General features: G+C 40.6%; 7 protein-coding genes across 9 annotated transcripts in view; 5 read left to right on the forward strand and 2 right to left on the reverse strand.

The window, feature by feature from the left end:
* LOC310938908 (myosin light chain kinase, smooth muscle-like) overlaps positions 1-1,974 on the reverse strand; it is a gene marked incomplete at both ends in the record, with an annotated part of 12,080 nt that extends 10,106 nt beyond the window's left edge. Inside the window, 2 exons of the mRNA XM_083903536.1 lie at positions 1-122; positions 1,806-1,974. The exon at positions 1-122 is cut by the window's left edge and continues 25 nt beyond it. Coding sequence (XP_083759662.1) covers positions 1-122; positions 1,806-1,974 — 291 coding nt within the window. The remainder of the gene's footprint in view (positions 123-1,805) is intronic.
* Positions 1,975-11,576: 9,602 nt separating this feature from the next.
* LOC310938988 (CD63 antigen-like) lies at positions 11,577-15,585 on the forward strand (the record flags this gene model as incomplete). The annotated part of the gene is made up of 7 exons (XM_083903655.1): positions 11,577-11,633; positions 12,523-12,672; positions 13,864-13,938; positions 14,605-14,709; positions 14,924-15,061; positions 15,137-15,220; positions 15,517-15,585. 7 exons carry the CDS (start codon positions 11,577-11,579, stop codon positions 15,583-15,585), a joined length of 678 nt encoding a protein of 225 aa, XP_083759781.1.
* Positions 15,586-16,323: 738 nt separating this feature from the next.
* pus3 (pseudouridylate synthase 3) lies at positions 16,324-19,100 on the forward strand. Its single transcript, XM_083904144.1, has 7 exons — positions 16,324-16,422; positions 16,757-17,174; positions 17,258-17,535; positions 17,634-17,817; positions 17,974-18,083; positions 18,204-18,376; positions 18,763-19,100. The coding sequence occupies exons 2-7, from the start codon at positions 16,758-16,760 to the stop codon at positions 19,032-19,034; spliced, it is 1,434 nt and encodes a 477-aa protein (XP_083760270.1). The 5' UTR covers positions 16,324-16,422; position 16,757; the 3' UTR covers positions 19,035-19,100.
* Positions 19,101-19,342: 242 nt separating this feature from the next.
* dcakd (dephospho-CoA kinase domain containing) lies at positions 19,343-25,856 on the forward strand. The gene is made up of 5 exons (XM_083904265.1): positions 19,343-19,626; positions 22,255-22,366; positions 22,968-23,171; positions 24,479-24,566; positions 24,757-25,856. Exons 2-5 carry the CDS (start codon positions 22,255-22,257, stop codon positions 25,040-25,042), a joined length of 690 nt encoding a protein of 229 aa, XP_083760391.1. The 5' UTR covers positions 19,343-19,626; the 3' UTR covers positions 25,043-25,856.
* Positions 25,857-36,015: 10,159 nt separating this feature from the next.
* LOC310938924 (C1q-related factor-like) lies at positions 36,016-41,522 on the reverse strand (the record flags this gene model as incomplete). The annotated part of the gene is made up of 2 exons (XM_083903561.1): positions 40,755-41,522; positions 36,016-36,195 (listed from the first exon to the last, which is right to left on the reverse strand). The coding sequence occupies exons 1-2, from the start codon at positions 41,400-41,402 to the stop codon at positions 36,016-36,018; spliced, it is 828 nt and encodes a 275-aa protein (XP_083759687.1). The 5' UTR covers positions 41,403-41,522.
* Positions 41,523-47,524: 6,002 nt separating this feature from the next.
* On the forward strand, positions 47,525-74,675 carry LOC310939138 (vinculin). Its single transcript, XM_083903804.1, has 21 exons — positions 47,525-47,853; positions 58,178-58,248; positions 60,206-60,356; positions 61,836-61,944; positions 62,325-62,447; positions 62,604-62,764; positions 65,483-65,573; positions 65,696-65,843; positions 67,343-67,496; positions 67,571-67,746; positions 68,653-68,843; positions 69,583-69,782; positions 70,359-70,487; positions 70,603-70,752; positions 70,912-71,020; positions 71,119-71,421; positions 71,502-71,626; positions 71,746-71,931; positions 72,014-72,217; positions 72,320-72,424; positions 73,116-74,675. The coding sequence occupies exons 1-21, from the start codon at positions 47,686-47,688 to the stop codon at positions 73,260-73,262; spliced, it is 3,201 nt and encodes a 1,066-aa protein (XP_083759930.1). The 5' UTR covers positions 47,525-47,685; the 3' UTR covers positions 73,263-74,675.
* Positions 74,676-76,582: 1,907 nt separating this feature from the next.
* On the forward strand, positions 76,583-207,586 carry adkb (adenosine kinase b). Of its 3 annotated transcripts, XM_083904025.1 has the most exons (12): positions 76,583-76,711; positions 78,430-78,504; positions 78,619-78,672; positions 94,682-94,760; positions 129,205-129,377; positions 132,611-132,719; positions 166,943-167,113; positions 190,612-190,647; positions 194,901-195,015; positions 206,214-206,300; positions 206,615-206,740; positions 206,832-207,586. In XM_083904025.1, exons 1-11 carry the CDS (start codon positions 76,662-76,664, stop codon positions 206,737-206,739), a joined length of 1,074 nt encoding a protein of 357 aa, XP_083760151.1. In that variant the 5' UTR covers positions 76,583-76,661; the 3' UTR covers position 206,740; positions 206,832-207,586. The 3 variants fall into 3 exon arrangements, with proteins under 3 accessions (XP_083760151.1, XP_083760150.1, XP_083760152.1); XM_083904024.1 differs by having other exon boundaries at positions 206,615-207,586; XM_083904026.1 differs by lacking the exon at positions 76,583-76,711 and adding an exon at positions 77,564-77,655 and having other exon boundaries at positions 206,615-207,586.
* The last annotated feature ends 3,387 nt before the right edge of the window (positions 207,587-210,973 follow it).

The following is a 210,973-nucleotide window of genomic DNA, read 5'->3' on the forward strand; positions in this document are numbered from 1 at the left end:
AGGCTGACTTCCTGTGATAACACACTGAAAGGTAGCATCACTTCCTTCACGCACAGAACAGTCCTGGAGCGGCTCCTTGAAGTGAGGTGATGCCAGTGCCTGGATTTGTGTGTATCTGGTATCTGAATGGAGTTAGGAAGGCAAGAACAATAGATTTTGTTTTCAGACTCTGTACACTAGTGTTTCCTCTTCCACTGCCACAATCAAAACTGGCCACATTATCCCCCCACAAAAATGAGTTGATTGAGTTTTTCAAAATGTAACTCAAATGTTCTCATATTTTTCTCAGCCAGGTAAATATGCAAACTTTTCATGGGCCTCCTGTACATCTGAATATGTTTATGATTCAGGAAATTGTGAGCAGACTGACTATACCATATTATTTAAATTATTACTGTAGTTATTTGAGCTGTGGGGACTTTTTTTATACATCAATGTTGCACGATTACAGGCAAGGACATAAAAAGATTGAAAAAAAAAATGCTGAGTTTCAATTAAAGGTGCATTATGTAATAAATCTAAAGCAACTGGCCATAAAATCCTCCTAATATGTCACAGAGACTCAGGAATAATGTTCATATAACAAACTGAACTCACCAACAACAACAGTACAGCCAAAATATTTGCATTAAAAAATATATTTTTCAGACTGCAAATCATGTTTATGTTTGAAATCATGTTTTGGCATGTGGCGCCACCTAACGCCGTCTACCAATCATTGCAGTCAGTAGAGTCTCAGCTGCAGAGCAACCAAAAACCTCGGTATTTTGAATTTGAATGTAGTAACCGTTTTTGGCCACATTCTTACATATGGCACCTTTAATTATTCTTGCATGTACTGTAGTGGAGTCAGTGAAGTGACACACTGATTTTCTTTCTTTTATAACGAATGATGCTTTCTGACTGAGACTTGTTGCAGTTAAAATTATTATAATATAATAATAATTAAATTATTTTAAGACATGTTTGAAGAGTTGGATTGTTTAATGTTTAAATATGTGTGCATGCAAAATACTTTGGTTTTTCGGCTACAGAGTACAGCGAAAAAGAAATTAATTTCATCTTGTCTTTTTTGTGTGAAAATACTTCATGGAGTCCCTGGATTAGTCTTGTATCTATGTATGGGTCCCTTGTCTGAAAAAGAACCTAGAGAACCTCTGCATTAGATCGCATGAGACTGATGAGGATGTACTGTATATGGTTTTTGTCTGTTAGGATCATCACTTATGCTGAGTGTATGCAGTTGTTTCCTGCAAGTTTCGGGAATGTGACACGTTGTTTGCAGGATTTTCCCACCACACGTGTGTTTGCACATGTGGCCCTGGAATGTGCAGCAGGATGATCAATGGGTGGTCACCAGTGCATAATGGAATGTCCTCAGTGTGTGGGTGTTTGTGGAAGGTTGCATGCAATGCCAATACAATACTCTGTGATGCAGTTGCACTCAGATGCACTGCCGTTGCAAAACTACAAAAGCAGCCCTTACATTTCATCACTGCTTTGTTGCTTAAGCTACACCCTTGGTTATTATTTTGACATGTGTTGAAGTTGCCCCCCCCCCCCCGGGTGAGTTCACCTCATCATATATACATATGCAATGTAAAATATTCTGGTATTCCTGGTTTTCCTTTGTAACGTTGTCATGCAAACACTTTAAGTTAAACAAACTCAACTTAAAAACATATGTTCCCACACGACACCGAGCTGTGGATGTCATGGAAATGTGGCAAATGTTTGCCATTAAGAATTAAAGGTGTCACTTTAAAAACAAAACAGTTGTATTAGTCTGTGATTAAAGAGTTTACCTGTTGGATATGAGACTCCCAGTTTGTTGTTCCCCCTCGCCGGCATGTTTGTTGTATCCAGTAAATTTTCTTTTTCTTTCTTGCCCACACTTTGAGGTTGGGCTTGAGGCTTGAGGGCCAGCCGGAACGTGGACACATAGGTCTTTGGCTTCTGGCCATCTTTGTCCATCCTTGAGTAGAAAATGACAAAGACAAGGTCTGAACTGTGTTTGACACAGTGACTCCTACCTCCTCCTCCTCCTCCTCTGTCGGTTTAGCTGTTTTGTGTTTTCACTATTGTGTTGCATGTACGTGCCCTGTTTCTGTTCACACATCCTCTGAGATGTGACCAGGAGGAGCAACTGAAATCACAACCCTCTCTCTCTCTCTCTTTCTCTTTCTGTCTCTCCCTCTTTTCTTTCTCTCAGCCCCACTCTTCACAGGAAACAGCCTGTTTTGTTTGAAGGCCAATTACAAACACACATGTCCAGCCCCCTTTGATCCTCTGGACAGAGAACAGAGGGAGAGACACACACCCACATGGTCAAATGCACAAGAGATATGGCGCGAGAGTGGGGAATGTGTGGGAGACAGAAAACAATCAGGTTGAATAGAAAGTTGGACAAAGATTTAAAAAAAAAAGAGGCACATACCAGTGGTATAGACCATAAAAAGCAGATTTTACCTGAAGCCTCACGTCATCAAGGTTTCTCCTGGTCTCAGAACATAATCCTAGACTCCTGTTTTAGCTTCTCTTTGCCATTTTTTAAAAGAAAATCAGTGTAAACACCTATTCCCTCCACACACTGTAGGCTGAGCCACACCGCCGCCATGCAGTCACCGCAGGAATCAAGCAGATCCAGTAGGACAGCTTTCTGTGCGACACACAACAGGGATCAGTGGTGTGAAGTGCTTTAAACCGTGGACTTCCGGGGTTGAGTTTCTTTGAATGGAAATAGAGAAGTGGAACCATGTGACCACAGACAGTAGCTTCACCTGTATGTCATACACGTTTAATTCTATTGAAAGGGAAATGATTGCAGCTGATGTGCCGGGTGTGTCTCTCGAGGTGTGCTTTCATTCAGCTTTTGTTGATACAACAACATCTTATCCATATTCAAAGCCTCTGAGGCTTGTTGTTGTCAAGGTTTTATTTTCTCTTGCAGTTCTGGAGAGCAGTTTCACTCCTTCTCTATAACAGGCAAATATTTGCCTATTTTCTTGAATAAACTTTCTTTCCCTTTACTTTTGCACACAATAAGTATGCTATGGTTAAAAAAATAAGGAAATACTATAATGTATTTAATCAGAAAATTAATATTATGGTGATGCAATCTTATCAGGTAAGTAAAGCTTAGTAAAAAACAGTGGAGAAGGTGAATTTCAACGTTATTTTATGATAATTATGTAAATTCTGAATCCCTTTGTATGTGCTGTTACACTGATGGTCACCTGTAATTTTCAATATGAATATTACTTTGTATATTAATGTAATATGATCTCCTTTTTAGCAAAATATTGTAATTGTTGTGTGATACAGTATTTCTACGGCCATATTAAACATGTCTTACCATTCCGACCACACTGTAAGAAACGATTCTGTGGTGATGTAGATTTGAATTAATGTATCAGGTAAAATATATTCAATATAATTGTGTTTTTGGTTTTGAAGCAAATATTTAATTACATTTCAAATAAAAATATTTGGAATAAAATCCACCCATTGTAGTTAAATAAAATATAAGCATTGTGTTTGCTTAATCCCAAAAAAACTGAATATTGAGTGAATTCAAATTAATGTAATCAGGCAAATTTTAATTGAGAAGCACTTCCTGTCAAAGTGTGCATTTTTTGAATGCAGCAGGCTATCATTTAGCCACAAGACATTTGAGGAGCATAGACAGTGAATGTTCATCTACTTCGACATTGCTCAAAGGTAAGAACTTATTTTATTATCACCTGGCTTGTAAGAAGAACGCATGAAGGCTATATTACAATATAAAATGAGCTATCACAGAAAAAGAGACTCAGCAGCAACATAAAGTTGGCTTCTGTTGCCAAGGCTTTATGTTAATGTACATCAGTAGGCCTAGTGTGATTTTGTTGCGCTATAATATGAACACTGCATTATACATTTAGGAAGAATTCATGTATTGAAGTCAAACTTATTTTGAAGGATGCGGCTTAGCATTCCGCTATCATGGTTGCTATCTTGCTTCCTACGTCACTTGCGTGTTGATATATCCTCAGTATGTTTTTATAAAATGACGTAAATAAGTACATTGGGTTTAATGTTAAGGTTAGACACATTAACATAAAGAGATATATTGGGAGTTATCGCTGAAAGAGCATCTTATATTTCGGACGGCACTTGACGCACTTCCGTTAGCTTTACTTCCTGTGTGGGGCTCGTTTTCCCGGGCAGCTAACGTAAGTACTCTCTGTTGTTTCGCTGTTGTGTTGCAACTTGCAAATGTGAAGGCAACTTACCTAAACACACGTGAAGTAAGTTTATCAACAGTGTTACGTTTTAGAGCCGCAATTATATTTATTTTCATGCTTAAATCTGTAAATTTTAGTGTGGTAATGTCCGGTCCACAGCACTAAACGTTAGCAGGGGGGAGGAGGGGAGGCCTAACACGGCACAGATTTTTTCAATTTTCAATTTTTCAATTTCAGTCCATGAACGTTTTAGACTGGAAAATATATTATATTAATTATAGATTAAAATCACGTTATGTTGACATTGGTGTTTATATTTGTGTTGGGGAAATTTCATTTCAATAAAATGCTTTCAGTTTTCACATGGGTATGATTATCATCTGCAGAAATTTGAAGCTGAAAAGCACTTCTCATATCTAAAACTTTGTGTTTTCCTTAGGTGCAGCCAAATGAGATGGCAGTGTAAAGTCTTTGGATTCAGAGCGACAACAAGGGGTGATCTTCTGCAGCATTACAGACTACAGCACAGCAACTTCTGGCTTGAAAATGAGACTGTTGTTGCAGTTTACATGTTGTGCTATGTTCAGCTTCTACAGAGCTAGCGATTTGCACATTTAAAAGTGCTGCTATGTTTGTAAGTTAGCACTGATTTGGACACTTATCCCACTAATGTCAATGCCATTTCTATTGTGGTTAGTTCTAAATGTGTTTTACTCCATACAAATAGTTTTGGTACATGCACTTCTGGAGAATTTTTCTTTAAGATCATTATTAATCCAATTTAGTAGCTTTGTGAGGTGCGCAAGCATGGAAATACATCATCACTGTGTAAAATGTAATTTATTTTTGTTTTTACAAAAAAGTTTGGAGTCAGTATTCTGTCCTATTCAAATTTCTGGTTTGAAATAGGACAGAATAGGACAGCTGTTAATTGTTAATAAACATGTTATTTGAGTATTTGTTTAGTTCTGTATTTTCTGGGAAATATTTTTTTTATATTTAATTAATTGGATTGAATACATTCAAATTAATGCACAGATAAATGTAGTTGATTATTAATCAATTATATATCATTAATATGTAGAATTAAATAAATTTTTATTAGTACAATTTACACATTATCTTTTTCAAATCAACTCAATATGTTTGTTTAGATTTTAATTAATTCTGTACTGTTTTCTATTCAGATCTACTCATATTAAATGGGTAACTATTAAGGGTCTAATTTAATTAAAATTTACTCAATACCAAACATTGTGAAATTTAATTAATAATATTGCTTGTAATCTGTTGCCTCATTTTTATTGAGTAGATATGGTGTATCTTTTCTTACAGTGCATGTTCTTACTGTAGTTTAATGTAATACTGAATTACTGTTGCCTTTCTATCATCTCTAACCAGTTTGGTCATTCTCCCCTCTGACCTCTGGAATCAACAAGACATTTCTGTCCAGATTGATGTCTTCTCTTTTTTGGTCCACTCTCTGTAAACACTACAAAGAGTGAGTGAAAATCCCAGTAGATCAGCAGTTTCTGAAGTTCTCAGACCAGCCCATCTGGCACCAAACACCATGTCAAGTTTAAAGTCACTAACTGTAAATCACCGTTCTCCCCCTTTCTGATGTTCGTCTGGACCACGCCATCTTTGCTTGACCGATTACGTGCCTGCCTTATGATTGGCTAATTCGATATTTGTGTGAATAAGCAGTTAGATAGGTACCTACCACTGTGACTATATTGTTGGTATTTAATTTATTTTATGTTATATATTTTATATTTAAGGTTTCAAGGCATCCATTAGTGTCACATTACTGCCTCATAATCTCCTTATCCTCATCTATTTTATCCTAATACCGCACTATATTATATTACTTTATTAGATAATCTGAGTATATGCCACGATGTTAAGACCCAAACCTAAACATATACACATAATCTGTAGTTCTCAAATGTCTTATTAGAAGCAGCTACAAGATATAGGCCTCAACAAATGGGTTCAATAATAATCAATCATCTGTAGTTAAATATAGGCAATTGATCAATTGACAATGTAATAATACATAATGGTCTGCTTCTGTACATAATCCTAATTTCTATTCATTTGGATTGTGTTTCTGTTGATTTGACTTGCACTGTGTTTAATATTTAATATTTATTATTTAATTATGTTTTGCGATCTTATTTTGCATAATTGTATATAATAACATCACCACTTACTGTTTTGTATTGATTTTTTTTTTTCCAGTTAGTTTCACTTCCTGCTCTTATTTTGGCGTCCTCACAACACTGTTTACATTCCTTGGTGTATTTAATTTATCCTATAAATTATTTACATAAGTCATTATGCCTCACCAGTAGATCCTCATCATTTTATCTAGTCTCTGCCTTTCACAGTGCTGGTTTTTGCCTATATGCATGTCAGTTTTTGGATTCTGTTGCATGTTTTGGGCTTATTCCCTGTAGTTTTGCTTTATCTTATAGTCCTACAAGTGTCAGTAGGGCTGCAATAAACATTTATATTATTATCAATTTATCTATAAATCATGTTCTCAATGAATCCATCAGTTGTTTTGGTCTAAAATGTTTAAAAAAGAAAAAACTCAATAATGTTAAATCAATAAAGTTGTGTGTCATAGAAAAGCAAAGAACCTGGAACTATTACACAAGACTAACTTAAGTTATTTAACAAAAACAACTGACCCGATAAGTCATCAAAATAGTTGGTGATTAATTTATTAGTTAATTAATAACTGATTCATTGTCCCGGCCCTAACCTTTCACTGTTCTGGTTCAGTCTCATCAAGGCTCTACGTTTGTTTTAATTACAAACTGAACACAGAAACATGTCTTTGGTTACATACAAGTCAGAAATATGTAATAAACACAAGATAAGCGCTGGATTTGTTACTGATAAGTTATAAAGACCAACATGAAATGCCTCTTGTGCAGCACCACAACCCTACGTCAACAATGGTTTCATAATAAGATTTCTATGATTTCTATAAAAGGCTTGGTTTAATGACTTCATTGTGGTTTCAAATGAGCACATTTTACTCGTGTCGTTCGGTGTAAGAATGTAAGGAAACTGTTGCAGGAACTGGTAGGCGTAAGTAGAACCATATGGTGCAAGGCTAATTATTTACTCTTTCACTACAAACATGTCCCCTGGCGCTAAAAGCATGTTGATAGATGGAGCAGACATGAACGAAAGGAGAGAGACGGAGAGACGGGAACATTCGTGACCTCTTTAACGTGAAGAATGTACTTCAACACAAACGCACACATGTACGAACATGTTCGCTGCTAATTTAAGCCTTATACTGACGTGGTTCAATAAATAAATTTAAGTGGTGTTGAGAATGACATATGGCAGTCACTGCAGAAAAAGGCTAACAAACAGTATTTAATAAAATAAACAAATAAACAATAACAGGAGTGTCCAAAGTGGGGCCTGGGGGGCAAATTTGGCCCGATAATGTGTTTCATTTGGACCGATATACATACAACAATATGTATGTATATCTTTTCTGGGATAGAAATGCTTCTTATAATTATTAATAAAATATTAAGAATTTTTAATCTGTCCACGAGTCAGCTGCAGCCTAACAATGACAAAGCTCTATCTCACTAGCGCTCACTGATATTGCTGTAATTTAGGGGAAGGCATAAAATAATCAATAGGTTCTGATTGTTTTTGAAGTTTTGTGACAGAAACATACAACGTAAAGTTGATATTTAACTATTAAAGTCAACAAAAATTAATAAAGGAACCTAAAATCAGAGGTGAGGGACTTCGAATTTGCTTGACTTAAGGAATATTTTCTCAAATATTGAGCGGTTGTTGTTGTACAATTTTTTGAAACACAGAACACTTGCATTGTGTGTCTGCTTTTGCAGGCTTGCGTACAAACCTGGCAACTGAGAACCACCAACACCACTACGTGACATTTCATTTGACACTTCAGATCCCACAAAGGAAGGTAAACAGGAAGTCAATGAGGTGCTATTTTGGCACCTATTTTGCTGTAGGTGCTATTAACGCTTGTTAACATCTTGGTGGGTCAAAAGCTGTGCTATGATTAGGGTGTGACACATGCTGTTTTTTTCAGCCTAATTTTTGTATATAATAATAATAATAATAATAATAAAAACATTTATTTCCATGGTTTAATGTATTATTTAAATGTGGAATATCCTGAAATCATCTTCATCTTCTATATTCATACAACTCCACTTGACTTGCTTGATTCTTGCAAGAATGACTTGAGAATTGAGACCTGCTGCGTGTGATTTGCATGTGTGACTTCCTCCCATCTTTGCCTATCATAGGTGTTAACTCTTGGCTTGTGACCCACTATCAAGTTTCACTGATGGCCCTCTGGAAAACATTTGGGTTCATATGTTTACCTTTTGCCTTATTTGCCAGTGCAAATGTAGTTGAAATAGAGCACTTAGATTTTTTTCACATTTTTTCAGAGCCCTTCAGTCTGCATGCTGTTCTGTTTTTTTCGTTTGCACATTCCTGTGCCAGACTTGGGTCTTAACTCCATCTCAACTCGTAATTTCTAGGATTTGAATTTGACATGTCCTGGAATGAACTGACAGTTTGAAGATGTGCAAAGATAAATCACATGATTTCAAAGCACCCGTGAGAAAACACCAGGGGGGAATATGGACTACTCGCTGAGGATCTGCTTTGGTGCATCTCTAATTGCATCATGGCAGCTTTACTTTTACCATACATGGTAAAAGTGAAGATACTATGGTATATTGTATGCATTAGTGTATTTAGTGCTACCACTTTGGCCCTATATGGATCTTTCCAGTATAATAATGCATATTCCTCTCAGAGCTTTCATGTCCATGACCGTAACGCTCCTCCTCTTCCCTACAAAATGATCCTTATCACATGGAAGTTTGACCAAGCCTTATGGAATTCAAAACAGGAAAGGCAAAAAGTGGGAAGGACAGTGTTCACTGTGACATAACAAGTCAACGACAGTAATTATCCGACTTCTGGTTCATATTAAGCGTTTCAAAGGGAAGCTCTGTGTGAAGCTCGCTGTTCCCATAGATCCAGACTTTAATGGGATCGTGTGGTTTAGAAAATGTCAAATGGGGCCCTCATGTGGTTGTGTACACCTGACACTAAAAAGCAATGATAAAAATCTGTCAAGCAGAATCAATGGTTGAACGAACGATAGATGGTCAAATCCAGACCACTGAATTCAACTTCTGAGTCGAGTCCTCAGATAAACAGAGGAGACATTGTTTGGACTCTGAGAGCTGTTACACACTCAGCTCCAGTCTGTTTCATCACTTCAGGCAAATAGGAACAATGAGAAACATCAATGAGAAGTAAGACAAAACCACGTCTTAACCTGTAACAGATTAACTGTTCTCTGGAAGGACAGTCATATGTCTGCGTGTCCTTCTAATATTTCACAGATGTTTGGAGAAACAACTCTGTTTTGTTCACCCCTCACGTTGAGTCATTGAGTCTCATTCAAAACTGAAATACACTTAACTGTCCACAGTGTGTCTGTGCTGATCATGTGCTGCTCACACCAGTCTGCTTTCTTTGACCTGGATGCATTGTCACGACCCCTGGATTTATCAAGGCACTTTTGTGTTGCTGTGTTTTCTTTACCTTGGGGTTTTTAGCTGTTTCTGGTTTCCTCTTTTCCTTGTTTCCTGTCTGACTCCCTGTGCTGTCTCCGATGTTGATTGTCTGCTCCACCCAAACACAATTCACCTGTGTCCTGTTTGTCTCAGCTGTGTCTGATTATCTCTGCCTCCCTTGTGTATTTAGACCCCTGCAAGCCAAATTGGATTAGTAAGCACCAGAATCTGATCTTCCTGACCAACTGTTCACATTATTTGTAAGTGATCTGATCGGCGTGTGTCCATATTGACATTGTCTAGTGCAGTGTTTCCCAGCCCTGGTCCTCAGGGAACACTGCCCTCCATGTTTTAGATGTTGCCCTGCTCCAACACACCTGATTCAGATGAACAGCCCGTTATCAGGCTTCTGCAGAGCTTGATGACGAGCTGCCCATCAATGTTTCCACATGATAAAACCACATTGATTTTGTTTTTTCATGCTTTTACTGAATCTGTTTTTATCACTTTGTCTTCTTGCATGGTTTGGAAACTTGCTCTTATGGTTCATTTCCCCTGTATCCGAAGTCGGAACTGGGAGTGATGTCATCTCTGATTTGACCACAAAGCTCTACAGAGGATTTTACGAGCACAAACAATGTAGCAACGTGTCTACGGTGCTGTATGTGACTGTTTTATGGTAGACAAATGGCAAATAACAGTAAAAGCAGCAGCTGGTGTGTTCCACAATCTTAGAAATAAGGGTTCCAAATGTGTCCTTCGACAAGGAACCATTTGCTTCTGAAAAACCCTTTCCCGAAGAAAGGGTTTTTCAAGGGTTCTTGGTAAGACTAATGGTTCCAGTAAGAATCATTTTGATCCAGAGAACCCTTTAAAACCCCTTTCCTGAATAAAGGGTTTTAAAAGGGTTCCAGGTGGAACTTTATAAAAAAGGTTCTACCTGGAGCCAAAAAGGGTTCTCCTATGAGGACAAGCCAAAGAACCTGATATGGTTCTACTTAGCACTTTTATTTCTAAGAGTGCAGTTGTAGTCAGATATGGTCTTTTTTTTTACATGACTCCGATGTTGGATTGAAAGATGGCTGCCACTCATAGAATCTTTTTTTGTTGTTGCACTTTTCTATGCATATTGTAATGTTTTGCAATTATTTTTTTTCTTTTTAGGTTAACACTGTTACATCTGTCCATTGATGATAGCCTATGGCTTATCAGTTTGCACTGGTCCTGTTTAAATAAACCCATTAAATAAATAAATGTTTGTTTTAACCAAGGTGGGAATTGCATTAGATTGCCATTGTACTGCCCCGCTATGAAAAGTTACCAATCTATAACCATGTTATCACTGTACTGTAATGTTAAATTTTAACCTAATAATTACTTATAGTCGAGCAGAAAAACAGAACTTTTGGATTATGAAAAGGTTTTCTCACATATTCTAATATTCATGTTACATCACACTGAGGCTTCACCTCTGTCTCCAGATAATCATATTTTACTGTAGTTTGCACTTCTGTAATCTGTCTATTTAAATACTCGGACAGGAACCGCCAATGTTTTGCTGAGATATAGAAATGAAATTGTTATCAGACTTTCTTTTCATTTGCATCAAATGAGCAGTTAGTGTTGCTCAGTCTGCCTCTGTGCTCTTTGACTGAGGTTGCCGCTGTGTTCTGTTTCTACTTTCAAGAGAAAATTATTGCATTTTTCTTTCCTGCATCACGTCCTGACAATGTGTCACTTTTGCAGCATTAAGTGCTGGTTTGTTTTCTTCAATTCGCTCTTCATGGTAAGTACTGTGAATAATTTTATTTATGTTGAAGATTTATAACGTTGAACTAATGAACAAAAGGTTGCATTTGTCATAATTACTGGCTTTGGATTGACCAAATTAAATTAATGGTTAAACCCAAATCCATCTAAATGTAATGGTTGTGTCTTTGTAAATGAAAGAAGAGGCAGGGAATTGTAATTGTGATGAGCAAATGAATGAGCAAAGAGGCCATTGGGCTTTAATGTGCAAAAAGTTCCTAAGAATCCATTGTTTGTTTTTTTTAAATATGTTTATCCCTCTTTGTTTTTCACACAACATATTCAAATTAAAATTAATACTTGAGTAAAAGATTTTTGTTTGTTTGTTTGCTTGTTTTTTTTTGTTGTTTTTTTTTGTTGTTTTTTTCCCAGAAAATGACTTTGGAAGAAGTTGAACTGGAATAAGTCACTTTTTATAATATTACTTCAGTAAAAGTCTTAAGTCAACATTTGACATTTACTGTACTTAAGTATCAAAAATCATTTTCTGAAAGTAGTAAGGATTGAGCCATGGTGGCTCAGTGGTTGTCTTCCAACTGGGAGGATGTGGGCACAATTCCTGGCCCTGCTCGTATGTGTCCTTGAGCAAGACACTGAACCCCATGTTGCAGTGTGTGAATGGCAAAACTGTATATAAATACAGACCATTACCAACGCTTGTTCTTCTGATTTTAGTAAAGAGTAACAAAGATAGTTAGGGGATGTAGTGGAGTAAAAGTAAAAGTTGCTGGAAATATAAATAAAATACAGATGTACAGTAGCACAGTATTTGCATGTTGTTACATCACAACACTGGATACACAGTCTCGGTAGTCACTATATCATAAGTGCTGAATTGGTGTACATTTGTATGTTTTATTTCACAGGCATCTGGCATCGCCCTCATTGCCATCGGAGCGCTCAACTACGCCACTTACTCACAAATTGGGATGTTTGCAGCGAGTGGTCTGTCTAAAATTGCCATACTCCTCATTGCAGTGGGTGTCACCATCACCGTCACCTCCATCCTGGGCCATGTCAGTGCATTCACTGAAAACATTTCTGCAGTGGCATGTGTAAGTGAAACAAACAAAAATAGTGAGAGTGACATAAACAAGGAGTCTGTGGAAAAAAAAACACATAGAGAGGATGGTGGGTGTCAGTGTTTGGATGTAATTAAATAAGGTTTTGTGACACTTATCAGATAGGTATATGAAGTTTTAAAAGAGATTCTTACTTCATTATACCAGAAGTTTTTTTTGGGGAGATGGGATATGATTAGTGTTAGACAGTACCACATTACTTAATACATTACTGTAACAGTTTTACTTTAATAGTAAGGAATAACAATGATGCTATTTTAATTTTAAAGCAAAGTAATGCTGAGTTACTTCTTATTTTGTCCCTTAGAGTTTTTTTCTTATGTATGCATGTGTAAACCTAGAGAGTTACTGAGGGTGTCTGTGTATTCAGAATGTTGTAGAAACGTCTGTCTGTTTGTTATCAAGTTCTGTAGAAATGTTATGTTTATTATTGAGAGGGAAAGAGTGGAATTAATCTGCTGCTGATTGAAAGGAGTCATTTTATATCCCATTTCTCCAAGTTAACCTAGTTCCCTGGTGTCCTAATGAACATGCCTGTGACATGCTTTGGTCGAAATACCATAAGGATGAAGCACCACAGCAGTGCAATCACCCTGCCAAAACAGCCCTGTTCAAAACGCTCTGTTTAGTAGTATCTCTAAGTACCCTAACCCTAACCCTAACCTTAGTAATTGGCCTAGTATTAAATTAAAGATTAAAACCTGTATCCTAATCATTGAGACAGGTGTTACACATGGCAACTGTACGCCGTACACAAAGTGGACAATGTCTTCCAACAAAGTGGGAGACTACATCCACATTTTATAGAACTCTGATCCCTGAAGCTAAACAGGAAGTAAGAACATATTAAATAGCCAGCAGGGGGTGACTCTGCTGGTTGCAAGAAGAACTCAGTTTGAATGGAAGCCTGTGGGGAAAAATGAAGCGACTTGAATATAAACATTCTCCTGATGTGATAATGTTCTCAATCTCTAGTTTCTTCAGTAGAACATGATGTCAGTTGTAATGTAACTTTTGATACAGAGTAATGAGTAATGTTATGACTTCTTGGAGGAGTAATAGGGGAATAACTTAATAACTGTGGACAAGATGACTCAGCTTTGTCACTGTTTCTCCATGAACTAGTTCATCTGCATCCTGATCATGATCATCGCTGCTGAGATACTTACCGGTGCTGCCTTTTACATATTCCGCAGCAGGGTGAGTGAGATACTTTGACCAGGGTTGGTGGAAACTAATAAATTACATTTACTCGTGTTACTGTAATTGAGTAGATTTATTGTGTACATTTTAATGTTTTTGTTTTTGTTTTTTTTTATTTGTAATTTTACTTTTACAGATGTATGGTGTTTTGGAAGTACTGTACTTTACTGCATTTAAAACAATTAAACAGTATCGATATAAATTCACACACCAAAAACCTTGGCAGTGAATGATGAGGACAGGTGAATTGTCGTTAATGAAGGTCCCTGAGTGAGTGACATTTGTGACCTTTGACCCATTTTGACAGACACATTATGTGTTTACATATTTTATTTTGTTAAGGCTTACCTTTAATTAAAAACAATTAATGTGAGATTTGTGTCCCCTTGTCCTTTTTGCACGACACAAGAAAGAACCCCAACCTTGAGTTACTGAGAAACTTTTAAACAAGCTAATTTTTTTACTTTAACTTGATTACATTTTTAGACCAGTAGTTTTACTTATACTGAAGTAAAATGCAATCAAAATAGTGGTACTTTTACTTCAGTGGAATATTTCAGTAATCTTGCAACTTTAACTTGCATGATAAATCATTCAAGAGATTCAAATAACAGCGATGTGGTAACACTAATCCTGATCATGTTCATTACATTTTCTCTGCAGTCTGCCATAATCCAAGTTAAAAGTGGTATCAACAGCAAAGCACGACAGGTGATCCACGACTACAGCCAAGACAACAGACTCAACATCAACCGAATTCAGGAGAAGGTGAAAAGCTTCATGTTTTTCTAATGTGAGAGGAGTTTGATTCACCAGTTATCCAGTAATCTATGATCACGATATGATATGGGGCACATGATGTTGAAAACATCGGGCCCCTCTAAAGCCCCGTGTGCCATTTTTACACCCTGAATAGACACGTTTGCAAACACAGATAGAGATGCAGTCATCATGTATTCCTTATGTAAACCCTGTGTTCCAGTTCAGCTGCTGTGGTGCAGACAGCTACACTGACTGGTCCAGAAGTGAGGGCTGGAAAAACCACAGTGCCCTACCAGATTCCTGCTGCATGGTGAAGGGCGAGGGTTGTGGACAGGACAAGACAAAAATACACACAAAGGTCTGCTGGGAAATCTCTTATCAACTTCACTTAGCTTCTGTGATTGATATTACCATACCTCCCCCTCCTCCTCAGGGTTGTATCTGGGCCATCGAGCTGTTCCTGTTGAGGAACATAGTGTGGGTTGGAGCTGTCTGCATTGCTCTTGGAGTGGCAGAGGTAAACACGCAGTAGTTCAGTACATGAGGAAAAACATCTGAGAAATATGTATCTTGAAGTATTTGTATACGATCTCTCACAAATGTTAATTTAATCAATGGTATTGCAGACATTTGAAAATTAAGTATGACATGAATGACAATGAAGCTCATTCTGTCTGCCGCAGGTATTGAAATACTGAATTAATTAGAATTTGCTGTGAGGGGGGATTTTTTTTTTTTTTTAAAGAACCTTTTGACCAGTGTTGAAGTTCATTTGCTGCCAGTAGCTGAAACAAGCTCACCATCCTGTTCCAGGTGTTTGGAGTGCTGGTCGGCGTGTGCATGTGTGTGGACATAAAACGGCAAAACTATGAAACCCTGTGATGAGACTCCGTGACCGTGCAGAGTCAACTTCTCCAATCAGTGGCAGCTTTTGAAAAATGGAAATTGTTTAATTTATTATAACATATGTCACTGATCTCTTGCTGATTATGTGCGTTAAATGTAAGATACGTTCGGGCTGTCATCTGTCATTTCAAATCATTGTAATTGGCTGCCAGCTCTTTGTGTAAACACTGGTACTGCCAAAAAACTATTTTTTTTTTTTTTTTTAATTAAACATTTTCTGAACAATTTTAATCTGATTGTATACTCCATACACTATGCATTTACATTAATATCATTCATTTAAAAACACATACCAAGTGTTTTGTATCATACTTACATATAACACATATGACTATGTTCACATTACAAGACTGCAGTGACTTGGATCTAATTATTTCAGGGTTGTGTGGACACAGAAATATGACCAAATTAGTCACCCATGTGGTCTTAGACCTGATATATCTGACATGCGACCATGCACAGTATGTGAAAATTTAACAATGTGGCTTCTTTCTTTCTTTTCAGACAATATTACAAATTGTGTGAAAACATTTTAAATATTCTACAACTACTACCAACAACAATAATTGTAATAATCATTTTAATATAATGATATAGATATTGTCGTCGCTATAACAAAATATCCATTGGATTTATGTTTTAAGAAATATTGAACTACGTTTCCCAGATACAGGAAGTGTGTCCGACCCCAAATTTGGTCCGGCTTTAGCAAACCGGGAACCAGCACATAACGAAGCACGCGTGCGTCATGAAAGGCGAAAAGTGACTGAAAAGTAGAGTTTTATGAGCATTTGTCAACACAGAAAGCAACAGGTAAAGTCCCGGACTTATTTTGATAGTGTACTCGATGTCTGAATAATTATACGAAGTAAACGGCTGTGTTTATTGTGTTTCGTGCATGGATGTATAGCATTTAGCCAAAGCACTGTTCTATCAGCTGACCAGGGACTTACTACAGACCAAAGGTCTGAGCCACATCTAAGTGTGAAATTAAAACAAATTGAAGATATATTGTTTAATTGGTGCTAACACTATGACAAGAAAAACAATCAATGTGTATCTTCTGGTTAATGTAAAAATGTGCTTACAGATATGCCAATTATGTGAAGTGAATTTTAAGTTCATGTCAGTAAATTGTTTCATACAGCATGTCAGAGGCCTTAACGGAGCGAATAAAGGAGCTAGAGGCAGAGGTGGAGAGGCTCAGGTCTCAGCTGGGGGAGAGAAATGGATCTGGAGAGGACATGGAGGTGACACCAAGTCCACCATCCAATGAAATCACAGACTGCAAGCCTGACTGTACAACCAGCAGCAAGAAGAAGGGTAAGAAAGGGCACAAGGACCGTCCTCTTGACTTTTCAGTGCACCCCCGGCGCCATGTGGCTCTGCGGCTGGCGTATATGGGCTGGGCCTACCAGGGTTTTGCAGTTCAGGAGAATACAGAGAACACGGTGGAGGCCAGACTGTTTGAGGCTTTGTTGAAAACTCGGCTCATCCAGGACCGGCAGAGCTCCAATTATCATCGGTGTGGTCGCACTGATAAAGGAGTCAGCGCCTTTTCCCAAGTAAGTTCACTAAGAGGAAGAGGAAGATCGTGCTGCATAGATAACATTTTCATTTTTTGATTAACTTTTTCTCTTTTCCCCAGGTCATCAGTATCGATCTGCGGTCCACACAGTTTTGTGGAGGAGTGGGTGTCACGCCCCCTGAAAATGTTGATGCAAACACCAAGAATAAAGCTAATGTCTCTGAGTTTCCATACGTGAAGATGCTGAACAGAGTCTTACCCCAGGATATTAGGATCTTGGACTGGGCACCAGTAGCACAGGATTTCAGTGCACGTTTTGACTGTCAGTCACGCACGTACCGGTACTACTTCCCTCGAGGATCTTTGGACGTCACACTGATGGCAGATGCTGCAAAAAGGTGGGTGAAGACTCTGGCAGACATACACATTTACAAAACACAGATGTCACTTGTTAAAGTTACATCTCTGATTATGAAGCCCTCTTGGTGCTTAACAGATATGAGGGGACTCACGACTTTCGCAACCTCTGCAAAATGGATGTGGGCAACGGAGTCCTGAAGTTTCAGAGAACCATCTTGTCAGCATCAGTGAAGCCTGCACAGCCTCAGCAGGATGCCAACACAGATCAATATGACCTCTTCATATTTGAGATCAAAGGATTGGCCTTCCTTTACCACCAGGTATTACACAATTCTCATTTTAAACTCATTTTATTTGTGGTTTTCACAGCTATGAGGATGCTGAAATGTTTACATTTCATCTGTACTCTTTTGAAATGCCCATTTTGAAATACTTTTATGACTGACCTATGTCATATTTGTTGTGTTACACCACAGGTACGATGCATGATGGCCTTGCTTCTCCTGATAGGGCAAAAACTGGAAGCCCCAGAGATAATTGATCAACTGCTGGATGTTCAGAACAACCCCAGGAAGCCCCAGTACAGGTAGTTTGAGTGAAGATGTTGTACGTCTTTCTCACTGGCCATCTTTTTTCATACCGCTTCTAGGAAATATCAATGAAAAATCTGTGGTGCAATCAATAATATTTTCCTTCTTGTTGCTAGCATGGCTGTGGACTATCCTCTCATTCTGCATGACTGCCACTTTGATGGTTTGAGCTGGAAACAGGAAACTGAAGAGGTGAACCACAATCTGGCTGTGCTGCAGCAGCACTGGACACAGACTGTAGTCAAGACCCACATTCTCCATGGGATGATCAAGGCTTTGGAAGCCAAAGGTGAGAGTGATCTTATTTAAGGTGCGACTGCCTGGAGTCTTTGAATATTAGCACTGTATTTGATCACAACCTCAAAATCTGCGTAAACTAGGGCTGCATAAAACAATGCAATTAACAAATTGCAAAAGCTGCAATTCAGGATAAATGTTATCCAGCATGGTTACAGTATGTATACGCTGGTTAATATCTGTATGTTATCACATGCGGTAATGCTCCACAACCTTTTCAGTTTGCAACTTAATTCCTTCCCACTCTTGTAGCTTTCCCTCCTTGAGCATTCTAATACTTTTTTCTTAGAGTTGAAGAATAATGCAAATCTGTCACTTGAATAACTTTACATAAATTTATTCACAGTCATGGTTTTTTCCACTTCTGTGTATCCACAGGTGCAGCACCCTCTAACCGTTGCTGGCTGGTCGAAGGCAGCAGGTGCAAGAGCTACAAACCACTACTTGAGCGTCCGGTCTGCGAGAGTCTTGAGTCCAGGATTGAGCACTTTGTTAAAAGAGGCAGACTGGAGCGAGAGGAAGGGGAGAATGGAGGTGAAGCGATCCACAGAGGAAAAAGGTCCAAACATTCACACAGTGGCTCCAGCCTTCCTGAAACCTCAGTCACACAACCCTCAAAGCAAAATACAGACCAAAAAGGAGAAGACTGATATTTCCATGTTGGAGAACAGACTTGTCAAAGTTATTTTTATAGTTATTTCTGTTCAAGAAAAACATTTTACATTTTACTTCAGGACACAAAACGAAGTGTTTAATTTTTTTTTTCATGAAACTCTATGAATTTAAAGCAAATATTTCTTTTGCTGAAAATAAACTTGTTTTGAAGAAAGTTTGTCTTTGCTTTTGGACTGTAAAGCTGAATGAAGAGTCGTTTTTTTCTGAGCGGAACTAATGTCAAAAATAGTCGTGGAGGTCGGAAGATTTTTGAGGGAGCGCTTGTCGAGCTAAAATGCTAGGGCGTTAGTAGGTACAATTTAAAGAGTTGTAGAAACCGTTTCCACTGATACGACCGCGACGAATACTGTATTATCTGATTGCAGGTTTGTTTAAACGACCAGAAAATGGCTGCAATTTCGTTTGCTCATGCGTTTCTGCTCGTTTCAACGTGATAAACACTAGTGCTAACGTTAGCTTGTTAGCAACCCGGGTTGTTTACTGCAGCAGTCCAACTACTGTGGCTCCACTCGGATTTTCCCCTGCATGTTCACCCCGCTCATATAAGGAGGCTCTCACGTCTACAAGGTTTGTTTCTTTGTGTTTTGTTTGTCTGGATCCCATTTGTTACTGTGTTGCCAAAAGTGTCATGCACATAACATGTCATTCATCCTAACAAAAAAGGCAACTAATTAATAAAAAACTAATTTCAGCACATAAAAGCCGACATCAGACCAAAACTGCGTTAATATCATCTTAATTTTTATACATTTGATCTTAAACAAGACCCATCAAATTACACATACACATTACTAATGGGCTTAATGTCTCATAAAACCAACATAACATTTTACATCTTTCTACTATATTCCTACATTTCTTTCTACATGCAGTTTTGACTTTAAAAAAGCTTCCAATGCTCGATAATTATAATATTACAAAATTAACTGTCAGCTATTAAAACAAGCTTTCAGATTTCATTGCTCCATTTGACAAAGAAATCATTAAAACTGAAAAAATAGACATATCACAACATCATCTTTACAAGGTTTGGGAATCTCAAACCAGAATTGTTCATCATTTTCTAACCAAAAGGACCAAATAAATAATCAATAAATGACTTGGTTAAGAACCCACTGACATTGCATTTTTAATCATACGTTTCAGTACCTTTAATACATAAACCAGCACAAAATATGGTGAGATAAATTTGGAAAATGGGACAATTTGTACATCCTTTTCATTACAGGCCCACCTGCAATATCACAAAGTCCAGCAGGGGACCACAGCCCACACTTTGTGAAACTGCACACAAGAATAATGTTGCCGAATACAGCATTTGTGCTACCTTATCCTGAACTATATGTAGATTTTTCAAGTTTGTTTTATTGGACCAAATCACAGCACAAACACCTCGCTGTAATAATATAATCAGGCATATATTTTTCACAGTGTTTTGTGGTGGCCCCCCTTCTGCCTGTTTTCAATAGCATCAGATTAATTAAGCTGCCAACAGTGATTCATTATCATTTATGTTTCCTGCTCATTTGATATGTTCCTTGAGGTGAAGACAATTAATTAATTAATAAAACAGAATGGATGCATTTGACAGCAGCAACAAAAAACAGCTGGAAACTTGAGTTGATTCTGGTGTTTAAAGGCTGTCCGACCTTGTCAGGGTTCATTCATGTTGGCCTCAGGTAAGAATTACTTGACAGGTGACTCTAGTCAGACCAGTTTGTCTCCCATGTCCTGTAGTTGGCAAGGAGCACAAGTGTAGTTCAAAACCTACACAGCAGAGGGCGTTTTAGTGCACACTGTACTTCACAAACCCATCTAGAAATAACACCAAGTGGTTACATTGGTATCACATTGGTATAACATTACCAATGTTAGTTAAGATTGTATGCATAGTATGTATTTGACACAATAGTAGTGTGCCTATAATGAGAACATTTGTCATTACCAGCTACTAATGGATTCAAATTATGAATACACATGGCAGTCTACAAACAGTAAGGGTTTTACATTTGAATTTAATTTAAAAAAAAATTACATTAAGTGGTACTTACACATCAATAATTAGAAAATTCATAATATGCATTACTCTGCTTTGGGTAATTCAAATCGAATTATTTGATAGGTTGCTTTATTTGACAGATAGCAATGTATTTTGAAATATTTTTTTTTTTACAATTTAACGAAGTTGAAGTAAATGAAGTAAATGAAGTGGTTGAATCATTAAAATGTGTTGATGAAGGGATAGATGTGCGAGTTCTTCAAAAAGTGAGCAGCAGCTCGGTCCGGGAAAAGCAATTTGGGAAATATGAGGGGGGAAAAAAAGGGGGTGTCATTATTCCACAAAATAATGTGAATAAAGGTGTGATCAATGGTGTGTGTGCTGAGTTTTGGTGAGAAGGGATATGGGTGAGGGGGGGGGGGGTTCATCTCACTGTGTTCATAGGACACTTGGCATTCCCAGTCAGGGTTTATCAAAGACGACCACTACGCTGCTTTAAATGCCAAAGATATGGACACACAGTGGTGTCCTGTAGGGGAAACAGGAAATGTGCACGCAGGTCACGATGTCCTTGATTGTTAAACATTCACTTCTCTGTGCTGTAACTGTGGAGGCAGTAACTTCATATATAAAGTGCTGCTATTTTGTCCATGACCCACTGGAACTTCATGAGTACATGACATCAAGTCAGGCTGGGGGTCAGGAGGGATGAGGTGGATGTAGGCGACAAATCATTACCTTGCCTTTAAGGTAGTTTGGGTTTGGATTTTTCATGCAATCGGTCCATGTAGAGGAATATGAAATGACAGCAACTTTTAAAGAAGACTTGAACTACCTTCAAGTACTTTGGACTGTGTTCTACTTTTTGAAGGACTGTGTTGAAGAACTTAAGATTAAGACCTTCGAAAGGTGATAAACAACCTCAAACTGTGGAGGGCAGCATGCTCTCTCAGTGTGTAGCCTGATCATTAGGAAAAAAGAGAATATCTAAGGACTTTGATCATGCTGCTCACACTTTGGGTTTCTTTATTTTCTTTTGTGTTGTTTGTTTAGGTTTTTTTTTTACTGTCATTTACTCATTTGCTCTGTTTTAGCCAACTGTCTCTTTGCATATTTGTCATTATTTCTTTGTAAATCTTCCATCAAGAGTCTTCGTAACGCTAACATTTCTGTATCGTCTCCATCTTTGCTCATAGATGTTCCTGGTGGGGCTGACGGGAGGGATTTCCTCAGGGAAAAGCACAGTGTCTTCAATGCTGCGGGAGCTCGGCTGCCCAGTTATAGATGCCGATGTTGTTGCAAGGAAAGGTTGGTGAATATCTTTTCCCCTGCCAAGTGTTCACATGTACCTGCTGAATACTAATTCAGTTAAAATACCAATCAACATTGTCCGCCTCTTCTGCTAAACCATGGTTTTGGAAACTGTGATTCATCAAAAGGTCCAAACTGTGCTTGGCGTAACAATAAGATTTACTGTCATTGTTATTATAATTATTCAAACATTCCAGTTAAATCCTGAAATGAACATGAGGAGGTTAGGCCTGTAGGAGGCTGATTAAATGCTTCAAGACTGTGCATGAATCACAAAGTTCCGTCTCTGCTGACTGCAGGCACAGTGTTTTACTTAAGTCCTGAGGAATAAAAGGTCACAGTAGAAGTAGGTGATGAGTGCACAGCTGCACGTAGGAGGAAATATAAATGAATAGTTCATATTTTAATTACACATACAGGTGGTTAATGAGTCTGTTAATTTTTTTTTTTAAATATATCCACCTTCTTCCCTCCAATATTTCATTTACTTTTTTTCACCTCATAGTAAGTAATAGCGTTTGCTTATTACTTGTGCTGCATCGATCATTTAAAAGTGTCAATTTGTTAATTAAAATAATTCCGTCATGATTCCAAACAGTTGTGGAGCCACATACTCCTGCCTACACTCGCATCGTCTACCACTTTGGGCCCGACATCCTACTTGAGAACGGGGAGATCGACAGGCAGAAGCTCGGCCAGCTCATCTTCACCGATGAGGAGAAGAGGAAGCTGCTCAATTCCATCACCCACCCAGAGATCCACAAAGCAATGCTCAAACAGATCCTCTTCTACTTTCTCAGAGGTGAGGGAGAAAACTGAGCTGCGTGAGTTTTGCAGGGGAAGGACGGGTACTAGCACTACAACCCTTACTACTCCATTTTTTTTTTTAAACACAAGCTGTTCCGCAGATCCACCTAACATTCACTATATGGTTGCAAACGAATAAAAGAAACATAAGAAAATATGCTAAAACACACATAAAAACTCACTCTGTGTTAAAAGCCAATGAAAATAACAAGAATTAAAACTAAGAAGTGTGAGGGTCTGCCTGATGTGGAGTGGGAGTTTTTTCATTTTTTTTCATTTTGGGACAACTAAGAAGAGCTGATCTGCAGATCTTAGTGACCTTGATGGAATATAAGGCTGGAGCAGATCACAGAGATTGGGGGAAGGTGGATTATGAAGGCATTTAAAGGCTAATAAAATAATTTTAAATCAATCTGGCTTCATTAGAAGCCATTTATGAAACTGCAGGTGAGAAGAAAATTAGATTCCTGTTCACACTAGCATGGCCAGTGCACTTGAATAGTCAAGTAACATACGCCTCCGGGTATACTGTATTAGTATGGAAGCAGATGACTGCTAACACAAAGAAGTGCACCTGAAAAGTTATGAAAAGTATACCCTCAGTCAGGACTGAGAGTTTTGCTTCACAAAGCCCCTTTTTAGATGGACACAGCATACAAATTATGTTACTTCACTTCTGTTCATGAAGAACAGAGGCAGAATTATCACATGGTAAATGATGTGTATTAATATAGTGCTTTTCTCATGCTGATGACCACTCAAAGCTGCTTTACATGACTTTTGCCATTCACCCAACATCTATGTGCAGCATGTTTTATGATCTAAAAATCACTTGAAGTTAATGCACTGAAGCTTTAAAATTGAAATCCTCAAGCATGTTTTTCTAAGGCCTGTCCACACAGAGACAGGTGTAGGTGAACACAGAACACGGAAATGGCATTTTGGGAGCCCTAAAACTGAAAGGATGATGTCATAGTCCCACCTCTCTCTTGCGTTCACTATACCTTTCTTTGCCCCAGCTGGTTCATTCTGTCTGCATTTCTGTGATTATGTACATTGTAACGTGTATAACGTCTGCTCTCCTTATTCAGTGTAGCGTTACAGCGCCACTTGCATGTATACTCCAGCGTTTTGAGTTGTTTCATTTGGATAGAGACCTTTCTGTGTTTACAGGAAACTTTGTCACAACAAAATGATGTTTACATTTCGTTCTGTTTTTGTCTGACTGATATTCACACAGAGTTAATGTGTTGACACCATTTGTTTCTTACAAAGCTTCTCCTTCTCATCTCTTCTCTGTAGGATATCGCTATGTAGTGCTGGATGTGCCTCTTCTCTTTGAAACCAGACGCCTCACTCAGTTTCTAAATCACACTGTAGTGGTTTACTGGTAAGAGCACCACTCCTTTATCACCACTCCTTCCATCATGCTTGTAAACATTTTTGTTTACTCATTAAAAAAAGTGGCAAACTATGCTTACCTGCCTCCAGTGCAGCACTCTCATTAGCATGACTCACTGTGTCTGGATGTTTTTAACAAGGCGCTGCAGAAATAACCTCCATTGTCTGTTCCTTTCCAGTGACCCTGCCACTCAGCTCTCCCGCCTGATGCAGAGGGACGGCCTGACCCAGGAGCAGGCTGAGCAGCGTGTGGCTGCGCAGATGCCGCTCAATGAAAAGCGCGGCTTGGCCAATCATGTTATCGAGAATTCAGGCAGCCGGGAGGACACCCACCGACAGGTCCTGCGGCTGCACACAAAGCTGGAGGACTCCATGGACTTCCTGTTAGTGCGGGTCATGGCTATTGCTGCCACCGCCAGTCTAAGCGGGGTGCTGCTCTATGCAGCTAAGATCCTTTTGACCTAACAGATGAAAGATGTGAAAGGGTTTGGTTCAATCCGTGACAGAAGACGAGGGTGTGAATGGAAGCAGGCAGGTCAGAAGCAGCAATGCAAACTACTGTGAGATTAGTTTCCTAGCACTCACCACTGCAGTCGTTAGTGACGTGTCAGGCTCTGTTGGTATTTGACAGAGACTCACTTTTGTTTTTGTGTGAAGGGATTTGATGTGCAATTTCTTTGGGTTTTACTGTGAGACACTAAAATATGAACCATAGAGACTCAGTCACTGTAAGAGAGAGGAATGGAAGATTGGAGCTAAAACTGGTGAACTCTGAATTTAGTGCAGCCCTTAACTAATATATGTATCGCCATCACCATGTCATAGACCGTAGAATCTATGAGGCTTCGTTTTACTCTGTATGGCATTACTTATATTAAACATAATGGGTGATTGCATAGATTTAAGAAAAAGAAAACAGCCAGAGAGGAAAGAAAAGGAACAAATAACAGCTACTATTCATTTATTTTTATTTACTTTGCACCAACTCTCACTTTTTTTTGGTTGACTGGAGGACACTGTTATCTCAGACACTGATTCGTTTAAATTAGAATGTAATGATTGTATGTCGGTGACCTCTATAATGAAGATATACTGTATGATCGATTGTGTTTGACAATCCGTTTTTGATGGGGAACTGCGTGAATTGACGCAAATGAGCAGACTCACTCACTGTATTTTCTTACACTTGAAGCTGTCTTCTGTACATGTACTATATCTGTGATGTTTGGTTTTTCCTTGTCCTCAGCAAACACTCACCTGTAACATTTGTAATGTTAGCTGCTGAACATAAATATAAAAAATTATCCCACACCACTGTTTTAAAGGAAACAACAGTTGCATTATTTCATTTATTGTCATAACCGAAAGACGTTCTTAATATCAAATCTGAGTTTTTAAAGACATTCTGGATTAAATCTAAAATAATCTAGAGAACTGGGTGCAACACTATCATGGTTTTATTCAACCAATTTTTTAATAATTTAATAAGGTTCTTTTCAGATGTTAACAGTGATCGTCTGCTGTCAACCACGACTATAAGTCTGTGTGATTTTTTCTTGCAAACAGACTCTTTCACAATCTTCTGACAAAATCTACTCTGACAAAACAGAGTAACTATCCAAAAATAACAGTACAACTTCATCAATGAAGTGGCTTTAATTTGCAAGCATTAGGATCAATTTCAAAACAAAAGTCCTGGAGTAATGGCAGGAAGAACAAAATGGGGGTCGATGATCCAAGTTCACAAACTTCAATAACGTGTGTCCAGTGTCCACCATTAGCCTCACGCAGAGCGGTACACCGGCGACGCATGGACATCACCAGGTTGTTGATCGTGGCCTGGAATGATCGTGGAATGATGCACATTCAGTTGTGTTGCCACAGCTGTAACGCTCAACCCAGCACTCAGCATGCCAATGGAACGCTCCCTCATGATTTGTGACATCTGTGTTGTTGTTGTCTGTATTGACAAGCGACAAAAGTCCACATTTTGGTGTGCCCTTTTATTGACCAGACCATAAGGAGTGTCTGTGTACTGGTCACGCATATTGACCACCACTCTGCCATGCTCCATGACTCTCGTGAGTTGACTCTCAGTAGGAGTGGCCAAGTGACACTGGACTACTGGGTTTGAGCAAAACAAATCATTCCATGAACAAATGCATTAAGAATCTGAGCAAATGTCATGACATTCTATTTTTGTTCACCATTTCACATTTGTGCGAGTATATTTCTTTAATTGTGAAGCCCCAATCAAAATGTAACTTCACAAAACTTCCTCATCTTGACGCAGGTTGCAGCTGATCATCTGAGATGTTGTTTGAATAATAATTGAGACTAAAGTTGATTTTTTTTTTGTCAATCACCTAATTGATTAGTTGGTTAGTTCTTCCAGTTCTTGTCTTCTAAATAATGAATATAAACCAATGGCTTGTGACTCTGACTGAAAGTTGTTAGTGACAGGACAACAGGAGAAGATGATAATAAACTGGTATCAGTGGTCAGTGGTGATGTCCTTGCTCTGGCATGAAAACTGCGGCCCAAAGGCACGCTGCTGGATGACATCACCCTGGCACCGAGGGGCCCCACGAGGCTGTGTGGCTCACTCGGCTCCTGCATCTGAAGCCCCCACTGGTCCGCTCTTTGTTTTTATCAAGCCTCCGTGGAATTAATGCAAAGTGACTGAGGCTGTGGTGGGCGGAGGGCCAGTGGATCAGAAGCTGCATGGCCACACATTTGTATACATATGTAACACAAAATCACAGCCCCCCTCCACCCCAAAACACAGTTCTATATCCTACTCTGTATATACAGTATAATCAGTCACATAATGCATGCTGGGGAATATTTTCTTTCCTCGGAACCTGTTTCTGCAGGGACACAGGGGGATAACATGCTTCCCCAGCCTACCGACCGTTCAGCAGAGATTTCTAAAGTGTGCTTTTTTCCCCTCAGTCTCTGTCTCAGGCACAGACAAGAAGCCAGATGCACGGCTTTTAAAGGAAGACTATATCTGTACCGGCAAGTGTGAATGCTCCAGGCACAAAAAGGGTGGCAAAGTCTCCGTCTGAATATAAAGTGGGTTTAATTCTGAGTGTGTCAAGCTAAAAGGTGAAAGTCGTAAGTTGCCTTGTTACACTTTGTAAAAGTGCACGGATGCAGACACAATCTGCCTGCTGCTTTATTGTGTGTTGTTGGTGCTCTCTCCGGGAGAGGAGCAGATAATTTTCTGATGGCGGGGGGGGAAGGGGTGGTGGTGGTGGTGGGGTAAAGACTTATATAATTTCACCATCATGTTCAGAGAGTTTGGCCCAAGGCCTCACAGTGTGTCAACATTTTGGAATCTCCTGTCTGAGTGGTTTTTCATCATTCCCCCCCTGCCTGCTGCCAACAGGGAAGGTAAAACAGTTTGAGCACGAGCGAACAGAATAAATGGCTCTGAACCAAACACGACCGCAACTCTATACACAACAGTAGATAACATGACAGCAATAACTGTGGCATTAGTTAGTCTCTACTGAGGACACCAATAAAAAGGCAGTCCATGGAGAAAAATTGTTCTTGTTATTTTTATAGACATATTTTGAGTGTGTCTTGTATTTATGTCTTTGTGAGGCCCAAAGCAATAAACAAACATGTTTGTGGAGACATTTTGTTTGGCCCCCACAATATTAAAGGACTTTTTCAGTGAACATAGTTGCTATGGTTAAGGTAAAGGGCTAAGGAATACATTGTGTGTGTGTGTGTGGGGGGGTGCGTGTGTGTGTGTGTGTGCATCTCTTTTGGACCCTTGTCAAATGATATGCTGAATGCTCTTTTAGCAGAAATATTATCTGTAAAATAATCAGAAAATAAAAGTATTCAATATGTTTTCATCATGAATTCTTTTAAAAGTGTGAAAAAACACACTCTGGCTGGTTTGTCCATTCGGGCTCCTGGTGGCCTCTATAAAACAATGTCCTTGTCTTGAAGGGGTTGGCCATAACAAATCCCTTATACTGAGGCTGATATTTGTGGCTTTTAATGTGTAACATTAAGGGTTTATTGGCACAAATTCAATATACAATGTTGTGTAATTGCTTTTAAAATAAATAGTTTTTTGTTGTTGTCTTCATATATACATCATATATATATGTATATATATATATACATATATATACATATATATCGTCTGCATATATAAAAGCAATTATACAAATACAATATATTGAATTTCTTCCCTTTATGTTACACATTAAAAGCCTCAGTATAAAGGATCTGTCATGGCCAACCCCTTTAACCCTGTCTGTGTATTTAGGTTTTTCAAATGAAGGGTTTGTAAGTCACTGATTTTTTTATATTTATGTCATCTTGTCAACATTTAAATGTTGCATTAATCGTCTTTGCAATTCCTTTCTTTGTGTATCCTGTCTTGTTTTACTTCCTGTTTTTTTTTTTTAACTTTCACTTCCTGCCTTTCTGTGTTTCCGCCTTCTCTGATTGCCCACGTTTCCCTGATTGTTTTCACCTGTGTCTCGTTAATCCCCTCCGTCTGGTAAATAGTGTCACAGTGTGCCGTCATTATTTGTTTGGTTCATTTGCTTCATCACTGACCTTCCAAGTAAGTTTTGTTTATGTTTTTTACCTTTTACAAATTGTTTTATAGTCATATTTTTATTATTATTTCTGCAACAAAAGGGTTTTTGTTGATGAGACATTTCAGTGTGGGTGAACTGGCATTGTTTAGTCTCATTAGCAGGGCTGAAAACAGGTACTGAGAAGGTAAATCTCCCTTAGAGTTAATGGTGTTGTTGATAAATATTTGCTTTAATCGTTGATCATAAAAGGTGAATTTTACATTTGATGTTGAAATGTTTGTATGTCAGAAGTGGCTCATTTCATGTTGTTTATTGTGGGTTTTTGGTTGATGATGGCAACATATTTTAGACAAAGCAATCAATTGTTAATTGATTGCCAAATTCATTACTCAGTATTTTTTTCAGCTTCTTAAATGTGAATATTTTCTGTTTTCCTTGCTCCACATTTGAGAACATCATCATTTTGAGGTTTGTGAAACACCGATCAACATTTTCTGACATCATATGGACCAAACAAACTCATAAACTAAGAAAATAATTATTTTGCAGTTGCAGTCTTAGACAAATGAAAGATTGGCAGTGGCTCTCTCTGAGCAGTAGAATAACAAATACAGCTCAACACCAGTGGCTGGATGAAACCGGCCTGAGCAACTGTAAAGACGTTGCTGATCTTGACTTGAACTCCGGCGTCGAGTGTCATACTAATACGGGGCCCTCGCAGCGCCTCCGTGGCCCGTTGTCAGGCTGCATCTGTGCGACTGCGTTGAGGTAAAGAGACAGGCAACACGCCAGCGTAGCATCCCCAGCCACGTGACTCGACCTGTCCCTGTGCGTTAGCCCGGGCTCTGTCAGGACCATGAGGGAACAAGGCCGTTTGTGCTGAGTCACTGACACACTGGACAGTTCCTTACTCAAGCATGATGATGAGGAACGAAGTGGGAGAAGTACTTTATGTTCTCGTGCTTGCATTATGTTGTGTTGACCACACTGGACCTTTAAGGTGTGACAATGGTCAATTCCTTCCCTCTTCTTTTCTGTAAACATGACTTTTAATGTATTGAAGGTTTGATGCCATGTTTTTAACCTGTTGTTATACTGCAGGTCTGAAAGAAGTGTTGATTATGGAACATTTGTAACCTCGTTTAATAATAGTGATGTCCTCATGCTCCGAAGTCTGAAATGATACGGTCAACTCTGAAAAATAGCCAGGCTTGCGGTGGCCCCTTAATATAACAGGTCTGAGGAGTACGGCAATCGTGTCTCTGTTCGTTGTTATTGACAGCCAGAGTGTATTGAAGAGACGTGGATTTTTATCAGGCATGCTGCTGGCAGCATGGCAGAATGAATGGCGGTCAGCCTGGTCCACCATTTTGCTGCAAACTGACATATCTGAGCAATTGTGGATGGAGCGTTGTGGACAAACTTTTCACTTAAAGTCAGAAACCTCAACTCTGTACCAATCCCTCTGATTGTCACAAGTTGTATGCAGACATTTAGACAAAATGGAGGTACAGGCTCCCCAGAGTCAAAGTAACCGATACAATTTTCCCAGTGTTCTATGTGCAATGTGTTGAGGATAGGAAGTATGCAGTATTTTTACCAAACAGCTTTGGAGTCATTGTGATAGTTAAAGGAGTCATATTATACCCTATTTCACCGACTTAACCTAGTTCCCTGGTGTCCTAATGAACATGTCTGTGACATGCTTTGGTCAAAATACCATAAGAATGAAGCGGCTAACAGCAGTTAGCATTTGGAAAAGTGATCATTTGCAGGCTCTAGCAGGCACTTGATTGGAGATTGGGGACTGCCTCCATGCCCCCTATAATCTGTTAGACGAAAACCAGCTTTACACCTCAGAATCAGGAGATCTTGCAAGAAACACAAATTGCTTCATGGAACTACACACTAACCCTGGGCATATACCGGCTATCAAATCAAGGCAGAATAGATTTTTTTAGTTCATCATGACAGAGCAGGCAAAAGAAAACTGTCGGAGGAAGCGAAAAAGAGAAAACGACTGTCTGACCAAGTCAGGAGCAACACACCGATGGATGGACAGATGTTTCTGGTGGTGTCATGGAAATATGTACTCCTGAACTGTAGGGGGAGCTCCGTAGAATAAGCGACCACACTTGCAAAGTCCTGCTTTGAATTTTAATCACTCAGAGAAAAAAATAGTCCGGTTCTGCAATATATTGCTTGATCTCTGTAGAATTTAAGTGTACGGTCAACTCCTCCGGTCAGGCTGCTTCCCCACTTGGTATGGGAGCTGCACCAGCCTGGACCAAGAGCGGGTGGCGCAAGATCCCCAGCTTGCAGGAACTGTACACACAGCAGAGCCTGAGGAAATCTCTGCAGGACTCATCACAACCTTCTGTTCACCCTCCTGTCCTCTGTATCTGGAGATACAGGCGCTTAAAAACACAGATCAACAGACTTGGAGACTATTTCTTGCCCCAGGCCATAAGACTGCTAAATAAAAACTCTCCCAGAACAGCCCATCACAGTGCACACTGTTTCACCCATGTGTAATACCCTGTGCAATAACTTTAATGCTCTTTAAACGCACAAGCCTCTCACACACGTACACCCAGTGTGACAATGATAATCATGAATCTTTAAATCGCTCAGTAAAAAAAACACATCTGGTGTGTTAAAGCCCTCTGTCATGTCCTCTATTTGCTTTTTAAGATATGTTTGACTATCTGTGCAGCCAAAAAAAAAAAGTATTGTTGCCTTCATCTTCTAAGGTGCATGCTCGGTCAAGTAAAACACATTGAGCATGAAATAGTTCGCAGGTGGCTGTGCCGTATATTTAGAGAGAGGAAGTGTGCATGAGCACGAGGAGCAATTTAGCTCCACAGTGAAAGCATCTATCTCTAATTTGAATGTACCCCCGTTGAGTTAAGTGAAGATGCTCAAGATAACAACGGCAAGTGCTCATTAGCGTCACTTCAGACATTTCTGGAGGAGGTTCTCTCTTTCTCCTAACCTACCATTCCCCCTGTCTCATGCACGCCCAAAAACAAACTATGTGGACACACATGGACAGTGACCCAACACACTGACCAAAAACGCTCGCACACACTGACCCACGAGCGTGCACGCTCACTCTGCTGCAGCCTGATAAGCCTCGTGTTTCACCAGTGGGCCCCACTGCAAATGTCAAGCTCAGTTTACTGATAGGGAGCAGGTGGCGCTGAATGAGTGAGAATTTCCTTCACCTGAATTAAAATAAGTCTGCAAAAGAGACTTCATCTTTTAAATTCCTCCACTTCTGTGTGATGAAAAAGAGTAAACTAGAGAAACATGTTAATTGTCAAGTCCATAATGATGAAGCTTACTTATAGTAGCTTATCGCACTTCTCAGAAGAAGACGCGTCTCCAAACTCTGGATCTGCTTAAAGTGGGGAATGAAAACGTGAGTCAAACGTCAAGCGTCATGTACAGTCCAGACGCTGTTTCATCACAAATTAGTGTCAGCCCCAGAGTGTCCTGTGGGGTAGGTTGTTCAACTAACGTCACCATCAAAATCACAGTCCCCACACCCAAGGGGGAGAGTTGAGGGTTTTTGTGTTGCTTATACAATCACAATATTGTTTTACTGAGGCTCATACAGGTTTTGTAGGACAAAGATTTCCCACAGATGTTTTTGGCTTATCCACGTTGTTTCTCCTGGGGGAAAAAAGGGACGGGTAAATAGCAGGGACTGCTTGATACCGCCATGCCTTGCATATCTATCAATAATGTGATGTTATGGTCACCTGATGACGATGACATCACTCTTGTTCAGCCTGTGCTTAGTGCAGCGTTTACTGTTTCGGATATTCATGGCTTATGGACCATTATTTTTTCTTTTTTTGATATATGTTCCAGTGATTTTGACCAGTTTCAGACTGACACAGGTACTCTGATCAGATCAGCTCATCCCTAATTAATTGCTTTTGTCTAAATTGATCAATCTATGTATTTAGTTGCACTAGCATTCTGTTACAGTTTAACCCTTTAGAGTTCCTAGGGACATTTTGTGCCATTCCGTTTTTTATTGGCAAGCCATTTTGTCTGTGTTGAATGAATATAACTAAAATTTACCAGAGGATATAAATGTTTGGAGAAATTAAAAACTAATATTTAATATGTTTATATCAGTTTTGGGGAAGGTGACATTTTCTGCCAAAAGGAACAAATTAGTTGGGTTTTTAATTTGACACTGACCCATCTCAGGGTCAGTCATTGAGATTCTTTTTGTTTGTTTCACAAAATAAAACAGTAGAGTTGTGTAAACATACTGGCCTTTAATGGGTTAAAATCTGAAAAATTATTAATATTTGATATGTACATTTCAGGTTGAAGTAGTTTTAAAAGATTGACGAATTTAAATAAGAAAAAAATGAATATATAATATTTTTACAGCAGTTTTGGGGATTATTCTTAAGGGTTAACTAAATAAATGCTGTTGCTTTGTGTTCTCTACAGGATTCTTCGACATAAGAAAAGTTTTTGCCGCGTTTGTTTCTCCTCAACGACTTCAGGAAAAGTAGACTCTCCTGCACTGTTTACTCCCAGTCGGCAGGCTTTTGCCTTTGACGTTGTGACATGAAGTCTCTAATTTGACGATGTGCTCACACATTCTGGGAGGAAGAAACAGTCTGCGCCATGCGTTCAGCTGCCCCGTGGCTCGGTGACCTCTGCGCAGGCATCGGAGCCTCAGACTTAATTGTGTCTGGAGGAACACTGTTGTCTTACGACAGGCTTTAGTTCAAACCCACGGGCTTCCTGATCTCAAGCTCAAAGAGCAACTAAACAGACAAGATGCTCAAACACAGCGCACATGGCAATCTAGTCTCATTCTGTCATTTTAATCAACTAATGTTCCGCTTACAACAAATTAATCTATATTGAAGTTGGCCAGCGAGCTGGGGCCCATTCCAGCATGAGTTGAGGGGTAGTATACAGTTTGGACTGTCGATAACAAGACAAACATTGAGAGAAAAGCAACCATTCTCACTCACATTCACACCTACACACTTAGAAATAAAAGTGCTAAGTAGAACCATGTAAGGTTCTTCGGCTTGTCCTCATAGGAGAACCCTTTTGGGGGTTTTAAAATAAAAGGTTCCACCTGGAACCCTTAGTGTTACCAAGAACCTTTTTAAAACCCTTTATTCAGGAAAGGGGTTTTAAAGGGTTCTCTGGATCAAAATGTGTCTTACTAGAACCATTACTGTTACCAAGAAACCTTGAAAAACAATGGTTCCAGATAGAACCTCAGCCCTTGGAGAAGAACACTTTTGGAACCCTTATTTCTAAGAGTGTACAGTCAGTTTAGGGTCTCCTCTTAACGTATCCCCAGTCTTTGTGGGACTTTGAGAACACAGGAAAACTGAGCACGTTCTTGATATGAGGCACAACAAATTGCTGTATTTAATTGAGTTTCAATCATTTTGACAGATAACACAGTGCTGTAATTCAGTTGTCTAATCATCAGTGACTGTGTAACGGTGCATTTAGACCCGCTTCCCATATTACTGTTTCATCAAGACTGGCCAAACTTTTGTGCTTGAATTCTTAACTTAAATAAGAGATGAAGACAGTCTTCATGGTCCATGTCAAAGGTGAATTATGTCCAAAGCATTTCATAATAACTCCATAAAACATATTGGTTTTTACAGTTTAGGCCTGCTAGCTATTTCCTTGTCTGTCACAGTCACAGTGGAGCCTAATTTGCCCTGGATTACGTTCAGACTCTGATCTAAGCTTTGCCTTGATATGTTCCAACACCCGCTCCCCGACTTCCTGTCACCGTATCTCAGCATCTTTACAGCCATTAGAGGGAAAAAAAACAAACACGTCTCTGCTTTGATTGTGAAACAGAATCACCTCCTGCTTCATTTGGCATTTAATACAGCTTTGTTTTTTGCCCTCTTTTCCCTCACTGATCATGTCAGCACTGACTGCTTCCTTTGCCTGTAACATTTGCAGCACTGAAGGCTGCGTTCACTGGAGAAGGAGAGATAAGAACGGATGATCAGGGGAAAAAAACAGCCGAGGTGAGTGACATTCACCAGATGAAAAATCCTTTCAATTTTAAAAGTAAAAACATCAACAGATGTTCCTCATGCCCACATGATGTAGCTCGTTTTATCTTTTGTGGAAACATACATAACATTTCAACACGTGTTGCATGCATGAATCAAATAAATAATGTAAGCACATTAATAACCATTACATCCATATAATACTTTGACTGCGTTTAGACACTAATATAGTTTATACACTAATGATAAGCCAAATGTAATGGGCTGGTATGACATTATGTTTCAACTCACACTGAGACACTGTACATGTTATGACACTGGCAGAACAATCGTAACCCCATGATGGCGTTTCGTGTTTGATAAAATCAGTGTTTTGAAGCACAATATCTTATCGTACAAACAGCATGAGAACACATAATTGCGACAAATCTACACAGCACATTTACAAACACCGCAGTCACCACGACGACAGCGGCTGGATTTTCCCAGACTGAAATATGAAATGACAGCTCAAAGACGAGGCACGAGGAGCGTGACGCACGGCGGTGACTGACACTGTGACGTAGCTTGTGTCCATCGGAATGGCGGCACATAGGCATCCTGTATACAAGAGAATGCATGGATGAGGAGGTGCACAGTTACCAATAGCCATAGATACACAGCCATGAGTCCCGACCGAAGACATCTGTTAAAACACTGACTGTGGATCCGTGGCTACGGGCAACATGAAATTTTCTGTGACAGCCAAGTAAAAGTCAGAAAAGTGAATTTTCTCTGGCTGTGACCCTTTCGCTTCCGAGCTCACATCCTCGTCCAGTCCTCAGTCGGCATAGAGAATGAAACCTGAGAAGGTGCTGTATTTGTTGCTGTTGCCCCCATGAGCTTTGCCACCGTCCAGTTTGATGAAAACCTCATCGCCAGCATCCAAGTGAAGAATGACGCTGTTGCTGGCGTAGTCGTAACTCTGGTCCTGGTCTTGGGCGATGGCGCTGGCTCTGACCTGTGATATGACACACACACATTGAGAAGAAAGGAAATTAATGTAAATGTGAAGTATAGATAAAACAGACACATAATGGTAAATTAAATCACTGCTAAAACCTTAGTGCTTACGCGGCACGGATCTGTGCTGCAGGTGCAACCATGGTAATTTGCCGTCGGAATAACACACAACTCCTTATATGGACATCCTGAGTGTGTGTGTGTTTATAGGTCCCATATTCATGCTTTAAAACATGCATGGTGTTTTGTCTTTTTGTGATGCTGAGTCAAAGTTATGATTCATTTTATCGCATTTTTTTAGCAGTGATATAAAGTAGCAATAGTTTGTGCAGAAGTCACGAAAATAGATGTTTTTCTTTTCCTTTTTGTTCATAAAGACGAGCAGAATGCCGAACTGTGACGTATTTCCAAATTTCACATATTCGATCCAATTTCACAGCAGAAAAACATATAGGACATGAAAAGACACCAAAAGAAAAACACATGACATACATTACATATACTGCTTTGTTTTGTTTAAAGTGGATATTGCTGAAGGTATCAGGCTTCTGCTGAAGAGGGCTTTATTGCATTTCATACTTTTGAATCTCCTCCGTGATGGTAGGAGTTTGAAAATGACGATTGAGTGGGTGTGTGGTGTCTTGTGATATTGCATCACATGCATCATGGACATGACTTTGATTACACATCCATGAAATGTTCCAGAAGTGAATTCCACTGCTACCCGTTTGCCCCGGCTCTGGCTGCTGTTTCCACACAAACCCTCCCTCTGATAAGGCACTTTTCCATTTCTCTACTTGGTTTGGTATCAGACGAAATTAAGAATATTTGTTCATCATTCAGTACTTCCTGCATGACCAGAGCACAGACTCTGAAGTGAAATACAGCTGAACATGTTGTGATTCAGCTCACGATCGTCAGCTTTCACCAGGGATGTCACTAAATACACCGGACTCCTCTGTTACATGTTGAGATTTTAGAAATGTTGGAGATCTGCAGTTCAGCATTGTCTGCTTTGATTCTTGTGTTGGATGTCGCACTCTTGACGCTTCCAGTGATGACACTCTCTGACCAATCAGACGTTCGTCATATTTTCGTATCAGCTCAGCTCGATTGGAACCTCGTCAGAGCAGGTACCATGGACTATCACTAATAGAAAAGCAAAAAACCAAGCAGATTCGAGTCGAGTCACCTGTGTTGTGGAAATTCTCTGTTGCTCGTGAATAATGAAATAGAGACTTCTGCCAGCCGACAGGTTTTTATTTCCTTGCAAAGAAAGGTCAGTCTGCACACCTGTCACCATCTCTTTATACAAAGCAGCCTGGAACTGGGCCTGGTGATATGCAACATATCAGTGAACATGTTTTGTACTTGAAGGACAGGAGGCTTGTAAGAAATTCAAACTGAAGTTTAGAGAGTTTGACTTTGTGTAAGTGTGCGCCCTGTGGTGAATATCCTGCCTCTCCTCCCGTGACTCAGTTGAAAGGGTCAGGTTTGAGTCAGTCTGCCTCGTAGGAAGGATGGCAGTATTTAACCTCACTATATATTCCTCTCTTCTTTCTCTGGGCAGAGCACTGAGTTTGTGTGAGATGTTGCCACTGTTCACATCCCCAAGTCTTAGCTTATGTTTCTGGGTTGCCAGGTTGGTTGTGATAGGCTGCAACTTCACCAGACCATGTGTATAATCTCTGCCTCAGTGAGATTGTGGCGACAGGTTATAAAATAAGACAGAGCCACAACAGGAATGTGGACTTTTAATTAGTGTCAATGGAGTATAAACGCATATGTCAAGAGGCCTCAGGGTCTGTGAGGAGCGGCTGAGCCACAGATGACAGCATGATGATGGATTTGTGACACATGAGGACAATGCGGCTCAAAGTCTCTTCCCTCCCTGTTGTCTAGCCTCAGCACCACTGCAGCAAAACAATGTCCACCGCTTACACATAACTCACAGGTTATCAATTTCTTCTCGGCCAAGGACCTCCTGCAAGATTAAAATGAAAATATAAATAAAGAATTATGGTGAATACCTCATGTATTTCCTTGGAATAATTTGACAATAAATTAATATATATTTCACAGTACAAAGTAAAAATTAATTCACTTTTTGTCGATATATATCATAATTTTATTGGATAAATCTGGGAACTTTTCATGGACCACTGGCTGAATTTACAACAACGGCCTCTGCTTACAATGCAAATGTTGTCTTGAGTTATGTTTTAAAAACGTGTTGTTTAAAATATTATGTAATAACTATGTATTTTGGTTTCATGTTTACCATTTATCTCATCGAGACTAATGTTTAAGAACATTTCAGTAGGATGTGACTTATTGTAGTTTGCACAGCACATCTTTAAATCTCTTTCCTTCTGTATATGTGAAAAAAAGACAAAAGTTGTTATATTGTAGATCTTTCAGTCATTTTAGTTGGTTTACATGTGAGGTTTATTTAAGTTTGACTTTGTTTTTAAAGCTGCAGTGTGTGAGTTTGGTTGTCACTGATATTATTCTGCCTCTGTTCAGTCTTCGTGAACAGAGACGATGTAAGATTATTTGGCTGCTGAGTCCAGACCAGAGTTTTTAATATGCAGCGAGTTCCGACCTGTTTGCAGACGTCTTGCTTTACAAGTGCAACATTACTGTTACCACTTTCTGTCTTGACATAAAACCACTCACTTCCTGTGTGCAGCGTGGGAATGTCACGACACAAGATCTAAACACTGCTTTACTGCCAAACACATAGTGTCATGTGGAGCAGATAGGCTTACTGACATATAAAATGATCATATTATATATGAAAATGATACACTTTACCAGCTTTAAGTGATCTCCAGAGAGTTGCCTGCCATATTGTGATTGTTTTAACTATGAACACAAAATTTACATTTGTTTTTAGAAGTTATAAGTAACTCCAACACTCTTAGCTACTTATGACAACATTTTAAATGTTGCTTTAAATACACAAAGTTTATCTTGTGTGTATCAACATTGGCAGTGTCGACTAAAGAGAGCAGAAAGAGCAGAGATTAGGAGCTGGGAATGCAGTTTATGGAACTATCTACAATGTAATAGTCATCCAACACTGACTGACTGAGTCATCGTGATTTAAATATATCAGGTTGCAGTTTTCTCACACTGCATCTACAGTATAATCTCCTGTTTTTCTTTGGTTCAGATGATGTTTTATGGGCTGTGTATGCGATGCTTTTTGCCAGTTTTTAAATTTGTTCATGCACTTTTAACTTTGTGGGTGGAAAATTAAATTTTTGTGGTGGGAAGTGTGTGAGGAACAGACCTTGACAACAAAGTGTGCTTCTGTCAGGAGGAAGAATTTGGAGAGGTCGTTTAGTCACTGCACTCACTCATGTATGTGCGAGAGTAATGACACGAACACCCACGATATGGAATCTAATAGTTCCTATGTATAATTTGGTTATTTGACTTCTTTATGTAATTATGTTGAGCTGTTACATCAACATGTAAATATATCCAATTATAGCCACTCATTCATTTACATCTGTCGTCCCTCGGCAGGTGATGAAGTAAAATAAAATAGTACATCCATAAGAGGAAAAACCATGCAATAACAACAAAATGACAAACAGCCTTGGCTATGTTCCACTTAACAAAAACAAGTACTTGCAATAAAATATGTAATGCAGCAAAGCAAAACCAGGATATAGGGACCATAAAACCATAAAGTGAACAATATCCTAATACCTTTATTGTATGAAAATGTACAAGGAAATTGAGTAAATTGCACATTTTCCTAATAACGTCACAGTGAATACTCAATGTCTTCGATGTATTTTGGGATGCACAGGTGTTTGACTGACTGTGTCCATATCCTACTGCAGTGTGGCTGAGATGTGTGCATGACAATGTCAAGGATGTTGTGTTTGATCACTTTTTTTTACCTGGGGCTTTGTAAACATTGTGCAATTATCCATGAACATAGCAAACATCATGATTCTGGTTTTGCAATGCCCGGTAATGATATCACATATCCGCACATCGTGCCTGCGTGAAGTTTGTTGCATTTCAAAGGGCACCGGCTTTGAACTAGCCACAACCTCCGGCTGTGTTTTGATGTGTGCGGAGTTGAGATAGCGCTGCGCTCCTTCCACTCTCTTCATTCAACGTGTACATCACTGCGTGCGTAACATGCACTGATAAACAATCTGCTAGCGTGTCAATGTGCATCGTGTTTATCATTCGATACAACACCAGACTAAGTCTGACCTGAAATCACTGCCACGTGAATGCATGATTACTCGATTCAGACTGCTCACACTGTTCCCTGAACAAATTGATGCAAGTTCATTCCAGTGTATTATTCAAGGTTCATAACTTCAGAAGATCATTTCGTTTGCCATTTGTTTGCTGAGAAACTGTTTTTTTCCCATTGTTACATTCAGCAATAAGCAATTTATTAAAGGTCCAGTGTGTAAGATTTCATTGAAATCATTTCCATTTGACAGTGTAATCACACTGCATCGATGGTGTTAAATTCTACACTGTACATTTATGTGTTTATAAGAAAATGTTACCCACCAGACCATTCTTGATCAGGTCAGCCCACATGCTGGTGCCATCTCCTCCTCTCATCAGCACGTTGTAGATGAAAAAGTAGGTACCAGGGATCTTACAGGTGAACTTGCCCGTCGCACCCTCATAGTTCCCCCCAATATTTGTCACCACGTCATCAAACCGCAGAATATCGTAGCCTTCTTGAGGGTTCCGTAGTCCTGCATAAAATGCTACCCGTGGCATGGTGTTGTAGGTAGTTGTGCTGACCGCCCCTTTTCCCCCTAAACCTAATATTCCTGTCCGTACCACATCTACACCATCCCCCGGTGGTCCCTTGGGTCCTGGTGGACCTGGCTCTCCAGGGGGTCCTGGGGGTCCAGGCTTGCCAGGACGTCCTGGTCTGCCTTGAGGGCCATGACCACTGTAGGTAGGCAGTGGCGGGACGATGCTCTGCTCGATCATGTGTGCCTCATCTTCCACTTGTAGACTCATGGTTGCTGTGTCTGTGCCCTCGCTCATGCCGGTGCCCGTCGCACCCGTGCTGGGGAAGGGGTCACAGACCATGCGGCAGGTGCCCAGCATCTCATAGTGGCTTGCACCGTCATCGGTGTCCCCCGTGCCAACAGAGCTCACCAGCACAGGGATGAGGACCACTAAGACCAGAACCAGCATGACCCCCACAGCAGCTGCCACCAGGGTCTTCCGCCCGATGCTCAGCCGGGGAAGGGGCTGCGCTGCCAGGGTGGAACTCTCGGGGGTGGGAATGGTGACTGCAGGGTGTGCGTCCACCTGGCAAAATGTAGAGTTGTAGAGTATCTGCGATGGAGGAGATGGTGCCCAGGGAGCGCTGGTGTGAGTGAGTGACAGAGCTGTGTAGGAGTAAGAGAGAGGGAGTGGAGCAAGGGACCTGAGTGATCAAAAGGAGAGAGAGAGAGTGAGGAGAGGGAGAAGGAGAGAGGGAGAGAGAGAGTAAGACAGCTGTAGAGAAAAAAGGAAAAGAAGCAAGGGGAGGAGAAAGAGGAACCATCTGAGTCAGGGATGAGAAGAACACTTTCTTAGTCGCACACGTGAACAGACAGGGACGACAAAGGTGTGAGCAGAGAAAGGAGGGACATCAACAGTGGATTTATGTTATCGGGTGATGAAGACAGAAGACAGTCCAAACACATTTACACAGCAGCCACTTTATCAGGCACCTCATGCTTAAGCTGCTTATCAACACAAATATCTTATCAACAAACCACAATGTAAAATATGACACCAACATTCAATTATGTGAGTGCAACTGGAGTTTAAAACAAGGACCGCAATCCGGATTAAGAAAACTAATCCACATTAACGAAAAGACTTGAGGTTGCCACTTTTAGATTGTGAAAATACTGGTTATGCTATTGATAACAAGGAAGTCAGTATTTTATTTTAACTGACCATTTTATGATTACATACAATTAGGGCTGCAACAATTATTCCATTAACTGATTACAAATTTATGACTAAATTAAGTGGTTGGATGTCAGGCAGCCAACAAACTTGAATTTATTTAATATTCACATTAACATTAGCTTAAATTAATTGCTTTTTTTTTTTTGTTACTAATTATTTACTTTTGAAATTGCAAAATGTGGAATCCATGCTTGTTTCACAAGTTAAAATGATTTTTTCCTCCTGTGTTGCAATGTCAAGTAGAGTTGACACGTGTTTCATCTCAACTGCCATTTTTAAATTTGACCACCTCAAAATGTATTATAGTCCACATGGGAGCAACTCGATGCATTAGACATGTAGTAATGGTCAAGACCATGTCTTAATTCACAACATGTCAAACATGTCTTGAAGCATCAGCAGCAGAAAACCATTCTGGATGCTTCTCCTGCTGCTTTATTAGGTGTCCTGTGTATCTAAAAATGGCCTCAGGAGTGTACAGTCAAACCGTGACCTGCTCAGAAACTTTTGAAGAGGTCTTTCAGAATGTGTAAGTAAAATATCGTTGAAAGTTTTTTTTGTTTGTTTTTTTTACTCACCACATTCATTGCTGAAACCTCTGGTTGTGGCACCATCAGGAAACGTGACACCTGTGGTCCAGCAAAGAAGTAGAATGCAACCAAGACCTTGACTACTTCTAAATCTAAGATGATGACTGTCTGTCCTGAGCTAACATTCCAAGTTGAGCTTTTAAAAGTTGGGCTTGTTGTGAGAATTCATGTGTGTGTTTGGCTAAAGAGCAAATATCTAAAGTTGACTTTAAAGGTGATTACTTTCTTGGCCAATATTAAAAGTCAGCAGATCCAAGATGAGGGCTCAGGACTACTTAGTCTGGACTAATTTCCACTCATATAAAAATAATGTTATTGCATACCAGTTTCAGGCAAAAATTGCTGTGAAAGAGCAAAATTAACCTTGATGATCAAATAATTAAAAACTCTTTCTACATTTTATGACCGCAATGAATTAATAATTAACATTTGCATATACTATGCCACACACATCTGTTTCTGTTGTGTTCTATCAATATTAAAACACCAATATTAAACACAATTAAAGAAACTTGTTGTAATAACCAACAACCAAAGTAGTAACTATCAATTATTGGACATATTATATTCTTACATACGTTTAAAGTAGCCTTATTTAATTGTTTATTAATCATTTATCTGTTTTCCCACATCATAAACTATATCTACAACTGTTTAATGTCAATATATGTAAGCAGTTTCAAGTGATGCACTGCAGTGTTTTCACTATGAGAGCCATTTTTCTCATACACACAGTTATTTCACCTTCTGTTAATAAAAACAGATTTGTTTTGCAGTGTAAAGAATGACAATTTGAAATAACAGTGACTCTGGACTCAATAATGCAGATTTTTTTTCTTGTGCATATGTAAATCTGTAATTACACCTTTCCTTTTTTTTTGCCTTGACAAGTCAGAGAGTCAGGTATGGAAGGCACAGATTAAAATATGACCTGCAGCGACTTTGCAGCAATAACAGATGGTCTAATAAAGAATGTAAATTTAGACACATTTGCCTCAGGTCTCTCCTGCACTTGTTGGTGACAGACAGGCTTTGGAAGCCAGACAAATATATTCTAAAATTATTAAAAGAACAATATGAGGTGAATAAATAAAATCCATATCAATTTTATATTATTATGTCAATGTTTCTGGGAAACCGTACCAAAAAAAAGGTACATTATTACATTCACTCAAATGTAAAATACCTTCAATTACAATATCATAATACCGAGATACATCATATTAACTACATTTATATGATAATCACATTTATATTTAATACTTTAATTGTGTCTTAACTGCTCTGCTGTTGAGTTTCATCTTGCTTTATGCTTCTTAATGTCTTAACTGCAGAGCTTCTGTTCAGGTGTTTGTTTGCTGTTACACTCATGTGTAACCTCAAGCTAAAAACTGATATCAGCTGGTTATATACATATACATACACGTGTCTACAGAATGACTGAAAGTGTTAGTCATTCAATTTTCACGAGAGCATTATAACCAGACTGTTATTTTGTGAGAGAAGCATCCTCATGGACATGATAATAACACTGAGTGTGTGTGAGTCACACACGTCCAACAGTGCTTTCTGTCTGACGCCCTTCAACTGATCACATCGGTAAATCAGAGAAATGACAATAAGGCGAGCATAATGGAGAGAATTTTCAACCATTTTTAAACTTTCATTATCAGAAACAACCCCAAGTTCCAATTAGTTCCACCCATATCGCATATGAACTGTAAGGAAATAGTTGTTACAAACACACAAAACAGAAAAATAATTGACCAAATTGTGCTTCCATATTGTTAAAAAACACAGAATGTCCAAACAAATCTATATATTTAACAGGCCGCTCCAAAGCAGTAATTGATGATCATTCTTCTATTATATACAAACATTTCAAAAAAAAGAAACTACACATAATGTGTGTCTATTTACAAACGTGTGAGCCCTCGTGTGTAAGTAATGTAAACTCACTCTAAACTAAATTACCTCAGTACTGGCTCCTAGAAAACAAGAAGAGCATGTCATCACAGGGAACTTAATCAGTTTGTTCATCAGATTACAATCATTGACATAATATTAAATATAGTATAATACCACATCTTAATGTGTCTTGTTTGTACTACAATATGTCACCACACACAGACAGACTCTTGGCCTCACACAACATTTTAACTATCATACGATTGCAGAAATCTGCCTTTTTGGGCCACTTATCTTACTCTGTGGCAGGGGCTGGCAAGTAAGTTTGACCTCGGGCCAATTTTTATCTCAGCGCTCAGAATATCAGGCCAAAACAGTAAAACTTCATCGAGCTGATTTATTTCACCACAAAACCATTTTCTCTTCTAATCTAAAATGATGCAATGTCGCAGAACAAAGGACTGACTATTTTGTAAATGTATTGGTTTAAAAAAAGTAACTAAAAAACGTCTTCAGTCAGAGACAAAATCCTACATTTGTGAGCTGCCTCAATAGTTGCCTTTAATCACCAGCTTGTTATAAAGACTTTGTGTGAGATGCGGAGAATAAAATGTCTGAAAAAAATGCTCTTATACTTTTCATTTTCATACTGTTAATAATTATTGTGCCGCATTTGAATTATAAGCATTATAGCTTCACAATCACTGTGTTTCTATTGATTTTTTACTATGTGTTTTCTTGGTTTAATACTCTGTTTTTATTGGTTGTTTTTTGTTTTGTTTACATTGTTTCATATCCTGTATATTGTATGCACTTTGATCAACTTGGTTGTTTTTAAATGTGCCAGAGAAATACATTTGGATTGGATTGGATTGAGCCTAATTGTTATTTTTACAACAATTTTTCAAATTGTCAATTCTAGCAACATAATCTCTGTGAGTTCTCTAACAATTCATATGTTTTCTGAATAAAGGCTTGGAATTCTGGATGAAATTGTCTTTTTTTTTTTTTTAAATGTCTGTTTTTTTTTTAATATCTGCTGGCCCAGATGCTGATGCTGGCTGCCCATTTTTGGCCTGGGGGCCACCAGTTGCTGTCCATTGCTGTATGGTCTATGTTACCTGCATTGACTTGTTTTGACCACAGGATGGCGTCCACAGCTCGGTATGTGGGACACAAGCAACTGAATTTATGGAAAGCAAAAGAAGTCAGCCTGGGCCAGGATGAATGAGTGTGTGTTTATGGCACTGACTACATTCTGTGTTTGCCCTCAGGTCATTCTCCTGCCTGCATGCAGCAGCAGGAACATGCCAGATCACCGTCTTAGTAGGAGGACTCTAATAAGGGAAGGTGTAGACCACCCATTGTGAGCAGCCTTGCTCACATTCCAACATGGACACAGAGGACAGCCTTGTCAGTAACCTGAGAGCTGAGGAAATGACATCTTTGATGTCTATGTTCAGGGTGGACTTTGCTAGACAGTGCATTTCAAGACTTTTTGTCAATTTCTGACATTTTTTTGACATTATAAGTGATGTGACTTGACATTAGGAAACATCTTATTGAAATGAGGTGTCGCAGAAATGATTACACCATACAACAATTTAAAAAAAAAAGCTAATATTTTAAGCACCAACTCTTTTTCTCACACAGCTACATCTCAGGTCCTGGATGCTGCATGGCGTTGTATTGGAATTGACTTTTGTCTTGTATAAAACTTTCACTCACATTTGGACCAATAACTCCTTATATAATCACATCAGCCTCTTGTGTGTTTACAAAAGAGTTCAAACACAGTAACTTCCTCGATTCCTCCATTTTGGTCTCTTCCTTTTTAGGCAATGGGTTGCTGCCTTGCAGACCCTCCTGGGATTCTGTGTGAATTCCTAAGCTGCTTTGCTTTGGCAGTTGGTTTTCAATCCTAAAATATTGCTATTTCAGGGTGCGAGGTCTGTACGGAGAAAGAACTGGGGCAAAAAAAAAGTGCCAGGATGGTTCGGACACTTGGCAAAGCTTAATCCAGTGTTTGTAAACTACTATGTGGTTTGTCTATAATAAGTGGCAAAATCATTTATTTTGCAAAAAATATGTGCACATCCCATGCACATCTCACCAGACATCACATGCAACTGCTGCACAAATATAAACACACTTTTCCAGATCCTGCACAGATGTTATTATTGTGTATATTCCACTCTTTATCAATCTTTATTTTATATTTTACTGTTTAATCTTTGTCCATTCTTGCAAAGTGATTGCTTATTCTTAAGCTGCCTTCATTTTATTAGGGTAACAATAAGATTTTTATTGTTAATAGTCCAACATGTATGTATGTAATAAATCTGAATCTGATTCTGCACTCACAAATAAAGATTAACTGAGTCTAGACTGCGATGGATTACTTTCAGATGAGTCAGTTATATTAATAGTCCATGCGATATTTCTTATTTTATTTTAGGGATTGTTTTTTTATGAGTGATTTGAGTTTATTGGGAATATTGAGATGACAGAGATGATTTCTCGTCAGACACAGCTCCAGTTTCAGCTCTGACTAAGTAATTTACAGCTGCTGGAATCTCCTTCTCACAAACAGTAGACACATATTTTCCTTTTTAGGGCATGAGAATCTATTACGTAATTTAGGGAGCACTCGGATTTCTGGCAACCTTGCCTGTGTGGAAGTGGGAGGTGCTTCTGTTTGAGTTACGCCTGTATTGACCAATCACACGCCAGAGGAATTTCCTGTCTGCTCGCTGATTGGCCAGAGGCCGGACAATGCTCGTTGACGTTGGCGTGGCTCGCGCTCACCCCCTGGCTGGGAGTTTCTTCATGCTGATGATTTGACGGGAGTAGTTGTAGTCCTAACACCGGACGGTGAAACTGTCCTGGGAGAAAAAAAAGGAAAGCTACCGGGATTGTTTTAAGGCTTTGTAGCGGGAGTTTGGTAGTAAACCGCCTTAAGTGGTTGGATATATAACTTTTTTCCTCTTGGATAGTGCTCTAAAGTTGTCACCATGCCGGTCTTTCACACGAAGACGATAGAAAGTATCCTGGAGCCGGTGGCTCAGCAGATATCCCATCTGGTGATAATGCACGAAGAAGGTGAAGTTGACGGGAAAGCTATTCCAGATCTGACCGCGCCGGTCGCAGCCGTGCAGGCGGCTGTTAGCAACCTGGTCCGGGTGAGTAACTTTCTCGTAGGCGTGTGTTGTTGGCTACCTGTCGCTCTTTGTCCCGCACAGTCAGCTCCCAAAGTGAAGTTATTCGGTGCTTAGGGAAGCAACACTCACCAGAGTACGAATTAAGCTAACATTGTCTTCTTTATTTAATGCCAGTTAAGAGGTATGTAGGCTGTTTAAAGTCGCCTAAAGTTGCTTGACTCGGGGCAAAGGGCAGTTACGCCCTTTTCCCCTTGAAAATATGCCCTGCCTCCTCTCTAGTCTGACTGCCATGTCCTGACGTAGGCTCTGCTGCTGGTTTGTGTGACTACAGACGCTCAATGACATTCTGTTCATTCATGTTCATATGCACAAATACTGAGTTTGAATTAACTTTAAAATAGTCAGTTTATACACTAAACAACAAGAGTAAATGGGCCATTTGATTTCCCTGATTTGTACCAAAACTTGACCAGTGATACAATGTATTATCACCACAAACACAAAAAAACAGGTTTGTGCAGCTTTTCTTTTTCAATTGCATGGACTTTGATTTATTTGGACCTCACCATAACTATGACCAGTTAATCCCTTGCAATCACCAAATCTTAGCTCTAAAATTAACCAGTTCTTTTGTAAATGAGCTTCTGCCTAATTAGGGCCAGGTTTTGGTTTCGTTGGACTACTTGTCCTGACATTGTCAGGCTGACAATGTCAGTGTTTATACCAGAATAGGTCCCGAAGAGGTACAAATACAAGTACATACATGTTAATAGTTTACTGTCTTCTGTCTACTGTTTACTGTCTGACGTAGTGGTTCTACAGATATTTAACAATGCTTGTTCTTTAAAAAGCATCTACTGGTAAGAGTTTGTAGTTACTTCAAGTCTGAAAACTGAGTGCATGCTCAGATCTGATCACAAACACCACCATCGAAGGTAGTTTGGGGATGCAGGCCTTCTATTCCATTTAGAATAAAAGCAATACTTTTAGCCGGTTAATTCTTACATCATTACTTCTGACATGCCTTCCAGAGTGCAACAGTTCAAAAAGGTTGTGTCTTGGGTTATTCTGGGAAATATTAGTATTGTAGGTTTGCAATAGGTACTGTAATACAAAAATACCCGTTAAAATGTTCAAATGTGGAAGAAACTAGATATACACCAAAATGAATATAGAACAGTAACCTGTTGCCCAAAATTAAAAAATCTTGAGATTTAACCACAATTTTGAGAAAATTTGCTACTTGAGTTACTCTCAATGCACCATAGCATATGCATTACCAATACCATATCTCGATGTTGCACATGGTACTATTTTACCCACACGGAGCAATTAAAATGTGTCTTTGGCTATTAATTATGAATTTGAAACCCTGATTTAAAAAAACAAACCAAAAAACCATTAAATTACATGCTCCACTTTGAATTTCAGGTATTTTTAGAATAAAAAATGACCTAACCACTATGTTGTTCCGCATAACCACATTGTGACCATAATAACACCAACCGATGCAAGCGCCATTTCCTGAAAATTTGTCCCCCAAACTAATGGCACGATATGATGTGCCTGTCAGCAGATATTGTAACTTTTAAGGAAAGGAGATAGAAGCTATATTAAGGCAGACACAGTTCCTGTGTGTTGTTGTCTCTGACAGCCTGGTCAGGCATACAGCCTTTGGCAGTTGTTGGGCGATACATTTGGACAATTGCTCATGGGGTCTTATGTCAGCAAAGGAGTGCTTAGTTAAGAAAGATTGCTTAACCGTACTGAACATAATTTATCTTGTTGGTTTTGCGGTCAGAAAACACCAAATGCCAGTCCACTTCATTCCATGGCTTTGTTTTTCCTCAGTGCTCACTCTGAAACTCTGGGTCTGTGCCCACACAATGTGCCATAGACGTACTATATGTTTGTCGACACTAACCAGACTTCCTTCCTCTAAGGAACGTTGTAGTAAGGCGTTTAGGAAAACTATGAATATGTTCTGTTTCATATGTAAACAAAGGGATGCACATACTAGACTGTCAGTGTTATGTTGAGCAGATACCAAAAGACTTTGGACAACAGTTCATTAAATCATAGATCTATTTAAAATGGTCATTGTAGAAACATCTAATTTTTTTTCCTTCAAGTGAATTATAATAAACATGCACTAGCAACAAAAAATAGACGTGACTTTTTATGAGAAGTCTGTCTGCATACTTGCATACTTAAAAGTAAAAATCGTCTTCTTTCTGAAGCCATAAACTAAGTATTTTATATGTACTGCCTTGCTTTTACGGAGGCTGCCATGTTTCTACAGCATCCCAAATGGACAAACTTTGTGAAGCATGCAAAACTAGATGAACATTATCCTTACACAGTAGTTTCCTGTTGTGCTTAAGTAAGGGTATGGTCCTCCAATCTGTTGCATCTTGCAGTCTCACCGATTGATGCCACAAACTTGCCTCTGTTAGCTTGAACTGTGTTTCAGAAACAAATTACTGACCCTAGCTTTAAATATAGGAACACTACTTTGTTTGAGATTACTTCATCAAGATATGCAGTCACAGTGCCTCTTATTCTTGGCCCATGATAATGTCCTGTGCAGCCACAGCTAGCTTGGGGTGAAATGATCCAGGCTCTCTCGAGACATCCTCTAGAATTGTGATCAGATGTTTCCAACAGTGGCATGAATAAATGGATGGGCCTGTAATTATTTCCAGTTGCTCTAGCAACATGACAACATGGACAGTGTTATGAGTTCATTGAAGTTAAGGATCAGATTAAATTTTCTTTCGGTCCCGCGAATTGCATGAGTCAGACATTGCTAATGAGATAACATGGTATCTTTCTGTTCTATGTAACTGCTGACGTAAATATCCTTCCATCCATTATTTACCGCTTTATCCTCCACCAGAGGGTTGCGGGACTAGTAAATATTTACAGGAAATTGGAAAAAAAACTATACTTCCTGCCAAGGCATTGCCTTATTCGCTAATGCATGTTTCCTGGTGCAAATCATATTCAAGAAAGGAAAGTGACAAGGCTATCTAATGTTGAGTGTGGCTGCATTTCTCCAGACACACTAACAGAAAAGCTATCTACCTTAATGCCTGTGTTGTCCCCAAAAAAACACATGTCACACAGACGTCCTTCTTCATGAATCATGTTCGGAATCTCTTGAGCCCAAGGTTTAAACACAAAGTTCACCAAGGTTGACGTTAGATGAAACCAGAATGAAAACGGGGCTGGAATGACATGAGACTCCAAATGAAAGTTGGTTACAAATGGCTGTACCTTTTTTTTTTTTTTATCAGCCTGCTTTGCATTGCCTGACAAAAATAGAGAATGATAAACTTGCAGGACAATGCTTGGTGTCTAAATCTGTCTCAGGAGAGCTGCTGCACTCTGATAAATGTGCAGATTTGAAATGCTTCACTTTTTCAAATTCGTGAAGATGAATGTGTGATTCTCACTCACTGACTTGAAGTGTTGCATGACCACAAAAATATCACAAGTCGACTATGGTGTCTGTCACAAGTGCTCCGCTTCTTCCGATTCACTGTTTTTGCATCTCGATTAAAGATGAATGCGAGGAATGTGCATAGTTTCCGGGAATGCATCCTGGCTTGATGGGGGGGGGGGGGGGGGGGTTTGACGAGTAAAATCCTTTGAATGTGCAGCTTTTGTTAAATACTAAGTGATATTATCAATCAGCAGACTCCCACAGAGAAAAGCTCGACCCACAACAGTCTGTCAGCTTTATCAATGTATGCAATCAAGTGTTTTATCAACAACACAAGTTTTATTTGGTGAATGTCTTATTTTGACTGTGGCTTCAGTGGTTGACTGTTCTACTTAAAGAAAGCGTGAGAACTGTTGTGTTCAGTTTTTTTGTATAAAAAGGAAGCCTTGTGCAACAGTGGTATCAACAGAGAGAGTAACAGACTGAGTACAAGACCGAGGTGAAAACCTGCTGAGCTGTAAAAAAAAAAAAGACATTGACAACATTGTTTTCTTTGTAATGTTATGCAGCTGTGGTGCCTATGGATCATTAGTCTTGTCTCGTGTCTCTAAGGTTGAAGTTTCAGGTAGAGACTGAGGTGTGTCATTGAATCAGTAGCAACTGGCCTGGTAGATTTCTCCTCTGAACTGAAGAAGACTGCTGTTCCAAAACAGTCAAAAATATACAAGTGTAGATTACAGAGTAAGTGATTCCTTCTGCTCAAAATGAAAGAACAACATGCTAACCCTGTGTCACTCATTCCTCTGAATACATGATATAGGCCCTGTTTATTTCAGGCCTGCTGTACATGATAATTATAGCTCCTTTTATAGGCGTGGAATAAAAAAAAGAATGCCAGTGATGTAGAGTCCTGGAATGGATAAAGCAGGAAGAGTTTGTCTTCCTGTTTGCACAGATCAGGATCAGGAGGCTCATGTGTCATGCGGAGATTCTCTTTTGTGCAGATCTTTTGCTGTACTGATACAGTTTAGTTACCATTGTGCTGACATTACACAAAACCACTATTAGCAACAACACAAAAACATGCAACATTTAAACGTTGGCTTTAACTAGTGCAGTATTTTTTTTCTTTTTGTAAAGAATGACTCAGTCGAGTTCACTCATTGTTCAGGGAGCAGCAGCAGGACACATGGAAGTATTCAGCAGGTTTTTTTTTTAAATGAAGAGAAAGACATTGTGTTAAGGACATTTTTAAAAGCACCCAGTGGTTCTGGTGCTGGATGAGGCCTTTTTTTTTGTAATCCTCTACTTGTTAAATCCTTTACAAATGGGAAACAAACTTTTCATTAACTCAAGTGGTTATAAGTGTACAAAACAAAACACTTCCTATTAGCTTGTTCTCCAGCTTCCTGCAATCTGTCAAGCCAAATCTTTTAACACATATGGAACGCTTGTGTCGCTTCCAAAGCAAATAGATCATCTTGCATCGTTGTTGTAAGGATTCGCACTGCATCGAAAGACGTATTTTTTTATTGCTGCGATGAAACTTTATCACACCATGAGGTTCCAGTAGAGTTTTGAAATGATGAGGAAAAGCCGAGAGCCAAGTCAGGAAGACCCAGCAGCTGTCGGCTCCTCCCGGGAACAGTGGGGAGTGCGAGCCAGTGAAGGGAAACCCCTCTACCTCAGCAGGGAAATGTGTAAAGCTGCAGACCGTGACAGAGAATTAAAAACACTGAGGCTTTCACTCTTTCCACAAAATAAAAATGAACGTCTAATTAGTGAGAATTAAATCTAGTATATTTTTGAAACTACTCTGAAATTCTCTCTGCTCTCTGTCTGATGCGTCACATATTGGGAAACTTTGTGGTTACTTCTCAGATATGTTCTAAAATAGATTACGAACAAAGTATATGAGTATATGCATCCTCCTTGTTGTTCTAGCAGTCCTCCTCCTGGTGGAAAATGACAGCTCATCTGAGCCTTTATTGACTCTCTCTTCTTTTTAGGAGGAGGATTTAAACTGATGAGCTCTGCTCCCTTGTCTGAGCTGCTAAGCTCCCGTAACATGAAGTGGACAGCTGTGATATATTCCCTTTGGTTGCAGGCTCTGTTTTACCGTGGCAGAGCGGGCCATTTGATTTGTGTCTTTCATCACCTTGGACAACCCATGTGTAGCGACATCCTCTGCCCAATTTATAAACCACATTTGACACCACTCGAGAGATGCAAGATAAAGGTGTTGTGACCTTAAGAGCAACCTTTTTGTCCTCCCCTCTGAGTCATTATTGTCCAAATCCGTTTGATATCTCTAAACGGAGCACTTGCAGAGACTATTGATCACGGGAAGCTTATGGAGTGCTGAAACAACAGTTTGTGTGAGCAAGTCTCATCGGATTGCAGTACAAAGTCACTTAGAGCAGGATCAGTGTCTGAGTTGTACTTTTGAGGACATAAACCTGTGCGCAGGATAATATACAGTTTATTTCTAAGACATTGCTAAGGGCAACGGAGACTGCGCTTGCAAGAATTTTGCCATCATAAATTTTGTGGGTACCACAATTACGGCGGCATTATGTAAAGCAACCCATCATGTGAAAGACGGACTGTGTCTTGGCAGCCTTGAGGCTTTCAGTGTAGCCTTTCTTCTCCGAGCAGAGCGATGGGCCACCGTCAACAAAGCCCAGTCTATTCTAAAGGAACAGCCACTTTATCAAGCCACTCCACAACACAGGACTTCCACACAGCCCTATTGGATGGTCAAAAGATTGTCAGTGTTTCCACTCCAGATAAAAATGGCAAATGGGACCGTCAGCCGCAAACGTTGTACGTGACAACTTGAAAGAAATGACTCAGGAAAAGATTTTTAGAAAGATGGTGGAAGTGAATAAATGCCCTTTGAAGTGGCTTGCTCGAATGTATTCAAGGAAAGATATATTTATGTTGTGTTTCGGGTTGTGGGAATGATCTTAAAACCTCAAAGCCCTCATACTATCACTTCCTCTCTTTGCCTTTTTCTGTCCTTAGTCCTTAGTATCCATTGTCACATCAACATGCCAAGTTGTTTTTTACTGGCTACAATACAATCAACACAAACTTTTCAAGAAAGAATTTAAAACATTATTTGTTTCCAGCACTTTTTGTAGTTGTAGTATTTTGAATTGAATATATTCAAGTTGAAACAGATGAACAGTTTAATGGCCTTCTAAATTGTTTACATACTACACATTTACTATCATTTATTTTTGTCAGAGCAAATCTGTTGCCTAAAAATACCAGTCATTGAGTCGGTAGTTAAAATGATCCTGACAGAGGCTCAAAAATAGCCAAGTAGCAAAAACTGCTTAACAACAACATTATAAACTTGAGTCACTGTTCTATTTTTTGCAGGAAATAGTTTGGACCACTCTGTGGCTGTGGCCTGTTTTTGAACTTCACAAAGCAGGAAGAGGCTTTGCAGGGAGCAGGAACAAGATAGAGATGATTTGATGAATAAAACAGTCTTCAGTCTGCTCAGTTTCAGACTTTGCCACATGACGCTTTGGTCAGAATATGACTCTGCACTTGTTAAAATTAGCTCACACTCACCATCCTTGCTTGCCTTCAGTGTCGTCAATCTGTGTTCTGCCTTTGTTACATTTAGATCATGTCTGAACTTGACTTGATCTTGTACAAATCTTCACAGTGTTCCCATTCTGCCTCCAGATTGGACAAACAAGCGTAGCAAGTTTTCTATTGGGGATGATGTTTTCACAGTTTACAGCTGCCAAGACTTGAATCAACACTTTTGCTGGACGTGCTGTCGACATAGCAAACATGTTTAATGACTTCTAAGCCATTTTTAGTGACCTGAGGAAGAGGAATACTGCCTCTTGAACTTTCTGTCTGACACTGCATTTCCCATTTTCCTTTTTGGCCAAATGAGTGAATGTGAAATACCAGCAGGCGGTGCATTATTTGGCTGTTGATTTTTATGCCAAGTGTACGGTAAAAAAAGACAAAAATATGTTGTTTGCAAAACCTGTCCTGTCCAAGGCCAGACAGTGCTATTACTTCAACCAATGTAGTGTGTTGTATAGTCTGTAACATCTTTGTTTTACTCCCTCCTCCATCACTTCTGTTCACTGCACTGTCCGTGCCCCGTTTCCCTGTGCTGTAGCCTTTTTTGTGGAATGTCAGGGTGGCATATGTATGCTTCCACTCTACTCTGAGGTACACATCCTCTGCTAAGGTTCAGTTTTAGTTTAGCTCAACCTTTGGCCCTAATTTATAACCCTTCAGCCACACAAGAGTCCCTCTGGCCCAGTGAGTAAGAGACTGAAGAGATGTATGTCTCTGCTCCATTTCAGCCTCCACGTCAACCATCTGGAATGACTCTGCTCCTGCCTGTAGTCAGACATGCTGACAGGCTCTCCACACCACAACTCCAAGACTACATCCTAAATTACCAAAGAAGAAAATAATAATTTTCAGATGGATTTTTTTTCATCCTCCCAGTCTGAGCTAACATCTTTATGTTATTCCTTTATTTTCCTTAATTACATCAATGTGATTTAGGCGTGTAAGAAAATACCATAAAATTCACAGTAAATTTCAGTATGCTGAAAATATTTTTTGAATCACCATTTAAATATGTAAATGTAGTAGTTGTTTCCTGAACCCTCTTACATCTCTGCTCTGGAGACAAATATAACAATATTGCTTATGCATGGAGCATTGTTAACTTTACTTTGAGAGTTTTTCTTAAAACACACTACACTCCTAGAAATAATGGTTCCAAAAGGGTCCTTCTACAGGGGCTGAGGTTCTACCTGGAACCATTTCTTTAGGAAAGGGTTTTTCAAGGGTTCTTGGGGACACTATTGGTTCCAGTAAGAACCATTTTGATCCAGAGAACCTTCTCTAGGTCGAACCTTTTTATAAAGGTTCGACCTAGAACCCAAAAAGGGTTCTCCTATGAGGACAACCCGAAGAACCCTATATGGTTCTACTTAGCACTTTTATTTCTAAGAGTGTATTAACTGCAGTATTAGGATTATCTTTGTTTATAGTGAGTATCCCAATTTTAGAATAACATTAGTTCTGTATTGGTATATGCATCATATAATATGCATCATAATTTCTGCTCATCTCATATCGGTATTATCTAAAGCTTCAGTGAGCCGTCACTGTCAACGTGTAGAAGATATTTCAGCACATGGAAATCGGTGAACAACCGCTGTGTGACAGTGACTGTTAATATATTATTTTGTCATAATAATAATTATTGGACATGTAAAATAAAATGATGCACCTCATTTCACCCAGTCGTAATTGGGGTGCCAGTATGAACATGTGTGATCGCTCACCATTGGCATCTTGACGTGGGTGAACTGTGTCTCCCCACAGAGCTGAGGTCATTGTGGGGGAGGTGAGTCACTTTGGCACTTGAAGGAGAAAGAGGCGTTCAGCTGCTTTACACATTATAACTGTGCAGAGACCTGGATGCCCCCCCCCCCCCGCCAACAGCTGCCTCATTGAAATATAGGTTTGTTGGACAAGTCACAGGACATCCTTCTGGAAAACTGCATGATTAAAGAGTTTCTGTGAAGAGGAAATTTGTGGGAACAGTCCAGCAGATTAATATGCAATTGATAAGTGGGATTAGTGCTCTGTAATAGATGTAAACTTAAAGCATTACTGAGCAACTGCCAAAGCTTGAAGTGTTGACTGATACAGAACCCTCATGACTGATGAGCTAGTCATCATGACTGAGGATGGAGGTGTGTGTCTCCAGTGGGTGTGAGTGACTGCGGTCAGCCCCTGCTTCTTCAGTTACTAAATATGAAACGGTAGCCTACTCTGGCTGGTCATTATAACATTTACACGTCACTCTTATTCAAAAATGGCAATCTATCTGAATGAATTTGAAACATTTGTTCTGATTCAATACCTTCTAATGAGCAGGTTTTTTGGTCATAACCTAATTATAAAACTATAACCTCAATCACATTCAATGAAAGTAGAGGATCCCTAATAAGATGGAGGCCAATCGATTTGTTATTTTGGTTGCTTTTGTGTTGCTGAAGCACAGATTCCGTTGTACTTGAATGTTTATGCTATTATTATTCATCTACTCTCTCTGACTTCCACTCAGCTTCTTTTAGTGTCTGCTTTATGATTCTTTTAATGGGAAAAGTACAGTTAGTGATTAAAAAGAGAGTCCTGAATCTCAATCTATATCAGGATCACCAGCAACATCTCATCATTTTCTTTCATGGCACATAAAACATTCCCCAAATAAATTTAATTCAAATCAGCCCTTCGCTTTTTGAGTTATACTGCTCACAATCAGACAAACACTGCCAAAAAAGTAACCTCCTTGGCAGAGGTAAAATCATATGATCACAATTTACTGCATTTACAAAAAAAAGGGAAAAATCTTTAACTGAAACCTTTAACAGTCGCAAAGGCTGCAGAGTGATGCATAGGTTTCCTCCTCCTACAGTCCTGTAACTTCAAGTAGTTGTATAAAAGTGGATGTGATTGTGCAGTATTTCAATGTCAATACAGAATTCTGTCAATCATCTCCACAAGGGTGTCACGTTCACACGTCTGGCTTCCTGTGAGAGAAGTCATTTTGAAACCACTTGCTTTTTTTTTCATTAATTAACTTGTGCCAACATGTTAATTAGAGTTTTTTAGCATACACTATCACGTTCTTTGAGCAAAATAATTGTTTTGGAAATTATTATATTCATCCCAATTTCTCAATCAAAATTAAATGGAATGTAGTAAAGCATTATTTGGAAACCTTCATCAATAATTTATACTTGTGTGCTTCAGTGATTGTACATTGCTGCTTTGTTTACATGAAACCTTTTGTTCCGTGACTTACTTTTCACTCATAATCTCTAGGTGGGGAAGGATACTGTACAAACCACAGAGGACCAGATCATGAAAAGGGACATGCCACCAGCTTTCATCAAGTAAGTACCAAATGATTTCTTTGCACACTTCAAATTCTTCCAGTACAGGAGAGTCCAAAACATTATGAATTTGCTTTCCATGAAATAATTACACCCTTTTCCACCAAGTAGTACAGTTTGGTTCAGTTATTAATTAGCAACGTTTTCAGGCCCCTTTGCCACGACAGAGAAATAATTCAACAATACTTGAGTTTCTTTTTTTAATTAATAAAGTGACACCACACACCAGTGTTTATTGTGGCACATTCCTCTGTTTTTGTTCAATTATTTCACACTGGTATCATGTCATGCTCTCCAGCCAACGCACTCTGCAGTGGAAGCTCAATCCAAATGGGAGCTTACCATTTCAAATTGTACAGTGGCAAACTGAGCTTTACTCTGCCACTTGGTGGAAACGTTTCTCCAGATTTTTGAACCCACGAGCCACTTTTTGGGTCTTTTTCTCTCTTTATCTGTTACAGTAATGGCTGACTGTGCCCAAACAAAGGTCAGACATGGAATGTCATGTGCCTCAGAGTCTTGTCCTGGTGTAATTTAGATACATCCTGGTCAAGGCAGGAGCCACAAACCCATAGTGTACATGGCTTTATAGCTCTGGCTGCTGCTGTTGCTGTTGCTTTTTCTATTGAAACCTTTAAACTCACACTAAATTAAGTTCATACATTGATCTAGAAGTGTACACTCCTTCATAAATCATCAACTTGTGCCCAGCTGCTTTTGGTCCATATCAGTATGTCCTGATCATTATTACATGAGAGAAGAGAGTGGCGGGAGGTAGAGGCGAGTGCTGAGAGCCCTCCCTCCCTCCCTCCCCCAAGGTCAGGGATGAAACGCATTGGCAGTCACAGGTTGTCAGGCTCAACACATTTGGCGCCTCAAAGTCACATCGTCACCCTGTCGTCATCCATCAGCACAAGTGCTGGAATGCGTCTCCTCCACTAAATATAGTGTCTGTCGGGGTCCGGTTAATGCATGGCTGTTACTCGCTAGTGCACGCTGAAGGACACTGCCGCCTCGCTGTGCCATAGCAAATACATGCACTAGTCAACTTCGATGTCAGGTTATAGCCTGTATGCTTCTCTAGAATATAACTGAGCTCTTAGTGTTTGGCCCCATTGCAAATTGCAAAACTGTGTTACTGTATGTTACTGTAGCAACATTTGGCATGGAGGCTAAAATAGAAAGTTAATATACTGTGGAAAATGTGGTGTTCCTTGGCTTGTTGCCATTTCTTTGTGCAATATGGCCATTATGATGCTATGCAGGTGCCATGTATGACACCGTTTCAGAAGCCTGAGCCTGCAGTTTTTGTTGCTCTGGAGGTCACCGAGTGCATCACACCTAGGAGGCAATCATTTATATTTCTCTGTGAGCAGGAGATAAACTGGGCCAGTGCCAGCCAGAGGGGAGCTTCACACGCTGAAGTCCAAGTAGCATCCCGGGAGACCACGTTAACATAAGTGCAGATGTGCATTAAATCAGTTCTATTTATATCACCTAAATTCACTGCAATCTGTACAATAATGAACCATTTTTACTTTTCTTCTTATTGGTAAAGGTAGTTGAAGGTGAAAGATTAGTAAATGCTGTGATCACATGGTGTGAGAACTGTTGTACAAATTGTATTGTTTACATTTTTAACAGAAGAGTTCAGTTTACTCTCAAAAAAACATTTTTTTAAATCAAATTTCTTTTGATTTCATAGAGTATCAGTCAAATGTAACCTGGTTGATGACCTTGAATGGATGACAGAAAGCCTTTTTAGGCTTTGATATTGCTTTTCAAAATTCACAATTTAATCCTTCTGTAGGGAAAAATCTATTGATCTGGGTGAAACCAATGCAGTTGTTTCTGTAGGTTATGACCAGTTGTTTCTCCAAGACTCTTATTACTGCTATTTTCATCTTGCTCCTGAAATGCTTTGGTCCTCATATCAGTTCTCTTTTGTTCTTCTCAGAGTGGAGAACGCATGCACTAAGCTGGTGCAGGCTGCTTCAATGCTAAAAGCAGATCCATACTCTGTTCCTGCTCGGGATTACCTCATTGATGGCTCCCGGGGCATCCTCTCTGGGACCTCTGACCTGCTCCTGACTTTTGATGAAGCTGAGGTATTCACTTATTCACTTGTGCATTTTTTGCTTTTATTTATTTTATTTTAAACATCTGTTAAATGGCAGATTGCAGAAGTTTTTTTTACAGCAGAATGCAGAAGTTGTTGCAGGAAGTAAATATTGATTCAGTAACCGAGCTAGATGTTTCTCTAGGTTTTTTTCGGCACACCTCATCCATTTTGGTCAGTTTTCCTTCGTTTTTCAGGATGTGGTGGTCATATAACCCTTAACATCAAAAACATATGTGAATTCATTGATGCTTTACTGAGACTGCTGATGGTGGAAGCATTGATTTCCCTGCCTCTTGTGTTCCCACTGCATTATAAGTCATTGGTGTTGACTTACATGTACATTTATTTGTACATCATATATTTAAAGTTGATGTTTTGGAATGATTGAAGTAGTCGTATCCAAATGTCAGTTATATCCTAATTTGTTTCTTGAAAAGTAAGTAGCTAAAATTTTACTGTAGCATTTTTATTATTCTCATAAAAGACACATTCAAAATGACAGTATGTAGGTTCTGCTGCTTAATAGTCTCTCATTCAAAGCTATTAAAAACAACCTAGTTTGATGATGACTGGAAACAACAGAGCATAGCTGTTATATATAAGGTTGCAACTGTGTTCAAGGTTGCAGCATTCATTTTTATTAGGCAGTAGCTGAGCTAGAAGAGCTTTAATATCCCTTTAATAGACAGAGGTAGTGGAGCAGAGGTCTACCACCACAGGCTCTTCCGCTCTGGAATAATGACAATAACCATTCTTGCATTCCCCTTGGGTACTGTAGTTGTACTAAATGAGACAGGGGAGTGGAAAAAGATAGCAGACACGCATGTGGAACTTCACATTCATCTTACACAAACACTTTTTATATCTTACACCAAGCAGGAATATAATCTATCAGGTCCACTCTTTTTATCCTCTCGGGGACAGACGGTAAAATAGAAAAGTTGCAGATCAGCTCTATGTGAGAGCTGACATCAGGCGGGCGTCCCAGCGCTGTGTGCAGCAGTCAGCAGGACTCAGCAGGAGTCATCCGTCAGTCATGCTGTCGTGTTTTTTAAATTCAGTTCAGGGATCGCTCTGTATAGTGAGGTGGTGACTCCAGCAGTTAACATTAAGCTGCGAGTGATGCAGGACAAAGAGCCTGGAATGTTGGCAACATTGTCAGAATTTAATTAGACAGATAGTGTGTGTGTGTGTGTGTGTTTGAGATATGGCTCATTGTGAGGGTATTAAATCTGTTCACACACTCCTATATCAATCAATCATGTCCCCATAATGAAAATTATTATATTTTAAGGTGAAGATATGTCAACTGGTTAGGTTAAGCTTAGGGTTAGACAAGTCATAGTTAGTGGGAAGTCAATGTAATGTCCTCTGAAGTCATGGAAACCAGACTGTTTGTGTGTGCTTTCACAATCTCTTTTTTAAAAATGACATCAGTTGTTGTTTGATCTCACCATTACCACAGGTGCGTAAAATTATTCGCGTGTGCAAAGGCATCCTTGAATACCTGACTGTGGCAGAGGTGGTGGAGTCAATGGAGGACTTGATCACATACACAAAGAACTTAGGACCAGGTCAGTGTTTCTACCACAGTGGCTCAATATTACATTTTGCTTTTTAAATATAGACAACATTTTCACATTCACATTTTGTGAATTGGCTGTTCAATTTGAATAAATATTTCAAGTGAAAGTCCTATCTACATAAAGTTGTCCTCATCACATGGATAAAATAGTCAATATTTGTACTCCTAATACTTTTATGCATGTCAAGTTTGATGGTTTTATGATGCTCCAACAAATGCACCTTTGCATGTTGATTAAGTTCTTTAAATCTTTTCTCATGTTGTCCAAGCACTGGCAGTGTTATGAAATCCCACTTCAGCTGGATTGATTTTTTTAAATGTACATTTATTTTTTCGTTTATATTTGCTTGTTTTGTTGCCTTTGTGCAGGAATGACAAAGATGGCAAAGATGATCGACGAGCGACAGCAGGAACTGACCCACCAGGAGCATCGTGTGATGCTGGTCAACTCCATGAACACAGTCAAAGAGCTACTGCCTATCCTCATCTCAGGTTAACTAAACACTACAACATCTTCATATTCATGAATATATATACATACCTATGTATAATCAAATATGCTGATGCAAATTCTGCATGCAGTATTTTAGGTTAGTGTTATTGAACCACAAAATGTTGAGTTTTAAGTTTTCTTTTGTTTTTTTGTAGGTATCAAAATATTTGTGACAACCAAGACATCGGGTAGCCAGGGTGTAGAAGAGGCCTTGAAGAACCGTAACTTCACTTTTGAGAAGATGAGTGCTGAAATTAATGAAATCATCAGAGTGCTGCAGCTTACATCCTGGGACGAGGACGCCTGGGCCAACAAGGTACATACATGTACAATATACACAGAACATTTAACACGGTATGTTAAAGATCATCAAAGTCACACTTACTTATAATCATAAGAGAAGAAAAAGAGACTCTTTGGTCGTGCTTATGTATCTTGAAGTATCACAACTTGTGTTGGTGTTATAGTATGAGAAAAATCGCACATACTTTGTCTTGACAAACTCCCAGAATGGCTTTGTTTCTTTTTAACAAAAGACATTCACTTTATTTTACCAGGAGACAATAGTTTAAAGTTTACAGGTAGAAATACAGAATTTTAAGCTTAGATTAAATTAGGCATGCTTCAACATTCTTTGTGTCTCTTTGTAGTTGGTGTATCTTTGGCATCCTCTGTGTTGTCTGCTCTGCTTTTGTCCTCTTCCAATGCTCCAAATTATTATTACCTTGATTTAAAAGGCCATTCAGATTAACCTCTTTAGCAAGGATGCCCCGATGACAGTGCTGAAGCACAACATTGAAACATGAAAATGTATACACCAAGTATTATACATTATCATACATCATCGATTAAAGCATTCAAACTTCTCCATATCAGTCAATGGGCATTAAAAAGACTAATATATCTGTTTATGCAAGCATTACTTGATTGTTGCCAGTTTCCTAATGTCACTGAAAAACTTAATGGTTTTCTGGGACCAAAAATTTTAGATGAAACTCATCTAAAGTTTAGAAGACAGTGAATAACTGTTCTGTTTTGTTGGCTTGTCATCAAGCCAGAAAATGACAAATTACAAAAATGTAATATTCAATTGAAAACAACATGTCAGATTCTATCTGTTGAAAAGATCTACTTTCAGAATTGAAAGCCTTTGCTCAATCAACAAATAGGTTGAAATCTAAATGGCCTCCTGCATCTCTCTTTTCTGTGTCCAAACTTCTTTGTTGGTCTCAGCTGGTGTGTCCATTTAAACATTTGTATTTATGTCGTTTTTCCTTTCTTTTTACTGTTTATTTCTTTCTTCACCCCGTGTAGAAGGTAAGTCTCACTTCTCTCGCCCCCTGTTTGCACAGCAGCATGTCTGACAGATGTGTGTGCTGTCTCTGCTTTGTGGTGCCATTGTGTGCTTTTTTTGCAGAAGGACTGTTGTGAGGTTAAACATTCAGTTCATCTATGAATGAGAAAAATAAGCAGTTTGGATAGTGTTTTACAGCCACTGCATTGATGCATTTTGAACGTCTTCAAATTGTATTTCTGAAATGTTGCTGAATGTAGTGGTTTTTCTTTTTTAATCGATTATCCTCATAATGTGACAAAGACTTGGTATCAATATCTGTGTGTCATTCTTTTATGTCATCTGAACCTCGGCATACACATGTTCTCAGCTTTTCTGGTTATCGATTGAGCTGACTCATGTAGTATTGATCTGGGTGTCATTGTCATCCATTCATGAGAATCCTCTCTGCTGGGTCACATTGCTTTACTGGCATAACCTGGTTTTATCCTAATTTGTCATGAGAGGAAGACGCATGGAAAATTTGAATTTGATTTTGTTGAATGTTAACTAATTTCTTTTCAAATTTTTTTAGAGTCTGTTCTTTTTTCTCACTAATTGTATTTCCATGAACACTAAAAACTCCCTGTAATCCAAAATGATCCCCATTTGCTATTGTTACGAACCAAACCATTTCTAAATCTTGAGCAGCGCCATCCTCTGTGTTTATTGGAAAAAGAAAAATGCATTTCAATGAGAGGAACCGTCCTAAATCTTTCCGTCTTTCACTTTAATTATATGGCTTCTTTCACACACACTTTGGTTGCTGACAGACCAATAGCAGTGCAAGTATGAACAGTAGACTAATGCACCCACACAGCTCTGATGATGCAACTCCACACCTCTCTACCTGTTTTTTTTTTCAGATCTGTTACTCCACACTCCCAGTTATGCAAACACATACGCTTGTTGTTCTCTTTCATTTTGACGACGTGAATATTGTAGGGATTCAGACATCTTTAAAAAAAATAAATGGTGTGTTGTTGATTTGCTATCAAACACTTGCTGATCTGTGATGAAGCTGCATTGTAAAGAACCAGTTTTTTTTTTCTGAAACCCTGTTTATTATACCACAAAAAAAACAAAACACAAACTCACTCAGTGACTCACTTATTCCCTGTGGTCTCCTGCTTTGCTCCTCGTCCCACAGGACTCTGCTTTGTTTGTCAGACTTTGGCAATGAGTGGACTCATTGCCAAAGTCAGCCTCACAGTTACACAGATTGTTGTATTTCTATCCAGTCCGATTGAGATACAATGGAAACACATTTGGTTCTTCTAACATGAAATGCTCCATCATGACGATGGGAAAAGACTGGTGTAAATTGCATGCATTACCGTACCATAAACATGTTAGTAATGTGCTCATGGACTGTGCTATTTGTTTGGGTTTGTTTTTGCAGAAAAACTAAACACTGGTTTTGATTTTGTCAACGCCAAGTCGACAAAAGCATCTGGAATATGCAACTTACGCAAGACAATAACTCATGACTTGATTTCTAAGTAGGATTGTAATTGAATGACATGGAACAGGAAAATGAACTTGAAATTAACCCTTAACATGAAATTTCAGTGTTGCTAATAATCATGTCATGATTTATCTAGAGCTCATCAATACATTGTACAGTATATAAAATACGAAAGGTCATAGATTGACTCTTTTTTTTTAAAAGTTAATGTATTCTGTCCTTTAAACCTAAAGGATACAGAGGCCATGAAGAGGGCTCTGGGACTCATCGACTCAAAGATGGCTCAGGCTAAGAACTGGCTGCGGGATCCACATGCTCAACCAGGTAATAAACATGTGCTCTCCCTTAATCTATTCATTCTGCTGCTAATTGCATCCGAAGCCACAACCCCAATTGAATCAAGTGACATTATTGGCACGTCTAACTGGTGCATGTTGTGCTTTAAGGGGACCAAGGTGAACAGGCCATTCGACAGATCCTTGATGAAGCTGGGAAAGTCGGTGAGCTGTGTGCTGGAAAGGAGCGCCGGGATATTCTGGGCACAGCCAAGACCCTGGGCCAGATGACTGACCAGGTGTCTGAGATGAGAGCCAGGTACAACAGAAAGTACTCCGTAGCTTCATCTGTTACAACTGTAATAAGATAATTCACCGTTTCACACAGATCATGTTCCTTTCATTACAGTTTCGTGCTCTGTTGTTGCATGTATCTTATAGTTTGTGCAGTTTGTGTTGATAAATCCTCCTGAAAAGTGGTTTAATTTTCCATCAATAAAAGGTAGCAAGTGTATGGCAGTAAAAGTAATTTGGCAGATTATAGTGTGGAAGTGATATTCCTCTGCTAAGAACTTTGTCACCAGGGACCCTGTGTTAGATTAAAAACAGCTGCCTGGTATTAATCTATAATCTACTTTAACCCTGGTTATGTTACTCCTCTGAAAATTGAGATGCTTTTGAGCCTTGTCTAGAAATAGAATCTGTATGTTAGGAAATACCATTCTTAAACAAGAGGATCCTTGTCAAGAGGTCCAGTGTCTAACATTTAGAAGGGTTTATTGGCAGAAACTGAATATACTACCCATATGCAGTTTGGTAAATGTATAATAGCTTTAAAGCCGTGTAACTTTTAAATATAAACAAATGTCTGCTACATTCTAAACATTGTTAAATGAGTTCACACAATGCTGATTAAGCCTTGCTGCTCTACAAACCTCTCTTTGTGTGTCTCTCAGTATAGCAGTGGTTTGTGTCTGTGGGGACATTAAACCCGTTGTACAGAGTGACTAAGTAGAAGAGTTTGAAGAAGCACACGGTGCGATTAAAAGGAGACAGCTTCATGCAGTTGCTTCTCGCAAATGTGCGATATTGAAAATGCCACGGTCACCCATGCCAATAACCGCTGCTGCTGTTTCCTTCACCACGCAGCTCCATGTTTCCTGGATGCAGTCTGGACAAGTTGTCAAAAAGACAATAACAGACAATAATTAAGAGATAACTGACCGAAGCACTGTAGAAACATAAGCGTAGCTTCTTTATCTTCTCTCTATATATAACTGTGCATGTGTATGTATGAGAGTGGGGATGGCCAGGAGAGAAAAAAGTAGGTCATGGAGCATGCACTGTTTTGGTTATTACTCAGAAGTCCACTGGGGGTTATAGATGTTCCACTCTGGAACTTTAAAGTACTAGATTTAAAGAAAGAACTAGTTTAGTTTTTGTAGCCTTAGAATAAGCCTTTTATTTGTACTTTAATCAAGAGCACCTTGCGCTGCCATGTTTCTACCTTCTAACCCAAATGGACGAACTTGACAGGGCATGTGTTTCAAATTTTCAACTACGCAAAACAAAGGAACATCTGTTCTAAAATGTGAAGGCCACCGTTATTCACTGACGCACTTGGGCAAGGGAGCGGAAGAGACGTACGTTTAATAGAATCTGCTGTCTAACTATTAGATGCCACTAATTCTTACATACTGCACCTTTAAAATTAAGGATAAAAGAAAGTACATTCAAGAACAAAGAAGAAGAAAATGTGTGTGTGTAGTCTGTATGTTGAAGATGGTGGTATCCAAGTATCTTTTTTTTCCACCTCAGAGGTCAAGGGGCATCCCCAGTCGCCATGCAGAAGGCCCAGCAGGTTTCCCAAGGCCTTGACGTGCTGACTGGCAAGGTGGAAAATGCTGCTCGCAAACTGGAAGCCATGACTAACTCCAAACAGGCCATTGCAAAAAGGATTGATGCTGCACAGGTGAGTTATTAACCCAAGTGAAAGTTTTTTTTACTGTTATCCTGGTATGTTTTTAATGTGTCTTTCCTGCTCAGAACTGGCTTGCTGACCCTAACGGCGGTCCAGAGGGAGAGGAGAACATCAGGGCCCTGCTCACTGAGGCCAAAAGGATTGCAGACATGTGTGAAGATCCTAAAGAAAGAGATGACATTTTGCGGTCTATTGGAGAGATCGCCGCTATGACAGCTAAGCTCTCTGATCTCAGAAAACAGTAAGTTACTGTTCAAAATATGAGACTGTTTGATGCTGTATTTAATTATTTTGTGTCCAGAGTGCCAGGATTTAATTGTAGCCAGCCTTTGGATTTTAGCCTTCTGGTCTGCTTTCACATTTCAATATTTTCATCATCTGTTGCTAGGAAACACTTTTGGTCCAGTACTGTGCATCAACTCTGACTTGAAAGTTATTCTGCAATTGGGGGATTTCTTCCATGTTTCTGCAATCATTGTCTTCTAGTAAAAATGAAAAGTAATAGCTTGCCGTAAAAGCTACTATCGCAACATGCACATCTTTTCTTCCTGTGGGAGTATAGCTACAATCTAAACTTTTTCAGACATCAGTATGAGTCATTGGTCTTCAAAGTATAAATGGCATGTTTCTTCACTTTTTATGCAACTACTTGAGGTAAGGGCTAAAGCAGTCTCAGACTGATTAATGGTTTTTTGAATAGTGGTTATCTTAATGATAAAAATCAGGGTATCCGCGGGGTCTTAAAAAGTCTTAAAAAGTCTTAAATCCAATAATTTGAATTTAAGGCCTTAAAATGTCTAAAATTCTCCTAAAATTTCCCAAAAGGTCTTAAATACAATTTTGAAAGGTCTTAAAAATATACTAACGTTCAACCTTCAGTCTCGCTTTGAAATGTTTCGATTTTTGAGAATGTGATAACAGAACTACAACACAGAACTAAAGTAGACCACCTGTGCTGCCCGGTGACAATTTATCGAGCACCACTAGCTAGTGTGCTGTGCGCGCCATTATGTTTGTGAAATGGGTCTTACATTGTATTCATTATGATCTTAAAAAAGTCTTAAAAATTCTTAAATTTGACTTGTTGAAACCTGCAGAGACCCTGAAAAATGCACTTCAAATCCCTGCTGTTTTTATTTCCTTATAGGGGCAGAGGTGATACTCCCGAGGCTAGAGCTCTGGCTAAACAGATCGCAACAGCTCTGCAGAACCTACAGTCCAAGACCAACAAGGCTGTGGCCAACAGTAGGCCTGCAAAGGCTGCTGTTCATTTGGAAGGAAAGATTGAGCAGGCACAGCGCTGGATTGACAATCCTACAGTGGATGACAGTGGTGTTGGTGAGTCTGGCTCCCATCCTCACCAACTTCCTCAAGTCTCTTTATCGTTCTCTCACACTCCTTTAAATTCTTTCCACAGCTGCTCAAGCTAAATTATAGTCCACCCACTTTTTGTACATGATGCTTACCACTGTACTTGATGTTGTGCAACACTTTTCCCAAACATATTGTTTCATTCTTGTCTGGTTTTGGCCCGGCTCCCTTAAATCGGAACCATCATCTGCAGGCTGATGTGTTTCCTAGAACTACTGGTTCCTCAAAAGAATCAAGGAAGTGCTAACCTCAAAGACACATGAAATAACACATCTTCGAAACTATTCACCAAGTGCATTAGCAGCCTATTGACGAAGGAATTTAAAAGATGTTGCTTTTTAATAAAAGTTGTTTATCACGCAGAAATACTATCCCAGGAGTTTCCATCTCTTCAAATTAATTTCTCCTTTATGGAAAATGTAACATCTGAAAGTGATTATGTCGGTCCTGGATGATTTAATCACTGTAAACTGAAGGTTATTAGAAGCACCTTTTTTCTTTATTTCTCATGTAGATTGCTATGTATGAAAACAGTAAGACTGCCTTAAAATTATATAAATATGTATAGGTTTATTTAGGTTCTCATACAAAAAAAGCAGAAGCAGGCGATGACTTCATGTCAAATTTAGTATACACGTTTGCTCTTTGTGATGTGTGCAGATTTAATTTAATTTAATGACACATATGTGTCGTTGTGTGTTTCCAGGTCAAGCTGCTATCCGTGGCCTGGTGGCAGAGGGCCGCAGGCTTGCTAATGCCCTGCCTGGTCCATACAGGCAAGAGCTGCTGGGTAAGTGTGAGCAGGTGGAGCAGCTCATGGCCCAGCTGGCTGACCTGGCTGCCCGGGGCGAAGGGGACTCCCCTCAAGCACGTGCTGTGGCCCAGCAGCTCCAGGGGGCCTTGAAAGTAAGATGACTCACAGTCTCCTTTCCATTCAGACCTGTTACTTTGCTATGATACTGTAGATCAGGATTCATGCAGGCAGACAGTCACACAACCCCCTCTGCTGGTTACTAGTGGTGGAAGAAATACGTTGGTAATGCCATAGTGGGAAATTAAGATACAAATATCTATATCCAATATCCAAAGTCCATATACTATTGTTCAATACAAGATTACTTTGTTAAAAATCATCAAATTATGGAGTAGAATATGTCATACTGTCATTGACATTTTAGCACCTTATGTCTTGAATTATGCTCTTTGTGCAAATTACATACTCAAATGTCCGAATAATCTATTGAAAATTCGTCAGCAAATAATCTTGAAGGTATTTTAGTCAGAAGAAATTTGTTTTTTATTTTGCCATGTCCCTGTTCCTCCCATAATTTGAGGCTAATGGAGTATTTGCAGTCCTAAAAGAATACAAACATGTATTTAATTTGGAGTTTTTCAAACTCAATAAGAACAAATCTGCCTCACTTATCTAATGAGACACCATGCATGTACTGACTCGTTGCAATATGTTTGTTCTCCTTCCAGGACCTGAAAGGGAAGATGCAAGAGGCGATGACTCAGGAAGTGTCTGACATCTTCAGTGACACCACCACCCCCATCAAGTTACTGGCAGTGGCTGCCACCGCCCCTATGGACTCCCCCAACAGAGATGAGGTCAGTGACGCAGTCACTCTGCTCCACTGTGTTTTCACAGGCCCCTTCACTGGTTGTTATATGTATATTTTTGTGAGTGCACTCTTGGATAATTGTTTGATTTGATCATGTGTAGGTCTTTGACGAAAGGGCTGCCAACTTTGAGAACCATGCTAATAAGCTTGGCACCACAGCAGAGAAGGCTGCTGCTGTCGGCACCGCCAACAAGAGCACAGTGGAGGGAATTCAGGCTGCTGTCAAGTCAACGAGAGACTTGACACCACAAGTATGCCACAGTTTAGTGTTTATACCGTATCTGTGTCTCTTTGTCTGCCCTTCACACTGCATTTATGGCACAGAGTTGTAACGGGTCCTTGCTTCTTGTGCCAAGTCTGCAGCAGTTATCTTCAACTGACAGTTAACTGACAGTTCATGGCTTTTTTAGGTGGTATCCGCTGCTCGTATCCTGCTGAGAAACCCTGGCAACCAAGCTGCATATGAACATTTTGAAACCATGAAGAATCAGTGGATCGACAATGTGGAAAAAATGACAGGTGATAAAAAACACCCCACAAAGATGCTTTATCACTCATCATTTCTTAGTTGAATCTGTCACTACAAACCCCTGTATTAACACATTATGAATATTTAGGTTTGGTGGATGAGGCCATCGATACCAAATCTCTCCTGGACGCCTCTGAGGATGCCATAAAGAAGGACCTGGATAAGTGCCGTGTGGCCATGGGCAACCATCAACCTCAGATGCTGGTCGCCGGTGCCACCAGCATCGCCCGCAGAGCCAATCGCATCCTCCTGGTGGCGAAGCGAGAGGTGGAGAACTCTGAAGATCCTAAATTCAGGGAGATGGTGAAGGCTGCATCTGATGAACTGAGCCAGACAATTTCTCCCATGGTGATGAACGCTAAGGCAGTAGCAGGAAATATCCAAGATCCAAGTAAGCTAATTTAAAGGTTGTAGTTTTTAATGTAATTAGAACACAGTAGTCATTAGAAATGTTTTTGTTTTGATCGCCAGGTCTTCAGAAGGGCTTCCTGGACTCAGGTTATAAGATTCTTGGTGCTGTGGCAAAGGTCAGGGAGGCCTTCCAGCCACAAGAGCCAGACTTCCCACCACCTCCTCCCGAACTGGATCAGCTCAATGTAATTTTGTTTAAGATTTATTTTTTCCTTATTATTTAATAATTGACGTTTAAATAATTTAGACACTGCTTTATTTATTGTCCAAAATGACTTATGTGCTCAACTTTGACTCATTGTAGCTCAATGATGAACCAGCACCACCCAAGCCTCCTCTTCCAGAGGGTGAGGTTCCTCCTCCTAGACCTCCTCCACCAGAGGAGAAAGATGAGGAGTTCCCTGAGCAGAAGGCTGGTGATGTGGTTAACGAGCCCATGATGGTAGCTGCCAGGCAGCTCCACGATGAAGCTCGCAAGTGGTCCAGCAAAGTAAGTGGATGCAGTCATAGACTTTTACTTTGACGCTGATTGCTACTGTATTCATTTTGTTTTCCTTTGCTGTGCCTTCTAGGGAAATGACATCATTGGTGCTGCCAAACGAATGGCCCTGCTCATGGCAGAAATGTCACGTCTGGTGCGTGGTGGCAGCGGAAACAAGCGTGCCCTCATCCAGTGCGCCAAGGACATCGCTAAGGCTTCTGATGAAGTCACACGGTTGGCAAAGGAAGTGGCTAAGCAGTGCACTGACAAGCGTATCCGGACCAACCTGCTCCAGGTCAGTTCGTCTTTGTCAATGGCTTTTTTGTGGCCTTTCACTGCTTTAATTGTTTTAGTGTCAAATTTCTTTCCCTGTGTTGAATTTTTTGTCTTGTTTCAGGTGTGTGAACGGATTCCCACCATCAGCACTCAGCTCAAAATCCTGTCCACAGTCAAGGCCACCATGCTGGGTCGTACCAACATCAGCGAAGAGGAGTCGGAGCAGGTCAGCAGTAACTTTTTTTCTTTACTGAATGTGTTACAAGATCCCCATTATTTGCCGAAACCACTGCCAAAAGAAGATTTTCAGGTCCAGCTACAGCACTTATTTCAATATACAACGGGTGTTCTTTATTACAACATAATTGTCCTGGTACCACCAATCCAAAAAAAACAACTAACAATTTATTATATACCAAATGGGAGGTATTTGGTATGTACTAAATCACATTGAGTGCCTTATTATTCATTATTCATTGAAATGCACATAAAACAATCCTTTTTCTGGGTCCATCTATGTGTGAAAACATTTCCAAATGCATTGGAGTGCGTCTTTTTATACTTGGGCCAAAAAAGTAGGTCAAACTGGGTTTAGCCCACTCTGAAATAAGCTTTTGAACTTCCTGTCATCCAGACTAAGCTCATGAATCAGTTAGTGGTAGAAAGAGGGAACTTTGTTTTTAATTTCTTTTCTTAGTTGAATTTGATTATTAATTCAGATAAGGCTGGAGAAAATCAGTCATCTCACAACAGAAGCACACATCTGGTGTCTTCCACACACTTTGTCATGCTACATGTGAGCAATCGATATGTCATGTCGGGATAAGTGGAGACTCTTATGGTCCATCCTATTGCAAAGCCGTAGAGAAGATGGGCAAACCATCACTGACTCTCTCTTTTCTCTACTTCCCCACCAGGCGACTGAGATGTTGGTCCACAATGCTCAGAACCTGATGCAGTCTGTGAAAGAGACGGTCAGAGAGGCCGAGGCAGCTTCCATTAAGATCCGGACAGATGCAGGTTTCACCCTCCACTGGATCAGGAAGACCCCCTGGTACCAGTAAGAGACAGGCCACTGTTCCTCTGCCGCCTGCTGGTTCTGTCCAGCTGTCCAAGACGGACACTGAATGGACAGATATTAAACAGAGCTATGTGCCCTTCACTCTAATGGTTTTGTCTATTTGCCCCATGTCCTGTCTGTAACAGTTGCTGTTCGAGTAGAATGTAAACAATGGGACGATCAGTACGAGTTACGCATTAGATTCTTACTGGGAACGTCATTTTTTTTTCTAAAGCGTGTAAAACAAATGTTTAAAGATTGTTTTGACAAAAATCCCAGAAATATATATATTTTGATTAGTTTGGATTTCATATAATGTAAGGTGGATTGCTTGGATGTTCACTTTTGGACACAAACCACAGAAAGTAAAATTTAAATAAGATTTTTTTCAAGAGGCATTTTTATATCTTTGTACTGATAAATATTATTATCAGTCACCTTTGCTAGAAAAAGCACATTAGGAGGTGTTACAGTCCAGTATAGACCTACGCTCAGCACACACTATATATACTCAGTGGTATTATGTCTGTTTACACTATTCTTTATTATCACGTGAAAAGAGAAAAACACTGTTCCTTATTTTACGTTTTATAAACAAATGTTTATTTTCTTCCAAATGTTCTGCCAAAGACAGTCAGTCGTGATCTTTGAAGGCACAGCTCTTCTTCTTTGATCAGTGATTGAGTATAAGGGCTACATATTATGGACAAATTCAAATTGACAAATTCACTACAGCTAAGGATGAAAACCACATGTAAGCTTGTATTCAAGTCATTCTAGGTATAGTTCACATATTGCTTTGAGGTTACATGTGATAAACAGGCTTGTGCAGGCACTTAGTTCGCTTTAGCTTCAGGCCGAGTCTGAAAACAGAAATGCATGTCACTTCGTCTTCATATCACAAAATACGTTATTTCACAAAACACAAACATTTTTTTTATTGCATAGTGGAACGATGGTATGTTAGATTAAAAAAAATAATATGGAACACCTACAACATCTGCTGCTCAATCGTTGACCATCATTGATACCAAACAAAAAATGAAGGCAACCTACAGACATACATCACCACCCTACTTCATATCAAAAACATAATGATGGATCTTGTTTTAACATTTTATGGAAGTTTCTGATCCAACATCATGTCATTATTATAAAAGAAATGTTTGTGTCAGGGAAATATCTTTGTGAAATATGGGTTTTGTGATATGACGCATATTATGGAGAAATGTTGCTATAATAAGAAGTGCTTCTTGTAAAAAAAAAAAAAAAAATGGGATGAATTGATATTTTGTAATGATAAGAAATGTTTCTCATTGTGACAAAATATTTTGTAGTATTTTTTTAATGATTTTTTTTTGTTCATGGTTGCAGCCATCCACTGCCCTCTGTTTCTGCCCTCTCCACAAATAAAAAGATCTGGATTAAATGTTTGAGTTTGAGAGTATTTGACATTTTAATGTATATACATTTAAGCCCAAATTTACAAGATTACAAGAGCTGTATGTGTCATTATACAGTACAGGTACCATACAACGAAATGCCATTTAAAACTCTCCGTTAGCGCTCCGGGGCCACTGCAATCTGTTAATAATATTTACATTTAATGTTTCATGAATAATCCTAATACAAGTCATTCTCTAAAGAAGAAATACTCTAACAGTTATTGTTAGGTTCAGGTGATTGTAACCTAATTAACCCCTAACCATGCTGATTCATCCTTCCTCTAGGACCTTCTACACATATTCAATGGGAGATCTGCACTATCTATAGGCAATGTCAACACCTTGACCTGTATCATATTCCATTAAACCAGGTTTTCTGACTCGTGGTCCTGGAGAGCCACTGTCCTGCATGTTTTAGGTGTTAACCTGCTCCCGCACACCAGATTCAAATAAATGGATCGTTAATCAGAGCTTACTGACAAGCTGACTATCTTAATAAGGTGTGTTTGAGCAGGGAAACATCAAAAACATGCAGGACAGTGGCTCCCCAGGACTAGGAGTCAGAAATCCTGCATTAAACCATTCCTGAATTATTTTTCAGTGTGGGTCTATTTGGTCTACAACGTTTTGGTTGGTGGTTCAAATCAATGTAACATTTTATCCAGCAAACTATAAGCTGACCTTCATCCCATCGTGCATCCTGCTGCCATCTCTTCTGCAGGTAAACGACACCTGACTCACCATATGATGTTAAACCAAAACATTTTCTTCATTTCTCATATGCAAAGGCACTTTCAGCAGTGGAGACTTCATTAATTGTCCCATCTTGGGTCATTTGCCAATTTCTCCTGCCTCCAATAGATAAATGAGATATTGAACTTTATTCACTTCACACACACACACACTTCACCACACAGTAGTTTTGTTGTGGCTGATGATTATACGGAAGAATTAAGTGGGTGAACAATGACACCTACTGTTGAACTTGAACATTGACCAAGAATAGAGTAAACGCCTAATAAACAAGGGATAATAGAGTTAAATAACAAGTCCACAGTCCTTTCATAGTGAATAGTCCAATTCATATCTATATAATGTACTGTATGCATGTATGTATTATCTTTATCGATGTGAGTCCAGTCCAAAGTTCAGAGTTTGTGTTTATAAATAACTTTTTTTAAAAACACTGTAAAGTGCTTTGCGTTGATTACAAACAAATGAAAGAAATACCTGTGCACCAGTTAATGAAAGATAGGGGTATTTTGGTAATATATTATCATCCTTCTTCGTGAAATATGATCATCCATACACCAGGGCAAATATCGATATTTTATTTGATATTTTTTTATTTTATTTTAAGTAAACAGTCCCTGCCAAGTGCTGCTCAACTGAATGTGAGACACTTTTGAATGCCTCATCCACGCTATATATCGCCATATAATTGTTCTGCAATATATCGATTATGGCAGAATCAAGGTATTCTGATATTATTGGTGTCATGGATCGTGTATCGTATCACAAGGTACCCTGTGATTCCCACCCCTAATGTACCAGATATTTTAAAAAGTACCCAACATTGTATTTAAAATGTAAGTCTATATATATGTGTATATATATATATATATAAATAACAATGTTACAGTGTTGTAATACAGTGTTTTATACAACTAATTAGGGCCATTATTTGTTATCTATGAGACGGACAGAAAGTACAGACGTAACACGATAACTGTTTGTAGTTAAATGCACTTTGTCTCAGTCTGTAGAAAATGATCTCCAATATTCCTTTCCTTACTGGGCTACAAGCTGTGGACCAGTTTCCCCATCATCATTTTTTACCACCACCATCACCGCCGTCTGTGTGCAGGGAAGCCGTAGCCTCTCACCACTTTTGCCCGGCAGTGAGCAGTGGCTTCCCCGCCTCCGCAGCTTCGCAACAACCGCTGCTGGTTGAGAGAATGTCTGTCGGAGGAGTAAACATGTCAAAAGGGAGGAAAACCATGTTAAGGTAACCATGTTAGGTACTTGACAGTGTTATCGCTGTTTGTACAACCGTGTTTTTTCTGCAGTTAGCCGCTGTGGCTAGCTGTCAGGTCATATAAATTATATCCGGTGCTGTTGTGTAACTGTCTGCGGGAGGAGGTGCGCGGTGATAAGGCGCTATAGCAACAGCTTTAACCTTTGAATGTCACATAAATTAGGACATGCAGGTGCAGCTAATGTTAGCATATGGACACAGGTTGTTCGGTGTTGACTGTGCTAACCACAGTTAGCAAAGGAGGGCGTGCTTCTCCCCGAATGATTCGTTACCTGTAAATAACCTTCATAAAAAACATGTCGCAGTGTAAAAGACAAGTGTCTCAAAGCTCAGTTTCGTGTCGTGTTGTTTTCCGCCATGAAGCAGTTATTATTCATGTAACATCGACAGTGACGACAATCAGCTGGAAACAACAGCTTCGCTCTGCATAAAAATGAAATCAGTGCAGCCGCGTTCATTTGACCTGAGGGAAAAGGCACTTTCGAATGTCTGAGGAAGTAAAATTGAAACGTGATCCATCATTCATCCATCAATAAAAGTGACTGAACCGTCTGCCAGCAAAAATCTATATATGTTTGATAAAGGATAAAAGAACAGTCGTTTTTAATATCAATATTTCACAACTTTGTTGTTTGTTTTGGCGTTTACCACAGTGTTTGTCGTTTTTCCCAGTGGCCTTGAACACAGCACAGACAGTTTTACAATTATTTGGAACATGTGTAGCGAATCACAGAACAGGGGGATACTACGGTCCGCCTACTTCTCCCACCAGCCAATCAGCGTTGGTCAAAGTGCGGATCAGTTCCTGTAGTCCAAAAGCACGTTGCTTTGACAGAGTGGAGGAAGCTGTTGGTCATTTAATTATTGTATTAAGTGAGATTTCTGAGGTTTTGTGACACCATGCCTTCTCCAAGGTAAGAGGCAAATATCCTGCAATGTTTTCACAGGGACCTGTAGTGTTGTCTTGATATTATCATGTTTATAATTACACAGAAAGTTCTATCATTCTGTCTGTGAAATGAATGTATTAGTATATGACTTTCCGGCTGGTGTGTTGAGTCATTGATTACTTCAGTGACTGTCTCTTCCTCAACACTTTTTCTATGACGGGTTATGTAAAATCCAAACATAAAATCTGTTGCAACCTCCTATGAAGACTGTTGACAGGTGTATACTTTGACCACTAAGATATCTTGTTGCTGAAAATTTCTCCATGAAACCATTAAAAACTCTTCAAACTGAATATAGGTTTGCCTTTTTTGACATGTCATTAGTCTGAACATGCAGTCATCTAAAGCTTTAGATTGGCACACAAGCTGCACATGCCTGTGCTTTTTCTTTTTTCCCCAAATCTCCATGTGAATGGTTGTTAAAAGGAAAAGAAACCATATCCCTGTCATTTATACACTTCTCATTGTAGGAGTGATCTCACCTAAAATTATGAAAATACATTCACATGTCTGTGTTTAGCTCCTACTTTTCCAATTATACATGTTTGTTCCACTCTGGCTCTCAACACATGGGAGAGGTTCGGTATTGCATGTAACGTGGGATCATCTCTCATCTGAATTTCAGTGATTTCATTCAGTAAATCCGAAACGGATGATTGTCTGTGTCACAGCAGGTTGCTTGTCTTCGTCTGGTGAGTGGGAGTTTGCATATTACAATCTGTTTTTGTCTCCTTGCAGTGAAAACACTCTTTTTGGGATGGGTAATCCCTTACTTGACATTTCAGCTGTTGTGGACAAAGATTTCCTTGACAAGTAAGAACAAGCAGATCATTTGTTTCCACTGATGATCTTCATATGTCTGTGTCTTCTCTGATCAAACCAAACCAAACTGCATTTTCATTTGTTATTGTTAATCTTTCCCTAAAGGTTTGGACTGAAGCCTAATGACCAAATCCTGGCTGAAGACAAACACAAAGCCTTGTGAGTCACATCTACTCTACGACACCACATGCTACACTAGTGTAACACAAAGTGTTAAAATTATGTGCGACCAAATAAGGGCGACGCTGGTCATATACACCCACTACTACCCTCTTGGCACTGTTGGCTGTGCTCAAAATAGCCGAGTCATAAATTAGACCTCTGTAACTAGGAGCTGCAGAACCCGACACGCCCACATTTTTCTGGAATTGAAATTGTGCCAAACTATACCATGATGTCTCTGGATATTCAAAATTATATTTGTACCTTTTATTTAAAAACATTTAATACAGTGGATAAAGCAATCGTAGTTGTTCTTTCCATAAAGGTTCTACCGACCCTCCCTCCTGCCCAACAGTACTATAGCATTCCTCGAAAACATGCTGATGTAATGCTGAACACAGCATTCTTTTGAAATGGAGCTGAAGGTAAACAGAGAAGGTTCATTGTAAGATTACTTTCTAATATTAACATGGTATGAAGTTGAGAGTGCCAGCCAGAACTGCTCTGCGTGGGAGGTGTTGAGCAAACTCTGAAGTTTTTCCTCTCATGTTTCAAATATTAAAATGTTGTATAATGTATTGTTGATTATAATTGTATTAATTATCAATATAACAAAGGTTCAATATATATGTATATAAATATATATATATATATATACATAGTTTTTATAAGCTGTACAAACACATTTTCAGACACATCTGCTCGGAATGTTTTGCCTCAGATTTGCAAAATGCTTGTTTAACACAGGTTTGTTGTTTTCTGTCCATAAAGAATGTTAAAACTACACCGAACTGATTTTTTCGACTTTCGCAAAATTTAATTGTATCATAATAATTATCTCAGTGAGTAATTTGATTAGTTTAGAAAGTATTATTTTATTTCCCACCACATTGTTTTTGAGAGATCAGCTTTTTTTTTCCAATGGCAAAACAGGCCAAATCAGGTGATTGATAAAGTATTCAAATACCTTGAATGATGTGTCACAATATTCCCCTCCCCAAAAAACTTCAAAAGCAAGCAGGAAAAATTATTCACCAAATCTTATAGTCAGTGATCAACGTTCTCTCTTCTTACAGCCATCTTTATATTAACGCATCTCTACTTTAGACCCTTGTTTTTCCTTCTTCTTATAATTATTATAACAACCATGAGAATGAAATCTCTTTTGCAAGAGTGTCCTGGCCAAGATGAGCTGCAGTGCATATACAGGTTAGGGCACCGATACAATCACTCAGGCATGTGCAGTGTGTGTATCACATAATCAGCAAATTATTAAATAAAATCAAAGTGCATTTAGACGGAACATCTACAGCCGTACATTTCTGTCTCCAAACCATTCAATAAAAGTGTCCAATGAGATCAGATTTTTTTGTTTCGTCAATCCTGAAGTCTACTATCTACAGTAGTTCAGTACGGACCCTTGGAACTGGCAAAAGGAATACATCCTGCGATTGAAACAGTAACTCCCTGTACTGTTCTGACGAAGATATGAAGTAAGCCTGAAGATATGAAGATAAGAGACCCAAGATAGCCTTAAAAAATAAGATATGCCAGTGCTTGGATTTGCAGGTGAATCATTTACAATTAGTGATGAACCTCAAAGCTCCATAATAATCTGTATCATGAGTATGTAAACTTTGTATAACATATCATGTATAACAGTCAATGCAACAGCAACAAGCTACTTTTCTAAAATAAAACCTCAGTTTCAGCCTTTTTTTTTTCTTTTTTTTTACCATGAGCTGAATGCGAGGTATAAAAGAAAGATGGTCATTAGTCAAGAAACCCAAATATTTATACTGAGATATCCTGAAAAGTGGGGATTGCTGGCAGGTTATGTGTCTTTGATTTTGAATGTGAATTCTCTGACTGAGACTTGTTTCGAGTGTTGTTCTGAGGCATTTTAGATTTTGCATCATTAAGTATTTCTCATGCAGCTTCTTGTTCTCTGCCTCCAGTGTGTTGAGGTGCTACTAGTTGTGTTGCTAAAACCAGATCACAAACACAGTTTGCTGCCTGCAAATGAAAATGGATTTTGTGTATATAGTGGCTGCACTGTTGTTATCAGTGAAGCAAAGTGTTTCCATTTAACATGTTTCCCAAATGAGCCACACAGCGGAACACGTGGCTCGCACTGTTGCCTCACAGCAGGAAGGTTGTTGCTTTGTGTCCCGGTGTGGGCCTCTCTGTGTGGAGTTTGCATGTTTTCCCGTGGGTTTTCTTCAGTTTCCTCCCACATGTCCAAATAACATGCAGAGGTTAATTAGACACACTGGTTTATCTCTATATGTTGGCCCTGTGATGGACTGGAAACCTAGTCCAGGGTGTGACCTCACCTTTTGCCTTATGGTAGCTGGGATTGGCACCAGCAACCCCATGACCCTCATGATGTTTCTTGAATCTCTGATTGTGGTTTCGTACATACATCACCTTTTATATTATAACATACGAGTGCAGTGCCCGTAGAAAGTATGTATTAGCATGTTAAGACCACTGCAACGTCTAAAGCTAAATCTCCGATTGGCATGCTAACATTTGCAAATCCATAAAACAGATACTTTTCATACAGTATGCACACCATCCACAATGTTTGTTAATGTATTGACGCGTCGCAGGGTATTTCACCTACGTAAAGAGAGCAGTAGGCCATTCGCGACCTGTAGAACTGTGTCCATTGTGGCCACATCCATGCGTTTTTAATAGTCATTCATGGTAAAACTATGTTTTGTCACAATAAAATACTCCTCAGTCTGTACAACAAACGCATGTTTTAAAATTAGCCGAGGAGGGGACTGTGCTTACTATGAAAGACTATCCTGACGGTGCCCCTGCCTGGTGTAGCGTGATAAATCAGCAAAAATTACAATTACTACAAAAAACGAAAATCAAGGATGCACACCATTGGGCCATGCTCAACCTATATCCAAAATCTTAGGTTGATCTGACGGTCAGCGAGATATGCCCGTCAAAGACACACACAGACACAACTTGCTTTACAGATAGATTTGAGTTTCGATTATTGCATGTACTATTAAAAGGCATGGTTGTATGTTTATCAGTAGAACATTGATGAAGTGTTTTTTAATTTACTGTTGGACGATGCTGCTTGTTTCATCTGCAAATGTTGAATTAAAAATAGGCAGCCACACCATTCCATGTAGCCTTGGTAAAGACATATTCTTGGATTAATGGTTTTGTGAAGCTGTGAGTGTAGATTCAGATGCATGAAGGAATTGTTCACAATGTCACCGTTCAAATTGAAAAAAGCAAAAGAGTAAAACATATTCACTGTTTGTCAAATCAGTGCATCACAGCGTCTGTACCTTACAACAGGCTACCTTGTCAGGTCTTGTTACTTGACAAAGGGGACACATTTGACCTTGGGCGGCAGCAGCATCAGTGGCGGCAGCATCAGCATCAGCATCAGCAGTAGCAGCAGCTCAGAGCAGCCTCATCAGCACTGTTGTTCTCCTGCAGCACAAAGGCAGCAGTGTTATCTTTAGCCCAACAGACATCGTTCCCTCCACATTCTACACAAGGTCAGGGCAGGATTATCATGCAGCTTTGGTGCTTAATTCCCAGCACAATGCATTTCAATGCATGTCCCCACCGATACCTCACACTCTGCTGCGCTCTTGTCACCACATCTGTCAGCTCAAAGCACATGTTGTGTATCTTTTGCGTTGCTTCCTGTTGACTAATTAAAAGTACAGGTCGTGTCGCGTTTGGCGCTTGATTCTTAATACGGCAGTAGCGTTGACGACACAAACATTTCAGCGGGTGAAGTGCAAAGAGGTCGTTCACAAGGTCATTGATCCGTGGATGAAGAAGAACTCGGCTGAAGTGTTGTGACAAATAATATCATTAGCGAAAAGGCCACAATAGACTTACAAGCTGAAGCAGGAGCTAACACCATTGTTGTGCTTATGAATCTACAGAGTGTAACATGATTCATTTCTTTCCCCTATCACCCTGGTGGGCGAGAGATCATTGGATGCAGTGCACTGTGGCCATGCCTTAATTCAATTATCGAGTCACAGCAGAGCCCATATAATCGTGTTGTGGCTGAGAAATTGCCTGTTGTACAGTTGAAACCATCAACATCCCTGTTAGTACTGGCTGGGGACTTAAACGTTTTTTTTCTCTCCTCTGAACAAGTATTGACGTTGGATTTTGATGCCTCTCCACTTAGATGTAAAAGTGGAAACTAGAGCTGAAGCAGGTGATTAGGCAATTGACAAAAATCGGTCACCAGAAGTTTTGACAATCAATACTTTTTTGTCAGTTGTTGATCAAAACATGTCGAATGCGTGCCCATTGCTCCCTGGGTGCAGATAAGTACTGCATACTGCTTCTGCCCTTAAAAAAAAGATAGGTTAAGCTCAGAGGTCAAATTCAGTATCACTAATTGTGTGTGTGCAAACAACAATCAAGGGGTATAGATAAGTTGTTATACAGCTATAACAGTAAAGACAGCATATATTTGTTTTTGTGTAGCAGTCCAACTAATACTACATGTGTGCCTCCAAAGCTTGATATAGTTTTTCTCTGCACCCTATCATTATATTGTCACTAAAAATATGTATCATTATTTTTATGGGTGTTCATTCCAATTACATCTGCAGCTGTAGTTTCCCATATGTAAGCAACTATAGTTCTTCAATAATTATTTTTTCAATATTTTTTAATAACATTTTCTAAATGAAATACAGCCCCCGGCTGTTTTCTCAGCCTTTTTATGAAGTGAAATTATATTCTGTATTTGTGACTCCTCTTAAAACATTTACAGTGGTAAGCAAAAGTTTTGGACACCCCTGTAAATTTTCATAATTTTCATTTATAAATCATTGGTTGTTTGAGTAAGAAATTTCAGTTAAATATATCATATAGGAGACAAACACAGTGATATTTGAGAAGTGAAATACAGGTGATATGGTTTGCAGAAAGTGTGCAATAATTATTTAAACAAAATTAGGCATGTGCATATATTTAGGCACCACAAAATAAATATTTTGTTCATCCTCCCTTTGCAGAAATAACGGCCTCTAAACGCTCCCTATAGCTTCCAATTAGAGTCTGGCCATTCCAGAACATTGTATTTGTTCCTCTGCATGAATGCCTTTTGAGCAGTGTTTAGGGTTGTTGTCTTGTTGAAAGATCCAGCCCCGACATAACTTCAACTTTGTCACTGATTCCTGGACATTGTTCTCCAGAATCTGCTGCTATTTAGTGGAATCCATGCGACCCCAACAGCTCCACAGCATGATTGAACCACCACCACATTTAAGTGTGCATGTGTTTTTCTTGGAATGCTGTGTTCTTTTTCCACCATGCATAACTCCCCTTGTTTTGCCCAAATAACTCTATTTTAGTTTAATCAGTCCACAGCACCTTATTCCAAAATGAAGCTGGCTTGTCCAAATGTGCTTTAGCATACCTCTGTTTGTGGCAGGTGCAGAGAAAAGGCTTTTTCTGCATTACTCTTCCATACAGCATCTCCCTGTGTAAAGTGCGCTGAATAGTTGAACAATGCACAGTGTCACCATCTGCAGCAAGATGATGTTGTAGGTCTTTGGAGCTGCTCTGTGGGTTGACTGTGACTGTTCTCACCATCCTTCGCCTCTGCTTATCTGAGATTTGTCTTGGTCTGCCACTTCAGGCCTTAACTAGAACTGTGCCTGTGGTCTTCCAATTCCTCACAATGTTCATCACAGTTGAAACAGAGAGCTTAAATGTCTGAGATAGCTTTCTGTATCCTTCCCCTAAACCATGATGCTGAACAAGCATTGTTTTCAGGTCATTTTAGAGTTGTTTTGAGGCTCCCATGTTGCCACTCTTCAGAGAAGATGCAAAGAGGAGAAACACTTACAATTGGCCTCCTTGAATACCCTTTCTCATGGTTGGATTCACCTGTGTGTATGGAGGTCAAGGGTCACTGAGGTTACCAAACCAATTTTGAGTTCCAATAATTAGTGCTAAAGGCATTGAAATCAATAAAATGAATACATTTATGCACATGCCTAATTTTGTTTAAATAATTATTGCACACTTTCTGTAAATCATATAAACTTTATTTCACTTCTCAAATATCACTGTTTGTTTGTCCCCTATATGATATATTTAACTGACATTTCTTATCCAAACAAACAAAATTTTTTAAAGGAAAATCATGAAAATGTACAAACTTTTGCATACCACTGTACATACTAGTAGGATATAGTTGAACACTATGAGATGAAGTAACACAAAGTTGGACACCATCTCATGACAGCCAGCATGGGATCTGCCCTGCAGGAAAAACACCAACTTCCTGAGTGTCCTGGTTGCCTCGTAGTTAAGAGACATACCATGAAACCACAACATCCCTGGTTCATTTCCTGCCTAAAATCTTTGTTGTATTTCAAACCATTAGCTTTCTCCCCACGTTTCTCTACGATAAATGTTACAAAACCAACAGAAATCCAACCTCATATTTTCATATGATTGTGTGAGAGGAAACCAATCAGCCAGAGAACTGTCTGTGACTAACTCTCTGCCTGCTTAGACATATTATGCTGTAATGTTGTCATGTCCTGCTGCTGCAGGGCTTTCTCACTCAGATTGTCACTGCTGCCATCAAGTGGCATGAAATGTAAGTTGGGCTCCTGCAAGGTTGCATTGAGATTATCTGGCTTTCTATAACTCATGGTTGAATATTATCGTAATCTCACATGAAAAAATATACATGTTGTCATACGTTGTTTTAGTTTATGCTGTTGCATTTAATTTCAGTTACATGTCTTTAAAACAATGTTGTCATTCAATATTTAATATGAATTGTTTGTTTTACTTTCCTGTTTTCTCAGCATTGCTTTTCTTTGGTCCTTATTGTGTTGCACTATGAGTAAATGGGGTTGGTGCCAACTGTGGCCAGCAGGAGGCAACAGTAGCCCGGTGTTCCTTCCTCAATGAGTCTCCAAAGGAAACATCATGTCAACATAATGAAAACACGCCTCTTTCTGCAGGAGATTATAATGTGGGCAAATAGACATTTTATTTTAGGATAACTAGGCATTACAGCTTTATTTATTTTTTAAAACGAGCAGCGTTGCATAATGTACCATCTCTCCAAACCCTCATGGGCTTGCTAACCACATCATATTAGAGCTAATGATTATTAGTGTCGAATGAGTGAGTAATTGTTATTGAAAGTGTATTGTCACCTCTGAGGGGGTTGAGGTGGGGTGGGATCAGCTGGCTCGTCAACATTACCCTGGTTGTATGGCTCCCACTGTCCGATGATAATTAATTGTTTACTTTCTCATCTCTGGATGATGGCGTGACTCTTTTCAGAGGTTGTTTGCTCACAGCAATTAAGTTCATCAGCACTCATCCTCCCTCCCTCTACCCCTCGCCCCCCCTCTCCCTCCTTCTCTCTTTCTCTCTGTGCTAAATGCAGATTAGCAGCGTCACAATCACATCCAGAATGAGAGTAAACTCCTCATTATGCTGTGTGACCCTCTGCTGCATGAATAATTCAGGGATGCAGTGTTAGTGGCTGTTATTAGCCTTCCCGATGGCGGAGGAAAGAGCGGAAAAGGGAAGGAGAGCAGCGAGAGGGAGAGGGCGGGAGGCTCATATCACTGACAGGGCTGACTCAGGGGGATCAGCGCTGGATTGAGACACACATCACACACACATCATCACACGACACAGGAGATCAGTGGAGGTGCCTCTCCACTCACACACCCCGCTGTCTGTGTACATCTCGCACACCCTGCTGCTGCTGCTGCGGCTGCCATGAAGCTCCGTCTGCTTACTGGGAGGAAAACAACAAAGGCCTTTCTCACTGAGTACATGCTAAACACTCTGGCTCCTGGGTGTGCGTGTGATAGATTCTGCTCCGTAAACACACTTGACTCTAACCCTCCTTTTTTTTTAATGTTTTTAATATATAATGAAGCAAATCGTGAGTGGTAGAACCCCCCTGGCTGAGCTATCCTGGTGTGTTAGGAGAAGAAACACTCTGCTGAGAGTGTGTGTGTGCTTACATGCAAGCATGCGTGCAGAGGTGGCATGTGCTTGCCATGGTGCCACTTCACTGGATGCACTCATGCTTGACTGAGTGTGTAGACACATTACTATCCTGCCCCGTTTTATTCCCCATTTCCCTTGTCTGTTGCTGAGGCTGAGAGTACTGTACTTAAACTCACCTCCGCAGCCCCACTAGTGGTGGTGGGGGGGTGGGGGGCCCCTCAAAGGTCACAGGCCTGAATCCATCAACCAGCCTCTGAGCCAAAGAGAGAGAGAGCAGGGATTAATGGCACTCAACTGGTAATTGAGACATCAGAAACATGTTCAGCTGCCAGCCACACTGCTGTTTATGTTTTATTGATGCACATGAATTCAACCATTTGGGGGCGCTTGTGTGAATCTGACATTCTGCACTCAGCTGTAAGAAATGGGCATCTAGACCTCTTGAATTATAAAACAAGAAAACTTTTCAAATAATTGAAAGGGAAGAGAAAGCGTTCTCCTGTGGGTTTTTTCACATGTATCATTTTTGACGTACTTGCACATGAGGGTCACGCTGCAGTTAAAAGCCCACGTGCTGCATCATATGAAATGGCTGATGCAATCATAATTAAGGCTTGTCCTTGCTGGAGCTACAAACGCCTCCCTGTGGTTGGAGGTGGCTGCCAGCAGGTGGTGCCACAAGGAAAGATCACAAGTCAAAGGGGGTGGAACTAACATAATCCACATCTCTGTGTATGTGGGCGTCCCCCCCCCCCTCCCCCTCCGCTCTTTACAACTCCCCCTGTTATCGAGCATTTTATAATTAAAATGTGGGTGTCTCAGCCTGTACATACAGCACGCTCAGTGCAGAAAAGCACGCTCTGGGCTATTTTTAGTCATCCTTGTTCCCCCAGCAGCCGCACAGGAAGAGCCACTGATGGTATCAGTCCTTATACGTGAAGGCTAGTCAGTGCACTGTCTGTGCTGATCACTTCTCTTCGAGAAATTGGGGCCTCACTGGTGAGCAGCAACACTCCCCATGTGTTTAAAGTTCACACTGGGCCATATGGTCCTCGCAGTAGGGGTTGTTGGTGGAATTATTCACATGGAGCTGCTCTGAATCACCAAGATCCTGGTATCAACCTCCAAGATAAGGGAAATGTCTCAAAGGCTTTGTGCTGCAGCTTCAAAATCTCAGTCCTCGAGAGAACACCAGAAGCCTCATCCTTGCTTACACACTCCCTCTTCCCACTCTCTCCCTCAGTGTGCCTCTCTCTTTCATATCCTCACACAAACACACACTTGCACTCGCTCTCCCACATCCACACAGTACAGTGTGACAAACAACGCCACCCTCTGCTGCGCGAAGCCAAAAACCTGTGACATTTCAGAGGAAATAATATGAACTCATCCTCCGTGACCAGATTTTGCCCCTGCTGCCTAATCCTTGAGTGCAGCCTAATTAAGTACAAACAGCAGTCCTTGCCTAATGCCAACAAATGGGCTGCTGCTGCTGCTGCTGCTGCTGTGGCTGTATCTGCCGATTATTAAAGGGATGCACATTTGTTGTTTCTGTCTTCTAATGCAATTACTCACCCATTATGACCATGTAATTGCACAGTCATTAATTGAGCATCCAGTCTATGATGCAAAAAGGCTCAGTGTAAAAGAGTTGCGGGCCATTGCTTAGGTAACCCAAATGGATTGTGATACCTAAGCAATGGCGATATCGTGCTGCTTTTGTGACAAATCAACATTCATCCCCTGCTGTAGTCTATTAGAAGATGTCAGAGGATGGTAACAAGGCCTTGCTTTGCCATTTGAATCATGACTCATTTGTGTTCAGTACTTTTATGCGCCTTATTCTTCGCCATCTATTTCCATCCTGCTCTAATGTTCCACTGATAAGAATGTCCTATTCATTCTGCGTTCCTCACCGGTTGTTATAAAGAGAGATGGAGTGAGAGAGGGAAAGAGAGAGCGAGAGACTACAGGCATTGAATGAAAAGCACATCTATTTCTGAGGGGGAGCGTGAGCATGGTAGAAGATAATTATTGATTTGAAATAAGAAAAGATAAAGCTCAACCTTGAGCAGCCGGGCGATAGCGCGCAGAACAGAATAATTAATGGGCCCGTCTCGTGTCGGGACAAGCTTTCACAGTGAGACGAGCGTATTGATTTTAAACAGATAAACTGCGTAACCCTTTGTGATGGGTTTGACAAACAATTTAATTGGGGGGAAAAACAACAATATTCCTCACCCTTTCATCACTTCCCCGAGCTGTTTTTTTTTCTCTGCCTGACCTATGGAAACAATTATTGTGCATCAGGCCTTGTACTACCTCCAGACTACCAAGGAAGGCTGGTGGAGGATGCACACACTGATTGGGGAATCTAATCACTGGTGGAACCTGTCTCCACTCCAGATGCTTGTGTTGAAACTGGGATTACTGAAGCCTTTTAGCTGTATTGGCCCCTCTCTTTTTCTGTCAGAGAGGGAGAAAGATGGCTGTGCCTGTTTAAATGTACCTGCCTGCTGGAGCTGAAGCGGAGACAATTTACTGTTGCTGTTCAGCCCTCCTTCTGCCTAATCCCTAAGGAGAGCTGCAGAGTCCCCTCACTTCTCCCCTTGCCCTCCCCTGATTAGTGATAGGGGCTGTTTGATCATGTTTCCCTGCCTGTCCTTGTGATTTGTAAGCTGTTTAAACGTGAACGAGGCAATTAAATAACACCATGCAGGAGAGTGGGTGCCGCGGTGATCATTAGCGATGAATTACCCCGGTGTGCACTCAAACACTTGGGAGGACTTTGAGGCGGACCACTCCCGAGGATCCAGATCCAATCTAGCCATTGATTAACAGAGACTTGTTCTTCTCATGAAATCACTCGACGGGGATTTTAGGGCACTCATCCGGTCTTATCGAGATAGGCTAACATCAAAGGCGAATGAAGAGGGATTGGGTAAATGGGTTCGCCTTGGCCTCTGTTTAAGAGACTTAGAGGAGCAAATCTTGAATTATTGCCTCATGTAAATAATCTACTTGGCTTGGCTTTTTTTTTGGGGAGGTGAGAGAGGAACTCATGAGTCACACGGGGTAGAGAACACTCATGGTACTTTGGAAGCTCTCATATTTCCCTTGATGGGAATCAGCGGTGGGGGCTCCGTCTCCTGGAATGTAAACAACACAATGTTCCTGACTTGTGTGATATGTCCTAACAGTTTGAATGTGTTGTGCTGGGGGAGTTGGGGAGAGAGGTGTTAGTTTTTTTGTTCAGGACTCTCATACCCTTCCAATACAAATTCTACACTCCAGTGTGTAACCTTTTGTCATGTATGTTGTTGTTGATGAAAAAAAATATCTTCTTTATTTTAATACTGGCTTTGTTAGGCAATACTATCACACCTGACTGAGGGAGCATTTGTGGGTATACAGCAGTGGCACAGGAGGAGGGTGGTGGTAAGAAGAGTGTTTCTTATAAAACTAATAAAACACTGGATTTTTATGCAGTAGTAACGACTTTTGTGGACACTTATTTGTGTTTTCAGTCATAATCCAACAATGTAGGATTAGGGTTAGCATGAGAATGTCGTTGGGTGACAGAAGGTCATGTCATGAGTCATGTTGAGCTGATAGGATTTGACAGTGGTTTGAATGTAATGGACATTTTTTTATATTTAAAAGCCCTACAAGTTAGAATAGAAAAATAGTCCTGTGCCTTTAATTCAGAGTGCTATTAGCAGTGTGTTGGGGTTAGCCTCTTGTAAAGCACGTTGCATAACATAGCCTGTCCATATGCATTGCATAGTTGGAATAGCTCCTTTGCTGAACAACACCACCATGTTTTAAAAGTGCAGGTTACAGGCTGAGGACATTTTGGGCAAAACAATTTCTTTTCCCCCGCTCCCTCCCATCACAGACTGAGCTCAGACTGCAGTAGTTGGAAAGGGATTTTCTCTCCCTAAATGGCCAAGGGGGCCGTTTATGGTGTCACAACTATGGGATCACATGATGTTTGAGGGTGTAAAGGTCTTGAGGCAGCTGCTCCTTTTCGGATGGGATTTTCGAGGTGTCCAGGAGCAGGGCCCCATGCTGTCTGCACTGAAAGGTGGAGCAAATACTTCTAGGGAAGAAAAAAAAAAAAGCTGAAATCCTCAGTAGCTGTGTGTCTATTTGAAAGGGGTTCTGGAGTACCTCGGCTGCCTTCATGTTATAAACACCCACAGTGCTCAAATTCTTCCTTTGTCAAGAAGTCATAACAGGTGTCTCAGGAAGATTTTTTTTCCCCGGTTAGCATATTTTCCACTTGCATGGAAAGTTTTTTTTTTTTCTTTATTGGGGAACATTCTGCCCTGGGTAGACCCTTTGCCTTGAGACATGATATGCAGACTTTCTTTGAAGCAGTAAAGGTTACTTTCACACTTGCTCAAAATCCGGCCATGCCTGTTTTATACCAGGTTGCACACTTGTGGCTGACACATGTCGGTAAGCCGCGATGCATTTTGCATACAAATTTCCTCTTCTGCAGTGAAGTGCTTACCAACCTGATTAACTCAACACTTTATTTAACAGACAAAAGGGGTCAGTGTTTTCCACTGTGTTTTGTAAATGCACTTTTCGTCAAACTTGCTGAGATAATTGCCATTCAGTTCAAAGACAATGTTTGCAAAGAGATTGCCAAGAATTTAGGTCTGTCACCATCTACAGTTCATAATATCATAAAAACATTCACAGAGTCAGGGGAAACTCATTGTGTAAAGGCCAAGGGTGGGAGCTGCTGCTGAATACGCGTTAACATTGAGCCTTTAGGCGGTTTTGTATGAGGAAACTGTCAGGAACTCCATGTCTGTTTCAGCAGAATAATACCAGGTCTCATTCTGCGAGTTAAAACAGCGTCCCTTTGTAGACATAAAGTGTGTGTGTCTGTGTGTGTGCTTGCCTGGCCCGTCTGTAGTCCAGAGATGTTTCCTGTTGACAATGTATGGCACATCATAAAGAGAAGGATCAAACAACGATGAATACGGACTGTTGAGGAGCTGAGTTCTTTTACGCAGAAAGAATGCAATGCTGCAACAATTACAGTTTTTCGACTCCAAAATGATTCAATCGTAGAGTTAAAAGAAAAATTGATGTGACCCGGTCGTAAACCTGTCACTGTCCAACCCCTTTTTGAGTGTTTTCAAAGCATCAATTTCTAAATGTGTTTATATTTACCAAAGATAATTAAAGCTGTCAGAAAAAAAACACAGAAAATCTGAAAATGTGTACCTTTGTCTGTTCAGTAAAGAGTAAAACAAAATATACATTTTAGCTTTTATTGCGTTTCTCCCAACTTTTCTGGAAATGTGGTTTGTCGAAACAGACAAAACATATGCAAAACCTTGTGACCTTTTGTGGGAAATGCTTTTTTTAATCCCAAAAAAAGAGGTAGCATGAGCTTTTTACATAACCGGCTCCCCTTGGGATGACTCTGAGGCATTTCCTCAACAACTCCTCTTACTCAGCTAATTTAAGCGCTGAATTACACAGTGCTGAATGAGTAAAGCAAAGTGAGAATGGTATGGTGCACCTTGAAATATTTACCATCTCATTGGATTTTCTTCCCCCAGTTGTAAATACACTTACAAAATGGACAGTCTTTAATGTGCAGTGCAGTTTAGAGGGGGGGGGGAGTCAAGGACCTCCTAATGTGTTGGATCATCTTCACTGCAGTTAGGTCAATTTCCGTAGCAGAGTGGACATGTTTATATAGCCAGCCCCCTGGGAGGTGGTTTGTGAGAGCCAAGTGGAGAATACACATTATTCATGTTCGCAGCTCCCCAGATAAAGACTCTATCTCACAGCATATCCCAGCTATGCATCACGCCACGCATTAGAATTGAAGCTATTGATGTTTGAAATGGCAGCATGATGGGAAAATACAGAATGATAGAATTGCCTTCAGTTTTTTTTCCTCCCTTCACCGTCTCCCCAAGAGTGTTCCCTTTGTTTTTTGTTTGAAAACTCAGCAGTTGTTTACTCTCCCCATTCCCCAGTGTCATTTTTGTTTCCTTGACTTATTGTGTTTAGTCTCTTTGAGTCATTTCTAAACTCTGCCGTGCACGTTCAGACATCAAACATTTCATCAGATGCGATTGGTACTGAAACACAAAATCCAGCTATGAGAGGAGGAAGGAAACTTTTTTTTTCATTAATTTCCTTGAAAACATCAGCTGATCCTAACCCTGAAACTACAGTATCCTACTTGTCGACTACTTGTTATGGTGCTAATCCTGTTATGGCAAAGAGACACGGAGCAACAAAAGTAATCATTTAGAGAAGTTGTTGTATCTGTTTGATGGAAAACATCCTATTTAGCTCTGTTTTCTCCTGTGAAATTATTTCGCGGAAATAAATGTGATCATGTTGAAAAGAGACAGGATTGGTCATTTAAAGTGTGTTAACAAATAATCAATAAGCTACGTGATGTTATCTGTATTTGTTGTTTCTCACCCTTCAACTTATAACTCCTGACTTCTCCTCATTCCTTGCTTATGATTCCTTGGGAGGGGGTGGATACTAAGTCATAATTACGAGATACAAAGTCGTAATTATGAGATACAAAGTTGTAATTTTGAGATACAAAGTCGAAATTATGAGATAAAAAGTAGAAATTATGAGATTAAAATTCAAAATTATAAGATAAAAAGTCGAAATGATGAGGTAGAAAGTCAAAATCATGAGATACTATCTCATAATTATGAGATAAAACATTGAAATTATGAGATAGGAAGTCAAAATTATGAGATAAAATGTCATAATTTTGAGAAAATCAGAATGGTTGGTATATAAAATCAAAATTTCGACTTTTTATCTCATAATTACGACATAAAATCTCAAAATGATGACTTTAAATCTAAAAATTACGACTTCATTTCTCATAATTATGACTTTCTATCTCCTCATTTTGACTTGGTGTCTGGCGGAAACAGGCTCCATACAAAACCAAGGTATTTAACAGGATAAAATATTATGTAATAAAAAAACAGGAAAACAAGAAAGTAAAATTAAAAAAACACACACACACACACACAAATAACACACAGACCTTGCGCAACAATGTTGATAAATGAAAACAAAACAAAAAAAAAGTGGTGCAATGTTTGGAATTTATGCTTCGGCATAAGGTTTTATCATCTTTTTATAAAGCACACACTATACACTGTACACTGGCCGGCTCTTTCAGCAACCTTGCATCACACTGATCCATATATCCCTCTGTCAACTTGTCAATTTGTATCCAAGAGCTTTGATACTTGTTTTTCTCTTTTCTATTTTTCATTTTCAAGTTGTTTATGCAGTTTGAAACAATAAATAGAACAACGGGGAAAATAGGTTTTGGTCCAATTCTGACCTGTACATCAGATGTTGTCTTAATTTGCAACAAAATATGATGGTGTCCATGACACGAGGACATTTTACAGATGCCCGACATGAGAAGAAAGTGTTTTATCTGTCCAATTCTCTATTTTATCTGTCAATCAGACAGGCTTAAGTTTTTATTGCTCAATTGTACTGCAGACAAGGAAAGATACCATGTAACATGTTATTACTATAAAATGGCAAAATCTCGCAAATATTATTTGTACACGTGTCATTTTTCCATTGTAAAACACCTTAAGCTGCATATCTTGTGTCAAAGGGGCTGCACAAATTAAGTTTAACGATCATTTTTATTATTATTTGTCTGGTTTATATGACAGTTGTGACTTTCTGGAGTTATTTAGATATTGTATGCTGTTGAGAGGAAGTCATGACATGATATGAATAAAAAGGTCAAAGACTCACTAAGGTCATTAGGATCCATTTCTCACGATACCACACATTTCTGTGCCAAATTCAGTTGTTTTCACACCCTGCACTGTCGCAGCTGTTCTCCATCTATACCCGTGCAGCATCTAACCTTAAATTCAATTTGTGGGTTTACTGTGAACATTGTCCTTTGTAACAACTCTTTGTTTTTCTATTTCAGGTTTGAAGAAATCGTGAAGAGGAAGAATGTCGAATACCACGCCGGCGGTTCAACACAGAACTCAGTGAAAATTGCTCAGGTTAGTTTTCTCTGGCCCACTGCGGCGAGCCTGAATGTGTTTTGAATATACTGTGGTATGCTTGTAACCTTAGATTTGTCAGCCTGGCAGCCCTGGGAATACAGAGCAGAGCTGCACAGCGAGTTGACACATTACGGATTTAGGTGTTGTGAATTCATCAGACCTGCCACGGAAAGAGAAAGGCGACAAGAATTCATAATATTTGCAGTGTTATCGAGTTGGCCTAATTTCCTGAGACATATCAAACATCAATTAGAGAGAATTACAAGTAGATGCAATTAACATGTCACAACAAATTATATCAAACAAACGCTGATCTTCTCGCTGGCTGTTAGACTGATTTGAGCATCTAAAAGAAACTGGTGGTTGTCCAAATCTAAAATGGCAATCTGAACTTGAGAAGATTAATCACGGCTTTTTTTTTTTAAGTGATTGCATTAAGTCTGTGAGTTTGACATGCAGTGATTAGCTGCTGATCATGCTTTGGTCTGCTCACAATAAACAAAGAAGAAGCAACCAGCTGAAAAATAATGCGCTCCGAAGGAAGAAAAAAAAATGGAGAGTGCCGATGCTAATTGAGAGGCTGGTGTTTGTGGAGGCGACGACTCTTTCTTGCGTGTGGGTTTTTTTGTTTTTGTTTGTACTTGTCAGTACAGTGTGTAGAGTTCCGATGTGTACACGTGTGCTTGTGTCTGTGTGTGTACTTAGCACAAGACAGATAGAGAAAGAGGGAAAAGAAAGCAGGCGGCCCCTCAGGCTGCCACCATTTCCATGCTTTAGAGACAGTAAACATCCTCTAAAAAAAGACGTGGTTCTCGCACTTCCATACAAACACTCTTTAATTATCAAGATCAGAAGCGTTTGCACAAACTTCATTCACTCCAAGACATGAGCTGCCAACCTGATGTTATTCTTTCGGGCAACAGCTTTCCCAAAAAAAACCTCTTCCAACCGAGTTAATTACAACATTGATAATCTCTGATTTTTTTTGGACACATTATTTCTTCCTTTCTCACCATTACACAAGCTTAAAGGTGCTGTATGTCAGAATGTGGCCAAAAACAGTTACTACATTCAAATTCAAAATACCAAGGTTTTTTAGGTTTGGTTTTCTGACATAACTGACAACCCGTGGTTGCTCGGCAGCTGAGACTCTACTGACTGCAATGGTTGGTAGACGGCGGTAGGTGGCGCCACATGCCAAAACATGATTTCAAACATAAACATGATTTGCAGTCTGCAAAATATTTTTTTTAATGCAAATATTTTGGCTGTTCTGTTGTTGTTGGTGAGTTCAGTTTGTTAAATGAACATTATTCCTGAGTCTCTGTGAAAATATTAGGAGGATTTTATGGCCAGTTGCTCTAGATTTATTACATAATGCACCTTTAAAGGTCCAGTGCGTGAGAATTAGTGCCATCTAATAGTGAGACGGCAGATTGCAAACAAATGCACGACTCACACCCACTCACACCTCCCTCATGGAACTTTCGTGGCCTTCTCATGACAGAGAGGATGTTGTTGTAAAAAAGCACACCAAATTGTCCGTCAGCTGACGAGGTTCCCATTGATACAGATGTTAAAAACAATTTTATTTATGGATTAGATCTTCTTTGTTTGTGTAATAAGCTTCCACACAAAAATTACTGATTTTGCTGTAGAAACATGGCAACTCGGCATCGTTAAATCACGACACTAAAAGGCTTATTCTAAGCCTACTAAACCCTTACAGCTTTTATTTTGAAGCGAATATACACTTCTGCTAACATAATTATAGAGAGTATATTTAATTTCTGACAGTTCACCATCCTAAATTTTATATACTGTTCCTCTGAACCATGGCTTTAGTTTGGTTTTATTTAAGAAAAGGTCCTGTTCTAAAGTGCTTGTTAACTCCATTTGGAAATCAGATGGAGGAGAGGATTTTTATTCCCACACATTTTCATGGCTTGTGTGCCATGTAAGAAGCACTCAGTCATCTAAATTGGTCTTGTCATAGCATGGTAGACCCCAGTCGAATGTTATTCTACTCTGTTTATTTGGATATTTACCCCCTTCAGAGTAGAGATGTAGAGCTGATTCTGTAATGCTCAAGATAAGTAGAATGTTTTTCGTCCCACACCCAGAAGTCTCACAAACACTTTTCTGTCAATATATATACCTTGAAGCGCTGACTTTTCCACGTTTCACTCTCAGGTGATGATGTTCTTTTATGAAAAATGTATAATGCATAACCGGCTCCCAGATTATCACATTGTAGCACCTGCAGTATGTGAAACTTCAAAACCTGCTTTATTGTGGAAGCTGAACCTTCAAACACGAATGATATGCACTGCAGCATTGAATCCACATCAAAGAGCCCGGTGACTAAATGAGATGCTCCATCCAGGGCACGTTTGCTCGGGAGCATCGTCGCCGCTGGAGGAGAGAGAGGTGTTCAGAGGATTTCCACTGGAATAGCTGCACACGCTGGGAAAGCCCAGGGTGTGGGAAGATCAATGCCTTTCGTCTGTAGAACTCGTACTTTCCTCCAGAACTCAACCGCTTCATCGGAGGCTGTAATAGGTTAAACACTGCCGCTTCATCCCAGTTAAGACTTCTGCACTATCAAGGAAAACCTAAACTGTGGCTTTAAGGAGATACAGAATCGATGGTAATTGGATTTAGTCAAATGAGAATTGACCAAGCTGAAGCTTAGATGGATAAGTATTGTTTTCCTCTAACCGCTGTCTCTGCCCTGCACTTTGATTCAAATCAGCTGTAGCACTGTTTGCTAGTCGCTGATTGGTTGCACACATCGCTATCTTTAGCACTGGGACATTGCTTTTTTCTTTTTTTCTTTTTTTTTTTGCCTGGGCTATGGCTCCTGTCACTACACGTTTGTATTCAAAGCAAACAAACGAGAATTTCCAAGATGGATGTATCAACACATTGGTACTTCTTCAGTTCTGCACCTGTACTCTTCAGTCAACCCTGTCTCGCTAAAATCACCTCCCCACTTGATAGACCATTTATATAAATGGGCATTATCTTTCAGTTGGCAGCTTTTGAAACTACAAGTTCACAGATGTCACATGGAATCCAGATGTGTACTGTACGATACCAGCTATGGATCACACGGCGTCCATCATATGTGCTGTGCTTTATAGTCTATTTTCCTCTAAACTACAACATCATTTCACTTTTATTGAAAACAATCGATTGAGGCTACGATCTCCTCAAGAAAATGTATATTTACGTTGTAAATCAAGTGAGAAGTAGAAGCTAATTTGCTCATGAAGTTTCATTCAAACAAAAAAGTTTTCAACAGTGGAGTCGATCAATCAACCAATCTATCTTTATTTATCAGGAACAATGTAGCAATTTGCTAGTTTGCAACTCCTGTGCCTGTCTGGCCTTTTGAGATATTAAAAAGAATAACACTTGTACAGTTTAAACAATAAAAGACAGTAGAAAGACCAATATATCAGATCACACTCATACAGTCGCCCCCAGGTGGCTAATTGCTACTTCTGTCCTACTTCTGAAGACTACAGTATGTCCACTAATATATATACATTCTTAGATCCCCGCACAACTCCAATTACATTTACCCAATTACCCACCTATATATTACACAGTAGACATTTAATGCTGCAACATGGTGTATTTTAACCCTGCAACATGTTGTTGGTAAGGGAGGGAAACCCTTAACCAAACTACAGGATACTCTTAACCAGGAAATGGTCATCGTCACCGTTATTTTCTCAAAACAAAAAAAAGCTCCACAGCAAATTAAAACGGCATTACATCAACAAGCGCTTTTGTGGACATGTAAATAATTAAAATAAGTTACTTTCCAAAATGCATTCCTCATGTAACATAATTGAGAATGCATTTAAGTTGCGTGGAAACATATTTTGCACGTTGCTTTAATAAGATGTAGCTGTTGTTTTGTTCTAGTCTGTGAAGTTGCAAGCTCGTATGCAGAGCTTCCTGACTCTGATTCCAAAGGGCAAAACAAAAAAAAAAAGAAATGCAGTGATAGATGTACGTTGGAGGTTGTTGTCTTTGCCCGGGCTCTACCAAACAGCATGCCCTGAAGGGGCATCTGACATAAAGGCTCACCTCGTGGATGCTGCGGGGCCGCAAGGTAACAAAAACCAGCCCAGCGTTCCTTTGCTCACATGCAGCCTCACACATCAAAGGGCTTCTGCTCAGATATGTTGCAGCAGGGAAACCACAATCATATTCTTCTCAGTCATTTACAAAGTTGAAGGGAAGAGAAGAAGAAAAAAAAAAGTGGGCTTTTATGGGCATGTGATCCAGAATTTGGTACCACTTAGCACTTGTGGTGTTTATCACAGGTGACAGAATTGGGGTGGGGGCTCGGATGACTGCAGGGCTGAATCAAGAAGCACAGTCAATTCATTTAGACACAACATCAAAGTACTCCCAACAGCTCCTTGGGGCCCAGAGATTGAAGTCTGAGTAGAGACAGGCTCATAGGGAGTTATTGCTGCTCCCAGGGTAGTAGGTCCAATCGGAGTGCCTCGTGTAAACCGTGCATTCTCATTATGATCTTCACAAATCAACACCGTTGACATTTTTTTTAATGTCATTGCACCGTAAGCAGGCATTGTACTCCTTCACCAAAGGGACACTTTGCTTTGTGTGCGTGCCTCAGCTTTGAGCATGTCACAAAAAAGTTATGATTAACTATGTTCCCCTCTCTTTATTTAGATTCCATGTGGTGTTTTCACTCGACATCATTAATTCACCGTGATGTCTTAATTACTGTTGAGAGCGGTGAAGCTTTTGAAAAATCTGCTGTCTCTGTTATGGTTATGATGCCTGTTTAACATTTCCTCAGACTTGGTCAATCGTGGAAGGGGTGAATGGGGCCCAGGCTTGGATGTTGGCTCTGAGCTCTTAATTGGAAACGCATGTGCGCCACACTGCTCAAAAGTTGTATTTAAGAAACAAAAAAAAAAGAATCCCACAGCACTACTTGACTTCACTAAAGGCCCTCACAAGCTCATATTTTGCAGAGGAATACTTAAACTGGGTTTGATGTCTCATCGAAGGCATTGACTTATTTCTTGGGGTGAAAATATTCCATGACCTAATGTTTGGCTTTTACAGCTCGTTTTGTTAAATAAATAAAGAACAGCAGCTTGCCTCTATTTGAACGGGCTAAATGAAGAAATACCTACGTCTGGTACCACTTAGGGAAAAGAGGACAGTTAAGGAGAAAGAGTGGAGCTTTTGTGTTCGAACTATGTGCCTGAACTTTCACAAGGATGTGCTTACACGCTGAAGAGGGCATTCACGATTTTGCATCGCTGCATTTTTTTTTTCCTGCTTACATTCTTTTTATTCTTTATTATGTAGGGCAAAGACAAATATCCTTTGTCCGATAAGAGATTTGAAGGGCTTGAGCCATTCTTTGGCTCGCAGGATAAGTGCTCTAAAATTTCTGTTTTCCTGTTCGATCACATTGAGGGAGCATGAAGTTTCATAGATTTTAGCGCAGCCAGGCTGAAATGAGCACATTAATGACCGTTTAAAACCTGAACCCTGGTGGGCCTTTGAGTTTCATGCCACAGAAATCAACCCTCTTAAGTGTGTTCCTGTTGTTAAAGCAAAAGTCTCTTCTTTGTTTTAAGACAGGTTAATTGCAGAACCACTGTTAGCACCCGCTCAGAGCTGTTTTATGGCACTGGGGTCTTGCCGTTTCCTTTCCATTACCTAGCGGCGGAAGGTCACAGTCTGTTAAGCTTCTTGTGAGAGATGCATGAAACCAAATGGATTTTTTTTTCTCTCTCCCTCTTCCCCATTCCCGTCTCAACTCACTCTCGACCCTCCAGGTGTGCGAGTGTGTGCTTGAGGGGAGGCCTGCCATTGTTTTCCAGGCACAAGCAGCGGAAGCGAAGAACGCCTCATTCGCTTTGATGAGTGATGTGTTCATGCGTGGGCTTCAATGTCACCCGCCATGAGGCAGCTGTGAAGTCGCAGCTCACATTTGTGGTACCATTTACTCAATGATGAAGTGGGGAGATCTCTGTTGGTTCCACATACACCTCTGCGTTTGCACACGCCGTGTTCCTCCCACCTCAACTGTATTGTAACTGCAAGTCACAGCTAATGCTAGTGTGCATTAAATCTCTATCTTTGTGATCCTGATAATAAAGGTTGACTGAGCGATTATGCATGTTTTTGTCAACACAGGGATTTGTTAACAGCTGATGGCCTCGCCCGCGTGACGCCTCCTTTCTTATGTTTCTTATGAATTTGTCTTTCATGTGAAAATAATAAGTCTGATTAAATCTTCCTCCCAGACACGACAAGGTTTGTGTTGCCGTTTCTGTAGAGGTGACATATCTCCATCCCTGTAGAAGTTAATTTGCCGTCAAATTTAACTTACTTAATTTAAGCTGCCAAAGGGAAGACGTGGGGAGTAGATTGTAACTCATAAGTATGCTTTGGAAAGACTGTTGATTAACATTGAGGGCTCGAGAGACAGATTCAGTCAATGTGTATCATCTGGTATCAGAGGCTGGCAGTGGAACTGAATGTGATATCTTGCATAACATGTCCTTGCTCGAAGTCCTTGATTGCAGGATCAGGAATAAAGGCTGCAGCAATGGCTTAATTGCTTTTTGCTCAGATGTCGTACAGTTACTCGAGCTCCAGGCGAGCTCTGAGTGAAAGGATCTGTGAAACAGGCACTTTTCTATATTGCCTTTTTCACACTGAACCTGGGTGAACCTGCTAAGAAAAGGTGATTGGCACCATTCAGATTGTCAGTGGTTGTTCTGCTGTGTGAAGTTTTCTTTTTTCTTTCACCACTCACTCAGTCATGAGTGAAATGTGACATAATGAGCGCGCTGGGAACAAAATTAGTTGGAAGAAGAATTAAACGACTTCAGTGAAATTACGAGTCATTACTACTTTATATTGTCTACTTCAGTCCCTCATTCATACTCAATGGTGAGTGAATGATTTTTAAGTTGCTAATAAAATATAAGTAAGATAAAACACGGTCCTAAGTCGTAAAAGGTAAGATTTGCTCAAAACATTCTTGGCGAAGATGTATGCATGCCATAGCGTTGCATCAGAAATGGCACAGTCCAAAAACATGCAGATTTGGGGATTAGGCAAATTGGACACTAAATTGAGCGTAGGTATAAGAGTGGATAGTTATTGTGGCCCTGTGATGGACTGGCGACCTGTCCAGGGTGTACCCTGCCTTTTGTTCAATGCCAGCTGGGATTTGCACCCGTGACCCTCGTGTGGAGGATAAAGTGGTAGAAGATGAATGGATGGAAGTGGTTATTGCATTTCCACCACTTGTTTGGTGCGGATTGTCAAACCTGATTCAAAACCATTGTGCATTGGACTCAGGGGAGAATTCCAGTTTAACCATTTCAAACCAAGGATTAAACAGTTTTTTTAAGCCAATAGGAATTAGGTATAAGTCTGATAGTGTTCTCATGTAAAATGGAACAATGATATTTTGTACACCTGCCACATTGCTGTATTCTGAGGTTAAATGCAGACACTTGTTAGGTTTCACAGGCAATAAAAACACATATGTTCACATGTGTGTAATGGTCTGCGAGCCTTACAGACTGTAAACAATGGATCATTAAATTAACCATTGGTTGTGATCATCCACTGACCAAGGTCAAGTAACTGATGAATAAAAGGATGGTTGTGCATTTTACACAACATTTTGCTGTGATGACTGAGCAGTGCCCCTCTCTCATATTTCCTCGCAGAATGTCTGTGGCAGTAGTATTTATTTGGCACATTCTCAGCGTGCTCCCACTCTTGTGGTTGAATTGTTGCATAGCAACTGAGGGAAAAACAGCTTTAAATATTTGGTTAAAAAGGTTTTAAAGAAAATAAAGAACAGACTGCAATTACTGTTCATTTCTCCCGAGTTCATAAGTTTAAGGAGCTGCAGGATTGTGCCAAGTAATAAATGAAATACCAAATTAGGCTTTGTGTTTGCTTGGGGAAAAGAACGGTATGTCTCGAATATTGAGCCCCCTTGTGCCAATGCAGTTATTCATCTATAGCTGTTTTGTTTATCGAATAAATGCTGACAGCTGTCTGCACCTTCGCTAATTCACAACTGTTTTGAAACAAAGCTCGAGGTAGTTTTCAGAGTGCAGCTTGGCTCAGTTTTTAAAGCTGTACCTGTGACAGGATGGAAAATGTGTAGGTGAGTGCAAATTTGAAGTGATGTGCCTCAGGAAAACGGATGGGGATGGAGCGACGGGGATGGGGGCGCATGCGGAGAGAGGGAAGGCTGGATGACGCACAGCAGGTGACAGACAGACACTAATAGTAATGGCTCTTATCAGTGCTTCGCTCGCTCCCTCTTTTCACATGGGCTCTGACATCCTCCTCCTACTCCACCCCCTCCATCTAGCAGGGGGTGCTGGGAGCTCGCTGGGTTGTGCAGCCCGCTCAGACGGAAAGAGGCTGCCAAACACCGGTCCCCTCACATATAAATTGCATCATTAACATCGCCTAGATTATTCCAAGCTCTCCCACCGGGTTTATGGCAGCACCAGCTCAACTTAACTATTTGACTCACTGAAGACATTCAGGCTTCCTGCGTGAGCTGTGCTTAGATCAGTAGTGAAATGCACCAGCTCTTTTCTCTCTTAAGCTTTTAAACAAATCCAGAGGAAATCTGTCTGGGGTTTTTTTTTCCTCCCAAACTGACAGGGTTGTTTTTAGTTGAATGTTCTTTATTTTTATGTCTTGAGCTGTCAAAAGCAGTTGTGTGTTTGAATGCGCAGTATAATAATATGGCAAATTAGTGCAGTGGGACATGGCTGTCATTAATATTTTACAGTAATGATAATAATATTTTTGGACTTGGTATCAGAATGTAACACATTCATGCATAGTTTCCAATGAAATAATCCAGTAAATGTGTATTCTGAAGACTTCAATGAAATAGAACTCTATGATAAAACAACAACAACCAATAAACAATGTTTTTCTGACTTAAATGACACCAAGATAGTAAAAATTTATTATAAAATAACCAAATGAATGCACACTGTGCAAAACTGCACACAATAAAACTAATTTTGGTAATTAATGAATTCAATTTGTATGTATTTCTGCAAATAATTCATGAAGTCAATGAAAAGAAAACATTGTGTCAACCAAATGTGGGAACAGGCTGCTTTTTCCTGTTTTATATCATTGTTAAAAGAATATGTTTGTGTTTTGGGCTGTTGGTCAGACAAAACGTGCAATTACAATTGTTTTGTTGTTTATAAAACCAATAATTACATCCATCCATTCATCAATTATACCAATCATTCCCAGAGAATGTTTTTGGTTTTTTGGCTTGCCAAGATTGCCAGATTTTTTTCCCTGCTCTTCATTGAAGATTTGTGTGTATGCTTTTTAAATAACACCCATATGATGAAGTTTGTTCGTATTAACTAAATATTTATTTTCCAAAAGTCTTGTCTACCAACACAGAATAATATTTGGTGCTAAAGAAGTGGCAGTAAAAATAGTCAAATAGTTATAGCATGCACAAAGCTGCTCTCTTCTTCTTCTTGATTCATGTCATGAACTTGGTTGCAATGGTAAAAAGCAAAAAGCAGAGTAAACCCTGAGCAGGTCACTCGCCCATCACTGAACCAACATACACAGACCAGTCACACTTACATTCACACCTACAGGCAATTTGAAGTAATGATAATTACCTTTAGAATATAATTAAGGGAAGGTTGTTTTTACATTAAGCTCTTTATGGTGCTGTAAACTTAAACACCAAACACTTCCTGACTCTGTGCTGCTAATGGTCCTTTTAAATTATGTAAGACAATCCATGCTCCTTTGCATCTCTGATGAAGGTTCTTAAGTCCAGCTGACATCTGCAGTAAAGCTGGATGGAGCTTCCTCCTCACATCACTTGGCAATTAACACTATAATTACTACCCGAGGTCGGGGTTAAGCTCCGAGTTAAAGGTTGGAGCAGCAAACATTTTTATATGATCCTCTTACTCTATTATCCTTTCTCAGTACTACAAGGTTTTACCTCATGGGGAGAATACATTACATAAAGCCCCCCTGGCAATTACTCCTCAGTGAATATCCTTACGGTGTACATGATTAATCTGGAATCCCCTCTGCCCCTGTCCAACCGCAGGCTTGGCTCTGCTTACCATGCAAGTTTAATTTTCACCTGAACAAATGACTCCTTTAGACAAAAAGTGCCAACCTTTTACTTTTACTGGCTACTTGGGAGGGGGGTGAAAAAAAAAAAAACAAGAGAAAAGTAGACGGAGAGCACCACCTCTAGCAGCAATAACATACATCCCAACAAGTAGAAGAAGAAGAAGGGTTGGGGTCATAGTGGTTGGTGGCAGGAGGTGGGAGGGGGTGAGAGTGTTTTGGAGGGGGCAACGCTTAATAGTATTGAATAAAAGAACATTTATTTTTGTGCTTCGGCCTGTAACAGCCTCAGGAAATGGCTCAGTCTCTTGATCGGGAGCAAATCCTATTAACTTACAGTGCTCTCACTCAAGGTAATGGGCTCCACCTTGAGACTTGGGAGAGCACTTTTCCCTCTGACACATTGATACCAGTGTCTGGAGGGCTTGGCGTTGGGTAGTCTAACACTCGGGCAGAGACTAATCAAGTCAAACAATCTGCGGAGCTGGAGCAACACCGAGTGAGGATGTTGATATCCAGCGAGCTCATTCAACAGGCCCCTTCACACGTTCCTAACCCAATACCAAAGGATCAGTGCACAGGATCAGTTCAAGATCAGGTTATTCGAGCCCCTGAGAATTGTAAAGCGATCCCAGAGCAGCTTTTGCTTTCTCAGGAGTGATCGGAGCATTCGGGCTCTCTTAAGGACTGTTAGGGCCAGGGCCAAAGGGGAACTCCTGGGGTCCCCATTTATTTCTGTCCAGCAGAGGAAGGACTGTGTGCGTGTGAAAGGTGATAGTGTTTGCGCTGTGTGTACATGGAAGTGTTTGTGGGTGAAAGTGAGCTGGAGTAACTCAATTTACAGTATGTGGGTAACCACTGTCCCCGAAGCCAAACGTTAGAAAAACACCAATATCTCTGAGCGAAAACATTGGTACCTCTGGTTTATTATTTTCTGTCAGGAATCTGATGTTTCAGAAATGGCTGTAGTTACTTTAAACCTGCCACATACTGTAATTAGCCTACTGTGAGAACCTCGGGAGAAATGGGAGCACTCTATCAAAGCATTACTACTCCAATTAAGGGACTGAAAATCGCCTTTGTGAGTGACAGTCGATTTCTCCTCTGCTAAAACAGCAGCAAGTTGCTCATTTCTGCTCACATCCCGCATGTCTTTTTGACTGTTTCCACCTTTGGAAATATCTAAACATGTCCTAAACATGACCACATTTGATGTCATATGACTTGACTGATGGATCGCCTCTGCCTGGACCCGCTCATAAATCCATGTTCAATGGCATGTTCTTCTCCTGTCACCATTACCCGTTGTGCCTGCTGTCATCCAGCTGTCTTATGTCTGCAGAGTTACAGTGTGCACCTGTCAGGTACAATTTATGGCAAGCAATTTGTTGTGCACCATGGGACTTTCAGTTTCTTGGGAAGTTTCTTTTTCCTCTTCGCTGTTATTTGTTGCACATGGTTGTTTCTCTTCGACCATTTCTTGCCCAAGTGTGAAAATTGACTCTCTGTTTTTATTTTATTTTTTCCTTTCATGTCCAGATAACTTGAAAGATTACTGGTCCCCTTTTGGGGTTTTAGATTATCTAAAAAGTGCATTGTCACTAAGCCAAGGAGGTTGTTTCCCTTGGTTCCTCAAGTACTGACATTTTTTTGGAGGGACACAATGTTCTCCAGACACTAAGTTAGTTATTATTTGGCAAGTTGGTCGTTGTCAGTTGGCTTTCAATGAGTTGTGATAGCTTTGTTTGATAAAACAAAAGGAAATGAATGCACAGCAATTAGATGTTTGTTCTGTGTTATTGTTGCACGACTGTGCTGCTGCTGCCTGTGCTCTCAGTGAGGATTATCGCCCTTAAGAGGGGGAAGCATTACAAAATGACAGCCTCTCGTATCAAACAAGTCAAGCTGATTTGGTGAATATAGAAGAGGTTCCCACCACATGTTCTTCTGCATGTTAGGGGAGCAGCGTTAACCTTGTTTTGATTTGCATCTCCTTAGCAATTAAGATAATATGTTGTAATTAGAATTTTAATGTACCGCTGTGAGATTTTTGATAATTACACAGAATTCTCTGCGGTGATTTTCTCTTTGCCTGCTTGTCTTTGCAGATGAATTCATGGCTGATTAGATCACTGCTCTAATCAGATTTGAGTTACATTGTAAGACATCTCCCCGCATGTCTCAGTCAAGCTGAGTTACTCGGTGCAACTGTGGTAAACGGTGAATGGCACGACAAGCTACTGCACATTATGTTCGATAAGGACTTTTCAAATTGCACCTCTGCAAGCGGCATGTTCCTTCATAACAGCAGATAAAAGCAGAGGTGGAAATTCAGTCTGTCACTTTAAAGTGGTAATCTGAGAGATGGTGGTTGATTTGGCGACACCTGTTGTTGCTGTTAGCATCGAACGTCTTACTCTTCCTGTGATATTTCAAAATTATCCACTGTTAAAACGGAATGTATAGAATTACTTTTGTCTCACTTCATTCTGCAGAAATATATTTAATTAATGATAAGAGTAAATGCTAATCTCACTGAAAAATACAATGCTTTACAGTTGGAGAGCCTGACACCTTAGTGCTGGTTGCTGCTATCAAATGATAGCAGAACGGTGTCTGTCATGGCCGACTTACAGCAAGAGCAGCTAATGTTTCCCACTTAATGCCAATGGGATGTCCATCATTGTTGAGTTCGACAAATTCCCTTCACTGCCACTTGGAAAGTTGAACATTTCTCAACTTTTGCTGCATACAGTCCATTTTTGTCCAAAACTATTGTCAATGAGTTACAATAAGAAAATCACATGTAGTTGATTTTGCCAAATGTAGAATCTCTGTGTCTCAGAAACAAATTTCCCGACAGTTCATAATAGTTGATGATGATAAATTGGCCTTTTGTCTGTCCATAAATCTTCGCCCTTTGCTTGCGGTGTCGATTTCATGATAGTTATATCAGTCATGTAGTTAACGGGTCAGAAATACCCTGACAAGTATTAAATGGTGAAGCATAGGTATCTTGTTTTCACGGAGTGTAACTAACAGATGTCAGCGAAACATGTGCACATGCTTATACCACAACCTCAGCGAGCAATGACTTTACCATATACCAGGGGTTTTTCTAGAAAAAATGAGGGCAACACTGATGGCGAGGCACGAAGCAGCCTATCGAGGGAATGCTGCGGAAAGGGGGGGGGGGGTCTCTGTGGAGCTTTTGAAAATATGATGTGAAAAGCGGGCATTCCATAAGGGGGACATTATTACAACTCTGTAAACATGCACCGAAGTTTATTTGTCAAAACTCGTGTGCTACTGGTGAAATGTTACAGACTATGAGAGTCTCGTTCTAAGTCACACAGTCCTGTATATAAGGATAGTAATTCTCACAGGAATATGTATTGTGCAATATTTTTGGAATAGCAAAATGGCTGGTGACGCAAGCAGATGAGGCAACACAGGGATGGCAGAGTTTACGTGAATTTAAAGCTGTTTAAACCGAACAAACTGTCTTTTTGGAGTTTTTATTATTATGCATTTTAGCGTAAGTTAGTATTGTTCACTGGCATCGATTTGATAGTTTTAGTTTAGTTTTTTTTTTTTTTTTTTCAATCCTGTTTTATGGACTGCACAAGGGGGGCAAAGTTGAGTCTATATAGATAATATAAATAAAAAAAGATCTATAAAAAATGTCTCCATATTATGGAGACAACTAAATATGATCAGCCTGCTGGCGACCAGCGAAACGGTTGTGAAATATTTGGATCTAACATTTGTGACCGACAAAGTGCCATGGCTTCACTCTTTCAGAAATGTATTTTGCATCCAGAAAAGGAACCATATCTCATCGATAAGCCTTACCAATTTGGGAATACCTTGCCTTGGGGAGTCCAAATAGATCAAAACGTAGTCGTTTAAAGAAATTCCTTTAATTCTGGCATCTTGTCTTATAAAAGCAGCTAAGGGTTCCAAAGCCAGAGCAAATAACAATGCATGTAGTGTAATAGCATAGCTAATAGCTAAATCGGCATTTTGGTACGAAGTATAAGATTATACCAAACATGTTAATTTGCTGAAATTATGAGTGACTGCTGTCAATGCAAGCGCTGATCACGATGATCTGGCTGAATACTTCATAAAAATTCCAGTCGTTTGACAGTGATTTGATCATTCCATATCAGCGCTAACTTATTCATAGCGAAGAAGTAGTGTAAATGAAGGTATAAATACATTCACATTCGATTAATGGTGTTTCTTGATGCTTTCAGTGCATCAGTATGGCCTTTGAGAACTAATCTAAAGTTTTCCCTGCTCAGATTATTGTATACACGCCGCATTGCAACACAATGATTATTCCACATAATGCATATTTCATCAGTTAACTCAATACATTAACTGTGGTTGTTTGTTGTGTCTCTGTCTGTGTTTTCTCTGTGCTTTTTTTCTCACTGCTTGTTTTCATTCAGCACAAGACAGCAGCCAATATTCCCCTTGGCCTTTTCACTACAGTAATACAAACCAGTCAATATTGGCAGTAGTATTTTTTTCCCATCCCAAGTTGCCATAGTATCAATACTTGAGGACAGTAACGGGGCCAGGGTAAATGAGCAGAGATGTGCAAAGAAAAACTAAACCTGAGACCTCTTTGTGCTGCAAAATTGGCCACCACAAAGGAATTAATGACGGATCCTTCCAGCATAATTGTCTAATTATGCCGGGCAGATGGGGCACTGCTTTAACTAGGACACATTGTGCTACCTCTCTAGACTCTCCACAACAAAAGGCAAACCAGTGTGACAGCCTCTTCAGCAGTGAGTGGGAGGGAGAGTGAAAGAAAAAAAAAAAGATGGAGAGGAGGCAGGGAAAAAACTGGGTCTGTCACTGAGCCATTCCTCCACTCGATATGTTACCACAGAAACAAATGTATGGTGTAAACACTGCGTGGATCACAGCTCCTTGGAGGTGAATCACTGCAGTGTAATGAGGTTGGTTTACATGCTGCTTCTCAGCTTCCCACCCAGGCTAACTCGATATTTAAACCCTCTAATTAAAGAGAATCGGCCACTCGATAATTGATCGCATCGATTGCCTCGGCGTACGCCATCACTGCAAGGCTTCACACCACTGTTTATTAGAACTGTCTGCCTGTTTTGTCTCCTGGGAATGCAAAGAGGAGAGAGATGTTCCAGGGGAGGGTGAGGCAGGGAGGATGCAGAGGTAAACATGTAAAGAAATTAAATCTTCTTTCTTGAAAGCTGCTGTTTAAGTAGCACTGGGACAAACGGTACAATTTCACAGTTTTTTGTCTCAAGGGCCTTTCAGGTATTTCTGCTGTGCTTGTCACTTGTGGGGAATACTGCAGGTGTGAGGGAGAATCACTTTCTCCATCAAAAGTTATTAAAGGGGCATGACCTCTATCTACCCGATATAACTACAACAACACTAAGGAGATGCCATATTCCAGACTGCAGGTGGGGGTGCGACATGAACATCTTGGAAAAAGTTTCACTTTTCAAACTCTAAAAATAGTTGAAATTGATAAGAGTATCTTTGTACGTAATATAATTTTTTTGGCTATTCAATCCTTCAACCAGTCATTTCCAAAAGATGTTTGATACTCCAATCTTAACTTAATTTATTTTTGATAATTGATTGATATTTGATCTTAAGTAGGGCTGAAACAATAGCTTGATTAATCGATTACTAAATCAATTGTCAACTGTTTTTGATCATCGATAAATCGGTTATCAGTGTTTTTTAAAGAATTCAAATGAGTTTTCAGATTTGTCAGCTCCTTAAATGTGAATATTATTATCTGTTTGTCCAACATTTCCTGGACCAAACGATGACTGGATTACTCTCAAAAATCATTGTTTGTGCCATCTTATCTTAGTTATCATTTTTTAATTTATTCCAAGTCTCTCTGAATAAATAGTATAGAATAAAATAATTGAAATGAATACTGTTCTGCAAACTGTATATATAGTGAGTCAAACAGTAATAGTTTGTACTTCCATAATGGAACCATCTGGTGCTTTCTTAAAGCACATTGAGTTGTCCTTGTGTATGAAATGTGCTATACAAATAAAGCTGCCTTGGTGCTTTCTCATCCTTTCATTTTCCCCCACCTACTGTAGCTCCTCTTTGGCACCTGAATCTTGTCAGATGCTTGTTATTGACCTGTGTTATCTTAACCAGCGAAGCTCCATCACTGGTTTTGAGGCAGGTGGACAGGAAGTGACAGCACTGACTATTGAGCATCTCTAGGACCTCTGACTTATCGATTTCCTCTGACTCCCCATGGCGTGGGGTAATTGCTGAGTTTCAAAAATTGATTTATGGAAAGTAAATGTATCATCAAGGCCCGGACTGAGACGGGAGGATGAGTGGATTGACGGTGTCAGAGGATGAGGAGACGGAAGAAGACGCAGAGGTGCTCATGGAGCGTAACGCACACAGGAGCATGTATTTGTGGTAAATAGGTCTGGAGTAAATACCCAGAGTGCACCTGCACAGCAGACAAAGCAAATTATTACAGACAGAGCTGAGCAGGTGTTGTAGAGTCGGGGAAGATGTACGATTGAGCTAAGATCCTCTGAGAGGTTATTGCTCCTTTTGTTTGCTTGACTTTAAAACACTACGGCGGATGCTCTCACAACAGTGGCGTATCATGCTGCTAAAATCAGCAAGTAGATGTTTAAAATAACACGGAATTACTATCATCAAGAATTAACATTAAATATTTGTTCCCTAACTGGGTCTATGCCATGATTACCTTGTCAAAAGAGCTACTAGGTAGAGAAGTGTGTCGAAATATGCGAAGGCAAGAAGCTATAATTAAGGCTCATTTCTCCTAATGACTTTTTGAGTGGAGTCACTATTATTAGATTTGTTCTATAAGTTACATCTCATTTGTATTTATGAGCATTACAGCTCCATGACCTTGATGTCAGACAAATAATTACGGTTTTCCTTGGCCTCATGTTTTTCTACATGATCATCTGATCAGTCTGTCACGTCTGCATTGGCAGCGACCCATTTGGCACCTCACCAGAGAGAAACGTATTATTACAAAGTGGGTGTAACTTCCTTACGCCAATCACAAAGTGCTGGTTTGGCATTTCTGAATTCCTGTGGCTGGCAGCTGTTAGCCATTTCTCTGACAGCCTCTTAAAGGAGCCTGCTGGGGCTTTCCCATCATTAACAATTAGGAAAAAGTCGTCCCCTCATGTACACACACACATACGAAGAGAACCGAAAAATGGTAAACCCTGTACATTGTGATATGAAAGGGTGCTTTGTTTCGCTGATCTTTTGCTTGTTAGCACTGCCTATTTTTAAATGAGGCAGACCGAAAGGTGAGAAATACTAACAACTTGAACAAAACACTGCAAAGTAAGGCCTGGAAATGACTTTTTTATAGGAACTAACATGTTTTTAAAATTGTGTTAATTAAGCCTTCTAGTTTTAGCTGCAGATTCCTCTAATTATAATCAATATTATTTTTATTAAATGTGATTTTTAGTTGTAGATTTTTAGTGATGTTTATTAATCTTCTATTTTACTTCTTCTATGCTACTATTCTTGCATTCACATTCATACAAAGCATCATCCCCAACCTTAATTGCCTTCCTTACACTAATGTTAAACTATAACCACACATTCAGTTTTTCAGAAATGAGGACCAGATTTTGGTGTCCATGAGGCCTACTGACAAGGTTCTGACAAAGTCAGTGTTTATGTCAGAAAAGGTCCTCAAAGTACAAATATAACAGACATTTTGGATGCAGTTTAACAAAATAAGCACATCCCCTATCCTCACTATCTCAATCTCTCTGTCTTTCTACCAGTGATACCTGCAGCCTCCCAGCAGGAGTCTGCTCTTCTTTCTTTCTCTTCAGTCAGGTATATTGCTTATGTGACTGACAGTGGCCACTTTTTCTTTTTTTTCTTTTAAAAATAGGTGTACTGTGCAGTTCTATTATGGAGGCAAATGCATGTATGAGATTGGGACTTGGTATCGGCTAATACTCAATGGCTAAAGCGAAAAGATCGCATCGGGATGGGGGCCTTCAAAGCTGATCGGTAAAGACCTATAAAAAGGAGAACGAGTGTGAAAAAGGACAAGGACATGGGCTACTGTCCCTGGTCTGAAGACATTAATATTTGATTTTTAGGAGTCCATTGTCAGAGTTCACCAGTGTCATTGGTTTGTAAAAAAAAATGTTACCAAGGCATATGTTTAATGGCAGTTGCGACAACAGTACCATTTTCCAACGTTAAAGGTCCCATATTATATCCTATTTCTCCAAGTTAATCTAGTTCCCTGGTGTCCTGAACATATCTGTGACATGCTTTGGTCAAAATACCATAAGAATGGAGCACCACAGCAGTTCAGTAACCCTGCCAAATCAGCCCTGTTCAGAACGCTCTGTTTAGGGAAGGGACAGGAAATGACGTCAGCCACACAGGCTACTGGGAGGGAACAGCAGTTAGCATTTGGAAAAATGATCATTTACAGGCTCTAGCAGGCACATTGCCGTCAAAAATAACTTGTGTCCACTGGACAGATAAATCCTCTGAGGTGGGAAGTTTGTGTAGGACTCTGTGCTGCACTGTGGAGCCAAGAATAGAATTTTTCGCTGACTTCACAGACTTCCATTGTTGAGATGCTGTTGCCCTCGCCAGCACTCTCGCATATTTTACGAAGAAAATGGAGCTCAGCGAGACAACAATTCCCGGAATTTAGCGCATTGTGACGTCCCAAGCAGTGCGGAAGTCAACATCGCGTGTTTTATCTCCTGTACTTAGACTGAGAAGCACCACAGAGAGTGAGTCATATTTTTTTTCACACTTTGGTGACTGGTAGGGCCCCCAGTGTCCCAAATATAAGGATTTAAATGGTTAATAAGTTGATTTTTGCATAATATGGGACCTTTAAAACAAATACTACATTGTATCACTTTAACTTATAAAACACACGCCAGTAAGGGAGGATCATGTCAGAGAGACTGACTTGGACTCATGACAGCAAGCTACAATTCAAAAATCTTTAATTTGTGGATGACACCCAACAACAATTTTTTTCTAGTGGATCCTGCTTGCTCTAGCTTGAATGAAAATGAATACATCGGATAATGATCTGTGTTTTTCTTGAAAAAGTAAAATATTTTTTCTTTGTAGCTGAAGCACAACTTAGTCCTCTGTGTCACCGTGCTCCGTAGATGAGCTACAGTGATGCAAGTTCCTTCAGAGTGTGTGTCCTTGAGCACAACACTAAACCCCTCACTGCTGCCGACGCTTTGTCATGAATGTGAGGGCGAGAGTTTGAGTGAGACGCATCATAAAGTACTTTGAGTTGTCAAATTGACTTGAAAGCCACTATACAAATGCAGCCCACTCGCTGTTACCATGAACTGTGGTTAATGTTCAAGTCAGGGAATAAACACCCAAGCATACAGTCAGTGTGTGTTCATTTGTTGCCAAATAGACAGTATTTTAGATTTTCAGCTGTACGTCTTCGTTAGGAGCCGCTGAGACTGGGATGTGATGAGAGAACACAAAGCACAGAACACTACACGCAACCCAAGAAGTCTATTAATAAGTTCCTGGATATGCACCAAACACTGATTACTTGTTCCCTGGCTCCTTGCCCAAATTTTTTCACCAAATGTTATTGTAATCTGTAACAAGATTTTGAGAAATCCTGCTAACACACACGGAGATAGAAAAACAAACGGCACTGTAAGCAGAGCCTCCTTGTTAGAGGTGATTACATGTTAAACAGAATGTATTTATTGCACATTATTCTGGTGCGTATTATTACTTTTACTAAGGAGGTTATTTGTTTGTTGCCGTCTACGTGTCTGTTCGCAGGATCACCCCAAAAAAAATAATTAACCAATTTCTTGTGGTTGGTGGGAGTCGGTGAGAATATTGTGTATTTAATTGTAATGAAGAAATAAAGCGGAGATCATTATGAGAAACTCAGGCACATGCACTTTCTGTTTTTCTCGTTATTAAATGGAAAACGTGACATCAACTTCCTCTTTGGTGCTTATAATATGCTCACTTAATGCAGCTGGGTTGCATTTCAACCTGAACGAGGTCACAATGTCAGGCATCACCCTGTAACATCATAACATGAAACCGGCATTCTGGTTTAAATAGCACAGGGGGGTTGTGTGTGTGTGCGTGAATATGTGTATGTGTGTGTATTTGATGGGGTGTTTTGTTTCATACACCATTGAGACAATAAAATCTGATCCAGGAAGTCCAGTTGGAGGCACATATTTATGCGTTTCATAGCCAGAAAATTGCAAAAGCAGTTTAACAAACTTGGAAAGTTGTGATAGCAGGAACATGGATTATCGTTCATCACAACAATTGCAAGGTACACGGCAGAAATACAATGTTGGCCACCTGCACATGCCATCTGTACGATTGGCCAACGCGGTGTCTTTCTATATGACGTCAATCGGCATCATTTTGGACTGTATTAGATGGCTGCTTCACAGCAATAACTTATTTTCCCACCGTCAAATGAATGCATGGGATACGATGTTTAATGCTGGGTGAATGTGAACATGGCCTAACACTATTCTAATGCTACTTAAACTGTTAGCCACAGTTATTAGTCTTGTGCCAAGGAGTTTATGATTGGATTATGCAAAATGCACTAAACTGATTTGCACCAAACTTGTCAGAGGGCTGGGGTAACGGGCCAAGAAGGACACATTATATTGTGGTACAGATCTGGTTTAGCAAGTAATGAAGATGGAATGTTTGGACCTTGATGTAAAACAATCGAACAGCTGCTTTTCACTTGAAGAGCTTTGGCCTGTCACCTTTTTCCAAAAATCAGGTGTGAACAAATTAGGGCATTAATATAAGCCGATGTGTTGACGCGTCAACGTCAGTGGCACAAGTCGATAAGTCGTGTGAGGAGTCGACAGGTCACATGTTTTTTCCCCCCCTCTCTATGTGTATACAATGCAATCTCGCTATGATTTCATTGAGAGATTTCATTGAGAGTTGGGTATCCGTGTGTACCCAGTGGTGGAGGCAACGGCGTTGAGTCCATCGGCCCTGGGAGTGGGTACGATGGGGATGCTGAGCTTTGGTGGGGTGTTTTGGACGAGTGTATGTGGGGGGCGGGAGCACACCTCAAGGTGTGGACGTAGCCCAGACTCGAGTCGGGTGGGAGAGATCTTAATAACTTTCTGTTGTGCACTTAAAATTACCTGAAAGTTTGAGGTATTAGCCTATGTTTTGTTTTGTTTGAATGTCTTTGAGAAGGCATGTTGATTCTTTTTCTATGAAAAGTAAAATTAAACTTAATGGACAGGAAATGACATCAGCCACAGAGGCTACTGGGAGCTAACAGCAGTTAGCATTTGGAAGAGTGATCATTTGCAGGCTCTAGCAGGCACATTGCTGTCATATATAACATGTATCCACTGGACAGATGAATCCTCTGAGGCTGGAAGTTTGTGTAGAACTCTGTGCTGCACTGTGGAGACAAGAATAGAACTTTTCGCGGACTTCCGGTTTTCGGATACTGTTGCCCTCGCCAGCACTCTCAAGTGTTTTACGGCAAAGCGGAGCTCCGTGAGACAACAATTCCAAGAATTTAGCGTCTTGTGACGTACCAGTGATCGCAGAAGTCAACATTGCGTGTATTTTCTCCTTAGACCTTAGAGCAATTTCTTGAACTATCACAAAAATGAAGACAGTGATATTCACTGTCTTCATTTTTGTGATAGTTCAAGAAATTGCTCGGAGCACCATCTGCTGGACCATGCAGTACTGACTTCAGACAGTCTTGATGCTCTTTTAGGCTGTACATTTTAAAGTATATTCTACAGTGTGAATTTGTAAACACAGATATCTGAATTTTGGATAAAAAGCATGACCGACGTCTGGAATTGTTTGGCCTTGATGGAAGCACAGCTTGTTTTCCTTCTGTATATTAAGTTTTTCAGCAGAGGTTACAAAGTGAAGTTAAGTTTATTGAACTCAGTATCCTTCTGCACTCATTGTTTTTTTTATTATTATTATTATTCCAAGGGTGTGAGAGAGACACCACACTTCCCCCCTGGCTCTGAGCAGGTCCTCTGTGCTGTGTTTCTGTTCTGCGGTGACCTTGGCTCTACTCTAAAAGACTTCTGTCAGTGCAAACTCGTACAGACACACTGCCCTGTAGTGTTGAAATCTCAGTGAATCTGCTTATGCCAAAGCCAACAGGGCAGACGGTGCAGGTGCTGCACTGAAATTGGTTTGCTTTTTGCTCAAAAAGTAAAGTGTGTTTCACACAGAATGACTCTCTCTAAACAGTCTCTGTTCCCCATGCTGCCCCACTTTGGGGTTTTTGTTCCACTGGAATCAAAAGGTGTGTTTACGCTATGTCAAATGAAAAAAAATAATTTGATTTTGACACTTTAGGGTTACGGAAACTGCTCAGACAGTGATGTGTAGCCATTTCAGTGACTGCTCAGTGAAGGCGGGGAGTTTAGGTGAATCAGTCTTGGCACATGCTCAGTTTTTTAAAGATTATTATGAGACTGTGATTTCAAGGAGAAAATGGACTGGATGAGATTGAATTTTGTGTTTTGGCAGGAGGAAATGCATGTTGGCACACAAGCGATATCTAAATAGAAATCACATTTTTTTTTCGCTCAAGTCAGATTTAACTGGAGTGCATTGTCCTCTTTGCTGGCTAAGAAACTTCACTGTCTAGAAATGTGAAAGTCACAGCCGCAGAGTTTCACTGTATTAACATTGTTGGCACAGTGGGTGTTATATCTGGCAAGGAGAATCCTTTTTGAAGGAATTTGGAAACACTGTGTATGTAAAGAGCAGCTGACATATAGACCTTAGTTTCTCCTGTTGATCTGCAAAGCGTTAAATAGGTCAGTAATATTTCTCTCTTCTTTTTCTGTTGGGTTTGTAAAAACGCATGGGATACAGATCCAAATTATTAGCATGGATGAAATCCAGAGCGTTAATGGTAACCAGGCAGAGTCGAATGACATTGTTTTTGCAGCCGTTCCCCGGGAAAGAGAGGGGAGCTGAAAATTTATATTTGATTTATAGCAGGGTTCTGGATTTATGTTCCAACTCTCAATAGGAAAGTAAGTGATCTTCGCCTGGTTTCTCACAAGAGAGGGCCCCACAGCATCTGGTGCTGGAAACATCACTGCATCAGAAGGAGGTCCTTCTAGTTTTCTCTTTGCGCTGCTTAACCACCAAGAATTTACACCTGTAGGGGATATAGCATTACTATGTTTCTTGGACACGGTTCAAGTCTGAGCCTTGAGAAATTATCAGATGAACGAATAAGCTGGTCTTTGTGGGAAATGTCGAGCAACAGGTTACGAGACACACTTTGTTTTCATTGTGCCGTTACCTGATTACCTCCATTTGCTACCACGCCACTCATGATTGCAAATCTAAAGCTCAGTAGTTATTATTTACCCTGCTTTATAATGCGCTAAATGGTATTTGATAACTTAAGTGTCCGCTTGGTACTGCAGCAGGATGGCATGGATATAAAGGGCTTTGATTTGCACTGCTCAAGTGCTGTTATTTATCGGGCGCTCTTTCTCTAATAGCACATTGACGAGAGCAGAAATATACTGCTCACTGTCACTGTGAGTGTGCTGTCGAATCCTTGAAACATCGTATCTTCACGTTATTATCTGCTTGAAGTGATGATAGGAATACCATTCTTTATGGTTTTGTAATAACTGCCTTATTTTTCATAGGAATGCAGAACATTATTTATCACTGATAGTGTTCATGGGGATTAATGATGCATAACACTGTCAGAGTTGCCTGGCATGCAGCGCCAGCCAAAGAAATCTGGAAGGTTATCAGAGCGATAAATCCTAAGTTTTTTTTTTTTCATCCGGCGTTGTTTGTCACGATGCACTGCAGCAGCCAGCAGTTATGATGGCTCCAGCTTGTTCTCCTCCTCTCCCTGTCTCTGTAAGCCGTTGAAAAGCTAACACAACTTGTTTATACTGTCGGGTGATAAGGTGGAATTTGATCGCACAACCTCAAAGTTCAAAGCAGGCAACTGTTCTTAAATCTCTCTCCTTATTACAGCGACTTTCTCTGCTTCCAGCTGGATGATGGGGTGTACAGATAAAGATCACGCTGCACACTCCGCTCCACCTCTGAGGTTCGTTCTTGGCAATGAGAACGCGAGCACAGTGTGTTCAGTCTTGCATTTTAACTGTTTTGTCAATTGCCGTCATCCAATTCTGTTATGTCTATAAACTGAAAATTAAATTAGGTGTGCAGATGGTTACACAGGTTAAATCTATATCCTCAAGAGCTGCAGCAGTATTTTTTTCCCATCATGGCCATCATTCCCATCTTACGTTCTCTGTTTAATTTATTGAATAAATTTCCCCTTTAACTTGGCGAGCAGTAGGAAGTCATCCATGCATTGTCCATGATCCGGGCAGAGAAGAAGATTCAGTCTATTAGTGCAATGATAGGGTCTTTACTGCAGCAAGCTCGCTGATTGAATGGCATCCCTCTCAAGGTCAGGCCGGAGCTACGAGCTATTTTCTGCTTACCTGTGCAGCGAGGCGGCCACAGAATCTGCACACAAACTGCCTCTGCAACAGTGAGCTCAGTAAGCGGAGACGCTCATCACTGTGATATTTCCAGCTGGTAACATTAAGAGAAAACCTCTTTGCCTGCAGAAAAGGACACAAAGGCATGAGTAATATGATAAGTGGGATCTGGCTACAGTGCGTATAGACATCAGGAATGTTGTTTTTCGATCTGCGCAGAGGATCGAATCATATCCTGCCATTGTGTCCTTGTCAAAGTAAACCAGGGTGTTACATGTGGACCACTTTGCAGCCAACATGCAGACGGGGTCAGAGGTCAAGCTGGGGGAACAGCTGTTTTGTCTGCCTGTGTCTGATGAACGTCAGGCATCTGTTGTTGCTGTCCTGTTTTTCCAGGAAAACATAAACATTTAGCTGTAGGTCCATCATTTACTGAGCCTTCTAATCTGCTTACATTGAGGGACCTACTATAGAAATGTGTCACTGTTCCAACAGTGAATATGGGACATAAGGATTAATAATGTCTGGGATGGATGTTTTTTGATGAATGAGTTTCTAATTGTTGGTAAATTAAATGTCTCAAAATGCAGCCAAGAACATCATTAAAGCTACAGCGCGTAATGTTTTGTGATTCTTGTTGATTTTGTTGATGTTTGTATTTTATATATTCTTTTGTCTTTGTGAACAGAAACGATGCAACATTATTTGTATGCTGCTACCTTCATCTTAAAACAGGCTCTGTCAGGCAATACTATCAGACTTGACTGAGGGATTATTTATATGTGTACAGCTGCAGCGCAGGAATGGGCAGTAACGGGTAGCATTTATCCCATCAATCTGCTGAATTTTGAGCATTAGAATTAACTTCTGAAACCTTTCATAAAACAAATCAGTGATGGCCATTTCAACCAAAAATGCTTTTTCAAATATTTTGGATTATATTCTTTTGTTTTTCAAATAAGCGTTTGTGGTTATTCAAGGGCCTTTCTGCATGGAGGTTGCATGTTCTCCACATGTGTGCATGATACATGCAGATTTGGGGCATTTTTAGGCTAATTGGGCTGTAGATGTGTGAGAGTGGATGGTTGTTTGTCTATGTGTGATGGACTGGCGACCTGTCCGTACCCGGCCTTTCGCCCTGTGTCATCTGGTTTTTGCACCAGCGGCCCACTGCCATGACCCTTAAGTGGAGGATAAAGTGGTAGAAGATGAATGGATGGTTTAACATGTCCCACTATGAAAAAACAAACAACAAACAAGAGCGAGTATAAGTAATGTGTGTAGCGTGTTAAGCTAGGCAGAGCGGCTAAGGAGATGCATTCAAAGACCCTGGTAAATTTCAACACATCTGTGCAGTCCACATTGTATTGAGTTTAGAAGAGCATTTATAGGATGTATTCAAGAAAAGTACATTTCACACAATCCACTACCCGAATGCTTACTGCTGCTGCTGCTGCCATCACCTTGGGGTAATACATGCACCATTAATGAGGTATTTATTGGAGTAGGAAGAATTGTTCTTATCAATGCAATTATTGATACAAACCTTTTTAATTTGTGTAATAATTAAACATTCGTGCCCGGCCTTAAAATTAATCACTTACTGTGCACAGTGCAGGACATACACATTGTAATACAGAGAAGTCATGTAGAGTTCATAAGCTTAACCAGGAACTGTGTGAACTCTCTTGACAATAATATTTGAATCTAACAGACATTTGAGAAAAATTTAAATGTTGCCCTCTACGTTTTTTTTTTTTTTTTTTTTAAAGCCCACTTCCTCCCGTCAGTTAATGTTTTGAAGTAAATTTTCCTCACTGCCACACTGAATTTAGTCTGGCCTGACCATGACTGTCATTTGGCATATTTAAAAAAAAAAAAAAAAAAAAAAATCTCTTTGGTAACACAGATTTGCCGTGTTGTCACCGTATCCAGGAGAAGGGGTGGCGGCTGCCACATCTGAGAGATCAAAGCACCGTGGAAATCCACCACACAGTGTACAAGACAGTTGTGGAAAAGGAGGAGGAGGTGAGGTCAGAACTGATTCACCTGTATAGAGGCCAAGCACAGCTGCACTCCGAGCAGCTGGAGCCCCACAAACCACAGATAGGATTAGAGGCTTTAGCTGCAAAGGTCCCTCATCATCTCTCTGCCTCAACCCTGTATGGCAACAACCCCCGCACAACACAAATACCACTTTATGATCACTTAATAACACACCCACCCTTGCTTCACGCACACACAAACACACACTCAGTAAATCAGCTCCTGTGCTTTTATAGCCACCATTGTCTCTGCAGATAAATAGGACAACTCAGCAGTCTGGGATTCCCAGCCCATGAATCTAGTGTGGAGGCATTTTCTCTGCTCAGTGCCCCCTCCCTCCATCCCTCATAGATAGGTATCACTCCACAACCTGCCATTGTGAAGCTGCTCCATGTTTTCTCTATCCGAGCTCAGCCCCTCATGCCAGGTATACCTGCTGCAACAGGGGAGTTTGGCTTTGACTGACTGAAACTACCTTGTTTATCCTGTAAATAATTCACCCCCTCCTAGGCTACAGAAACAAAATCAAGGTTGTGTGTTTAACAAGGGAAGAGGCCCCTCCCTTTAAATAAAAAAACCCCAGAAAAAAACAGGGAAAAAAACAGGTGTTTCCTTTTTAGATAAACTTGGCGCCTGGAGACGGCGACACATCCCTGATTCTTATGCAGCGCGAAGATGCTGCAGCGATATGTGTGAGGAGGTGCGTCTGTGTGTTTGGTGTGTCGGGATGTGGAGGTGTGTTTTTATTTTGTGTGCTCACTGAACTTGCCCTTTGATAGCGCTCTGAAGAGGGAGCAGAGATACTGTCGGGGACATTCTTGTCGTGTTTAACATCAGAACCTATGGAGCGTGTCAGCGCTTCATCGGATTTGATGCTTATCATCAGGGGCTGTCCCTGGAAGCTGTCGCCGCCCTCTGGACCGTCTGTGACACACGCGTGCGTGGACACATGAGCTACTTTTGTTTGTTTTGTGTGTCTAGCGTCACTCCCCCTGGGTCGTGCATTAGTCACTATAGCAAAGATGGACTGTGGTTTTTTTTTCACTCTCACTTGAAGCATCTTCTGTGTTATCTTTTTTATTTAATTATTATTATTTTGCCAGTCAGGTTTCAGACATGGTTGATACCACACACTATTCTTGCTTATATATATACTTGATTTGCTGTGATATTGTCGTGTCTTCTCACATTACAGTGTATATGAAATAAAACAGTCCACATGTTTTTGCAATTTTCTCACTTTTGAAAAAAGAAAACAGAACATTTGATAAGCGGAGATATTATGAATAGATAGAAGCAGCACAGTTGTGTCGTTGCTGCACTTGTTCCTCACAGCACAGAGGTTCTTGGCTCTTTCTCCTTGGGCATAATGTGTATTTAACACAATATTACAGGCTTCTCCTTTCATAAAAAAAAAATAACAGGATATTTTAATTCAGGGTTAAATCGAACACCAAGGTTTTATAAAATCGTCATCTATCCATGTAGATTATTACATTTGGCAATAACACGGTTAGTATTGGTTCTTCACAGTGAGAAGTTTCTTGCTTTGAATCCCAGTTTGACAACAGCCTTTTGTTTGGAGTTTGCAAGTTCTCCCAGTAGGTTCCTCCCAGGTATTAATTATATCTGGCCTTAGTTTGTCTCTGATTTCCCCCTGCCACTTACCTGCTGTCAGCTGGGAGTGACTCCAGCTACCCTTGTGGCCCTAAAAGGATAAGTGTTATAGATGAGGACAGGAATGTGTGATATTTGCCGATAAAAACAGATATTTTGGAGTTTCCTCCCACATGTCCAAAAACATGCAGAGGTTAATTTGACACGTGCACGTCATACGTGTGAGTTGTTGTTCGTCTCTATATCTTGGCCTTGCGATGGACTGGCGGCCTGTCCAGAGTTTACCCTGCCTTTGACCCTATGACCCAGCAGCCCTGCAACCCTCATGTGAATAAAGTGGTTGATGATAGAAAACACCTATTCATCCATCCAAACACTGTCTGTGTTGACTCATGTGTTGAATTTGATGTGACAGAAGTAGCAGAATACTATAATCTGGCTACATTGGCTGAAGTCACAGCAAATGCATACATGGGATGCACCTGTCGCCCATGTTATCCTGCCATTTTTGAGCCCACAAAACACGCTGGCTTAATTTTCTTTGAAAACTCACTTCTGCATTGGCTCTTATTGGCTACAACTCTGCTATCAGCTGTGAACATGGATTACTTGTTCTGGTGTAGCCTAGTCAGGAGGAAACGAAATGAGACACTGAATAAATACTTTGAGGAAAACCTAAAGCTACATGACAACTTATTAGTAAAGGCAGTGAAACATTAGCTTTGCCACCTTGCTGGTGTGTCAGCGAGGGAAGGGCCACACACTGATTAGAAAATGAAGAGGATCTGGATATTTGATGCTGATATTGGGCCAGATTCCCGTTGGGTGTCATGCATGCCTCTCCTTTGAGTGTTGATTGCAGAGAGGAGAATGTGGTTGACTGATCTGAAAGGAAATTACTGGAGAGAGAGCTTATCCTTGCCTTTGACTGATAATCAGCTCATTATCGTGTTGATCATTTACAGCTCTCCCTCTCGCCTTCTCTATTCTTTCAGCTGTGTCACTGAAGCAGAGCACAGAGACTTTTAATGGCTTGGCAGAGAGCCTGCTGTGGTGAGGCAGAGTTAAAACAACCATGCTAACTCTGGCTAGTCTCCACTTAAACACAGTACAGTTTTTCCCTCCTAGAGAAGAGAAAAAATTAAAGACAAACAACAGCAGTGACAACAACATATGCAACCCTGACATGGGCACTGCCCTAGCACCCCAACACGGCTAACTGTGCATGAAATTGAACTGATTGCAGTTATTGACCAGACGGCTGCAGCCCCGGAGAGGACAGGGAGGTGGGTGAATCGTGGAGGGTGGTGGTGGTGATGGTAGAGCGTTACCTGATTGAGTGAAAAATCCTCAGCCGGTTGCTTTGATGCCTGACACTTTACAGGAAAGAGTGATTTAATGGAAGCTGCCAGACCTCATCAATGTCAGCACTTGTGGCTTAGGCCCTCCGCTCCACTGTGTTTTATATAAAAGCTCTCGCAATGACAGGTCCTGATGGACAGATGTTTGCTAGTTGTTTTAACTGCACAGTAAAAAAAAACACAGAAACACTGATCTGAGCCTCCACCTTTAGCTGTTCAAAGGGCTGCAGAGTGAGCGGAGGACACCCCTGCATTCAGCACCCTCTGCTTTTTTAGACCTCTATAAATAGCCCTATTGAATTTTCGCTGGGGCTGATAAGCCTATAATTAATGTGACCATCATTAAGGGTGGACATGTTCTTTTCAAAAGAACCCCACTGGTGTGGTGAAGCGAGGAGAGTACAGACTTCTCCTCTGCCCTTGTTTTAAGGATGAACTTAGCTGTGTGAGGTGACGACCAACCGGCGATGTGCAGCGGAACGCCACTTTGTTGTCATGCTGCTCTCAGCGTCATCTGTCAACTCCCTGCAAAGGCCCACTGTGAGGCGTCTTCAGTAGGTCTGAATTGCATTGGAATTGCATCATTAATAGAGCCGAAATGATTCCCAGCGACTGCGGGAGAGTACGTTGACCCCGCAGGGGGACTAGACACGAGACAATGTTTTTACAGTGGGAATATTTAACTAGAGCTCCTATTACCACTTCATCAGTATACAGAACAGTAAGTGAGTGAGGGGACAGAAAGGAGGAGAGCAAAACAAAAACTGGGAAGAGGAAATGTGTTCGCCTATAGTGCAAATGACAGTCTGAGCACTAAAGTCCCAAACATTTAGCCGCCTCATCTCATCTGGGCTGTGTAATTGCCCTCCTGGAAGCTGCCACGCAAAGCGGCTGCCTCTATAGTGAAGAACAGCAGCTGCTGGATGTTGAGGACCAGGCCCAGGTCAGATCTAACAAGTGGGTCTCCTTGCTACTTTGAGATGTCATAATTAATAGCTATCTGAAGTCCTGTGTTCTGTTTTAGACATGTGGCTTGGTAGAAAAGCTTATTTTTGCCCCTGTGAAATATGTTTCAGGGGAATTTTCAATCATTTTTAGGGCAATTCAAATCAAATGTAATATTGGGAAATACCTTGTTTCTTCTATCAGGGTGCTGCCAGAGTACTCTTAATCTAATTCAAGTCTTTTTTTAATACTACTCCAAAATTCAATTTAATGCCAACTGCACTGCTATAACAGTTTAAAGGACGGGGGAGATATATTCAAATGTGTCTCAATCTGTCCGTCTTCCAACCTTAGGAACACATTGGCAGAGACTCTTTCAGTAACTACCATCTGTTTCATCTGTTTTGTTTCATTTTAAGTCAAGGTATTTTAAAGACAAACCACTCTGCCCATGCATGGCAAACAACACCATGGACACACGTAGGAGGAAGGGGCAGGGCTTTTATAGCTGGTCATTTTCCACTTCCACTTTGCAAAAGTTAACTATCTATTTTATGGGGGCATTAAAAGCCCCTGTCATGTGAATTTCAAGGGCAATTTCCGATATTTCAAGGGGTATTTGTCCAGAGTCCCTGACAATTTCTGACCCTGGTGTGTTTTTGTTTTTGGTTAATGAAAGCCAATCAGAAACTGATGCTGGGCTCCATTTAACATAATGTGTGTACTTATCATCACTTTGCCTCGAGCAGGAATGCTTCCCCCCTGTTTTCCAGGCATGTTTTCCTCACTTGTTTGTATTTGGTTTCCCCTCAGTATCTAAATGTACCCGGAGATATGTCGCTGTTGTGCATCATGGGAGCTTATTAATCTATGGGGACCGCCGTTCTCCCAAGTTAAGTAAACATACACGAGCTGCTGCGCGAGATACAAGCTCACAGCACCTTCAGAAAAATGTTTCCTCGGCTTCCCACTTTTTTCTCAGCTTCCTCTCCCCATCTCTCTCTCTCTAACATGTCACCTGGGGGCAAATTTCACTCTGTCTCATCTGCTGCTTAATTTCACTGAAGCAGCCCTCCCTAATGAAGCGCCTTGATGTACATTTGCCAATTTCTGCCTCTGCCACTGCGGTATAATTGGGATGTGACTAAGCATGAATACTCAGCACAGGGTTGGTTGACCTCTCTGTGACCCCACGAATCGCGCTTTTTGTCATAATGGAGGTATTATCTCACATAATCTGGGAATGGAGAGGGATTGTCTGCAGGGTGCCAGGGATGGAAATGAATTGATATAAGTCCTCGTGTCTGTGCACCACAGAGGAGAAGAAAAGGAATATTCTGCAAGATACATTTTTTTTTTTACATGCAAGTAATGAAGACATTTTCTTTTTATCTATTGCCCTTGTGTTTGTTGGAGTAGGAGAGTAGCTTCTGGCAAAAGCAGAGGTGGATTTCTTTTGAGGGGTGGGAGTTTTGATGCTGTGGCACTAGAGAGGATTTCTGTGCACGTCAGCCTTTTTTTTTTTTTTTTTTGCCAATGTGGGTGCACTGTGTATACTCTCATGCACCAGTTTGTGTGTATGTGTCTGTTAATGACCCTGTAAAATGACAAGCTGAGCTGGCAGTGAGAGTACAGTCGACGGTCACAGGAGGGGGAGTGCTGGAGAGTTCAGATTGTGGTGGTGGTGGTGGGGGGAAGCAGTGGTGTGATTCACCACGCTGTCATCAGTGGGGACAGGGGCCCCTGAGTGGCCCTCTCCATTCCCACCTGAGAGGCCTGCAAATGGAGGGTCCGCACTATCATTATTTACAGCCTGCAGCTCCTAACCTTGGATTCGGAGCTCATCACCGCGAAGGGAAAATCAGATTGAACTTGACATGTACCCGAGCCAGTGACCTTGATAAGTGTTAGGTGCCTGCAGCAAGAGGTTAGGGAAGAAGAGCTCTCTCTTCTGTCAGCTTTCACTGTGGATTTGCGCGTGTGCATGTGTGTGTGTTTTTCAGTCAGGTGAGGAAGCGGGAGGGGGAGGGGGTGTGGCTGAATGACTGAACCGTGACTCGAGATGACACGTTGTGAGCTTGCTCATGGACCCAGATAGAAGGGGCATATGTGGCATTATTACTGTTCCTTTGACTTGTGCTGGACAGGGCAATATATTGATGTTATGTCAATATCGTGACATGGCAGAAGATATGTTCTTAGATTTCTATTTTAATATCGTCATATTATACATATAATGCCCTCTTTTAAAGACTGTTGCAGTCTCCACTGAGTGGCATTTATTCAATTGTTATGATATTAATTCAATTGGTTTGTATTTGTGTTACCACATTTAAAGGTACTTTTATTGTTCCAAAAAAGAAAGAAATCCACCAGAAAAACATAGATGTATATACAGTATTGACAATACATTCTCACTGTCCCATGAGAAGCAAACACCTCACATGAGAGAAACACCCTGTGTCCAGCTTTATCTTGAGAATATATCAAGATATACTGGGAGAAACATTTTGAGATATTATTTATAAGTCATATCTCCCTGACCAACTATCAAGCAAACATTTGTAGAAACATGAGGATTTGCAGTTCCCTCTCTCTGTAAATTGAATACTTTTGGTTTATCGATCACACAAAACATGTTTGAAGCTACTACAAGATGCACAATTTTAATCGAAAAGCTGCATACACATGAATATTGAAAATAATCCTTTTTAAAAAATATATTTTTATTATTTTTATTTCTTGTGGTGTTGTTATTTTACCAGGTAAAGGCCACAAAACCACCTCCAGATCAGCTGTGTTCGTAAATTGGCAGCCTTGGTCTAAAAAAAATGCACCTGAGCCGAGTGTGAATTAATGAATCTGTTCCTGGATAATTTAATATTTTTTTCCCATCAAAACTAGTTACCTGGAGACCAGAGTGGGAAAAGATATCAGAGAGAGCATCTCAGGACGGGTGATGAAAATGCATTTTTTTTTTTCCCTCTTCTTCCCCTACTGAGATGCTATTTGGTCGTGTGAAATGATTAATTTCACACGTATACAGGTCATCCCTGAAAGCAGCAACATCTCATTCACAAGAGGCCCCCGTCAGCAACAAAACAGGAGGCTGCAATAAAATGAGCAAACAACAGCAGGTACTGTGCGTCAATAAATCTTTGGAGGTTAAACATGAGCACTGTAGAATTTGAGCAGCAACCACCCCCCTCCTCCCCATCGCTCTCTCTCTCTTTCACTCTCATCAGGTAAAAGTCACTGAGTACATCACGACTGTTGAGACCAAACAAAAAATAAAAAAGGGCTGACGAGCAGTATGGGGAGTGTCCTGCGGTAGCAGGTACACACTCTGTCTCACACGCACGCACACACAGAATGAGAGAGTGTCTGTGTTTGCATAAGTAGGATGGAGCCTTGAATTATTGGGTTTGTGTAAATAAGGAGATGAGACTGTTTTTAGCACACAGTGAGGAAGGAGTGCATGGATGAAAATAGTGCCTCTTTGTAGAGCGGAATTGGTCTCGGGGTTGTTTACGACAGCTCGCAGCCCTCGTATATCACAAGCAGTATGTTTGCTGTGAAGCTACAGTTTGTGTACCATCTGCCGTGGCTGAACTTGACCCTTTAAACAGACTTATATTTTGTCAACTGAGCTCACTGTTTCTACTGTTTTTCTTTGTTTTGTCTCTCTTTTAGTGGATGATCCAGAAACCCCACAAGGTCGCCACCTTCTTCGGGTGCATCGGTACAGACCGTTTTGGCGAGATCCTGAAGAAGAAGGCTGAAGAGGCCCATGTCGACGCCCATTACTATGAGCAAAACGAGGAGCCGACTGGGACATGTGCAGCATGTATCACTGGTGACAATAGGTAAGCCACCTTTTATCCACCCCTGACCAAGAAATAACCCTTTGAAACAGACACTTTGGTTCATTTGTACATCCTCAGGCAGACAGTGAAACTCCTCAGGGCTGGAAGTCATAACAGGGAATCATAGCTGCACAGCTCACACATCAAAAAGAAAAAGCACAGCTCGAGTGTGTTTTTCCAGGCCCCCACTCAGTCTCTGCCGCCCCAGTGGGTTGTCATCCATCTATAGGTTGACAGTAGCAATGTGTTAGAGATGGCTGGGCTATCCCAGCTCTTACTTGTCAGCCTCTTCAGCTGTAAAAGGGGCTTTAGTGTCTCTGACGACTCTCACGCCCGCGTCATCATCAAGGCGTCAGCCAAGAGACAGCAGAGGTCAAAGTCTACACACACACATGCACACAAATATCACTAACAGTGAGGGCTCCAGTTCATGATAGAGCAGGTGTGGATCAATAACCCTCCTTCTCTAAACACTCCCCCTCCTCTGCAGCCCTTCATCCGTTGCTGCTGCAGTTGTCAGTCAGTCAACGGCTGGACCCTGACTGCCCCGGGAGCTGGCCCCACTCAATGGTCTTAGTGGGCTTGTTTGATATGGGCTCTGACACCTGAAAAGGTCAGGTGCCGTGCTCAGGGAGACGAGCTCTGTAATATTTCTTACAGGTGTTTAACAGACAGCTCAGGAGGCCAGTGGAAAGGTCGCCACCGGGGCCAGATTGGAAGGGTGATGGCTGTGAAGGATTAGGAGTCACTATGTCACAGCTCCTGGGCTTTGATTAGTGCACAGCTTTAAAGAAAGAAAAAACAAAAACACTTCCTCCTCCACTTAAGTTTTTATCTCACCTTTGTTTCCATAATAAATAATAAATGTAGAATACACAGACTTGTGTGATAATTAAAAAATTGTCACACTATTATCAATTTTTTTTTTATCCATTGTTTCCTGGCTCAAAACAAAAATCACACTTTCCCCCATATCGTTCATCCCTACTTGACAAAATACAGAAATAAATTACTTCTTATTAAAAATAAATCACACATAAATTACAGTAAACAATAACAAATAAGGAAGTGTAAATGTACACACACACACATAGGTTTCTTCAGCTACTCTTTCTCTTCATTTGGAGAAAGTGTTATCTCTCACCTTAATCACGACCAGTTAATGCTTAAATCTCAGCCCTGAACTTAACCAGTTCTTCAGAAATTAGGTTCTGCCTCATTAGGAGCAGGATTTCTCTCCATGAGGACGACTGGTCCTGACGAGGTCAGTGTTTATCAGAAAAAGTCCATACATTCATACATAGATATACACAGCAGCCCAACATGATTCATTTTGCACCAGCATTTCATAAGACTAATATTCCTTGACTAAAATACTATAAATTATGACTAATTAATTATCGTCTAAACTGTTCTAACATTAAGCTATGTTCTAGGTTATATTATCAGTGTGTAATAAACACACATTTTTTAAATTCCCGCCTATTGAATCTGTTTGGTAACAGTAGACCTTCCATATCAGGAAATGCTTCAGTCACTTAGTTTTATACAGTCAGAGAGTTAGATGTAGTCTAATATTTACCCCTTATATCCACCTTAGTATAAGTTTGCAGATACACTGACTAAAAATTTAATATATTGAAGAACAAAGTATTTTTGACTGTAGTTTCAGCAAGTAGATTTTTATAATGTTTTTTTTTCCTGATAATAGTGTAGAATAGTCTTAAAATTGACATTATTTATTCAGTGTAACAAACACTTGGGACTGATAAATATTTTTACTCTAAAGGATAGGCTGTTGACTTAGTCCAGGAAGTGATGCAAATAAGAAGTGTCTTAAACTGTATTCTCTTGAATGACCATCCGGGGGAGACTCCAATCGCGTCTGGATAAGACGAGGTGTAAATGAGCCTTATTATCACTTAATTTATAACCGCAGTAAACATTTATGGACTTTATGGTCTCAATCACGAGTTTCAAGACAGTCAAATAGCTGACAGCTAGTACAATCCAATAGGTCATAGTGTCAGGCCCACCCTTGCTGTGTGTGTGATGTGTATATATGTAACTCTCATAACCCTAATAACAAAAATAATAACAACAATAATACATCACCATCAAAATACTTAACCCCCAAGCTAGAGGACGACTGCTGTAACAACCAATGATACACAAAATTGCTTAACTTTAACATTTATTGAGCATTTACTTATTGTGTAGTACTCTCGAATATGCAATTACTACTTTAATACTTTATACAATTAAGGAAACTTAGCAGCAAGTTTTTTTTCAAGTTCCCGAGAGCAAAAATGTTCCATATGTTGAAATCGGTTAATTAAAAAAAAAATCTTCCCAATTAATCAACCCAACTGTTTAATTGGTCGCTCTCCAATTGAGGCTAATAGAACGGGGTTGTCATCAAGGTTGTAACTGAACACCTTGAATATATTATATTGTTAAATTTAGCCATGACTCGAGAGTTCCCTTCCTTCCCTCATCACTTTCTCAAGATTGACAGACATTTTGTCTGTTATGCCTTTAACCTTTGAGTCCATTACTGCCGCTCACAACCCAATTGTGCTGCCACGTCTATCGTCCTTGCACTCTGATCAACTTAGTCGTCTGTTCTTTGATGCTAACCTTGGCGAGCAGCTTTTTCCCGACGTGTGTAAGCGGATCTCTTCCTGTGGCAGCAGCAGCACCCTCCTGTCATATGGTCGCCCCTAAGTAGCGATGATGGTTGCACTCATTTTGATGGCCGTTCATAAAGAGACAGCACACCAGGACTGGCTAATGAGCAGTGTTAAGATAATGCCACCTGTTTCACATTCCTGCTCCCGCCATTCACCACTCCACTCAAGTGTTCATGCAGTGATGCATTTCTGCAGGGTTTTTCTTTTTACCCACGTTTTGTGAACAAAAGATGATTTTTCCAGATGATGTAAGATATAATAATACAAGTAAATTGTATCTTTGCTGGTTTTTCCATTTAATTTTAATCTCTCCTTTTTTTTTTAGATCAGCAAGTGTTTGAAAGGAAAGAAAAGTAAACACAGCCAGATGACTTTATTTCACCTTGGTTCAGACATTCTAAGAAACAATTATCTTCTTATCATATCTCCAAAGAACAAAGGAAAATCTGGAGCCTGGGTGTTTTTAGGGATTTTTTATGTGAGACAAAATTAAGATGGATGATAAGTGAGGCAGAAGATTTATGGGGTCTGTCTCGGCAGGTCCCTTGTTGCTAACCTGGCAGCGGCAAACTGCTACAAAAAGGAAAAACACCTGGACTTGGACGGCAACTGGGAGCTGGTGAAGAAAGCCAAGGTCTATTATATTGCAGTAAGTGAGACTCTCTACATTCAAAATGATTGTTCCCTAACTCTATTGCCAGAAGAGGACAAAATGTTAAGAGGCTTTATTCAGGAAATGCCTCGGCGCGCCTTCTGCATTGTCAATACATCCATTCATCCCTTTGTCAGGTAAAATGAGCTATGTTACCTATTGAGACAATACAGCTCCATTCTCCCTATTTTCCCCTCGTCTTTGTGTGCGGAGCTGCAGCACAGTGTGAAATTGTTCTACATGTAATGCATTCATTCATTTCTTTTAATGTGAAGACGAGCCAACAGGTGCTGTGAAAGTGTGAAAATTGATTATGCAACTTCATTTGACTTTACCCCTCCTCCCCTCTCACACAGTCCTCCCCTTACAGACAAAACACACACACGCAGATTGAGGAGGACAGATGTGCGTTTAGTCGTTCACATACACTCTCAAAGCTGCACCGCTGAGGTAACGTCTTCACTTACAGCTTCTGGAGTAGGATGGCCTGCCATGCTCATGTTTCACTGTTTGGGATTACATTTAATTCCAGCAGATCCACAGTGTCTCTGATGTCAAGTCAAAATGATAGCCTTGAAATTGCACTGCATTCCACGTCTTTAAGCAGGTCATTATCGGCATAAATCAGTCTTACGGCCTAGCCATCAACATACTCCTTGGCATATTGTCCTAAGTGAGATTCACAATGGTTCCCCTGTTGCCCACAATCCCTTTAAAGTGTACTGTAGTGCAATAATGATAGAGGCTTCATAATTAGCCGCCCAGTTGAAGAAACAAACACCTAAAAGAAAGCTGTCAGTGCTGGTGCCAGAAAGCAGTCCATCCTCTAGAGTTTGTGTGGTCTCATTTTTAGCCTCTGCTTCACATTAGCAAACACTGCACATCCTCTGCAAATTGGCAGTTGGGCTTTGCCCACATCCGACAGTCTTGTGTGCAGGGAAAAGCTTCCGTGGGATTTGAGATGGGATAGAAGGGCCACAAATGGGTGTTTGTCAGTGCTTGGAATCTCAAACACGGTGTTCAGCGTCCCTCCTGGGCCTCTTTGTCAAAACAGGGGGATCATTCGCTTTATTAGAGTCCCATTCGCGCTTCTAAAGTACTTAGCCAGATACACTGCCACAGCTATTCCCACTTAATACTGTGCGGCGTGTCTAGACCGGTGTTCACCAAGGCCTCCTCTCTCCATTAACCTTGTCGAGAGCACTCAGATGTATTTACCCAATTTACAGCCAGATTGTACATTCCCCCCCCCCCTCTCCCTCTCACTCACACTCTCTCTTATTCTCACTCTTCCAACTTCGCCCGTGTATTAACGTGCATTGTTGATTTTCATTAAATCACTGCCGCACCTTGTGCTCGCTCTCTCGTGCACGCTAATCTGTAAATTTAATTACCAAAAAGCACAAACGCGCTCGTGTTCGTATGTTACTCGGCTCGCACGCGTGCGCCCGTGTTTGTTGCAGCATGTGTGTTAAAGAGGTGATTGATGATTCCTGGCAGAGGCTCTCAAGGTGCCTGCTACAATGTGGTGTGATTGGATGAAAACAGAATTATTAGAGGGCTCTCGCAGTCAGCCTGGCTCATGCTGCAGCAGCAGCAGCAGTGGCAGTGGCAGCAGCTGCAGCAGCAGCAGGGCCAGTGGCAGACGCAGAGCACGCAGGCAGCACTGCCATTCCTCACAAAGAGAGAGAGAGAGAGAGAATGTTGAACTCCTGCCAAATGTTTGGTGGCAGGCTGTTGCTAGGAAATCTGGGTCCTTAGGCAAATCATTGCACAAAGACCAATAACAAAGGCGTGAGGGGGAAGAAGGAATGGCTAAACGCATTTCAGGCAGACGATATCTCTCTCTCCTTTTTCTGTTGTTGCTGTTCCTGACTGCCATCGCTGCTGCAGTGATGTTTACAGTTACTTCTTTCCCCAAGGATTGTGAGGGTGATGTATTGTGTGAAAGGGAGATGAGTGACTCTAATTGGTGGGGGTGATGTGTGCGTGCTGGCCCAGTTAGCCTCCTCTTCTCTCCCCCCCCCCCCCCCCCCGCCTCCGCTCCCACTTTCCTTCCATCCCCATCCCCCCTTGGTCCTCTATGGACACCCTCCTCCTCCTCCTCTCTGCTCTCCTTTTTTTCTGTCTCCTTTTGCCTCCCCCCATTTTCTCCACTCTGATACACACGTACACTCGCTGCTAAACACACTCGCACACCGTGCGCACATACACACACACACTCTCTGCAGCATACCACTGGCTTGTTTTTCCTTAACACTGAGCGCTTTGCCCTGTAATTTGATCTCCACTGCTTGATGCATCCTCCACGATGCCACTATGAATTAACCTATGGCTCCACAGCTCCTGCTTAGTCCCTGCTAATAAAATGTCCTGTCCTAACTCGTGATATTTACATTCAGGGAAAATAAAACACGAGCACTCTGTGCAGCTCCCAGCCAGTTACAAAACCAAAGAAAAGGAAGGGAGACGAACAAGACAATTGACTGTGAAAAGGCCTGTTAATGACTCGGCACAGATGGTCAGAAATAACCCAAGGATAGACGGAGGAGACACTCACCGATGCCAACTGGCATGGTACAAAAAAATCTCACCCAATGAGACACAAGCTGCAGTGCTGTTAGGTCACAAACCTGATCACAGCTGTGGACATTGTTCGTTTATGCCCTTAACTAACGGCTCAATCCCCGTTAGCCAGCGAGAGGTCAGCCACGCCTGAGGAAAACAGCGAGCCCACCTTTTTTCTCTTTTTTCATTTTTTTTTTCTTACAGCGCAGTAAGTTGGAGTAGAATGCCTCACATTGTTAACACTGGCACACTGCATATAGCATTAATTGGCAGTTGTGTTCTTGCCCTCGCTGCAGGGGAAAGCTGAGTTCAGCTTCAGTCACTGTAGCATAATATGCAAGGGGAAAAAAAAAAGAGGCGAAGGGGAGGGCAGAGGCAGGGGAGAGGAGAGGGGAAAAAAAAGCGCAATACTGGCACCACAAGCAGCACGTCAGCCTGCTTACACCCCAGAGTGGCACACACACACACATGTATATGCACACATTGTTACTCCACCCCACCAGCCCCTGCAATTTGCAGCCAAAAAAGCAAAGGGAGAGGTTTTCAACACACCACACACAACTAACTGACACCTCATCAGCCAGCCGAAGGGCTGATTAGCACAGAGGTGACTGCGGCTGTCTCTCTGTCCAACTCAGAGGACACACACTGTCCTCATGCTGACCTTGAGCTTCCTCTCTCTCTTCCTCTACCCTTCTTCTCTATCGTCACCTCTCTCTCTCTTGCTACTTCTCTTTATATCCAGCTCTCTCCCCCCTCCCTCTGTTTCCATCTCCTCCCTCCTTCTTCCCTCTGCCTTTTTTTTTCTCCCCGTCTTCTCTCTCTTTCCTCTCCACTCTGTACTGCACCACTCTGCACTGCCCCTGTCCTTCTACACAGCCAGGGAGGGATCATGAGGTAAAATGTAGGCAGTGGAGAGAAAGAGGAAGGGAGGGAAAAGAAGAGAAGTGGAGGCGTGGAGAAAGAACAAACTGGCAGGCTCCCCCTTTGTCTGCAGGCGATCAGTTACAGTCTTGGTTGCCGATGAAATTTAATCCCCACCGCATTTACATGCCAAGTTTGACTTCTGGCAAGCCTTATTAAATAGATTTGTAAATCATTTCATCTTGATTAGAATCTATTCTCTTGGGATCAACTCTTTTTTTTTTTTTTCAGCGTTTTTGCTTGTGTTTGGTTATGTGCACAGTCTGTGCCCACTGGTGTAAAAAATGTAAAAGTCAGCCTCTGGGGGTGGTGTTTTTCTGTTTAGTAGGAGGTTTAGGGGACAAAGAGTGACGAGTGCCAAGTCCCGTCCACCGGCCAACCCACTGTGTCAGCAGCACCGTGTCTCCCACTGTCTCCTCTGGAGGTCACGTCGGTGGGCGAACAACTGCGAGGATGCGTCTTCTCTTTATTAGGCTGACACCACAGTGTCTTTAGCGTGAAACAATGTCATTCCAAATTGCGCCTAATCAGATGTTATTTTGTAATTGCCAGCAAGCATCCTATGAATATGAATTCATAATTGTTCAATTACAAGCCGACTGCATCATATTTATTGGCTTTTTTTTTTTCTCTCCCGCTGGCCTGGGCCAATTATAGGATTTCAATCTTGAAGCAATCAAGTGATAAGGGCGAGGCGTTTAGTGTTTGCTGTCACTATATAATTCTCCCGAATGTTAAACATCCATCTGGGAGGGCTGCATTTGTCACAAAGCTGTGCGTGGAGGTGCACCTGCCTAATTGAGTGGTAATGAGCTGTCAGGAGCGTGGGCTTGGTGATTGGCTCTCAGCGGGGCGTCCCGTGCCAGTGGGATGTATGGGCTGGCCCCAGTGCCTCTGCAGCACCAGCCAGCTCCACAGCCCTGCAGGCCTGAGTGGGCGGAGCATGGCGAACGAGGGCGGGGAGGCCAAACTACGCCGGCTGTGTCGAGACATCCTGTGGCTTTCACTCGACTGAGATTTATTTAGGTTGTTTACCATCATCTTTACTCCTGATTTGGTTTTTACCACTTTGTGTCAGAGGTGGAAGACGGAAGATTCCAGATGTTTTTGCTGAAATAAAAAAGAGTAAAAGTTTGACATTTTTGTTCAATCTTCTACTTCAATCTTGTATACAGCAAAAGTAAATGTTATTATTATGTTAAAAACATTATAATTACTTATGGGTTTTAATTCATTGCAGAACAATGTCGCTATATGTTGTAAAGAAAACCACTTTGTAAAAAAGCTGTAGAGTAACTGTACAATAACATGTTTTCCAGTTATCATTTATCCAGTTATAAATAGCTGTTGATAAATGTAGAGGAAGGGTTCAACAGTACATTAGTTGCCTTTGAAATTCAGTACATTTATTAAGTAGCATAAAATGGAAAATACCCACTCTTCTAAATAATTTTTTCCTACACTGCTGTTCCATTTGTTTGTTTAATTTGCTTTCACATTCAGCTTTTTGACAAAGGAAGAAAGTTGCGGGACGTCATCGTTCACCTGATCTTGAAATTGCGGAGGAGAAGGAGGAAATAAATTGATATTCAGCAGTGGCATCTATTTTTGTAAAGATTTGTGTATTTGTGCTATTTTCCCATTTAATTGTTTTAGTTGTTGTTGTTGATGTTGTTAGAAATGTGGGTGGAAATGCTTAGAAGTTGGCAGGGCTCTTCTGGTTTTATTTTGGGAGTTTATTTTTTTTTTCAGCACCCTAATTTGAACAACAACAACAACATGGGGGAAAAATAGTGTATCTTGAGTAATTGCCTCTTCGGGGGTGAGCGTGTAGTGTGCGCACACTTATTTGGACTTTGGCAGACTTCCAGGCTGTAGTCCATATTACTTCACCAGCATGCAGTGACTTTCTCCTTGTACACCCACGTTCCCTTGTAAAAACAGTTTTTCTTTTTCAGTAGGGAAAACACCATGTCCTTTCACCCTGGATTACTCTGTGCATCTGCTCCACCGGCAACAAGTCTGCTTTCCTCTGTCTCTGTGAAACAAGGGATGAAACAGTTCAGACTTAATGATATATCTACTTTCCATCACCTTGTCCTCTTGCTGCTTCTGCATCAAGACGTGTGTGTGTGTGTGTGTGTGTGTGTGTGTGTGTGTGTGTGTGTGTGTGTGTGTGTGTGTGTGTGTGTGTGTGTGTGTGTGTGTGTGTGTGTGTGTGTGTGTGTGTGTGTGTGTGTGTGTGTGTGTGTGTGTGTGTGTGTGTGTGTGTGTGTGTGTGTGTGTGTGTGTGTGTGTGTGTGTGTGTGTGTGTGTGTGTGTGTGTGTGTGTGTGTGTGTGTGTGTGTGTGTGTGTGTGTGTGTGTGTGTGTGTGTGTGTGTGTGTGTGTGTGTGTGTGTGTGTGTGTGTGTGTGTGTGTGTGTGTGTGTGTGTGTGTGTGTGTGTTCGCACACCTTTTTATTCATGAGACCAAGTTATAAAGCGTGGAATAATGTTTCAGTCCTCCATGTTGTGGCCATTTGTTTGAGTTCCATGGCTTAATTGAATAGACTGAGTAATTATTTGTCAAGTAATGCTGAGCAGAAAATAAATAGCCACTTTGCGGCCGTGAATTGTGCCTGATGGCCATGTGTTGATACTCTCACCAGGGAGAGTAAAAACCTGCTCTACTGGCTAAGTATCTGATTAAGATTCACATGATGGAACCACAGACGCTTTAGGATAGTGTGTCTCCTGGGCAAAGATAGTAAGTAGAGTTAAGTGTCAGATGCTGTTACATTATCACGCTGGTGCCTTGATTGAATAAATTTTGCAGGAATATTCTGCTCAGCACCAATTGTCGGCAGCGCTCGGGTCAGCTTGTTGTTGTTGTCTTTTTTTCTTAAAAGAATCGCCACAGATGTGCATCTTTGGGCAACAGATGCTGGACACTGTTCTTTGAGGATTGTTTCCTTCTGCATGGCTTTGTTTTTCTCTTTCATGTCGCTGTAATTTGTTTATGGTCTGTAATAAGCCTGCGCATATCTTCCTTCTGCCAGTTTGGCCTGTATCCAGCGTGAAACCACCAGTAATATTTTTACACCCACTTTTCAAAGGAGACTAATGACTTCTGAAGATGATAATATTCCGTAATGATTTGATAGTCAAGATTTTCCTAATGACACACATCAACTTTTGGTCTGTTTACTGAATATCGGTGTTGATTCAGCAGTAACCAATCAGTATATCTGTATTAATTACTGCTCTTTTTGTTCCTGGCAGATAATACTGCACAGAATGTAAGTCTGGCAAAAATCAAGTCACAAAAATAATCGCAATGTACTCAAAGTACACTTGATAACCTTTTCCAGAGCTTTCTTTTACATCAGGATGGCTGCATTCTCTTCTTAATGCAACACTTAGCCCACACTTGAAACACTTTAGCTTTATGTTCAGTGGGTAGATGAGTGTCGAATGTATCAATCTTCTCATCACATGCAAAAACATGAACACGTGTGCTACCAGAAAGAAAGGATTGCAACTTTTATTCATGTTCCTGCAAATCTATCCATAAACGTCTGTCAGTTAATCACATCAAATTGTTCGCATGACAGGCTTCACATTTGACAGGTGACTTGCTCAGGACACCTGTGTGTGCTGACATTAATGTTGCTTGGATGAGAAATGCAGGAGAAATTTAAAAGCTCTATTGCTAAGATTGATTTATTTTTCTCCTGAGTGAAAGCTGAATAAATCAGTTAATTGTAATTTATGGATAAAAAAAACAACAACAAACAAAGAAAAATCTCAAATCTGACATCCAGCTTTCAAAGCACTTGCATCTCACTTACTGTATATTGAACCTTTTGTTGTATTGTGAGGGAGAAAATGATATTGTGTTTATTATAGTTATTAAATAATCACCCAGCCCTAATTTTGCTAATCTAAGTTTAGTTGTGTAAACAACTAAAGCTCATGGTTTCTGTAGCATGTGTGGGGTTAGCACACACAGTAGGAAAGTGTTTATTTTTCACGCATGGCCCGACCCAGATATAGGCTACTACTCTAACCTTATCTATTGTTTCTCAAGTGTGTATTGTAAGCAGCTTTAGAGGCTTTATGGAGACTTAGCCAGCAGGGCTGCTGTTGCTCTGGTGGAACATTTGGACCTGTGGCAAGTGTCAGATTTTCAGTTAAATCTCTTAACCCAGTTCTTTTTTATTTCCTCCCCTCCCCTTCCTCTCCCTGTCTTTCTCTCTCTTCCTCTTTCCATCTCTGTCCTGCCATGCTAACAAGCCATCTTTGATTTATTTTTCATGTGTTGTGTTTTTTTTGGGTTTTTTTTCCCTTTTTCCTCCCCCTCAGCCTGCAAACTCCTGTGCCAGTGGTTAGCCTGGTGCCCAGGCCCTGAGGGGGCAGAGTGGAAACGCAGCCAGAGCAGCTGCACATCCACCCCAACCCAGCAAAGTCCTCCAGTCACACTGTGATGCTGAGGCCAGAGCCACTTTGATTAGCATGTCCGTCGTTATTGTCCAGCTTGAATGTCATGCACCGCGAGTCCAGTCGTCTAATGCGTCGGCTGGCCAACGGGGACGCTCGCCGCAATTACTGATATGGCTGCCTGTTCCAGTGTTGAAGAGAGAGGCCAAGGAGAGAGCGTCCAAGTGCCAAAACGATTGTCCTCGGTAAATAAAAAGCAGACGTCTTCCTTTTTTGATCTTCTATGTGTGCGTGCCTTATTTTCAGATGCTGTGTTGCAATCACATTTGAAAGCATTTTGCGCTCCCAACATAACGAGGAGGGACCAATCAAAACAATAACTGTGGTTGCTTTTGACAAAGCCCTTGGCTCACAATTGTCAGAAGATGTAAGCTGACTCATCCACACACAAGAAGGGCATGTATCCCTGGGAGCGAGGGGCGAAAAAACTATGATGAATCTTCCCCTCTGTGCTCTCTTCTCTCCACTGAGCGTGCATGGATTAATTACATGACTAGTAGCTAGTTTAGTCCCATTATTTATTTTTCTTTATCTAATGAATAATTTCACTCTCCCTTTCTGCCTCGATTTTATTCTGCTCAGGACTTTTTTCGGCTTCACCCGGTGGAAATAAGAATGCATTGATTATTTTCCATCTAGCAAATATCCCACCAACTGAGGAAAAACATGCCTTCCACCTAATTGGTTTGTTTATCTTGAGCAACAGACTCTGGGTTTGTTTGGACTCTGGCTGGCATCCACACACTGCACCGCTCCTCAGCATGATTACTCACCTTGGGAGGAGGCTGCTGGAGCAAGGTTGATGTTCCCCGCACAGACATCAGGCTGTCATTCTCTCCGCTTATGTGACATCATTTGCCAAGACAGATTTGTTACAGGAAAAATAAATTCAGGCCTAAAAAGGGATTGATTTAAGGACAGGCTGTGAGTGGAAAAAGGCGACAGGAGGGATGGGGGCTCCCAGACACATTTCACCAGTGAGAGGGCTCGGGCCGGATCCAAACAAGCTGCCAACAGAAGATGGATTCTGGCTTCATGTATAATTGATAAACTGTATGTTCTAGGTGTCAGCTTTAAAGAGGGAGCTAGGACTATATCAGGAAGCTATTTTTCCTCTCTGAGGCGAGCATCATTTTTATTTTGTCCTCCCCCGTTCTCTGGCTTATCTTCTCACTTCAGAAAGCCCCGTTGAAAATTATCGTTTTCTTTGAAGGCGACGTTCAGGAAGTGCGGCTTTAAAAGCACATCCTGTTCCTGCGCCTATTATGAGAGCTCGTCGAGGGCAGATAGCCATCTGCAAAGTTGACTGTACATCCTGAGTTATCAGGATTAGCCATCTCACTCTTGACACCTAGCACATTAATATTAGCTATTGGAGACTCTATCCTGCTGAAAGCAGCATAAAAGGATTAATGCAGTGCTTATCCTTTTGGGAATAATGCCCTTTATTGAGCGGATTTGACACTGTAAAAGCTAATGATGACATTGAATGGAGCCAGAATAAGTAATGGTGCATCATCTCATGTCATGCAGCCAGAATGGTCGCAATTTGCATTCCGACGGCTCTGACTGTATCGATTTTTTTTTGCTGAAGGCTTTGCGCTTGTTTTTCCCCCTGCAACAGTAAGAAAGTATTACTCGATCATCAATGTCCTTTAGCTAATGACTCGCCGACATGCTCTGTTCTTTGTCACACTGCATACGCCGCTCTTTTCACCTGCGAGCGATCAGAGCCGCAGCAGTTGTACTGTACACAAAACACGACTATAGCAGCACATCCTTTCCTCCGTCTGTCACTCAGAGGCTGTGGGATTAATGTGGCCTTGGCGACTCACTTACACCGTGATGAATTTCTATTCTGCCAGTCAGATCTGTGAGTGTTAGCAGTACAGTGTGTACCACAGAGGCTCAACTCTTTCTGTGGACAACATGAGGACAGAATACCAACTCTGCACCCTATCATTTCACACAAAATGATAGCTGTGAAAAGCACTCCTCGACAATCTTTTTAACACAGGAGTTTAACTACAAGAAGTGGTCTGATTTAATATATATATGTATATATATGTGTATGTATATATATATATATATATATATATGTATATGAATATGCACATATATATATATATATAGAGATGTATATGCACATATATGTGTATATATATATATATATGTGTATATATATATGTGTATATATATATATATATGTGTATATATATATGTGTATATATATATATATATATATATATATATATATATATATATATATATATATATACATGTGTATATCTTGAGCAACAGACTCTGTATAGTCTGTTGCTCTGTATATCTGTATATATATATATATATATATATATATATATATATATATATATATATATATATATATCCCTCATGTAAACTTAACTCAACCCTGAATGATGCCTGGTGCAAACAGGAAATGTGCCTTCATGGGGTAACCAGGTGCTGCCACACAGTGAGAATTTAAATCAAGCTAAAGTGATTGTAATTCAATGGGAGAGAGTCTCCTTGTACCCTTGAACTCCGAACATGATTTGATTATAAAGAGGTTAAACAACTGTAATAATAAATCTGTCAAAGTTTTAATAAGATGTGTCATTTCCTATCAGGCATTATAACACTGAGGGGCAGACAAGTGGCCATCAGGGCCACCTGAGAACATTTTGCTCTATTCTTTCTTCTAAATTGCTGCCTCCCGGAGGTGTTTTTTTTTTTTTTTTTAGACTGACAAGATAGTAACCTTATCAATCACAGCTACTTCCCTCTCTCTTCCAAGGACTTGTGTTGATATGTTCTAAGTGCTCTTTCCTTCGGCAGCATTAATGGGGAATATCGTATGCTCATTTCAGCCTTGCCTCCCTGTTTCTTAATGAGCTGATAAACCCCCAATTATGGAGACGAATCCTGATTTCTGATTTGCATTACCGACTCTTGTTTCACCACACACAGCGGAAATGTACATGATTGAGGTGCTGAGATGCTGGCCTGCCTTTCGTCTCTGCGTGTGTGCACGCACGTTGTCGTGCATGTGCTGGGACACAGGAGATGGACAGATTAGATTATACAGTGGATGCTGCACGGCTCTGGCCGTTTGTGCGTAGAATGTGATTTAGTTGTGAGGTTTGAGACGGGCTGTGGGGCTGCTGTGGGCTCTGTGATTGGTGAGGGGACAGACTGACAGTGACAGTGGGATGGTAATGGCTCTGAATAAGGAGGAATTGCCCCTGAAAGGCCCCTAGCCTGCTGGCAGCCCTGTCCATATATGTATACTGCAAAATAAATTGTTCTCTACACCTGTGCAAAGAGAGCATCTCTCTCTTCTTTTTTTTTTTTTTTTTTTAAACAGAACTAGAAATCTATTTATAGCTTCACCTGTCTGAGAAGAAATAGTGAAAGAAATGGAAAATGCAACCCTTAAAGAAATCCAGCCTTCACTTTTATTAAGTATCAGCAGCTGCAGCAAAGCCGCAGCTCATTGGATGTTGAGACATCAGTGAAAGTAAAAAAAGATGAGAGGATGTTGTATTGCATTTGCAGTTTTATTTTTATTTTTTTTGAACAGGACCCCAAGCTGATAGCCAAGAGGGAGACGTGAGGCTGATCAAAGTCCTTTAGACCACTGCATGTGTCATCAGACATATCTGTGGAAGTGCAATTGCATATGAAATCCCAGGTTTGTCTTCATCCGGCCACATATTTGCTTCTCTTGCCCTCTGTGGCCCTTTTTCATCTGTGAAACTGAAACATCATGTCTAGAACTTTGGCTGGGGAGCTGTGCAGTTCATGAAAAATGCATCCACTCAGCTCTTTTTCTAACTCCTCGCCTCTGATACTCTTGTCATATCATATCCATGTCATGTCAGTGTGTGTATTAATTATGTAGCAGGCCCAGTTGTGGAGATGGTACTGATGCATCTCAACTAGATGTCCTTTGTATATTACTGACCCATCGCTGGGAAATATAAACAAGACTTAATTAAGGATGAGACGATATTTTAGCCTTGTGAGCAAATAATTCTTACTCTGTGTTTACAGGAAGCATTTTTTCACCCTCTGACTGCTTCTCCCCCCGGCTTCAGTTTTCCCCCTCAGAGTATTCACCCTCTGTGGTCACTTTTTCTGGTTCAGCTGAGGGGTTCGACCCAGTCGTCCCTCCTGGCTTTACTTCCTCTTTTTAGTCTGCAGAGCTCACAATAGCATGACATATTGTCAACAAACGGCACCCGGTAGCACCGTTTGAGGTGTCCCAAATTACAAAGGTAATTTATTTCTTTGCGAGCAGCATTATGCATGAGTAAGAGGTCATATTGTAATATGCAATTGCTCAGCAGTTGCACACATGCCAGATCCGCTGTTGGGGACTTGTGTTCTTGTTTATGAGTCCTCTCAGTGCTGTAATCTTATGAAACTATGCACTTACATTCTCTCACCAAATGAATATCAGGAGGCGACACAGCTCTGGATGGTTCCTCTTGAAATACAGCTGTTTCCCTCCGGTCCTCTTCCTCCTCCTGTAACAAATGGTCTCTCGGGATTAAAACCATTGCAAACACTTCAGAGATATTAATCTTCTTGCAGGACCTCATTTCAAAAGTTGCATTTAAAAGAGGGGGAAGAAAAAAAAGACAGACAGACACATTTGTTATGGGTTCCTTGCAGATGTAGATTAACTACATCATGCAGTGAGAGCATATTTCACGTTGGGTAACTCTATCGTTGCCAACAACTGAGTCAACACTGATAGTATGTTTTCCGTAACGCTAGAACGATTGTTTTACAGCGTGGTGATTGCAGCGTTTTGGCAGGAATAATTGTAAGTTCAAAGCATGGATCCGTGAGTGTAGCCTGGGGATAGATTTCTGGAGAAGCTGACACTTCAGACGTATTATGAAGCCATCACGTCTAATTTGCACAGACCTCTTTTGTAATTTACCCCCAATTCAGAGGGAACTGTCTCCTGCTCTGCAGCACAATGCACACTCTGCTTGTATTGTTCATGCTCATTGGAACAGACAGTGAGTGAATGAGTCTTGGAGCTCAAATAATGTGCAGCGCTGTTCTTGTCATATTTGTTGCTGTGTAATGGCTCCTGATTTGTAGTTTCCTGCAGCGCCTTTTTGGTTTTTGGTGCAGAGCAGACAGTGCAGCACGACACACAGCAACTGTTTTCTGTGCATCCATTCCAAGCAACTTGTTTACAAGTCGCAGTTGAAGCAGCCGGTTGACAGTTAGAGGACGCCGTGTAGTCTTTGAAAAGGGGGGGAGGAAACCTCTTCAGAGGAAGGACTGGGGTTTTTCCACATGCCGCCCAGACATTCTCACACATATTGAGTTTGTCTGTGTGCATCTTTGAAGATGCAAATGTGTCAACCACATGTAACCAGCCACCCAGCGAGAGGCTGAGATGCTCAACTGCCTTTCTCACGGCTCTTAAATGGCTGCCAGTGATCTTCAGCTGCTCGGCGTGTCTGTGAAGCCTGCAGCTCTTCTTCAACGGACAGATTAGTTTTTGTGGGATATTGAATGATTTGCGCCCGTTTATCATCGGCAAAAAATGTCAGTTTAACCACATTAGGAGACAGAAGAGAGTATGTGGCTGTAAAACTTTATCATCTCTCGTGTAGCAAACTGTCGGAGTAGTGCTTTTAAAGTGAAACAGAAGCCATTAATTGGCCAGTAATGTAAACCATTAAGCTGAGTTAGTAAACAGATTTATTAGTTCACCTGTTTAGATGTAGTTTTAATGGCATTACCAAGTAAAAAAAAAAACCATTTATATTTACATTTAATGCTGTAAAATACAAATAAGTATTCTCATAATTATTTGTCTAATCCAAACAACACATTTGTGATTATTTTCCCTTTATTCACAATTAATAAAAGTTATTAGTTTTGTAGTTAGTAACTACTACTACTCAGTTGAAGGCTACATATCATAGTTTATCCCATATAATGTATTGATATAATTATCTTCCAAATGCTCATTATAAGCACAGTTCAGAGCCAGAGGCTGGAGAGGAAACAGATTTTTATATTCAAAATGAATGCCAGTTGTAACGCAACAACTTGTTTCACTGATTTATTTTGAAATGCTCCCTCACTTCCTGCCATTTTTTCCCCCCTCTCCATCTCTTGTTTCCATGTGCAGCTTTTCTTTAATCTGATTAAAATCATGCCGATTACAAATGACACCCTCCCTGTTTACACGCACGTAAAAATAAGTACTCTGACTGTGACATGAACACATACATCAGGCATTCAAAAATAAACAGCAGTAGAAGAAGAAGCTTTTCACTCCCGTTTGTATCGTAAACAAACTCTGCCATCGTTTACCGTTCATGTCTCGGCTCCGCAAAGAAAGCAGAAATATGTCATGTTTATGTCGAGCAGACACGTGAGGAGGTCATGAAATCGGCAATTTCCAAACAGAGTGTTTGAATTGGCATGTTTACATGAAGCGTTTGCAATCCGACCTGGTTTTTATTCCGATTATTTGCCTTCACGTAAACATACATAACTTCTTTTACAGACAGTGGGTGCACTTCCTGTAACGCACTGCTGTTTCAAATAAAAATGTATGTGGATTTTTGTTTTACCTATTAATACGATGACAAGTCGACATTTTTTCCCCCACATCAATGTCGTTGATTATGTCGACTAATTGTAGCCGCCCTATCGCACATGCAGTCACTCTTCAGCGGAGGGAATATTTATACCTCAAGCTTTGCCAGCCGGCTTTGACATCTGGTGTAAGGAAAAAAGACAAGCACATCATAGCCTGGCATATCCTGACAGAGGAGACATTCGTACATTATTAATGTTTTCCCCCTTGCACTGTCACCTATCATTGCGCGATCCCTCTGCTCCCACGTTTTTTTTTTTTTTGAAATGCAAGAGTCGTCGTCCTGCTGTGTGGCACAAGTCATGTTTCTGGCTCTCATTTCAATATCTGAAGTGAAAGGTCAGGATGATGTATTCGGGCCTGCCGCGGTGACGGTGACTTACATGCCACCAGTTCAAGATGGTACACTTTCATGAGGGCCACCCAGCCTGTCGAGCAAACTGATAATGAATCAATCTGTGTGAAACATTTATATCACCCCCCCCCCCAATTCCCACTTTCTTTTTCCTTCCGTGAGGCCAATTAGAGCATCCTTGGTGGCCCCTGCTGTCTGAGTCAGGGAAGCCCCTTGCATTGTCATATCAATATTCCTCTGTTGATCTCCAGCTGAGGCGAGTCCGGCTGCTCTTTCCACACATTGCTAATTTGCATTCTCCAGCATGTGTTGAAAATGGCATGCAGGCTGCCTCTCCTCCTTGTTCCTAAACCTACTGTTGCCTTCCTCTCTCTCTCTTCTTCTTTTTCCTTTTTTTTTTCAAAAGGGAAGGGAAAGGAAAGGTTTCTTGATTCCTGGCATGCCAGAGAAGGGCCCTCTGAGGATTACATTGGCTAAGCCCTTATCACTCCAGGAAATTCACTGCCTGCTTAAAAAAGTGGTAGGAGCAGAAAATCAAGGGGAGGTGTTATTCTTTTTAAGTTCCTCCGTATTCCCATGGAAAGTTATTACAGGTTTGAAGAAAAGTCCTTTTTTTTGGCACTCAAGTTTTCTCGTAACTGCATTTCATATTTCACCCTGTTTTTTTTCCAAGTGGCTGGTGGAATTTCAGAAGTGGAAAATGTGAAGGCAGGTGTTTGAGAGAGAGAGAGAGAGAGAGAGAGAGAGAGGGAGAGAAGGGGGGAGGTTTAGGGAGGGCTGTGCTCACTGGGAAGCGATGTTAAACATCCAGGGGAAATGTTTGTTATTCTAATGGGATACCACCATGGTAACAGCTTTTAGAGACTCCCAAGGCTTTGTGTGCAGTATATGCACGCTTTCATCAATCTCGCCTAATTTCTTTTGGGATTAGCAAATATAATCAGGCCTTTTCTCCATGTCGTCACCTGCTTATCAACATGAATATTATATGGTGAAATTTAGCAGAACACAGCCCTGTTGGATGTGGAGAAAGCAATACACGGCCCATTAATACAAATCACAAATTGAAGTGAGTCACTAAATGGATTCAAAAGTCATTAGTATTCCTTTTTGTGCTGAATGACAACCCAGGATGAATAGCTTACATTTTGCTCATACTTAATTTCTCAAACCTTGCAACAGAACAGACCAAGGCACTTTTTGCTTGTCTTCAAGTTAAACATGTTTGAGACGGAGGTAATGAATTATGTTATTTCTCAGATTTAATACCTTTACCAGGGATTTTAAAGGCGACTGAGTGAACTCATTTACAAGGCTTGTTGGGGAAGAAAAAGAAATAAACGGAGACCCAGTCTGATGAGGAGCCTCCATGTTTAAAAGGTTCCAATAACTCGTAAGCCCCTGTCAGTTTTATACCTTTTTTCTCTCCCTCTACAGATTTCCTTAAGTGGCTTATGTGAATTGCAATTGCCACATTGAAGCAGGGAGTATACAGAATACATTTCTTTTGGGCCGTGACCAGCTAACAGCACATTGAACTTGTGCGTGTGGTGATGGAGAGGTTTCACACACACACACACACACACACACACACACACACACACACACACACACACACACACACACACACACACACACACACACTGCTGTGCCATGGGAGTGTATCCTGACCTCAAGCTAAGCCCCCAGCCGGAACAGCCTTCTATCAAACTCACAACACTACTCTCTTATCTACTGGCATTTCTGTCTGATACAAATAGCCAAGACGTGATATAGTTGGCTACATGTCATATCTGGCATTGTACTTCACTCTATCTGCTCCCCTCTCTGTGAAATATAATGCTTTTAACTCACCAGCTTTTTGCCTTGGCTTTTTTTTTCCCGACTGAAGTAGAGACAGAGACCAGTGTATTTGCTCATCTTGGCCAAAGGCCAAAGGCTCTTTCTGATATAATCCCCACCATCGATCAGACTTTGTTTACTCTAACATGGTTTCTTCCCCTCCAGCAATTAGAAGCCAACCTTCCACCTCCTGCTCCTTAGACCAGCTTTACACGTTTATTTTTCCCTTAAGTGGTCATTTTTCATGTTGCGGCCAAGCTCCAAGAAATGTGAGTTTATATTAAGTAACCAGACTGACAAGTTGGATTCCAAGATGTTTGTTAATGTTCCTTTGAAGCCCTCACTCTCTCCAGTCATCAAACACTGGTACATATTGTACTGCATTATCCGGAACTTATCAAGAGATGATTCACACATTTGCTGTGTAGCACTCCAGACCCTGTGTGTTTCAGTTCGGCTCCTCCACTTAGAAATCTCAAGCACTTTGAGTTTTTAGAAAAATTACTGTGTGGGTGTGGAGGCTGAGGATTACGCCGCTGTCCATCTTAGAGGCTCTCGTCATAACAAAGTAGCAGGAGGGAGGGGGGGGGGGGGGGGGGGGACCGGTCTTCTCTGTGGTCTTGGCTAAAGAGGTTTGAAATCCACACAAAGAATGGATCATTTTCAGCCATTGTGATCACAAACAGAGTCAAGGCCAGTTTAAGCTCTTTAATGCCCAGTATACAGTGCATTAGCTGCTCCAGTGAGATGAAGTAAATTATTTAAATGTTCCGACTTATGATACTTACTGACCACTTTATTAAATTGGACATATTATATCCTATTTCTCCAAGTTAACCTAGTTCCCTGGTGTCCTAATGAACATGTCTGTGACATGCTTTGGTCAAAATACCATAAGAATGAAGCACCACAGCAGTTCAATCACCCTGCCAAAACAGCCCTGTTCAGAACGCTCGGTTTAGTAGTATCTCTTTAGGTCCACCTTAAAAAAAATAAAACAAAACAAGGGACAAGAAATTACATCAGCGACAGAGGCTACTGGGAGCTAACAGCAGTTAGCATTTGGAAAAATTATCATTTGCAGGCTCTAGCAGGCGCATTGCTGTCATATATAACATGTATCCACTGGACAGATAAATCCTCTGAGGCTGGAAATTTGTGTAGGACTCTGTGCTGCACTGTGGAGCCAAGAATAAAACTTTTCGCAGACTTTACAGACTTCCAGTTTTCGGATACCACTGCCCTTGCCAGCACTCTTGCGTGTTTTGCGGACAAAGCGGAGCTCTGAGAGACAACAATTCCAGGGATGTAGCGCATTGTGACGTCCCAGTGAGCGTGGAGGTCAACATCGCATTTTTCTTCTACTGTACTTAGACTGAGGAGGACAATATTATGATTTTGCATATGTCCCCTTTAAATTAACCTTTTCAGGGTGTATGTTAATGCAAGTATCTAATGGATTCAATGTGTTCAGGCATGCATGTAGACATGAAGTTAAAGTTGAAACTGGGCATCAAAATAAGAAAATGTAAAAAAAAGTATTTTTGAACATGACATGATTGTACAGGCTGCTCTGAGTATTTCAAAATCAGGATTTCCCTGCACAATTTTCCAGAGATTGGTCCAAAAAAAAGAGAATATATCCAGTGTTCAACAGTTCTCTGGTCGAAATGCCTAGTGGGTGCCAGAGGTCAGAGGAGAATGAACTGATTCAACCAGATATACATGTAGCAGCAGCTCAAATAACCAGTTGTTAGTCATGGTGTGAATGCACAAGACTGGCTGTTGCAGCACAAGATCACACTGAGTGGCACTCCCGCCGCTTAATTAAAGGCTGTACCTAATAAAGTGGCTGCTGAGTGTATGTCAGGCATCAGCAGTTGCACATATCTCTGTGGTTGCTCACACAGAGCATAGTAGGCAGAGCAGATTTGTTATGACAGCTGGGTAAATTGAGATTTACTGACAGTTTTAGACGCACAGTTGGATATGAAATGAAGAGATTTAAAGAAAAGAATAATTGAATCCTGTTTTAACTAATTTTCCAACAGCAGCTGAACACACTCTTGGCTTTGTATAATCACTTCATTAACTTAAATTATTGATTTTTTTATTATTTTTTTTAGGTGAAGTTTGTCCAAACACTGTTGCAGGTGATGTGTTGTGTTCATAGGTTACAAAGCAGATGCACCTGTAGCAGCATCCATTCTATGGTTTAATTTACATTTTCTAACCATTGATTCTTTAACCTTTTTTTTGTGAATTTCCACCTGGAGCAGTTAAGTGTTTACTTAAAAACTCAAAAGGATCATTTGGGAACACTCTTAAAAGTGGAGGACAGAGAAGCCTTATTAGTAGCAAAACACCCAGAATGAGCCTTGTTATCCTTTTGGTTTGTGTCCGTTGTGGACAAGTGTTCCGTGAGTATTACCATGGAAACATTTCTCTTCTGGGGGCAGAGCTGCTGCTTCTTTAACCTGAAATCAGCCAGTCTTCATTTTTCTTCACTTTTTTACTTTTACTCCATCATTCCAAAAGGAGCATTTAACCCAATAAGAAGTAATCTTTTACACTTTATGGATGATAAATCTGAATTATCAAAGGCAAGCACAGTGCTGATGCCTCCACACAATTTTAATTTAACATGTAACACATTTCTTCACCCTGTTACTTGTGCTTTTGGCAGACAATCCTGACGCCTACCATCCACATCTGATTTTAGTGAATTTTTAGGTTTTTGTTTGACGCTCAAGACAGACTCATATTTTCTGGCTGTGATTATATCCATCTCAGCCTGAGATGCTTTTCCCATGTGGGAGAAGCTCTTAGCACACTACACTAATAATATTTGAGTGCTTTTGAGGGAGGAAACTGTCTGTTTAGCCCAGCGTAGAGCAATAACTTTCACAATAACTCAGATTTTAAGCACAAGAATGGTGGCCAACTTTTAATGGTATTATCATGCATTCACTCTTGAAAACTTGAAAGCTCCTTCGGCTTCTTTCAGACTGTCGTTTTTTTTTATTTTTCGTTTTTGCTTTTGATCAGAAAGATTTTGAAGTGCTGCTGATGTACTGCCATCAGCTGTGATTAGCCACGCACAGGTAGGGAAGTACTCCTTCACCAAGCAGTGAATTGTAAAGGCAATTCCATTTTTTTAGTTTTAGCATGGACTGACCCATTTTCCTAACATTGACAACACCACAGCATCAAAAGACTCCTCGTTGAATGGTATTTTGCACTGCATTGACGAGAATAGTACACCTTGTGTTGAGTGCATCTTTTCTACATAGGCTCCTCCTCTTTGGCTACCTCCATTTTACTCTTGTTTCTACAAATATAGAAGCATCCACACTGTCCTGGCCACTTAGAGCCTCACAATTTCAGAAATGTAATCCTTATCCACACTGAAACATACAATCTATTTCATTCTTAAAAACATTTTCCATAAACACGGCATCATTTCAAGAACCTACTCTAAACACTGTAGTACATATGCCAGGCCTGTACATGGCGCTGTCATGCTGCCATAGAAACACAACAAAAATGGAGAAGAAGAAATGGAGCCTGTGCATAAAGCTTGATCCCTGTGTCCAGACTTTTTTTTTTGGTATCAGGCACGTCGTTTTCCATTGCTGTAGTACCTCCTCAGTAGTGATGGTCAAAGCAGTTGTTTACTGAATCATTAGAATAAGTGAATTAAAAAGATTAGTTCAGTACTTCCTGCATGACCGGAGCGCAGACTCCGTCTGATACAGTCACTGAACTAAAATACAGCTCAACGGGTTGCGATTCGGCTCACGATCGTCGCTAAATACACCAGGCTCCTCTGTTAAATATTGAGGTTTCAGACATTTTCTTGCTAAAAGTTGGAAATTAACGCATGTTAAGGATTGTTAAGTCATTTTAACTGATCTACAGTTCGCATTGTCCAGTTTGATTCTTGTGTCAAACGTCACGCTCATGACTCTTCCAGTGACGTCACTCTCTGACCAATCGATGGCTGGCAGTCTGTTGACATCATAATTTAATTTGCGCTCAGCTCGCTTGGAACCTCATCAGAGCAGGTAGTAAAAAGTAACAGATACCAGGTACTATCACTAATGGAAAAGCAAAATAAACTTGAGTTGAGTTGAGAAGTGCTAGAACTGTATAATGGAAAAGCACCATTACTTTCTCGCTCTTACTTTCCACCGTTGTTGTTTCTTGCCAGTAATCCTCTCAGAAACGCGTACTTTAATGGTCACTTGATATGCATCTGTAGGTGTTTTGTTTTACTTCTGAAACTGAGCTTAAACACTCATCTGGATGCAGATAATGTTTTCATCTGAAAAACGTAGCAGGGTGAATGTAACGTTTGCGTCATCTGTGATTTCACCCTCTTGACCGGACCATAAACAAAGATGAACATGGAGCGGATAAACAAGGTCTTAAGTTTCCTTGCCTTGACAGTATTTCTTACCACTTGTCACTTTATATAGCAGTGTCGTTTCTTTGCATAATTCCACGGTGCATTGGCTCGACTTGATTTGATTTAGGACCTCTACTTTCAAGGAAATTGGACTTAGGGTATGAAAGTTCACACTTCTTGACTCCAGGCAATTGATTTTTTTTTCTTTTTTCTTTCCTCTGAGGGGTGAGCGTTAGCACCATGTTGTGTCACTGAGGTCTGGAGACACTGAAAGTGTCAGTGTCAGCGCTGTGTGATTTTACGATTTCAAGCTTAGCAGGCGTCAATCTAAGGAAGGAAAAAATGTTTATTTTGATCGAAAATTAGTCATCCGTGATTCTAAAGCCATTTGTGAAGGTTAAAACGTGAAATATTTGTCTGATTTGTAAAGTGGTGGTAAAAAAAAAAACGATGACATTTTAAAATGTCAGCTTTCGCACATGGAAGTTGTCAGACATTTGTAGGTAGTTCTCTGACATTTAACAGGCTGAACAAGTGACTATTGACAAATCAACGGATATTTAAAATGATTATTATTTTGATTAGATTATTGTTTCATTATAGGGTTGTATTTAATAAAATGGGGGAAAAAAACACATCTATTTAAGATATGATATAGATACAATATATAAACTGTGTTTCTATTTGAATTGAAGGTCAGAAAAGCGAGGAGTTAGGCATCCAACATGAATCATTAAAACTAACATATTTAGCAAGATCTAAGATGGAGAGGCCAGGCGAGGTGAGGAGCACCACACTGTGAAAACAGTTGTATAACGCTGGAGGAGCTTTTCAAAGAGGCTTAGCTTTGTCTATGACTACAAATTAACTCTGAGCCTCAGTTACAAACTGGGGGAATCAGGTTTCAAAGTCATGGGCATTAACCTAGCAGGCAGGGTTTGGAGCTGTAGTGCGTAACTTTTAAATACAAACAAATGTCTTTTACGTTCAAACCGCTGTCAAATGAGTTCACACAATGCCGATTATCAGCTCCACATGACTGAGAACACAGGGAAGCACCCATGACAAGTTTAAAAACTATTTCAGATGAAGAACACCGCATACAAATCATGTTTCTGCTCATGAAGTCATGAATAATAACTTCATCAACAACAACAAAAGAATGAAAGAATTCACCACAATTATGCAATGGAGCTTTAAAGGTGCAGTACGTTTTTGTTGTTGGTGAAATTCTACTCAAAGCTTCAAGCTGTTTGTTCTGTGCGAGCACTGAATAAACTCTGTTTATGGGAAACGTAAGAGCAAGATGGAAGCTTCCAGACCAGAAACAGCAGGGAATGGTCTTTAATCATATATGCCAGTGGTTCTCAAACTTGTTATACCACCTGAGAAAACTCTTGAAGTTGCACTGTTATTGCCAACGTTAAAATACAGTGGTCTAAATAGGTCGAGCTGAAGATTTTTGCAGGAGGCAGATTTATTCCCAATCAGATAATTTGTTCTCAAATCATCCTCCTTTTCCTCACTTCACACACAATAGTGAAATTAGGTTAAGATGAAGCGAGAGAAAAGTTGAATTGTTATCATTATTTATGCACTCTCAGTCAAAATTCCTCAGCTCTACTGCGATCACATACCCTATTATACAGTAGAATAGTATTTCCTCCAAGTAACACGTACCACTGATGGTACACATACCACAGTTTGAAAACTATTGCTATATGTAATTGTACATATATTATCTCTCCTATCTTATCTAATCGTGCAAATACCACCTGTTCTCATCTCAGAGGAGATAATGTGATCATTCCTCTGTTATTCATGAATGTCGTGGCTGGATCTTCTGAAAGAGCAACGAAGGGAGGGGTTCATTTATTTTGGCTGTTGAGATCAAACGTTAACATTGGCCAACATTGCTGACTTTGCCTTTAATGAAAAGACATTGTTCTGTTGGAGTATGGGAAGTGTAGGTGTCCAATATATTTTTGAGCTGAACCCAGCAACAAGGATTTCAGCTATTCCTGCAGTCACTCTGTCTGCTCTTTTCACACAGCAGCATTATAGAGCTCGAGAAAATCCCCCGGAGAAGCCCTTTCAATCATGAATTGTGAAATAATAAATGGAATTGCCAAAGGATTCATATAAAAGATGAAATCATGGAAACCTACAACAGCACTTTGCTTGTTTGCTTGTTTAGCAGAAGTTATATATTTGTTTGCGCTCTTCAAAGCTGCAGCAACCTTTTACTTTCTTCACTTCTCTCGAGTCTTATTTTGGTGATTAGGCAAAAAAAGCTGTTGCTATTTTCGTCCAAGCGCCCGTCGTATAACGGTTTAAATGAGATGAATTTTATTATCAGCAGGTGTGAATTATTAAAAGTTCTTCCTCCTGCCACATGTTCAACTATTTTTGCTGGTACGGAGCGCACGCACACACACAGTCTGAAGTTATTATTAGGCTAAATTTAAGCAGCCCCATGTCCTCTACTCTGAGCAGTGGGCACCATGCTCCTGCATTGAGTTTGACAGGCTTCACACAATATTGTGCAAGGGCGCTCCCTTAGCTTCTCATGCTGGTTAAATGTAATATGGCAGATGGATGGTATTTGCAGACAGAGCGGGGGTCTCACCCTCCCTCTCAGTCTCTTTTTTTCACCGTCTCTTGCCAGTACCTCAGACATTTCAAGGGGGAGAAATATGTATCAAATTAACTCTTAGCAACAGGGCCTCTGAGCTCCCTGCCCTTGTCTTTTCAGCAATCAGAGCTTTGTTATTTTAGTCTTTCAACCAAAACCAAACTGGATTCAATGGCTTCAGCAATTACCTGTAATTTTCCAACCTAGTGCGCGAGCTTTCACCAGAGAGACTGCGTGCGAACAGTGCAAGATTGTCTCCATGGCTCCTCATTTTGGTGTTCAAGTTAAGTGCACTAATTCATTTACATCTACAGAGTGCCACATTTGGAAATGTTCACTTCCCAGCAGCAGGAATGTCTGTGGAGATTTGGTTTCTGTCTGTGCACAACCTTCGAGTCACTGAAACTGGAAACCCCTCTGCAGTGTCGACACTCTGACACTGAACCTCTGCTTTATACATCTGACCCATATATTAATCCGCTCTTTCAAGCCAGTTGAGAAGAGACAACTCTGAGGCCCCCGACATCTGTTTTCACATCGCAGACTTTTATCCCGTTTTTCCATCGACCCCCACAAACTCCCCTTTCCATTTCCCATCCTGTTCTCAGACCGTGTAAGAAACTACGGGAGATCAACTTGACTCCAAAAGTGCACGTGTGTGTGTATTTTCTGTGTGTCAGAGTGATGTTTCCCCTTCAGAGGCACTGAAGGAGAGAGAACTGCTCGCACTAAAATGCTAATTAAGTGCAGTGTGGCAGACAAGGACACTTGAGAGTGTGTGCATTAGCAAATTTTAACTCCCTGCAAACCAAATAGTTTGTTCTGGGCTAATCTCCCAAAGATGGAGGCAAGCACAACATCAGAGACCACAGAGAGTAAAAAGACAGACTTGCTTTACTACATGCACACACACAGAGAGAGGGAGAGGTATGGTTTTCTTTATCATTACCAAGATAACACAGTTTTAAGAGAAGAAAGCACCTCTTCTGGCATCATTTTGGCGTTTCATCTCTTCACAGAGGTACATATGGTATCTGTAAGAGAGAGTCGGTTTGTGCTCTGCGGTGAATTATTTTGTGGATTAGTATTGGCATTTAAATGCTCTTGGCTTTAAATCTTGTCTGTTTTAGATCTTAAGTACATTCCTTGGCATCCAGCTCTCCCGCTCATGGCTGGCCTCTTCCCCTGGCCAACAGATTTTTGAAACTGTAGAGCTTAACAGGAGAGTGAACAGCAGCCATTTGAAAAGACCCCGGGAGCTGATCTCAAATTACTTTTTTAGTGAGATAACACTCAAATCAAACAAATTTTACCAGTGTTGTAATTCCAGCAAAACCTGGAGTTTTTCTATTTTTTTTCTCCCCTCTTTCATCCTCTACTTCACAGAGTGGAGGCATCTAAGGTTAATGTAATTATGCTCTCTGATGGTTGTACAAATTGCAGGCAGGTAGTGTGACACACACTCCCCTTAAGTGTTCTGTGGTTGGCTCTAATGCCTTGTTTTATCCACGCTCATTAAGATGACCTTGGCCAGGTATGTGTGGTTTACACCGCGACCTTCGAGCCGCTTCTATATATTTCAAAAGTACACAACAGGAGACCTTCCTGACTTCAGGGTGGAAATATCTGCTAACTTAAAAATCAGATAGTATTCAAACCAGAGAAAATGATTTATAAATAAATGCTGCAGCATGTAGTAAGTAATGTCTCTGTCTGGTTGTTAAATCCTGCGTTTGTGGCACATTTATGTCGCCCTGGAGATCCGGGCTGACATGATAGCCCCTTTTCCTCATCTTCAAGTGGCCTTTAAAAGCACGACCCTCCCTCAGTGTTTCCAGTCCACTTGGCTTCCCTCCAGCTCCCTCAGAAGAAGTGGATGAATTCCTAGATATCTGATAAGCTTCACCAGAACATTATTCTTAATGGAAGCGAGTAGAAGAGAAGGCAGATGCTTATCAGTGCAGTTGAAACGCCTCGCAGTCAGATCAAACATCCCAAACATCCAAGTGCAGGGACTGCTGAATCATGTTGCGTGGTTGTCATACACATTCATATTCTCTCTTGGTTTAATTAAACCTTTTTTTTCTAAATCAAACTAACTTTTTTTTTTACTGCAAACAAAACATCATTAGAATTGTGAAAAACCCTGTTGCTTTTTTTGCACATTTTCACTTCAAGTAAAAAGCCATAAATGAGGTCTTTTCATCCTTGTAATCTTTTTTTCCTCGTCTCGAGGCACTTTGTGACACCATTAATCACTTACCTCTGCTTGTTTGTCCTCTTTCTTTCTGCTGTTTATCGAGCCAGAGACTGACACAGATTCCCGCAACACCCCCCCCCCCCCCCCCATCATCCCCCATCATGTGTGAAGGTCTTGTTTGTCCCTGTGTGTTTGTGTGTAAAACAGCAGGACCTTCAGGATTGCGGAGTAAAATATATCTCGCTACTCTAGCGTGGCGTGCCAGAGTTGTCTTGATGGAGATGGAGTCATACTGAGCTAATGAAGCTCCAAACCTCAGCTATCGATCCACCTCGCAACGGTGCTTTACAGAGATAACTGACGAGGAGAGCAGTGTGTGGCATCACACGCGCTCTGATCTGTGTGACATCTAATTCTGTGTAATGAACCCTGTGCACCAGAGAGCATGATGGGGGGCTGTCTATGGTAATGACAGGGATAGCATGGCCTGGGTGGTTTTTGAAAGGCTTTGAAACACTGATGGTTTGTGCTCTGGGCTTTCCTAACAGAGAGGAATGTATACCTAGAGCAAACAAAAGTCTGGATTTGAAACATAGTCGCTTTGCAAAATTGTACATTATCTACTTTTTGTCTTTGTTACTTTAAAATGTATACTTTTTGCCTGTATTATGCTTTTTATTCTCCTCATTGTAACTCTGCCATTGCTTCTCTACTCTCTTCAAGTTGTATCTATCTCATGCATGTCTCTCCCCTGAGGTTTCTCCAATTTTGTGCTGATAGAAGGTTTTTCTTATCTGACTCGGGTCCTTAAGGGTCTAAACTTACAATCACATTACTCCTCCACCCAATTAAATTTCCCCATACTTTGCACCAAAAAAGGATGTGCTGTTCTTTGCTGGGTAAGAAACAAATGTGGAGTGGAGCATTCAGAAACCTTAAATGATGCATCAGAGCAATTATGTGGTTTGTAATCTAGTGGTGTGATATTATACATTGTCCAAAAGCAGTTATTGCATAAATGCTTCTACTTTTCAGCAGAGGCAGAGAGCCGAGCAAAGGTTAAGTAAAACCCATTAGTGGACTCGAGCCAGGCAGAGAGATCGAACCAAAACAGGGAAAAGCGTGAATCCATGAATTCATCAGTTGCAATTGGTTTTGGTTGCATTCAGACTGATAATAGCACGTAAACAACAACACACAAGGGGATGGATTAGTGCTGCTTCTGGTAATGATGAGAAGATGAAATAAAAAAAATCCTGCCTTTGAGGAGTAATCGCACAACAAAACACAATAGACAGTAGCACAAAAAAATGTATCAAAATTAATATATCTGCCACAAACATGCCATGAACTCCAGAGGTGCTCATTAGATTGTCCACTGTATGTGTGAATGCAAATGTCTGCAGATGTCACTACTAGGTATAACGTCTCAAGATAAGCTCAAGGGACACACTACACAACGTTCACCGTCATCACTATTAGATGCTGCCTCAAAGACTCACGAGGGACACACTACGTGACTTTCACAGTCATTACCGATTTTGAAAAGACTTGGGTTGCACACTAACTAACGTATGAGGACTGGGTATCACACATTTAACAACAATGTCTAAGAGCGCCAGTTTAACGGGGAAACAAACATTGTAGTTTTGATACTCCTGCTACTACCTGTCGCCTTAAGGTGCATTCACACCAGCCCTTCTTAATAAAACCGTAGTTTGTTTGCCCGGAAAGTCCGGTTCGTTTGTGGAGGTGTGAACGTGCATCCAAACTCTGATGCGCAACAAAGAAGCAAACTCTGGTCCGCCTAAAAATATGGGTCTTGGTTCGCATCAAGTCAACCAAACGCAGGAAGCGGGCTACAACACAGGGCATTGTGGGTGAACACAACCAAAACATGTGCGCGTCTAGAACGATAGCCAGGTGTATGTAGTATGACCGAATACTATAAGACCGATAGGATTGGATTCAGCTCCATATTTTGCTCTTATGTGACAGACACAAAAGTTGTCCTGCATTAACCAATAGATTATCGAGTTTTCTTGTTCATTCTTGTCTTCTCCTTCAGTAATTCTTGATGCAGCGCCACCTCAGGCGAGTCTTCTGATGCTATTTTCTGTGTACAGCCTACTCTTTTTATTGGCTGTTGGCAACATGTGTTTGCAGTTGGGCCAGTAATCTGCTCAGACTCGGCTCCAAAAATTCACACTTACTGATTTGAGTCTTCGGATTTCTTTGCCAACTAGCCATGCAGACTGTCCCCAACTGGTGCTGACTGGTACAGACAATGCCCAACTGTGAATTGTGGGTAAGATCGGGCAAAAAATCTTGTAGTGTGTCCCCAACTTTAGAAGTCCTTCAGAGATTTTCTGCCAAGTTTTTGTCAGAAAGTGACTTCATTCATTCACTTTTGGTGTATGATGGCCATTATCATCACACACCTGTTAGTAGATGGTTACCTTGACACTGAACATCAATCCCATTGATTTACAGTACAGTAACCATTAGAGTACATTAGAGTTTTGACCACCATACCTTTATGTTGAATATTCACTCTGTTTTACGTCCTGATTGAAGAACCTTGACTCCCAACACGACTAAACTGAAGGAATGTATTATCTGAACCAAAATGACGTGACTTATTTACATATCTACAGATACACAACAGGAGTGTGTAAATTCTTGTGGTGCTTTTGAGTAAATGAGGGCGATGATACCAATTGTGTGGCTTTCGGCACAGTGAGACATCAATGCAACAATCTTCTGATGTTTGATGTCGAACTGGTCTCGCACTGTGGTCTGCCGTCCGGCGGACGTCTTTTGGATGTTTTGCTTTTGCTCTGCTGCTCGGCAGACATTTATTTATGTATGAAGGGGATGTAATGGTATCAAAATTCCCTGATATGATAACACATCTGTATCAGGTCCACATGAAGACATTTATTGTGATATTTCAAAAGAATGCAATGGTCTACATCCTTGGGCTTTTTTATTCGGTCATCAACTTTCCTTGACACAGAGAAACCAAAATGCTTCTCTTTCTTACATCCATGCGCTGTTCTCTGTTGTCTGTTGTTTTGGTTTTACTTGACAGGTAGAGGCACTGGATGATGTTCTCTGTAGTTTTCACTTCTTTTCTCAAGTGGGAGGGAAGCAAACGGTTTTCTTTTTCCTGGCAGATGAGGATGCTGTATTGATGGCACTGAGACTCTTTTGTTCTCCCAATATGGTGAAATCAACAATATTGTCACAGAGTAATTGTAGTTTAGTTGTGTGGTAATTTTCTTTTTAAATGGCGGTAGATACTCACCTGTATCTGTCTGCCATTGACTAAGTTTCGGAGATTAAATGACAATTAGTGTGATTCAGTTTTCATTGTGACTTTTGTTGTGAAGGTGATGATGGTGTAAAATCCCTCCATCATTCTTTGATAATGGGACATGTCAAACCAAACCTCCATGACACAATGCTTTGAACACTCCCCCTTATCCCTGCAGAATTAAAATAGACCTAAAAAAAAAAAAAGGCCATTTCTTTGTTCCATGACCACCTCTACTGCTGGTGCAAATGAAAATGCCCTTCCCAAAATAGATCATTTTTACCCTTCAGATGTCCACTTTTATTTTAAGCCCAGTGACACCATGTCATCCATCACACCTAGCTTTTCAGATGTGAGCAGCCCCTGAGGTAACACTGATACAAAGCAGGGAAGGTGTGATAGTGTGTTGTTGCTGTGTAGTTAGGAGCTTTATGGTGAGATTGCCACTAATTTAGCCTCAGAGTAGCATTTAGACATTTTCTTTGTGTGAGTAAAGTGGAAGTCATTCCACTTTTTAGGGTAAACATTGAAAATGGATGCTCTGCTCTTCCAACTCTCCCCTCAAATTACTACTTGACATAGCCAAGCATCGCTCCACACTATTGTCTGCCAGGAAAATGCATTTCTGAAAGCTTTATTGAATGTTTTGGCTGGATGGAAATTGTGCGAAGTGTACCCACGGCTTTGATCATCTTGACCTGGAAACGTGATAGTCCACCCCACTTCACAAGGCTCTCTGACACCTGGGAAACTAGAGCTGGTATTCTTGATACATGATCTGCGCCACAGCACTAAAGACTTAACTTCTCCTGTTTCGTAGTTGACAGAGAGTTCTGATGGGAAGTGGAATTTCACATGGCTCAAACTGAGCCCTTTTTTCTTTTCCCTCAAGCCACAGGAGTCACAACATTTGGAGCCTGGTGGGAAAAAAAATGGCCTGTATAAATTCTGTGAACAAGGTTCCTGCAGCATTAGTTTGACTTTAACACAGGGGGAAAGATCTTGTAAGTGGATTATTGGTCCTTAAAATTGATATATTCTGCGAATCAAATTGGTTATTTTTCACCAGATGTTCAGAGATAATTCTTGAACCATCACTTCTGGGTTAAACACTGATTCATAGTGCTGAGTCCTATTGACTAGCGTGCAATTTAATGATGCAATTCTTTGTCTCTCTTGGTTCATTTTAGTTCAATATGGTTTATTATCAAAGTTTTTGTCTGATACTGAATATAACAACTTTGAGTCTTATACATTATTTTACCTTTATTAAAGGTCACACAGAGTGGTCCTGTTGCACATAAATGTTAGTTATGGAGGTCAACTTACATATATTAACTTGTTTTTATGGTCATAAACCTCCTAGTTTCTGTAAACTAGCCGATAGAAATCCTCTTTTCTGACAGTGTTTTTCAGCCGCGATGTTTCAGAGTGAACTTTCACCCCCAGGAGACAGAGTCTTGTGATTGGCCGGTACTATCCAGCACATCCGTACTCAGAAGCGCAGCGCCCCCCTCTGGAACGGCGGATGCACTGCTCCTCATTATCAAAACATTGTTTTAACAGTGTTTAAAAATAGCTTCGTCACGTCTCCCCGCCGCAGTCCCTTTTATGACTTTGACCTGGAGTCAGACCCAGAGTCAGAAGACACTGTTCCTCGTGAAACACCTCCACAACGGACGTTATTTTCTTCTGCGGTTCAATGTACGTAACCGGATGTGCCCGGACTACCGCCCGGAGGAGGACGATCGGTTGTTCAGGAGAACCGATGCTATCCCGTAACTATCACGGGATTTTCAGTGATCTCGTTGAGCCCCGAGATTACAATAAAACACAACGTTCTCAGCAATGGCTGAACTGTTTGTTTCGAACCGTCAGGCTTCATAAACAAGCTAATGACGCAGATACACACCAAAAAAAACAGCGATAATAGGAACTTCCGGTCTAGTTCCGCTTTAAATAACTTGACTTCTTTTATCAGTATCCAATTGAGTGATATTTTAGAGCTATACCAATCTTGAGTACCATATCAACCCATTCCCTAATTATTTTTCATTTTAGAAGAATTATAACGCATTATCCCTCTGATTAGATTCAGTATGTTTTCCAGATCATGACCATTTCCATCTTTTTGTTTGTTTGTTTTTATTGCAGTATTCCCTTTTTTTTTTTTTGGTGCCTCTTACCACTCCCTGAAACTTCCTGCCCTTGTGTGGTTCCTTCTTGTCTGCCCCACCCAGACGTATTGCACCTAACTCTAATTATCTTCCCCTCTCCTTCTCTTCTTTGGTATTTAATCTGTGTTTACCCTCCTCTCTCTGCCCGTTCATCTTTGATCCTTGTGACAAGAGTCCCATCCCAGTATTTTTGCCTTATTAATTCCTTGACCAAACTTGGCCTCACCCTCTGGATTTGTTTGCCTTCTTCTGCAAAGTGTTTCACCTAGGAAGCCGTGTGGTTCCTGGTTGTGACATCCATACATCATCACCTCAAATCAAAATCAGACACACTTGAGTGCTGAAATGCCAATTAAATATAATAGGATAGTGCTATTTCAGTGTTGCATGGATATAATTCATCCAAAAATCAGTTAATGTATGTCAGCATTGAGTTCTGAGCAATTTGTGAAGGCTCTGGCAGTGGTACTGAGGTTAGAAGTAAATTACACAGAGCCACTGTGTGATTAGAGAAGCTGTGGCATGGCTTTTAAAGTTCAAAACCCCTCAGGATATTTGATCGAGCCGCAGGTCTTTGATCAGCGTTAACATTACAGTTACCATGACAGTTTATTTTCAACTACCAAAAAAAAGACCATTTGTGTCAGAAAACAATCTCCCCTTCCCCTGACATGTTGGCATGCCGCAAAAGAAAAATGTCAGTGTCAGTGATGGGCCATTAGCCCACAGTGAGTTCCTTCTGTGCTCCCAGACCTATTGAAAACACCTTTCCCGTCTGTAACAGATGGCACGGTGACACAGCAACTGCAGGCCCTGACTTGGGTCTTGATTTAAAGACATTTTCAAAAAAACAAAAGTTACACAGAACTGCAGAACAACTACAACGTCTGTCAGAGAGTGAATGACACCAAGAATGTACCAAAAATAATTCCCATGCATAGCTGTGCTGTGACATACATTTGACTGACAACTAGGGTTTGCACATTGCCTGTAATTTTGTTCAGGTCCAATGTGTAAGAATTATAGACTGTAGATTGTAACAGACAACAGCATCTGCTCACCCTTCCCTTTACCAAGCTTATCAAGCGACTACGGTGGCCTTCACATACCTGAAATGCTGTCATTCTTCTTTGTTTGCATAGTAAACTTTAGCTTTAAAATACACATGCTCTGGCTGGCTTGTCCTTTCAGCTGCTGTAGAACAACAGAATGGTGGCCTCCGTAAAGCAAGAACATATTAAAGTACATATTATTGTAAAGCTGTATGTGATAGTTTTCAGACAAATATAATTAGCTAGCCCACGTATCCTTGGTATACACCGAGTAAGGCAAAGGTTTCTCTGATAGTGATGTCATATCCTTTAATTGTTCCAGTCCAAGTTTCAAACTTTGCCTTGTCAACCTTGGGAATCGTGGCTTGTTTGCTTTCCACCAGTCAAGGGGAGTTACATCCAGAGGGGTGCAACCTCTGTTTCACTGCTGTTTGATGCACTTGAAAAGTAGTTGTCCCCAATGGGAAGCACCATGGCTGCAGCCGCACTGTCCTCCACCCGAGTCACCGCTGTAGTGTAGTGGCACTATGCTCCGACAAAGGTGCAGCTCAGGGGCGACTTCATCACGTCTCACTTTTGCTTCCTTCCGCTTTGACCTCTTTCCCCTCTAATTATGTTACAAACTTTGGTTTATATGCTCGTATAAAATTTAATCACAATGCATGTGTGGTCCAGAGACATGACAAGCCAAAAGAAAGGAAAAAAGACATGGTGAGTTAATTAAAAAAATACATTTAGCATCTGTTAAATTCTTTGCAGCTGATGGCCGGTTAATCATTAACATCCCTACAGATGACATGGTAACCTCCTTGCTATTATACCCTTTTCTTTTTCAAAGCAGTCACCCCTCCATTGCTGCAAATGTCATAGTGCTTTAATGAGAACTGCACTGTAGCCCACAATGGAAGCTTTTCACCCAGATTAAATGTATCACTGTGCTGGGTTGCCCCCCTTCATTTTGCCCCTATTGTGACACAGTGGTTTTACAGAGCAGCTTGTTGCTGAAAAACAAGGTTAAGGAGATCAGTATCAAAGGAGGAGTGTTTTTGTGTGGCTTGCAGGAGAGTCTCGCTTCAGGTTTCCACCTGAAACACAAAGGTGTTTTCTTACCTGATTTGTATTCATTCACACAATGAGTGGACCTGCCTCTCTTGTTTCCAAGTAAGGAGAGTCCAGACGAGACTTTTGTTCACCCTATCATTGGATATGTGCACGTTGCTTCCTCCAGTACGAGCCTTGGAGCCCAGCCATGGGCTTTGTCAAGGATGAATTTTTTTCTGCCCCTTTTTCCTCCTCTTTGTTGCTCTGTGTATATTCTAAGAAAATACTGACGATAAATGTTTAAGCCCTACTGCTGCTTTTTTTTTCTATCATTTTGGCTCCTGTTTTATTTCAGTAATACCAAGTCTTGTCAAACTAAAATTGCCCTGTCAGAATCCAGAACCCACAAATTAGCAGTTTAAAGTGTTCTTAGTCCACAGGGGCCTGTAGTTCAGTCCACAGATAATATAGCCTATACAGCAGTACTGTACAGATTAATTTGTGTGATTCAGCTGACGTCAGTGAAACGACTGAAAACTTGAACAAAGTAAATATTATTATCTTGTTTCCTAGGGGTTTTTCCTGACCGTGTCCCCGGAGTCGATCCTCAAAGTGGCGAAGCACGCTTCAGACAACAACAAAATCTTCTGCCTGAACCTCTCAGCACCTTTCATCAGCCAGTTCTTCAAAAAGCACTTGATGAATGTCATGCCTTATGTGGACATCCTGTTTGGCAATGAGACGGTAAGAGACACTCGGACATTTGCTCACACATGGTTCTGATAAAGGTGTTCAGTATGTGTGTATTGTCTATGTTTGCATTCAACAGCAACTTATTTGATAAATCAATAATCAGTATATTACCATCTATTGTGTTGAGAGTCAGTGTCCCTGAAAATGTATCCTCGTGACTTTGATCCCTGACAAGCTTAATATATTTTGACTGCTACTGACTGAACTACAGTGGTCATTTGTTCTCCCATGACCTTTATGGGAAAACAAATCATCAGGGTCATTATTATTCTGTGTGGCTTCCCTGCTGTTTTTCAAATTTTTATTAATATAACCTTATTAACTAAATCTCAATGCAGTGTTTCCTCTCTGTCACGATGAACTCACACAGACTGAAACACCTCTTATTTACTTCAAATGAAGCAGCTTTACCGAACGGCATCCTGAGAGGCAGCAAGAGCTTTGGCCAGTCAAATCACATTAGGTGAATATTCTAACACAGCTACTCGCCGATCAATCACACATACGAGTTTAGCCCCGAACCAGAGCTCTTGGACAAGGTTGTTCTCTCCGTTGCCAATTGTTTTTGTCAGACAAAGTGCGCCCAACAATGGCCGACAGGGCAGACATCCCATCACCATCACTTTAGGACCTGCTGCATTGACATCCATGCCCCCATCAGCACCATCATTTTAATATGAGGCACATGTGAGCTTGCTGTGAGGGTAAGGTGACGATGGGGTTGTTGATGGGAGAAATGAATGATGGACAGTTTTTTATTTTGTATATATGTTTGCACAACAAAGACTTGATTCTTAGCATAGCAGGCTAATCTTTGTCCCATCTTCACGTCAGACTTTAATCTCCTTGCCTCCCTGTTTCTGCCTGAGCTCAAACGTCCATCCCTCATCAATATCCCTTTGTCGGTGGATGCAAACATCCACTTAATAGTTACATTATTAATGTAATTTTTGCTCGGCAACTGTACACCCGTCTCTCATGCTTCATTCGTCAACGTGAAACCAGCGTGACTGCACCTGTGTATACGTGACTCGGTCTTGTTGTGGGTTTGCGAGTTTCCCTTTGTGTTTGATAGAAATACCAGCATGAAGTGTGTGTTCCATTAGCGCTGGACGCGTCACTTAAGTCAGGGATGAAGCGAGGAGATAAGTTCAGGTTGCAGTTCAGTAGTTACTGAAAGGGAATAAAGCAGGGTTAAGAGCTAAGTTAATCCAAGTTTCAGAGTGAGATTGCCCCTTATCCAACCATATGCAAGTTGCAAGTTGTGTTATTATTATAATTATTATCATTATTATTACTACACAGAAACACTAATAATTAAGTTCCCTGATGCCAAAAATTGCATTATCATGTCATTTGTGGATTGAAAACCTGAACCACGTAAATATTATCTTGTTTTGTCGGGGGTTTTCCTGATCGTATCCGCAGAGTCAATCCTCGAAGTGGTGAAGCACTCTTGTGTTATGCTATAGTGACTGTGGACAGAGAGGGTCAGCCAAAGAATTTGCAGAACATATTTCATAAACTTTACTGTCAGGAACACTTTTGTCATAGTTGAATCATTTATTGCAACAAATGGAACTGTAGTTTGGCACTGATCTGGCTCTGCTCTGTAGATGCTGCATGGATTGACCAAGCAGCATGATAAGCCAAAGAGCCCCAAAGAGCCCAAGCAAAACATTGAAAAGTATTTTAAACTTTGAGCCTCTTTGAGACTCTGATCTAGAAAAGTCGATGCTGGGGTGGTGGTGGTGGAAATGTTTTGTCAGCGACAGCAACGTGAGGCAGCATTGGTGTAGCAGGAAATGAGTGAAGAAGGAGTCTTGAGATTGGCTCTGTTTAAAGTGTGGTATGGTTTTGGAACGGTAAAGCCCTCAGTCAGGCTTGCTCAGAAAATACGTACTTTGACATTGTACCAGTGCACAGACAACGACCAACAACATCAAACACAACACAACGGACAACAACAGAGGTCATCTAGCAGCTTGGTTTTTTCTGCTTGGCTTGTGGCCGTTTGTCTCAGTAAGACGTTAAGTTTTATATGAGAATAGCCTGAAGAACCATTGGTCATACGCACTTCTGTTCCCCAATCAGCTGAATGTCGTGGGTCTAGCTCCTTGGAAACCATTATTTTGGGACTGTACCTACTGTACTTTACTGTGCTGTATTGAACCGTTCCACTCAGTGGAAACAGATCGCTGTCACCTGATCATAACTGGATGAATCAATAAAGATGCACTAACAAAAATTATTATTTCATCAAGTGTTTGAAATTAATATAAATTAATCCTCATACAAGCGATAATAATTAGTCATTTTTTTCTGAATATTTATTAAATCCACTGCTCAGTGAAGGTGCGTTCTCTTTGAGTGCTTTCCAGTTTAAAAGGATATTCCCTTCCCTCGTTTAATGCAAAATTAAACTGCCAGGTCCACTGTTAGATTCCACTCATTGCTCTCTGTTTCTCCTCAGTATCAATTTAACTTCTCACTTATCACAGAGACATAAAGAGATGAATAAGAATTAGCCAAGTAATCATTCATCTCAATCATGTCACCGTTTCATGCCGGTTAATCTATCGATTTCTCTCAGCTCTGAGAAAGTGAGTGGCTGGTTGGAGGTCAAGCTGTGGTCACAGACCATGGGGCTGCTGGGAAGTATCCTCTAACAGGTCGGCTGCGCTTGGCTCGCAGGCACTGCGTGGACAAACTGCACTTTCCGAAGGGGGGAGGGGAGCGCACGCTCACTGGACTGAGTTGGCCTCCCCTCTGCTAAAGCTACTAAACAGAGCCCCGTCTTTAGGTAGCGATTGGGTCCACAGACCAGGACAGAACTGGAATAAACTGCTCAGCATTTGAGGATTTATTGCTGTTGCTGACTTCAGCTGTTTCCCCCTTTCTTTACTCCCCCAACATAAGACCTCCCTTTTACATATGCACCTCTCCCTCGCTCCCTAATTGCTGTGAGGAACAAGTCTGTCTCCTAACTCACGTTGTACATTTTGCCAGCGTTCTGTATTTTCGGGTGGGTGGCACTGTAACTGTTTGCGTAAGACGTTTGCTCACACCTCCAGTCATTACAGTTTAATGACTCCGGATAATTGCAATGTATGTTTGTTGAAGGAGATTATCATCGGGAGACTCTGTCAGAGCTTGTTCTCTCCGTAACTGAATGCGGCTTGGTCTGCCTAAAATAAGAGATTCATTGGGAAACAGGGCAGATATTCACCAGTCAGCCAGCACAAGCAGTGAGGTCTTCCAGGGTCGACACAGGAATAAGGCCTGTCCAGTGTGTTTTGAAACCTTTTGGTCTTCCTCTTTGCTGGAAGAGGGAGTTGGGAAATGACTGCTCATACAGTCAAGCCTTAGACCTCCCATTGTGCACAGACAAGGTTGGCGGTCATGCAGCGGTGCTTGGTGAGTGACAGGCAACAGGGCTGCCTCGCCCACGCTCATCCATTCCACCGACCCTCCTCTCGCCCCGATTTCCACCCCCCCCCAAAGTGATGGATCATCCTCAGCCCCCCCATGCTTTCATAACAAGTCAGTGACAGTCAGGATCATGCAGGCTGACTCTTATAGCCCTGCAGAATGTGCCATCAGGAAAGGCTAATGTGTCTGCCTGTCTCGGTCTTCCTCTCCCACTCTTACTGAGTCACGATTCAGAGCCACTCACACTGGTGGAAATATGCTAAAAGCAGCTGTAGGAGCTCATGTTATTTAAGTGAATTCTAATAATTTCAGGCAATATTACAGTTTTTAAGATATAAGCTCTGCAATGTCCATCACAACTGGGATCACAGAACACAAAATACATTAACTACATTGAAGATAGGGCAAGGACATTTAAATAGGCAGAGACTCGATCGTGTTTTCATGTGGTCTGTGGAGACGCGGATTGTTTTTGGAAATTGTCTCAATAGATCGCAAGTAGCTGTATCTCCAGCACATTTTTAAAAGAGAACATGGAGAGTTTACGGTTCTTTCATTTGTTTTTATGACTCCGATGTTTGCCCAATAACACGATACTATCTGTGACATTACACTTGATAGACTTTCCATGAAATTTAAAACCTGAAAACTATCAAAGGAGGCAGCATCTCTTCCAAAGTTCAGTCGGTTGTCAGTATTTTTCCAAAACTGTGTTGTGACTTGACATGAGGAAAAATAAATGTTCAGTGGTTTCGGGGGTTTTTAAACAAAATCCACATACATCTACCTCAAAATTTTAATCTTTTCCACAGGGTATCAGCAGCTGGATAAACATTGTTTAAACATTTTGAACTGCATGTCTTTCACTTTTGGTGGGATTGGTCATCTTTGGTAGTTACAGTGCTTGCTTTTTAATATACGCTTGTCATCATTTATTCTTGTTCTGGATGGCTTGTTGAAGTCAGAATAATTTATGCTTCAAAATGTTACCAGGGGCTTTGTTGTTCACTGTTGATTGTTTGAAATTCCATAACAGCAACAGCAAAGATGCCAATAGCCTCTGCTTCCTCATTCACTCACTTTTTTTTTTTTTTTTTTGCCTGCATCTGCTGTTGAAATGTGTCTCTGTTTCTGACTCCGAGTCCACCCTGGATAATTCTGCTGTAACTTGATCCTGCTGGTACTTGTTTGAAACCTGGCATCAGCAGTCCCTGCCTGGTCTATCAGCAACTTTGCACTTATATAACAGTCTTCTATCCATCCTGTAATTACTGCCTTTTTGGGGAATAGTGTCGTGTCTGTCTGGGGTGGTGGTGGTTGTGAGGATAGGGACGTTGCTCCTGCGTTGCCAGAGCCTCTGAGATGGTGCCAGCGGAGGCACAGAGACATCAGAGGCTACTTCACTTTAATTGGCAAACACGTCGTGTGATAACCCAGTGACAGCAGCACAGGTCTAATTGAGTCCTCCTGTGCTGTCCTCCTTTTGACTACCTGACATGGAACCCAGGGCATTACATTTCCCTCCGTTTAATGGCCACAGTTAATTAGGCCTGAATGAGGGAATCATTACTGCTGGAAAAACCACATGCCAGTGGATTCAACGATAAAATTAGCCACAATTTGCTTTTGCTATTTGAGCATAAAAGATAAACCACACTATGGGGGGGGGAAATGATTGGACCATTACTGGCAGATTTGTCTTGTGGAATTTTAGACGTATCACAGACAAATGGAACAATTAATCAAGACTGAATTAATCACCCTGACTGATGTTTTTTAAAGCTAGGATCCATGGCTTTCCTCGTTCAGATCATTTCATAAGCCTGGGCTCTTTTTTTTAATCTGAGCTAAATGCTTTAAAAATGTGCTTCCTTAAAAAAAAATGATCCCGCAGATGAGGAGTGTTTTTGCCCCACAGCCAATACCCAACAACCTCTTCACTCTTCTGCCATTAACATTATATACCACCCCCATACAGAGGCTCCACATGCCTTCCATTGCTGTCCAATGTGTTCTGCAGCTCTGCACTCAGAGGGAGCTTATTTATATGGGTCCCGGGCCTGTCTTCCAAACGAGAGACAGCCATTGTAATTGAATACTCAATAGGTGATCCATTTAACAAAAGTGGAAATGGCATTCAGCTATGTATTAATGTGCTTTGCTGAGGTAAAAGCAGCCATCATCATTTCAATGTTCAAGCTGTTTTGAAAGAGCATTTAGCCCACCATCTCTCCAGGCCATGAGAGCAAAATGACACGGATTTCTCCCTCCTCTGTACTTTGTGTCAATGTTCCTTGCTGAATATTTTGTGTGGTTATCGCGCCTATTTTCCCCATCCATCCTTCAGCAACTCTCCATGATCTAGGTGGAGGGATACAAGCAGTTCTACAGAAGGTTATTGTCATGAAAAGCCCCTCAGGCGTTTTGGCTTTCAGCCCTGTTTTTCAACATCTGCATGCAGTGTGCGTGTGTGTGTGTGTGTGGGGTAGTGGGGACTCTAATGATTTTTCCAGGACAGGCTGAAGTGTATAGCTATATACATGTATATATATATACAGTATGTCTGTGTGTTTATATGGTTGGGAAAACAGTCAGGCGGAGGAGATACATGGACAATATAGTGTCATTTCTTAACACCTCCACAGATTTGTCATTTGTCTTTGTTTGTTTGGTGGACTGCTAGGAAGCCTTATCTCTGTGCTGAGGCCCCCAGCTGTTTATCGCCTCTGTGACACGTGCAGGACTGTGGAAGTGCGTGCTCTATGTTGCTAGTATGTGTCGTGATGGCCAATTCATATCCCGCATTCCCCTTAGGGTGTGTGCATGTACCATAATATATATATATATGTGTGTGTGTGTGTATATTTATATATATTTAATTAATTAACTTATTAATCTCACATTTTAAAATGTGTTAATCTCGATTAATCACAATTAAAAGTTTCAAAGAGACTCAGGCCGATAAGCTCAGGCCTATCAAGTGCCAACCAGATTATCTTGAAACATGGATGACTGCCATTCTGTATGCAACTAGAACATGTGTTCACTTCATGCCATGTCCTTAGAAACTCAGACATTCACATTTGTCATGATAAAGTGAGACCGAGAGAGCGAAAGCACAGTCATCCACGCAGCATAGGTGTCCAAGTGGAAGTCGCCGGGCAGCTGCCAGCATATTATGGGCACTATCGGTGCCTAGAGAGGTTCGTTTGTCACTTACATTCCAGGTCTCAGCAATTAGTTGTGCATCTGTTTTTTTGATAGTCAAGGTAAAGAATCGCAACTTCCAGTCAGTGACACCCAGGCAACTTTTGGTTTATCGATGGTTCCGTTGCTCAGCTTCTTAAAATGCAACCTTCCGCCCAACACTCTCACTCCATCTTCAGTCTCTCTGTCTGACTGACTGCAGGCCAGTGACTGTTTTGTGCGGATAATTTCCAGCTTTTATGTCAGAGTTCAACGCACACCAGAAGTAAACAGCGTTAAATGATTTTATCGCGTTAATCTTGGCTGTGTTAATCGCAAAATATTAACCCGTTAAGATTGACAGCCCTAATAAACATGTATGTATGTATATGTATAACGCACACTCTCCCGCAGCCACTCCGCCTGCCGCTACTCTGCGTTGTGTTTAGGTGTTATTAATGTTGCCGGCGGGGGAAGTCTCGCAAAACGAACCACGGGAGGCAGAAACGTTGATCTTTGATGGTGACAAGAGCGTTCATTCTCCTCAGCACAATCTCAGTAGCATCAACAGCATGCACTGTAGAATAGACCGCGTACTTTGAACGTAGCACATCAGCTAGCGTAAATCATAATAAAGTGTACAGAACTCGTTATACAAAATATACCCTCCCGTCTCACAGTTCAACAACACGGAGAACGCAACCTGAATCCCACAGTGAGTTTAAACAGCATTTTACGCAATGAAATGCAATCTAATTTATAGGAGCAACATTCACCGTGACCTACCTGTAGAATAGACAGTGTTCATTGGACACAACACGGCGTCTCTAACGTAACGCACGTCAATTCTACAGGCAGCGAGAATGGACCAAAATGTGCAAAAAATATTGAATACTAAATCCTCTGAATATTACAGTGTCGACTAGTAACGCACACCATGTTACATATAGATAATATGAATGGGAGATTGAGTTTTCCCTCGACAGCTCACCCACTGTGGACTCGCGGACTCGGGATGTGCCTCTTGACTGTAGCTTGGGGAGAATATCTGTCTCCCTGCCTAAAACAAAGAGATGTAAGAGCTAGATTAGCGTGTTACTGAAACAGCTTTCCTTTTAGGCTCTTCCATCTCGCTCCTCTCCTGTCAAGGTTGTCTGCAGAGAGCGGGCAAAAAAATATGAGACATTAACCTCCATGTGTTTATTCACAAGGCCTCACAGGCCAACTGGGAGCACAAACACAGAACCATCTCGAAAGTCGCCGAAGCAGAACGATCACAATGTGTCACTGGAATAAAGGACACAAAGCATTAGCTGCTGCTCTCGTTCATGTCTTTCACATCTGAATTTTAATTAAATGTGTTATTCCTGTGATGAGTCAAATGCCTTCCGTTCGACATCAGAGTGCTTTGACCTTCTGCGTGACGTACAGTCAGCGAGCTGTTTGATGACTCATAGCGTACATTACCAGTGATGATTTTCTAAATGCAACGACTGCCTTCTTTCATTTGTATTCCTCTTGTTCATTCTTATTCCTTGTTTAATACAAGATCAGCGGCTCCCGACCCTGAGATCTGTACCCCCTGGTATTTTATGAAAGAATGGAAAAATAAGCAAATAAAGAACTTTTCTGCTTCACAACTTGCTTATTTTTCCTCTAATGACTCATGAGTTGAACTGCTTGCAGCTCAGACTTGTGCACCAAGGGGTCGTGAGTAAACACTGGTTGGCTTTAAAGTGACGCCATTTAAAGCAAATTATTTTTTTTTTTTATTAAGGACTGTCTTGTGTCACTTTACCACATAAGTGGTTTTCAAGTGTTGCCTCAGAGAGCGCATTTTCCCTTAAACATCAGGTGATGGTCTCCAAATGCCGTCGACCTCTTGGCTCCTCGCAGGAGAGAAAGGAAACCAGAGATTGAACCTCTCTCTCGCTCTCTTCAGCCTCTTATCACACTAAAATTAGCAGGCATCTTTAGGATGTTTGAACCCATCTAAAAATGCAATTAACACCATTCCCATTCCTCACAGTTGTTTTGCCCTGTGTTTTTTAACTTATGTGTGAAATGTGATGTCACAAATGTGCCAGAAACAAGTTACAGTCTTTAAATGTTTTGTATCTTTAACCTAAAAAGTCTATTGCTTAAAATTATGCACTCACTGTTGAGCTTAGGTTGCTAATAAAATTAAGTCGGATGAATTAATATTGAACAATGTTATTGTCCCAGGTTGGAAGATGATATTGTCTTAGTGTTGTGCCTGAAATGACACTGGAATTTGCATTGCTGCAAATGAAGCAGAAAATATTGAAGTGTTTTTTGTTTTGTTTTTTTGATTTGGGATATTTTTTTCCACATCGTTACACTTCACTATTTGTAGCACATTTCATGTGAGAACACCAAGTGTTTTCACTCTGCCTGAGTGTGGCTGCTCAAACAAGGGTCGGACACTTTTAATGTGTAACTTGCTCAGATATAGTAGCACATCTAACAAATCGCTTTTAACCGATCAAAATCTTGTTTTTCTTTCGTCTGCAAGTATGTTACTCTCAAATTTACCTTCACATAAAATACATTTTAAAGGCTGCTACGGATAAAATAACAACAATACTGTGATAAAGATATTATACTGTATAAAATAATAGAGCTTAATTAAATAAGACACAATGCAGTCTGGACTTTTAAAGTAGACTACAAACACTGTCGAGAAGCTGTTGTATAGCCTAAATAAAGTATATAAGTCACACCTGCTTTTACAAAGTTGACCCATATGTCCATGACCTACATAGAATTAACCCATTGTCCAATATTTTGCCATGACAATCCACCTGTTGGCACAGAATCACATCAGCATAAAGCAATGTGATGAGCAGTGGATGAACAGTGCTCGTCATTTTGCAGGGAGACAAAAATAACCACAGTGATAGTTTGTATTATATTTGTCCAACTCATCTGTGTTGGAGACACCAGAAAGTCTGCTAGCTGAGTATCATGCATCAGAGGAAGCCTGAAAATGTATTACGTATGTGCTCAGTGAGTAGATTTCACTGGAGTCAACAACCAAGGCGCCAACAGGAAGGAAGTAACAAGTCCTCTTTTGAGGTGTTTGCCACTAAAATGTTTGACATACTAAAATCAGGTTTAAAGCTCCCATACAGTGGTCCCATTCCACATATATGTGAGTTATGGAGGTCTACTTACATACATTTACTTGTCTTTATGGTCAAAAACCTCCTAATTGCTGGAAACGAGCTGATAGAAATCTCTCCTCACTGAAGCTCTCGTCAGTCCGCGTTTCAGACTGAAGTCTCACACCCTGAAGACAGACTGTGTCGTGATTGGCCAGCCAACGACAGCTTTCCCAACTGTCTTGTGATTGGCCAATACCTAGAAGTGACGTAATCAGCACACCAGCCCTCAGAAGCGCAGCTCCCCCCTCTGGAACGGTGGATGCACTGCAACTCATTATCAAAACATTGTTTAAAAATGGCTTCGTCACGACTCCCCGCCGCAGTCCCTCTTACGACTTTGACCCAGAGTCAGAAGACACTGTCGCAAGCGAAACACCTCCACAACGGACGTTCTTCTTCTTCTGCGGAACAATTTATGCAACCGGATGTGCCCGGACTAGTGCCAGGACCAGGAGGATCTGCTGTTCAGGAGAACCGTTGTTAAAATAACCGGAACAGGTTTTTTTCAGAGATCTCGTCTCTTCCCCGGTCTTTGACCCAGAAGTAGAAGGAGAAGACGTCAATCAATAATCCATCAAATTTGTATCAACATTAGCATGTACAGCGGGGACAAAAACATACAGAACCACAGCAAGATCCATCTCACTGTCCATCTCACCATTTGCTATTTGTTTTTCTGTGACGTAAAGGTCAACAGGAAATTGATTAAATACATACTAGCTTATAGAAAAATACAGCACCAACTACGGAGGTGGAGTCAGACGTACACGGCCAGCAAATCGATTTTCTCCTCTGCATGTACTGTATACTCGGACTCTGCAAGATGGAACTGCAGTGTACCTCTTTAGGTGGTAAACCATTGTGCTCAGTAACCCCAACAGAAGTAGGATGTCGAAAGTGTTATTTTGGTACCCTGTATGACTTTTAGCAGTTGAAATACAAATACTTTATGTGCCAAAATGAACTGAACTGTAATGTTTGGTGGAAATGGGACTGAAGTGACAGTGCTGTGGTCTTTTACTGTCTATACAGTCAGAGAGAGCACTCAGTACAGCAGAGAAATGATCTCTCCAACATTCCTCTGTTTTTCCTGGCTTGTCTGTTTGCGAGTCATGGTACTCTGGGAGCCAGCATGGCTCCACCAGTGGAGTCCGACTAACCACTATAATTGTGCCGTGCCCAAACCTCCTTCCCCAACCCTGGGACTGAACCATGAAATATTTGAAAATGCCGGGGTTAAGAGAGGGGGGTCTTTGGCAGTGCAACATGAAATGTGAGACCATAGAGCATCTTTAACAAGGATAGAAAGCCAGCCAGCCAGCCGGGCAGCCAGGGCAAACGGTGGACTCCTCCGAAGGAGAATAATTATGGATGTAAGAGGAGATATTGTGCTTGGAGTAGATCAATAGTGCCCATGTTCTGCTGGCGCTGAGGCCAGCGTATTTCTGTCACAGCAGGACAGAGTACAGGATATCAGCTTGTTGCTGGAGCGACTTGATGAAGTTTGAACCAGCGGGCTTCCTACATACCCTTACAACCATTATGCCTATCCTCCCCCCAAATCACTGCTGCCAGGAGTTTGGCTGGTTGCCCCCCTTGTCTCTCTCACACACACATACACACACATCTCAAATCCTCTTATCCACACAGAGTTGGCGGAAGAACTGGCCTTTGTCTCCTCATGATTGTATTCCCACAGTCCAGACTATACAGTCATGTTTTCCAGTGCGGTTTGGAAGACCTCCTGATTCTCCACATGCTTAGAAAAACTGAAAACAGACAAAAAGACAAAGATGCAACCAACAAGTATCTATTCACATGTAATACTAAAATACTTTGCCTCATGCAATGGATACTGGAACCCTCGGGAATTACTTCAGAAATGCTTATTATCTGCCTGTTGAATTGAGTGCAGTATTTGTTTTCCTAATTTACTTTTTTCTCGGTTTTTTTTGTAATTGCATCATGTCAAGCATTTCCTCTTAAAGGTGCCAGGCAATTATTTTTTCCCTTCCAGCGTCCTCTACCACATTAGTTGTATGCATTTATTCTCCTTGTTGAACGGCCGCTGCCCTCCATACAGCTTTTCATCCGGTTAATGGCCATCTTATGCCACATCAACAGAAAACACGTTGGACATCATCTCAATTTTTGTACGCACAATTTATTCAGACAAAGCTCTCATGTCCCCTGTGGACACAAATGGTTTGAATTATTCCAAGAGCCCTTTTTTTCCCTCCTTCCCTGGCTTTTTTTCATTGTCTGAAGCATGCGAGTCCCTCTAGAGCAGATCTTTGTTTCTCATTAGGAGGTAAATAGAGCAGGCCAAATGCTCATATGTTTATTATACACAAGAGGGCATGGTCACTGTTCTTAGCAATTTAGAGCAGAAAAAAAGCTGGTTGCTTTCTTGACCTTTCTTTGCAACCATATGTCTGTTAAATTTACTGGTTAATAAGCTGCAAGGAACTGAAGGACGGGAATAGTTTGACCTAACCTCAAAAGTTTTTACAACAGAGCCGTAAATATATGAATAATCGTAATTACCGTCTTCTTTTACAGGTCTCGGGTCAAGTTTAGACCGAGTAAAGGCTGCAGAATTCACCCAAAACAGAAAGAGAATAGACATATCTACGAAATTACAGTAACATCACAATTCTGCAGAACAAGAGATGCAGGTCACGGTAACAAACTGTCTGGTTTAGAATCTTGCATTTCATCATGTCTTTTTGAATCATTATTGTGAATAAGGCACCGATTGGCAGGTAAAGCTGGTGTAAGCAAGATATTTTTTTCGCATTATTGATTAATAATTCCATAATAATCTTACAGTATTATATAAACATGTTCATTCTCTAAGCTCTGTTTCAAGTCTCGGGGAAATCTGCCCCATGACATTAGACTTGGATCAATTACAAGGCAGTTCAGAGAGAAAGAGAGCGAGAGAGCTCTTATTAACACTACTACTAATCAGCTCCATGTAGACAACCCTTTAACCCTTCTGTTACCATCCTGTTGTCGCTGCCAGGATTTGGCATGCATACTGCTCATTACTGAAACTCCTGGATCTTTTGTGATATCTACAAAATTAGAAAAACTACAGACTGGTGATCTGTTCAGGTTGTGACCCCACCTTTCGCCCTATGTCAGCTGAGATTGGCACACCCGTGGCCCTCATGTGGAAAATTAAGTGGCAGGAGATGGATGGATGGATACTGGAAAGCAGAGGAGTAGGGCTTAGCACCCATATACTTGACATTACAGTTGTCCTCATCACAACCAACGCGTCAAACATTTGTGACGTCAGCTCTTCTGTACCATGTTAATAAACTGTTGAATAACTGCCAGATATCGAAAGTGAGTTATCTTAGAAAAAGGGACAGAAGCACTCACGGATTGAACATTTTTTTGACAATTCTACAGCCATATAATCAAAATAAATCCATGCCACATGATTATCATGATGGTCATAAAAGGGTCAAAGGAAAGGCTGTTATTCTGATGAATAACTCGCAAAAGCAACCTGAAGGAAGCAAAAAGTCTGAAAGAGAGTCAGACAATAAACTCAATAAAATGAGTTGTGTCAATATTTGCTCAGGACTTTGATCGCAAAATGTTATAGAATGAGTCATGTATTGCACATGAGTTTGTCCTTGGAGAGACAGCCTTCCTCTGAAGTTCCTCTTGAGGTTTCTCCCATTTTTACAGACCATTGCAAACCGATTTGTGAATTTTGGCAGTACAATTTATTTGATTTGACTCCACAATCAGCAAGTTTTCTCGTGCACAAAGAAATGGGATCCATACACTGGATTTTACCTGATTTGATGCATTCTGCACCATATTCGCACATGCTGTTTAGTGCTGTTGGATTCTTTTGTGTTACATTTTAAATGATAAATATTTAATTTAATAATGTGTGGAAGTAACACACACGCTTTTTTCTCCCCTCCTTAAAAACCATAGAGAACAACACATGCGACACACAAACACACAGTGAAAGTCTCTCATGTGAAATAGCCAGTATTGTTAAGTGTAAAATAATATGTGATTAAAAAACACATTTTCAAGGCTGTTAGCAGCAGGCATATGACCAGAGGGCATACAGAGAGTTGAAACTCCACTCGTGTTAACAACAGCCTAATTTACTGTTTCACCGAAAACACATTATTTCAACCACTTCAATTTGAAGATAATTCGATGTATTGACCCTGGAATGTGCCCCAGAGAGTTGGTATCAAAATTTAAATTCTGTTGCTTTCATATGCACATATAAAAAACAAAAATCTTCTCACAGTGAAAGTCCAGGGTCCTGGAAATTCAATCAGGTGGACCTTGAACAAACAATCTTACAGACGAGCAACAACAACCAATAACTCTCAGTCATAGTGGCTCACATTTCCCCAAGTAAATAATATAGCCTGGTTTCAGGGCCCTAACTGCAATTATGTGTTCACTTTTTGACACTCAATCTAGCCAAGGGGCTTAATCTGAAGATATGTATCATTATTTTAGAAAGTTAATGATATAAAAGTAATTTAAAAAATGTTAATTTCTAAAAATGTAATAAGCCGAGTGGAGCCAGAGTTGTGAAATCCCCCTGCATTAGCTCTACTTGTTGGGAAAACCACTTCATGCACCATTTCTCCTTCATCTAGTGTTGCTTCTTGAGAGATAGCCAGTCTCTGGTCATCTGACTTTGTTTGCTGACCCCTTGTTAGAGCCCAGAGGTGAGATAGTGTGTGAGATAGAGGCCCTTAGTGCTGATAAGGCCATCAGTCTGATAACTACGTCCCCCCAGCACAAAGCTCCCTACCGCTGCTGCTATTAGCCCCACCAGAGCGACTGAATGCCCGCCTGCTCCCTCCTGCTCTATCTGAGGTTACATCCTGTGTTCCAAGCCTTTTATGCAAACCCTGCTCTCCCTCGCTGAGATTGCTATCAGCCGAGATATTTATGTACTGCACATGTTTCCGTTTGTTTAACCTTTGGACCTGTGCTGTAGGTGCTGCTGCCGTCCCTGTGGACTTGCAAGGAGACCTCTCTCTTGCCCTTGCTTGGCCGACTGAGTTAGATGAGAGCAGAGGGCTGTGTATAATGGATTGGCAGGAAAGGGCACTGTAGAAATTGGTGACATGAAAGCTTATAGGTCAACCCTGCACTTGCTTTAAAGTTGGAACAATTCTCATCAAAATGGATTTAAAGGGGAAACGTTCAATGAAACTATTTTAGCTGTGTCAGTTTTTTTCTACAGAGTGTAGAAAATCTGACTCGGGTCATAGCTATCTACGTACATATTCCACCTAACCCCAATCTGCATGTCAGAATCAGCCTCAAGGTCAATTCTGATCTTACTAAGCCTGAGCCATTTCCACTCTCTTCAAACTCCAGTTTTTAAAAGTGCTCAATCTCGTACCCTCAAAACACAACAGCCGCAGTGACAACAACTTAACAGCAGACTGGAAAATTAACAGCAGATGGCAGGTGACGCCATCATTTTCCATCTATTCCAGTGGCGTTCTGCAGGTGAAATCTCCAAAGTGAAGAAAACTACAAATGAAAAGTGAAGAGAGGCAGACATGTCACTTCCACACTGACACACCTTTCCCCACAGAAAACACCAAACACAATTAGATAAGTGATAAGTTAACATTACAGTGAAACTATTTTTTCCAAACACTGTGTTGAGGCACTCAGCTATGAACTGAAATTAAGTTTAATGTAGGATTACTGCACATATGCTTTGTTTAACTGCAGTGTGGAAATTAAGGGAATAGGAAAATATAGGAAAATTAAAATATATACATCCCCTTTAATTGAATGAGATACTGAGTCCACAGATGCTCAGCAGTAATGGATTTTGACTGGGGACAGAATAAAGGCGTCAGAAAAACCCTCTTTCCAAGCAGATGTGACATTGCAGTTTATTGCATGCATTATATAATGAACATAGCTTGAGGCGAGACATTTGACAGAATTTCAAATTTAATACAAACTGCAGACAGCTTTGCAAATGTAAAAAAATGTAAAATGCACTATCTCTCAACAATAGACCATCTGGTGAACAACAAAAATTGAGTTATTTAATAGGAAAAAAAAAATCACAATTGCTGGCACGTGTTTTTTGTAAGTGTTTTTTTTTTTTTTTTTACAACTTTGCTTCAGGACATTAAAGACACATTGATATGAAGGCACATTTGAGGAAATTGCTGTGCATTCATCTTAAGAGTGCCGACAATTTCTCAGAGTATGGACACTTAAAGAAAACACTTTTGAGAGTTTGAGGAAGCCCTAGTTAGGAATCCAGCCTAAGTGTCTGTGCAGATGTAAATCTGTCAGTAACTCAGACTGTTCAAATGGATGTACATATTAAAACTCCACGACCAAGCCCTGTTAATGTAAGAAAATAACTAGGTAGACATGAAACATGCCACTTAATGGCTTGGTAAGAAACTAAAGTGAAATGCCATCAGTTGTTGTAAACTCCCAGAGGCAACATAAAGACTCCTGCCTCTCTGGAGTGTGTTATTCCTGCGCCCGTGTTTACCCTCATGTTTGTGGCATGTCATGCTTGAGCAGGATTGCCACATTCTCCAGGGAGCTTTACTGGGGCTCAGTACAGGTGATTTATTCCTCCTAATCTGTCCTGCACAGTAGCAGGCAGCTGTGTTCCCTCCACCCAGCATGAGTGAGGTGCTATCGGCTTGCATGATTATATTGAGAATCACCTGCGTTAAAGCTATCGGCCCACATATTGTGGAGGTGGCGGCTGCTTCCTGTTCCCGCAGCACCTGAACTGGACGAGGGAGAGCTAGTGTCAGAGCATCAAGGAGGAGTTGTGTTTGACCCGCTTCAGACATGCTTTTAACATCCTTCCTGAGTGATCTGATCACGTGCAGGTTACTCTCAGTACAGGTCTGAACAATCCCAATCTGTCCTCAATGTGTACTCCCATCACAAAAAAACACCTTTTTTCCTGGTAGTTCAAGGTGTGTGTCAGGCATGTGGCCTGATTATCCATGAACTCGGACTGTACATTGGAAAGAATCTGGCCATATGACATATTCTGATACAGGGTGTCATCAATATATTTATATTCTGGATATTTTGTGATACTATGAGCATAGCAAAGTATTTCAATTTGGGCAGCCCGTGGCCAAGTGGAAAGGGAACTTGGCTTATAACCAGAGGGTTGCCGGCTCCTTATTCTAGGAAGGTTTCTAGTGCAGGATGGGTTCACTGCAGACGAGGACGGGACTTGATAAAGGACTCATTTATAAAAGAAAAATGCTCTCATTGTAACAATAATATACAGTTTATTTTCCCAGTGAGACTCAAATGGTCGAAAGCTTGCTGCCAACTAGTGGTCGGAGGATTAAATACAACACAAAACCACTCACATCATGAAATATTGCAACATTTGAGTGTATCAACACTCACATGAACACAGTCTATCCTCAGGAAGGATTAGAGAGTGTTTCCTCAGCCGACGTCCTCTACAACCACTTTATTTATTTTTTTACTCTAATCAGCACCAATCTGTAATTTTCTTTGTCGCCCCCGCCAACACATTAACACTGATTTTCACGTGATTTCTTTTTCTCATGGTTCACATCTTATTTCATGTTACAGCAACACGGGAAGAGCTTTGATTCAATCACCTCTTCCTGAATCATTGTTGTCTCTCTCTTTGTCTCCCTGTCACTCGAGCAGACACACAGACACATTGACAGACGCACACACGCATCTCAACAGTCATAGTCGTTAAAAAACATATTTTTTTTTTCTTTTCTTCCTACGAATAGAAATGACATCTGTGTGTATGTGAATACAGGGTGGGGGAAGTCAGATCCAATCTTAGGTGGTCACAGGAGACCCATCCAGGATGCAGTTTAATGCCAGGTGTGAACAGCCTGACTAAGGGTTATCCACAGGCAACTGGATCACTGAGGACCGATGTTAATAGCAGGTCTGAACGAGGCCTTAGTGACCACTGGGCCAAGGTCAAGGGCACCTGACAGTCCCTAGTGATGCCATCGCCATGTTAGTTATTCATTCTGCACTTTCCCTCTCCGCTCACCCCCACATGTAATGTATGCAGCATTAATGTGCCTGGAAATGCTTGAGTTGAACGCCAGATGTTGTTTTTACTGAGCATTTATGACAGGCTGTCCGATGCGCCTGAGTGATGTCACACGCGCACATGCAGAGAATGGCGAAAAACGTCACATGCCGCCGTTATAAAGGCTACATATTACATATATATAAGTAATGATAATTGGATAAATTGCTTAAGATGTCACGAACCAGTCATGCTCGGTTTAGTTTAAAAGGTTCCCGCAGTAAGTGATTTGTCATTTCCCACTGATGTGTCCAGACCTAATAACTTCTCCTCTGGTTTGCACACTTCGATGACTAAAGATACATTTTCTACAATGGTGAAAGTTCTTTCTCTTCTAAAAAATGGTTTGGGGCTGAAAACCTTAATGTCTTTGAAATGAGCTCTTATTGAAATGCTCAGACAGAAAGAGGAAAACAGGAGTGTTGTAAATAACTTATCAGGGCTATAACCTCCTCAGTGCCCCCCCCCCCCTCCTCTTCCCAAAGACACACAATGTACCACACAATACAATTCAATTTCTGCCTCAGCATCAGCTTCGGCTAACACGGTCAAGCAAATGCCTTTTTCTGAATGGCCTGAGGGAGTTACGCTTCTCAGCTTATCAACTTTTATTAACCTCAGCACTGACGTTTGCTCTTTGATTTAGATTCTTTGAGAAACAGTGAAATTGGATTTTTTTTTTTTTTCCCTTTAACTCTCAGTCCTGCTGTGACATACAGTATGCTCAATAACACACGAGGAAAAAAGTGAAGATAACTTCAGTTGTCTGTATGTTGTGCCTTTCAGGTGTTCTTATCTACTACACACGCATGAATTTATCACCAAACATAAATGTGTGTTATGAGGCCCTGCTACTCTCAAAGTAGTTTTGCATCTCAAATGTTGCTTTGTTTAACAATGGATTTTAAAGACCTCTCATGTAGTCATTAAGGAAAGGATTGTTTCTTTCTGTGGTTTCCATTCAGCTTGATAGATTTTTATTACGATTTATCACTGCTTTGTTTCTATGACCCACAGCTTGACAATTTTGGTTCTCTTTCAACAAAGTGTAGTTTTTGGCAAAAACAGGCATCCATATTCAGTGGGAGAAAAAAAACATCTCCAAGACACAAAGTTGGTATGTTCAGCAACTAGTGAGCCAGGTACATCATTTTTCATAGATGTTGGCAGAGACTAAGAACAGAGCTCTGTAAACAGAGGATTAATATTGCGCTTAGATTTACTTGGTGTCTAGCAGTTAAGAATATAAACTTGTTTTGATAATATGCAAGTGTTGAGCTGGTTTTCAGAGCTCCCATGGGGCTAACCAATAAAGAAGTTACTAGAATTGACCCATAATCTAAAGTGTATTGAAATCCAAAGGATGAATTATATCATCTGCTGCCACTGGAAATGCACTCTACCAATGATTGCACGTTTGTGACCTCAATGCGAAAGTTGCAGTGGATTAATTCCTCTTTTTTAAAAATGAACACTTGCATATTTAGTTAATATTTAACTTTTAAACCTATTGAAATGTGTGCACTCGAGGGACAAAGGTGTCCTGATGGCATATTGACCCCCATAACTTCAGTGCATTAGAAAAATAAATCTATATATTGGTGTTGATTGGAGTCAAGTTACTATGCACACTAAGAAATCAAAGTACAAGACTGTACCTTTTGCTGTCACTCCTGTTCACTGTACCTTTCTCAGTGTGTACAGGTAGATTTTTGTCACTAGGGGTGCAGAAATGTTTCTTTAGAGGTACAAACAAGCAGGTACACATTGTTAGGTCTCGTACTTTGATTTCTTAGTGTGTAGTATGTTCAACTGGACCCAAACTGACCTAAGCGCCGTGCACACACACTCAATAGTTCCCATTGGTGGACTTTGACCCCTGAATAAAAGAAGAAGCCAGTACACGAGAGAGAAAAAAAGGCTAAATCCAGAACAGTACATTTTTACATACACTGATAAGGAGACTCAGTTTATGCTGTCCTGTCCTGTCAACTTTCATTTTTTGAAGTTAATGGATGGTAGAAATACACCAAATTGCACCCGGCATGGTACAAACTAGACCATAGCTAAAGTTGTCTTTGATGATGTAACATGCCAACCAAAAAATCCCTAATACTAACAAGCCAAAAGTGTCCAGATCGCCACCTAGTGTAAGGGAGGCAGATAAAGGTCATTCAGTAAATCCATTCATTGCTAGTATAGTGCTTGTGTACTGGGACAAATGAATGGTGTAGTTAAGCTACAACCATAAGCTTGACTTAACTGCGCATGAAAGCGTAGTTTCTGTCACAAATCACTGCTTTTCATATGAGGAGATGAAACAGGTCTCTTCATCCAGACCAGTGAAGACTGACTTTCCTTCTCTGAGGTATTAGATAAAGACTGGATCCAAACGTATCTATTTAGCATTAAAAAATAAGAAATGAAGAAGTCCATACAGCATGGATAACTTCACACACAAGTTTCTAACCCTAGTCTGTTGTACTCCTGTCACTGACTGTCATGAAAAACTAAAGCTGTGTTTCCATCAAGTGGAACGGTTCGGATTGGTACAGTGTGGTACATTTTGAGCATTTCCATTTGGAATAATACAAAAATAACTAGCCCTAACTGTTCCCATTCTTTGGCACCATTTCCTTGGGTTACCAGAATAAAAATGGTATGGTACGATCAGGGTGGAGCTATCAGCTGATTGGGCAACAGATATACGTCACTCCTTTGCCATCAATGTAAATATCCTATGGAAGTTGGGGCCACAGTCTGTCTTCTTACAAATCTTGACGTCCTCTTGAGACAAACAGACACAAACAGCCCATGCCCCATCTACCAAGTAAAGGTAAAGTTCTCAGTCGAAACACAAGCCTGACCCAGGGCTCTACCATTCCAAACCGTACGATACTGAACCTAACCCTGATGGAATCACAGCATTAGTGTGAATCTTTGACAACTGACCCTTTGCATGAACTCTGTATTTTCGCTTTCATTTTGTTTGGCAAAAAAAAAAAGTACACTCTAGACTTACCCGCCCTCTGCACTGGGCTCTGGATTATTAGCTTAAGATATCTAAAAATATCCCTTTGACAGTTTAAGCCTCCGACAGCAGTAACATCTCGCACATTCTGATAGCTTTATACGAACTACAGCTGCAGAGGGCTCATACACTCAGCCCGCCTTGTTATCTTTTACCTTGTTTGCCTGGAGAGGAGTAGGAGGAGAACTTACTGGCCCCCTAAAGCTCTCGTCTTTGGAATCGCACTCATCGTGGCTCATCAAAGATGAGCATGCAATCACAGCGATCTCCGAACAAACAAGGAGCTTTTTTGAGCGCGAGAGGATTTTGCCCAGATGTCACCCGAAGCACTTGTCATTGTTGGCGACAGCTGTGGAAGCACATGGGCCGTCATTTGAAAACTATACCACAACATACCGAAACAGCACACATCAAACGTGACACATGCACAGTCTGAAACACAAGATTCTTCAATAGTAATGTTATCAGCCCCTTGAGGCAGTAGTGGCTTTTATTGCCAATCATTTCACTTTTATTGGTGTGCTTGTGTTATCTCAGTAATTGCGTATTTACCATCGTACTCTGTTCATCATACCAATACATTAGGTTCAGCTGAGCTACTGCAACCAAATATTTTAGATGTTGGCATTCATAACAGCTCAAAGAAATTAATAAATTCCTAAAAGGGATTACACTGTACACATGTGGCTCATAGACACCGCTTCAATTATCTTTTGTTCTAACACCCACTCTCTCCTCAAAAGCTTTTCTCACAAATATTATAGCTGCTAACTAGAGAGACGGCACCTTTGTTATTGCAGCCTTCATCCGTGTGTGTCGTAAATGTTTTTTAAATGAAATATCACTGTTTTGACAAGACATTTTCGAAGCTGCTTGTGTCCCTGCGAGATGTCTCATGTTTGTCTGTGATGGAGCGTTCCTGAGGAGAAAAGTCAATATGTGGTTGTAAATAAATGAAAACAAATGTGAGACCTAAGACCTCGATAGATTGAAGAAGCAAAGGGAGGAGTAAAGAGAAGACTACTCACCTTTACTCAATATAAAATTGCGTCTTTGACTACAGAGGATAATTGACTAGCCTCTCAGCCTGTGTGCGTTGATGGAGCAGGGGGTTGATGAATTGACATATTGCTGGTGCTGTGATGTTGATCCAAGGCAGTCTTTCCTCATGGGACCAGTAACCTTATTGTTCCATGTCATCTCCTCCCCTTCTGTTCGAGGACCAGGTTGTCAACCTCTCCCCAAGGTCACACAAAAAACCAGCCCCCCCTCTGCACATAATTGGATTATTTAGAATCATAGCATCAACTCATTGCCCCGTCTGGGGTCAAAAGTGAATTTAGTGCTTGGGGATGTCTGCCGTGATTTGTGGCATCGTTTTGAACTGACAAGCAACAGCTTCTGTCATCGGTTAAAGGATCATACCAGTGGTGGTTCATGTTTTGCTCTATTTACTATAAAATGTATTCAGCCAGTGCTGGTGATTTTCTATAATCCATTGCTTTATTAACTTACCCTAAAACTCTCAAAAGCACCTCTTGTCTAATTTGTATTATTGGACCATAGTCATGGTCGTTTTTATTCCTTGTCCTTGAATCTTGTCCTAAAATCCCAAGTACTTCCCAGTGATATTTTTTTAGCTCTATTTACAGCACATGCACTAAGTCCATAACTGCAATTTCTTTACACACGAAAGTTGGCTCTGGTTTTGTTTTCAGATTACATTTCCACATCTTTTCAGTCCCCCACTGGTTTCCATTTATTTCAGTGAAGTGTAAATCACACAACAGCCTCTTAAAATGTTGTAGAGTTGTCAAATTCAGAAATGCATAAATGTTTGTTATCGTTACATGGTACATATCTTTATAATCATATGGTGGCTTCCTGAGCAGATCCATGACCTCCACATAACTGTCAACGCTTTGAAATCTTAAAACTACTTGTATATTATTTGGATTTGACAACTCCAGGAAGTGTCAAGAGTGTGGCATTAGTTTTTGTCATACAGGCTTTAAATGAAAATCAGTGGGTCTCTGTGTTGGAATAGAAAAATCTAAAGCTGGTGCAAAGTTTGTACGATTTGCACAGTAAAAAAAAAAAAAAAAAGAGCCAACTTGCAAAAAAAAACTAGAATGTGACCTTTCAAAGTGCACCTGTTTGGAGACTGGAGGGACACACAGTAAAGTAAAGTAGATGCTGAATGCCTGCAGTGATGGGGATTCCCACATTCCAGCACATGTTGGTGGTTTCAGTGCTGGTTTCATGGCTGCAGGCTGACATGGTGTTATCTAATGCTGCCGTGGTAAGATGAGATGAAGTGGGGCGATAGATTAAATGGGTGGGCTGCATGCCTATTAAATCAGGAGTTGGCGGTGCAGCAGTAACTTGGGTTACTTATTGTCAAGTGACACAGCCACACGTGAGGAGCAGAGGGTATGCAAGATGGCTTTACCTCCACCTCTTGAGTGTAACATTCTGCTCTGTCTTGTAATTAACTGCTCATTTGTGTATGTGTTTGTCTCTTTTCTAGGAGGCGGCCACATTTGCCAAAGAGCTGGGCTTTGAGGTGAGTTGACCAGCAATTGCACACTAAACAGATCCTAAAGGTTTATTTTTGCTGATAATGAAGTTCTTTTTGGACAGTGATTGATGTGCTATTATACTCTCCAGGCCTTGCAGCAGTTGCTATGGAAACCTGGCAGTCGTCATGGTTTCTTTGTTCAGCCAGCTCTCTGTTATGACGCACTCTGCTAGGTCTGCACCCAACATCGCCTACAGATGTTATTTATTGAATTTTGAAAAGCCTCTTGGGAAGCTGAGAAGTTGGGCATGGTTTCAAGCCTTTCTCTGCAGGCTCGGGGCTCATCAGGTTGCCTGGTTAAAAAGCCTCCTCATTATCTTCATTTCACCCAGGGATGATACTGTATTTCTTCCCTTCACTGCTATAACATTACACCACACTGGAGCACACTGTAGTCTTTTAATAACCCCGACTGCAGCCACCTGTGGTTTTAAATTGTGGAAATGAAAATTACAGTGCTTGTTACCCCCATAGAATGTACGCTATGTGTTTTAAAGCGGGGCTGCCTCTTCAGAGTAAAATGAACGTTTCCTCCGTCTATTTCGTTGCTTGTGTTTTGCATATTCCTCGCTCTGCTGTTTAAATGTGAATTCAGAAAAACACAAATAGCAGGTGTGTGTGTGTGTGTGTGTGTGTGTGTGTGTGTGTGTGTGTGTGTGTGTGTGTGTGTGTGTGTGTGTGTGTGTGTGTGTGTGTGTGTGTGTGTGTGTGTGTGTGTGTGTGTGTGTGTGTGTGTGTGTGTGTGTGTGTGTGTGTGTGTGTGTGTGTGTGTGTGTGTGTGTGTGTGTGTGTGTGTGTGTGTGTGTGTGCAAAAAAATGGGCTCAGGTATTTTAAGTGCTGTCTCTCTTTCAAAGGTAGAGCTGTCTTGACTATGGCTCTGGCTCTGTGTGAATAATTGTCATCCAGTATCACTAACGGTGTGATCAACGTGACTGGAATAGAAAATGCAATCCTGATGGCAGTGACAGGTTTAAGAGTGAAGAAGGGATGGGGAGGAAGGGGGGGGGGGGGACTCACATAAAAAATACACAAAGGGCAGTGTAGACACTCTCCTACTACTTACAATTCTTTGACATTTTCCATGTCAACCTGATTTGCCAGAACACTCTGTAAAATTGCATTGGATGAATGTGATTTCTCAGATAACATCAGTGTACTGCACTGTACTTTCTGCATTTCTGGATGGCTGCGGTTCAAAGAGGTTTTCTTCACACTCCTTTTCTCTCTTCCTCTCTCTCTCTCTCTCTCTCGCGCGCGCCACTTTCTGATTTCGCTTGCATCCTATGAGCTGACCCACATTTTTCAAATGCACACTGACAAATCTTCCAAATACCACTATATACAGTACTCAGGCAAGTCTTTCGGCCAGCATTAGATTTGTTGACACAGCATCATTATTTCTCAATTACTTCATTGGAACATGTCCAGAAAATACAGGAAACATTGATATGGTTTTGAAATAAGACATTTTTTATGAGAAAAGGCTTCTACAGGTTACAAGTGTTTAGTGTGACCAAACCTTACACTTCAACAATAGCACGACCCCATCTCTCTTAAACCATGTTGTAAAATATCTGCTGTGAAAAAGGTTTATTCATATTATAGTTATAGTTAAACTCATTGACAGTTTGCTAATGTATAAGATCAGCTTTAAGTCGCATCATTCCAACCCAAATGCCAGTGATCACAGAATTTGACAGAAATAAGAAGAACAAAGCTGGTGGTACAGTATACACACACACACACACTATTCACTTGTATATCCCCATAAATCATGAACCCCCAAAAGTCATTACTAAAAACTGAATTGTTTTGAGAACAGATTCACTCACTTTTCACAGCAAGTCATGATGCGTTTTATCAGCAGAATAAAATTGAGTGTATTATGATGGTCACAGCCAGCAACCTGTCATCAGGTTGTGTAAAACACACCAAAAACATTTTTAGTTTTTCTTTTCTTTTTGTAAAAAATGACATCTCCATGACAACAGTGTAAACTCCAAACGACACATGGCTGAAAGCTCCTGACACTTTCCAGCGAGGCGATAATTTGCTAACAGTGTTTTATCAAATTAAATTCATGTTAAATTTCATTTGTATAAATTACTGTACGTTACACTGGATCCCGCAGCTCTTTCTGATATCACCCATAATCAATCAGCCAGAATGTTGATCATCATTTTAATAGAAGTCAAAGCTAAACCAAAATAATTGTGTGTCTCTGTCGGGCCAGTGAATTTCATTAAAATTCAGTAAAAATCCAATTTGTCCGTCAGTTATTACATTTACATGACTTCGGAAAAACTTGTTAGTCCAACTGACTAAATTACATTTTTCGAATTCAAGGTGGCCTGGGCGTTCTGGGCATGTCTTTCGCCCCCTAGTGGAGTGGAGGTGGACAGACTTAATTCAGTTAGTCGATTTCCAATGCCACTTGTTTTCAGGGACAAGGACAGGAGTCCAATTGAATGGCGTATTTGATCACTTAGCTGTGCATGAAAACCTGTGCCCATGAGGGGGATTAATGCTGGATATTGATGTATTTGCACACCATTAGTCTATATCTGACTCCAGAAATACTGCATGATGCACTTACTAACTCCGTATTGCCAACACTTAATGAAGGACTAACAAAAATGACAGTGACTCAACAGTTAAATGAGTAAAGTAAAAAAAAACAGCAATCAGCCGATCTGAACACACTCGCCTGATTGTGATCTGTTTCCTTTAAATGCTCAAAGAACTATCTGCATCACAGCTCTAATTGAATCTTTCCCTGGCAACATTTCTCAAGCAGCCTGCAGTGGAGACAATCAGTTTCTCACTGGCTTCAACACAGAAACACAATTTAACACCCTTGTAAAGCTTTCACATTTCACGGTTTGTTGATTTACGTCTGATCAGTTGCCTCACAATCGTAAATATTGCCATTTGTCAGCAGTAAACCAAATTGACCATATCATTTGTCAAATCATTTGTGTTGCACTCACGCTGTATGCTGTTGTTCTGTATTGTTTAATTGTTTGGTTGTTTTTTTTTTTGCTATAGGAAGTCATCAGGTGAGTGTTTCTGCTTAGTAAAAGGGAGATGTGTGTGTGTGTATGTGTGTGTGTGGAGCCCACCCTCTTCCACAGCCATGATGCTCCCCCTGACACCACCACCACTACCTCTGGCCCTTAGAACCTTTTAGCTCCTAAACCTTAGCAGAGCGGCTTTTTTATGTCAGTGAACATAAAACCAAAGGGTGACAATGTGCCGGAGCCTTGTGTGGTTTTGTATTCAGTGTCTGGAGCAATGCTTGTGGTTACATCCAGTCACAGTGACAAATTGCCATTATATATATATTTTTACCGTCTCTTGCTAACAGCCACAGTATTAACCTCACCATTAGCACTTACTTAGAGTGTTACACCCATTTTTTTCTCAGCCCAGGGTCTCACCGGACCTCTCAGGGCTGATTAAAGGACATTTGGGAAGCATTTAGAGGTGTAAAAGCTCATTGGTTTGAGTGAGCCAGTGTGGCTGGTGGTACTGGGCTGGAGCTTGTCTCTGATTACTCCCATAACCACAGTATTTGCTCACCCTGAAGGTGCTGGAGTGGTTGCTTTGATACAGATGCTAGAGGCGTCTACGACCCTTAATGCTTGCTCCTCGGTGTGCTGTATTACAAAAAAGCAGAGTCCACCCTACTGCGAGATGGCGATAAAGACATTCCACCTGCTCATAGTACATCATGATGAGTTAATAATAAAGTATCCCTGACAGGTGTGGGTTTTTTATCCCTCTCATGATCAAAGGCAAGCACTCCGGAGAGTTCTGTCGTCTCCAGGCGAGAATATCCATTCTGTGCAGATGCTGAGGAGAAATGGCCTGTTTCAGGAAGAGAATGATGCAGTACATGCGCCGCATATCCCCTCAGCTCGCCTCTGTGTAGGTTTATCTGACAGCAGGCTATCTTCACACGCTTATTTTCATCTCACTTAGGGATATGACATTCTAATATTTTGCAGTTCGCCTGTAACTGTGTTAAAGCAATGAGTGCCTCCATTGATCTTCTCTCAAAAACGGTTTCATAGACCATCTGGTTTCATTATCACTTGATCCGTCTGCCAGGATTTGAAAGGTCTGACCCCGCTCAGTCGCACTAGCGATCCTTGATTAAACTCCTCACACATGGCTCTTCATGATGCATTCATTCGTGTTAACATACTCACCCAGAGTTCTGGTGTTTTCACAGACAGATGACATTGCAGAGATTGCAAAGAAGACCCAAAACCTCCCCAAAGAGAACACCAAGAGGCAGCGAGTGGTGGTCTTCACTCAGGGCAAGGACGACACTGTTGCAACTGTCGGTAGGTCATTTATTTCTCTTTGTGTTTTTATCCACACATATTTCCATTTACTTGAAGCCAATCCCAACTTGCTCCCCTTTTTGGACATCTTTGTTTTTAATTTAAATCTCTTCTGAAACCTATCTGACAACTGCAGAGCACAGCCCTGAGTAGATGCTCGACGGCTGACTAAAGAGAGCCAAATGCTATCAGTAATTTCTTTGATGTTAACCTCCAATATTGACACCAGATGTTTAGACAAAAAAGAATGCTTGCAGTACATTCTGTCATTTCGGAGCATAAAAGAAGTGTGGGGGATGCAGAGAGCAGGCATTGATTTGTGAAGTACTTCTAACTTTGTCTTGGATACACTCCAGGCCAGGCCTCAGCAATTTTTAATGCCTCAGCTCTTATGTTCTGTGCCCCTCTTTTTTTCCCCCTGCAAAATACTGGCAGGGCGACCTTGGGGGAGAGGTTGACAACATTGGTCTTTACATCAGTCCAATTTCTTTTCAATGCCCGGCATATTTGGTTGTGGGACATTAAAAGGAAGCTTCATTGTGAGTGAGCTGGGGTTGCAGGTTTAAGCTGTGTGTGGAGAGATGACAGTTTCCGATTACTGCTGCCAGTGTTTGCCTTTGTTTGGAGCCACAGGGTGTCTCTCCTCGTTGCCCTTGCAGTTTAGACTAGTTGTGCACGAAGGAGAGATGGCCTCAGGTAAAGACTCCAAAATATCACTCATCACCAGGGACTGCAGAAGCACAGTTACAGCAGTTACTGTTAACAGTATAGGACACAGTCTGCACAAGTGTCCAGTGGCTCATGAAGCTGAAATCAGTATTTATGAGCTGGAGCTTTGAGCAGGATCTCAATGAAGGTATTGTAAATCAATCAATTATTGATTCTGTCATTTCTGTGTTTGCGATTGCAAATATTTTATTGCCTGCAAACTGTGATAGCATTCTGGCCAGGAGTCTCTCAGGAGACTAAGTGGGAGGAAGCAATATTTATATTGAATACTCCCACTTTGGGGAGAATTCAATATTAACTGTGGATGAAATAACTTGGTTTAACGTAAAAACAGACCCTCATAGTGAAGTCATTACACAAGATCAGTGGATAAATAGCCACATATTTCTCTCTGGAGTTGGTGACGACTATAGTACAGCTCGGGGCGCATTTTTCTGTCCGACCCGACCAATGCAGTTAGCATGAACTTGACAAGCAATTGTTACCTTTGTTGCTGTTTACAGACATGTGCAATGCATCAGTACACTCACAGATATGAGAAGAAAATTATACTTAGTCATGCTGTCTCAGTCAAAGTGACCCAACCTGATTACAACAAATGTTTGTCCCAACAACTCCTGTCCCATTGGGTTTTGTTGGGTCTTGACTGGTTTGGATTGGACAACCATGCTTTAATGATGAGTAAAATAGCATTCATTCATTCATTCATTGTCACTGGACAGTTTTCCAGTCCATCACAGGGCCATATATAGAGAGAGACAAACAACCATCCATTCTCACGGTCAATTTAGAGCGTCCGTGTTACCTAATCCCCAAATCTGCATGTCTTTGGACTGAGAAAAAAACCCTAAACACCATGCAGAAAGGCCCTTGTTCCGACTGGGTCTTGAACCCGAGTCTTCTTGTTGCAAAGGCAAGAGTGCTAACTGAGTAACATAATAATTTGATATAAACAAAAAAGTAGTAATAACAATACATAAAAAAACACTGTTTAAATGTCCCACTTTTAAGGACATTGCACAGGCAGGTTTGAGCAGCATTGCATCAGCAGACGCACTGTTTAAACAGCACAGATGGGATACGTGAACCTGAAATCTAAAATAGAAGACTCTGCCATAGGCTTAAAATAGGCAACAATAGCCCTGGGTGTTGTAATGCACATATAAGCTTCTTGTGCGAGCTGCTCTTCATTCACGACGAGACAAAACAAAGACTCACATTCTTGGAAATGTTCATTTAAACCATGGAATTAAGTCAAATGACAGTTATAGTCGAGTAAAAGCCTGTAAAAGATAAAGTGCCATTTAGTTCATGAACAGGCTTATTTAAATTCTCATTAAGAAAGAGTCATTCCTAGAAAGGATTTGGAAAACAAATATTTAAACATGAGTCCCAGTAGTTAAAGAAGAGCAGGAGTCCATGCATTGTGCTGGAGATGATGGATAATTTCCACCTGCTTCCCTCATTGCTTCTGCACGAAGACAGAGCCACGCGTCACCGTGAACTTTATATAAAATACATGATGAATGCGGGCGGGATGAAAGACAGTGTGTTTCAGATGTCATCTACAAAGGCAAACATGATAAATGTCATTGACTGTGTTATCATTACAGTGGAGCTGTTACAGTAGTAAGTGCAGCAGAATTAGTGTGTGCGCGTGTGTGCGAACATCACCGTTCACACCAGCCAAATAAATGTCAATGTAAAAAGAGAATTAAAGATTTTCATTTCCCAGAGGCGGCGCTCTAATAAACTTGATCTCTCATTTTGTTTGCAATTTGTCCTCCTGTCAGGATTTGATCATTTGCCAGCCTCTGCATGTCATGTTAAACCATTTTATAGTGATTAAGGATGGGAGCATGCCTTCCCCTGTGGTATAATTCTACAAAAAGAGATGTCAATTTGTTTGGGTTTTTTTTCTCTCCTGCCCTTCATTTGAAGCCCTTTTATCAAACCAGTGCTTTAAATGTGCCTTTTAAGAGCTGCGAGCAAGGGGAAATGGCCCTTTATTTAGCTGCCACTGACACCACTGAACTACGCTGAGCTTTTGCTTATACACCCATTAAAGCAGTAATTAGGATCATTGTGCCCTGAACCTTAACGGTGAGGAGATCTAATGAACGATCATTCAGCAGGGGTTACCGCTCTAATCGCTGATAAGGACTTGATAAAGCCTGACTCGGCTTCTCGGCAGGTTTTAAGGCTCTCAAAGGGACGAGGCAGGCAGATTTTGTGCTTTTCTGATCCGTACACATTAATAAAATGAGGTAGAAAAAGGAGAGGTTAATGCTGAGGTCAGACTTCATGACCTTTTTGTCTGGTGACAATGGTCACTGTGTCACATTAGGCGACCGCAGAGCCATAAATTGGTGCCGTGAGCTGACTCAGTCGTATATTGCTGTGATATTATTGCTTTAATGAAGTGTAAGGGTCACGATTTAAAGAACATGAATAATATGACAATTATGGAGCAAAGTAATGTTACTGCATCACTGAATCGCAATCTGTATTTTGTCCTTCAGATGGCGACTCATGATGACCTACAGTATATGTGCAACAGGTCACATCGCGAAAACTGATTTTTTTGATTGATTCAGTTCAGTCAATCATTTTTGGATTGCATTTACAAAAGTTACATAGTAATACAGTTATATTGTTGTATAGTAATATAGTGAGCAATGTCACTCTTAATAGCAAGTAATAAATATAGTAATATTACATTTTAAAAGAGTAATATGTCCTGATAAGCTTATTTTTCCCCCGATCCTGATACCATCTATTGTGTATCCAGCGAGTCCCTGCAGAGATAACAGACCTACAGAGTACTTCATTTTATATAAATATCGCTGTCTGAAGTTCAGAGAGAAAGAAAAACACAAAGAATAGTGGACTCCTGATGCTAGAGTGCAGGTATAGCTGATAGGATAAGTGGGAGGGGGAAGGGCGGGGCTGCAGCTATAACCAGCTCTCTTTGTGTGCAACACGTAGTTAAACTGCGACTCAAATGCTAAAAACGTCGCTTCTCTGCAGGTTTGTTCAACAAGTGGATTAAAGGTGTCATATGTAAGAATGTGGCCAAAAACGGTTACTACATTCAAATAATAAAAAAAGAGGTCTTTTAGGTTTCGTTTTCTGACATAACTGGCAACCCGTGGTTTCTCGGCAGCTGAGACTCTACTGACTGCAATGATTGGTAGACGGCGGTAGGTGGCGCCACATGCCAAAACATGATTTAAAAACATAAACATGATTTGCAGTCTGCAAAATATTTTTTTGAATGAAAATATTTTGGCTGTAGTGTTGTTGTTGGTGAGTTCAGTTTGTTATATGAACATTATTCCTGAGTCTCTGTGACATATTATACACTCTAAAATGAGTGTGAGTGGGTGGTCCAATTTGCCCGAAATCTGCATGTTTTTGGACTGTGAGAGCAAACCGGAGAAACAAATGAGTTCACACAATGCTAATTAAGCCCATCACCCTCTGTGTTTTTACCATTAGCATAGTTTCGTTATTTGAATCTCAAGACTCCAGATTGTTATTGTCACGTATTTTATAACATTCTTAGACCCAGTGCCAACTTAGCATTATGAATAGATAATAAGAACAAGGATATACAACAACAATGGTTCAAATAAAAAGTTAGATTTTGTAGAGTATAGAAATATAGAATATGTATAAAACTCTTATCAGAGTGCAAAAGTGTCCCCCGGCACGTTCGCCATGCGCCGCACAGGACGTGATTTGTTTTACATCAAGACGAACTGAGGTAAAGTGGAAGCACAACAGCAATAAAGAGCGAGTAAAGTGAGACAGATGCTACAGGTTGTCTTGTGGCTCTGGCTCTGTTTTAGAAATTACTCAGAATTCCTCCTGGGGGGGGGGGTAACTAGAAAGCACAACTAGTGTCTGTACACTGCCTAATCTTGTTAGGTTATCAATGTTTACTCAAAATTACTCAATACTCATCCAGATTACCACCAAAACCCTGTCATTTCTCAGTTGGACCTAAGCCTACATCCTTAAAGAATTTCATTCACATTCATTCTTGGTTTGTACGACCGTGAGTTGCATAACTCACAAGGTAATTGGACAATTGTGGCCAAAATATAATCTTCTTGGCTGTCTTGAAAGAGTCTATGGAATCTGATTGTATATTGGATTGTATTGTTCATTTGTTTTAACAGAAATCAAAACTAAATCAGTGAAAAAGTAGAAGAAAGGGCCAGATCTGTGCATGTTATTAAACTGAGGTAGAGGAAGAAGCAAAAGTATTTTTCTTTGTTGTAATAATACACAGCTAATTCTCACCAGTGTCATATTAAACATTTCATTTTATTTTAAGCTCTACTTGATGAAATGTTAATAGTCTCTTTTAAAAAGCAGGATGTTTATGCTATGTACCCAAAGTAGACGAAGCCAATTAACAGGACCGGCTCTTTCTTTTTTTTTCTCTTGTCATCTCACACCGAAGTGTTTTCTTTCATGTCTCTTTGTGAGGATATTGGTTGGCGATGATCTTTTTGCCTGTGGTTACAGTAATTACAGGCATATGTACTTTTTTTTCTAACTCAATTGTGAACAAAGATGCTGGTTATGATAGGGAAACAGATTGAATGTCAGCTCACTCCTAACCTGTTGCGTTTGCCAAGAAAGCGGTAACGTTTTCCTCTGCGAGGCTCAGGGTTTGGCTGGAATGCAACAGGAAGCTTTCCAGAAAAAGTATTCTCAGGCAAGTTCCTCACACAGAGATGTTGTACTTGAACTCCTGTTGAGTACTTAAGCTCATGCCTTTCAGCAAAGAAATACTGTTATTGAGTCACTTGGCAACTCCAGCTTTTTGATGTGATGTATTAATTGTTTTGCGTGTGCCGATATTAAAGTGAGACCAGATCAAAGTGAACTCTAATGAACCGCCAACTATTTGATCCACCTGTTTTCTGTCAAAGCGACATTATTGAATGCTGGAACGCCACCAGGTGAAGCGTGTAATAATTCCAGAGTCAAAACAACTCTCCATATGCTCATTTTCCAATAAAACCGAGGTCATCTCATTTGCATGTATAGTTTCCCACTCAGTGCTGTGCTTTGAATTGGCATTGTAAGAAGGAATAATTATCAATAAAGGACTTAATTGATAGTCATTTCAAAGAGAAGCCTGTTCAAAGTATTTTTAAAGTTTAATCACCACCGTTCAAGAGTTTTAATGAGGGAATTATGAAGAGCGACGGAACAAAAGCACACACAATTATAGCACTGCAAAGAAGTATTTTAATTCCATTGAGTTGTTCTCTTTGATTTTTATCCTCCTTTGTTGCAGGTTACCTGTCAAAGCAGAGCCATATCCCACAAATCCATCACGAATCAAACCAAATTCAAGCAAACAAATATGCTAATCGTAAAAAAAAATACAAAAAGGCAGAGTTTTGTTGAATGAAAATAATGTCATAAATACCAATGAAATGTGAAATGAGTTCTGCAGTGTGATGTTTTCAGATCTTTTTATGAGCCAGTAACAACAGAGTCTGAATGTTTTGGCAGGATTGAATATTATTATTATTATTGTTTTATTACCATTTCCATGGCAGGTTTTCACCAGTGAGATCTTTGTTACAGATGGCTGGAGAATTGTTGGACTGTATTTGGAGTTAACATGTCAGTCAAATTTAATAATTTGCATCACGGAGGTTATGTGAACCCCCCCCCCCCCCATCCCAGTAACGGAGAACAAACTTTGAATGTGATAATAAAAGCAAGAGGGATGTGAATATTCTCGTGTGCCATGTTTCAAGAAGCAACAGAAAAGCAACTGCATGTGTCATAACTGGTGTCATGAAGCACACGGTGAACTGATCAGGCAGGAATGTGAAGAGGATGAATGAATGCAAATTCATGCAGCATGTGCACATGTACACATTTTACAAACAAAAAGGTTTTTTTGCTCAACAAGATAATGCAAACCACAGTGAGAGTCATCCACTGGTTTGTGAAATAGCATTCGAAAGGTCTGCTTTGTAAAATGTCGTTTAAAATTGTGTTCATTTGTCAGAGAAGTTTATTAGTGTACACCTGATTGTACAAACCCCAATTCCACTGAAGTTGGAAGTTGTGTAACACATGAATAAAACCAGAATACTATGATTTGCAAATCTTTTTTGACCTATATTCAATTGAATATAACTTTAAAGACAATTTAATGTTCAAACTGAACTTTCTTCTTCTGGGACATGGATAACAAAGGACTAGGAAAGTGGAGGTGAACCTGTTTGGAACATTCCACAGGTGAGCAAGTTATGTGGAAACAAGTGTGTCATGATTAGCTATAAAGGGATGATGATGCATGAGAAACTAGTCCAACAGTTTAAAGGGGACATGTTATGCAAAATCAATTTTTTTAAAGGGCAACAGTATCCGAAAACCGGAAGTGCGCGAAAAGTTCTATTCTCGGCTCCACATTGCAGCACAGAGTCCTACACAAAGTTACAGCCTCAGAGGATTTATCTGTCCAGTGGATACATGTTATATATGACAGCAATGTGCCTGCTAGAGCCTACAAATGATCACTTTTCCAAATGCTAACTGCTGTTAGCTCCCAGTAGCCTCTGTGGCTGATGTCATTTCCTGTCCCTTAAGTTTCCTATTACTTTTTTTTTAAGGTGGACCTAAAGAGATACTACTAAACAGAGTGTTCTGAACAGGGCTGTTTTGGCAGGGTGATTGAACTGCTGTGGTGCTTCGTCCTTATGGTATTTTGACCAAAGCATGTCACAGACATGTTCATTAGGACACCAGGGAACTAGGTTAATTTGGAGACATAGGTTATAATATGTCACCTTTAAGAACAACGTTTCTCTGCATACAATTGCAAAGAATTTAGGTTTACAGTCCATAATATCATCAAAAGATTCAGAGGATCTGGAGAAATATCTGCACGGAAGCAGAAAGGCCGAAAACCAACATTGAATGTCCGTGACTTTTTGGACCACCATGTTTTCACAATAACTAAGAAACCTGCAAACAACATCTTTTGAGTTTTGATGCTCTGCTAACTGAAGGCTACATTTGTTCTCTAACACTCTTGGACCTTTTAAAGCATATAGTTTTCAACATCATTCTGGTTACCTATAAGCAGTACAGACCATATTTGGATGAGAGGGTGGAGCTGTGAGAAAGGTTGGACCAGCATGTCCGTGTGTGTGATATCAGCTGTCAATCACACTGTCTTTTTTATGGTCTGTTTAACTCTAAATGAGAATATAATTGACAAAGTCATGCTGTATTGAAGAAGACCTAAACTTACCGATGTAGAGACTATAGACTTATGGGAGTTTCCTCTGATGGCCATTTGAAGAAAACCGGTTTTAGGCATTTCCTCATTGGCCTCATTTTTATATACAGTCTATATATAAACAGCAGTTTATATTCTGTGTCACATGAACATCTGTATTTCTGCTTGAAAGAAAGAATGGAAAGTTAGATTTTGCATTTGTTATGCATTTGTAGTATTACTTCACGCAAGAGACGTGTGACCTGATTTAAAACTGCAACTGCTACTTACCCTCTGCAGAGCATAACAGTTTGTTGTTACCACTGTAAACATATTTAAACATTAACCCATTAGATCGGTTTGGTTGCTTTGGTCTAATTAACTGCAGAAGAATTCATGCTGAACAAGTGCAGCCAGCAGCTCCACACTTTACAGCATCCGGTTTTTGTAGCCACAAAGTGCAGCACGTAAGCGCGACCACATTTGACAGCGTGAGCTTCTCAACAGTGGAATAAGTGACAAAGTGGAATTCATTATTAGCACGTTTTTTTTTCGTGTGCGGTTAATCATTTCAAGAGGGAGGAGGCTTCTCAAAGCTTCATCTGTGGCATTAATTAAGCAATGTCGTTATGCTACTAATTAGCCGATCCTAAAGGATTCTTGTCTTATTATAATTTATTATCACAGCGACAGTCTGCTTCTTTTGTTTGAAGAGAAAATGTGTCATTGCCAAAACATAATCTAACACATTAACTGATCCGTGGTCGTTACCTGACCTGTAATACATTCCTGTACTCTGCAGGATGTCATTTTCCACCACGAGCTGATGCGGTTTCTCTCACAGTTGGTGTATTACAGTAATTTCCCTGACATCAGGTGTTGAACATATGCTCAGCTGCAGGTTGTGTACGGTTTGCCCTGTAGGCCAAGGACAGAAATGTATTCAAAAATTGATAAGGTGGTGTGCTGTGTCTGCAGCTCAGATATTCTGTGAGCCACTTTTATATTAGCAGGCCTCATTAGACAACTTTTTTTTGTATTACCCCCCCCCCCCTTCACGTTCTCCTTAAAGTCCCAACCTTTTTTGCCATTAAGAGGTCTGTCAGCCTCCCCATGTTCCTTTTATCCGCATGTCAGTCTTTTGTCTCCTGCACCTTTTTGAAGGTTCATGTCGGCACCAGAGCCTCGGGTTGTTTGAAGATTGCATGTGTGGTTTAGATTGCTCTGACATAAGTTGCTGATTTAATGTCACTCTACACCTCGAGACTTTGTCATCTGGTAGATTTTTGTTTCTTTTTTCCCCTTCCTCTCCTTTACAACTGGAAGTCTCTTTGAAGTCCATATGCTACTGATAATTGAAGCAGTATAATCCGCTGGAGATAATAAGAGGCGCTCATTTAATGGATTCCGTTTTGAACTGGAATGATTCACAGTAACTGCTCTGGCATTGTTTTTAATTTATCTAAGTACTCACCCAAAGCCTTTGAGATGTTATTCCATTTTTGTATTTGATCGTCTGTTACTTGTGGCACGTTTATTTAAAGCCAGTGCAGGACATTGCATTGAATCATTTATGGAAGTGTAAATTCAGGTTCAAGCCTCAGTCATTTCTGTTGACGTAATTGTTGAACAATTTGTCCATCGGGAAAATCATTTTCAGTAAATTATCGAGCAAAAATAGCAATCAGTCACTCATACTCGCTTTCCATTTGCTATAATTTGATGTATTTCTCTGTTTTGAATGCTCGTCAATGGAATGCACATGTGGTTGAACAAAATATGCTTTTGTTGTAAACAAAATTTGGGATTGGCAAACAGGCCATAACTCTTCAGTTATACAACTGTACTCGCTCTAAGGCTCTACTTTGACTCGGGCTGTATTTGCCAGATCCGAAACCGAAGAAGAATTCTGTTTTTCATGAACCTGATGCACTTAATATAAACTGTGCCTGATTTTCTGTTGTTGTGGATGGTTACGGCTTCTTTTCCTTCATTGGAGACATGTGCAGTGTGAATGACCACCAATAAGCAAATAATACACCCAGTCAATGAGACAGAACCTAACACTTTTTTTTTTTTTTTTTTTAAATGGTCTGGAACTTGTTTGGACCCCACAGGTTTGAGCTACATGCTAACTCCAGCATGCTAACACATTTAAATACTGCACAGGCCACACATATTAAAACAAAACATTGATATGGTACTACATACTGTATATACTTAGGCTGACCCAGCCAGTGTGAACAAACTTGACCCAAACTTATAACAGTTTAAAATGACACTCACTCACTCACACACACAGTACACATGTGCAAATGCTAAGTAGCTATGATGTTTATTATGTTCACCATCTTTACTGTGTGCACATTTGGGCAAATTAAAACTTTAAAACTGATGATACTGATACTGATACTGATGGTTTCAGGGGTGGGGGGAAAACATCGATTCATATTAGAATCGCGATTCTAATCATCCACGATTCTGAATCGATTCATAAACTTCAAAAATCAAAGTTTCTTTTTTGAAAAAACACGCAAAAAGTTTGTGTTATTTGTGTACAGTTTATTTTTGTAACTTCTGGGAGAAAAAGGCAGCTAGCCTAAGCTTTTATTTATGCATTATTTTTATGTATAAAAATTTGTTTTGAATGAATAAATGTTAACGTTTCTCTTAAGTTTGCCTTTGTGTGATCACATTATCACATTATCTTGTACAAACTGTATTGTTTTGGTGTCATAATTTGCATTAACACACAAATCAAATCGTGACCCTAAGAATCGGAATCGAATCGCGAGCCACCCAAAGATTCACGTCCCTAATACGTTTTCAGGATGACCAAAGTTATTACAGTTTATCCTGTTGAATTATCCATAGATAACTCACAGAGCTGTGCAAATTTTCAGCTTTGCTTGCTGCAGTGATGCTAAGTGAAGTCTCCAACTGTTTCCTTGCAGAGCTACAAAACTCGTACTCAACATTACCTGCATAGACAACTATTACTCTGCTTTACATGATATTAAAAAATTCATTTTATCCTGAAGCGCTGAAATCAAATCAAAGACCAATTATGTCTGATTATTATAAACACCTTCCTGTGTATAATAACCTGTGACGTCAAAAAGTCATAAGACAAAAATTGGGGGAGAAATTCACAAAGTAGTGCTGAATTAAAATGAACTGTCGTCTTGTTTCCTAACTACAGGTGAGAAGGTGACCATGTTCCCTGTTGTGGACATCGACCAGAGCGCTATTGTGGACACTAACGGAGCAGGGGACTCCTTCGTGGGAGGTATGACTTTAGAGTGATTCTCGGCACAGCTTGGCTTCTGTGTACGCTCCCAATTAACCTTTGCTACAGGACAGCCGTGTACCATCGTAATGCCTCCAGATGATATGAACCTAACGTTCAGCCTGCTGTTTCCCCTCTGTATGAGCTGATCATAAAGAAGTCATCATTCGTGGTCCTGTTGAGGATGAAACAGCATTGTCCCCTTTTTCCAGGAGCCATTAGTACCTGGCTCTTAATCGTACTAACTTCTCCTCAAACTGTTTATGGAAGTGATGGATGGTGACATGTTGGCCTCTGCTCTTCTGTCCACCCAGGATTCCTCTCCGCGTTGGTCCAAGAGCAGGTTTTGGATGAGTGTATCCGGGCCGGACACTACTCCGCCAACGTCATCATCAAACGGGTTGGGTGCACTTTCCCAGAGAAGCCGGACTTTCACTGATGTAGCCAAGCTTCACTTGTCTTTTCCATAAGATGTTTTGGATATGTATGCTTCCTGTGGATTTTATGTAATTTTTTTTTTTCTATTCACAGTGACTGACAACACGGGACTATAGGCTGTGCTTTGGATGTTTTAGTAAGCTCCATCAAGCAGCTCACATGTTTAAATACAATTCAAACAAATGGTGACACAAAATGTTCATATTTAAAGGAGCATTCCACTGAAAATGTTACATTTTTCAGACCACTCCCACAGAATAATCCACTTCTCTGTTTATTAACTCACTGTTTCTCCTTGTTGCTCTGAATTTTGCCTGGATTTAGTTATGTTCTTGCAAAGCACTGATAGTTCAAGTCACACTGAAGATTGGATCTGCTGTAGTGAAGTGCATTATTCAGCAGGTTTGAAAAGTTACCCTAAAAAGTATGTTCCTCGCTCCCTTGTTCAGGAGCTATAATCTATTAATTTAAACACGCATATAAACTTCTTTAACCCTTAAACTCAAAATGTGTTCATAAATCTTTAACAGTAAATTGCTTATAATTACACTTACATGTTAAAGTGTTATAGCTATGCAGAGAGAGTAATGTGCCCTCCTTCACAAAGCAGCATGCTACAAACTTTATAGAGCCTTCTTTCAAACCTGCACGTGGCGAGCGTTACTCTGATACTGTAATAAAATATTGCACATTTTCAGTGGAGTGTACCTTTTAATATTCTGCTGTAGCGCTGCAGAAATGTGGTGCCATAATGGTCGGCCTTTCAATTTGTACAAGTCGACTGAAAACATTTCTTCTTTTTTTTGTTATTTCACAAATAAAGTAATCAGAACTCATCACACTGAGATGCACCTGTTCCAAAAGAAAGTCGGTTCTGAAATAAACTGACTTTTTTAAACGCAAAACAATGTTCCAACACATGTTTGTGTGTTTCTCTATTATTGAATCAGCCAGAGGCTCCCTCACGCTAATCACTTTTGGACAGCTCAACACCCCCATTATGTAGATCATCATGGAGGAGGAAGAAAGGGGGGAGGGTTGGGGGTGGGGTTGATGGCGGGCAGACCACAGCCTGGTGTGCTGTCTGTTGTTCACTGGGTCCTAACTGGACTCTCAGGGGTCTGGATCTGCACTGCGGGGTTACAGCAGATCATTTTTCTCAGTTTAGGGATTAGCGGTTTGCTCTTCGTGGCGATCATTAGAGGGACCCGAAAATTAGGCTGATCCTTCATGCCCAGCTGTGCTGTCTGGGGGTTGGAGACAAGGATCAGAGGGAGGCCCCTCCTCATTCTCCCCTCCCACAGACTGTGGACCAGCAGAAGTGTTGGGCAGTGTCTGAAGTGTTATGTGGCAAACAATTCAACACTCAACTGCTCTACAGAGAAGTGTGATTGAGAGAAGCATTGTTTTTGATCCCGTGGAACAACCTGTTACATTACATTTCCTTTTATTTTCTCTCCAGCTTTCTTTTTAGCGGCACAACAGCACAGCTTTTTTGTAATCAGACATAGTTTATGCATGTATGCTAATTGTGGGGCATCTAGGTGAAAATATTCTCTTGCCAAAATGTTATTAACAACTTTGAGACACTTTTTTTTTCATCAGCATTTTTTTTTAAGGTTTCACGCAGATGTGCTTTGAAAAGGACCACATTTCTGATTGGGCAAGATCACACTCCATGGCAGCTGGTTCATTTGCTTCTCAAGATGACAGATGGCAAAACACAAACACAAAAAGACGGAGCCATGATTAAGTAATGAGAATGCCTGCCACAAGAAGGAAACGACTACACATTTCTCACTTTTCCTGGAAAACTTTTACTTTTGCTCAATGAATGTGAGGTGTGCGGACAATAAAGATAAAAACAGAGCAATTTACATTTACATTCTACAATACTGTTGTATGTTTTGTAAGATAATGAGCTGTAGGCATTCTGAGAATGTTTAACTCCAGTTTTATGCAGTAGCCACAATCTAAAAAAAACTTTCCTTTTTTTATTTTTTCTTAAATATGCTGTAAACAGCTTCCAACTAGGAAGTACAAACTTGACTTTGTGTTCGTCGCCTACAAAACTGAGTTCATGACCACAATGTACATCTGAACGCAGGCAAAGCGGTGAGTGGGGCCCTGGCCGGTGTTTTGCCCGCAGATGGGCAGCAGTGTTTGTGAACACCAGTGTGGCAGTTGGCAGGGATTGAGAAAGGGGGATGGGCAGATTGCAATGGCACATGCTCCAATTCAAATTATCCCTGGACACATGCAGCAGTGGAGGACCTGCTGGGGCCCAGGGTGGCATTCATTATAACCAGACACAGGCAGGTCTGGTCAGCGCCTCCATCACTGACACCAGTCGTACATACTGTATATATCCCCATTTGAACCCTCTTTGATTTCATTTCACCTGATTTAACAGCAACAAAATATCCTTTTATTTGCATATGCATCAGAGATCACCAGTAAGTAGATTAAATGTCAAGGACTGAATGACAGGAAGATAGTGAATGGGATTGAACAGGTCATTTGAAAGTATAAACAATGTAATTGTAATAAACAATCACTGTGATGTAAACTAAACTGAAGCAACACAAATCATATTCGACATGAAATGCATTTTTAAATAAGCTAAATGTTTTTAATTTAAAACCACTTCTTTTAATCTGCATGTACTGTAAACTGCGTGTGTGTGTGTGTAAACTGGTGGGAAGTTACAATTATCTCCCTAATTGCATCTGTATTACTGCATGAAAAATGAGCTTTCTGGCATTTCTAATGCTGCTAAAGAGTTTGTGAATGAGCAAAGGGGGAGCCCAAATCCAAAGTGCAAATTTAATGATCTACATTATTGCTAACAAGTACAGCTCTTTCTTGGGCAGGGTGAAGTGAATTAACAGATTAGGGCGTCAGAGTGTATACCCCACATACAGCACTGCCCCCAGGTTTAGACCAGTGTGTGCGTGTGTGTAAGTAAATGGCTCATTTGGAAATAAAAGTGTGGATTTATGTGTTTATGTCAAAGCCAATCATATATGAGCTTATATCTGCTGCACATCAATGGAGTTTAAAAAATGCCCATAGGGGGATTCATGTTAATGGAAGTGTTATGACACAGAGACGTGTAAAATGCAGCCTGAACCAGCAGAAACATGAAGTGTGTGTGTGTGTGTGTGTGTATGGGGGGGGGGGGGGGATAAAATGTTTCTCTCTGGCTCATCACTGGACATGTTGATGGAGGGGGAGAAAGTGAAATTGACAATATCATTATAGGAGCGAACTAAAGGGGCGACGGTCCGCTCCACTCCACTGAAGTAGGGATGTCTACAGTGGAGGAAGAAGAAGAAGAAGGGGGAGGGTACCACTTTGTCACAGGCTGCTATGTAGATTAACCTTTCAATTAGTTGTTATCAGGTCCTCTCTCCATGTCTCGGTGTGAGCTTTGCAGCCTTTCGTTTGCAAACAGACGCCGAAATCCCACAGAAAGCCGCTTCGGATATGTCGCCGCACATTTATCCTTCGACGTTTCCGCGATAACGAAGAGGAGTATATCCGAGAGGGGGGGACAAACTTGAAGAGGTAAACTACAAGCAAGTATTTACGGTAGCTTCCATACTTGTTATATATCTTCAGCCTTGCATGAAACTTGGCGTTTAATTTGCTGTGTCTTGTCGCCCACGGCGACGGAATAGTCTATAGATAGACAGACGTGTCGGTTTGTGTGTGTGTGTGTGTGTGTGTTTAAAAAACGCTGTGGAAATCTAAAGGTGGCAGTTGTGTATCATTCCCTGATATAATGTGGAAAAGAAGAGCGGAGGTGAAGCTTGAGAAAGACACATAATTGAGAAACAGTGTGATGAAGGAGCTGCTTTTCCCAGCAGTCGTGTTAACTTGTATTCCCCCCTGAACGCCTCTTTTCCCTCCAGGGCTCACTATTTTTCCTCATTGGAGATACGTGATAGTTAATGGTGATAAAGAGGTCATGCCATCATCGCACAGCGCAACACAGGACGTTAATAATTTCGCTGGCAGACGCAGGAAAACCTACTTTTCCTCCCTCTTTGACGGAACATTTATTTATCGCCCTCAATTTAACGCCACACAGTTTAAATGTTAAACATCGGGAGAATTACGGCTCCTCTCGGGGAAATAATGAAAAGGGAGGGAGATAAAGACGAGGAAAAGGCGATAGCTTTTTAAGCCCTTGAAGACTTCAATGTGAAACCGATTATGTATGAGCACAG

The sequence above is a fragment of the Microchirus variegatus genome, assembly GCF_963457635.1.
Source record: "Microchirus variegatus genome assembly, chromosome: 17".
NCBI lineage: Eukaryota > Metazoa > Chordata > Actinopteri > Pleuronectiformes > Soleidae > Microchirus > Microchirus variegatus.

What these genes read in the sequence shown, in the direction of transcription:
- pus3 (XM_083904144.1), top strand. Translation starts at nt 16,758, where the DNA reads ATGTCAGAGGCCTTAACGGAGCGAATAAAGGAGCTAGAGGCAGAGGTG. An exon ending in GAGTCAGCGCCTTTTCCCAA is followed by an intron (nt 17,175 to 17,257) that starts GTAAGTTCACTA and finishes TCTTTTCCCCAG; the next exon opens with GTCATCAGTATCGATCTGCG. An exon ending in CCCAGGAAGCCCCAGTACAG is followed by an intron (nt 18,084 to 18,203) that starts GTAGTTTGAGTG and finishes TCTTGTTGCTAG; the next exon opens with CATGGCTGTGGACTATCCTC.
- dcakd (XM_083904265.1), top strand. Translation starts at nt 22,255, where the DNA reads ATGTTCCTGGTGGGGCTGACGGGAGGGATTTCCTCAGGGAAAAGCACA. An exon ending in CCTCTTCTACTTTCTCAGAG is followed by an intron (nt 23,172 to 24,478) that starts GTGAGGGAGAAA and finishes TCTTCTCTGTAG; the next exon opens with GATATCGCTATGTAGTGCTG. An exon ending in CACACTGTAGTGGTTTACTG is followed by an intron (nt 24,567 to 24,756) that starts GTAAGAGCACCA and finishes GTTCCTTTCCAG; the next exon opens with TGACCCTGCCACTCAGCTCT.
- LOC310939138 (XM_083903804.1), top strand. Translation starts at nt 47,686, where the DNA reads ATGCCGGTCTTTCACACGAAGACGATAGAAAGTATCCTGGAGCCGGTG. An exon ending in GTGTCTGAGATGAGAGCCAG is followed by an intron (nt 65,844 to 67,342) that starts GTACAACAGAAA and finishes TTTCCACCTCAG; the next exon opens with AGGTCAAGGGGCATCCCCAG. An exon ending in CGAGAGACTTGACACCACAA is followed by an intron (nt 70,753 to 70,911) that starts GTATGCCACAGT and finishes TGGCTTTTTTAG; the next exon opens with GTGGTATCCGCTGCTCGTAT.
- adkb (XM_083904024.1), top strand. Translation starts at nt 76,662, where the DNA reads ATGTCTGTCGGAGGAGTAAACATGTCAAAAGGGAGGAAAACCATGTTA. An exon ending in GAAGACAAACACAAAGCCTT is followed by an intron (nt 78,673 to 94,681) that starts GTGAGTCACATC and finishes TTTCTATTTCAG; the next exon opens with GTTTGAAGAAATCGTGAAGA. An exon ending in CCAAGGTCTATTATATTGCA is followed by an intron (nt 132,720 to 166,942) that starts GTAAGTGAGACT and finishes CTTGTTTCCTAG; the next exon opens with GGGTTTTTCCTGACCGTGTC.